General features: G+C 47.6%; 3 protein-coding genes and 1 long non-coding RNA gene across 6 annotated transcripts in view; 2 read left to right on the plus strand and 2 right to left on the minus strand.

Moving 5' to 3' along the window:
• Positions 1-23,751: 23,751 nt before the first annotated feature.
• Positions 23,752-205,425, minus strand: MTMR6 (myotubularin related protein 6). Of its 2 annotated transcripts, none has more exons than XM_063951686.1 (14): positions 205,301-205,425; positions 112,173-112,286; positions 110,710-110,872; positions 107,770-107,927; positions 96,656-96,784; positions 89,229-89,363; positions 87,697-87,829; positions 84,551-84,660; positions 74,453-74,578; positions 54,360-54,409; positions 51,633-51,833; positions 28,061-28,195; positions 27,849-27,975; positions 23,752-27,244 (listed from the first exon to the last, which is right to left on the minus strand). In XM_063951686.1, the coding sequence occupies exons 2-14, from the start codon at positions 112,200-112,202 to the stop codon at positions 26,984-26,986; spliced, it is 1,758 nt and encodes a 585-aa protein (XP_063807756.1). In that variant the 5' UTR covers positions 112,203-112,286; positions 205,301-205,425; the 3' UTR covers positions 23,752-26,983. The 2 variants fall into 2 exon arrangements, with proteins under 2 accessions (XP_063807756.1, XP_063807755.1); XM_063951685.1 differs by lacking the exon at positions 205,301-205,425 and adding an exon at positions 163,567-163,755.
• An 11,735-nt stretch (positions 205,426-217,160) lies between these two features.
• Positions 217,161-250,854, plus strand: TEX26 (testis expressed 26). The gene is made up of 8 exons (XM_063951687.1): positions 217,161-217,360; positions 219,583-219,784; positions 220,913-220,994; positions 221,509-221,671; positions 235,732-235,888; positions 240,846-241,022; positions 249,631-249,792; positions 249,887-250,854. Exons 1-8 carry the CDS (start codon positions 217,346-217,348, stop codon positions 249,952-249,954), a joined length of 1,026 nt encoding a protein of 341 aa, XP_063807757.1. The 5' UTR covers positions 217,161-217,345; the 3' UTR covers positions 249,955-250,854.
• Positions 250,855-282,730: 31,876 nt separating this feature from the next.
• On the plus strand, positions 282,731-285,426 carry LOC135050564 (putative nuclease HARBI1). Of its 2 annotated transcripts, XR_010241666.1 has the most exons (4): positions 282,731-283,798; positions 283,887-284,258; positions 284,345-284,517; positions 284,798-285,426. XR_010241666.1 is itself a non-coding variant. In XM_063957030.1 (3 exons), coding segments are annotated over exons 1-3 (1,137 nt in total). In that variant the 5' UTR covers positions 282,731-283,035; the 3' UTR covers positions 284,347-284,615. The 2 variants fall into 2 exon arrangements, 1 of the variants encoding a protein (XP_063813100.1); XM_063957030.1 differs by lacking the exon at positions 284,798-285,426 and having other exon boundaries at positions 284,345-284,615.
• Positions 285,427-286,534: 1,108 nt separating this feature from the next.
• Positions 286,535-288,358, minus strand: part of LOC135050565 (uncharacterized) — a 2,015-nt gene continuing 191 nt past the window's right edge. The window contains exons 1-2 of the long non-coding RNA XR_010241667.1: positions 287,279-288,358; positions 286,535-286,648 (exon numbers count right to left, since the gene is read on the minus strand). The exon at positions 287,279-288,358 is cut by the window's right edge and continues 191 nt beyond it. This is a non-coding gene — a long non-coding RNA (uncharacterized LOC135050565). The remainder of the gene's footprint in view (positions 286,649-287,278) is intronic.

Below are 288,358 nucleotides of genomic sequence, written 5' to 3' on the forward strand. Positions count from 1 at the left end.
CTGCCTGCCGCTATGTGTAAAAATGGGGAATCTGCCTGCCGCAATGTGTAAAAAGGGGGAATCTGCCTGCCGCAATGTGTAAAAAGGGGGAATCTGCCTGCCGCAATGTGTAAAAATGAAGAATCTGCCTGCCGCTGTGTGTAAAAATGGGGAATCTGCCTGCCGCAATGTGTAAAAAGGGGGAATCTGCTTGCGGCAATGTGTTAAAAGGGGGAATCTGCCTGCCGCTATGTGTAACAAGGACACGCTGTCTGCCGCAATGTGTAAAAAGGGGGAATCTGCCTGCCGTAATGTGTAACAAGGGCACGCTGTCTTCCGTTATGTGAAAAAAGTGTACGCTGTCTGCCGCTATGTTTAACAAGGGCACGCTGTCTGCCGTTATGTGAAAAAAGTGTACGCTGTCTGCCGCTATGTGTAACAAGGACACGCTGTCTGCCGCAATGTGTAAAAAGGGGGAATCTGCCTGCCGTAATGTGTAACAAGGGCACGCTGTCTGCCGTTATGTGAAAAAAGTGTATGCTGTCTGCCGCTATGTTTAACAAGGGCACGCTGTCTGCCGTTATGTGAAAAAAAGTGTACGCTGTCTGCCGCTATGTGTAACAAGGGCACGCTGTCTGCCGTTATGTGTAAAAAGGGGACGCTATCTGCCGTTATGTGTAAAAAGTGCACGCTGTCTGCCGTTATGTGTAAAAAGTGCACGCTGTCTGCCGTTATGTGTAAAAAGGGCACGCTGTCTGCCGTTATGTGTAAAAAGGGCACGCTGTCTGCCGTTATGTGTAAAAAGGGCACGCTGTCTGCCGTTATGTGTAAAAAAGGGGGACGCTGTCTGCCATAATGTGTAAAAAGGGGACGCTGTCTGCTGTAATGTGTAAAAAGAGGAATCTGTCCGCCGTAAGGTGTAAAAGGGTCTCTACCTGGTGTAGTGGTGCTACTGTGCGGCGTAATTTGAATAATGGAGACTACTGTGCACCGTTTTTGGAATTGGTATTATTTTGTGGCCACACCCCTTCCCCACGCCACTATGTATTTTTGCGCGCGCCTACGGCGCGCACTGCCCCTGTTTTGCATGCAGGGGTGGGGCTCCAATGCCGTTTCTTGCACACAGTGCTAAAATGTATAGTTACGGCACTGTTGCTAGGTATCCACTTACCTGAGCAGGTTCCCCTCACCAGATCCTCTTCAGGGGTGAGGGGGTGGACTTGGATGGGATGGGGGGCCCAAGCCATTTTGTCGCACATGGGCCCACCGCTCACTGGTTCCGCCACTGCACGGCACCACGGATTTTCACCAAGGTTATGGCGGAAATGATGGTTCTCCTGCGCAAGCAGGGAATTACAATTATCCCGTACTTGGACGATCTCCTCATAAAGGAGAGGTCCAAGGAGCAATTGCTGAAGAATATTGCGCTCTCACTGACGATTCTGCAACAACATGGTTGGCTCCTAAACTTGCCAAAATCACAGTTGGTTCCGACGACACGGCTGTCGTTCCTGGGTATGATTCTGTATACAAAATTACAGAGTTTTTCTTCCGGAGGAAAAAGCTCGGGAAATACAGAACATGGTAAAACAGATTCTGAAACCGGCAAAAGTGTCAGTTCTTCAATGCACTCGGTTGCTGGGGAAGATGGTGGCGGCTTACGAGGCCATTCCGTATGGCAGGTTCCATGCCAGGGTGTTTCAGTGGGACCTGTTGGACAAGTGGTCCAGGTCTCACCTGGCCATGCACCTGAAAATAATCCTATCTTCCAGGACCAGGATCTCCCTTCTGTAGTGGCTGCACAGTTTTCACCTTCTGGAGGGACGCAGGTTTAGGATTCAGGATTGGATCCTGGTGACCACAGATGCAAGTCTCCGAGGCTGGGGAGCAGTCACACAAGGGAGAAACTTTCAGGGATTATGGTCAAGCCTGGAAGCTTGTCTGGAATTAAGGGCCATTTACAACGGCATTCTGCAAGCGGAACATCTTCTTCGCGGTCTGCCAGTCTTGATTCAGTCAGACAACATAACAGCAGTGGCGTACATAAACCGCAAGGGCGGTACAAAGAGCAGAGCGGCCATGGCCGAGGCCACGAAAGTTCTTCGCTGGGCGGAAAGACATGCAAGCGCTCTGTCAGCGGTCTTCATTCCAGGAGTGGACAACTGGGAAGCAGACTTCCTCAGCAGACACGATCTCCATCCAGGAGAGTGGGGTCTTCATCAAGAGGTCTTTGCAGAAGTGACAAGTCGTTGGGGAATTCCTCAAATAGACATGATGGCGTTCCGCCTCAACAAGAAACATCAGAGATATTGTTCCAGGTCGAGGGACCCTCAAGCAATAGCGGTGGACGCCCTAGTGACACCGTGAGTGTTTCCGTCGGTCTGTGTGTTCCCTCCACTTCCACTCATTCCAAAGGTGATAAAGATAAGAAGAAGAACAAGGGTTCAGGCGATACTCATTGTTCCAGACTGGCCAAAGAGGGCCTGGTATCCAGATCTTCAGGAGTTGCTCATAGAAGATCCCTGGCCGCTTCCTCTGCGGGAGGACCTGTTACAAGGTCCGTGCGTGTACCAGGACTTACCGCGGCTGCGTTTGACGGCATGGCGGTTGAACGCCAAATCCTAGCCAGAAAGGGTATTCCCTGTGAAGTCATTCCCACTCTTCTTCAGGCTAGAAAGGAAGTAACGGCAAAGCATTACCACCGTTTTTGGAGAAAATATGTGTCTTGGTGTGAATCCAAGAAGGCTCCTACGGAAGAATTTCAGCTAGGGCGTTTGCTAAAATTTTTGCAAGCTGTTGTGGATGCGGGCCTGATGTTAGGCTCTATTAAAATACAAATTTCGGCCTTATCAATTTTCTTTCAGAAAGAATTGGCCTCCCTTCCAGTAGTTCAAACTTTCGAGAAAGGTGTGCTGCACATCCAACCTCCATTTGTGCCCCCAGTGGCACCGTGGGATCTTAATGTGGTATTGCAGTTCCTGCAATCTCCTTGGTTTGAACCTTTATGTAAGGTTGAGTTAAAATTCCTTACTTGGAAAGTAGTCATGTTGTTGGCCTTGGCATCTGCAAGGCGAGTTTCTGAGTTGGCGGCTTTGTCTTACAAAAGCCCCTATTTAATATTCCATGCTGATAGAGCGAAGTTGAGAACCCATCAGCAATTTCTGCCAAAAGTGGTTTCATCGTTTCATGTAAACCAGCCGATTGTGGTGCCAGTGGCTACTGACGCCTTGGCGGAGTCGAAGTCTCTCGATGTGGTTAGAGCTTTGAAAATCTATGTCGCCAGGATGGCGCAGATTAGGAAAACAGAGGCTCTGTTTGTCTTGTGGGCTCCCAACAAAATTGGAGCTCCTGCTTCCAAGCAGACTATTGCCCGCTGTATCTGTAATACGATTCAGCAGGCTCATTCTACGGCAGGATTGCCATTACCGAAATCGGTGAAGGCCCATTCTACCAGAAAGGTGGGCTCATCCTGGGCGGCTGCCCTGGCTGAGGAGGACCTCTTGTTTGGTCAATCGGTGCTGCAGTCATCTGCACTCTCCCGCCCATTCTAGAGCTTTGGTATAAACCCCATGGTTCTTGAAGCATCCCCAGTATCCTCTAGGACGTATGAGAAAATAGGATTTTAATACCTACCGGTAAATCCTTTTCTCTTAGTCCGTAGAGGATGATGGGCGCCCCGTCCTAGTGCGGGCTGTATCTGCAGTTTGGTTTTGGTTACACTCATGTTGAGTTAAGTACAGTCAGTCTGTGGCTGATGTTCATGCCGTTGCATGCGTTGTTGTTGAATGCCATGTTGTACGGCGTGTTTGAGGTGTGAGCTGGTATGTATCTCACCTTAGTTTTAAAATTAAATAAAAATTACATAAATCCTTTTCCTCGAAATGTCAGTCTCCCTGGGCACAGTTCCTATAACTGGAGTCTGGAGGAGGGGCATAGAGGGAGGAGCCAGTTCACACCCCTTTTAAAGTCTTAAAGTGCCCATGTCTCCTGCGGATCCCGTCTATACCCCATAGTTCTTGAAGCATCCCCAGCATCCTCTACGGACTAAGAGAAAAGGATTTACCGGTAGGCATTAAAATCCTATTTTTTAGATGATTTTTTTAAAATTATTTCACACACAAACGCAATAACGGCAGAGAAAAACACACACTAGAGAGACAAGGGGAGAGAGGACATTATTCGCATTGGGGTGATATATAGACCACCAGGCCAGGGGCAGGATTTGGACAGGAACCTATTGTTGGACATCTCTAAAATGGCTTTAAAGGGAGAAGTCATAATCATGGGAGACTTTAATTTACCTGATGTAAATTGGAAGGGGTCTTTTTGCAAGTTCAGCTACAAGTGGCAAATTTCTAAATTCCTGACAGGGAGCATCTCTCAAGCAATTGGTGAGGGAGCCCACTCGCAAAGACTCAATATTAGATTTAGTTCTTACAAATGGTGACATTATATCCGACATATATGTGGGTGAGCACCTGGGATCCAGCGATCATCAAGCAGTATGGTTTAGTATAAAGACAGAATCCAACTCCTGTCACACAAAAACAAAGGTGTTGGATTTTAGAAATACTAACTTTGCAAAAATGGGGAGGTGTTCAAGTGATTCATTGGCTGACTGGAGGAACTTGGAAGGGTTGCAGGAGAGGTGGGAAAAACGGAAAAGTGCAATACTAAGGGCAACAGACCTTTGTATCAAAAGGGTTAGGAAAAGCACCAGGAAAAGGAAGCCAGCGTGGTTCACAAAAGTAGTATCAACTAGTGTGAAAGCAAAAAAAATGGCTTTTAGGAAATACAAACAGACTCAAAATAATAATGACAAAGAGGTGCATCTTGACAGACGGAAGGATGCTAAGAAAGTGATCAGATGTGCCAAGGCAGAAGCTGAGGAGACAATGGCCCAGTCAGTAGATAAAGGGGAGCAAAACGTTTTTTAAGTATATAAATCGAAGGGAAAAAAATCATATGGAGGAATAATAAGACTTAAGACAGAGAGTGAGAATTTGGTGGAGGGAGACAAGGCAATAGCAGATCACCTAAATAATTATTTTTGCTCAGTATTTACTACAGAAGAAGGGAAGGGGCCACAGTTAAGTTGCAAGGACATTCATAAAAATAAGGTAGATGAAATTACATTTACAGAGGAGAAGGTCCTAACAGAACTTTCAGAACTACAAGTGGATAAATCAATGGGGCCAGATGGGATACACCCAAGAATATTAAAAGAGCTAAAAGATGTGCTGGTGGCACCATTAACATAATTATTTAACCAGTCACTAAATACAGGTGCCATTCCAGAGGACTGGAAAAGAGCGAATGTAGTTCCACTGTACAAAAGCGGAAGCAAGGAAGAAGCAAGTAACTACAGACCAGTAAGCCTTACATCAGTAGTAGGGAAAGTAATGGAAAAACTATTTAAAAAAAGAGCTGTGGAATATCTTAAATCAAACAATTTACAAGATCCAAAACAGCATGGATTCACAGGTGGGAGATCATGCCAAACAAATCTTATTGACTGACTCTGTGATGAAAATAATAGATCAAGGGGAAGCTGTAGATGTAGCATATCTAGACTTTAGTAAGGCATTTGACACTGTCCCACATCGCAGACTGCTAAATAAACTTGAAAGTGTGGGGGTGGATTATAAAACAGTTAAATGGATAAGAACCTGGTTGCAGGATTGGAAACAGACAGTTGTAAGTAAATGGAGTGCAATCTATGGAGGGAAATGTTACCAGTGGAGTACCCCAGGAATCTGTACTCGGACCAGTTCTCTTTAATATCTTTGTTGGTGACATTGCAAATGGTATTGAAGGGAAAGTATGCCTTTTTGCAGATGATACAAAGATATGCAGCAGGGTAGACACACCAGGAGGGGTAAAACAAATGATTGATGACCTAGCTAGGCTTGAAAAATGGTCAACAACGTGGCAACTACAGTTTAATGCTAAAAAAAGCTAAATCATGCACTTGGGTCTCAAAAACCCAAAGGCTAAATATAGTATCAAGGATACTATAATGGAAACTACTGAGGAGGAAAGGGATTTAGGAGTCACTATTTCAACTGACTTAAAGGCAGGAAAGCAATGCAACAAAGCAATGAGAAAGGCAAGTCAGATGCTTGGTTGCATAGGGAGAGGAATCAGTAGCAGGAAAAAAGAAGAAGTGATAATGCCATTGTATAGGTCATTGGTACGGCCTCATCTGGAATACTGTGTCCAATTCTGGAGACCATATCTCCAGAAGGATATAAATACATTAGAGAGTGTACAAAGAAGGGCAACTAAAATGGTGCATGGCCTACATCACAAAACTTACCCGGAAAGGCTAAACGATCTTAACATGTACAGTTTAGAGCAGAGAAGGGAAAGGGGGGGGGGGGGCGGGGGCATGATAGAAACTTTCAAATATACCAAAGGTTTTAACAAAGTTCAGGAGGGAAACATTCTTCAAAGGAAGAGAAGTATTAGAACGCGAGGACATACACTGAAACTGGAGGGAGGCAGGTTCAGGGGAAATTTAAGGAAAAAATTACTTCACAGAAAGGGTAGTGGATAAGTGGAATAGCCTCCCATCAGATGTGGTAGAGGCTAAGACTGTAGAGCAATTTAAACATGCTTGGGATAGGCAAATTAATTTCCTTACAAAGAATTAACAAAGAATTAAGGTTCAAAAAGGGTTGAGATTACCTAAAGGATAAAAAAAGGGGCAGACTAGATGGGCCAAGTGGTTCTTATCTGTCGTCAAGTGCTATGTTTCTATGAGATGTAAATATGGATCACTGGAGAGAGTAATACCCTTTTTCCACTGCCTCATGAACCCGGGTCACAGCTGGGTGTAAAAGGTTCCTTGAAATATAACCCGAGTCTAATGACCCAGGTAGCCTGCGGTGTAAATGGGTGACCCGGATCAACCCAAAAGACTATAGAGAGCCGGCACACCAGCGCTTAGAGATTTTGGGGTCTATGGGGCGCCGGGATCCCGGCGGGGAGGGGCGAGTGCAGCAAGCCCCTTGCGGGCTCGCTGCGCTCGCCAGGGGTTCTATTCCCACTCTATGTGTGTCGTGGACACCCACGAGTGGAAATAGTCCCTGTTGGTCGGTATGCCAACCATCGGGATACTGAGCCGGCGGGATGGTGGAGGAGGTCATGTGACTGTCGGTCAGCAGACCGCCGGTCACATGAATACCACCCTATGGGGCAGATGTATTAACCTGGAGAAGGCATAAGGAAGTGATAAGCATGTGATAAGTGCAAGGTGATAAACGCATAAACCAATCAGCTCCTGTTAATTTACATATTGGAGCTGATTGGCTGGTGCGTTTATCACCTTGCACTTATTACTGGTTTATCACTTCCTTATGCCTTCTCCAAGTTAATACATCTACCCCTATGTACTAAGCAATGGAGAGAGATTAAGTGGATGGAGATATTCAGCTCCTAATTGCCATGTTGCAGTCGGTTTGAAAAATTAGTTAGGAGTTGGTTGGTTGCTACTTTATTTCCGTCCACTTCATCTCTCTCCCAGGCTTAGAACATAGACACCATAGACCCCTATGTCATTTCTAAGCTCCGGCAGAGGGAAGACCCGCCAGTAACTCAGGGTCACCCCGCGATGTGAATGGGGTTTCAAGCCGCTGTGACTCGGCTTAAAAAAACCTAGGACGGACCAAGTTGTTTGATGGAAAAGGGGTATTACAGTGAGGGGAAAGGGACAAAAGACATGGGGAAGACACAAACATAAAAAGGGTGAGGAAGCAATCAGTAGTGGATTGGGGGGGAATTATTTCATGATAGGATTCTCAAATTCCCAACAATATATGAAAAGTGAAAACAAACTACAGTGCGAGGGATCACTTTTCATGTATTGCACCTGGGTGAGATGTACTGGTCACATAGGTAGTAGCAGAGTATGAGGTAATTCCTGTCACACACAGCACAGCTCTAGTCTCCATACAGTAATACAAAGGATAACACAAAGGTGTAGTAAAACTAGTTCTGGAGGCACCTCAGTAGTTTAGGAAGTAATGGTGCACTGCTAAACAAGTAGGTGTGAGAGCTAAGGAGGGCAGGATAATAAGGAGACAGCTCACAGTGACTGCCTCTGATACTGTGATAATAAGACTGTAGTGAGTGGAAACAATCCCGTAGCGCAGGGGAAGGCACAAACGTGGTGGCTTTGTTGGATGATAGCAGGTGATGAAAGCAGGGATGTAATTTCTCAGGATGGAGACAGAAGAAAGGATTTACCTGTTAATTATGTCTCCTGCAGAATCCAGACACTGGTAGTCCAGATGTAGGCCACAGGCCAGCAATGAAGCTGTATGTTCTGTACAGTATACAGTCTTCTATTACCATGGCTAGGATAGTAAGGCTGACAACTGCAGAGGCACTATGACCTTTTCTGGCAGCCCGTGTCAAAGAAGCCACTAGACCACACAGAGAATATATACGTTATGGTAAGAATTTACCGTTGATAACGGTATTTCTCCTAAATCCACAAGATCCAGAGGATAACATTGGGATATGATGACAGTACAGCGGATTTTCACCAAGCGGTCAAAGCTTTTCGGCCTCCCAGCATGCATTGGGCCCGTCCATATATCCCTGCCTCCTGGCTCAGGCAAATCAGTTGTTTTTCCAAAGCTCAAGGCAGGAGCATCATAGAGAGCCCTAATCAGGCGAGAAGAACACAAGAAGAATACAAGAAGGAAGAGGTTAGTGAGTAAAAGGATCCTCAAAGTAGGTACGTCAGGGTGGGATCCCTGTGGATCCTGTGGACGTAGGAGAAATACCTTTATCAAGGGTAAGTTCTTACCATAACGTATATTTATCCTGCAGGGTCCACAGGATAACATTGGGATGTCCCAAAGCAATTTAGAGGTGGGGACGCTCCTGATTGAACAGGAGAATCCTTCGCCCGAATTCAGCATCCTGAGAGGCAACGGTATCAATGGCATAATGTCTAATGAATGTGTTAATGTGATGGATAAAGGTGGAGCCATGGATATAACTTATCTAGACTTTAGTAAGGCTTTTGACACAGTTCCACATCGCAGACTGCTAAATAAACTTGAAAGTTTGGGATTGGATATTAGGATTATTGAATGGATAAGATCTTGGTTGAAGGATAGAAAACAGAGAGTTGTGGTAAATGGAGTGCATTCACAGGAGGGAAATGTTACCAGTGGAGTACCCCAGGGATCTGTACTTGGACCAGTGCTTTTTAATATCTTTATTGGTGACATTGCAAATGGCATTAAAGGGAAAGTATGCCTTTTTGCAGATGACACAAAGGTATGCAACAGGGTAGACACACCAGGTGGGGTAAAACAAATGATTGAGGATCTAGGTAGATTAGAGGAATGGTCAAGAGTCTGGCAATTACAGTTTAATGCCAAAAAATGCAAAATCATGCACTTGGGTCTGAAAAATCCTAAAGCTAAATACAGTATTAATGGCACTATACTGGAAACTACTGAGGAGGAAAGGGATCTAGGAGTCACTATTTCAGATGACTTAAAGGCAGGTAAGCAATGTAACAAGGCAATGAGGAAGGCTAGTCAGATGCTTGGCTGCATTGGGAGAGGAATCAGCAGCAGAAAGAAAGAAGTAATAATGCCACTGTATAGGTCATTGGTACGGCCTCATCTAGAATACTGTATTCAGTTCTGGAGGCCATATCTTCAAAAGGATATTAATACATTAGAAACTGTCCAAAGGAGGGCAACTAAAATGGTGCATGGCCTACATCACAAAACATACCCAGAAAGACTAAGAAATCTCAATATGTATAGTTTGGAGCAGAGAAGGGAAAGGGGGGACATGATAGAAACTTTCAAATATATCAAGGGTTTTAACAAAGTCCAGGAGGGAAACATTCTCCAAATGAAGAGAAGCAATAGGACACGAGGACATGCACTGAGACTGGAGGGGGGGAGGTTCAGGGGAAATTTGCGGAAAAATTATTTCACAGAAAGGGTAGTGGACAAGTGGAATAGCCTCCCATCAGAGGTGGTAGAGGCTAAGACAGTAGAGCAATTTAAACATGCATGGGATAGACATAAGGATATCCTTACAAAGAAATAAGGATCAAATAAGGTTAGAGATAAAAATAATATTAAAAAAAAAAAAGGGGCAGACTAGATGGGCCAAGTGGTTCTTATCTGCCGACAAATTCTATGTTTCCATGTTTATCATGTGATTTCACAATAGGGGTATACCGCACCAGTTGGAAAAGAAGATAATAAGTTGTAAGGACCAAAATGAGATAGTATCATACAAGAAAATAATATTTTCTATTAAGTAAGTTTTTCTTTTGGTGGTGCACCCTGAGTCAGTGATAAGCAGTATCAAAAAAAAGGGGAGAAAGAAGACTTCTTCTTTCTCCCCTTTTTTTTGATAGATCATGTGATTGCCTTACATATCTGTTCTGCTGAAGCACCACGTTGTGTTGCCCATGATGGACCTACCTTACGAGTAGAGTGAGCATAGACATTAGCCGGAACAGGGAGATCAGCTTGAGAATATGCTTCTGCAATCGTCATCCTAAACCACCTCGCCAGTGTCTGCTTATCAGCAGGCCATCCTCTCTTGTGAAATCCGTAGAGAACAAAAAGAGAGAATCTGTCTTTCTGATAGTAGTAGTACGATCTACGTAGATCCTTAAGGCACGGACAACGTCCAACAATGCATCTCCCGCAGAATGGCCCAGCCCTTGGAAAGCCAGGACAATTTCCTCGTTAAGGTGGAATTTAGACACCTTAGGAAGATACCCAGATTTAGTTCTGAGAACTGCTCTATCTGGATAAAAAAAATCAGAAATGGAGGACGACATAACTATGCCCCTAAATCTGAAACTCTTCTAGCTGAAGCCATGGCCAGTAGAAAGAGAACTTTAGCAGTCAACCATTTAAGATCCACTCTTCTAAGTGGTTCAAATGGGGCAACTTGAAGGGCCTTTAGGACTAAACTTAAGTCCCAAGACACTGTAGGAGGAACAAAAGGAGGTTGAATGCACAGCATTCCTGGAAAAAAGTGCGCACATCGTGTAGGTTGGCAATTTTCTTTTCTTTTGGAACCATACAGTCAATGCTGACACTTGCACTCTCAAGGAAGCCACCCTTAAACCTTTATCCATTCCTGCCTGAAGGAATGCTAAGACCCTGGAAACTCTAAAAGACCTAGGGTCAAATTTCCGTTCACTGCACCACTGAATATAGGCTTGCCATATTCGGTGATAAATGCGAGCTGAGGAAGGTTTCCTTGCTCTGAGCATTGTTTGAATTACCCGTTGTGAGAATCCTCTTGACTTCAGGATAGAAGGCTCAAGAGCCACACCGTCAAAGGCAGTCGATCCAGGTGTCTGTGATAACAAGGACCTTGAGTCAGTAGATCTGGACGTTGAGGGAGTAGGAATGGAGCATCCATCGACATCTTCTGCAGATGTGTACCAATGTCTTTTGAGCCAAGCCGGAGCTATTAGTATCACGGCACCTCTTCCTTGTTTTACCTTTCTAATCACCCTGGGTAATAAGGCAATTGGTGGAAACACATAGGCCAGATGAAAGTCCCATCTCACCAACAGGGCATCCAAAAAGATCGCTTTGGGATCCTTTGTTCTTGACCCATATACGAGACCTTTGCTGTTCTGACGGGACGCCATAAGATCTATCTCTGGCAACCCCCACCTGTCGACCAGGGTCTGGAAGACCTCGGGTGTAGAGCCCATTCGCTTGGCTTCGGGTTCCTCCCTGATGGTTGAGGTACGCTACTGCTGTCGCATTGTCCGAGCGGATTTGGACAGGTTTCCCCTGATTCATCGCCATGTATATGGCCCAAAATTCCAATATATTTATTGGCAGGCAACTTTCTTCCTTGGTCCACTGCCCCTGGAAACATAACCTTCCTGACACCGCTCCCCAGCCCTGAAGGCTGGCAATCCGTTGTCAGAATTTCCCAATCTGATATCCAAAAGGGTCTCCCTTTGTCCAGATGAGATGTTTGTAGCCACCAGGCAAATGACCTCCTTACTTCCAGAGTAAGGACCATAGTCTGCATTTTATTTGTCTGATGAAAACAATTCCATTTGATAAGGATCAGATGTTGCCGAGGCCTCGAATGGAACTGAGTGAATGTTGTCGAATGTTGATACAATCAATCCCATCACACACATTGCTGTGTGAATGGATGCCCTTCGACTGCATAGCAGCTCCTGAATCCTTGACTGAACTTCGGATATTTTGTTCAGAGGTAAAGTTACTCTATGAAGGCTCAAATCCAATACAGACCCCAAGTGAGACATCCGTTGTGATGGAACCAGAGACGACTTCGCCCAATTTATGAGCCAACCGTGCTTCTGCAGACAAGCTGTTGTCTATTGCAGATAACACAGAAGCAATTCCTGATACTGTGCCAGGATTAAAAGATCATCGAGGTATGGAAAAATTCTTATCCCCTGCTGGCAGAGATAAGCTGCCATTGCCACCAAAATGTTGGTAAATATTCTGGGGGCTGTGGCCAATCCAAAAGGCAGAGCCTGGAACTGAAAATGCTGTTGGAGGATAGCGAACTTGAGATACTGCTGATGGGACCGGGCTATAGGAACATGTAGGTACGCATCATGGATATCCAGGGATACCATAAAATCCCCTGGCACCATGGCCAAAATGATGGAACGTAAAGTCTCCATATGAAAACGAGGCACTCAAATGTACTCGTTCAGCACTTTGAGATTGAGTATGGGCCGGAACGACCCATTTGGCTTCTGGACTAGAAGTACGCATCCTGGATATCTAGGGATACCATAAAATCCCCTGGCACCATGGCCAAAATGATGGAACGTAAAGTCTCCATATGAAAACGGGGCACTCAAATGTACTCGTTCAGCACTTTGAGATTGAGTATGGGCCGGAACGACCCATTTGGCTTCTGGACTAGAAACAAGTTGGAGTAAAATCCCTGTCCTCGTTGTGCAGGAGGAACTGGAATGACTACTCCTGACTGAAGCAATTTCTGAACTGCCTTTTGCAAATCCCTGGCCTTCATCTCTACCAGAGACGGGCTGGTACAAAAAAAACCTTTGAGGAGGGCGCTTCTTGAAAGCAAATGCATAACCGAGAGATACCACCCAGGCGTCTGTTGTAAACTGCTACCAGATCTGTGCAAATTGAAGAAGTCAACCTCCCACCCTGCAAACCCCCAGGTGGAGGCCCGCACCATCAGGCTGATGGCTTACAGTATCTTCTGTTTTAGAAACAGGTCCTCTGGCAGCCCAATGCTTTTTAGTCTTACCAGACTTGTTGTATTGGGACTGTTTACCATAACCTTTTCCTTGAGACCGAAAGGGTCGAAAAGCTGGAACTTTAGGCTTCAATTTGTATGTAAAAGGAAACTTTACTTTCTTGGAGTCTGCTTCTGACTCCAAAATATTGGTTAATTCTTTACCAAAAAGAATATCTCCAGAAAAAGGAAAAGATTCCAAAACCTTTTTAGATTCAGAATCAGCTTTCCATGTATGTAGCCAAACTACTCTGCGGGCAGCTACTGTTGAAGCTGATGCCTGAGAGGCAATTGTACCCATATCCAAGGCTGCTTCTTCCAAAAACATTGCAGCCTGTTTGATATGTGCAACATGGGATTTTTGCTCTCTAGATGCCATTGAAAGATCCCCTTCCAGTGCATCAGCCCAGGCAGCCATGGCTGGTCTTATGACTGCCCCAGACAGGGAAAAAATGTTTTTTAGAAAACCATTCACTCTCCTATCCGTGACATTATTTAATGATGTTGAAGGCAGAGGTAATGTAGATTTTCGCACTAATCAAATAACATGCGTATCTACTTTGGGGGCCACCTCCCTCTTTAAACAGTCCCCAGCCGGAAGAGGATAATTGGAATTCCATTTCCCAGGAATTCTAAACTTCTTACTCGGCGTAGCCCAAGCCTCTTCCAGAATTTCCGGCAGCTGATCTGACCAAGGAAACTCAGTATTAACTGTTTTGGGACATTTAAACACAGGTGCACAGGCTCTGCTGATTCTACTAAGGATAGAAGGCTTTCATTGCATTAACTCAGATATGTCCATTGACCCGAGACCTTTTTCCTCATCTTCGAATGCAGAACCAGAGTGTAATGAGTCTTCACCCTCCAACGAATCCTCATCTGAAAATAGGATTTTAATTACCTACCGGTAAATCCTTTTCTCGTAGTCTGTAGAGGATGCTGGGGTCCACATTAGTACCATGGGGTATAGACGGGTCCACTAGGAGCAACTGGCATTTTAAGAGTTTGAGATTGTGGGCTGGCTCCTCCCTCTATGCCCCTCCTACCAGACTCGGTCTAGAAACTGTGTCCGAGGAGACGGACAACTTTGAGAGAAGGATTTTACACAGATAGTGGCGAGATTCACACCAGCTCACACAAACAAGGCAAACCAAGCTAACTAGCTTGAAACATCAGCAATGGCTGAACAAGATTACTTAACCAAGTAACAAAACAGTACTAAACCAAGAACTAAGCAGTACTAAACTAAGTAACCACTGCCGGATCACGAAGCGCTTGGCGGGTGCCCAGCATCCTTTACGGACTACGAGAAAAGGATTTACCGGTAGGTAATTAAAATCCTATTTTCTCTTAAGTCAAAGAGGATGCCAGGGTCCACATTAGTACCATGGGGATGTACCAAAGGTCCCAGAACGGGAGGGAGAGCGCGGAGGCTCCTACAGAACTGACTGACCAAACTTCAGGTCCTCAGCGGCCAAGGTATCGAACTTGTAGAACTTTGCAAATGTGTTCGACCCCGACCAAGTAGCCGCTCGGCAAAGCTGTAAAGCCGAGACACCCCCCGGGCAGCCGCCCAGGAAGAACCCACCTTACGAGTAGAGTGGGCCTTAAATGACGTAGGACACGGCAATCCTGCAGTAGAATATGCATGCTGGATAGTGAACCAAATCCAGTGAGAGATCGTCTGCTTAGAAGCAGGACACCCAAGTTTCTTGGGATCATACAGGACAAACAGAGTCCGATTTTCTGTGACGAGTAGTCCTCTTCAGATAGATTTTCAGAGCCCTTACAACATCCAAGGGCTTTGATGAAATTGAGGAGTCAGTAGCAACTGGCACCACAATAGGTTGGTTGATATGAAATGCCGACACAACCTTCGGAAGGAACTGCTGACGTGTCCGGAGCTCAGCTCTATCTTCATGAAAGATCAAGTAGGGGCTCTTACAAAACAAAGCCCCCAGCTCCGACACACGTCTAGCAGAAGCTAAGGCCAACAAAGTGACAGCCTTCCATGTGAGAAACTTGACCTCAATCTCCTGTAGAGGCTCGAACCAATCCGATTGGAGAAACTGCAGCACCACGTTAAGATCCCATGGTGCTGTAGGCGGCACAAAGGGAGGCTGGATGTGCAGAACCCCTTTCAAAAAGGTCTGAACTTCCGGGAGGGAAGCCAACTGTTTCTGGAAGAAAATGGATAGGGCCGAAATCTGGACCTTTACGGATCCCAACCTCAGGTCCATATCCACACCTGCTTGCAGGAATAGGAGAAACCGTCACAGTTGAAACTTCACCATAGGAAACTTCTTGGACTCACACCAAGATACATATTTTTTCCAAATACGATGGTAATGTTTAGACGTTACTCCTTTCCTAGCCTGTATCAGGGTAGGAATAACCCTGTTCGTAATGCCCTTCCGAGCTAATATCTGGTGTTCAACCTCCATGACGTCAAATGTAGCCACGGTAAGTCTTGATAGGCGAACGGGTACTGCTGCATCAGGTCCTCCCGAAGAGGAAGAGGCCTTGGCTCTTCTAGTAGTAGATCCAGAAGATACGTGTACCAAGCCCTTATTGGCCAGTAGGGAGCAATGAGGATCGCTCCTTATGAGTTTTAGAACTCTTGGAATGAGTGGAAGTGGAGGAAACACGTACACCGCCTGGAACACCCACGGAGTCACTAGGGTGACCACCGCCACGGCTTGCAGGTCCCTCGACCTGGAACAATACCCCCAAAGCTTCTTGTTGAGACGAGAGGCCATCATGTCTATTTGAGGTACACCCCAAAGATCTGTTACCTCCATGAACACCTCCGGATGGAGTCCCTATGTCTGCTGAGGAAGTCCGCTTCCCAGTTGTCTACTCCCGGAATGAAGATTGCTGACAGCGCCAACGCGTTTTTCCGCCCAGAGGATGATGTTACATCTGACATTGCAGCTCTGCTCTTCGTTCCACCCTGTCGGTTTATGTAAGCCACTGTCGTTACATTGTCCGACTGCACTTGAATGGCTCGATCTTGCAGAAGATGGGCCGCCTGGAGAAGACCGCTGTAGACGGCTCTTAGTTCCAGAATGTTTATTGGTAGGCTGGAATCCAGGCTTGACCACCTTCCTTGGAAGGTTTCCCTTTGAGTGACTGCGCCCCAGCCCCGGAGACTTGCATCCGTGGTTTGAAGAATCCAGTCCTGAATCCCGAACCTGCGGCCCTCCAGAAGGTGAGGTAGTTGTAGCCACCAGAGGAGTGAAGTCCTGGCTTTTGGTGACAGACGTATTCTCTGGTGCATGTGTAGATGAGATACCGACCATTTGTGCAGGAGATCCAGTTGGAAGGGCCGAGCATGAAACCTTCCATACTGTAGAGCCTCGTAAGAGGCCACCATCTTCCCCAGAAGGCGAATGCACTGATGAACCGAAACCCGGGCATGCTTCAGGACATCCCGGACCATTGTTTGCATCACCAACGCTTCCTCCTCCGGAAGAAACACCCTCTGCACCTCTGTGTCGAGGATCATTCCCAGAAAAGACAACATCCTGGTCAGCTCCAAATGTGATTTTGGAAGATTCAGGATCCAACCGTGTTCCCTGTGCAGATGAGCCATGAGAACAATAGACTGCAACAACCTCTCCCTGGATGATGCCCTTATCAGCAGATCGTCCAGATATGGGATTATGTTCACCCCCTGTTTGCAGAGGAGAACCATCATCTCTGTCATCACCTTGGTGTACACACTCGGTGCCGTGGAGAGGCCGAATGACAGTGCCTGGAACGGATAGTGACAGTCTAACAATGCGAATCGGAGATAAGCCTGATGCGGCGGCCAAATTGGAATGTGGAGGTAAGCATTCTTGATATCCAGGGATACAAGGAACTCCCCCTCCTCCAGACCTGTGATCACCGCTCTCTAAGACTCCATTTTGAATTTGAACTCCCTCAGATAGGGGTTCAACATTTTCAAATTCAATATTGGCCTGACCGAACCATCCGGTTTCGGAACCACGAAATGGATCGAATAGTAAATCTTGTTTTGCATCTGAGGTGGAACTGAGACAATGACCTTTGACTTCTCCAATTTTTGGATGGCTTCCTGTAGGACAGCCCTGTCTGCCAGTAAAGCTGGTAGAACTAATTTGAAGAATCGGTGAGGTGGGAGTTCTTGAAACTCCAGTCTGTACCCTTGGGACACAATCTCCTGCACCCAGGGGTCCAGGCCGGATGACACCCACATGTGGCTGAACTGTCTGAGCCTCGCCCCCACGGTCCACCGTCATGCTGAGGATTTTGATGTACCTGGTCTTGGGAACCTGCAGTAGCAGGTTTTTTTGGAATTGGCACGACCTCCTCTAAAGAAGGTGTTAGAAGGCTTGGCCTTTTCTGTTTTTGCTGTCCGAAAGGACTGTGATGGGAATGAAGAAAAAGGTTTCTTCGTAGCAGGTGTCGCTGAGAGAAGAAAAGGTGGAATTTCCCCAAATAGAACCTGACCTGTGTATGGTAGGTTCTCCACACCTCTCCTGGATTCCGCGTCGGCAGACCATTGGCGTAGCCAGGGTCCTCTGCGAGCCGAGAGAGACGTGAAAGATATCCCTGTGTTAGGGTCTCCTGCTCTGTGCTGCCACGTCGTCATGGCAACCGGGAGACAAGTGCTAGCGGAGTAACCTGAGCGTAGCTGATACTCCGGTTCGGGTCTTTTGCTGTGCAGTGGTTACAGGCTCTGTGCACGGCAGGGGATCCGGTGCTGGTTTTTGTGCTCACAGTCTGTGAGGTCTGAGTGGGGCGTGGACAGCACCTGCTATATAAACCCTCTTCTCAGGTTAGGCAGATGCTGCTGAATCTTTGTTGGTTAGTCAGTTCCTGAAAGCTAGCTAGTACTGTGTAAACTTTGTATTTGTTTGTTGCTTACTGCAAATAGGCCTTGGGATTTGGTATTACACTCTGCCAATCCAGACCTAGCAGTAAGACTGGAGTCAGTCGTTTAACCTGCTGGGGTTCTTTTGCTACTCTGTGAACCTAGCAAGTTTGCGGCTGTATTCTCAGACTTGCCTGCCAAAATCCTTTCTCACTGTGCAAGGTGTTCAGGTGTCAGTTTAGTGGCAGTAAGCTGAACCAGTGCACTGCAAGTGAGGACAAGGATTGTGGAGACTCTCCTTGTGTCTATTATTCCATCTCTGACCAAGGAGTTTACTGCCACACCCGTTGGTAACCCTTTAGGGTTTTGCTGTTGCCCTTAGCAACAGCATTTCGGGTTCTCTACGTATTAAATCACTACATCTTGCTTCTTTCCATCTGAGCATTCCTAACATTAGGGAGACACCCAGTTTCTTAGCCTTTGGGCTTCTCTGTTCACTTTGTGTTTATTTTGTTACCCTATCACCTTCTGTGTATGTAATGTCATATTCCCCAGTCTGTCTGTGAGTTCATTTGTTTTGCACCCCTTACCGTTCAGACACCAGTACATTCCTGCTGGCACTGGTGTGCATAACACCCTGTAGCCATCGAACCCAGGTCTTTCATGGATTTCACCATAAATCTTGCAGAATCCTGAGTGTTACGTAAAAACAATTCAACGTCACTTTTATCAATTGAATCCAATTCCTCAAGTAACGTGCCTGACCACTTTACTATAGCTTTAGCGATCCATGCATAGGCAATAGTAGGTCGCAATATCGTCCCTGAAGCTGTGTATATGGATTTGAGCGTAGTGTCAATTTTGCGATCAGCCGGTTCTTTTAACGCAGTAGATCTCGGGACAGGTAAAACCACCTTCTTTGACAGTCTGAAACAAATGCGTCAACTATGGGTGGGTTTTCCCATTTCTTTCTATCCTCCTACAAAAAGGGAAAAACAACCAGAACCTTTCTGGGGATCTGGAATTTTAACTCCGGGTTTTCCCAGGATTTTTCAAATATAGCGTTTCATTCTTTAGACGCAGGGAAGGTTAGCGAGGCTTTCTTATTATCCGTGAAGTAAGCCTCCTCAACCTGCTCAGGTGTTGCGTCAGTAATATTCAACACATCTCTAATGGCTTCAATCATCAACTGCACCCCTTTTGCAAGAGATGCCGCTCCCCTCAGCACATCCCCCTCACCGTCTGCTGAGTCAGAATCGTTATCTGTGTCATCTTGCATAATCTGAGCAAGAGCACGTTTTTGAGAGTGTATGCTAGGGGGCCCTGGAACAGAACCGGACCATACAGCCATAGAGTTTTGTAAACCCCGAGTTGCTATCTCAGTTTGCGCTACCCTAGTAGAAATCTGAGATCATACCCTTAAGAGAGGCTTACCACTCAGGCTCCTTAGCAGGAATCTGTGCTAAAACAGTGCAATCCTGATTACATGGAATGGGGTCATCCTGAGGACATATCCTCTGCAGCATATGACACAGAGTCCCTAGACATGGCCAGTTAGGGTCAACAAACACTCCACACACACACACACACACACACACACACACACACACACACACACACAGGGAAAACGCAGAGTTTCCCCCCAAGAACGCCAAGAGAGCCACAGAAATTGGAGCCAACCCACACACAGCACTTTTTAGATATAGGAAAACCACTATCCAGCGCTTACTGTGCACCTTAAAAGGTTACACAGTACATACACCGCCTCCCCCCCTTCTACAACTCCCTGGTACCGTACAGGATAGCTGGAGTTGATGAGGAGGAACAGCTCCCCCTGTCAGCGTCTCTGCATGCAGGAAAAATGGCGCTGAATGCTGCTTGATCTGCTCTGAGAAGCTCCGCCTCCTTCCAAGGCGCTGCTTCCCGCTCTCTGGTTCTTTATACCGGCCTGAGGAATATCTGCTGGCAGTGATCTGGGGTCCCTGACAGGCTTCTGACCAGTGTAGGCGCTGGCTCAGGGCACCCCTCACAGCGCTGCACAATGTACAGCTGAGCACCGGAGCGCAGTTAGTACTGCGCTCCCTACCCTGTTGCCGCCATCTTCACACCGGCTCCCTGCTTGCCAGGGGACAGGTGACTCACTCGCCACTGAAGTCTTCTGGCTCTGTAAAAGGGTGGCGGCATGATGCGGGGGTGAGCGATCACCTGTGGCGGCGATTGTTCATTACCCTCAGAAGCTCAGTGTCCTGTCAGCGGAGACCCTGCAGGGCGGACACTACCCCCCCCCCCCTTTAGTCCCACGAAACAGGGAGGCTGTTGCCAGCAGCCTCCCTGTGCCTAAACTCTTATTAAAATTAAAAAAAAAACAGAGAAACTCCTATGGAGCTCCCCTAGCTGTGACCGTCTCTTCCGGGCACATTTTTTAAACTGAGTCTGGTAGGAGGGGCACAGAGGGAGGAGCCAGCCCACACTCTCAAACTCTTAAAGTGCCAATGGCTCCTGGTGGACCCGTCTATACCCCATAGTACTAATGTGGACCCCAGCATCCTCTAGGACGTAAGAGAAAATAGCAGTAGCGATGATGATAATACAGGTTGAGTATCCCTTATCCAAAACGCTTGGGACCAGAGGTATTTTGGATATCGGATTTTTCCGTATTTTGGAATAATTGCATACCATAATGAGATATCATGGTGATGGGACCCAAGTCTAAGCACATAATGCATTTATGTTTCATATATACCTTATACACACAGCTTGTAGGTAATTTTAGCCAATATTTTTAATAACTTTGTGCATTAAACAAAGTGTGTCTACATTCACACAAATCATTTATGTTTCATATACACCTTATACACACAGCCTGAAGGTCTTATAATACAATATTTTTAATAACTTTGTGTATTAAACAAAGTTTGAGTACACTGAGCCACAGAAAACAAAGATTTCACTATCTCACTCTCACTCAAAAAAGTCCGTATTTCGGAATAGTCCGTATTTCGGAATATTCCGTATTTCGGAATATTTGGATATGGGATACTCAACCTGTAATAATAGTAACAATAATGATAATAATAGCAGCAACAATAATAGTATTAATAATAATATGAGCAACACTACCTCTTCTTCATAGGTATATGGGGACCAGTTTTCATAAGTGTACGGCAGTAGGTGCAGCAGATAATGTGTATAAGGAGGGTAGAGGTGCTCTGCGTATATAGATGCTGCTTACTGCTCATTTGATCAGACAAATAACAGGGATGCTCAGCTTCAATTAAACTGTCAAATGAATGACGGCTCAGTCAGACATGGCAGGCTATTATTCCACAGACACGTGCCACTTATCATTCCTCCTTAAGACTTATAACCTTCTCTGGGTGGAAAGAAATCAGAATATGAATCATCAAATGATAAGATTACTGTGACTTCTGCCCTAGATCCCCAGGCCAGGATGAGTAACACAATATGCTGACTGCAATGCAGGTTTTAGGTTCTGGGTTTCTTCTCTTGTACCACAAATTCTAAAAGGTTCTGGTAATACAGTAGCTGTTACCAAATACTTATCTTTTTAAATTAAGAAAACTTTTACTGGAAAAATGAGATGCAAAGGGGAACTTACAGGCAATGCTACCTACTGTAGGAAATATATGGAACCCCTCTTACGAAGATAAGGGATTTCTCCGCAATGCGAGCCTGTGGGTCACTACAACCCACACACTGCATGGGTGTGGATCATTGCATCGACAGGTTCTAGATCGACAATGTTTCAGTCAACCACTATAATTCGACAGGCACGGAAAGTCGACAGGGGTTCTAGGTCGACATGGTCTAGGTCAACAGTTCAAAAGGTCGACAGGAATTTTTCATGGTTTTTTGGTGTCGTTTTCTCCGTACCGTTCCAATCGAAGTCCACGTGGATCGTTAAGTATGAAAAAATTAAGACAGAAAAAAAGTGAAAAAGTCATGTCGACCTTTTGACCTAGAACATGTTGACCTAGGAACCATGTCGACCTAGTGACTGTCGACCAGTAGTGGTCAACCTAAACATTGTCGACCTAGACAGTGTCGACCTTCAGACCGGATCCCCACTGCATACCAAGGCCAGTGATGGACAACAGGTGGCCCCCAGCTCCCTTATTGCCAGGTTTGCTTGGATTAGCTTGTAATGCCTGCTCATGTGTTAGATACTGCACGTGTCACTTTTCATTAAATGTATTGTTTTACCTATTACTGAGAATAAGGGCAAAAAAGGACCTGTTGATGTTGAGTCATCCATGCAGCCCCTGAAGTGCATCCGATTACCAGTCACTGTTTTATACAGAGGCTTCTGTTGTTACAGGTCATCCACCAGCAGGCAGCTCTGTTGGTCTCATCAGTGCAGGGCATTGTGTTCTGACCAGCAATGTGACGAGCCACAGAAGAAGTGGTGACTCTCAGTGCTACATCAATACCAATGTATAAGCTTAGCTTTTTATTAAAATAAAAGCTTACCTGAGATGCTGTGAAAAGGTAAATCTGATAAAGATTGGAGACTCTCGGTGGCTTTGAGGGCTGGACATAAAGGGCAATTAAGAGAGTCTGTACAATGCTGAATCAGGGGCCGGGATGCTGATCACCGGAATCCCGGCCACTGGTAACCCATACCCAACCCTGTATAATGTTAGCCCTGTAACTTGAGGGGTGAGCAGATAGGCTGTGGCAAGAGAGACCTCTGCTGGGCATGCACGTTGCAATTATCTGACAAATATCGATAATTGTAGAGTGTATGCGGGCGACTAATCTTAAAATATCCATTGGTTGGGCATTCCAGATCGTCCGGCATGTGTCTGATGCAATATTTCTCAAGTGATAGTCTACCGCAGCAGTCCATGTTCCTTCCCAGGCACCAGCAGCAAATGCACCACAGTCCACTCTGCTGCGGACACACTCCTTCTCCACCCGAAGAAGCAGCACCACAGTCCACTCTGCTACAGACACGCTCCTTCCCCACCCCTGAGACACCATCAGCACCAAAGTCTGCTCCACTGCAGGCATGCTCTTTCCTCACCACTGAGACAGCAGCAGCAACAGAGTATACTCCACTGCAGGCATCCTCCTTCCCCACCCCTGGGGCAGTAGCAGCACCACAGTCTGCTCTGCTGCGGGCACCCTCCTTCCCCACCCCTGAGGTTGCAGCAGCTGCAGCACCGCAGTCACCATCCCGCCCCTGAAGCAACACTACAGTCTGCTCTGCTGGCAGGCGTCCTCCTTCCCCACCTCTTACACAGCCGAAGCACCGTCAACAGGTAGAACTGGAAGAGACGAGCACTACACACTGACTGGTGGCCTGCATCATCAGAGACAGTGCATGGTAAGTCACAGTGTATTTTTCCATTATATCATTTACAGTCTAATGAAATGAAACACAATAAATAGGCTAGTATAGCTTTTAATTAAAATTATCATGAATCACATATCTCTCACGCAGGGGAAGGATGTGTGAGTGCGAGGTTGAGTGTGTGTGTGTGTGTGTGTGTGTGTGTGTGTGTGTGTGTGTGTGTGTCTCTGTGTGTTTGGGGGGTAATGGGGAAACCCCAGAGATGCCAATGTACCGGGCCCTAAGATTCATCACATTTCCAAGACAGTATTTCAAGACAAGTTCGTACTCCACATTGCACAGGATATTTTTTTTTATTGAATTAAACAATGGAGTAAGTCACAAAAAGTACATTTCTTGAGATCATACACAGAGAAGAACTGACGAATAGACCCCCAAAAAGGAAAAAGAACTGAAAAGCTACATATCCACAATAGTAATGGCAAGCCTTCAGTATGCGGAACCATTCTCCCACAATGCATCATGGGAAGTGCTCCTGCCTTACATACAATCATTATACAGAAGGTAACACACAAGGCACAGTACACACCTGCGATGAGAGTGTACATTTACAAACACTAGCCACTGCCATATATTTGACAACCTTAATAAAGGCACCCTTGGCTCATCTTGGTTATTCTTCAATGGTCGGGGTAATGGGTCAAGTCCTTTATTGATGGGGTGAGGTTGCCTATTGTCAAACTACTTAGATTACAGTGGGATATTAAAGAAACCAATGCTAGTTTTAAATTTAAAACATGCATACTATTGTTTTAAGTTTGGCACGTCAGGATTATCAAAAATATCTAGTACTACAGCAATGGTTCACCGCATAATAAAATGCCAGTTTACACCAACTTGAATATAACTGTCTGTTTCATGCCCCGGGGCAGATTTAGTTGGCTTTAGCAAAATGACTCCAGCTAGAGTCAGGATTACAAACGTAATTCAATAAAAGCCCAGTATAATATGTGACCCCGGAGTGGAGACCCTGGAATGCCGGAGAACCATATAGAGGAGTGGGACCCCCACCGTTATCAGTAAGGCACTTTATCCACACTTTCTGTTGCACTTGCTCCTCTTTCCTGGCTTGGAGGCTGGGTAGGGGAATTTTTTGAATCGAACCAGCCAAAAGTTGGCGACCTTCGACATGGCACACAGCCGAAAGTTGGTGGCCGTAGACATGGCACTATCTACAGGTATTTAGTTATTTAGCCTCAATATTGAAAACCTTTTTGGGAACTATAAAGTGTAGTTATAAGGTAACAACCAATCAGCTCCTGTCATTTTTCAAACACATCCTGCAAGATGGCAATAAGGAAGTGGATTGGAGGGTACTTCATCACTCAATCACTCTCCACTTTATCCCTTTTTAAGGCATAATACATTTGTCCCCAAGGTCTAGAGAGGTGGTGCACCCTGAGGCTCAAACATACCTTCATCTCCAGAAGCCCCCACCATTTTTAGCGCATTGGGTAGGCACAGTTCCTGGGGATGATGTAACCCTATTTGGTCTCTTCTACATAGTACTGGTTATAGCAGTTCATGACTGGTAATGATTTGTTTAAACTGATCCTACATATTCCTGGTAAAGAAACAGAGAAGCCCATGACCATTAGAAAGCGGGTCCAACGCAACCGGAAGCAGAACGACGACCTGCCACTGTACACGTATCGGGAAACAGCTCATACCATTACAAAACATCATGGGATCAGATTACTTTGATTTTTGTTTTATGGTTCCGTGGTGATGTATCACTGCGTCACTGCCTGCGCTGTGTACAGTATAAGCAGCCAGCTAGACAAGAACCTCTCAGCAGCTACAGAGCTTCAATGTAGCTGCACAGAGAATGCAGATAACCAGGACAATAGATGCTGGAGGCAAATTATTATTTTAAGTCAACACAGTCAGCTGCCAGACATAAAATAAAGACAAACTATCAGCAGCAGAAAATAAAGTGATAGTAACTAAATGAACGGCAATGTGTATGATAAGTACAATGTACCAAAACAAGTGTATTTTCATTATAGGAATCAGGGATTGAAACGGTGAAAAACAGGAGCACCCGTTTCCAGTGTATTGATAGGTTGTACGGTCATAAATATTGGGTCACCTAATAATATGGATAATACCGCCGGATGTAAACAGGAACAAAATGCAAGAAAATGATGTCTTAGCATGACTGTCTAATCACTGTTACCCTGACTATTGGTATGGTACATTTATCTTGCTACGTCGCCCTTTGAAATACAACTGTCACCTATTGTTCTTCTTCCCCTTTGTTGCAAATATTGCGAAATATTCTCCTGCCAGCACAAGCTGCATTATTTAACTCTGGTGTGAAAATCAATCATTTCAGCTTTCTTTGACAGTGAATGAAAGCCTCCGATACATTTTCATTACATTACAGGCTGTACAAGTGTACTTTTATACTCATAAAAAATATATATTCAAAAAAAAAAAAAAAATTAAACATTTGAATAATGGATTTCTCTTTAGTGGGGAAAACAACGCACACATTTTAGTCAGCGCGGAGATTCGTCACTTAAACTCCAGCTAAAATTCGGAACCGCTATTTTACTGTTGAGTGAATCTGGCAGTATGTAAATTACACATAGCCAGTTCAGCATTCCGGTCTAAAGAGCCAACTGGGAATGAACTAAGTGATTTAAACATAGCAGCATCTTCGTTTAACAAGCCACACGCTCATCTACACCAGTTTCCCATACTGTTAACGAATATATAAAAAAAAACTAATAAACTAGCACTCCATTTACATATAGCGTCCTGCAACACTCGCTCATCCTATAAGTTTCAAGTTTTCTAGTGCAAATAATTCCCTTTTAAAAATAATCTCAAATGAAGTTTGGAATCCGTACCCCCTGGAATCCCCGGCTTACCTCTCAGTAAGGTTGGGGTATAGTAAGTAGCTTTACGCCTTACCATGTAGCAGTTTAGTTGGTCTTGACAAAGATACAAGAGTTTGTGATAAACATTAGCAAGATGTATGTATACTGTATGTTACTGATATGTTGCAACAAGCCACAGCCAGATCACATGTACCTCTAGGACAGTAAAGACCGTTGTAATAAAATACAGCTACCTAATGGCGATAATAAAACATCCGCTGTACATACGCATTAGGGACGTGTTACGCACACTCCAGTGTTACTCGCCAGTAGATAAACACCGACTTCATATACTCAACTAGGACCCGTTACATGGTCATTAATGCGTTATATTTATAGTAGACGCCTTCAATGGCTATATAAGTAATATCATACTAGTTCAAGCAACTCCTGAATCCCGTCTAACATATCAATCATGTATTTCACTTCCCTAGAAGTATCAGTGTAACCTGAAAGGCTTCAAATCAGCGGCTTAGACTCACTCAATGTAGCCAAATTCAGGCTGCACGTTTCCCAATCTCTCAATTCCATGTAAACGGACGTGTAATACACAGGACGAAGGCCCTGTGCTAGAAAGGGTTATACAGACACCGAAGGCACTTCCTGCAGAGTCCTTTTTTAACTAACTCTCATTTTGGCAACTCCAAACTCCAGGCTGACAATGGAAGGCTCCGCTTTGGTCACCTCCTCTGAATAGTTAGCATAGCGGTTGTCTTCTGTGGTGCTGCCCTCTATAGTTCGAATGGGGTCCTGCAGAGGCTGAATTACTTCTTCCTTCTTGTGGCAGGGAGACTCTCGGAGTTTAGGTGACTTAGTGGTAGGGGAGCAGATAGTGTGGTTGCCGGCGTAGTCTCCTTCCTTCTTAAGGTTGCTGATTTTCTGCAGGAGGGAATAAACTGGGACGGTTATCGTCACTCGACACAGAAAAACGATAGTGCAAAACCATCTGTGGGCTAAAAAGAATACTTCTGAGAATGCAGACCATTCACAGGGAGACCTGGACATTGCGGGTCTGAGACTGCAGTCTATCAAGCCAGTAGGACATAAATGGTAGCCCTGGTCCCAACTGACCGGATAGGTTGTACCCACTCAGGCATTTCTATAATGGCATCTTCAGGGGGGTTCAGTATGAAATGGCGGCGGATGGTTCCGGCTGTCATGATCCCAACAGCGGGATTCTGTCAGCCAGAATGCCGGCAGAGAGGTGAGCGCTAGAAAGCCCCTTGCGGGCTCAGTGCGTTCACCACAGGTTCTATTATCCCTCCATGGGTGTCGTGGACACCCACAGAGGGAGAACAGCCTGTGTAGCCAGTATTGCGCCGCTGGTCGGGATTCCAACGTCAGCATTGCAACCGCCGGGATCCCGACTAGTAGTATTTTAACCGCTTCCCCTTCAGGGACAGCAGTATCGCACAGGAATAATGGCAGTCATGTAGGCCCCAGTTTCAGTAAAGTATACCGTAATACTGTCAACACCTCTTACCAGCTGGAACTGTTTCAGCTCATCCTCCAGAACTCTGTTCTCAGCCATCATGTTAAGCAGCAGGTTGGCAATGGACTGTCTGGGGTGCAGGGTCAGGTCAAACTGGTGGTACATGTTCCTCCAAAACCTGCTCACAAATGACAGAAATGATGGCTACAACACAATGCCGTCAGGACAACATGAAAGTTGGCGTATGTGGAATATGGACTTACTTGAAGTTGAAGTGGAAGGTGCTGGGTTCCAGAATGGGCAGGGTCTTTAGGGAGCTAAGATCAAATAAAGGATTCAGATACTTGCTCTGCTCGCTCAGGAGATGAGCCCACAGCGAATAAGTCTTCTCTTTTAATCTGTAAAACAGGACATGACGGCTAATTACTAAAGGGTTTATTTTACTTTAAATATGATTTATTTTACTAAATGATCTTCCTTCTTAATAAAATTATTTTAGTGGGTACCTACCCTGGCAAACCCACCACACCCAATAACCAATGTAGGTATTTAGCAGGTTGCCAGCACTTATATATAGCCAGAACATCTGTCGTTGCCCTCTATGCTGCATTGGAACCTGTTAGTAGCAGGAGGCACCCATAATAACGGCTTTAATTGATTGCCTTATGGGGCCCACACACGGTGCTATTTGTGCTAGGTGCGATTTGAGCCTATACAATCTTTGCTATGCCATTTGGACTAAGGGGTATATTCAATTGATGCTGAAAACTGCAGTCTCTCGAAAAGACGGCAGTTTTCGACTTTTTAAGGTCGAATCGTGATTCGACCTATTCAATCAAACCCCAAATTTTTCGACAAGCACGTGGATTGGCAGAATAGCTGCCGATCCACGTGCTTGTGTCGAAAACGGGGCCAAAACCGACAGGTTTTGGCCCCCTTTTCGACCATCTCAATTCGACTTTAAAAAAAGTCGAAGTGAGATGGGGAGAGCAGCGCCGGAGACGGGCAGAGCCGAGGCGGGGACGGGCAGAGCCGAGGCGGGGACGGGCAGAGCCGAGGCGGGGACGGGCAGAGCCGAGGCGGGGACGGGCAGAGCCGAGGCGGGGATCGGATGAGCAGCGCTGGAGGATGTCACAGCCGCCACCCACAGCAGCGTCCACCTGGCTCCAGCAAGCGAGACCTCACTTGCTGGAGCCAGGTGGACGCTGCCATGAGCGGCGGCTGTGATGCAGGGACAGAGAGGGGGGACTGGAGAGGCAGAGAGACTGGGGGGGAGGGGGGCGGGGGAGAAACGCAGGCAGAATGGGGAGAGCAGAGCTACATAGCCGCTGCTGTAGCGCTGCTCTCCCCTGTCTGCCCGCGGCTCTCCCCCGTCTCCTCCCCACCGCATTTCAATTCGATTTTTTTTAAAAGTCGAATTGAGATGTCATTTGAATAGCCCAGGTCGGATCCATTCCGACAAATGAATGTCGGACTGGATCCGACTTCAATTGAATATACCCCTAACTGGGGGTATGCTATTTGAACTACATGCTATTTTGAATACACTACAACACAGGTTCTCAAACTCGGTCCTCAGGACCCCACACAGTGCATGTTTTGCAGGTCTCCTCACAGAATTACAAGTGACATAATTAACTACACCTGTGGACCTTTTAAAATGTGTCAGTGATTAATTAATACACCTGTGCACCTGCTGGGTTACCTGCAAAACATGCACCGTGTGGGGTCCTGAGGACCGAGTTTGAGAACCACTGCACTACAATGTACTATGGGGGTGATTCCGAGTTGTTTGCTCGTTAGCTGCTTCTAGCAGCATTGCACACGCTAAGCCTACGCCTACTGGGAGTGTATCTTAGCATAGCAGATTTGCTAACGAAGGGTTAGCTAATTTTCTCGTAACGATTACCCCGCAGTTTCTGAGTAGCTCCAGACTTACTCTGCCAGTGCGACGAGCTCAGTCCTTTTCGTTCCTGGTTTGACGTCACAAACACACCCAGCGTTCGCCCAGCCACTCCCCCGTTTCTGCAGACACTCCTGCGTTTTCAACAAGCACGCCTGCGTTTTTCCACACACTCCCATAAAACGGCCAGTTTCCGCCCAGAAACACCCACTTCCTGTCAATTACACTACGATCAGCAGAGCGATGAAAAAACTTCATTACGCGATGAGTAAAATACCAAACTTTTGTGCCAATTTACTTGGCGCAGGCGCACTGCGTACAATGCGCAGTTTGCGACTAATCGCTCCGTAGCGGAAAAAAATAACGAGCAAACAACTCGGAATGACCCCCTATGTGTGCTGTAGTAAAAAAATACCTGCCTGCATATATTATTTTGCCTGGAGATATGGACTAGACAGGAGCGCGCATCGCATCGCAAGGGACAATACACACGGTGCTATTTGAACTAGATGCGATGCTATTTGAACTAAAAAGATCAAACAGCGTGCGAGAATCGCACCGTGTGCTGGTCAGCGCAGAAGGTAATCAGCGGAGGTCCAGGCTATACTTTATTGCTGGGACCTTCCTAACTACAGTGATTTCTGTGGATTTCTAGTAAGGTATGCCCAGGAACGGAAAGAGATAAAGTAAAATTCATATGAAAAGGGGAACTTAACTCAGTTTCAGTATTTGACATGAAAACATCATAACAATCAACAAGTTAAATGTACACGTGAAAGTAATGTGCTATAATAAAAGTTACAGAAATAAAATGGCAAGTATGTTTTTTTTTTCTTCATTCTCTTTTGGGAATTTAGAATTAGTGTTAAATGCTTCTCTAAACCAGCATTACACAGCAGCTACACGTGTAAAATAGTGACCAGGCAGCAGCGGAAGGAAACGTATATATTAGGCAGTGCCTGGCAGCTCTGGCCTGTTGAGGAAGTGCAGGGTGATTTCCAGGGTAATGCATACAAAAGGTGGTAGGAAGGGTGATCCAGTGCTGACTAGGATAGTACTTGCATGGTGGTAATTAGTTTGTATATCATGTGGCATGGGCAGCAGATTTCTAATTGGCCAAGAGCAGTGACCAATCATATGCTGGCAGCACGCACAACCATCAAGACTGAAAAATACAGATCAGTCCCCCGGAGCCACCGTCTCTCAAGGGTCCCACCACTCTTTAATACCAGGTGCACCACAGGGCACAATAGTGCCCTGTTAATGGGCAGTGTGTGATTGTGTACCGGTGTGTGACAGTACGCTTGAATGTGTGTGACTGTATATATGTGTATATGTGTGGACTGTAGTGTCCTGCGGTCAGGAAAGGGAGGGAAGGAACACACTCTCCCACTATTCACACGAGACGGGACCCAGCCCAGCAGCTGCAGAAGGGAAGTACACACACCCTGCGTAACATAAAATGGGGGTGTGACACATGTCCTCTTTTCATGTACGCGCTGAAGGTCTGCGTGAAATAACCCGATTCCTGCGTACCAAATGTTGCTCTTTAGGGCCCCCCAATCTTAGGTGACCCCCAAAACAGGCTAGTGCACACACAGCTGAGAGTTACACCTAGTGCCCACACAGCTGAGAGTTACACCTAGTGTCCACACATATGGGCATTACACCCAGTGCCCGCACAGCTTAGCGTTACACCTAGTGCCCACACAGCTGGGTGTTATACCTAGTGCCCACACAGCTGGGCGTTACACAGAGCAGCCACACAGCTAGGCATTACACCCAGTGCCCACACAGCTAGCCTTTACACCTAGTGCCCACACAGCTGGGCGTTACACATAGCAGCCACACAGCTGGGCATTACACATAGAAGCCACACAGCTGGGCATTACACATAGAAGCCACACAGCTGGGCATTACACATAGAAGCCACACAGCTGGGCATTACACATAGCAGCCACACAGCTGGGTGTTACACATAGCAGCCACGCAGCTGGGCATTACACATAGCAGCCACACAGATGGGTGTTACACATAGCAGCCACACAGCTGGGCATTACACATAGCAGCCACACGGCTGGGCATTACACATAGCAGCCACACGGCTGGGCATTACACATAGCAGCCACACAGCTGGGCATTACACATAGCAGCCACACAGATGGGTGTTACACATAGCAGCCACACAGCTGGGCATTACACATAGCAGCCACACGGCTGGGCGTTACACATAGCAGCCACACAGCTGGGCATCCCACCTAGTGCTTGGTTTAGCTGCCAAAATGGCTGAGCCACGGTGTGTAGACAACAGGTACATTTTAACACTTTATGTATAGAAATTAGGTTTAGAAATTTGCACCAGGATATCCTATTGTACCCGAAAAGCGGGTGCGAGGCACTACTTATTGGGGATTTTGTTTTACCTGCCCGGTAAGAGCTGGCTTTTCAGGGAGGCGTATGCGAAAACACAGATGTCACTGAACCTGCGTGTTTTTGTGCGAGAATGGATTATTTTTGGTTTTACTAATAGGATTGCTCCCCAAAAAATAATCTGGAAACATTTTAGAAATGTGTCCGTTTCTGCACCCAATGATTTTTAGACGATAAATGGATACCCCCGTAGTCTGATCCCGTTTCACGTGCAATAAAAATATTCTTTAAATTCACTGAATATGACAAAAACAGGTGTGGCATTACTTTCCCATAAATGTCTAATAAGGCAACAAAAGAAAGCAGCACTGTTTCCCCAGGCTAGGGGACCTCAATCTGAGACCACAGCTTAATCCATCCACAAATGATTCATTTTTGGTACAATGACCTAATTACTGCCAATTACTAAAAGCCAGATTGACAGAGCATTAATCTGTATAAACACAGCAAACCAGTGGCTCTGTCATATAGAAATAATGCTATAAGGTTAAAACTAATTGCTGCCACTGAGCAATCACCAAGATGTAATTGTGCCGATTAAAAAACTACCACAGACGAAATACTTAATCTTCTGTGACAACCTAAGAAGCATATTTATCACAATCCGCATCTCATATGGATGGGATGGGATAAAATTGCCCAAATTCGCAATGCGATATTTTAATATATTGCAAGGATGTATCAAATGTCACATGTAGGAACAGAGTTTGCAAGAATGCTCGGTCCCTGCGAATCCTCTCCCCACACTTCTCAGGGTACTTTTTGCAAAAAATACCGAGAGAGTGTGACGGCTCATGCACCACTGACTATCCCCCCCTCCTCCACAACCCCAGCCCCCTTCCTGCTAAGCTCACACCTGCATACAGGACTGGTGATTGGTGAGCTCCGGTCATCTAATCCTGTGCTCCTGCAGTGACCCCATTCATCAGATCTATGCAGTAAAGTGAGCTGCTGCCAATGACTTCATAGGGAATACATACCTTTCACCGGCGCCGGGATCCCGGCTTTCATGATCCCGACAGTGGGACCACGGACACCAGTATGCCAGCAGCGGGGCGAGCACTAGAATATCCCTTGCGGGCTCGCTGCGCTTGTCACGCTGCGGGCACGGTGGCTAGCTGTGCCCGCCACAGGATTTATTCTCCCTCTATGGGTGTCGCGGACATCCACAGAGGGAGAAAAGCCTGTGGCGCCGGTATTCCGGCATCGGCATTTTACCGCCTGTCGGAATTACGGCGTCTGCATTGTGACCGCCAAGATCCCAACAGGCGTTCTCGTGATTTCCTCCCCTTCACAGTATTCACTTTTCTGACCAGATGCCCGGCTGGCCTTATGGTCTCTGGGGGCAGTGTGTGGTGCCAGTGTTTTTTGTTTTTTTACACTGATCAGCCTGTGGTCTATCGGACACACATGGATAATCACAGGCATTGGCACAGAGCGGGCAGGGCAAGGAAGGCTGAGCTAGAGTAGGTGAAAAGCCATCTGAAGATGGCGTTATCACAGGGGTCCCTCCGATATTTAGATTGTAGTAAATTTGAAGCAGATCACATTTCCCATTACAACTAAGGGAAATACAATCTGCTTACTAAAATTGCAATATTAAGGACTTGGAGGAACCTTCTCCACCAATTGCCCATTAGTACATTTAGGTGATACTAAAAAAGTGCGAAAAATAAGATTTTACTTACCGATAAATCTATTTCTCGTAGTCCGTAGTGGATGCTGGGACTCCGTAAGGACCATGGGGAATAGCGGCTCCGCAGGAGACAGGGCACAAGAATAAAAGCTTTAGGATCAGGTGGTGTGCACTGGCTCCTCCCCCTATGACCCTCCTCCAAGCCTCAGTTAGGATACTGTGCCCGGACGAGCGTACATAATAAGGTAGGATATTGAATCCCGGGTAAGACTCATACCAGCCACACCAATCACACCGTACAACTTGTGATCTGAACCCAGTTAACAGTATGATAACAACGAAGGAGCCTCTGAAAAGATGGCTCACAACAACAATAACCCGATTTAGTTAACAATAACTATGTACAAGTATTGCAGACAATCCGCACTTGGGATGGGCGCCCAGCATCCACTACGGACTACGAGAAATAGATTTATCGGTAAGTAAAATCTTATTTTCTCTGACGTCCTAGTGGATGCTGGGACTCCGTAAGGACCATGGGGATTATACCAAAGCTCCCAAACGGGCGGGAGAGTGCGGATAAAAAGCAAGAACTCACTGTTAAATAGCGCCCCACAATTTTTGTTTATGTATATTCACAAATAATGTCAATATAAAATTGTCCTGGAAGACTGCGCATCCGTAAACACTATGTGTGGTAGTGATGAATTAGAATGAAAAAAAGGAGAAAAAACGGACAGCGCTGAGTTCCAGGAAATATATAAGACGATGAGAGCCAACAATTCAAAAATAATACAAATTTAATATTGTGAATCAAGTAAAAAACGGAATATAAAATATATATAATTTTAATAAAAGCTGCATATACACCTAAAGAGAAAAATTTTTTGATTATAAATCACCTCTAAATATTCCGTGTCTGGACATAAAATGAGCATAAGTTCATATTAATCAAGAATGAAGAGAATGTCCATAATTGATAAACACCGGTGAATGCTGTGCGCTTAGCCGGCTATGGGAAATGTGCAGGCAGTCCCGAAATGTAGCTGACTGAGTATGAACACAAGACAGCTGGCAGTTAGGCGGGGGACTGTGATCCCGGAATGTGATTAGTTACAAACCACCTGGTTCAAGGTGACTGTTTTACCTCTCCTGTGGGCTGGCGATGGGCCGAGCGTCCTCGGCCTGATGTCCTGCAGTGCCCACTTGCGCTATGCAGCGTGAGGAGGTTCAGATGATATCCCGGGTATAGAGAATATGCCAGTGTTGTGTTGTAAAGCCGCGGTCGGCGGTAGTTGAAAGATTACGATGCACTCGTACCGGAGCAGAACAAATGATGTAACGATGATGACACTGAGGTAGAGGTGAGCTGGAGGCGGAGTCCTCTGCAGCACCGAATGAGAGAACTCCAGGTCCTCCTCAGCCAGGGTATCAAATTTGTAGAATTTAGCAAACGTGTTTGCCCCTGACCAAGTAGCTGCTCGGCAAAGTTGTAAAGCCGAGACCCCTCCGGCAGCCGCCCAAGATGAGCCCACTTTCCTTGTGGAATGGGCTTTCACAGATTTTGGCTGTGGCAGGCCTGCCACAGAATGTGCAAGCTGAATTGTACTACAAATCCAACGAGCAATAGTCTGCTTAGAAGCAGGAGCACCCAGCTTGTTGGGTGCATACAGGATAAACAGCGAGTCAGACTTTCTGACTCCAGCCGTCCTGGAAACATATATTTTCAGGGCCCTGACAACGTCAAGTAACTTGGAGTCCTCCAAGTCCCTAGTAGCCGCAGGCACCACAATAGGTTGGTTCATGTGAAAGGCAGAAACCACCTTAGGGAGAAATTGAGGACGAGTCCTCAATTCTGCCCTGTCAGAATGAAAAATTAAGTAAGGGCTTTTATATGATAAAGCCGCCAATTCTGACACACGCCTGGCTGAAGCCAGGGCTAACAGCATCGTCACCTTCCATGTGAGATATTTTAAGTCCACAGTGGTGAGTGGTTCAAACCAATGTGACTTAAGGAACCTCAAAACAACATTGAGATCCCAAGGTGCCACTGGAGGCACAAAAGGAGGTTGTATATGCAGTACCCCTTTTACAAATGTCTGAACTTCAGGTACTGAAGCCAGTTCTTTCTGGAAGAAAATCGACAGGGCCGAAATTTGAACCTTAATGGACCCTAATTTTAGGCCCATAGACAGTCCTGTTTGCAGGAAATGGAGGAAACGACCCAGTTGAAATTCCTCTGTAGGGGCCTTCTTGGCCTCACACCACGCAACATATTTTCGCCAAATGCGGTGATAATGTTTTGCGGTTACATCCTTCCTGGCTTTGACCAGGGTAGGGATGACTTCATCTGGAATGCCTTTTTCCTTCAGGATCCGGCGTTCAACCGCCATGCCATCAAACGCAGCCGCGGTAAGTCTTGGAACAGACAAGGCCCCTGCTGGAGCAGGTCCTTTCTTAGAGGTAGAGGCCACGGGTCTTCCGTGAGCATCTCTTGAAGTTCCGGGTACCAAGTCCTTCTTGGCCAATCCGGAACCACGAGTATCGTTCTTACTCCTCTCCTTCTTATGATTCTCAGTACTTTTGGTATGAGAGGCAGAGGAGGGAACACATACACTGACTGGTACACCCACGGTGTCACCAGAGCGTCCACCGCTATTGCCTGAGGGTCCCTTGACCTGGCGCAATATCTGTCTAGTTTTTTGTTTAGACGTGACGCCATCATGTCCACCTTTGGTTTTTCCCAACGGTTTACAATCAGGTGGAAGACTTCTGGGTGAAGTCCCCACTCTCCCGGGTGAAGGTCGTGTCTGCTGAGGAAGTCTGCTTCCCAGTTGTCCACTCCCGGAATGAACACTGCTGACAGAGCTATCACATGATTTTCCGCCCAGCGAAGAATCCTTGCAGCTTCTGCCATTGCCCTCCTGCTTCTCGTGCCGCCCTGTCTGTTTACGTGGGCGACTGACGTGATGTTGTCCGATTGGATCAATACCGCCTGACCCTGAAGCAGGGGTTTCGCTTGACTTAGGGCATTGTAAATGGCCCTTAGTTCCAGAATGTTTATATGAAGAGATGTTTCCATGCTTGACCACAAGCCCTGGAAATTTTTTCCCTGTGTGACTGCCCCCCAGCCTCTCAGGCTGGTGTCCGTGGTCACCAGGACCCAATCCTGAATGCCAAATCTGCGGCCCTCTAGTAGATGAGCACTCTGCAACCACCACAGAAGAGACACCCTTGTCCTTGTCGACAGGGTTATCCGCTGATGCATCTGAAGATGCGATCCGGACCATTTGTCCAGTAGATCCCACTGAAACGTTCTTGCATGGAATCTTCCGAATGGAATTGCTTCGTAAGAAGCCACCATTTTTCCCAGGACCCTCGTGCACTGATGCACTGACACCTGGCCTGGTTTTAGGAGGTTCCTGACTAGCTCGGATAACTCCCTGGCCTTCTCCTCCGGGAGAAACACCTTTTTCTGGACTGTGTCCAGAATCATTCCTAGGAACAGTAGACGTGTCGTTGGAATCAGCTGCGATTTTGGAATATTTAGGATCCACCCGTGCTGACGTAACACTACCTGAGATAGTGCTACTCCGACTTCTAACTGTTCACTGGACCTTGCCCTTATCAGGAGATCGTCCAAGTAAGGGATAATTAAGATGCCTTTTCTTCGAAGAAGACTCATCATTTCGGCCATTACCTTGGTAAAGACCCGAGGTGCCGTGGACAACCCAAACGGCAGCGTCTGAAACTGATAATTACAGTTTTGTACTACAAACCTGAGGTACCCTTGGTGAGACGGGTAGATTGGGACGTGGAGATAAGCATCCTTGATGTCCAGAGACACCATATAGTCCCCTTCTTCCAGGTTTGCTATCACCGCTCTGAGTGATTCCATCTTGAATTTGAACCTCTTTATGTAAGTGTTCAGGGATTTCAGATTTAAAATTGGTCTCACCGAGCCGTCCGGCTTCGGTACCACAAACAGCGTGGAATAATACCCCTTTCCCTGTTGTAGGAGGGGTACCTTGATTATCACCTGCTGGGAATACAGCTTGTGAATGGCTTCCAAAACTGCCTCCCTGTCGGAGGGAGACTTTGGTAGAGCAGACTTCAGGAACCGGCGAGGGGGAAACGCCTCGAATTCCAGTTTGTACCCCTGCGATACCACCTGTAGAATCCAGGGGTCCACTTGCGAGTGAGCCCACTGCGCGTTGAAATTCTTGAGACGGGCCCCCACCATGTCTGAGTCTGCTTGTAAAGCCCCAGCGTCATGCTGAAGACTTGGCAGAAGCAGGGGAGGGCTTCTGCTCCTGGGAAGCGGCTGCATGGTGCAGTCTTTTTCCCCTTCCTCTGCCCCGGGGCAGGAAGGAATGGCCTTTAGCTCGCTTGTACTTATGGGAACGAAAGGACTGAGTTTGAAAAGACGGTGTCTTTTTCTGTGGAGTGACCTGGGGTAAAAAGGTGGATTTTCCAGCCGTTGCCGTGGCCACCAGGTCCGATAGACCAGCCTCAAATAACTCCTCCCCTTTATACGGCAATACTTCCATATGTCGTTTGGAATCCGCATCGCCTGACCACTGTCGCGTCCATAACGCTCTTCTGGCAGAAATGGACATAGCACTTACTCTTGATGCCAGGGTGCAAATATCCCTCTGTGCATCACGCATATATAGTAATGCATCCTTCAAATGCTCTATAGTTAACAGTATATTGTCCCTATCCAGGGTATCAATATTTTCAGTCAGGGAATCCGACCACGCGACGCCAGCACTGCACCTCCAGGCTGAAGCGATTGCTGGTCGCAGTATAACACCAGTATGTGTGTATATACTTTTAAGAATATTTTCCAGCCTTCTATCTGCTGGTTCTTTGAGGGTGGCCGTATCAGGAGACGGTAACGCTACTTGTTTAGATAAACGTGTGAGCGCCTTATCTACCCTAGGGGGTGTTTCCCAACGTGTCCTAACCTCTAACGGGAAAGGATATAGTGCCAATAATTTTTTAGAAATTAGCAGTTTTTTGTCGGGGGAAACCCACGCTTTATCACACACCTCATTTAACTCATCTGACTCAGGGAAAACTATTGGTAGTTTTTTCACACCCCACATAATACCCTTCTTTGTGGTACTTGTAGTGTCAGAAATGTTCAATGCTTCCTTCATTGCCGTGATCATGTAACGTGTGGCCCTACTGGACATTACGTTTGTCTCCTCACCGTCGACACTAGACTCAGTATCTGTGTCTGGGTCTGTGTCGACCCACTGAGGTAACGGGCGTTTTAGGGCCCCTGACGGTGTCTGAGACGCCTGGACAGGCACTAATTGATTTGCCGGCTGTCTCATGTCATCAACCGTTCTTTGCAAAGTGCTGACATTATCACTTAATTCTTTAAATACGATCATCCAGTCAGGTGTCGACTCCCTAGGGGGTGACATCACTAACCCAGGCAATTGCTCCGCCTCCACATCATTTTCCTCCTCATACATGTCGACACACACGTACCGACACACAGCACACACACCGGGAATGCTCTGATAGAGGACAGGACCCCACAAGCCCTTTGGAGAGACAGAGGGAGAGTCTGCCAGCACACACCAAGCGCTATATATATATATACAGGGATAACCTTATATAAGTGTTATTCCCTTATAGCTGCTGTTTATATAGTTTTTAGCTGCCAATAGTGCCCCCCCTTCTCTTTTTTACCCTGATTCAGTAGCAAGTCTGCAGGGGAGAGTCAGGGAGCCGTCCTTCCAGCGGAGCTGTGAGGGAAAATGGCGCTTGTGTGCTGAGGAGATAGGCTCCGCCCCTTCACGACGTCCTTATCTCCCGCTTTTTCTGTAAAAAATGGCAGGGGTTAAAATACATCCATATAGCCCCAGAGCTATATGTGATGTATTCTTTAGCCAATCTAAGGTATTATCATGTTATATTGCGTCTCAGGGCGCTCCCCCCCAGCGCCCTGCACCCTCAGTGACCGGAGTGTGAAGTGTGCTGAGAGCAATGGCGCACAGCTGCGGTGCTGTGCGCTACCTTAGTCTGAAGACAGGATCGTCTTCTGCCGCCGATTTCACCGGACCTCTTCGCTCTTCTGGCTCTGTAAGGGGGCCGGCGGCGCGGCTCCGGGACCCATCCAGGCTGAACCTGTGATCGTCCCTCTGGAGCTAATGTCCAGTAGCCTAAGAAACCCGATCCACTCTGCACGCAGGTGAGTCCGTTTCTTCTCCCCTTAGTCCCACGATACAGTGAGCCTGTTGCCAGCAGGACTCACTGAAAATAAAAAACCTAAAATATACTTTTATTCTAAGCAGCTCAGGAGAGCCACCTAGCCTGCACACTTCTCGTTCGGGCACAAAAATCTAACTGAGGCTTGGAGGAGGGTCATAGGGGGAGGAGCCAGTGCACACCACCTGATCCTAAAGCTTTTATTCTTGTGCCCTGTCTCCTGCGGAGCCGCTATTCCCCATGGTCCTTACGGAGTCCCAGCATCCACTAGGACGTCAGAGAAATAGGATTTTAATTACCTACCGGTAAATCCTTTTCTTGTAGTCCGTATAGTATGCTGGGGTCCACATTAGTACCATGGGGTATTGACGGGTCCACTAGGAGCCATTGGCACTTTAAGAGTTTGAGAGTGTGGGCTGGCGCCTCCCTCTATGCCCCTCCTACCAGACTCAGTCTAGAAACTGTGCCCGAGGAGACGGACATCTTCGAGAGAAGTATTTTACACAGATAGTGGCGAGATTCACACCAGCTCACACACAAGGCAAACCAAGCTAACTAGCTTGAAACATCAGCAACGGCTGAACAATATTACTTACCAAGTAACGAAACAGTACTTACCAAGAACTAAGCAGTACTGAACTAAGCAACCACTGCAGGATCACGAAGCGCTGGGCGAGCGCACAGCATCCTCTACGGACTACGAGAAAATCCTATTTTCTCTAACGTCCTAGAGGATGCTAGGGTCCACATTAGTACCATGGGGATGTACCAAAGCTCCCAGAACGGGAGGGAGAGCGCGGAGGCTCCTGCAGAACCGATTGGCCTCTGAGGACCTGAAGTTTAGTCAAAGTATCGAACTTGTAGAACTTTGCGAACGTGTTCGACCATGACCAAGTAGCCGCTCGGCATAGTTGTAAAGCCGAGACACCCCGGGCAGCCGCCCAGGAAGAACCCACCTTACGAGTAAATTGGGCCTTAACAGATAGGACACGGCAGGACTGCCGTAGAATACGCATGCTGGATAGTGAACCTGATCCAGCGAGAGATCGTCTGCTTAGAAGCAGAACACCCAATTTTCTTGGGATCATACAGGACAAACAGAGAGTCCGATTTTCTGTGATGAACAGTCCTCTTTACATAGATTTTCAGAGCCCTTACAACATCCAAGGACTGATGAAATTGAGGAGTCAGTAGCAACTGGCACCACAATAGGTTGGTTGATATGAAATGCCGACACAACCTTTGGAAGGAACTGCGGAAGTGTCCTGAGCTCAGCTCTATCTTCATGGAAGATCAAGTATGGGCTTTTACATGACAAAGCCCTCAACTCCGACACACGCCTAGCAGAAGCCAAAGCCAACAAAGTGACAGCCCCCCTACGTGAGAAACGTGACCTCAACCTCCTGTAGAGGCTCAAACCAGTCGGACTGGAGGAACTGCAACACCACATTAAGATCCCAGGGCACAGAAGGTGGCACAAAGGGAGGCTGGATGTGCAGAACTCCCTCCAAAAAGGTCTGAACCTCAGGGAGGGCAGCCAACTGTTTCTGGAAGAAAATGGATAGGGCAGAAATCTGGACCTTTACGGAACCTAATCTCGGGACCATATCCACACCTGCTTGGAGGAAGAGGAGAAACCATCCAAGTTTAAACTCCACCGTAGGAAACCTCTTGGATTCACACCAAGACATGTATTTTTTCCAAATGCGATGGTAATGTTTAGACGTTACTCCTTTCCTAGCCTGTATTAGGGTAGGAATGACTTTGTTCGGAATGCCCTTCTGAGCTAGTATCTGGCGTTCAACCTCCATGCCGTCTATCGTAGCCGTGGTAAGTCTTGATAAGTGAACTGCTCCTGCTGCAGCAGGTCCTCCCGAAGAGGAAGAGGCCTCGGCTCTTCTAGCAGTAGATCCAGAAGATCCGCGTACCAAGCTCTTCTTGGCTAGTCCGGAGCAGAGGATTGCCTGAACTTTTGTTCTTTTTTTAGAACTCATGGAATGAGTGGAAGTGGAGGAAAAACGTACACCGACTGGAACACCCACGGAGTCACTAGGGCGTCCACCTCCACGGCTTGTGGGTCCCTCGACCTTGAACAATACCGCCGAAACTTCTTGGTGAGACGAGAGGCCATCATGTCTATTTGAGGTACACCCCAAAGACTTGTCACCTCCGTGAACACCTCCAGATGGAGGCCCCACTCTTCTGGATGGAGATCGTATCTGCTGAGGAAGTCCGCTTCCCAGTTGTCTACTCCCGGAATGAAAATTGCCGACAGCGCCAACGCGTGTTTTTCCGCCCTTAGGATGATTCTCGTCACCTCTGACATTGCAGCTCTGCTCTTCGTTCCGCCCTGTCGGTTTATGTAAGCCACTGTCGTTACATTGTCCGACTGCACTTGAATGGCCCGATTTCTCAGAAGATGGGCCGCTTGGAGAAGCCCGTTGTAGACGGCTCTTAATTCCAGAATGTTTATCGGCAGGCCGGCTTCCAGACTTGACCACCTTCCTTGGAAGGTTTCCCATTGAGTGACTGCACCCCAGCCCCGGAGACTTGCATCCGTGGTTAGAAGGATCCAGTCCTGAATCCCGAACCTGCGGCACTCCAGAAGGCGAGGTAATTGCAGCCACCAGAGGAGTGAGATCCTGGCCTTTGGCGACAGACGTATTCTCTGGTGCATGTGCAGATGAGATCCCGACCATTTGTCCAGGAGATCCAGTTGGAAGGACCGAGCATGAAATCTCCCGTACTGCAGAGCCTCGTAAGAGGCCACCATCTTCCCCAGAAGGCGAATGCACTGATGAACCGACACCTGGGCTGGCTTCAGGACATCCCGGACCATTGTTTGTATCACCAACGCTTTTTCCTCTGGAAAAAACACCCTCTGCACTTCCGTGTCGAGGATCATGATCATTCCCAGAAATGACAACCTCCTGGTTAGTTCCTAATGTGTTTTTGAAAGATTCAGGATCCAACCATGTTCTTTGAGAAGTTGGCTCGTGAGAGCTTTGGACTGTAACAGCTTCTCCTTGGACGATGCCTTTATCAGCAGATCGTCCAGATATGGGATTATGTTCACCCCCTTTCTGCGGAGGAGAACCATCATTTCCGCCATCACCTTTGTGAATACCCTCGGTGCTGTGGAGAGGCCGAATGGCAGGGCCTGGAATTGAAAATGACAGTCCAACAGTGCGAATCAGAGATAAGCTTGATCCGGCTGCCAAATCGGAATGTGAAGGTATGCATCCTTAATATCTAGGGCAGGAATTCCCCCTCTTCCAGACCTGATATCACCGCTCTTAGAGACTCAATTTTGAACTTGAACTCCCTCAGAAAGGGGTTTAGTGATTTTAAGTTCAGAATGGACCTGACCGAACCATCCGGTTTCGGTACCACGAAAAGGTTTGAATAGTAACCTTTGTTTTGCATCTGGGGAGGAACTGGTACAATAACCCGTGCCTTCAACAACTTCTGGATGGCACCCTGTAGGGTAGCCCTGTCTGCAGGCAAAGCTGGCAAGCCTGATGTGAAGAACCGGTGAGTAGGGAGATTCTGAAATTCCAGCCGGTACCCCTGGGACACAATATCTTGTACCCAGGGATCCAAGCCGGACGACACCCAGACATGACTGAAATGTCTTAGTCTCGCCCCCACCGGCCTTACCTCCGGGGCGCGCGGTCCACCATCATGCTGAGGACTTTGGCGTACCTGAAGCAGGCTTCTGTTCCTGGGAACCCGCAGCAGCAGGTTTCTTGGATTTTGGTCGACCTCCTCTAAAGAAGGTGTTGGACGGTTTGGACTTTCTTGTTTCAGTAACCCGAAAGGACTGTGATGCAGCTGAAGAAAACGGTTTCTTCGTAGCAAGTACAGCTGAGGGGAGAAGAGGTGACTTACCAGCCGTAGCCATGGAGATCCACGCATCCAACGCTTCCCCAAAGAGAGTCTGACCTGTGTAGGGAAGGGTCTCCACACTTCTCCTGGATTCTGCAACGGCAGACCACTGGCGCAGCCACAGTCCTCGACGAGCTGAGACCGACATGGAAGATATTCCTGCAGCCATTGAACCCAGGTCTTTCATGGATTCCACCATAAATCCTGCAGAATCCTGAGTGTTACGTAAAAACAATTCAACGTCACTTTTATCCATTGTATCCAAACCCTCAAGTAACGTGATGATCACGCTGTGATGTTAATGATATTCAGATAACCGTTGTGATAAGAGTTCTGTAATAATAAATAGTGATACCAGGTATGATTGTGCTAATTGCACAGAAACAAGTGTTGGAATGAGTGATTTGAAATCATAAAAGTCTTCTTCTACAATTAATGGATGGTATACTGCACCAAAGATAGATTAACTCACGTGAGTTCTGGAATGAAAACGGTCATCTGATGTCAGCGCTTAAATAAGCCGCGGCTTAGTAGGAGAATTGGAACAAAAGGCAACAATAATTGCAGTGTGGTTTGTTGTTTATCAATGAGCCAGATTCTTTAGAGGCAGGGTAGATAGTGGCTCAGACCCCGCAGGGCGGACACTACTCCCCACCTTAATCCCACGATGCAGGGAGGCTGTTGCCAGCAGCCTCCCTGTAAAATAATAAACTCTAAAATAAAATTTACAGAAGAAATTCTGTAGAGCTCCACTAGCTGTGACAGACTCCTCCGGGCACATTTTCTAAACTGAGTCTGGTAGGAGAAGGGCATAGAGGGAGGAGCCAGCCCACACTCTCAAACTCTTAAAGTGCCAATGGCTCCTAGTGGACTCACCTATACCCCATGGTACTAATGTGAACCCCAGCATCCTCTAGGACGTAAGAGAAAAGGCTGTGGAAACCCATTTTTCCACTACTTTAGGAAAAATGATATTGATAAATATGCCAGTGAAAGGTGAACAATTTTAGCTACAATATGGTCATAAATGCAGACAGAACAAAAAATAAGATCCCTTCAGAAGTTATTAATATTAATAATATAATTTGAGGTCATCACTGGCTATAAAACACATTAATTAAAATTTGTAATGCTATGTTGAAAGACAATAAAACAGAGGCCAAGTTACCATGACAAAGCTGGGTACAAAAATTTTCGGTCACTCAGCTGATTGGGTACACACTCCCGATCAGCCGAGTGCTGTTCACTCAGTGTGCACGGGCTTCTATGGGATCAGGTCAGGCTGATAAATATTAAACAGCACAAAAGGTGCGACCTCCCGATCCCGGCCGTGGCAGGAGCATCATGAGCCATTTGGCTAACGCTCCTGCAATGGTCCTGCATACTAACCTATACAATCATCAGCCCACTCACCTGATATTGGGTGATCAGTCCATGGATCACCTGGTGTGTACCCAGCTTCAGACATAATGAAATCAACCATTTGGTGGACTGAAGGGATCAGTACAAGATCCCGGCGGTCAGGAGACCGACGCCGGGATCCCGGCAGCGAGCACAGCGTGTCCGCTCGCCACACTTTGGGCCCGGACAGGTTTCTAGTCCCCTCCGGGTGGTGGCGTGGACCACCACCCAAGAGGGGTCACCAGTCGGCGGTCAGGACTCCGACCGCCGGTATTTCAGCTGGTGTCGGGATTCCGGCGTCGGTACCCTGACAGGCGGTCAATTGACTGCCTTCCGGACTGAGCATGAGAATCCAACTCAATCTTATACTGGGAGGCACGTCATGCCTCAGTGATGCTGCGAGGTGCTGACGACAGATAGCTCGCAGGGTAGACAGGCAGTTCTGGGGTTAACATTTGGTGTTGATTTGTAATAATTAGTCTTCTCCTTTATTAAGTTGGGCATCACTATTTGTGTAGCCTGTCAAAAGTCAATAAATGTATAATAAATGTATTTAAAACTAGTTTTCTTCAAGTAACAATATAAATAAACAATTCAATAATATTTATATAGATAATAAGAATTTACTCACCGGTAATTCTATTTCTCGTAGTCCGTAGTGGATGCTGGGAACTCCGTAAGGACCATGGGGAATAGCGGGCTCCGAAGGAGACTGGGCACTCTAAGAAAGAATTAGGACTACCTGGTGTGCACTGGCTCCTCCCTCTATGCCCCTCCTCCAGACCTCAGTTAAGGAAACTGTGCCCGGAAGAGCTGACACAATAAGGAAGGGATTTGGAATCCAGGGTAAGACTCATACCAGCCACACCAATCACACCGTACAACTCGTGATACTATATCCAGTTAACAGTATGAACAACAACTGAGCCTAACGAACAGATGGCTCATAACAATAACCCTTTAGTTAGGCAATAACTATATACAAGTATTGCAGACAATCCGCACTTGGGATGGGCGCCCAGCATCCACTACGGACTATGAGAAATAGAATTACCGGTGAGTAAATTCTCATTTTCTCTGACGTCCTAGTGGATGCTGGGAACTCCGTAAGGACCATGGGGATTATACCAAAGCTCCCAAACGGGCGGGAGAGTGCGGATGACTCTGCAGCACCGAATGAGCAAACTCAAGGTCCTCCTTAGCCAGGGTATCAAACTTGTAGAATTTTGCAAATGTGTTTGAACCCGACCAAGTAGCAGCTCGGCAAAGTTGTAAAGCCGAGACCCCTCGGGCAGCCGCCCAAGAAGAGCCCACTTTCCTCGTGGAATGGGCTTTTACAGATTTAGGATGCGGCAGTCCAGCCGCAGAATGTGCAAGTTGAATCGTGCTACAGATCCAGCGAGCAATAGTCTGCTTAGAAGCAGGAGCACCCAGCTTGTTGGGTGCATAAAGGATAAATAGTGAGTCAGTTTTCCTGACTCCAGCCGTCCTGGAAACATATATATTCAGGGCCCTGACTACGTCCAGTAACTTGGAATCCTCCAAGTCCCGAGTAGCCGCAGGCACCACAATAGGTTGGTTCACATGAAAAGCTGAAACCACCTTAGGAAGGAATTGGGAACGAGTCCCCAATTCCGCCCTATCCAAATGAAAAATCAGATAGGGGCTTTTACAAGACAAAGCCGCCAATTCTGATACACGCCTGGCCGACGCCAAGGCCAACAGCATGACCACTTTCCACGTGAGGTATTTTAGCTCCACGGTTTTAAGTGGCTCAAACCAATGCGACTTTAGGAAATCCAACACCACGTTGAGATCCCACGGTGCCACTGGAGGCACAAAAGGGGGCTGAATATGCAGCACTCCTTTAACAAAAGTCTGAACTTCAGGCAGTGAAGCCAGTTCTTTTTGGAAGAAAATCGACAGAGCCTAGATCTGGACCTTAATGGAACCCAATTTTAGGCCCATAGTCACTCCTGACTGTAGGAAGTGCAGAAATCGACCGAGCTGAAATTCCTCCGTTGGGGCCTTCCTGGCCTCACACCAAGCAACATATTTTCGCCATATGCGGTGATAATGTCTTACGGTCACATCTTTCCTAGCTTTAATCAGCGTAGGAATGACTTCCTCCGGAATGCCCTTTTCTTGTAGGATCCGGTGTTCAACCGCCATGCCGTCAAACGCAGCCGCGGTAAGTCTTGGAACAGACAGGGTCCCTGCTGCAGCAGGTCCTGTCTGAGCGGCAGAGGCCATGGTTAATCTGAGATCATTTCTTGAAGTTCTGGGTACCAAGCTCTTCTTGGCCAATCCGGAACCACAAGTATAGTTCTTAGTCCTCTCCTTCTTATTATTCTCAGTACCTTGGGTATGAGAGGCAGAGGAGGGAACACATAAACCGACTGGTACACCCACGGTGTCACTAGAGCGTCCACAGCTATCGCCTGAGGGTCCCTTGACCTGGCGCAATATCTTTGTAGCTTTTTGTTGAGGCGGGACGCCATCATGTCCACCTGTGGCCTTTCCCAACGGTGTACAATCATTTGGAAGACTTCTTGATGAAGTCCCCACTCTCCCGGGTGGAGGTCGTGACTGCTGAGGAAGTCTGCTTCCCAGTTGTCCACTCCCGGAATGAACACTGCTGACAGTGCTAACACATGATTTTCCGCCCATCGGAGAATCCTTGTGGCTTCTGTGACTTAGGGCATTGTAAATGGCCCTTAGCTCCAGAATAATTATGTGTAGGGAAGTCTCCTGACTTGTCCATAGTCCTTGGAAGTTTCTTCCCTGTGTGACTGCCCCCCAACCTCGAAGGCTGGCATCCGTGGTCACCAGGACCCAGTCCTGTATGCCGAATCTGCGGCCCTCTAGAAGATGAGCACTCTGCAGCCACCACAACAGCGACACCCTGGTCCTTGGAGACAGGGTTATCAGCCGATGCATCTGAAGATGCGATCCGGACCACTTGTCCAACAGATCCCACTGAAAGATCCTTGCATGGAACCTTCCGAATGGAATTGCTTCGTAAGAAGCTACCATCTTTCCCAGGACTCGCGTGCAGTGGTGCACCGACACCTGTTTTGGTTTTAGGAGGTCTCTGACTAGAGATGACAATTCCTTGGCCTTCTCCTCCGGGAGAAACACCTTTTTCTGTTCTGTGTCCAGAACCATCCCCAGGAACAGTAGACACGTTGTAGGAACCAGCTGCGACTTTGGAATATTCAGGATCCAGCCGTGCTGTTGTAGCACTTCCCGAGCTAGTGCTACTCCGATCAACAACTGTTCCCTGGACCTCGCCTTTATAAGGAGATCGTCCAAGTACGGGATAATTATAACTCCCTTTTTTCGAAGGAGTATCATCATTTCAGCCATTACCTTGGTAAATACCCTCGGTGCCGTGGACAGACCAAACGGCAACGTCTGGAATTGGTAATGACAGTCCTGTACCACAAATCTGAGGTACTCCTGGTGAGGAGGGTAAATGGGGACATGCAGGTAAGCATCCTTGATGTCCAGTGATACCATGTAATCCCCTTCGTCCAGGCTTGCAATAACCGCCCTGAGCGATTCCATTTTGAATTTGAACCTTCTTATATAAGTGTTCAAGGATTTCAAATTTAAAATGGGTCTCACCGAATCGTCCGGTTTCGGTACCACAAACATTGTGGAATAGTAACCCCGTCCCTGTTGAAGGAGGGGTACTTTGGTTATCACCTGCTGGGAGTATAGCTTGTGAATAGCCTCCAGCACCGCCTCCCTGTCTGGGGGAGTAGTTGGCAAGGCTGATTTGAGGAAACGGCGAGGGGGAGACGTCTCGAATTCCAGCTTGTACCCCTGAGATACCATTTGTAGAATCCAGGGATCCACCCGTGAGCGAACCCACTGGTCGCTGAAGTTCCGGAGACGTGCCCCCACCGCACCTGGCTCCACCTGTGGAGCCCCAGCGTCATGCGGTGGACTTAGAGGAAGCGGGAGAGGACTTTTGTTCCTGGGAACTTGCTGTTTGGTGCAGCTTTTTCCCACCACCTCTGCCTCTGGGCAGAAAGGACGCGCCTTTAACCCGCTTGCCTTTCTGGGGCCGAAAGGACTGTACCTGATAATACGGTGCTTTCTTTGGCTGTGAGGGAACATGGGGTAAAAATGTCGACTTCCCAGCCGTCGCTGTGGAAACGAGGTCCGAGAGACCATCCCCAAACAATTCCTTACCCTTGTAAGGCAAAACCTCCAGGTGCCTTTTAGAATCCGCATCACCTGTCCACTGCCGAGTCCATAATACTCTCCTGGCAGAAATGGACATTGCATTTATTCTAGATGCCAGTTGGCAAATATCCCTCTGTGCATCTCTCATGTATAAGACTACGTCTTTAATATGCTCTACAGTTAGCATGTTATCAGACAGGGAATCTGACCACGCAGCTGCAGCACTGCACATCCATGCTGAAGCAATAGCCGGTCTCAGTATAATACCCGAGTGTGTATATACAGACTTCAGGATAGCCTCCTGCTTTCTATCCGCAGGCTCCTTTAGGGCGGCCGTATCCGGAGACGGTAGTGCCACCTTCTTTGACAAGCGTGTGAGCGCTTTATCCACCCTAGGGGATGTCTCCCAACGTATCCTATCCTCTGGCGGGAAAGGGTACGCCCTTAGTAACTTTTTGGAAATTACCAGTTTCTTATCGGGAGAAACCCACGCTTCATCACACACTTCATTTAACTCTTCAGAAGGGGGAAAAACCACAGGTTGCTTTTTCTCCCCAAACATAATACCCTTTTTTGTGGTACCAGGGTTAATGTCAGAAATGTTAAACACATTTTTCATTGCCGTAATCATGTAACGGATGGCCCTATTGGAATGTACACTAGTCTCATCGTCGTCGACACTGGAGTCAGTATCCGTGTCGACATCTGTGTCTGCCATCTGAGGTAGCGGGCGTTTTTGAGCCCCTGATGGCTTTTGAGACGCCTGGGCAGGCACGGACTGAGAAGCCGGCTGTCCCACATCTGCTATGTCATCAAACCTCTTATGTAAGGAGTTGACACTGTCACGTAATTCCTTCCACATATCCATCCACTCAGGTGTCGACCCAGCAGGGGGTGCCATCACATTTATCAGCACCTGCTCCGCCTCCACATAAGCCTCCTCATCAAACATGTCGACACAGCCGTACCGACACTCCGCACACACACAGGGAATGCTCTGACTGAGGACAGGACCCCACAAAGTCCTTTGGGGAGACAGAGAGAGAGTATGCCAGCACACACCACAGCGCTATAAATCACAGGGATGTACACTATAATGAGTGATTTTACCCTATAGCAGCTATATATATATATATATATATATATAGTATTTGCGCCTAAATTTAGTGCCCCCCCCTCTCTTTTTTACCCTATTGAGCTTGGAAACTGCAGGGGAGAGCCTGGGGAGCGTCCTTCCAGCGGAGCTGTGAGAGGAAATGGCGCCAGTGTGCTGAGGGAGATAGCCCCGCCCCCTTCACGGCGGACTTCTCCCGCTTTTTTTATGGATATATGGCAGGGGATTTTACACATATATAGTCTTAATGACTATATTATGTGTATTTTTTTGCCAATGTAAGGTAATCTTATTGCAGCCCAGGGCGCCCCCCCCCCCCCCCCAGCGCCCTGCACCCATCAGTGACCGGAGTGTGAGGTGTGCATGGAGAGCAATGGCGCACAGCTGCAGTGCTGTGCGCTACCTTAATGAAGACCGGAGTCTTCAGCCGCCGATTTCCTGGACGTTCTTCTTGCTTCTGGCTCTGCAAGGGGGACGGCGGCGCGGCTCCGGGACCGGACGACCGAGGCTGGGCCTGTGTTCGATCCCTCTGGAGCTAATGGTGTCCAGTAGCTTAGAAGCCCAAGCTAGCTGCAAGCAGGTAGGTTCGCTTCTCTCCCCTAAGTCCCTCGTAGCAGTGAGTCTGTTGCCAGCAGATCTCACTGAAAATAAAAAACCTAAATATACTTTCTTTTCTAGAAGCTCAGGAGAGCCCCTAGTGTGCATCCAGCTCGAGCCGGGCACAGATTCTAACTGAGATCTGGAGGAGGAGCATAGAGGGAGGAGACAGTGCAAACCAGGTAGTCCTAATTCTTTCTTAGAGTGCCCAGTCTCCTTCGGAGCCCGCTATTCCCCATGGTCCTTACGGAGTTCCCAGCATCCACTAGGACGTCAGAGAAATAATGTTATAGTATCATTATAAGTTTCCTCACGTTTTGATGTTCATGTCAGCGTCTGTATGTACTTATTGATGCAAGTGCGGAGAACAGCGCTGCAGGTTATACTTACAGTTAGACACATGGAATAAGTCAGACCCATTAGTACATTCCTACCACTTACCTTAGCTCTTCACGCTGCTTCTCGCAGTTCCCTAAGAAGTTCCCAAACTGACAGGAGTGCACGTGCTCGTGTATCTGCAGCAGGAAGGCTTCGTTGTACTGAAACGCTCGGGGGAACTGCTCCATCAGGTTCCAGACACACTCCAAGAACTGCGTAAACACCGGGGATGTCTCTTTAGAGTCGTTGTCTAACTGCCCACATCTAAGACCAAACAAAATGGATTATCTCTCCAATATAACAGAATACGTGGCACGGGCTTATCGGAGGTAAGAAGGGTGGGGGTAGGACATAGGAGTTCTTTCAAATCAACCTCAAGGTCATATCCTTCAAGTGAAACTATTCATCAAACCAAACTAACAACAAACTACAATACAGGGGGCTTTTCATATTCTAAATTAGGATGACAAATAATGAATAGTGCAGGCAGCATAATCCTCCTGGAACATACAAAGGGGGAGATGTATCAAACCTTGGAGAGATACAGTGGAGTAGTTGCCCATTGGAAACAATAAGCTTCTGTCATTTTTCTAGTACTTCCTGTTGCTACGGGCGACTTCTCCACTTTATCTTTCTTCAAGGTTTGATATCTCCCCTTGGTTTAATTAATCTTCCCCTAAATATGGATGTAGCAGTGTATGCCGGCGGCCGGGCTCCCGGCGGCCAGCATACCGGCGCCGGAATCCCGACCGCCGGCATACCGACAGCTGAGCGAGCGCAAATGAGCCCCTTGCGGGCTCGCTGCGGGCACAGTGGTGCGCTACAAGCGCCACGCTATTTATTCTCCCTCCAGGGGGGTCGTGGACCCCCAAGAGGGAGAAAAAGTGTTGGTATGCCGGCTGTCGGGATTCCGGCGCCGGTATACTGTGCGCCGGGATCCCGACAGCCGGCAAACTGAAGACCACCCCTAAATATAGCTCATCAGATTCAGCCGGACACAGACCCCTACAGTGTTGTTATATCTGTATATAATCAGTTACATGAAAGTTAGGACTGAATATGCTCCAAAGCAAATGTAAAAGATATATATTTCTTGCAGACCACAAAAATTCGGCGCACAACACAGCAGGTCATGTCTTGACAAAGGTCCAAGGACCGAAACGCGTCGGCAGACTGCTGTGTGAGTAGCCATCTCTATACCAGTGAATTTTAATGACTTGTTCGTGTATTTTATAACTTTTAAAAAAAAAATTGATTTTTTTTATGAATTTTTTTTTGATCATGTTCTTATATATGATTGAAATTGTTTCACGTGTCTTCTTGAGGAACCAATAAATTGTTATAATTTTTCTGGAGACCACAAGCTTCTTCATAATTTTGGCTGGTGCATAAAAAGAAACTGTTTTTCGGAGGGGAACAGTAAAGATACCTTGATGGGATTCATGTTGCAGATTCATGTGTGAGTTGGGGTACGCCTATAAACCATTTTAGAGATACCTTTACGGGAGTCACCCCATTTATTATTGTGTGAGTTGGGGTACGTGCATATATGCCATTGATCGGTGGAGGGTCTTTATATGGTGATGCGTTATTAACCACCCAACATACACTGATATTGACTTTGTAAAGGAGATACTACATATTGGTTGTTTTTTTCCCCTATGCACCAATCCATATGAGGCTATCCTGGACTAGAAATATATCCTAGAGACCACATCTCAGAACAGCAGAATAAAGAAACCTTGATAGGAGTTTACACCTACACAGCCGTGTGAGTTGGGGTACGATACCCAGGCTTTTCCTCCTCTTTCTGTATTGAGACTGTGGATATTTAGATTGTGCATATAGAAGAACAAAGATACCTTGATGTGCTTCAAACACCCCTTTACAGCGTGAGTGGGGGTACGCAAAACAAGAAGGCACATCCTCTAATGGGAAAGTGATTAATTACCTTCCCATTTATGCGCTTTATGAAATTAATGATCCTATCTTTTATTTCTAATGCTCCAAAGCAAGTTGCTGGACGATAGAGCAAATGCTCTGGCAGCAGCAGACGGAACCTGGTGTCTACGTGAATCAGTCCCTCTGTGTCTGTCTGCTCATAGCAGGCAGTGTAAGCAAGGAGTTCCTCACACCAGCACTGAAATATTCTTTGAATGTTCCAGTTCATTCTGTTTGGGTGGGATTCACCAGTAACCTTTATTGGGGCTTCCATGCGTTGCTAATGTGTTACCACATGCAATAGTTAGTACAATTAAAACTACTTGCAAATTCAATGTCTGCCTGGGCCCAGTTGCAGGAAAACAGATGTATACTGGGCCTGACTGCTGGGAAAGTCCAGCTACTGGAAGTCCAGCTACTGGGCCTGACTGCTGGGAAAGTCCAGCTACTGGAAGTCCTATGATACACAGGGCCTAGCTATAGGAGACTCCTAATGTACTGTACAGAGGAGAGGCTCTGCCCTTCCTGCTATCTATGGATGGGTATAGTACATGTTAAGGCAGGTGAGTATTGCAGCATGTAAACTACTGTAGGAGTATTCAACATGCAGCTCCACTCCAGCTGTTGTGGGATCTCACATCCCAGCATTCCCTGCCACAATTTTAGCATGCTCACATAGTGGCATGCTGGGAGGTGTAGTTCCACAACAGCTGGAGGCCACGTAGTGAATATCCCTTATGTAAATGTCTATGTTGTCTGGTCCTAACAAATTATGAAACTGGTCTGTGGAAGCCTGGGCCTGGCTGTTGGTAATACTGTAATAGTCATCACATCTACAGCAACTGTTACCTGTCCGAGAATTTATGGCCAAATGATATCCAGTCTTTCTCAATTAGAACCTGTAAGGGGGGGATAGAAAAATGAATAATTTTTGGGATGCAGTCCGTAGCCTTGTAAAACAACAGAAGACAATAGATGGGATGCGGTTAGAATCCCAGCAGTCGGGATGCAGGCAGTCCTGTGACCGACACAGGAATCCTGATACCAGTCGGAATCCCGGCGCCGGAACACCGTCCACTGACATCCTGAAGGTAAGTATCGGGGTCACTGATAGGGCCCGGTGGGTGGGGAGGGGTTGGATGTGTGTTAGGGTCAGGCACTAGAGGCCCCCGCCATCCTCACCGACCCCCCCACCCCTTCCCCAGGTCTTAGCCCTAGCCGCCACCCCCCAAGTCTTCCGCTTGGTGCAGATTTTCTGTTTATGGCCTTGTGAGCGAATTGAGCACTTGTGTACATAAACACTTCAGCGACACCGCTATAACACGCCCACGTCTGTTTAGCCACCTCCCAATTATTTTCCAAGACAGTTCTGATACTGTGAGTCTGGATCCCAACGGCCACTTTGATTGTACACACTGTGCAACGTATGCACCATGGGAGTTTCTAGGGATTTTTCTGCATACGTAGTACCCAAAAGAGTCGCTGAACTCTGACATTGCATGTAACTCTGAATCAGGCCCAATCTGTACAGATTTTCACATTGGGAGAGATGTACTAAGCCTTGGACAGTGATAAAGTGGAGAGAGATAAAGTATCAGCCAATTAGCTGTCATTAGTACTTTCTCTCCACTTTATCTCTTGCCAAGGCTTCATTCATCTGCCCCATGAACACTTCTGTTTATAAGAGTGATTGTAGACACCTGGAATGTACAGTAAAAATAAGATTTTAAACCTACCGGTAAATCTTTTTCTCCTAGTCCATAGAGGATGCTGGGGACTCCGTAAGGACCATGGGGTATAGACGGGCTCCGCAGGAGACATGGGCACTCTAAGACTTTAGATGGGTGTGAACTGGCTCCTCCCTCTATGCCCCTGCTCCAGACCTCAGTTAAAGAACTGTGCCCAGAGGAGATGGACAGTACGAGGAAATGATTTTTGTTAATCTAAGGGCGAGATACATACCAGCCCACACCATACACACCGTACAACATGGTATATACTAAACCAATTAACAGCATGAACAAAACAGCATCAGCCAGAAACTGATCTCAACTGTAACATAACCCTTATGTAAGCAACAACTATATACAAGCCTTGCAGAATTTGTCCGCACTGGGACGGGCGCCCAGCATCCTCTACGGACTAGGAGAAAAAGATTTACCGGTAGGTTTAAAATCTTATTTTCTCTTATGTCCTAGAGCAGGGGTGTCAAAGACAAGGCCCGCGGGCCAAATCCGGCCCGCCAGACCTCGTCTGATGGCCCGCGGTGCCGCCGCCATGAAACCCCCTTCTCCCGAGTGCCCAGCTCGGGGGGGGCGGGGTTTCGCGGAATGACGCGATTGCGTCGTGACGTCACGGCGCAAACGCGTCATTCAACGAAACCCCGTCGGAGGAGGGAGAAGGGAGCCGCGCAGACGAGGAGGGAGAGGCGGCTGAAGAGCGGCGAGAACCGCTTCAAATGTAAGTCAGCCCCTCTCCCTTCCTCTCTTTCTCTCTCTCTCCCTCCTTCCACCACCTGCCGCAATGTGTAAAATGGGGACCTGTACCTGCCGCTGTGTGTAAAATGGGGACCTGTGCCTGCCACAATGTGTAAAATGGGGACCTGTGCCTGCCACAATGTGTAAAATGGGGACCTGTACCTGCCGCTATGTGTAAAATGGGGACCTGTGCCTGCCACAATGTGTAAAATGGGGACCTGTGCCTGCCACAATGTGTAAAATGGGGACCTGTACCTGCCGCTATGTGTAAAATGGGGACCTGTGCCTGCCACAATGTGTAAAATGGGGACCTGTGCCTGCCACAATGTGTAAAATGGGGACCTGTGCCTGCCACAATGTGTAAAATGGGGACCTGTACCTGCCGCTATGTGTAAAATGGGGACCTGTGCCTGCCACAATGTGTAAAATGGGGACCTGTGCCTGCCACAATGTGTAAAATGGGGACCTGTACCTGCCGCTATGTGTAAAATGGGGACCTGTGCCTGCCACAATGTGTAAAATGGGGACCTGTGCCTGCCACAATGTGTAAAATGGGGACCTGTGCCTGCCACAATGTGTAAAATGGGGACCTGTGCCTGCCACAATGTGTAAAATGGGGACCTGTGCACTATAAAAGGGGGCACATGGCTGGGCACTATAAAAGGGGGCACATGGCTGGGCACTTTAAAAGGGGGCAGATGGCTGGGCACATATAAGGCAGGTGGAGCGGTAAATTTTGGATAGACCTACAGATACAACCGGCCCTTTGATGGGGACCAAACTGCTGATGCGGCCCCCGATGAATTTGAGTTTGACACCCCTGTCCTAGAGGATGCTGGGGACTCCATAAGGACCATGGGGATTATACCAAAGCTCCAGACCGGGCGGGAGAGTGCGGATGACTCTGCAGCACCGATTGAGCAAACATGAGGTCCTCATCAGCCAGGGTATCAAACTTGTAGAACTTTGCAAAAGTGTTTGAACCCGACTAAGTAGCTGCTCGGCAAAGCTGTAATGCCGAGATGCCTCGGGCAGCCGCCCAAGAAGAGCCCACCTTCCTAGTGGAATGGGCCTTTATCGAATTTGGTAACGGCAATCCCGCCGTAGAATGAGCCTGCTGAATCGTGCTACAGATCCAGCGAGCAATAGTCTGCTTCGAAGCAGGAGCGCCAATCTTGTTGGCTGCATACAGGACAAACAGTGCCTCTGTTTTCCGAGCCGTCCTGGCTACATACATTTTTAAGGCCCTGACTACATCAAGGGACTTGGAATCCTCCAAGTCACCCGTAGCCACAGGGACCACAATAGGTTGGTTCATATGAAACGACGAAACCACTTTAGGCAGAAATTGAGGACGAGTCCTCAACTCTGCTCGATCCACATGGAAAATCAGATAGGGGCTCTTGTGAGACAAAGCCGCCAATTCTGACACCCGCCTCGCAGATGCCAAGGCCAACATGACCACCTTCCAAGTGAGAAATTTTAATTCAACTGTTTGAAGAGGTTCAAACCAGTGTGATTTAAGGTTGGACGTGCAGCACTCCCTTTACAAAAGTCTGGACTTCTGGGAGAGAAGCCAATTCCTTCTGAAAGAATATAGATACGGCCGAAATCTGCACCTTAATGGAGCCTAACTTTAGGCCCATATCCACTCCTGTCTGTAGAAAATGGAGAAAACGACCCAGCTGAAAATCCTCCGTAGGTGCATTCTTGGCTTCACACCAAGATACATATTTCCTCCAGATACGGTGATAGTGCTTCGCCGTTACCTCCTTCCTAGCTTTGATTAGAGTAGGGATGACTTCCCCCAGAATACCTTTCCTAGCTAGGATTTGGTGTTCAACCGCCATGCCGTCAAACATAACCGCGGTAAGTCTTGGAACACACAGGGCCCCTGTTGCAACAGGTCCTCCCTGGGAGGAAGAGGCCACGGATCTTCTGTGATCATTTCCTGAAGATCTGAATACCAGGCCCTTCGAGGCCAATCTGGAACAATGGCCCTCATTCCGAGTTGTTCGCTCGGTATTTTTCATCGCATCGCAATGAAAATCCGCTTAGTACGCATGCGCAATGTTCGCACTGCGACTGCGCCAAGTAACTTTGCTATGTAGAAAGTAATTTTACTCACGGCTTTTTCATCGCTCCGGCGAACGTAATGTGATTGACAGGAAATGGGTGTTACTGGGCGGAAACACGGCGTTTCAGGGGCGTGTGGCTGAAAACGCTACCGTTTCCGGAAAAAACGCAGGAGTGGCCGGAGAAACGGTGGGAGTGCCTGGGCGAACGCTGGGTGTGTTTGTGACGTCAACCAGGAACGACAAGCACTGAACTGATCGCACAGGCAGAGTAAGTCTGGAGCTACTCTGAAACTGCTAAGTAGTTAGTAATCGCAATATTGCGAATACATCGGTCGCAATTTTAAGAAGCTAAGATTCACTCCCAGTAGGCGGCGGCTTAGCGTGTGTAACTCTGCTAAATTCGCCTTGCGACCGATCAACTCGGAATGAGGGCCAATGAGTATTGTCTGCACTCTTGTTCGTCTTATGATTCTCAATATTTTTGAGATGAGTGGAAGTGGAGGGAACACATAGACCGACTGAAACACCCACGGTGTCACTAGGGCGTCCACCGCCACTGCCTGAGGGTACCTCGACCTGGAACAATACGTCCGAAGCTTTTTGTTGAGGCGTGACGCCATCATGTCTATTTGAGGAAGTCCCCAACGACTTGTTACCTCTGCAAAGACTTCTTGATGAAGGCCCCACTCTCCTGGATGGAGATCGTGTCTGCTGAGGAAGTCTGCTTCCCAGTTGTCTACTCCCGGAATGAAGACTGCTGACAGAGCGCTTACATGATTTTACCGCCCAGCGAAGAATCCTGGTGGCTTCTGCCATTGCTGCTTTGCTCCTTGTCCCGCCCTGGCGGTTTACATGCGCCACGGCTGTGACGTCTGACTGGATCAGAACGGGTAGGTTGCGAAGAAGATTCTCCGCCTGTTGAAGGCCGTTGTATATGGCCCTTAATTCCAGCACATTGATGTGTAGACAAGCCTCCTGGCTTTACCATATTCCCTGAAATTTTTTTCCTTGTGTGACTGCTCCCCATCCTCGGAGGCTCGCGTCCGTGGACACAAGAACCCAATCTTGAATGCCTAACCTGCGATCCTCTAGAACACAGGTTCTCAAACTCGGTCCTCAGGACCCCACACGGTGCATGTTTTGCAGGTCTCCTCACAGAATCGCAAGTGACATAATTAGCTCCACCTGTGGACCTTTTGAAATGTGTCAGTGAGTAATTAATACACCTGTGCACCTGCTGGGTTACCTGCAAAACATGCACTGTGTGGGGTCCTGAGGACCGAGTTTGAGAACCCCTGCTCTAGAAGGTGAGCACTCTGAAGCCACCACAGGAGAGATACCCTGGCCCTGGGGGACAGGCTTATCCTCCGATGCATTTGTAGATGGGACCCTGACCACTTGTCCAGAAGGTCCCACTGAAAAGTTCTCGCATGGAACCTGCCGAATGGAATGGCCTCGTAGGCCGCCACCATCTTTCCCAATACTCGAGTGCATTGATGAACGGACACTCTTTTTGGTTTCAGCAGGTCCCTGACCATGTTCTGGAGTTCCTGGGCTTTTTCCAATGGGAGAAAAACACTCTTTTTTTCCGTGCCCAGAACCATGCCCAAAAATGACAGCCGAGTTGTCGGAACCAACTGCGACTTTGGTAGATTTAGAATCCAGCCGTGTTGTTGTAGTACTCTCAGGGAGAGAACCAAGCTTTCTAGTAACTGATCTCTTGATCTTGCCTTTATCAGGAGATCATCCAAGTATGGGATAATTGTGACCCCTTGCTTGAGCAGGAGCACCATCATTTCCGCCATTACCTTGGTGACAATTCTCAGGGCCGTGGAAAGCCCAAACGGCAACGTCTGAAACTGGTAATGACAATCCTGTACAGCGAATCTCAGGTACGCCTGATGAGGCGGATACATAGGAACATGAAGGTACGCATCCTTTATGTCTAGTGACACCATAAATTCCCCCCCTTCCAGGCTGGAGATCACTGCCCGGAGAGATTCCATCTTGAATTTGAACCTTTTCAAATATAGGTTTAGGGATTTTAGATTCAGAATTGGTCTGACCGAGCCATCCGGCTTCGGGACCAGAAATAGGGTTGAATAAAACCCTTTCCCCTGTTGCCCTAGGGGAACCTTGATAATCACCTGCTGTTGACACAGCTTTTGCATGGCAGCTGAAACTATTTCCCTCTCTGGGGGAGAAGCTGGCAAGGCCGATTTGAAAAATCGGTGTGGAGGCACCTCTTCGAACTCCAGTTTGTAGCCTTGGGATACAAATTCGACCACCCAAGAGTCCAAATCCGACTGAACCCAGACCTGGCTGAAGAGACGAAGACGTGCCCCCCCCGGTGCGGACTCCCGCAGCGGAGCCCCAGCGTCATGCGGTGGATTTTGTAGAGGCCGGGGAGGATTTTTGTTCCTGGGAACTAGCTGTAGCTGGTGTTCTTTTCCCTCTACCTCTGGCGAGGAATGAAGAGCTACGACCCTTTCTGAACTTATGCGACAGAAAGGACTGCATCTGGTATTGAGGTGTTTTCTTTTGCTGTGGGGGAACCTAAGGCAAAAAAGAAGACTTACCCGCGGTAGCTGTGGAAACCAGGTCCGCGAGGCCCTCCCCAAATAAAACTTCACCTTTGTAAGGCAAAGCCTCCATAAGTCTCTTTGAATCAGCATCACCTGTCCATTGACGGGTCCACAGGGACCTTCTAGCAGAAACTGCCATGGCATTGGCTCTTGAACCCAACAACCCAATATCTCTCGCAGCCTCTCTCATATATAACGCTGCGTCCTTAATACTATCTTTATCTAGGGTGTCAATGTCAGATGACAAGTTATCTGCCCACGCTGCAATTGCACTACCCACCCATGCCGACGCTACTGCCGGTCTGAGTAGGGCACCCGTAGTCGCATAAATTGATTTTAAGGTAGTTTCCGGTCTGCGATCCGCAGGATCCTTGAGGGCTGTCGTGTCCGGGGACGGTAGTGCAACCTTTTTGGACAAGCGTGTCAAGGCCTTGTCCACCGTGGGCGAGGATTCCCACCGTAACCTGTCCTTTGAGGGGAAAGAATACGCCATAATAATTCTCTTGGGAACCTGCAGTCTCTTGTCTGGAGTTTCCCAAGCCTTTTCAAATAAAGCGTTCAGCTCATGAGATGGGGGAAACGTTACCTCAGGTTTCTTTTCCTTCAACATGCAGACCCTCGTGTCAGGGACAGAGGGGTCCTCTGTGATATGCAAAACATCTTTTATTGCAATAATAAGAATTTACTCACCAGTAATTCTATTTCTCGTAGTCCGTAGTGGATGCTGGGAACTCCGTAAGGACCATGGGGAATAGACGGGCTCCGCAGGAGACTGGGCACTCTTAAAAGATTAGGTACTATATCTGGTGTGCACTGGCTCCTCCCTCTATGCCCCTCCTCCAGACCTCAGTTAGGGAAACTGTGCCCGGAGCTGACATTACTAGGAAAGGATTTGGAATCCAGGGTAAGACTCATACCAGCCACACCGTACAACTCGTGATAACTATACCCAGTTAACAGTATGAATAACAACTGAGCCTCACTGAACAGATGGCTCATAACAATAACCCTTTAGTTAAGCAATAACTATATACAAGTATTGCAGACAATCCGCACTTGGGATGGGCGCCCAGCATCCACTACGGACTACGAGAAATAGAATTACCGGTGAGTAATTTCTTATTTTCTCTGACGTCCTAGTGGATGCTGGGAACTCCGTAAGGACCATGGGGATTATACCAAAGCTCCCAAATGGGCGGTAGAGTGCGGATGACTCTGCAGCACCGAATGAGCAAACTCAAGGTCCTCCTCAGCCAGGGTATCAAACTTGTAGAATTTTGCAAACGTGTTTGATCCCGACCAGGTAGCAGCTCGGCAAAGTTGTAAAGCCGAGACCCCTCGGGCAGCCGCCCAAGAAGAGCCCACCTTCCTCGTGGAATGGGCCTTCACAGATTTAGGATGCGGCAGTCCAGCCGCAGAATGTGCAAGTTGAATCGTGGAGCAGATCCAGCGAGCAATAGTCTGCTTAGAAGCAGGAGCACCCAGCTTGTTGGGTGCATGCAGGATAAACAGCGAGTCAGTCTTTCTGACTCTAGCCGTCCTGGAAACATAGATTTTCAGGGCCTGGACTACATCCAGAAACTTGGAGGCCTCCAAGTCCCCAGTAGCCGCAGGCACCACAATAGGTTGGTTCAAATGAAATGCTGATACCACCTTAGGGAGGAATTGGGGACGCGTCCTCAATTCTGCTCTGTCCATATGGAAGATCAGATAGGGGCTTTTACAGGACAAAGCCGCCAATTCTGACACCCGCCTAGCCGAAGCCAAGGCCAAAAGCATGACCACTTTCCACGTGAGATATTTTAATTCCACGGTCTGAAGTGGCTCAAACCAATATGATTTTAGGAAATCCAACACAACGTTGAGATCCCAAGGTGCCACCGGGGGCACAAAAGGGGGCTGAATGTGCAGCACTCCCTTAACAAACGTCTGAACTTCAGGCAGTGAAGCCAGTTCTTTTTGAAAGAAAATAGACAGGGCCGAAATCTGGACTTTAATGGAACCCAATTTTAGGCCCATAGTCACTCCTGACTGTAGGAAGTGCAGAAAACGACCCAGCTGAAATTCTTCTGTGGGGGCCTTCATAGCCTCACACCAAGCAACATATTTTCGCCATATGCGGTGATAATGCTTTGCTGTCACATCTTTCCTAGCTTTTATCAGCGTAGGAATGACTTCAACCGGAATGCCCTTTTCCATCAGGATCCGGCGTTCAACCGCCATGCCGTCAAACGCAGCCGCGGTAAGTCTTGGAACAGACAGGGCCCCTGCTGTAGCAGGTCCTGTCTGAGAGGCAGAGGCCAAGGGTCCTCTGAGATCATTTCTTGCAGTTCCGGGTACCAAGTCCGTCTTGGCCAATCCGGAACGATGAGTATAGTTCTTACTCCTCTGTTTCTTATTATCCTCAGCACCCTTGGTATGAGAGGAAGAGGAGGGAACACATACACCGACTGGTACACCCACGGTGTCACTAGAGCGTCCACAGCTATCGCCTGAGGGTCTCTTGACCTGGCGCAATATCTTTTTAGCTTTTTGTTTAGGCGGGACGCCATCATGTCCACCTGTGGCCTTTCCCAACGGTTTACAATCAGTTGGAAGACTTCTGGATGAAGTCCCCACTCTCCCGGGTGGAGGTCGTACCTGCTGAGGAAGTCTGCTTCCCAGTTGTCGACTCCCGGAATGAACACTGCTGACAGTGCTATCACGTGATTTTCCGCCCATCGGAGAATCCTTGTGGCTTCTGCCATCGCCATCCTGCTTCTGGTGCCGCCCTGTCGGTTTACATGGGCGACCGCCGTGATGTTGTCTGACTGAATCATCACCGACTGGTTTTGAAGCAGGGGTCTTGCCTGACTTAGGGCATTGTAAATGGCCCTTAGTTCCAGAATATTTATGTGTAGGGAAGCCTCCTGACTCGACCATTGTCCCTGGAAGTTTCTTCCCTGAGTGACTGCCCCCCAACCTCGGAGGCTTGCATCCGTGGTCACCAGGACCCAGTCCTGTATGCCGAATCTGCGGCCCTCTAGAAGATGAGCACTCTGCAGCCACCACAGCAGAGACACCCTGGCCCTCGGGGACAGGGTGATCAGCCGATGCATCTGAAGATGCGATTCGGACCACTTGTCTAACAGATCCCACTGAAAGATCCTTGCATGGAACCTGCCGAATGGAATTGCCTCGTAAGAAGCTACCATCTTTCCCAGGACTCGCGTGTTTCTCTCCTCCGGGAGAAACACCTTCTTCTGTTCTGTGTCCAGAATCATACCCAGGAACAGCAGACGCGTCGTAGGAACCAGCTGCGACTTTGGAATATTCAGAATCTAGCCGTGCTGTTGTAGCACTTCCTGAGATAGTGCTACTCCGACCAACAACTGCTCCCTGGACCTCGCCTTTATAAGGAGATCGTCCAAGTATGGGATAATTATAACTCCCTTCTTTCGAAGGAGTATCATCATTTCGGCCATTACTTTGGTAAATATCTTCGGTGCCGTGGACAGACCAAATGGCAACGTCTGGAATTGGTAATGGCAGTCTTGTACCACAAAACGGAGGTACACCTGGTGAGGTGGGTAAATGGGGACATGCAGGTAAGCATCCTTGATGTCCAGTGATACCATGTAATCCCCTTCTTCCAGGCTTGCAATAACCGCCCTGAGCGATTCCATTTTGAACTTGAACCTCCTTATATAAGTGTTCAAGGATTTCAAATTTAGAATGGGTCTCACCGAACCGTCTGGTTTCGGTACCACAAACATTGTGGAATAGTAACCCCGTCCCTGTTGAAGGAGGGGAACTTTTATTATCACCTGCTGGAGGTACAGCTTGTGAATTGCCGCCAGCACTACCTCCCTGTCCGGAGGAGTGGCTGGCAAGGCTGATTTGAGGTAACGGCGAGGGGAGACGTCTCGAATTCCAGTTTGTATCCCTGAGATACCACTTGTAGAACCCAGGGATCCACCTGTGAGCGAACCCACCGGTCGCTGAAGTTCCGGAGACGGGCCCCCACCGCACCTGGCTCCACCAGTGGAGCCCCAGCGTCATGCGGTGGATTTAGTGGAAGCAGGGGAGGATTTTTGTTCTTGGGAACTGGCTGTATGGTGCAGCTTTTTCCCTCTACCCCTGCCTCTGGGCAGAAAGGACGCGCCTCTAACCCGCTTGCCTTTCTGGGGCAGAAAGGACTGTACCTGATAATACGGTGCTTTCTTAGGCTGTGAGGGAACCTGAGGTAAAAATGTCGACTTCCCAGCTGTCGCTGTGGAAACGAGGTCCGAGAGACCATCCCCAAACAATTCCTCACCCTTGTAAGGCAAAACCTCCATGTGCCTTTTAGAATCCGCATCACCTGTCCACTGCCGAGTCCATAATACTCTCCTGGCAGAGATGGACATTGCATTTATTCTAGATGCCAGCCGGCAAATATCCCTCTGTGCATCTCTCATAGATAAGACTACGTCTTTAATATGCTCTATGGTTAGCAATATAGTGTCCCTGTCAAGGGAATCAATGTTATCAGACAGGGAATCAGACCACGCTGCTGCAGCACTGCACATCCATGCTGAAGCAATAGCAGGTCTCAGTATAGTACCTGAGTGTGTATATACAGACTTCAGGATAGCCTCCTGCTTTCTATCCGCAGGCTCCTTTAAGGCGGCCGTATCCTGAGACGGCAGTGCCACCCTTTTTGACAAGCGTGTGAGCGCTTTATCCACCCTCGGGGATGTCTCCCAGCGTAACCTGTCCTCTGGCGGGAAAGGGTACGCCATCAGTAACTTTTTAGAAATCACTAGTTTCTTATCGGGGGAAGCCCACGCTTCTTCACACACTTCATTCAACTCATCTGATGGGGGAAAAAACACTGGTTGCTTTTTCTCCCCAAACATAATACCCTTTTTAGTGGTACCTGGGTTAATGTCAGAAATGTGCAACACATTTTTTATTGCCGTAATCATGCAACGGATGCCCCTTGTGGAATGTGTATATGTCTCATCCTCGTCGACACTGGAGTCAGACTCCGTGTCGACATCTGTGTCTGCCATCTGAGGTAGCGGGCGTTTTTGAGCCCCTGATGGCCTTTGAGACGCCTGGGCAGGCACTGGCTGAGAAGCCGGCTGTCCCACGGCTGTTACGTCATCCAGGCTTTTATGTAAGGAGTTGACACTGTCGGTTAATACCTTCCACATATCCATCCACTCTGGTGTCGACCCCGCAGGGGGTGACATCACATTTATCGGCACCTGCTCCGCCTCCACATAAGCCTCCTCATCAAACATGTCGACACAGCCGTACCGACACACCGCACACACACACACAGGGAATGCTCTGACTGAGGACAGGACCCCACAAAGTCCTTTGGGAAGACAGAGAGAGAGAGTATGCCAGCACACACCACAGCGCTATATAAACAGGGATTTACACTACACAAAGTGATTTTCCCTATAGCAGCTATAATACACAGTATTGCGCCTAAATTTAGTGCCCCCCCTCTCTTTTTTACCCTATTGAGCCTGGAAACTGCGCCTAAATTTAGTGCCCCCCCTCTCTTTTTTACCCTATTGAGCCTGGAAACTGCAGGGGAGAGCCTGCGGAGCGTCCTTCCAGCGGAGCTGTGAAGAGGAAATGGCGCCAGTGTGCTGAGGGAGATAGCCCCGTCCCTTTTTCGGCGGGCTTCTCCCGCTCTTTATATTAATATTATGGCAGGGGATTTTTACACATATATAGTTTATTAGACTATATTATGTGTTTTTTGCCATTTTTAAGGTAATCTTACTCCGGTCACTGATGGGCCCAGGGCGCCCCCCCCCCAGCGCCCTGCACCTATCAGTGACCGGAGTATGTGGTGTGCATGGGGAGCAATGGCGCACAGCTGCAGTGCTGTGCGCTACCTTAATGAAGACCGGAGTCTTCAGCCGCCGATTTTCTCCTCGGTATCTTCCGTCTTCTGGCTCTGCAAGGGGGACGGCGGCGCGGCTCCGGGACTGGACGACCGAGGCTGGGCCTGTGTTCGATCCCTCTGGAGCTAATGGTGTCCAGTAGCCTAGAAGCCCAAGCTAGCTGCAAGCAGGTAGGTTCGCTTCTCTCCGTTCAGTCCCTCGTAGCAGTGAGTCTGTTGCCAGCAGATCTCAGTGAAAATAAAAAAACCTAATAAATACTTTCTTTTCTAGCTCAGGAGAGCCCCTAGTGTGCAACCAGCTCGAGCCGGGCACAGATTCTAACTGAGGTCCGGAGGAGGGGCATAGAGGGAGGAGCCAGTGCACACCAGATATAGTACCTAATCTTTCTTTTAAGAGTGCCCAGTCTCCTGCGGAGCCCGTCTATTCCCCATGGTCCTTACGGAGTTCCCAGCATCCACTAGGACGTCAGAGAAAATCATATATTGAATACTCTTGTCCACCCTTGGGTGCAACCTTGCATCATCATAGTCGACACTGGAGTCGGAATCCGTGTGGGTATCCGTGTCTTTATGGGACCCAGAAGGGTCTTGTGACACAGTCAAAGCCATGGATTGATTCCCTGCTTTGTCCTTGGACTCTGCTTTGTCCAATCTCTTATGTAATAAGGTCACATTAGCATTTAAAACATTCCACATATCCAACCAATCAGGTGTCGGCTGCGCCGACGGAGACACCACCACCATCTGCTCTGCATCCTCCCTAGACGAGCCTTCCGCTTCAAACATGTCGACACACACGTACCGACACCCCCACACACACTGGGATATATGAATATGGGGACAGTCCCCCAATAAGACCCTTTGGAGAGACAGAGAGAGAGTATGCCAGCACACACCCAGCGCCACTAGATACTGAAGACAAAGTCCCAGCCTGAATAGCGCTTTTTATATATAATTTGCACCAAATAATTTTGGCCCCCCTTGTTTTTTGTCCCCTGTTACTTGTTCTGCAGGTTAGAGTCCGGGAGCAGCTTCTCTGCAGCATGCTGTGGAGAAAATGGCGCTGGTTAGTGCTGGAGGATCAAGCCCCGCCCCCTCGATGGCGGGCTTCGTCCCGCTCATTTGTTTATACTGGCGGGGGTTTTAGAACATATTGCCTCCGCAGTATCTAATAATGGTGCCAGTTTAATGTGAGGTAATTACTGCTGCCCAGGGCACCCCCCCTGCGCCCTGCACCCTGTGCCTTGTGTGTGTGTGGGAGCAATGGCGCGCAGCGCGACCGCTGCGCGGTACCTCTCTGAAGATCTGAAGTCTTCTGCCGCCTTTGAAGTCTTCTTACTTCATATACTTACCCGGCTTCTATCTTCCGGCTCTGTGAGGAGGACGGCGGCGCGGCTCTTGGACGAACAGCAAGGACGACACCTGTGTTCCGACCCTCTGGAGCTAATGGTGTCCAGTAGCCTAAGAAGCAGAGCCCATCAATCCAGGAAAGTGGGTCTGCTTCTCTCCCCTCAATCCCACGGAGCAGGGAGCCTGTTGCCAGCAGTGCTCCCTGAAAATAAAAAACCTAACAAAAGTCTTTTCAGAGAAAACTCAGTAGAGCTCCCCTGCAGTGCATCCAGTCTTCTATGGGCACAGGATCTAACGGAGGTCTGGAGGAGGGGCATAGAGGGAGGAGCCAGTTCACACCCATCTAAAGTCTTAAGAGTGCCCATGTCTCCTGCGGAGCCCGTCTATACCCCATGGTCCTTACGGAGTCCCCAGCATCCTCTAGGACGTAAGAGAAAACGAGTTTTATGGTAAGAACTTACCCTTGTTAAAACTCTTTCTGCGAGGTACACTGGGCTCCACAAGTCTGGACAATGGGGTGTAGAGTAGGATCTTGATACGAGGCACCAACAGGCTCAAAGCTTTGACTGTTCCCAGAATGCACAGCGCCGCCTCCTATATCACCCCGCCTCCCAGCACAGGAGCTCAGTTTAGTTAACCAGCCCAATGCAGTAGCAGGAAAAGAGACGACAACGGTTAGTAGCCACATACACCACACTCTCACGACAAGAGAAGTGTCAGTGGCTAATGCCATATCAACCCAAAGAAGCTAAGTGCGTCAGGGTGGGCGCCTTGTGGAGCCCAGTGTACCACGCAGAAAGAGTTTTAACAAGGTTAAGTTCTTACCATAAAACTCGTTTTCTGCTGCGGGGTACACTGGGCTCCACAAGTCTGGACAATGGGGATGTCCTAAAGCAGTTCCTTATGGGAGGGGACGCACTGTAGCGGGCACAAGAACCCTGCGTCCAAAGGAAGCATCCTGGGAAGCGGCAGTATCGAAGGCATAGACCCTTATGAACGTGTTCCCGGAGGACCACGTAGCCGCCTTGCACAACTGATTAAGGGTCGCACCACGTTGGGCCGCCCAAGAAGGTCCAACAGACCGAGTAGAATGGGCCGTAATGTGAACAGGAGCTGACAGACCAGCCTTCACATAAGCATTCGCAATCACCATTCTAATCCACCTGGCCAGGGTCTGCTTGTGAGCAGGCCAGCCACGTTTGTGAAATCCTAACAAAACAAAGAGAGAATCAGACTTTTGAATAGAAGCAGTTCTCTTCACATAGATACGGAGAGCCCATACCACATCCAAAGACCACTCTTTGGGAGACAAATCAGGAGACACAAAAGCTGGAACCACAATCTCCTGATTAAGGTGGAACGTCGAAACCACCTTAGGTAAATATCCGGGACGAGTCCTAAGAACGGCACGGTCACGGTGAAAAATCAGATATGGGGAACTACAAGACAAGGCACCCAAATCCGACACTCTTCTAGCAGAGGCAATAGCCAGCAAGACCACCACCTTAAGGGAAAGCCACTTAAGGTCAGCTGAACCAAGAGGTTCAAATGGAGGCTCCTGCAACGCCTCCAAAACCACTGACAAGTCCCAAGGAGCCACAGGCGGGACATAGGGAGGTTGGATACGCAACACACCCTGAGTGAAAGTATGAACATCGGGTAAAGTCGCAATTTTTCTCTGAAACCACACAAACAAGGCAGAAATATGAACCTTGAGGGAGGCTAGACGCTGTACTAAACTTGGATGCGTCATAATGGTTAGATGCGCACCAAACAAAGTAGGAATGCCAGACCCAATGGTAAATCCGAGCAGAGGCCGGTTTCCGGGCCCGCATAGTTTTAATGACCTCTTCAGAAAAACCCTTAGCTCTTAAGACGGAAGCTTCAAGAGCCACGCTGTCAAAGACAGCCGGGCTAGGTCCTGGTAGACACAGGGGCCCTGAACGAGGAGGTCTGGGCGTTGTGGAAGTAGAAGTGGACGCTCTGACGATAGGCCTTACAGGTCTGAGAACCAGTGTCGTCTGGGCCACGCCGGAGCTATGAGAAGCAGATTTCCTTTTTCTTACTTGAACTTCCGAATTACCCTGGGCAGGAGTGACACCGGAGGGAACAAGTACGGCAGCCGAAACCTCCACAGCACTGCCAGCGCATCCACAAATGCTGCTTGAGGATCCCTTGTCCTTGCTCCGAAGACCAGACCTTGTGATTGTGTCGAGACGCCATCAGATCCACATCTGGAAGACCCCACATTTCCACGAGGAGTTGAAACACTTCTGGATGGAGGCCCCACTCGCCGGCATGCACGTCCTGACGACTGAGAAAGTCCGCTTCCCAATTCAGGACTCCCGGAATGAATATTGCCGATATTGCCGGTAGATGGCGTTCTGCCCAACGTAGAATCCGTGAGGCTTCCTTCATTGCCAAACGGCTTCGAGTGCCGCCTTAATGATTTATGTAAGTCACTGTGGTGGCGTTGTCCGACTGTACTTGAACAGGACGGTTCTGAATCAAATGCTGGGCTAGGTTCAATGCATTGAAGACCGCCCGCAATTCCAGAATGTTGATCGAGAGGAGAGATTCATCCTTGGTCCACCGACCCTGCAAGGAGTGCTGCTCCAGCACCGCGCCCCAACCTCTTAGACTGGCATCTGTCGTCAACAGGACCCAGTTGGATATCCAGAAGGGACGGCCTCTGCACAATTGTCGGTCCTGGAGCCACCAGAGCAGTGACAGACGGACCTCTGGAGTCAATGAGATCATTTGAGACCTGATCCGGTGAGGCAGGCCGTCCACTTGGCTAGAATCAGCTTCTGGAGGGGGCGAGAATGGAATTGAGCATACTCCACCATGTCGAATGCTGATACCATGAGGCCCAGCACCTGCATCGCCGAATGTATCGACACTTGCGGACGAGAAATGAAGCAACGAATCCTGTCCTGAAGTTTCAGGACTTTCTCCTGAGACAAGAACAACCTCTGGTTGTGAGTGTCCAACAGCGCTCCCAGATGCACCATGCTCTGAGCAGGGACCAGGGAGGATTTCTTCCAGTTGATGAGCCACCCGTGGGCTTGTAGAAACCGGACCGTCATATCCAGATGACGCAGGAGAAGATCTGGGGAATTTGCCAGGATTAACAAGTCGTCCAGATACGACAGTATCCTGACCCCTTGACGGCGGAGTACCACCGTCAGCACCGCCATAACTTTGGTGAAGAGCCGTTGTTAAACCAAAAGGTAACGCCCGATACTGGTAATGGAGGTTGCCAATAGCGAACCTCAGGTATTGTTGATGTGACACTGCTATATGAATATGCAGGTAAGCATCCTGTATGTCCAGGGAGACCATGTAGTCCCCAGGTTCCAAGGCCAGAACTATAGAGCGAAGGGTTTCCATACGGAACTTGGAAACCTTCACAAACTTGTTCAGTGACTTGAGGTTGAGAATGGGCCGGGAGGACCCATTCGGTTTCGGGACTAGAAACAGCGGAGAATAGTACCCCCTGCCCCTCTGAGCAAGAGGCACATGTACTACGACTCCTGTATCCAGGAGGGTCTGTACCACCGAATGCAGAGTGTTTGCCTTTGTCTGGTCCGACGGGACGTCTGTCTGGCAAATTCGATGAGGGGGTCGGTTTTTGAAGGCTATGCGTAACCTTGAGTGACGACTTCCCGTACCCAGGCATCTGAAGTGGTCTTCAACCATTCCTGGGTATACCCTAGAAGCCGGACCCCCACCCTGGGGGAGGCCCGTCCCGTAATGCGGCAGGCTTATCGGTCTTGGCTGCTGGCTGACGGGCAGCCCAGGCTCTTTTGGGCTTCGGCTTACCAGGTTTGGAAGTGCGGGCCTGCTTATGGTACGCCTGACCTTTTGCTTTACCTGAAGGACGAAAGGGGCGAAAGGACGTGCCTTTGGCCTTCGACACAGAAGGAGCTGTATTAGGCAGACAGGCAGTTTTGGCAGTAGCCAAGTCAGCCACTATCTTATTAAAGTCCTCCCCAAACAGAATATCCCCCTTGAAAGGCAGTAACTCCAGGGTTTTTCTAGAGTCCAGATCCACAGACCAGGATATCAGCCACAATATCCTGCGAGCCAGGACTGACGTAGTAGAGGCCTTGGCTGCTAGGATACCGGCATCAGAAGCCGCCTCTTTAATATAGGGAGAAGCTGTGACAATATATGACAAGCATTGTCTAGCATGGTCAGAGGAGATTTCAGCTTCTAACTCCAAGGCCCATGCTTCAATAGCCTCTGCTGCCCATGTAGCTGCAATAGTGGGCCTTTGTGCAGCACCCGTGAGGGTGTAAATCGCTTTTAGACAACCCTCGACACGTTTATCCGTAGGCTCTTTTAGAGACGTGACGGTAGTGACAGGTAGAGCTGAGGAAACCACCATCCTAGCCACATGTGAGTCTACTGGAGGAGGAGTTTCCCAATTCTTAGACAGCTCTGGCGCAAGGGGATAGCGAGCCAGCATCTTCTTTTGAGGCACAAACTTCGTACCCGGGCTTTGCCAGGGTTCCTGACGTATATCCATTAGGTGGTCAGAGTGAGGTAAAACTTGTTTAATCACGTTCTGACGCTTGAACCTATCTGGTTTCTTAGGAAGAACGGATGGCTCGGGATCATCCGTAATCTGCAGAATTAATTTAATAGCCTCCAAAAGATCAGGAACATCCACATGTGAACTACCCTCCCCATCAGCCGTATCTGAGTCAGAACCTGTGGGGTCAGTGTATGTGCTGTCTTCATCAAACGAGGTGTCAGTGACAGCAGTGGATTGTGAGGAGACGAGCGCTCGCTTAGAGGACCTCTTGGACTTAGGCGAGCGTTGGTCAGACTTTTTAATAGTCAGGGACTGGTTCAACTTCTTTAATTGAGCAGATAAATCGTCCGCCCACGGCGGGTTAGCTGCAGGGACCACATACGGTTGTACCGGCATTGGGGATCCCATAGGGGGTGTTAGTTTATGAACTAGCGTATGCAGAAGCGTGGAAAAGGCGGCCCACGGAGGGTCAGTATGTGCCTCCGTTGCCACAGTCCCACTCGGGGGCAAGGAGCCCCCAGAATCAGAGCCCACAGCTACTATATTCTCCCCATATGTGCCTGTGGCTTCAGCAACACCAGCAGTGTGTTCCGCCCCAGAACCGTTACCCTCAGAAGCAGACATGATATAACTTGCAGTATGAGGTAACAGTACAATTATTAGCAGCACTATATCCCTAAACCCAAACCCCTGCGCAGTGTAGTCAGCACCAGCAGAGATAAAGGAGAGATATGGTGACTAAATCACAGAGAAAAATACGTAATACAATATACCTTTGTGAAAATCCTATATTAAATAACACCTGACGCACCAAGCCCCCTCAGGTTATAGAATATAGCGATAGCAAGTTGAGTGAAAGACACGAGATGGACACCACTCAGCTATCAATGCACACACAGATAGTCACAGTTTGTACAATGCAGAGGTTATTACAGACAATAATACTGCACTGGACTAGCTTATACAGCTATATAACAGTAGATATAACAGTACACAGTAAGAAACTGGATGTATATCACAGGGTAATTGTACTATAAACCCCTGACTAAATGCACTCTTTCTTAACTAACACTGACTAAAAAGGCAGGTAGAATACTTAAGTGTCATGTAAAGTCACAGCGCTGACAACCAGGCGGCTTTACATAGGAGGATTTGCCCAAGCAGTCCCAGGAACAGTGAGCTGAGGAGTAATGGCGCCGCAGACACTGACAGGGAGTGAGGAAAAGACAGAGATGCAGCTCCAGGGCGGGAACACTAGCTGGAAATGGTGCCCTGGGGCTGGGGGAGGGGCTTCAGGTCTAAGCCTTATCCCCCTTGCTGGCAAAACCACCGGGTACTGTGGGCGATATTAAAATCGGTTTTAAGAGAAAATCTGACCTGCGCCCATGCCCTGGTGATCTAGTGGGATCGCCTGTATCCACAGTGTCCACCGCCAGCGCGCGCGGCCCGCCTCCCACTGACCGCGCCGGATCGCGAGCGGGACCCAGTTACCACCTCCCGAAGCGCGGCCACGCGATCCTGGAGAGCCCCAGCTGTGTGTGTCTAACATGAAGAAAACCGGAGCCTCCGCTGTAGGTACCCGGCAACCAGGGCTCGGGAGTGTACAGCGCCGCTGGGGAGAGCTGGAGCTGCAGCAGTGAATGTCACAAGACATTTACCACCCCTGCTGCCCTTGAAGTCTTCACTTTTTACCTCATAAAAAGCTTCTCTCAGGGCTGCTTGGAGCAGCCCCTCTGTTAAGTGCTTGCTTACTGCAGCACCAACTGACAAAACTGTGCTCCTGTGCTGGGAGGCGGGGTGATATAGGAGGCAGCGCTGTGCATTCTGGTAACAGTCAAAGCTTTGAGCCTGTTGGTGCCTCGGATCAAGATCCTACTCTACACCCCATTGTCCAGACCTGTGGAGCCCAGTGTACCCCGCAGCAGAAATTGCTGATATAAACTATTGAAGCCATGTGTACCCCAACAGTTTTATATCCCCCTCCCCCTTGTGCGACAATACTGGGGCAGCTGAACTCACCATGAATCCTTTAATGGTTCTGTAAAAGGGGTCAAGCAGTAAGGATCCCAGCGCACAGACTTGTGACGTCCGATCCCAGCCATCAGAACAATGCACTAAAACACTAGTGTTCTCCTCGTGGATGGCCTAAATAAACAAAGACGTCATTCATTCTGCAGGGACAATGTGTACCATATTCTAATTGTCCCTCCTAGCACAACTAGGGTCCTAGTACCCTCCATCTAGTAGATGCAAGTACTGGTTTTATGTTCTTCTTTATTATACTCCGAGGGTCATGTTCTATATGATAGGATGCATCAGTACTGCTCTACAGGTACAGCTAGAGAACAATGGTGGTCATTCCGAGTTGTTCGCTCGCTGCCGATTTTCGCAGTGCAGCGATTAAGTGAAAAAACTGCAAAAATGCGCATGCGCATCGTATGCAGCGCGCATGCGCTAAGTACTTTCACACAAAACTTTGTAGATTTTGTAGACACAAGCTCGAACGACGTTTTTTCATCGCTCGAGTGATCGTAGTGTGATCGACAGGAAGTGGGTGTTTCTGGGCGGAAACTGGCCGTTTTCAGGGAGTGTGCTAAAAAACGCAGGCGTGCCAGGTAAAAACGCAGGAGTGGCTGGGGAAACGGGGGAGTGGCTGGCCGAACGCAGGGCGTGTTTGTGACGTCAAACCATGAACTAAATGGACTGAGGTGATCGCAGTCTAGGAGTATGTTTGGAGCTATTCAGAAACTGTAGCAAATTATTTATTAGCAGTTCTGCTAATCTTTCGTTTGCTATTCTGCTAAGCTAAGATACACTCCCAGAGGGCGGCGGCCTAGCGTGTGCAATGCTGCTAAAAGCAGCTAGCGCGTGAACAACACGGAATGAGGGCCCATGACAGCTGTGACACGTGCAAGGCGCTAAAACACAAAACTAAATGTATAATTATAATCTAATGACAATGTGGGATTAATCCCTTTGTAGTTAGAATAAAGAAGATATAGACTTTCCAACTCAAAACTCCCACTTTTGCCTCTAATTAAAAATAAAGGACCAATTTAAGTCTGAGACAAGAACTGCACTTCATTTCTATGGCTTTCCAATAGCTTTACTAGTCATAACAAATCTACAGTAGACAAGAATCAAGAACTATATTTTTAGGTGATAATTTAATTCTAAAAGAACGTTATATTTGTTACTTAGCAACGTGCTAACCAAAACGCATAGAACAATACCAGTGCAAATATCAAAGAACATTTACAACTTATCCCAGTATTGCATATTGAGGTATGTTCACCTTTAAGAAAAATCTTTACTTTTCTCAGATTAGGTTTCTGCAGACAACTGAAGCACCAAGTGACTTACAGAAGGGGGCAGGGAGTGTTCTTGGTTTCTTTGCCTACTTTTGATTCCAGGCAGGGATGAAGTACTGACACCAGGGAACAGCCATCAGATCGCCCCCTGTACCCGACTCCCATATTAAGCAGCTACCCAAGTCCCTGGATACTGCACCTGACACATACAGTATGAGCAAGCTGCATCTCTGCGGGTGATGAGTATAGGACAGGCGCACAGGAATTATTATTTACACACATTCTCTATTCTGGCACATCACAATCTATCATGACAATTGCAATATTGCATAATTTACAAATAATTATGCAGAGAAATAATATCAGTAAATATGCAACTTATTCTCCTGTGAGCTCTCAAAGCAATAGGTACAGTAAATAGAGAGCAGATTTCTCTACAACGTAAAAGTAAAATGTGCTACTGTGTAATAGACGGATTTTACCAGTTACTCATCATTTTAGTTAGTACTGGAATAGACTCCATCCAGTGCGTGATCTCAACTTAAGGAGAATTCCCCAGCTAGGCATGTGTTTCCCCCAGGTATTACAGAAGGTACTTCTCCCATCCCAGTGTTGTTTGTATCCCTCAGCTTCCAGTCCTCCAATCGTTCAGTACTCAGCTACCTTTACACCACTGAGAATGCAGAATTATTGCACCTGTTTCAGTGCTGAAGTTCCTACCTAATAATGGGGGTAATTCCAAGTTGATCGCAGCAGGATTTTTGATAGCAACTGGGCAAAACCATGTGCACTGCAGGGGAGGCAGATATAACATGTGTAGAGAGAGTTAGATTTGGGTGGGTTATATTGTTTCTGTGCAGGGTAAATACTGGCTGCTTTATTTTTACACTGCAAATTAGATTGCAGATTGAACACACCACACCCAAATCTAACTCTCTCTGCACATGTTATATCTGCCTCCCCTGCAGTGCACATGGTTTTGCCCAGTTGCTATCAAAAATCCTGCTGCGATCAACTTGGAATTACCCCCAATGTGCTGCCCAGTCCTAAATAATAAAGTCTGAATAGTGAGTTACACAGTAATTTCATCCCCCTGCTCTATGGTGTCTGCCAGTCAGGGCAAAGATTTGATCTACTCCTCCTCCCTGATAGCCCAAGTCAAGTCACATGGGGCTGGCGGGGACTAGGTGTGGCGCGTGGAGGCTGGCGGGGACTAGGTGTGGCGCGTGGGGGCTGGCGGGGACTAGGCGTGGCACGTGGGGGCTGGCGGGGACTAGGAGTGGCGTGTGGGGGCTGGCGGGGATTAGGCGTGGCACGTGTGGGCTGGACCGGACTAGGCGTGGGGGCTGGACCGGACTAGGCGTGGCGCGTGGGGGCAGGACCGGACTAGGCGTGGCGCGTGGGGGCAGGACCGGACTAGGCGTGGCGCGTGGGGGCTGGCCTGGACTAGGCGTGGTGCGTGGGGGCTGGCCCGGACTAGGCGTGGCGCGTGGGGGCTGGCTCGGACTAGGCGTGGGGGCTGGCCCGGACTAGGCGCTGCGCGCCGGGGGGGGGGGGGGGGGGGGGGGGGGGGGTCCTGGCCCGGACTAGGCGTGTCATGGGGGGGGGGTCATGGCCCAGACTAGGCGTGACACAGGTGGCTGGCCCAGACAAGGCGTGTCACAGGGGGGAGGGGCTGGCCCGGACTAGGCGCATCACCGGGGGTCAGGGAACTGGCCCGGACCAAGCGTGTCATGGGGGGGCTGGTCTGGACTAAGCGTGTCATGGGGGGGCTGGTCTGGACTAGGCGTGTCATGGGGGGGCTATTAATGTAAAAGGTGTGTGATGGGTAATTAAGGTAACGGGCAGGTTAGTGAATACTATTAATGTAATGTGAGCAGGATATTAATGAGATGTTGTGTCTGGTGTTGGCTACTTATGTAATGTTTGGGATATTCATGTACTAAGGGCCTTATTCAGGTTTGTTAGCAAACCAAAAAAGTAAGCAGTTGGGCAAAACCATGCTGCGCTGCAGTTGGGGCAGATGTACCATGTGCAGAGAGAGTTAGATCTAAATAATATTATCATTTATATACAAAGCAGTGAATTAAATTGTGGAGAAGGGTTGTAATTGCATTTAAATCTCGCACCCTCTGCCCAACCGAAAGCCAAATTCGCTCAAAAGTGCTTACTACTCTATGGAGCAGCAAAGACTTTGTGCGAGATTGGGCTGCTGTAAAGCGCGGCTATTACCACGCTGATTCGGACGGGCAGATGTATTCGCCTGCGCTTGAATTCCCCCCATTGTGTAATTAGCAACAAATGCACAAACAACCTAATCCAGTTTTGTATTGAGGAGTCTATATTAAAAGTGACAGTAAATATGCCTGTATTAATATTCCTCAGAACTATTGCAGGTTATATAAAATAAAAAAAATAAAGAAAATAATTCCTCAATACTGCTGGCAGGTTCAGCAAATCAGTGAGAGAGGCTGACCTCAAACACCCCGCTGAATACTGTATAATGACAAACAGCTGTCCTTAAAAGACTGACCATGTAACTTGCATGGACATGTACACCAGTCTATGGAATGTAGCTGTGCAGAAAATAAGAATTTACTTACCGATAATTCTATTTCTCGGAGTCCGTAGTGGATGTTGGGGTTCCTGAAAGGACCATGGGGAATAGCGGCTCCGCAGGAGACAGGGCACAAAAAGTAAAGCTTTAGGATCAGGTGGTGTGCACTGGCTCCTCCCCCTATGACCCTCCTCCAAGCCTCAGTTAGGATACTGTGCCCGGACGAGCGTACACAATAAGGAAGGATTTTGAATCCCGGGTAAGACTCATACCAGCCACACCAATCACACTGTACAACCTGTGATCTGAACCCAGTTAACAGTATGATAACAGCGGAGCCTCTGAAAAGATGGCTCACAACAATAATAACACGATTTTTGTAACTATGTACAAGTATTGCAGATAATCCGCACTTGGGATGGGCGCCCAGCATCCACTACGGACTCCGAGAAATAGAATTATCGGTAAGTAAATTCTTATTTTCTCTATCGTCCTAGTGGATGCTGGGGTTCCTGAAAGGACCATGGGGATTATACCAAAGCTCCCAAACGGGCGGGAGAGTGCGGATGACTCTGCAGCACCGAATGAGAGAACTCCAGGTCCTCCTTAGCCAGGGTATCAAATTTGTAGGATTTTACAAACGTGTTTGCCCCTGACTAAGTAGCCGCTCGGCAAAGTTGTAAAGCCGAGACCCCTCGGGCAGCCGCCCAAGATGAGCCCACCTTCCTTGTGGAATGGGCATTTACATATTTTGGCTGTGGCAGGCCTGCCACAGAATGTGCAAGCTGAATTGTATTACACATCCAACTAGAAATAGTCTGCTTAGAAGCAAGAGCACCCAGTTTGTTGGGTGCATACAGGATAACAGCAAGTCAGTTTTCCTGACTCCAGCCGTCCTGGAACCTATATTTTCAGGGCCCTGACAACATCTAGCAACTTGGAGTCCTCCAAGTCCCTAGTAGGCGCAAGGCACCACAATAAGCTGGTTCAGGTGAAACACTGACACCACCTTAGGGAGAGAACTGGGGACGAGTCCGCAGCTCTGCCCTGTCCGAATGGACAAACAGATATGGGCTTTTTTTGAGAAAAAAAACCACCAATTTGACACTCGCCTGGCCCAGGCCAGGGCCAAGAGCATGGTCACTTTTCATGTGAGATGCTTCAAATCCACAGATTTGACTGGTTTTAAACCAATGTGATTTGAGGAATCCCAGAACTACGTTGAGATCCCACAGTGCCACTGGAGGCACAAAAGGGGGTTGTATATGCAATACTCCCTTGACAAACTTCTGGACTTCAGGAACTGAAGCCAATTCTTTCTGGAAGAAAATCGACAGGGCCGAAATTTGAACCTTAATGGACCCCAATTTGAGGCCCATAGACACTCCTGTTTGCAGGAAATGCAGGAATCGACCGAGTTGAAATTTCTTCGTGGGGCCTTCCTGGCCTCACACCACGCAACATATTTTCGCCACATGTGGTGATAATGTTGTGCGGTCACCTCCTTCCTGGCTTTGACCAGGGTAGGAATGACCTCTTCCGGAATGCCTTTTTCCCTTAGGATCCGGCGTTCCACCGCCATGCCGTCAAACGCAGCTGCGTTAAGTCTTGGAACAGACATGGTACTTGCTGAAGCAAGTCCCTTCTTAGCGGCAGAGGCCATAAGTCCTCTGTGAGCATCTCTTGAAGTTCCGGGTACCAAGTCCTTCTTGGCCAATCCGGAGCCATGAGTATAGTTCTTACTCCTCTACGTCTTATAATTCTCAGTACCTTAGGTATGAGAAGCAGAGGAGGGAACACATACACCGACTGGTACACCCACGGTGTTACCAGAACGTCCACAGCTATTGCCTGAGGGTCTCTTGACCTGGCGCAATACCTGTCCCGTTTTTTGTTCAGACGGGACGCCATCATGTCCACCTTTGGTATTTCCCAACGGTTCACAATCATGTGGAAAAACTTCCCGATGAAGTTTCCACTCTCCCGGGTGGAGGTCGTGCCTGCTGGGGAAGTCTGCTTCCCAGTTTCCATTCCCGGAATGAAACACTGCTGACAGTGCTATCACATGATTTTCCGCCCAGCGAAAAGTCCTTGCAGTTTTTGCCATTGCCCTCCTGCTTCTTGTGCCGCCCTGTCTGTTTACGTGGGCGACTGCCGTGATGTTTTTCCCACTGGATCAATACCGGCTGACCTTGAAGCAGAGGTCTTGCTAAGCTTAGAGCATTATAAAATTACCCTTAGCTCCAGTATATTTATGTGGAGAAAAGTCTCCAGACTTGATCACACTCCCTGGAAATTTTTTCCTTGTGTGACTGCTCCCCAGCCTCTCGGGCTGGCCTCCGTGGTCACCAGCATCCAATCCTGAATGCCGAATCTGCGGCCCTCTAGAAGATGAGCACTCTGTAACCACCACAGGAGAGACACCCTTGTCCTTGGATATAGGGTTATCCGCTGATGCATCTGAAGATGCGATCCGGACCATTTGTCCAGCAGATCCCACTGAAAAGTTCTTGCGTGAAATCTGCCGAATGGAATTGCTTTGTAGGAAGCCACCATTTTTACCAGGACCCTTGTGCAATGATGCACTGACACTTTTCCTGGTTTTAGGAGGTTCCTGACTAGCTCGGATAACTCCCTGGCTTTCTCTTCCGGGAGAAACACCTTTTTCTGGACTGTGTCCAGAATCATCCCTAGGCACAGCAGACGTGTCGTCGGGATCAGCTGCGATTTTGGAATATTTAGAATCCACCCGTGCTGTTGTAGCAGTATCCGAGATAGTGCTACTCCGACCTCCAACTGTTCCCTGGACTTTGCCCTTATCAGGAGATCGTCCAAGTAAGGGATAATTAAGACGCCTTTTCTTCGAAGAAGAATCATCATTTCGGCCATTACCTTGGTAAAGACCCGGGGTGCCGTGGACAATCCAACGGCAGCGTCTGAAACTGATAGTGACAGTTCTGTACCACGAACCTGAAGTACCCTTAGTGAGAAGGGCAAATTTGGGACATGGCAAATATCCCTCTGTGCATCTCGTATATATAGAAATGCATCCTTTAAATGCTCTATAGTCAATAAAATACTGTCCCTGTCAAGGGTATCAATATTTTTAGTCAGGGAATCCGACCAAGCCACCCCAGCTCTGCACATCCAGGCTGAGGCGATCGCTGGTCGCAGTATAACACCAGTATGTGTGTATATACTTTTTATGATATTTTCCAGCCTCCTGTCAGCTGGCTCCTTGAGGACGGCCCTATCTATAGACGGTACCGCCACTTGTTTTGATAAGCGTGTGAGCGCCTTATCCACCCTAAGGGGTGTTTCCCACCGCGCCCTAACTTCTGGCGGGAAAGGGTATACCGCCAATAATTTTCTAACGGGGGGAACCCACGCATCATCACACTTCATTTAATTTATCTGATTCAGGAAAAACTACAGGTAGTTTTTTCACATCCCACATAATACCCTCTTTTGTGGTACTTGTAGTATCAGAAATATGTAACACCTCCTTCATTGCCCTTAACAAGTAACGTGTGGCCCTAAAGGGAAATACGTTTGTTTCTTCACCGTCGACACTGAAATCAGTGTCCGTGTCTGTGTCTGTCGACCGACTGAGGTAAAAGGACGTTTTAACGCCCCTGACGGTGTTTGAGACGCCTGGACAGGTACTAATTTGTTTGCCAGCCGTCTCATGTCGCCAACCGACCTTGCAGCGTGTTGACATTATCACGTAATTCCATAAATAAGCCATCCATTCCGGTGTCGACTCCCTAGAGAGTGACATCACCATTACAGGCAATTTGCTCCGCCTCCTCACCAACATCGTCCTCATACATGTCGACACACACGTACCGACATATAGCACACACACACAGGGAATGCTGATAGAGGACAGGACCCCACTAGCCCCTTGGGGAGACAGAGGGAGAGTTTGCCAGCACACACCAAAGCGCTATATTTTACAGGGATAGCCTTATAATAAGTGCTCCCTTATAGCTGCTTTTATAAAATCACAATTTCGCCAAATTTTGCCCCCCCTCTCTTGATTTAACCCTGTTTCTGTAGTGCAGTGCAGGGGAGAGCCTGGGAGCCTTCCTGACCAGCGGAACTGTGTGAGGAAATGGCGCTGTGTGCTGAGGAGATAGGCCCCGCCCCCTTTTCGGCGGGCTCGTCTCCCGCTTAAAAATGGATTCTGGCAGGGGTTAAATATCTCCATATAGCCCCGGAGGCTATATGTGAGGTATTTTTTGCCAAAAAAAGGATTTTCATTGCTGCCCAGGGCGCCCCCCCCCAGCGCCCTGCACCCTCAGTGACTGCCGTGTGAAGTGTGCTGAGAGCAATGGCGCACAGCTGCAGTGCTGTGCGCTACCTTAAGAAGACTGAGGAGTCTTCTGCCGCCGATTCTGGACCTTCTTCTCTTTTCAGCATCTGCAAGGGGGCCGGCGGCGAGGCTCCGGTGACCATCCATGCTGTACCTGTGATCGTCCCTCTGGAGCTAATGTCCAGTAGCCAAAGAAGCCAATCCATCCTGCACGCAGGTGAGTTCACTTCTTCTCCCCTAAGTCCCTCGATGCAGTGATCCTGTTGCCAGCAGGACTCACTGTAAAATAAAAAACCTTAGCTAAACTTTTCTAAGCAGCTCTTTAGGAGAGCCACCTAGATTGCACCCTTCTCGGCCGGGCACAAAAACCTAACTGAGGCTTGGAGGAGGGTCATAGGGGGAGGAGCCAGTGCACACCACCTGATCCTAAAGCTTTACTTTTTGTGCCCTGTCTCCTGCGGAGCCGCTATTCCCCATGGTCCTTTCAGGAACCCCAGCATCCACTAGGACGATAGAGAAAAGAGCATTAAAATGTAAATTTCTGCCCAGTTCTGTGAAAGAGAAGAGCTCCCACATACTGTAACAAGGTACAAGCAGCACTGTGGCTCCTGCATAAGGAACATTTGCAATATTGCTCTCTGGGAACAGATAAAACTGCATTCCAAGCAGCATAGGGCCTGGTTCTGAGTTGGGAATAAAGTAAGGAAGCACAGGTAACTTTGCACCTAGGTAAAACCCTGCTGCACTGCAGGTGAAGCAGATATAATGTGTAGAGAGATTTAGATGTGAGAGGGGCGTGTACAAACTGCTGTGTATAAATAAAGCAGTCCAGCATTTGTGGGCTACATGCAGAAGCAGACAGTATTTAACCTGCATGCGAAAAGTGCAGACCTTGCATTGCAACATTGTTTGTCCAGGTGCAGTTACTTGCTCTTTCTTGCTCTATTCCCAACTGAGAATCAGGCTCATTATATTCGTTATACTGTATTACACAGAACCTGTTATTTAAAGGTGAGAAAACTCACTTAGTTTTATGTCCTGTTATTCAAGTACATTTCAGTTATCAAGCATCCAATATAGTAACTCCAAAGATAGGGGTATTTGGTCAGTAACATAATTATATAAATCAGTTTTTGAAAACTAGTACTTGTGGCTGCTTACACAAGCTGGATTCCACAGATTCCCCCCGAGGCTATCCTATTAGCCACGTAAGCCTGTACTTATTGGGGATTCTGCTTTGCGTGCAGAATCCCGATAAGCAGCCCCAGGAGACCAGTTATTGGATGCGAACACATGGGTCCGCGATGTTATTGCCCAATAACGGGTGAGTTACTGCACGGTAAAAATGGGCTGTGATTGGATAGTCCGATAGCGTTATCATGCTAAAAAGCCCGTAATTATCATGCGGTAACTCACCTTAGATATACAATCTGTGCCCCTCATGTCACCTGGCAGGTCATTTTTGCGTGTCACTGTTTTACTCTCGCTCACCTAGAAGTCACAGGAATGGTAACGGTGCTGGCGGAAGCCTGGACCCGAACATAATTTGTGCACTCACTACCTGGTCTCCCTGCTTTTAGATTTAAAAAAAAAAAACATAAATATTTTTTTTTGGGGGGGATTGAGGCTGCATCACAAGGTGATGCTCCTTCCCGCACTGTAGACACGTGTAGAGTAGCAGTGAGGAGGGTATCCTGTCACATGGTCGACAGTAACCACTATAGACGTTCTTACGGACAATACAAGCATGTACAGATACATTTTTAAGCATGTTTACATTTCAGTGCGGCTCCTTCAATTCACGTGGCACACTGTGAAAGGCCGTGCACCTCTAACCTGGAGCTGCCAGCATTTCTAGACTGGATGGGTGAGGGCTCAGACAATCAGATATATAATAAGCACTGCACATCAGTGTGTATAGAAGTTAGTACCTTAGCTAAGCAGACTGAAGCATCCAACACTGCTTTGATGTGGCGAAGCCATCCACAGTTTTCTAATCCACTGAAAAAGTCATTTACTGATAAGTTTTTAGATCCACAAACTGAAACAGAAAATAAAAATACTGCTTACATTATAATATAGCTAATAATACAGACCGCTTATGATACATCCAATAATAAGAAGATAGCTTATGATACAGCTAATAAAATATTGTGTGAACCTCATAACAGGTAATGGATGGTTTACAATTATCTACATTTATATTGCAGCTGCTCTCACAACCAATCAGAACACCGGCTCAGGGCTGACACTATGGGGGTGGCCTAAGGGGGCATGCATCCTGGGTGCAGGATTTGAGCGGGCGCAGAGCCCCTTGTCATGATGACTGATGTGTGCCACTCTCCCGTCCCACAGTCACTCTCCCTCAGCCCAGGAGGCCCCCCGCCACCGGGTGCAGATGCCCCTAATCAAGGTGGTATCTCCCTACTCCGGTCACACTCCAGTCAAGCCCCGCTGCCTGCCCTTAAGTGCCAGAACCTCATCCTAGCCCAGGCTTCAGCGATGCGCATAACGTCACCCTGAGTCCCAGGCTGTCTGCCAGACACCAGCCGCCGATCACAGAGCCCATCAACCCCAACTGCGAGTCCGGCCATGATGTCATTGGGTCCAGTGCGGCAGCGTGCAAGGACAGTTTAGTGCGGGTGAGCGCTGGTACCAGAAAGGGAAGGAAGGGGGATGAACAGTATGTGCTGACTGTTAGACAAGGGCCACTGACTGCCCTGCACTACCCACACTGCGTGTGTGTCACTGTACTGTGTGGCTATGTCTCCCCTTTGCCAGCTGCTGTTATGCTCTGTGCTGCTATCACTGTCACCCAGGGGCTGCCAAATTATGTAACATTCCCCTGTCGCACACCCACAGTGATGCCAGTCGTTTTGTGGGTGAAGCCAACACTCATAAAAGATCAGTAATTTCAATGGCAAAACAACATACTATGGGTCACAGAAAGTCACAAAAACGTCTAAAAATCAAAAGTGTAATTGTTGCCCATAGCAAACAGATTCCAGCGACTATATACAGTATATTATTCTAGAATATTAGATTCTAGAGCATGGTTAGGCAACAAGCAGCACTCCAGCTGCTATACATCCCATCCGTGGCATGGCATGCTGGGATGTGTAGTTTATCAGCAGCTGGGGCACCATATGTTGCCTGCCCCTGTTCTGGAAAATAGCTTGGAATTAAATCTGTCAGAAAGAGACACGGCTGTCAGAATTCTGCCAGTGTCTGGAAAATAGCATGGCCAAAGTATATATAACGTGGTCTGGAGTCTCTACAGCATCTATGGGGCTGACACAAAGATGACTGCACGTCGTCTGTAATTTCTTCAGCATTGCATGCACAGGACTAAGGGGGACATTTACTAAGCAGTGATAAGAGCAGCGAAGTGACCTAGTGGAGAAGTTGCCCATGGCAACCAATCAGCACTGAAGTAACATCTATAATTTGCATACTATAAAATTATACAGAGTTGCTGATTGGTTGATGGGGCAACTTCTCCACTGGCTCACTTCACCGCTCTTATCACTGCTTAGTAAATGTCCCCCTTAATGTGTATATGCGAGTGGACCAGGATATAGGCAAAAGGTCTTTAGACACTCTTTGAGAACCCACCTGTTTACTCACCTATACTGCCCTCCGTGGCTCTCTCTCACTACCATCCTACTCCCCGCTCACCCCTCATGTCAGTTCTGTCCGCTCTCTCTTATGAGCAGGGTCCTCATGCCCTTTGTTTCACGCTCCCATTTATTCTGTACACGATATATGTCCTAGTTTATGTAGAATTTATTTTACCCACTAACCCAGGGAGGTGGAGCACTGTGGCACCTTACAAATAAATAATACTAGTAATGTCATCTGCAGATGACAGAGCTTGTAATGTAATGTATATCCACAGCTACATGCTGCCCTCTGGTGGATAAAACACAACATGTAGGGAATTTATAAACGCTTTCCCCACTGTGTGTGTGCCTTAGCTGACACTACACAATTCTGAGGAACAGTGTATGATACAGAGTCGTAAGCATCTCAGCTCCAGTGGGTGTCACTTGATGGCAATTGGATACTCGCGCATAATATAAGTGTTCGGTGGGGGCAGGATATCTAGAAAGGCACATATGCAAACAGATCTCTTGCAAGGATGGGGCTGGAGCAAATACGTGCTAATGGTGATGACAGCTACTTCCATAAGTGGATGTACAGGGGGTAGTGCGGCCCCAACTCTTAATACAGGCAAGGATCCACGTGCATTTCCAAGCTTGCAATGCGTGTGCATCTGCAGGCGACTTCTGTGGCAACTATTAATCATCACCAAAGTGTAAATGTGCAATATAAAATAACCAGAAACTTGCTTTCAAAGTCTAAAAGGAAATAAGTAATATTTGCCCTGTTACTAATGCCCCTTTCACACTGCCAATGCCGGATCCCATCCGGGAATTGGAAATGGGTCCTTCCCAGGTGGGATACGGCATTGGACCCTAACAGCTGTCTTCCTGACCCGGCAATATGCCGGGCCTGTTGTCATAGCTGCAGGAGGGGGAGCCGGCGCTGGGAGATGAGCTCATCTCCGCGCCGCCTCTCCCTACTGTAGTGAACGGGTCCCGTGTCGAACCCATTCACGCTGCCAATGACCCGGTATTTAACCCGGGAATAACACTGCTTTATTCTCGGGTTGAATTACTGGGTCAGGCGACCTAGGAATTCGACCATGGCCCTTTCACACCACACACCGACCCGTGTGGATTCGGCAATATGCCGGGTCGATACCAGGTTATTTGTGCAGCGTGAAAGGGGTATAAGTAACCTGCACTGGCCTATTAATTAAGGTACAAAGTATTTGTTTTTCATTTAATTACTGTAAAGAATCTGAGCTTATGTCTTTATTTCCTCTTGAATTAACATCTTGCACAATTTATAAAACAGAGGGATTCCCAGCCATTTTCTGTAACAGATGCGGATAATGGGCCCACACATGTACTACTTTGATCACCGTACCTAAAGAATAAGAGTGAATAAGTGAGTGCGGACATAACTGATCAGCAAACGGCGCTAATTACATCTCAGGCGCACCACGTACCTTCCAGGAGTTTCTGCAGACTCGACCTCATTACATGAATATTCTCAATGCCAACAAACTGAAACTTAATGTTAGAGTAATTGTCGGCATTCTCGTAGCCCTTGCCGGCCGCTCTGTTTGCCATGGCGTTCAGCTGGAACATAAAGAGAAATAAAATAAGAGAGTTTTCACAAAACAAAGCTATGTAATTCTGTCATGGAATACTTTCCCTCATGTGGTGTAGACTAAAATATAAAAAATAAAAAAAAATCTAAGAGCCAAGATATTTTGATTTATTAGTATATTTAAACATATACATTTTAATTTTATGCTTTATTTTTTTAAATTTAATATGAGCTACAGTGGTTTGAAGGGTAATTTTAGAACCAGTGACAATGATGAGAGGCCGCTCATGACTGGCTGTCTATGACAAGGGAGGACACGTGGCCATCTAGAGAGGATATGCCGATTACTCTTTGTCCAGTCATTGTTTTTTTTGTTTTGTTTTTTGAAGTGCCAATGGATTACATCTATTAAGATAGGAGAAGAGTGAAGATAAGGAACATCAGGATACCTACACTATGGGGGTAATTCAGAGTTGATCGCAGCAGCAAATTTGTTAGCAGTTGGGCAAAACCATGTGCACTGCAGGTGGGGCAGATGTAATATGTGCAGAGAGAGTTAGATTTAGATAGGTTATATTGTTTCTGTGCAGGGTAAATACTGGCTGCTTTATTTTGACACTGCAATTTAGATTTCAGTTTGAACACACCCCACCCAAATCTAACTCTCTCTGCACATGTTACATCTGCCCTCCCTGCAGTGCACATGGTTTCGCCCAAATGCTAACAAATTTGAAGCTGCGATCAATCTGAATTACCCTCAACATTTTGGGGTAACTGAAGCTAAGAAAAACAGGATTCACAAAGTTCCCTTTACATTATATAGCATATAGGCTGTTTTTTTAAGTCCCTGACTACCACTGTGTTGCTCGTTTTGTGTTACATTTAATATGTTCTAGTTTTCTTTGTTCTGCCACATTGCTTATACTTGTTATTTATTTGCTAACCTTCCAATAGGACAGAATCCTTTGAGGGGAATGCAATTGTTTATGAGCGCCTAATCTCCCGTCTAAATTGACGGGAGATCAGGGGAGGGGCTATTCAATTGTTTATTATTGCCCCCTGCAGCACTGTGTTTTTGCTGCGCAAAATGGCTAAACCCGCCCACAATGCTTGGCGCAATGCGAAAAGTGCTGCTTGGCACCCAAACAGGTCCCTCTTCGCACATTTCTGATCGCCAGCATGGGGGAGAGGAAATGCCGGCGCCGGAACAACAATTGAATTACTCTATCGGGCATCTGGCACTGACAGCCACTGTCGCAAACAAATGAATTCTGCCCTTTGTGTGGATTTATACTCCTGTACACTGGTCATGTCACCCAATTATATTGTGTATTGTATTCTTGTGGGAGCAAACTTCAAACAATGTATACATACACACAATTTTAAAGAAAAATAATCCCTGTAACAGCGGGGAAGACATGTACCTACCTTAGGCCTAGTATCCATGACATACATGGAGTGACACACGGGATTGGCTTTGCTGACAAACTGCAGCATGTGCTCATCCTCCAGACATCTTGCGCTAAACCCAGACAATGGCTGGCTGCACCGGCAAATGGCCGCCTGGACAGAGACAGGAAAAGATCTACCATATTACAGATTTAACATTAGAGAGACCACATGAATGCGATGGAGCAGTGTTTGGTCCCAAGGTAAAAAGTTGGACTGTTGAACAATATGGGCAAACATTTGCAAAAATTTGGGAGATGGAGACCAATGGTAGTATCTGGAGGGGACTTCCAGTCACATTTTCAGTCCCGATGTTTGATCAGTATAATTAGTTGATTAATTATTATTATTTTTAAACAGTACATAAAAAGTATATAATTTGCTGCATATTGGGGGGGTGCTAAAGCACATATCACCCCCATCTTCTGTAAAATAAATAAAAAAAGTGGCCCCTCCTTTAATGCAATAGGTTGTTTTTTTTAAATGATAGGCCTTATTGGGCAACCATACTCTCCCTACACATAGGAGGCGTTTAAATCAAGAGAAAATGTGGAAAAAAATGTTTTTTTACTATTTTGGAAAGGTGGATTATTGGCAAAATAACAACCACAAATATGGATACAATAAATCACATGTGCTTTTGATACCTTCTCTTTAAATTTCAGTAAAAATACATCTTTTGGCCATTTTGGATAAAAAAAAATTTACATGTAAAGCTGGGTACACACCTACAGATTTATCTGTCCAATCTGTATGGTGGGAACAAAAATCTGGTAATCTAAGGGAGCAAATGGCAATCCTCCATTTGCTCCTAAACGCTGGCAAACAGGCAACGGGCGTTCAGACAAATTGGTTAAATCCATTTGATTTAACAAATTTATCTGAACAATTGTTTTTGTCTGTTTTCCAGCATTTGGAAGCAAATAAATGATTGTCATTTGCTCCCGTAGATTACCAGAGTTTTGTTCCCAGCAGACAATTTGGACAGATAATCATTAGGCGTGTACCCAGCTTTAGAGTGAGTAAAAAGACTAACGGTTTTTAAAAAACCCAAGGTTTAATTACTGTGAATACTGCTTAAAAAAATAGGATTTTAATACCTACCGGTAAATCCTTTTCTCCTAGTCCGTAGAGGACGCTGGGGACTCCAAAAGGACCATGGGGTATAGACGGGATCCGCAGGAGCTTGGGCACACTAAAAAGACTTTGACTGGGTGTGAACTGGCTCCTCCATCTATGCCCCTCCCCCAGACCTCAGTTATAGGAACTGTGCCCAGGAGAGACTGACATTTCGAGGAAAGGATTTTAGTTAACTAAGGGCGATAAACATACCAGCCCACACCACAAACATACCGTACAACCGGAGTAGCATGAAACCAGATAACAGTATGAACTAACAACAGCAACCAGCTGAATATAACTGATACACAACCCACGTGTAACCATAAGTAACCAGTATCAATACAACTGCAAGGAACAGTCTGCACTGGGATGGGCGCCCAGCATCCTCTACGGACTAGGAGAAAAGGATTTACCGGTAGGTATTAAAATCCTATTTTCTCTTACGTCCTAGAGGATGCTGGGGACTCCAAAAGGACCATGGGGTCTATACCAAAGCTCCAGACCGGGCGGGAGAGTGCGGACGACTCTGCAGCACCGATTGAGCAAACATGAGGTCCTCATCAGCCAGGGTATCAAACCTGTAGAACTTAGCAAAAGTGTTTGAACCCAACCACGTAGCTGCTCAGCAAAGTTGAAGTGCCGAGACCCCTCGGGCAGCCGCCCAAGATGAGCCCACCTTCCTGGTAGAATGGGCCTTTACTGACTTCAGTACCGGTAGCCCAGCCGAAGAATGAGCTTGCTGAATCGTATTACAAATCCAGCGTGCAATAGTTTGCTTAGAAGCAGGATTTCCAATCTTGTTGGAAGCATACAGGACAAACAGAGCCTCTGTCTTCCTAGTAAGAGCCGTTCTAGCGACATAAATTTTCAAAGCTCTTACAAAGTCAAGAGATTTTAGGACCGCTACAGCATCTGTAGCCACAGGTACCACAATAGGCTGGTTTATGTGAAACGAAGAAACCACCTTCGGCAGAAATTGTTGGCGAGTCCTCAATTCCGCTCTATCCGAATGAAAGATCAAATATGGGCTCTTGTGAGACAAGGCTGCCAACTTGGACACTCGTCTGGCAGACGCCAGAGCCAAAAGCATGACCAAAGGCTCAAACCAGTGTCTCACAAGAAACTGCAACACCACTTCAAGATCCCACGGCGCCACGGGTGGCACAAATGGAGGATGGATATGCAGCACTCCCTTCACGAAAGTCTGAACCTCAGGAAGGACGGCCAATTCCTTTTGAAAGAAAATAGATAAAGCCAAAATCTGCACTTTGATGGAACCCAATTTCAGGCCCGCATCCACGCCTGCCTGCAAAAAATGGAGGAACCGACCTAAGTGAAACTCCTCCGCAGGAGCTGCTTTGGTTTCACACCACGACACATATTTTCTCCAAATACTGTGATAATGTTTCGCCGTGACCTCCTTCCTAGCCTTAAGGAGAGTGGAGATGACTTCCCCGGGAATACCCTTCCGAGCTAAAATCTGGCGTTCAACTTCCACGCCGTCAAACGCAGCCGCGGTAAGTCCGGAAACAGGCAGGGCCCCTGCAGTAACAGGTCATCTCTTAGAGGAAGCGGCCAGGGATCTTCCACTAGTAATTCTTGAAGATCCGGATACCAGGCCCTCCGCGGCTAATCTGGAACGACGAGTATTGCCTGGACCCTTGTTTGTCTTATGAACCTCAGCACCTTTGGAATGAGAGGAAGCGGAGGGAACACATACACCGACTGAAACACCCACGGAGTTACCAGGGCGTCCACTGCACAGGCTTGGGGGTCCCTTGACCTGGAACAATACCTCGGAAGCTTCTTGTTGAGGCGAGACGCCATCATGTCTATCTGAGGAATTCCCCAACGCCTTGCCACTTCTGCAAATACCTCTTGATGAAGAGCCCACTTTCCTGGATGGAGATCGTGTCTGCTGAGGAAGTCTGCTTCCCAGTTGTCCACGCCCGGGAGGAAAACAGCTGACAGAGCGCTCACATGCTGATCCGCCAGCGGAGAATTCTTGTGGCTTCCGCCATTGCCGCCCTGCTCCTTGTTCCGCCTTGGCGGTTTACGTACGCCACCGCTGTGATGTTGTCCGACTGGATCAGGACAGGGAGACCCTGAAGAAGGTTCTTCGCTTGCAGGAGGCCGTTGTAAATGTCTCTTAACTCGAGAACATTTATGTGGAGAGAAGATTCCTGGCTTGACCATTTTCCCTGGAAACTTCTTCCCTGCACGACTGCGCCCCAGCCTCGGAGACTTGCATCTGTGGTCAGCAGGACCCAGTCCTGGATTCCAAAGCGGCGTCCCTCTAGGAGGTGAAAGCTTTGCAGCCACCACAGGAGAGAGATCCTGGCCCTGGAAGATACACTTATTTTCCGGTGCATGTGTAGGCGAGACCCGGACCATCTGTCCAGCAGGTCCCACTGAAACACCCTGGCATGAAACCTGCCAAACGGAATGGCCTCGTAAGCCGCCACCATCTTCCCTAGCACTCGAGTGCATTGATGAATCGACACTCTTGTCGGTCTCAAAAGCTCCTTGACCATGGTCTGTATTTCTAGAGCTTTGTCCTCCGGAAGAAACACTCTCTGAAGCTTCGTGTCTAGGATCATGCCCAGGAAGGGCAGTCGAGTCGTCGGAAGTAACTGAGACTTTGGCAAATTTAAAATCCAACCGTGATATTGCAGAACTGTCACGGAGAGTTCCACATTCTTTAACAATTGTTCCTTTGACCTCGCCTTTATCAGGAGATCGTCCAAGTACGGGATAATTGTTACCCCTCGCTTGCGAAGGAGTACCATCATTTCTGCCATAACCTTGGTGAAAACCCTCGGGGCCGTGGAAAGCCCAAACGGCAACGTCTGAAATTGGTTATGACAATCCTGCACCGCAAGTCTCAGGAAGGCCTGATGCGGAGGATAAATCGGGACGTGTAAGTAGGCATCCTTTATGTCGACTGATGCCAGAAAATCCCCCCCCCCTTCTAGGCTGGAGATCACAGCTCGAAGAGATTCCATCTTGAACTTGAAAGTTTTCAAGTATGGATTGAGGGATTTTAGGTTCAAAATCGGTCTGACCGAACCGTCCGGCTTCGGTACGACAAAGAGGCTCAAATAGAACCCTTCCGCCCGTTGGGACGGGGGAACGGGAACAATGACCCTTTGTTGACACAACTTTTGTATCGCAGCATTTACCACTTCTCTTTCTGGAAGAGAAACTGGCAAGGCTGATATGAAAAAGCGGCTGGGGGGCATCTCCTGAAACTCCAGCTTGTACCCTTGGGACACTATGTCTACGACCCAAGGATCAAGGGCTGATTGAACCCAGACCTGACTGAAGACCCCACCGGCACAGACTCCCGCAGGGGAGCCCCAGCGTCATGCGGTGGATTTGGTAGAGGCGGGGGAGGACTTTTGGTCCTGGGTGCCTGATCCTGCCGGCTACTTCTTTTCCTTTCCTCTACCCTTTGAAGCGAGGAAGAACGAGCCTTTACCTCATTTGTATTTATTAGGTCGAAAGGACTGCATCTGTTGATGGGGTGCCTTTTTCTGTTGTGTGGGAACATAAGGAAGAAAAGATGACTTACCCGCAGTAGCGGTAGACACCAGGTCAGCCAGGCCGTCACCAAACAAGACACTACCTTTGAAGGGGAGAGCTTCCATATTTTTCTTGGAGTCGGCATCAGCATTCCATTAATGGATCCACAGCGCCCTCCTAGCCGAGACCGCCATGGCATTGGCTCTTGATCCCAAGAGGCCAACATCTCTCGCCACATCCTTTAGGTAATCAGCAGCGTCCTTGATATAACCAAGAGACAAAAGAATATTATCTTTATCAAGGGTATCCATATCAGAAGCTAAATTATCAGCCCATTTAGCAATAGCACTACTCACCCATACCGACGCCACAGCAGTTCTGAGCAATGCACCAATATTAACGAAAATGGCCTTCAAATACGTCTCCAGCTTGCGATCCGCTGGATCCCTGAGAGCAGCCGTGTCAGGGGACGGAAGTGCCACCTTCTTGGACAAACTGGAGAGAGCCTTGTCGACATTCGGAGACGACTCCCATTTTTCCCTGTCATCAGAGGGGAAAGGATACGCCATAATAACTCTCTTAGGAATCTGCCACCTCTTGTCCGGCGACTCCCAAGCTTTTTCACAAAGAGTATTCATTTCATGAGAGGGGGGAAACTTCCCCTCAGGTTTTTTCCCTTTAAATAGGCAAATCCTTGTCTCCTGAACAGCAGGTTCGTCAGAGATACGCAAAACATCTTTAATAGCCACAATCATGTACTGAATACTCTTAACTACCCTTGGGTGTAAAGTAGCCTCATTAAAATCGACATCGGAATCAGAGTCCGTGTCGGCATCTGTATCTACCATCTGGGTAAATGAACGTTTTTGTGACCCTGAGGGGGTCTGCACTTGAGCCAAAGCATCCTCCATGGATTTTCTCCATGTCTGTGTCTGAGAATCAGATTTATCCAGCCTCTTAGACAACAAAGCAACATTAGCATTAAGTGTACTCAACATAGCAACCCAATCAGTAGTCGACTGTGTCGACAGAGCCATTTCCAGCTCCTTTTCTGCGCCCCCAGTAACTTCCTCCGGGGAGGAATACTCAGCCTCAGACATGCCGACACGAAGTACCGACACCCAACACACACACTGGCCAATAAAGGGGACAGCCTACAGGGAAGCCCAGAGAGAGAAACACAGAGGAAGTATACCAGCTCACACCCCAGCGCCCATATATTACACCACAACAATGTATGTGTCCAGCACTGTACTAATAATAATAAAAGCACCAAAACATTTGTGCCCCCCCCCCCTGTTTTGCTCCCTTTACGTGTGAGGAGCTTGGAGCTCCGGGCCAGTGTACTCTGCAGCGTCTGTGGAGAGAAGTAAATGGCGCTGGTGAGCTGTGCGACTAAGCCCCGCCCCTTTCCGTCGCGCTTCAGTTCCACCTGAATTTGAATTCTTTATATTGGCGGGGGTCCAATATACGGTGCCCAGGCACCGAATATGTCATTTACCAGTTCAAAAACACCTCAGTAACTGCTGCCCAGGGCGCCCCCCCTCCCCCAGCACCCTGCAAGTGCCGTTAGTTGTATGTGTGGGAGCATAAAGCGCAGCGCTACCGCTGGGCTGTACCTCGTTACTGAAGTCTTCTGCCGTCACTGAAGTCTTCGGTTCTTCTAATACTCACCCGGCTTCTGTCTTCTGTGAGGGGGGTGAAGGCGCGGCTCCGGGAACAAGCAGCTAGGCGATCCAAGTGATCGAACCCTCTGGAGCTAATGGTGTACAGTAGCCTAAGAAGCAGAGCCCTTAACTAAGAAGAAGTAGGTCTGACTTCTTTCCCCTCAGTCCCACGATGCAGGGAGCCTGTAGCCAGCAGGTCTCCCTGAAAATAAAAAACCTAACAAAAGTCTTTCTAGAGAAACTCAGTAGAGCTCCCCTAGTGTGTGTCCAGTCACTCCTGGGCACAAAGTCTAACTGAGGTCTGGGGGAGGGGCATAGAGGGAGGAGCCAGTTCACACCCAAAGTCTTTTTAGTGTGCGCAATCTCCTGCGGATCCCGTCTATACCCCATGGTCCTTTTGGAGTCCCCAGCATCCTCTAGGACGTAAGAGAAAAAATCATTAATATTGATGATGGAATTGGACGAGAGCAAATAAGAACAAATGACCTCAGCACAAGGGTGAGAAAACCCTAAGTGGCGAAGAGGATGAACTGTGCGACCTCTGAAGAAATGTAACTGAACATTTGAGTTTGCAACTTTTTTTTTTTTTTTTTAATGTAATGACTTTTGTTTTCTAGTTTTAGTAATTTGCCGAGAAAGTTTCGGAATATTTACTTTGATTTGATAGTACTCAGTACTTGCAGCAAATATCCATCTTTAATCTACTTCAAATTCAGAATATGAGTCAGTGAAACATGGGCCCAGACAGGCGATGTGTTCAGGAAACACCAAGCTGCGATAATTATAACTGGATGGTTTGCACAAAAAGAAATGAAGGTGCTTTATTGTAATGTGTAACAAAAGCAGGACAAAGCTGTGGGTTTGTTACAGATGTTCTTATATTTGACAAGCGCTGTGAGTACGTCACATACAAGAGTATATTTAGCTACATGGGATTATATATAGGCACAAAACACTGTAAGAGAGAATCAGGATCTCATTATTGGGTAAAGCTACGGCACATACTCTGATCTTGCAGCTGTACACTCCGGACTCATACTGTGCTGCCGGAACACAATGAACCTGTATAACAGAAGACGACTGACTAGGTACCTGTGTCTCCTTGTGATAATAGGACAGCACCGGGAACCTTCCTTTACTTCTGAACTTTGAGCTTCCAACAATGATTGGCTTGCTGACTGTAAATGGTACATACAGCTCTCTGGGATAAGTCTCACATACCTGGAATACAGAATATAGGGTGTCAGGGACCTCATTTTATCCCACATCTGCCGCCAGCTGTGATAACAATAAAACAAAGGGGTCACAGATCCCCAAACACCTATTTGACAAATGCACACAAGGCTTAGTGATATCCACATCCGCGTAGTCTGGGACAATCGCTCCCTACAGTACTTCATCAGTATATAACAGTGTATTATCAACATCCTCAATTGCGTAGGCTCAGCAACCCCAGGCACCCACGCAGTATTGTTATGTGCCTACGGTTTCAGCAATTAATAACAATGTGTAGCATATTCTAGCCGTCTCACAACCTCTTCCAAAGACTGGGTTCTGGGAGCAAATATGATTGAACTACACCAGAGGTTCCCAAACTGTGTGCCGTGGCTCCCTGGGGTGCCTCGGGACACTTGCAGGGGTGCCCTGGGTTGGTGGTCCAGGACCAATTCAAATTATTTATGGTGAATAACAGGCAAAACCAGGACTGGTGGCTGCCAATCATAAAATATGTGAACAAACAGCAGCAAATTTTGTCCCTCACCACACAATTGTACCTAAGTATGACATATAAACCCAATTTACTTAAATTTCATATTTCTTTGTAAATTTCTCAATAAAAACTTTTGGCCTAGGGGTGCCGTAAAAAAAAAAAAAAAACTGATACTCTAGGACGCCGTGATACAGAAAAGTTTGGGAACCGCTGAACTAAACAAAGAAATGCTTTATTTATAAAATGGTACAATCCTTATTTATAAAATAATGTTAGTAAGGAATGGTTACACAGTACGTACATGCAAGCAATCAAAAAATAAAAACAGGACAAAAATAAATGACAGAAACCTGTCCCAGGGAGAAACGGAAGAAATGCAGGGCAAATGCAGGTTTAAACTTCAATGAGTTATTAATCTCCCAGTCTCAACACAACCATAGGTGGGCATACCTTTTACCAGCAGAGTATCACACCTGGGGTGAGGATGCATAAGTCTATGAGGATTGGCTGGAGATATAACGGAGTCCGGGGACCCTCCCTAAATTGCTCATGTAACTATAACTCGCATTCACATAAATTGGGCATAACTTCCCCTGCGATATGATGATCTAGAAAATGGGGTTCCCATATTACTCTCTGCTATTTTAGCTACCAAATGGCACTAAGGGCCGGATGTAATGAAGTCCAAGTTGGCCGGAGTTGCGGGTTCCTAACCAAACTTAGATGGGGTTTTTTTTTAAAGCGACAATCATTTTCAAGGCATGGTTTTGCCTTGTACATTATTGCCGCTTTAAAAAAAAAAAAAAAGAGTTCGGGCCGGAACCCGCACCTCTGACCAACTCAGACCTCATTACATCTGGCCCTAAATATGATACATTGTGAGGTGGATTAGCCTATATACTTCATGTCTTGGAAACGATGCCTCTTAGAGACAGGATTCACAACCAACCTGCGAATAGACCAGATATGCCTCTAAGGATAACTGAACGTTCTTCTCGATTACGGAAATATTAATTTCACCTCAAGCCATATCCAATGTGATGGGGCCCTTAATTTAATGTAGTGTAGTCACCTTTTGTGGGCGTCTCAATACACATGTGACCTGATCACCCCCATATGGGTGCTTCGTTTATGAGTAGAAGCAGAGACAAAGGACTGGCTTGTCAGGTAATTGGCCTCTTCCTCTGAATTTAATTACTCTTTCATTTGGCTTATTCGCCAGTTTTCATAGGACTCTTCCCATTTAGTAAAACAGCAGTTCTACCATCGCTAAATGTGCCCACACTAAGATTCTAATGGCCAATTAAGACTAACAGTTACTGCATTCATAGAGCATAAAAGCAGTCTGACTATGGGGTCAATTCATAAAGAAAACAAAAAAAAAACTATTCACTGAACTAAAACTTATCACTATACATTGCATCAATTCGATGCAATGCGATGTATAGCTGTTAAAGTAGCAATTCATGTATACTCACCCTTCCAGCGATGCGCTGCGGTATACGGGGGTCCAGCAACGCTGTCTCCTCCAGCAGTGCTCCTCTGCCATGTCAAGGGTAGTCCAGGGGGTCCCTCTGCGCAAGCGCCGCCTGTTGACCTCCCGGCATGCCGCAGTGGCTGCTGGGAGGTCAGGGGTAGGCGCCAGTGCCGGATGCGGACAGAGCAGGGGAGCATTGAGCTTCCCTGCAGTTACCACACGACAGTTCAGATTTCGCCTCCTGAGATGGAGAACCTGAACTCAATGGAGTAGCTGAAAGCTGAGCTACCATACAAAAGTATGGTGATGCAATTCAGGCACGGAGCTGGGGTGCAGCTAGAGAAGTCAGGTAACCTGCTCTGTGAATAGCAGGAAGCAGAGAAAACAGGGCTTTTCTCTGCTTTATGAATAGACCCCTTTGTATGTAGTCATCATCCAACTGTACTCCTGGTGACCAATCAGATCCAGATATTCCACCTAAGCACCAGTTTAAGCTATGTCGCATTAAAACAGCACATTACACTCTGTGGGAAATTAAATACAGGAAAGGGTTTGCTGTGTCATAGAAATACAAATGGTGACCAGTGATTTTATCTGTTTTATTGTTTATAACTAAAGGGTAGATGTACCAAGCCTTGGAGAAAGAAAATGGGGAGATACATAAAACCTTGGAGAGAGATAAAGAAAACAGAGATAAAGTACCAAACAATCAGCCTCCAATTACCATTATACAGACTGTGGGGCTCAATTATCAGCAAGTGATAACACTCAATGCTTATGATAAATGGCGGCAGTACAGCCAATCAGCTCCTACTGTCACATGTTTGAAAAATGAGAGTTGTGAGCGGATTGGCTGGAGCACCTTTTATCTTGCAAAATTAGTTTTATCACACGTTGATCAACGGGCCTCACGGTTTGTATAATGGAAGAGGCTGATAATAAGATTTTAAACCTACCGGTAAATCTTTTTCTCCTAGTCCGTAGAGGATGCTGGGGACTCCGTAAGGACCATGGGGTATAGACGGGCTCCGCAGGAGATATGGGCACTATAAAGAACTTTAGAATGGGTGTGCACTGGCTCCTCCCTCTATGCCCCTCTTCCAGACCTCAGTTAGAGAAACTGTGCCCAGAGGAGATGGACAATATGAGGAAAGGATTTTGTTAATCTAAGGGCAAAATTCATACCAGCCCACACCATCCACACCGTATAACCTGGAATATACGCAACCAGTTAACAGTATGAATAAAAAAACAGTATCAGCTAAAAACTGATCACAACTGTAACATAACCCTTATGTAAGCAACAACTATATACAAGCCTTGCAGATTTTGTCCGCACTGGGACGGGCGCCCAGCATCCTCTACGGACTAGGAGAAAAAGATTTACCGGTAGGTTTAAAATCTTATTTTCTCTTACGTCCTAGAGGATGCTGGGGACTCCGTAAGGACCATGGGGTTTATACCAAAGCTCCAGACCGGGCGGGAGAGTGCGGACGACTCTGCAGTACCGACTGAGCAAACGCAAGGTCCTCATCAGCCAAGGTATCAAACTTATAGAACTTTGCAAAAGTGTTTGAACCTGACCATGTAGCTGCTCGGCAAAGTTGTAAAGCCGAGACGCCTCGGGCAGCCGCCCAAGAAGAGGCCACCTTCCAAGTGGAATGGGCCTTTACTGAATTTGGTAACGGCAATCCCGCCGTAGAATGAGCCTGCTGAATCGTGTTACAGATCCAGCGAGCAATAGTCTGCTTCGAAGCAGGAGCGCCAACCTTGTTGGCTGCATACAGGACAAACAGTGCTTCTGTTTTCCTAACTCGAGCCGTTCTGGCTACATTGATTTTTAAGGCCCTGACTACATCCAGGGACTTGGAATCCTCCAAGTCACCCGTAGCCACAGGCACCACAATAGGTTGGTTCATATGAAATGAAGAAACCACCTTAGGCAAAAATTGAGGCCCAGTTCTCAACTCTGCTCTATCCACATGGAAGGTAAAATAGGGGTTCTTGTGAGACAAGGCCGCCAATTCGGACACCCGCCTTGCAGATGCCAAGGCCAACAACATGACCACCTTCCAAGTGAGAAATTTCAATTCAACCGTTTGAAGAGGCTCAAACCAGTCAGACTTCAGGAACCGTAACACCGCGTTAAGGTCCCAGGGTGCCACTGGGGGCACAAAAGGAGGCTGGATGTGCAGCACTCCCTTTACAAAAGTCTGGACTTCTGGGAGAGAAGCCAATTCCTTCTGAAAGAAAATAGATAGGGCCGAAATCTGTACCTTAATGGAGCCTAATTTTAGGCCCATATCTACTCCTGTCTGTAGAAAGTGGAGAAAACGACCCAGATGGAAATCTTCCGTAGGAGCATTCTTGGCTTCACACCAAGAAACATATTTCCTCCAGATACGGTGATAATGTTTTGCCGTCACCTCCTTCCTAGCCTTTATCAGAGTAGGGATGACCTCCTCCGAAATACCTTTCCCAGCTAGGATTCGGTGTTCAACCGCCATGCCGTCAAACGTAACCGCGGTAAGTCTTGGAACAGGTCCTCCCTGAGAGGAAGAGGCCAAGGATCTTCTGTGAGCATCTCCTGAAGATCTGAATACCAGGCCCTTCGAGGCCAATCTGGAACGAGGATTGTTCTCACTCTTTTTTGTCTTATGATTCTCAATATTTTTGAGATGAGAGGAAGAGGGGGGGAACACATAGACCGACTGAAACACCCAAGGTGTCACCAGGGCGTCCACCGCTACTGCCTGAGGGTCCCTTGACCTGGCACAATACCTCCGAAGCTTCTTGTTGAGGTGTAAGGCCATCATGTCTATGTGAGGAATTCCCCAAAGACTTGTTATCTCTGTAAAAACGTCTTGATGAAGTCCCCACTCTCCTGGATGGAGATCGTGTCTGCTGAGGAAGTCTGCTTCCCAGTTGTCCACTCCCGGAATGAAGACCGCTGACAGAGCGCTTACGTGATTTTCCGCCCAGCGAAGAATCCTGGTGGCTTCCGCCATTGCCACTCTGCTCCTTGTCCCACCTTGGCGGTTTACATGAGCCACGGCTGTGACGTTGTCTGATTGAATCAGAACCGGTAGGTCGCGAAGAAGATTCTCCGCTTGTCGTAGGCCGTTGTATATGGCCCTTAATTCCAGTACGTTGATGTGTAGGCAAGCCTCCTGGCTTGACCATAGGCCCTGAAAACTTCTTCCCTGTGTGACTGCTCCCCATCCTCGGAGGCTCGCGTCCGTGGTCACCAGAACCCAGTCTTGAATGCCGAACCTGCGACCCTCTAGAAGGTGAGCACTTTGCAGCCACCACAGGAGAGACACCCTGGCCCGAGGGGACAGGCTTATCTTCTGATGTATTAGTAGATGGGATCCTGACCACTTGTCCAGGAGGTCTCACTGAAACGTCCTTGCATGAAACCTGCCGAAGGGGATGGCCTCGTAGGCTGCCACCATTTTCCCCAGAACTCGAGTGCATTGATGAACCGACACCCTTTTTGGTTTTAGCAAGTCTCTGACCATGTTTTGGATGTCCTCGGCTTTTTCCATCGGGAGAAAAACCCTCTTCTGTTCCGTGTCCAGAATCATGCCTAGGAATGATAGTCGAGTCGTTGGAATCAATTGTGACTTTGGCAGATTGAGAATCCAACCGTGTTGTTGTAGCACTCTCAGGGAGAGCGACACGCTCTTCTGTAATTGATCTCTCGATCTTGCTTTTATCAGGAGATCGTCCAAGTATGGGATAATTGTGACTCCCTGCCTGCGCAGGAGCACCATCATCTCCGCCATCACCTTGGTGAAAATCCTCGGGGCCGTGGAAAGCCCAAACGGCAACGTCTGAAACTGGTAATGACAGGCCCGTACAGCGAATCTCAGGTACGCCCAATGAGGAGGATATATGGGGACATGAAGGTATGCATCCTTTATGTCGATTGACACCATGAAATCCCCCCCTTCCAGACTGGAGATCACAGCCCGGAGCGATTCCATCTTGAATTTGAACTTTTTCAAGTACAGGTTTAGGGATTTTAGATTTAAAATGGGTCTGACCGAACCATCCAGCTTCGGGACCACGAACAGGGTCGAATAGTACCTTGACAACCACTTGCTGTTGATACAGCTTTTGAATTGCAGCTAACACTACTTCCCTCTCTGGGGGAGAAGCTGGCAAGGCCGACTCGAAAAATCGGCGAGGGGGCACCTCCTCGAATTCCAGTTTGTAGCCTTGGGATACAATATCCATCGCCCAAGGATCCACGTCTGACAGAACTCAGACCTGGCTGAAGAGTCGAAGACGTGCCCCCACTGGTGTGGACTCCCTCAGTGGAGCCCCAGCGTCATGCGGTGGATTTAGCAGAAGCCGGGGAGGACTTCTGTTCCTGGGATCTAGCCGGAGCAGGTGCTCTCTTTCCTCTACCCTTACCTCTGGCGAGGAAAGATGAGCCCCGACCTCTTCTGGACTTATGCGACCGAAAGGACTGCATCTGATATTGTGGAGTTTTCTTTTGCTGCGGGGGAACAAAAGGCAAAAAGGTAGATTTACCCGCGGCAGCTGTGGCAACCAGGTCCGCGAGTCCTTCACCAAATAAAACTTCACCTTTGTATGGCAAAACCTCCATACGCTTCTTTGAGTCGGCATCACCCATCCATTGGCGGGTCCACAGGGCTCGCCTAGCCGAAATCGCCATGGCGTTGGCTCTCGCACCCAGCAGCCCAACGTCTCTTTGAACGTCCCTCATATATAAGACTGCGTCTTTAATGTGGCCTAAAGTCAATAAAATGGTATCCCTATCTAGGGTATCAAGGTCAGCTGACAAGGTATTTGTCCAGGCTGCAACTGCACTACACACCCATGCCGATGCTATTGCCGGTCTGAGCAAAGCACCTGTATGCGCATAAATCAACTTTAAAGTAGTTTCCTGTCTGCGATCAGCAGGATCCTTGAGGGCTGCCATGTCTGGAGACGGTAGCGCCACCTTCTTGGACAGGCGTGTTAAAGCCTTGTCCACCCTGGGTGAGGATTCCCAACGTACCCTGTCCTGTGCAGGGAAAGGATACGCCATAAGATTCTCTTGGGAATCTGCAGTTTTTTATCTGGAGTTTCCCAAGCTTTTTCAAATAACTCGTTATGGGGGAAATAATCCCGTTATGTTGGGATGGGGGAAAGGTTACCTCAGGTTTATTTTCCTTATACATGCGCACCCTCGTGTCAGGGACCGAGGGGTCATCTGTGATATGCAAAACATCTTTTATTGCAACAATCATATAATGAATACTTTTTGCCACCCTAGGGTGTGACCTCACTTCATCGTAGTCGACACTGGAGACAGAGTCCGTGTCGGTATCAGTGTCTGCTATTTGGGATAGGGGACGTTTTTGAGACCCAGAAGGGCCCGGTGACCCAACCGAAGCTGTGGATTGACTCCCTGCTTTTTTCCTGGACTCTGCTTTGTCCAATCTCTTATGTAATAAGGTCACATTTGCATTTAAAACATTCCACATGTCCATCGAATCATGAGTCGGCGTTGCCGACGGAGACACCACAATCATCTGCTCCACCTCCTCCTTAGATGAGCCTTCCGCTTCAGACATGCCGACACACACGTACCAACACCCTCACACACTCAGGGATATATCTATATGGAGACAGTTCCCCAATAAGGCCCTTTGGAGAGACAGAGAGAGAGTATGCCAGCACACACCCAGCGCCAACTGACACTGGAAAATAAACTCCCAGATAATAGCGCTTTTATATTAATCACTGTGTTAATACACTCACTGCGCCTTACAAGTGCCCCCCTGTGGCCGGAGAGACCCCCAGCCCACGTGGACAATGGCCGCTGCGGCACTGAAGGGGTTAACCCTCGTGCCCGGCGCCATATTAAGGGACAATGGGCGCTTGGCGTCACTGTTAAACGTACTTACGGTGCTGGGCGCGGACTGTTTAAAAGTTTGTTTAATGATGTGTCTTAACATGTCATATGTAGTGCTCTGTGCACAATTGCAGGAATGCATGTTTAACAGTATTTATTTTATATTCAAGATATGGTCACCTGTATTTTAAAGGGGAAAATGCACTTACTCTTATCAATGTCTGAATAATCATCTCCTGTCAGTAGGAAGTGGCATGCTAATGGCCCTGTCCTAGCAGAGAGGTGTGAATGACAAAACCTTTTGATGTGTAAGTTCCTTAGAGAGAGATGCTAATCACGGGGTCTATGGGCTTGGAACCTGTTTCATGTACCCGATTTAATTGATATACGAACCCTGAATGGCAGATGCAGGAAGGAAGACTGTTTGTTTGTATTGTAGCCTTTTCTGTTGTAATCTCAAACACTGGGTTTGCCTGGAGATGTGAATGAGACAGAAACATTTGTATTTTGAAGCTATGTGATAAATTTATCAATAGTGAATGTTAATCTGATACCAAATGTTGTCTGGGTGACAGGAAGGAGGATATTGTTTTTTGCACTTACTGACATCCTTGTAAAATGTAATTTATTTATATTTTGTGCGATAACCTGATTGGTTGGAGAAGACAGGGAGGGCTTACCCCCCTGTGGTACTGTGTGGAAAATTGACATAAAAAGAAGGCCTGCGTGCCTCCAGATTGTAGTTGTACCATCATTATTCTGCTGGAACATCTTGCTGTATGCTGTTGCCCCTAGCAATAGGGAAGAGTCTTTTTTAAGGCTATCATTGAGCAAATAAACATCTCATCTGCCTCAAGAAGATTGCTTCATCTTGTGACCTACAGGGTTATGCCAAACATAGCCCCGTTCTCCGGCTGTCCAGGGAAGCACCTAACGTCTCCAAGTTCCGCCTTCCGCCAGCTACCGGTAGCGGCCTAGTCAGGTGACTAGTGGGGATTCGTCAATACCACGCAGGTGTGGTAAGGCAGCGTGTCGGCACATACAGAGCAGAACCGTGGTTCCAAACGCCACGGCAGGTTAGGAGTTTGGTGGTGGCAGCATAAACCCGCCCACAGTGCAGTGGGTGGAGTCAGTAACAGGCGGTTACTGACGGTAAGCGGGAATCCCCTATGTGGTCAGGCCTCGTGTGACCTGACCCTCCATTCTGTGCGCAGGAGACGGGACGCGAAAGCGGCGAGTGCTTTCGTACGGGACTGTCCTGTCACACACCCCCTCCTCTTTTCAGCCCTGTGTCACCGTGTTCAGCAGGGGAGAGACCGGGGAGCTAGCTTCTCTGCAGATCTCTGTGGAGAAAATGGCGCTGGTTAGTGCTGAGGGACCAAGCTCCGCCCCCAAACTGGCTGGGGATTCAAAGAATTACTGCCTCCGCAGTGTCCAACCTTATAATGCCAGATAGAGAGCCCCCCCCCCCCCTGCGCCCTGCACCCATCAGTGCCCGCTAGTGTGTATAGTGTGTGGGAGCAATGGCGCGCAGCGTTACTGCTGCGCGCTTACCTCAGTGAAGATCTGAAGTCTTCTGCCGCCTTGAAGTTTTCTTTTCTTCTTATACTCACCCGGCTTCTATCTTCCGGCTCTGCAAGGAGGACAGCGGCGCGGCTCTGGGACGAACAGCGAGGGGAGACCTGCGTTCCGACTCCCTCTGGAGCTAATGGTGTCCAGTAGCCTAAGAAGCAGGGCCTATCACTTAAGTAGGTCTGCTTCTCTCTCCTCAGTCCCACGATGCAGGGAGCCTGTTGCCAGCAGTGCTCCCTGAAAATAAAAAACCTAACAAAATTCTTTATCAGAGAAACTCAGGAGAGCTCCCCTGTAATGCACCCAGTCTCCTCTGGGCACAGGATCTAACTGAGGTCTGGAGGAGGGGCATAGAGGGAGGAGCCAGTGCACACCCATTCTAAAGTTCTTTATAGTGCCCATGTCTCCTGCGGAGCCTGTCTATACCCCATGGTCCTTACGGAGTCCCCAGCATCCTCTAGGACGTAAGAGAAAGGTTGGTACTTTATCTCTCTAGGGTTTGATACACCTCCCCCAAAGTAGACTAGCTGTCCAAGGTAACTAATCAGCTTCTGTCATTTCAAAGACTGTACTAAACAAAGGTCAGAAGCTGATTGGTTTCTTTGGGCAACTTCTCCTCTCTACAAAATTTGATACATCGCTCCATAAATAACAAACAGAACAATAATAAAGATATTGCAAGTCACCATGAACCCCGTTTCCAGAAAGCAATGACAGGCTGCATTCATACTGCGAGTGTAATATTTACATAGACTATAAAATGAGAACTTACATGTACATGTAAGAGCATGCTGCCTACAAATAAATGTATTAAGGGGAAGACAACTTAATCAGACACGTTTCTTAAAACGCATGTTCTTCTCCATATCATGAGTCACTGTTGTTTGTGTAAAGTACATTAATGTAGAAGTACAAAGGAAAATTACTTAAAGAGGCAATGTAAGATTGCAAGGGAATATTAGGGCCACTAAACTTACAAATATGAATTAATCCAGTAATATGTGATGTAAACCCACAAAGGGATCGGTATGGGATCCCGGTGTATGGGATGCCGGCTGTCACTATACCGTCAGCGGCATACCGTCCGCCAGAATGCTGACAGCGGGGTGAGCGCATTGCCACGCCATGGGCACGTTTGCTGAAGCCAGAGCACGGTGGGGTAGGTGATTTACCCTCTATGGGTGTCGTGGACACCCACAGAGGGAGAATCACCTACCCCGCCGTGCTCTGGCGTCGGCATTGTACCCCTGTCAGGATTTTGGCGTCGGTATTGTAAACGCATACCCCTACAAAGGAGTATACAAATGTTTCCATGTGCTAACTGGAGTTAATATACCGTAATTGACACTAGATGCAACCTTCTTATCCTCTGCTGGAAGAGGCTGCAATGGCCGTATTAACTGGAAGATTGGTGTGCACAGGAAAAAAAAGCCTCCACCAGAATCAAAATCTTATTTTAATATATTTTGATCACATATGAGTCATATCATTTGTATTTGTGCATTTTACTAGTAGTTTTTGTCTATAATTATTTGTAGATACAGTAGGAGGTGCCACAGATATGAATGGAATACCTTGTAATCTCTGTTCACATCAGAAAGCTGCCAGTGAGAATTAGGGACCCCCATTCGCTGATACTCCTCCTTCATGTCGATGCAATGCCAGCCAAGGACTCGCTCTGCCTCCTTTTGTTTCGGGTTGTAGGAAAACGCGTAGAGATCATCATATCTCACTTACAGGGAGAAATACAAATGTGATCAGTCAGACATTAGTTTAGTCTTCTCACAGCTAGGCAGACATATATGTTCATTCTAAGCGCTGATCGGCCATGTTTGTCCATCATATTTTCCCTAGTTAGTATAGTCACTGGAGGTCTTTAATGAAGGGCATAAGCAGGTATGGACCCAATGTGCACCAAGATTAGCACCCATGATTTCCACTGTGATACATTTGTAGACAGATGGAAGGAGCCAATCAAAGTAAACATATTCCCACTGCAGTACAGAGGATGTGCAGTCATGTGACCGGCGCTCGGGATCCCGGTGGTCACCATGCTGACGCCGGGATCCCGAGCTATCAAAAGCCCTACCGTCGGCATGCCGACAAACAGGGACTATTCCCGCTCGTGGGTGTCCACAACACGGACTTTGTTGAGCTCACCCAGGTCCCCCCCCCCCCCCGCCGCCGGCATTCTGTGGCCGGGATGGGTATGCTGACCTCCAATCTCCCCTCCGCCGGTCACCCAGCCCCAACCCGAGATACTCATGTGCCATCCTTTTGACGCACAGCTTGGTGCCAGCGGAGATCGTCCTATATTTTTAAAGGTGACAAAACCATTACCATGAACAATGTGCTAGGTAGCGGAGCACTTTTATGACAAATGTGAACCTTTCATAAAATCCCTTTCAATATTAGTATGGTGCTCAAATCAACTACCCGCTGTTTGCTATGCCAACCATGGGCCTAATTCAGAGATGTACATTTAAGTAGATGGCTTTGGCTCTGCAGAAGTCGCACTGAGCAGATCTGAGGCTGCGATGTCGCTCACAGTGCCCCAAACACCACTTCATGATTGGCATGCTGCTAGCATTTGGGGGTGGCGGGCAGAGATGAAATGGAGGCATGACAACCTGTTTTCTGGGCCTGCTAATACCAGTGGCTGAGTCCTTGGATACAGCCTCACAGGCTACAGCAGAGAGAATTTCCCACCCATTCTGAGTAACACGAGAGTGATTCCGATGACCACGCAGCAGATTCAATGCTGTGTCCTCAGATGCAGCAGCGGATCAGAGGAGCCGGCAGGGAGGAGCCTATCTACACAAGCCTGCAGCATTAGCATTTTATCTGCCACTATCTGGGACACAGGCCCTTTGATATGTGTTGTGACTCTCACTTTGATATATGCCTTCAATACCACCTGACACCATTTACTGAACATCTGTTAGTTACCATGGACAAGTGTAGTAATCTGACAATGCCTATGACTCCCTGCTTCCTTTCTGTCTCCCGGATACATTATTAGTTTTGTTCATTTGGTTCTTGCCATTTACTCATATGGGTTATGACAGACTGACTCATTCAACACAGGGAGACACCTCCACCCCCTTTCTTTCCATTATACCAGGGCTCCCCTATTATAAGAGGACAGCCCCAAATTGGTCAGGCTGGTGTCTCTGCAGCAGTGTACCTAAAAATACAAACACACCATTTCCAAAATAAAGGTTACATCAGTTACTGTGGCCTCATAATCCTTTTACACTATTGTATTAAAGATAAAATTACATATTGTTTTTCTTCTCTCTCAGATCTTAATATTTCAAATGGGATACCCCTCTCCCAAATAAATAAGTACAGAAAAACTACATGAAAAATCACACTCTCTATGAAAGACCAAAGCAAGATTATCAAACCTTGGAGTCTCTGTCACGGTCAGCCAATCACAACTGGTCATTGTGGGAAAACACTTGTGATTGGTCGGTTATAAAAGTATAGTCCTGGGGGCATCCCAGCTTTGATAAATTTGCTTTGCTGGTTCATATTTTCAAAGTGGGGGGGTGGAGGTCATTGCTTTATGGGAATTTTTCAGTGCCCACACCCTGCTCTGACCTCGCATGCAAGAAATCTTTATCCTAAATTCAGTGCATTACCTTATATTCTACATCTTGTTGTGTCTTGTATTTGAATTGATAATATTTTTCAGAGTATTGAGGATAAGTCTTTTAAAGTAGAGGCATGGGATTAATCATACATAATTAGGGGTCTATTCATGAAGCAGTGAAAAGAGTGGAAAAGTGAGCCAGTGGAGAAGTTGCCCATGGCAACCAATCAGCTGCTACATATAATTTTATAGAATGCACTTGATAAATGTTACTCAATGATGACTGGTTGCCATGGGCAACTTCTACACTTTTTTCACTGCTTCACGAATAGACCCCTTAGAGCTTGTCCTATAAGGATTTACCAAAATATTTTTTTTTAATGAAACGTCTGTCCATTCTCCTCCTGAATAAATGTTTTAGCGGTGCCCCTCACAGTGCCTTTGGATATGACTCCTGGAGATCAGCTCTACATGTATAACCTCCCCACTAAGCAGCAGAAATTAGCTTTTTCAATGTCACTTTTTTTACATATCTGTATTAGAGAGCAAATACCTGTATCTAAATGTACTGTATGCTAAACGCCTTGGAGAGAGATAAAGTGGACGGAGATAAAGTATCAGCCAGTCAAGCTCCTAACTGACATGTTCCAGGTTGTGTTTGAGAAATGACAATTAGGAGCTGATTGGTTGGTACTTTATCTCCGTCCACTTTATCGCTTTCCAAGGCTTCGTACATAGACCGCTTATGTGGAGATGTACTATGTCTTGGAGAGAGATAAAGTTAAGAGATAAATTACCAGCCAATCAGCTTTTAACTGCCATATTACAGGCTGTGTTTGTTAAGAGATGATTGGCTAGCAGTTCCCTCTCTCAAAGGCTTAGTACATATGCCCCTAACTCATTAAAGACTCCTTACCTGGCTTTGAAAGTTGGAGCAGAGAGTTGTAGATGTCGTGACAGTCTCTCTCTCTCGGAACCACAAAATGGACCACACGAAAGTTCTTGCACTGTATCACCAGGGGGCAGCCAGAGGTAGTGAGGGCGAGCTTCTCCACCGCAGCAATGTGATGGTGTAAAATCTATAGTCAACCATAATACACATTTTAAAGTCAGGGGCGACCACCTCGGCCTGGTGGATACGTCTAAACCTACACTTCTCATTTCCTTTTATATCGGGGCTATTGTGTATATCTTATAGAGTACACAAGTGATGCCAATATGTCTAACTTCCAGTAACTAATATCTTTATCATGTACTATCTAATATCAGAGGTCATTCGGAAAATGGCGCATTTTAAGGAATAATACATCCCCATACTGTAAATTATTACAGGTACTCCATGACACCTCTGTATTACTTTATATGGTCCAGAACTCTTATAGTATCCTTATATGCTACAGCGCATATCGTCTCTTACTCCATTGTGACTACTATAGGGAGATTCCTAAAGCTTCTTATTAAATCCACCCCCTAATCTCCTCATATGGTATGGCATATGTCACCCACTTACTCCCTTGGATTTAGACTAGCCCTATAAATGATATTATATTATATAGGGCATATATCATCCTGTGACTGCACTTTACTTATAATATCTGTATACTTTATAGTGAGGTGTATATAATACCATGTTTTATTATGCGCAATCTTCTATTGCTTGTAATGGACATACAGTATAATAGCTTATTTTGGTTACAGAATGTAAGAAATTAGTTTTGGTTTTGTTCTTTATTCGCTTTATACTGTATGTCTAAATCTGGGCCAATTATTGGCAGATCTGTGGCATATAGGAAAATATACCCCCTCCCACTCCCTGCCCAATTACCACCTAGGGCTAAATGTAACAGACTGGGAGAAGCAGGAAGTACGGGACTTTATGCGAGTACGGGTGGGTTTTTAAAGGGGCAATCATTTACACGGCATAACTATGTCCAATTATTTTAGATATGGATATGTGACGGACCATTGTCCTACTTAAATAAAATATACAGGAAAAACAAGTGTTCAACATACAAGGAAATAAAGAAACAAAAAAAATCCACATTTATTTATTTTAATATTATGGATAGTGATATACGGTATCCACATACAATCAAGGTGGTTGTTGTTCTTCAAATATATGGTCTGGTAACCACTTGTACAGTCTCCTCTAAGGAAAGGTCTGAATAAGACACAGACTGGGGCAGATGTATTAATGCTGGAGAAGTGATAAAAGAGTGATAAGTGCAAGGTGATAATGCACCAGCCAATCAGCTCTTAACTGTCAATTTACATATTGGAGCTGATTGGCTGGTGTGTTACCATCTTGCGCTTATCACTGCTTTGTCACTTCTGCAGGCTAAATACATCTGCCCCAGTGTTATATACAGAGGTACATACCCAGATCTCTCTCTGCGAGTCTATGAACATTAAGTGGGTGGCTGTAAGATACAGAGTGCCTGACGTGTATCTGTTGTTAGGACTGAAACGATCCAATAACTTCACCTGCTCCACCTTCAAGAACAAACAAGAAAAATTAGTTAATTTACAAGGCACATGCTTTCCTTGTATTCTGACATATAAAACACGGATATTTACACCTCTCATATCAGATACAAACACAAATACATGACCCTGCCGACCTCTGCAGAAAACATTCACGAGTCCAACAATATATAGGGCCCTGGATCCAGAGAAACATACTGGAAATACCCTGATACTATCCCTTAGGCTACTACTTACCTCATGGCAGTAGACTGATATGCAATTGTATTGCACATGTAAATGGATGTGAAAATAAAAATAATTGTAAGACATTAAATGGTACATATTTGGATCAGTGTTTTTGCAGTGTCTTGTGTAAGATAAGGACGTATTTTGGATATGTTTTTTAGATGTATGTAACATGATTTGGAGACAGATTGAATGTGTGGAACAAAGGACAGTTCAGAGTCAAGGATAACATCTAGGCAACGAGCTAGTGGGGTAGGTTGGATAGTCTCAGTCAACAGTGATAGAGATATCAGGTTGGTAACTACTCTTGGCTGGCGGGAAAATAATTAAATCTGTTTTGGAAATGTTGAGTTTGAGGTGGCGAGATAACATCCAAGTTGAAATGGCAGACAGGCATCCAGTGTATGCTATAAGCCGCCCGATATTAATTTGCCTAATGAGGAATTGTTACTGAAGCAAATCGAAAAAGCGGGAGGATTAGGAGACGTAATAGTTTTGGGAGATTTTAACTGTCCAGAAATAAATTGGACAAATGATTCATGTGATACTGCTAAAGGTAATAGGTTTTTAAATACACTAAAAATGATAACTACTTACTTCAACTAATCAGGGAATCAACTAGGTACAATGCAATCTTAGACCTGTTACTAACAAACAATGGGGAATGGATATCAGATATTATAGTAGGGGAGCCCATGGGAAACAGTGACCACAATATGGTCGCATTCAATATAGGTTTCCACATACAGCCCTATATAGGCTCAACAAAGACTCTTAACTTTAGAAAAGCCAACTTTGACAGGATGAGGGAAGCTTTAAGGGACATTGACTGGGAAATGTTGTTTCAAGGCAAGAATACTACAGAGAAAAGGACATTTATGGTAGACTTATCATTGTGAAATCTCTTTCTGCAAAGTACATTGGGTTCCACAGGGAAACATCGGGTGTAGAGTGGATCTTGATCCAGAGAGGCACTAACAGGCTAAAACTTTAGGATGTCCCAGGATGCATTGTGGGGCCTCTTCTATAACCCCGCCTCCAGGCACTGAGAGCTCAGATTTGAGTTGGTGCCTGTAGAAGCAGTCACTAACAGGTGGGCTGCACTGGGCAGCCCTGAAAAAGATTTTTCTGACAGAAAATTTCTTAAAAACTGGGCTTGTAGCACTGTATGTCAATGTACTTCACAGAAAGAGATTTAACAATGGTAAGTCTACCATAACTCTTCTTTTCTGCAACAGGGTACATTGGTATTCCACAGGGAAACATCAGGTGATGTCCTAAAACAGTTCCTCAAGGGAGGAGACGCGTCTTAGCGGGTATGAGTACATGGCATCCAAAGGAAGCATCCTGGGAGGCTGAAGTATCAAAGGCATAGAACCTAATGAACGTGTTTACCGAGGACCACGTAGCCGCCTTGCACAATTGTTCAGCGGATCCGCCATGGTAGGCCGCTCGAGACGGTCCAACAAACCGAGTAGAATGGCCAATAATAGCAGTAGGAACTGGAAGTCCAGCCTGTGCTTAAGCTTGTGCATTCATCATTCTAATCCATCTGGCCAGGGATTGCATATTCGCATGCCAGCCACGTTTGTGAAAACCAAACCATACAAAGAGGGAATCTGACCTCCAGACAGAGGCAGTCCTCTCAACGTATATACGGAAAGCCCATTTAAGGTCCACTGACTCAAGAGGTTTGAATGGAGACTCTTGCAGGGCATTCAGGACAACAGAGAAATCCCATGGAGCCACAGGAGGGACAAAGGGAGGCTGAATCCGTAAAAAACCCTGAGTGACAGTATGAACGTCAGGAATAGACACAATTTTTCTCTGAAACCACACTGACAAGGCAGATATATGAACCTTGAGGGAGGCCAGACGAAAGCCGAAGTCCAGGCCTTGTTGCAGAAAAGCCAGAAGTCTGGAAGTTCCGAATTTGTATGCATCATAATTCTTAGCAGCACACCAGGTGAAGTAAGAATTCCAGAGAGTGTAATATATCTGTGCAAATGCCGGTTTTAGGGCATTTAGCATAGTTTGGATAACTGCCTCAGAGAATCCTTTGGCCCTCAGGAGTGATGCTTCAAGGGCCACGCCGTGAAAGCGAATCTGGACAGATCCGGGTAGACACAAGGAGCCCTGAACAAGGAGGTCTGGGAGTTGAGGAAGTAGAAGAGGACGCTCTATCGATATACCCTGCAGGTCTGAGAACCAATGCCGTCTGGGCCACGCTGGAGCGACTAGAAGTAGTATTCCTCCTCCTTGTTCGAACATCCGTAGTACCCTGGGCAGGAGTGACACTGGAGGGAACACATAGGGCCGCCAAAAGTTCTATGTGTCCACGAACGCTGCTTGAGGATCCCTGGTTCTTGATCTGAAGACCAGAAATTTGCGATTGTGTCGAGACACCATCAGGTCTACATCTGGTAGGCCCCATTTGTCCACTAGGAGTTCAAAGACTTCCTGATGAAGACTCCACTCTCCGGCATGCACGCCCTGACGACTGAGAAAAACCGCTTCCCAGTTGAGGACTTCTAGAATGAACAGTCAATATTGCTGGCAGATGGCGTTCCGCCCAACAAAGGATTTTTGACACTTCCATCATTGCCATGCAGCTTCGAGTGCCTCCTTGATGGTTTATGCATGCCACCATGGTGCCGTTGTCTGACCGTACTTGAACAGGCCTGTTCTTTAACAGAGGCAGGGCGAGACACAAAGCACTGAACACTGCCCGCAATTCCAGAATGTTTATCGAGAGGAGTGATCCCTCCGGGTCCACCGACCCTGGGAAGAGTGTTGCTCCAACACAGCGGCCCAGACCCTCATACTGGCATCCGTAGTCAGTAGTTGGGGATCCAGAAGGGATGGCCTCTGTTGAACTGCTGGTCCTGTAGCCACCAGGTCAGTGATAGACGAACCTCCGGAGTCAAGGAGAGCATGTGAGACCTGATCCGATGAGGTAGGCCTTCCCACTTGGAAAAGATTAACCTCTGCAGAAGGCGGGAATGAAATTGAGCATACTCTACCATGTCGAAAGCGGTACCATCAGGCCTAGTACTTGCATCGCCGATGTATCAACACTCTTGGGCGAGAGAGGAAGTATATTATCCTGACTGTATGTGTCCAGCAGTGCCCCCAGGTGCACTATGCTCCGAGCAGGGACCAGCGAGGACTTCTTCCAGTTGATCAGCCATCTGTGGGCTTGTAGGAAATTTTACTGTCAGTTGCAGATGACTGAGGAGGACATTGTGGGAGTTTGCCAGGATCAGCAAATCGTCCAGATCCGGCAGGATCCTTACTCCCTGGCAACGGAGATGAGCCGTCATCACGGGCAGAACCTTGGTGAAGATCCGAGGGGCCGTGGCCAGTCCAAACGGCAGAGCCTGGAAATTATAGTGAAGGTTGCTAATAGCAAACCGCAGATATTGCTGATGCGATATGGCAATAGGTATGTGCAGGTAAGCATCTTTTATATCCAGGGATACCATATAATCTCCGGGTTCCATGGCCATTACAATTGAGCGCAATGTTTCCATACGGAACTTGGATACTCTCACAAACTTGTTCAGTGATTTGAGGTTGAGCATAGGCTGGAAAGACCCATTGGGTTTCGGTACTAGAAACAGGGTTGAGTAGTATCCTCTGCCTCTCTAGGATAGAGGTAATGGCCCCACTACCCCTGTATCCAGGAGGGACCTCACAACCATTTATAGAGCTTGCGCCTGTAACGGTTACGAAGGGATAACCGTTGTGTAGAACTGGCGAGGGGGATACCACTTGAAAGAGACTGCATACCCGTGAGAGACAATTTATCGTACCCATGTATCTGAAGTGGTCATTAACCAGATCTGGGTGAATCGCAGAAGTCGGCCTCCCACCCTGGGATCTCCCAGGGGGAGGCTTTTCCCGTCATACAGCAGGCTTGTCGTGTTTAGAAGCAGACTGACGGGGTGCCCAGGATTGTTTAGCCTTGGGCTTTGTGGTTTTGGAAGCACGAGATTGTCTCGGGTATGCCTAACTTTTTGCATTCCCTTGAGGCCGAAAGGAGCGAAAAATGGTACCTTTTGCCCTCTGTGCAGAAGGAATAGGGAGAAAGGCAGTCTTAGCAGCCGCCAAGTCAGCCACAATTTTATTGAGGTCTTCCCCAAACAGGATGTCTCCCTTAAAAGGGAGTACCTCCAAGGTCTTTTTGGAGTCCAGTTCCACCTTCCATGATCTCAACCACAGAATACGGCGAGCCAGGATGGACATAGTCGATGCCTTGGCCATCAGCACACCTGCCTCAGAGGACGCCTCCTAAATGTAATAGGCGGCGGTGGTCATGTGAGACAGGTACTGTCTGGCAATGTCAGATATATCCTGAGGCAGCTCTTTCTCTAATGCCTGAATCCATGCTTCAATTCCTTTTTGCAGCCCAAGAGGCTGCTATAGTGGGTCTATGTACAGCACCTGTAAGGGAGAAAATAGACTTCAGACATCCTTCCACACACTTATCTATCGGTTCCTTCAGTGAGGTGACAGTGGTTACAGGCAGAGTAGACGACACCACCAGACGGGTGAATTTTCCCACTTGTTACACAACTCTGTAGGGAGAGTATAGCGAGCTAACAGCCTTTTAGACAGGGAGAATTTCATTACTGGAAAAGACCATTTTTCTTGTTGTATGCCCACTAGATGGTCAGAAAAAAATAAGAATTTACTCACCGGTAATTCTATTTCTCGTAGTCCGTAGTGGATGCTGGGGACTCCGTAAGGACCATGGGGAATAGACGGGCTCCGCAGGAGACTGGGCACTCTAAAGAAAGATTTAGGACTACCTGGTGTGCACCGGCTCTTCCCCCTATGACCCTCCTCCAAGCCTCAGTTGGGACACTGTGCCCGGAAGAGCTGACACAATAAGGAAGGATTTTGAATCCCGGGTAAGACTCATACCAGCCACAACAGTCACACCATATAACTCGTGATAGGAACCCCGGTTAACAGTATGATAACAATGGAGCCTCTGACCAGATGGCTCGCCATAACAACCCGATTTGTGTAACAATAACTATTTACAAGTATTGCAGACAATCCGCACTTGGGATGGGCGCCCAGCATCCACTACGGACTACGAGAAATAGAATTACCGGTGAGTAAATTCTTATTTTCTCTAACGTCCTAGTGGATGCTGGGGACTCCGTAAGGACCATGGGGATTATACCAAAGCTCCCAAACGGGCGGGAGAGTGCGGATGACTCTGCAGCACCGAATGAGAGAACTCCAGGTCCTCCTCAGCCAGGGTATCAAATTTATAAAATTTTGCAAACGTGTTTGCCCCTGACCAAGTAGTAACTCGGCAAAGTTGTAAAGCCGAGACCCCTCGGGCAGCCGCCCAAGATGAGCCCACCTTCCTTGTGGAATGGGCTTTTACAGATTTAGGCTGCGGTAGTCCCACCGCAGAATGCGCCAGCTGAATAGTGCTACAAATCCAGCGCGCGATAGTCTGCTTAGAAGCAGGTGCACCCAGCTTGTTGGGTGCATATAGAATAAACAGCGAGTCAGTTTTCCTGACTCCAGCCGTCCTGGAAACATAAATTTTCCGGGCCCTGACTACGTCCAGAAACTTGGAATCCTCCAAGTCCCTAGTAGCCGCAGGCACCACAATAGGTTGGTTCAAGTGAAAAGCTGATACCACCTTCGGGAGAAACGGAGGACGAGTCCTCAACTCTGCCCTATCCATATGGAAAATCAGATAGGGGCTTTTACAGGACAAAGCCGCCAATTCTGACACACGTCTGGCCGAAGCCAGAGCCAACAACATAACCACTTTCCACGTGAGATATTTTAAATCCACAGTCTTAAGTGGCTCAAACCAATGTGATTTCAGGAGCTCCAAAACCACATTGAGATCCCAAGGTGCCACTGGGGGCACAAAAGGAGGCTGAATATGCAAAACTCCCTTGACAAAAGTCTGAACTTCAGGCAGTGAAGCCAGTTCTTTCTGGAAGAAAATCGACAGGGCCGAGATCTGGACCTTAATGGACCCCAATTTGAGGCCCAACGTCACACCTGCTTGCAGGAAATGCAGGAATCGACCCAGGGGAAATTCCTCCGTTGGGGCCTTCTTGGCCTCACACCAAGCAACATATTTTCGCCAAATGCGGTGATAATGTTTTGCGGTGACATCCTTCCTGGCTTTGATCAGGGTAGGGATGACTTCCTCCGGAATGCCTTTTTCCTTTAGGATCCGGCGTTCAACCGCCATGCCGTCAAACGCAGCCGTGGTAAGTCTTGGAACAGACAGGGTCCCTGCTGCAGCAGGTCTTGTCTGAGCGGCAGAGGCCAAGGGTCCTCTGCAAGCATCTCTTGAAGCTCCGGGTACCAAGCTCTTCTTGGCCAATCCGGAGCCACGAGAATAGTTCTCACTCCTCGCTTTCTTATTATTCTCAGTACTTTGGGTATGAGAGGTAGAGGAGGAAACACATAAACCAACTGGTACACCCACGGTGTCACTAGAGCGTCCACAGCGATCGCCTGAGAGTCCCTTGACCTGGCGCAATATCTTTTTAGCTTTTTGTTGAGGCGGGACGCCATCATGTCCACCTGTGGTTTTTCCCAACGGTTTACCAGCATCTGGAAGACTTCTGGATGAAGTCCCCATTCTCCCGGGTGGAGGTCGTGCTAACATATGATTCTCTGCCCATCTGAGAATCCTTGTGACTTCTGCCATTGCCCTCCTGCTTCTTGTGCCGCCCTGTCTGTTTACATGGGCGACCGCCGTGATGTTGTCTGATTGGATCAGTACTGGCCGGTTCTGAAGCAGGGGTCTTGCTTGGCTTAGGGCATTGTAAATGGCCCTTAGCTCCAGAAATTTTATGTGAAGCGAAATCTCCTGATTTGACCACAGTCCTTGGAAATTTCTTCCCTGTGTGACTGCACCCCAGTCCCGAAGGCTGGCATCTGTGGTCACCAGGACCCAGTCCTGTATTCCGAATCTGCGGCCCTCTAGTAGATGAGCCCTCTGCAGCCACCCTAGCAGCAACACCCTGGTCCTTGCCGACCGGGTTATCCCTGCTGCATCTGGAGATGGGACCCGGACCATTTCTCCCGCAGGTCCCACTGGAAAGTCCTTGCGTGGAACCTTCCGAATGGATTTGCTTTGTACGAAGCTACCATTTTTCCCAGGACTCGTGTGCATTGATGTACCGACACCTGTCCTGATTTTAGGAGGTTTCTGACTAGAGATGACAACTCCTCGGCTTTTTCCACTTGGAAGAAACACCTTTTTTCTGGTCTTCCAGAATCATTCCCAGGAACAGAAGATGTGTCGCCGGGACCAGCTGTGACTTTGGAATATAGAGAATCCAGCCGTGCTGTTGCAGCACTTCCCGAGAAAGTGCTACCCCCACTACCAACTGTTCCTTGGACCTCGCCTTTATCAGGAGATCGTCCAATTACGGGATAATTAAAACTCCCTTCTTGCGAAGGAGTATCATCATTTCGTCCATTACCTTGGTAAAGACCCTCGGTGCCGCAGATAACCCAACGGCAGTGTCTGGAACTGATAGTGACAGTTCTGTACCACACATCTGAGGTACTCCTGGTGAGGAGGGTAAAAGGGGACATGCAGGTACGCATCCTTGATGTCCAGGGAGACCCTGAAATCCCCCTCGTCCAGGCTCGCAATAACCGCCCTGAGCAATTCCATCTTGAACTTGAATCTTTTGATATAAGAGTTCAAGGATTTTAATTTTAATATGGGTCTCACCGAACCGTTCTGTTTCGGTACCACAAACATTGTGGAATAGTAACCCCTTCCTTGCTGAAGGAGGGGCACCTTGACAATCACTTGTTGTGATTATAGTGTTGAATAGCCACCAACACCGCCTCCCTGGCAGAGGGAGGTGCCGGTAAGGCAGATTTTAGGAAACGGCGGGGGGAAGAACGTCTCGAACTCCAGCCTGTACCCCTGAGATACTACTTGAAGGACCCAGGGATCCATGTGAGAGAGCCCACTGGTGCTGAAATTTCTGGGACGGGCCCCCACCGTACCCGGGTCCGCCGGAGCAGCCCCAGCATCATGCTGTGGACTTACCGGACGCAGGAAGGACTTCTGCTCTTGGGAACTAGCTGTGTGCTGCAGCTTTTCCCTCTACCTTTGCCTCTCGGCAGAAAGGATGAGCCTCTAGCCCTCTTGCATTTCTGGGTCCGAAAGGACTGTACCTGATAATACGGTGCTTTCTTTTGCTGTGGGGTAGCCTGTGGCAAAAAAGTCTATTTCCCAGCAGTAGCTGAGGAAACGAGGTCTGAAAGACCATCCCCAAACAGTTCTACCCCCTTATAGGGCAAACTTCCATGTGCCGATTCAAGTCGGCATCGCCTGACCATTGCCGAGTCCATAACTCTGGCAGCAATGGACATAGCGCTTATTTTTGATGCCAGCCGGCAAATAACCCTCTGTGCATCACGCATGTATAAGACCACGTCTTTTATATGCTCTAATGTCAGCAAAATATTGTCCCTATCCATAGTATCAATATATTCCGACAGGGAATCTGACCACGCAGCGGGAGCACTGCACATCCATGCCGAAGCAATGGCTGGTCGCAATATAATGCCCGAGTGTGTGAATATATCTTTTAGGGTAATCTCCTGCTTTCTATCAGCAGGTTCCTTCAGGGCGGCCGTATCCGGAGACGGTAGTGCCACCATTTTTGATAAGCGTGTAAGCGCTGTATCTACCCTAGGGGGTGTTTCCCAACGTGACCTATCCTCTGGCGGGAAAGGGTACGCTGCCAATTACCGTTTAGAAATTATAAATTTCTTATCGGGGGAAGACCACGCTTCCTCACACACCTCATTTAATTTCTCAGATGCAGGAAAAACTACTGGTAGTTTTCTCTCACCAAACATAATACCCTTTTATGTGGTACCTGGGGTATTATCATAAATGTGTAATACATTTTTCATTGCCTCAATCATGTAACGGGTGGACCTATTTGGAGGGTACACTAGTCTCATCGTCGTCGACACTGGAGTCGGTATCCGTGTCGACATCTGTGTCTGCCATCTGAGGTAGCGGGCGTTTTAGAGCCCCCGATGACATTTGAGACGCTGGAACAGGCACAAGCTGAGTAGCCGGCTGCTCTATGTCGTCAACCTTTTGTGTAAGGAGTTGACACTTTCACGTAATTCCTTCCATAAGTCCAACGACACAGGTGTCGACCCCGCAGGGGGTGACATCACATTCACAGGCATTTACTCCGCCTCCACATAATTTTCCTCCTCATACCTGTCGACACCACAGTACCGACACACAGCAGACACACAGGGAATGCTCTTACAGAGGACAGGACCCCACAAAGCCCTTTGGGGAGACAGAGGGAGAGTATGCCAGCACACACCAGAGCGCTATATATCACAGGGATATCACCTATACAATGTGTTTTCCCCTTATAGCTGCATAATATAGTTATACTGCGCCTAATTTGTGCCCCCCCTCTCTTTTTAACCCTTTTCTGTAGTGCAGGACTGCAGGGGAGAGCCAGGGAGCTTCCTTCCAGCAGAGCTGTGAGGGAAAATGGCGCCAGTGTGCTGAGGGAGATGGCTCCGCCCCTTTTTTGGCGGGCTTTCTCCCGCTATTGTAAAAGTTCTGGCAGGGGTTAATAAACACCTATATAGCCCCAGGGGCTATATATGGTGTCAGTTCGCCAGCCAAGGTGTTAATATTGCTGCTCAGGGCGCCCCCCCCCCAGCGCCCTGCACCCATCAGTGACCGCAGTGTGTGGTGTGCATGAGGAGCAATGGCGCACAGCTGCAGTGCTGTGCGCTACCTTGGAGAAGACAGAAGTCTTCAGCCGCCGATTATCCGGACCACCTTCTTGCTTCTGGCTCTGTAAGGGGGACGGCGGCGCGGCTCCGGGAACGGACGACGAGGTCGGGTCCTGTGTTCGATCCCTCTGGAGCTAATGGTGTCCAGTAGCCTAAGAAGCCCAAGCTACCACCACTTAGGTAGGTTCGCTTCTTCTCCCCTTAGTCCCTCGGTGCAGTGAGCCTGTTGCCAGCAGGTCTCACTGAAAATAAAAAACCTAACATATACTTTCTTCCTAGGAGCTCAGGAGAGTCCCTAGTGTGCATCCAGCTCGGCCGGGCACAGAAATCTAACTGAGGCTTGGAGGAGGGTCATAGGGGGAGGAGCCAGTGCACACCAGGTAGTCCTAAATCTTTCTTTAGAGTGCCCAGTCTCCTGCGGAGCCCGTCTATTCCCCATGGTCCTTACGGAGTCCCCAGCATCCACTAGGATGTTAGAGAAATAACGTTTAAGTTACATTCTGACGTTCAAAACGATCAGATTTCTTAGACACCGTAGTGGAATCCTCGTCATCATTAGTGATTTGTAGGATCTGCTTAATAGCAACCACTAAGTTAGGGACATCAACCTGAGTAGTGGATTCCTCGTCAGAAGCAGCTGTGTCAGTGTCTGATGGGACAGTTTACTCCCCATCCTCATCAGAAGAATCTTCTGAGAGATTAGTGGATTGTGAGGAGGAAGTAGCTCGCTTAGATGACTCCGCGATGCGAGAGTGACTTGGGGCAGTTTTATGTCTAACCAAGGAGTGACTCCATTGCTGCAACTGGGTAGACAAATTACCCGCCCAAGGCGGATTTAATTTACCGGATGTGGATTATCAAATCGACAGTGTCTAGGTCGACAGTCACTAGGTCGACAGGGTTTCTAGGTCGACATGTGCTAGGTCGACAGGTCAAAAGGTTGACATGAGTTGTTTTTATTTTTTGTGTCGTTTTCTGCGTACAGTGACTGGGAAGCCGAATTAGTGCATCGTGCCCCCTCGCATGGCTCGCGAGCTTCGGGCAAGGTGCCTCGCTCTGCTACCACTTCACTTGGCACAGATTACCATTCCAATCGTAGTCCACGTGGATCGTTAAGAATGAAAAAGTTCAAAAAAATATATATTTTTTAAACTCATGTCGACCTTTTGACCTGTCGACCTAGCACATGTTGACCTAGAAACCCTGTCAACCTTTAAACCCTGTCTACCTAGTGACTGTCGACCTATAGTGGTCGACCTAGACAGTGTCGATCTTCAGACCGGATCCCGGATTTACCATAGGGACAATATGTGACTGTAATGCACAGGAGGTCCGCGTAAGGTGTGTCACAATAGTATTGAGCATAGTTGAGAATGCCGCCCAAGGTGGCTCCTGATTGGTTACAGGAGCCATGGACTGACTGGGAGATGTATGGCACATAGTACGCAGACCGTCATACAAAATTTCCCCCTCAGGCAAAACCTTGGCGTATGCGCTGCAGGAGCGTCCTCGGATTTCCCGCCCTTTGTGTTAGACATTATTAGTGAATGCAACTGCAGAGCGTATTAGTACGATACAGCCAGACGGAGTACAATACCTGCGAAAAAATTCCCTAGTATGTGACCGCGTACACAGTACACAAAAACCAGCGAATAAGTCCGTTATTATGCGGCTGAGCCCGCAGTACACAACACCAGCGAACAAATCCGGTATTAGGTGACTGAGTACACAGTAGAGTACACTTTAATCTGTAAATACTGTGAAGCACTATATATGGACCCTGACGCACCTAGTCCCTTAAGGTACAGAATACAGTGATCTATATAGCTGGGATATACAAAGTGAAATCCACACAGCAGATACAGGCACACACAGTCACAGTGACAATGCAGATAATTATTTTAGTAATACAATAAAACTGCACTGGACTAGTATATGTATATTATATATAACAATGCATGGTCTGAGACCGGATGTATGTATCAGACTACTTGTACAATATATTCTGGCACAGGTACACTTGTTCTTAACCAACGCTGTCTTATTATCGACATGTAGAATACTTAAGTGCTTGTAAAACCACAGCGCTGATTTACAGGTGGGTTTACAAAGGAGACCTTGCCCTGCAGTCCCGGAGACCAGTCGCCCATCGTCTCAGTCAGGGGGTGTGTGAGGCAGCTCCAGGGCAGGAACACCAGCAGTAGATGCGCCCTGGGTCGGGGGAGAGGCTACAAGTCAAGCGCCAGTTCCCCTATGCTTGACTTCACCACCTGGTACTATGGAGTCTTATTAAAATGGATATTAGTATATCCGACCTGTACTCCTATGCCCTGGTGGATATAGTGGGGTCCCTGCTCGGTTACAGTGTCCACGCCAGCGTCGCACTCCGTCTCCCTAGACTGCGACAGGAACGCGATTTAGTGGCGGGTCCCACCTGGGGGACCCTCGTACCTCCTCCGCGTAGCAGCCACATGAAGCAGGAGAGCGTCTGCGACCGAGTGCCTAGAGCCGGAGCATCTCTGCTGCAAGGCCGCGGGAGTATGCGACGCCACTTGGGAGGTGATGGAGCTGCAGCGCTGAAGTGTCACCATGACATACAGTGCTACAAGCCCAGTTTTTAAGAAATTTTCTGTCAGAAAAAGCTTTTTCAGGGCTGCCCAGTGCAGCCCACCTGTTAGTGACTGCTTCTACAGGCACCAACTCAAAACTGAGCTCACAGTGCCTGGAGGTGGGGTTATAGAGGAGGCCCCACAATGCATCCTGGGACAGCCTAAAGCTTTAGCCTGTTGGTGCCTCTCTGGCTCAAGATCCACCCTACACCCGATGTTTCCCTGTGAAACCAATGTACCCTGCTGCAGAAATGGGATTTACTAAAAACATTGCTCGCTAGTTATACTCGCAAGTTCATTCCCATAGGCAGTAAACGAAGGAGTATTAATTCCAAACCAATGTGGCTTAACAAAAAGATTAAGGAACTAATGGCCAGAAAGCGGAGAGCATTCAAAAAGTATAAATCGGGAAGGCAGAGTCATTCCAGTACTATAAGGACTGTAACAAAATATGCAAAAAAGGAATCAGAGTGTCTAAAATAGAAACAGAAAAGCTAATAGCAATGGAAAGTAATTCAAACACCAAAAAGTTTTTTAAATACATCAACTGCAAAAGATTAAAGAAAGAGAGTGTAGGCCCTTTAAAAGGCAATATGGGCGTCCTAATCAAAGATGACAGGGACATAGCCGAAAAATTAAACAGGTTTTTCTCATCTGTATTCACAAGAGAGGACCAGATGGCGGGATTGGTACATAACCTCAGCAATAATAATGTCCCACTACTTAATGCTTATTTAAGTTAGGAAATAGTCTGTGACTGATTAAAAAAAATTAAGATTAATAAATCACCTGGTCCCGGCGGAATTCACCCAAGGGTTCTCATGGAACTACACTCCGAATTAGCAAGACCCCTATATTTTATTTTCAATGACTCACTTACATCAGTCATGGTTTCCAAAGACTGGCGTATATCAGAAGTAGTGCCAATATTTAAAAAGGGAAGTAAATCTGAACCGGGTAATTATAGACCAGTAAGTTTTACATCTATAGTGGGGAAGTTACTGGAAGGTATTTTAAGGGATAGAATACAGGAGTTCCTTGAAACCAATAAAGTTATTGATAGGAATCAACACGGATTTGTAAAGGATAGATCATGTCAAACCAACTTAATAGGCTTCTGTGAAACAGTTAGTGCAAACCTAGATCAGGGTAAAGAGGTGGATGTAAACTTTTTAGACTTTGCTAAAGCTTTCGATACAGTACCTCACATGAGACTTATCTACAAATTAAGAGAAATCGGGCTAGGGAACAAAATATGCACTTGGGTTAGCAATTGGTTGGACAAAAGGAAGCAGCATGTGGTGGTAAATGGAACGTTTTCAAATTGGACTGAGGTACTAAGTGGTGTGCCTCAAGGGTCTGTACTTGGTCCACTATTGTTCAACATCTTCATAAATGATCTAGAAGTAGGTCTAGATAGTACAGTGTAAATTTTTGCAGATGACACCAAACTGTGTAAGATTATTAATTCGGAGGGGGATGCTGAGTCTCTTCAGAAAGACTTATTTAAACTGGAAGCATGGGCAGCAAAATGTAGAATGAGGTTCAATATAGACAACTGTAAGGTAATGCACTTTGGTAGCAAGAACAGAAACACTACCTACATACTAAATGGAGAAAAACTAGGGGATTCTGTACTGGAAAAAGATTTAGGTGTTCACATAGATAACAAACTTGGCAGTATTACCTAAAGTAGGTATGAAGCAAAAAAGGCAAACAAGGTATTATCATGCAGAAAGTGGGGAATTGATGCAAGGGATGAGAGAGTGTTATACTCCCATTATTTAAATCACTAGTGAGGCCACATCTCGAATACTGTGCACAACTATGGACACCATACTACAAAATGGATATCCTGGAACTAGAAAAGGTTCACAGACGGGCGACCAGATTGATTAAGGGGATGGAGACGCTAAAATACGAGGAAAGGCTTGCTAGGCTAGGCATGTTTACACTGGAAAAGAGAAGATTAAGAGGGGACGTGAGTAACATTTACAAATATATTAGGGGACAATACACAGAGCTAGCAGGGGATTTGTTTTTGGTAAGCTCATCACAAAGGACACGTGGTCACCCGCTTAGGTTAGAGGAGATGAGATTTCGCACATTGATGCGGAAAGGTTTCTTCACATTAAGGACAATACGTATTTGGAATTCTCTACCTGGGAGAGTAGTAATGGCGGGCTTGGTCACTACTTTTAAGAATGGGCTAGAGAAATTCCTAATGGATATATACGGTTATGATGGGTAATTCATGCTCTACAGCAATAAAAATTTAAAAAAACAGGAGGAAGTGACAAAACGGCTAAACATTCACCGCAGTCTAAAAAAATATTACAGTGTAGGAAATCACTAACAGGTTGAACTTGATGGACAAATTGTCTTTTTTCAACCTCAGCAACTATGTTACTATGTTAGACCTCTGAAGCTGCAGCTTTCTGGTGTCCCTCTGTCCCTAACCCCCCCCCCCCCCCCCCTCCCCCAGTGCCTAATCCTAACTCCTCCATCTGCAACATACCAGGGGCGCCTAATCCTAACCAGTGGAATCCTCAGAATATATATTTATTTCAGTTGTCGACATAGTGAACCTGTCGACATAGTGCCTTTCAACCGTCTGAACGATGTTTACTTTATGATGTCAAAATTGTGGTGTCAAGCTTATGAACGTTGATGTGGTTACTGATGACCATTCGACCAGATACCAGCACAGCTCCATGAAGTGGGGAGATGAGTTCCAAAGAAGGTGACTATTTGCCACCCACTTGCCAAACGCTATGAAACGGTTGGGTGCACTCACGTTAATGATTAATTTTCAGTAACACTTTACAATCAGTATTTAGATTGTGTCATCTTTATGGACAAAGAAAACATGCATAAATTAAATACCAAACAGAAACCGAGCAACTCCAGAGAAACTAATGCTGCATTCACACCGCAAATGCCGGGTCCTACCCGGTAAGACAAACGTGTACTTACCGGGTGGGATCCGGCATTTGCTCTCCGTTGCAGGCTTCCCGACCCGGCAATATACCGGGTCGGTTGCCATGACAACGGAGGCCGCAGCAGCAGCAGGGGCAGGGGGTGGAGGCGGCGTCGGGAGATGAGCTCATCTCCAGCGCCGCCTCTCCCTATCTTGTGAATGGGAACCGTGTCGCATCGACACGGCTCCCATTCACACCGCACCTGACCCGGTAATCAACCCGGGTAAAACCCTTCTTTTTTACCGGGTTGATTTACCGGGTCAGGCGACCCGCTAAATCGCCCAGTGTGCTTTCACATCGCACACTGACCCGGTTCGACACGGCAATATGCCGTGTCGGTACCGGGTTATTTGTGCGATGTGAAAGGGGTATGAATGGTGCATTCACCCTTGCTGCTCCAAAGTGGTTTAGTGGCTGCATCATCGGAACAAGAGCTGGAAGATGCTACCAGGTTATTTCCCCGAAATCAGACCTAAGTGATTTGGGAAGGACAGACAATGCTTCAATGATAACACACTAACTGAACAGAGTTTATTCACAGCTTGCAGCAGAATAAGCCTGATTAGTACTCGCATTCATCACTGGTATCCGGTCAGCTGTTCGACAGCAGCAATGCCAACATTCATAATGTCAACTCCACAATGTCGACAGGGTTCAAATTGACATCTGAAATGCGGCTATATGAATTGTCGACATCCTGATGAAGCGGACGGTTAGGTGTCACTGGGAAGGTTAGGCTGCGGGGGGAGGTTAGGATTAGTGGGGAAACGGGGTTTAATAATCACCTGGAAGACGACGCTGGAGCAGCTGCAGCCCCCCAGGAGAAGGTACTAGACCACCAGAGATGGTTTGTCGACAATTCATCATATTGACATATCATCTGTGTAAACATGGCGACTGTTGATATGGTCCCTGACGACATAGTAACTAAGGTTGAAAAAATTAAATTTCTCATACGTCCTAGAGGATGCTGGGGACTCCAAAAGGACCATGATGTATAGACGGATACGCAGGAGCTTGGGCACACTATAAAGACTTAAACTGGGTGTGAGCTGGCACCTCCCTCTATGCCCCTCCTCCAGACCTCAGTTAGACTTTGTGCCCAGGAGTAATGGGACACACACTAGGGGAGCTCTCCTGAGTTTCTCTGAAAGACTTTATGTTAGGTTTTTTATTTTCAGGGAGACCTGCTGGCTACAGGCTCCCTGCAGCGTGGGAGTGAGGGGAGAGAAGCAGGACCTACTTCTGTGAGTTTCAAGGCTCTGCTTCTCGGCTACTGCACACCATTAGCGGCAGAGGGTTCGATCACTTGGTGCGCATAGCTGCTTGTTCCCGGAGCCACGCCGTCACCCCCTCACAGAAGCCAGAAGAAAGAAGTCGGGTGAGTATGAGAAGAACAGAAGACTTCAGGGACGGCAGAAGACTTCAGTAACTGAGGTAACACGTCGTGTTAAACTCCATGCTCCCACACACCAACGCACTCTCAGGGTGCAGGGCGCTGGGGGGGTGCGCCTGGGCAGCAGGTTACTGGGGCTTTCCTGGGGTCTGACTGAAATGTGGTTCGGTGCCTGGGCACTGTTGTTTCCTACCCCTGTCAGCATATAGCAACCCTCCCTCCACAGCTTCCCCGGGTGTGGGGCGCTGGGGGAGTTGGCGCTCTGGTCATTTTATTACTGGGGCCACTTTATAGGGATTTTGTATTATGTTATTAGAATATTATATATTCGAGGCTGATGCTGCCAGGACTCCGGGTCCTGGTTCCCCGGCAGCTCGTTGTGGCGCATGACGCGCCGTTCCTGGCCGCCGCTGGCTTCCCCGCTAAGTGTCCGGCGGGGCCGAGGCGCTATGCCCCGGACACCACCAGCGTGTTCACGCGCTCTACGTGCCGTTCCTCGACGCCGGCTGCAGCGGGCAGGGCGCCGAGACGGACGGGAGCGCCCTAGGCTGCAGAGGTCAGAGTAAGCTGGCGGGGCCGGGGCTCCGTGTCTCGGACCCCGCCAGCGTGTTGGAGCGTGCGGTGCGCCATCTCTACACACCGGCCCCATGGGTGCAGGGCGCTGGGGGGGAGCGTCCTGAGCAGCAGTTCTTCACTCTTCCCGGGCGGAGGGGACATATCCGGACTCCGGGTGTCTTCACCCCGCCAGGGCACCGCAGCGTGAGCGCTGCGCTCCATCGCTCCCACACACCAACGGTTTTCATGGGTGCAGGGCGCCCTGGGCTGCGTGGTATATAATATCTATGGGGATATATGCAGGGGATTTAACCCTGTATATAAGTCCCTAGCTAAATTTCAGATTTATGTTGGCCGGGTTTAAGCGCGCCGGGAGGGGCGGAGCTTAGCCTTTACCCAGAAGTCGGCGCCATTTCTCCTCAGGTCCCCGCCAAAATTTGCTGAAGGTGGGGGACACAGTATTCTTAATGCTAGATGGAGGTAATATAACATTATGTTGATTAATGGGCGCATACTCCTGGTTGGGTTAACATAAAGTCACGGTTTCCCTTTTTACACTATTGGTTAGTCGACACGTGTCGACAGGTGTGAGGATTTTGTCAAAAGCTCTTGTGGGGTTAACTGTTGGTGTCGCCGACGCGTGCCGATACTTGATACAAAAAAAAACAACTACATTTTAGCAGGTTGCTTTGGTGTGCTTAAAAACAAGTAAACACGCTAGGGGAGACACGGCGGTCGGTCGTTGCCCTGTTGACGTCGACGGTAATGCCTGGGTAAAAAGAATTAACAGGCTGTTATTGCCTTGTATTTGTATTGAGATTAATTATATATATATATATATATATATATATATATATATATATATATATATATATATATATAAGCAGGGGGAGTGTTATTACAATTGTAGATGTATGCTTCCCTCAGACCCCTTGGGGCTCCCAGATTATTATTTTTGCCCGCTTACTATTCCGTGCGGTTGACATTTACTTAGTTTCTGTCGGCTGTAAAATTTCTGGTAGAGCCACTTCGGGGGCATGTCAGTACATGGTCATACACATTCACAACACATTACTGTCACTAGGTCCTGACGGGTCTGGGCAATACATTTGCGTATACGTTATGTCTATATGTAAATAGGTATAGATATAACTTTATATTTGCATGATTACGATATAGGTGTTGTATTGTGTATTACAGGAGGTATATCCATGAATGCTGAAATAATGATATTCTTCTCATGTGCTGACCGCTCTCTTGATTAAGATCTAGATTGGCCGGGACGAGTTGGTTACGATCCTCTCAAGGGAGTCCGAATATTAGTCTCTTCACAACGCGGAGAGAACATTATGACAATCAACTCCTGGTCGACGCAGAGGCCGGTCGCAAAAGGATCATACACAGGCAGCCAAGTAAAATTCTATTTTCTATACTTTGACCTTATTTGCAATGTATGCACTTGAGGGAGTGTGGTAGTCGGGTAGGCATCCGATAGAATTACCCTACCCAGAGTGAGTAGGCTTGCCTATGTTTATTTTTCCTTATAACATTACAGCAGGCTGCCACGTGACAGCAGGTGGTGTGACCGGAAAAAGGCGGAGGTCTCCAGGAGATGCTGGTGGGAGGTATACAGCTGTTTCGTGTGGCCTCTCTTCAGTCAAGTTTGGCGGTATCCGCTGGTAAGTTTAAATTCGTGAGTTAACCTCCTTCACATCGGTTGATGACGCATTGTTTAGGGGGATGCAGTCGTTTAACCGGTTCGATGCCATTCCTTTTCTGTGTAGACAGTGGAAGGTGAACAGGTAAGTGTTCTGCAGCCTGGTTAGGTTTGCGGAAGTGTATGTAGTTTTCTGTTTCTACTACATACACCACTTGTCACTGAGTCTATCTGGCTGGTCCCCACTCCGGTGACCAATTGTCTACTAATTTTCAATTAGTCCAGGAATAGACTAGGACCTGCGAGTTATTTATAGAAGACAAAGGGGAACATTCTAAGTTACGGTTGTTGCCCCTTACTGTTTTTTCTAATAGATCTTGCCTTTCCCCTATGGTAGGGGAGGTAGTACGCGACACCATACAGAGGTGCGTCACATTCAGGACATTGTCTGGTTGTCCCTGTATAAAGGGGCATATTGTTGTTTATCTGACTGTTCTTCGGTTCAGGGATTGGCTTTTGTTCCCAACGACGCAGAGGTCGGAAGTGGGTTTCAGAGTAGATACTGCCCGGTTACGGTTCAGTGTTTTTTCTGTCTGAGGATCCAGAGTTGGATCGGCTTTGAGGTGACACCTCCTCCATAGGTTTCGTTAATAAGACAGATGGGTGCGGCCTAAGAGGTTTTTTTTCGGTGAGCAGGTCTAATACCAGACTGGTTTTCTAGGGACCAGTTGGAAATGTGGTCCGGGTCTCACCTGCGCATGCACCGGAATATAATCAAAACGGCCAGAACATCGCTCCTGTGGTGTCTGCTCGGCTCTTTCCTTATAGAGGAATGAAGGTTAGGGATCCAGGTTTAGATCCTGGTGTCCGGGTATACATATCTCCGTAGCTGGGGAGCAGTCCTTTGCAAGGGACGTATTTCCAGAGGATGAGGTCAAGTTGGATAACTTGTCTGCTGTAAGTTTTCTTGAAGCTATTTTAGACGAACGTTTTCTTTGTGTTCTGCCCGTGTTAATTCTGCCAGACGACTTGTCAGCAAGGTCGGAAGTAAGCCACTAGGGCGGAACAAGGAGCAAAGCGGCAATGGCAGAAGATGCACACTTTGCAGTCGAGTGGTAAGTCTGGTAAACGCTATATTAGCAGTCTTCGTTCCGGAGGTAAACGACGGAGAAATAGATTTCCTTTGCTGACACGATGTCCAGCCGGGAAAAATTCTGTCATCATCGAGAAGCTTTCCCAGACGTGACAAGTCTTTGAGGAGTGTCGCAATTGGACAGGTTGGCGTCTCGCCTCAACGAGAGGCCTCGAGGAGATTGTTCCAGGTCAAGGGACACTCAAGATATAGCGGTGGACATCCTCGTGACATCGTGGGTGTTTTTAGTCGGTCTATGTGGCCTCTCCGCTTTCACTTTTCTGACAGTGGTAAGCGTAAAATGATCGAAGGTTCTGGTGATCCTCTTAAATCCGGTCTAGCCAGCGAGGGTTGGCTATCCAGTTTTTCATGGTTTACTCATAGAAAATTACTGCCCTCTTCCTTTACGTGAGGTAATGTTATAACAAGATCAGGGCGTGTATCAGGACTTACTGAGGCTGCGTCTGACGGCGGGGCGGTTGAATGCCATGTCGTAAGCCAAACGGGAGTTCCCAGTGAAGTCGTTTCTTCAATTCTTCAGGCTAGGAAAGAACTAACGGCACAGCGTTACCACCGTTGTTGGAGTAAATTATGTGTTTCGGTGGGTATCCAGGAAGGCTCCTATGGAGGACTTTCAGCTAGGTCGTGCTTATCCATGCTTTACAAGCCGATGTGGAGGCAAGCCTAATAAGTTTCTTTACGAAATTTCTCTCTTGGAAAGTGGTCAGGCTATTGAATTGACATCCGCAAGGCGGGTGTCGGAAGTGGTGGTTTTTGTATCACAAGAGCCTTGTTTGAACTTTCAGGAGAATAGAGAGGAATTGAGTACTAGGTTCATAGTTCTACCAAGAGTGGTTTCTGGGTTTCGCAGAAATCAGCCTATTTTGATGCCAGTGGTTAATTTAGGCATTAGCTGGTTCAAATTCCCTTGATCTAGTCAGGGATTTGAGTATGTAGGTCATCATTTTGGCTCAGTTTGGAGACACAGAGGCTCTGTTTGTCTGGTATGTTCCCAGCTTGGTTTGGGAGACTGCGTTATGCAGTCTGTTACATGCTGAATCTGTGATGCGGTTTGGCTTGTTCGTTCTACGGCTGATTTGCCATCACCGAAGTCGGTGGTGGTTCCTTCTTTTGAGAAGATGGGTTTTTCTGGGGCGGATGCCCGAGGAGTCTCGGCGGTTCAACTTTGCAGAGCGGATTCTTGGTCGGGATCAAACGCTTTTGCTATGCTGTACAAGTTTGATACCCTGATTTTTGCGGACCTTATGTTTGCTCATTCGGTGCTGCAGAGTCGTCCGCACTCTCCCGCCCGTTTTGGAGCTTTGGTATAAACCCCATGGTCTTTTTGGAATCCCCAGCATCCTCTAGGACGTATGAGAAAATAGGATTTTAGTACCTACCGGTAAATCCTTTTCTCTTAGTCCGTAGAGGATGCTGGGCGCCCGTCCCAGTGCGTATGGTGTCTGCAGTTATTGCTTTTGGTTACACCCTGGTGGTGTGTTTTATCCGTCTGGCGGTTGCTACCGTTGTTCATAACATGGCTTTGGGGGTCTTATTTTTGCTTCTGTAGACACACTGGTTGTGTTACAGATTCTCAGCATGTGGCTGTGTTTTGTTCATGCCGTTGGCTGGTATTCTACTGAATGCCACGTTCTACAGTGTTTTTGCGGTGTGAGCTGGTATGACACTCACTGTGTTTATAACAATAAATTCTTTCCTCGAAATTGTCCATCTCTCCTGGGCACAGTTTTCTAACTGAGGTCTGGAGGAGGGGCATAGAGGGAGGAGCCAGTTCACACCCAGTTTTAAGTCTTTATAGTGTGCCCAAGCTCCTGCGGATCCGTCTATACTCCATGGTCCTTTTGGAGTCCCCAGCATCCTCTATGGACTAAGAGAAAAGGATTTACCGGTAGGTACTAAAATCCTATTTTTTCCATCAAGTTCAACCTATTTGTGGTCTTCTATGCAGGATTATTTTGGTCTAAAATTTGTCTGAAGCCGATGTCAGCCGTAGCGTTTTATTCCCTTTTCATAGTAACTATAGTGCGCGACTACACACCATAACCCTGGATATACTTATCCATTAGGAATTTATCTAACCAATTCTTAAAGGTGTTGACTGATTCCACCATTACAGCTCCCTCAGGCAGGAAATGCCAAACACGTATTGTCCTTACTGTGAAAAAACCTTTACGCCGCATTGTGCGGAATCTCCTCTCCTCTAACCTAAGCGAGTGACCACGTGCCCTCTTTGCTGATCTTACCAAAAACAGGTCCCGCGCAAGCTCTGTGTATTGTCCCCTTATATATTTGTTGTTGCTTAGCATGACAACAGTTTAGAAGGGGGTTGTAGCACGGGTTGCAACTGTGTCAGGCTCCCGGCTGCGACCAGTGCTACAAGTGGAAAAGGGGTATAATTAATACCCCTTTTACACCGCCTGAAAAATCCTGGGATTTTGTACGGGAGCGCGCAAAATCCTGGGACTGCAGGTGGTGTAAAAGGGTCCTTCTCCTAAACCCCGGGTCCATTTTCCCGGGAATACTACCCAGCTTGCAAACAGGGTTGTACACGGGTAAAACCCGGGGTAGGAAGCGGTGAAAATGGGTAAGCCGGGTCATATAGTGATTAGTTAATATAAAGCGATTAAAGTGCATGTACATAATTGCATTTATTGCTAAATACAAGCAGCCATGTTGTTTTCCCTTCCACTGTAAAATGCTACATTGATGGGAGAAATGTAATGAAGGGTGATTTGCCATGCGTGCTGACACTCAGTGATTTTTGGCTCAGGATTTAAAGCTTGCTATTACCAAACACTGGGCCGGATTCAGAGTTGCAAGTCTGATGGTTTAAGTGCAACTCAGATTGCAGGTAGACTGCCATGTACAAGACCTATTCTGAACGGGTCCTGTGTTGTCGCTCGTAGTGCCACTAAGCCGCCGTTTGGGGGGTGGAGTGTGAACGGGGACCATTCTACAAAACTAGGGCATGTCTGCCCCATTTTGTAGGTGTGCCAAGGCCAGGGTCTGTGTCTTCTGATGCAGCTTTCCTTGGGCCTGGCAGAGGAGGTCCGGCAGTCACTCTGAGTAAGCTTAGGATACAGCACTAGGATCTGCCGGCCGTGGGCTACTTTTGTCTTCAGGCACCTCCTGCAGCATTACCATATTTTCACATCACTGCTGTGCCCAAATACGCAGCAGCAATGCAATTATGGGGTCATTCCGACCCGATCGCACGCTGCATTTGTTCGCAGTGGTGCGATCGGGTCAGAACTGCGCATGAGCCGGTGCATACCAGATTGCCGAAGGCCATCGTTGCCTAGCGATCGCCTCTGCCTGATTGACAGGCAGAGGCGGTCGCTGGGCGGGAGGGGGCTGGACGGCAGCGCTAATCCGCCGTTTAGGGGGTGCTGTCCAGCCAACGCAGGCGTGGCCGGACCGTTGGGGGGTGGCGGGCCGCGGCGGCTGTATGACATCACACACAGCTACTGCGACCCGGGCAGCGAAGAGGTTCTCCCGGCCAGCCGCAGAAGCTGCGCTGGCCGGGAGGTACTCCTGAAATGCAAAAGCATTACCGCTGTGCAATGCTTTTACACTTCTCCGGGAGGGGGGGCGGACTAGCCCTGTGCTGGGTGTGTCCCCACATGTCTGAGTGCCTGATCGTAGATGTGCTAAATTTAGCACAGCTACGATCAACTCGGAATGACCCCCTTAGTGTCAATCTCTCAATCACGCCACATATCTACTGGGGAAAATAAGAATTTACTCACCGGTAATTCTATTTCTCGTAGTCCGTAGTGGATGCTGGGACTCCGTAAGGACCATGGGGAATAGCGGCTCCGCAGGAGACTGGGCACAACTATAAAGAAAGCTTTAGGTCTAACTGGTGTGCACTGGCTCCTCCCACTATGACCCTCCTCCAGACCTCAGTTAGGATACTGTGCCCGGAAGAGCTGACACAATAAGGAAGGATTTTGAATCCCGGGTAAGACTCATACCAGCCACACCAATCACACCGTATAACTCGTGATACAATACCCAGTTAAAAGTATGACAACAACTGAGCCTCTCAACAGATGGCTCAACAATAACTATATACAAGTATTGCAGACAATCCGCACTTGGGATGGGCGCCCAGCATCCACTACGGACTACGAGAAATAGAATTACCGGTGAGTAAATTCTGATTTTCTCTGACGTCCTAAGTGGATGCTGGGACTCCGTAAGGACCATGGGGATTATACCAAAGCTCCCAAACGGGCGGGAGAGTGCGGATGACTCTGCAGCACCGAATGGGCAAACTCTAGGTCCTCCTCAGCCAGGGTGTCAAACTTGTAGAATTTTAGCAAATGTGTTTGACCCCGACCAAGTAGCTGCTCGGCAAAGTTGTAAAGCCGAGACCCCTCGGGCAGCCGCCCAAGAAGAGCCCACCTTCCTTGTGGAATGGTCTTTCACTGATTTAGGATGCGGCAGTCCAGCCGCAGAATGTGCAAGCTGAATCGTACTACAGATCCAGCGAGCAATAGTCTGCTTTGAAGCAGGTGCACCCAACTTGTTGGGCGCATACAGGATAAATAGCGAGTCAGTCTTTCTGACTCCAGCTGTCCTGGAAACATAGATTATCAGGGCCCTGACTACGTCCAACAACTTGGAAGCCTCCAAGTCTTTAGTAGCCGCAGGCACCACGATAGGTTGGTTCAGATGAAAAGCTGATACCACCTTAGGGAGAAACTGGGGACGAGTCCTCAATTCTGCCCTATCCATATGGAAAATCAGATAAGGGATTTTACATGACAAAGCCGCCAAGTCTGATACACGCCTGGCCGAAGTCAAGGCCAACAACATGACCACTTTCCACGTGAGATATTTCAATTCCACGGTTTTTAGTTGCTCAAACCAATGTGACCTTAGGAAATCCAACACCACGTTGAGATCCCAAGGTGCCACTGGAGGCACAAAAGGGGGCTGAATATGCAGCACTCCCTTAACAAAAGTCTGAACTTCAGGTAGTGAAGCCAGTTCTCTCTGGAAGAAAATCGATAGAGCCGAAATCTGGACCTTAATGGAACCCAATTTTAGGCCCATAGTCACCCCTGACTGTAGGAAGTGCAGAAAACGGCCCAGCTGAAATTCCTCCGTTGGGGCCTTCCTGGCCTCACACCACGCAACATTTTCGCCAAATGCGGTGATAATGGTTTGCGGTAACTTCTTTCCTAGCTTTAATCAGCGTAGGAATGACTTCCTCCGGAATGCCCTTTTCCTTCAGGATCCAGTGTTCAACCGCCATGCCGTCAAACGCAGCCGCGGTAAGTCTTGGAACAGACAGGGCCCCTGCTGCAGCAGGTCCTGTCTGAGCGGCAGAGGCCATGGGTCCTCTGAGATAATTTCTTGAAGTTCCGGGTACCAAGCTCTTCTTGGCCAATCCGGAACAATTAGTATAGTTCTTACTCCTCTTCTCCTTATTATCCTCAGTACCTTTGGTATGAGAGGAAGAGGAGGGAACACATAAACCGACCGGTACACCCACGGTGTCACTAGAGCGTCCACAGCTATCGCCTGAGGGTCTCTCGACCTGGCGCAATATCTTTCTAGCTTTTTGTTTAGGCGGGACGCCATCATGTCCACCCGTGGCTTTTCCCAATGGTTTACAATCATTTGAAAGACTTCCGGATGAAGTCCCCACTCTCCCGGGTGGAGGTCGTGTCTGCTGAGGAAGTCTGCTTCCCAGTTGTCCACTCCCGGAATGAACACTGCTGACAGTGCTAACACGTGATTTTCCGCCCATCGGAGAATCCTTGTGGCTTCTGCCATCGCCGTCCTGCTTCTTGTGCCGCCCTGACGGTTTACATGGGCGACTGCCGTGATGTTGTCTGACTGGATCAGTACCGGCTGGTTTTGAAGCAGGGGTTTTGCCTGACTTAGGGCATTGTAAATGGCCCTCAGTTCCAGAATATTTATGTGTAGGGAAGTCTCCTGACATGACCATAGTCCTTGGAAGTTTCTTCTCTGTGTGACTGCCCCCCAGCCCCGAAGGCTGGCGTCCGTGGTCACCAGGATCCAGTCCTGTATGCCGAATCTGCGGCCCTCTTGAAGATGAGCACTTTGCAGCCACCACAGCAGAGACACCATGGTCCTTGGAGACAGGGTTATCAGCCGATGCATCTGAAGATGCGATCCGGACCACTTGTCCAACAGGTCCCACTGAAAGGTTCTTGCATGGAACCTGCCGAATGGAATTGCTTCGTAGGAAGCTACCATCTTTCCCAGGATCCGCGTGCAGTGATGCACCGACACCTGTTTTGGTTTTAGGAGGCCTCTGACTAGAGATGACAGCTCCATGGCCTTCTCCTCCGGGAGAAACACTTTTTTCTGTTCTGTGTCCAGAACCATCCCCAGGAACGGTAGACGTGTCGTAGGGACCAGCTGTGACTTTGGAATATTCAGAATCCAGCCGTGCTGTTGTAGCACCTCCCGAGATAGTGCTACCCCGACCAACAACTGCTCCCTGGACCTCGCCTTTATCAGGAGATTGTCCAAGTACAGGATAATTAAAACTCCCTTTTTTCGAAGGAGTATCATCATTTCGGCCATTACCTTGGTAAATACCCACGGAGCCGTGGATAGACCAAACGGCAACGTCTGGAATTGGTAATGACAATCCTGTACCACAAATCTGAGGTACTCCTGGTGAGGATGGCAAATGGGGACATGCAGGTAAGCATCCTTGATGTCCAGTGATACCATGTAATCCCTCTCGTCCAGGCTTGCAATAACTGCCCTGAGCGATTCCATCTTGAACATGAATTTTTTTATATATGTGTTCAAGGATTTCAAATTTAAAATGGGTCTCACCGAACCGTCCGGTTTCGGTACCACAAACATTGTGGAATAGTAACCCCGTCCTTGTTGAAGTAGGGGCACTTTGACTATCACCTGCTGGGAATACAGCTTGTGAATTGCCTCTAACGCTGCCTCCCTGCCTGAGGGAGTTGTTGGTAAGGCAGATTTGAGGAAACGGCGGGGGGGAGACGTCTCGAATTCCAGCTTGTACCCCTGAGATACTACTTGAAGGATCCAGGGATCCACCCGTGAGCGAGCCCACTGATTGCTGAAGTATTTGAGACGGGCCCCCACCGTACCTGGCTCCGCCTGTGGAGCCCCAGCGTCATGCGGTGGACTTAGAGGAAGCGGGGGAGGACTTTTGCTCCTGGGAACTGGCTGTATGCTGCAGCTTTTTCCCTCTACCTCTGCCTCTGGGCAGAAAGGACGCGCCTTTAACCCGCTTGCCCTTATTGGGCCGAAAGGACTGTACCTGATAATACGGTGCTTTCTTTGGCTGTGAGGGAACATGGGGTAAAAATGTAGACTTCCCAGCTGTTGCTGTGGAAACGAGGTCCGAGAGACCATCCCCGAACAACTCCTCACCCTTATAAGGCAAAACTTCCATGTGCCTTTTAGAATCTGCATCACCTGTCCACTGCCGAGTCCATAACCCTCTTCTGGCAGAAATGGACATTGCACTTATTTTAGATGCCAGCCGGCAAATATCCCTCTGTGCATCTCTCATGTATAAGACTGCGTCTTTAATATGCTCTACGGTTAGCAATATAGTGTCCCTGTCTAGGGTATCAATATTTTCCGACAGGGAATCTGACCACGCAGCTGCAGCACTGCACATCCATGCTGAAGCAATAGCTGGTCTCAGTATAATACCTGTGTGTGTATATACAGACTTCAGGATAGCCTCCTGCTTTCTATCAGCAGGTTCCTTCAGGGCGGCCGTATCCGGAGACGCTAGTGCCACCTTCTTTGACAAGCGTGTGAGCGCTTTATCCACCCTAGGGGATGTTTCCCAACGTGACCTATCCTCTGGCGGGAAAGGGTACGCCATTAGTAACCTCTTAGAAATTACCAGTTTCTTATCGGGGGAAGCCCACGCTTCTTCACACACTTCATTTAATTCCTCAGATGGAGGAAAAACTACTGGTAGTTTTTTCTCTCCAAACATAATACCCTTTTTTGTGGTACCTGGGGTAACATCAGAAATATGCAACACATTTTTCATTGCCTCAATCATATAACGTGTGGCCCTATTGGAAGTTACATTAGTCTCATCGTCGTCGACACTGGAGTCAGTATCCGTGTCGACATCTGTGTCTGCCATCTGAGGTAGCGGGCGTTTTAGAGCCCCTGATGGCTTTTGAGACGCCTGGGCAGGCACAGGCTGAGAAGCCGGCTGTCCCATATTTGGTATGTCGTCAAACCTTTTATGCAAGGAGTCGACACTGTCGCGTAATTCCTTCCACAGAACCATCCACTCAGGTGTCGACCCCGCAGGGGGTGACATCACATTTATCGGCATCTGCTCCGCCTCCACATAAACCTCCTCATCAAACATGTCGACACAGCCGTACCGACACACCGCACACACACAGGGAATGCTCTGACAGAGGACAGGACCCCACAAAGCCCTTTGGGGGGACAGAGAGAGAGTATGCCAGCACACACCAGAGCGCTATAATAATACAGGGATTAACTGAATTATTTCCCCTTATAGCTGCTATATAAGTTATACTGCGCCTAAATTTAGTGACCCCCCTCTCTTTTTTACCCTTTGTAGCTTAATACTGCAGGGGAGAGCCAGGGAGCGATCCTTCCAGCGGAGCTGTGAGGGAAAAATGGCGCCAGTGTGCTGAGGGGGTTAGTCCCGCCCCTTTTCCGGCGGACTTCTCCCGCTTTTTTCAGGAATTCTGGCAGGGGTAATTTATCACATATATAGCCTCTGGGACTATATATTGTGATGATTTGCCAGCCAAGGTGTTTATATTGCTGCTCAGGGCGCCCCCCCCCAGCGCCCTGCACCCATCAGTGACCGGAGTGTGAGGTGTGCATGAGGAGCAATGGCGCACAGCTGCAGTGCTGTGCGCTACCTTGTTGAAGACCGAAATCTTCTGCCGCCGATTTTCAGGACCATCTTCATGCTTCTGGCTCTGTAAGGGGGACGGCGGCGCGGCTCCGGGACCGAACGATCGAGGTCGGGTCCTGTGTTCGATCCCTCTGGAGCTAATGGTGTCCAGTAGCCTAAGAAGCCCAAACTATCTCCAGTCAGGTAGGTTCGCTTCTTCTCCCCTTAGTCCCTCGCTGCAGTGAGTCTGTTGCCAGCAGATCTCACTGTAAAATAAAAAACCTAAAATATACTTTCTTTCTAGGAGTTCAGGAGAGCCCCTAGTGTGCATCCAGCTCAGCCGGGCACAAGATTCTAACTGAGGTCTGGAGGAGGGTCATAGTGGGAGGAGCCAGTGCACACCAGTTAGACCTAAAGCTTTCTTTATAGTTGTGCCCAGTCTCCTGCGGAGCCGCTATTCCCCATGGTCCTTACGGAGTCCCAGCATCCACTTAGGACGTCAGAGAAATATAAAGTCTTTATTAGACACTAGGTGATTCATCGCGCCAATACGGCCGCTCTTCACGCCGTCATAAGGGGCTACCCTTGCACGCTCTTGTGGCATGCAATATTTGTATTATACAGAGTATTACCTCCAATCATAATTGTGTGAGTCGTTAAATATTGCACGGACAAAGGGCGTGCGATGGCTAAGGGGTTACAGCGCATGCAGGGCTAAATAGTGATCGGCTGGGAGAACGGACTGACTCGCTGAATCAAAGTAAAAGGTAAAAGTGCTGTGCAGTGTCAGTGACACTGCACACCCACTGCACTGCACAGTCACCTTTTACATTGATTCAGCGTCCAGACATTACCCTCCGCAATATAACCCACTCTATCCGTTACAATAGCCATCTTGGGGCTTCCAGGCCGGCAGCCCAGGTGCTGTGTTGCGGAGTCAGGGCCTCTGGGCGCGGCTGTGGCGGGGAGGCACTTCTGTGACATCACGCGCAGAGGCGGCTCTGGGGCTCAGAGAGTATGTGGCGCAGGGAGGACTATGAAAGCCTTCCGCTGCGCCGCTTTCATACACATCTATGCCGGTGGCCGCTGCAGCTTTTGTTCCACCTGCGCTGCGGCTAGGGAGTGGGGATTGTTGATGCCGAAGGGGGCAGGCGGACTGGCAGCAGGACATAGGACGCTGCAGTAAAAGGATTTATATTTTTCCCTATCTACAGCGCAGAGACTTGCTGCAGATGCAGTGGCATATCCTCCACTGTACCTTTTTGGCAGGTACAGTACTTATTTTTTTATGGTCTGTACCAATTTTTGGCTCTCCAAACTTCCATTGAAAGTATAGGAAAAGAGGTGTGGCCACGCCCCCTTTTCGAATTTGTACCAATTTTTATGTGTAACTTGTTGGAGGGTATGTTACTGCAGATGCAGTGGGCCTCTTTTGGGGTGTGGACCTGGAGCTGCAGCTCCATCAGCCCCATTGTTAATCCTGCTCTGGGAACACACAGCAGCCAAAGGGCAGAGCCTCCCATTGAACGTAACCTGTGTGGGAGGGCGTTTCTCGCCCAATCAGCTGTGGACTGGGTGTGATAGACCTGCCACTAACCCAATGAGAGCTCCTAGCCACGCCCAGCGTTAGCCACACAGTCACAGAGTGACAGATCTGGGCTATTATACAGGAGAGAACATAACCTTTTGTACTTGAAACTTTGTTGGACTTTTATTTATTATTTATGAAAAATTTAAAAAAAAGGAGGGGGGGGGGGGTTAGTGGAAGCAAGGACCTAAACCAAATTTGTTTACTGGGTTAGTGGCTTAATTCTGGTTTGTTTGTTTTTTCGGTTACCTTACATACCGTATATACTCGAGTATAAGCCGACTTTTTCAGCACTTTTTTTTGTGCTGAAAAAGCCACCTCGGCTTATACTCGAGTCAGTGGCAGTGCAGTGTGACAGGCAGAGCAGTGTGAAGGAGGGACACGGAGCGCACAGCGCGCGCCTCTCCTCATCTCCGGCGGCAGCGGCGGGTCTATTAAAGGAAGTACCCGTTCGTGACCTCTGATCACGAACCGGCACTTCCTTTAATAGACCTGCCACGGCCGCCGGAGATGCAGGAGGGACACAGGAGAGGCGCGCGCTGTGCGCTCCGTGTCCCTCCTTCAGAAGACAGCGCCGGATCGACGGAGGGGTAAGTAACAGGCACTGGGGGAGGGGGCATATCTGGCAGCATGAGGGGCATATCTGGCAGCATGAGGGGCATATCTGGCAGCATGAGGGGCATATCTGGCAGCATGAGGGGCATATCTGGCACTGTGGGGCATATCTGGCAGCATGAGGGGCATATCTGGCAGCATGAGGGGCATATCTGGCAGCATGAGGGGCATATCTGGCAGCATGAGGGGCATATCTGGCAGCATGAGGGGCATATCTGGCACTGTGGGGCATATCTGGCAGCATGAGGGGCATATCTGGCAGCATGAGGGGCATATCTGGCAGCATGAGGGCATATATGGCAGCATGAGGGCATATATGGCACATCTGGCACTGTGGGGCATATGTGGCAGCATGAGGGGCATATCTGGCAGCGTGAGGGCATATCTGGCAGCATGAGGGCATATCTGGCAGCATGAGGGCATATCTGGCACATCTGGCACTGTGGGGCATATTTGGCAGCATGAGGGCATATCTGGCACATCTGGCACTGTGGGGCATATTTGGCAGCATGAGGGCATATCTGGCACATCAGGCACTGTGGGGCATATCTGGCAGCATGAGGGCATATCTGGCACTGTGGGGGCATATCTGGCACTGTGGGGCATATCTGGCACTGAGGGCTGTGTACGGCTAGAGCTGCATTTCCCACCCTAGGCTTATACTCGAGTCAATAAGTTTTCCCAGGTTTTTGTGGTAGAATTAGGTGCCTCGGCTTATAATCGGGTCGACTTATACTCGAGTATATACGGTACATTTATATTTTCATATACTGTACATGCCTAATTGAACTTCACATTTACTGACCACAAACCACAGGATGTGATGCTTGCATTACTACTACAGATAAACTGAAAACATCCTGAACAAAAACAAACCCTGTACAGTTAGCCACATTTGAAGACTAGGTGATTGGGGCTCAGTGAGCCATTAATAATCATTGACGCAATTATTCATGGGGAAAAAAAATGATCTTCCTGATCAAATTCCTGATTTTGAATGACAATAAGTTTAAGTGTAATCAGCCAATCATAACCAGTCACTTGTTATGCCCCATTAGCTATGCCCCCAGTAATTGTTATGCCCCATTAGCTATGCCCCCAGTAATTGTTATGCCCCATTAGATGCGCCCCCTCTAGCAGCACCACTTACACACACACACGTTTAAAAAAAAAAAAAAAAACACAATAATCACCAGCCCCGCTCCTGCTTCCGGACCGCTGCACTCCGCCTGGCCGCCCACTTCTCTGAACTATGGGAGAGACGTCATGACGTCTCTCCCATAGCGCACAGCCGCACACTGTCAGAGCTGGAAGCCGGAGCTGCTTTCGGCTGCCGCTGAGGGGAAAGAGCTGGCGTGTGCTGGTAACAATCTCAGCAGGCGCCCAGCATCTCCCTCGGTTAGGCGGGCCGGGCCGGATCAAGTGGCTTTGCGGACCTTATACGGCCCGCCGGCCGGGCGTTCCCCACCCCTGCTGTAGATGTATATGAGCTATGAACAGTAAGAAACTAATTAAACATGTAATTCAGAATAAAGCTGGGTACACACTACAGCGATGTTGGCATAATATGCCGTTTCTTAACAACATACAGGTTGAGTATCCCTTATCCAAAATGCTTGGGACCAGAGGTATTTTGGATATCGGATTTTTCCGTATTTTGGAATAATTGCATAACATAATGATATATCATGGTGATGGGACCTAAATCTAAGCACAGAATGCATTTATGATTCATTGGGGTCAATTCTATTCGGCAACTAAAGAATAGCGCCGGGAATTAGCTCCCGACGCTATTCAATTCAGCTAAAGTTAAGTCGGCGATGTCCCGTTCTCGCCGACTTAACAGGTAGTTTTGTCGGGAGAACGGGCATTCTCCGACTTAACTACCCGGCGCGAGGCTGATTCCCGACAGAATCAGCCTCGCGCCGGCCGCGAGGCAGCACTTTTGTCGGGTTTCTCTTCTCATCCCCCGGGGATGAGAGAAGAATTCCCGACAATTGCGGGCAACTAGTAGCAGAATTGAATAGCGTCGGGAGCTAACTCCCGGCGCTATTCTTTAGTTGCCGAATAGAATTGACCCCATATACCCCTTATACACACAGCCTGAAGGTCATTTTAGCCAATATTTTTTATAACTTTGTACATTAAACAAAGTGTGTGTACATTCACACAATTCATTTATGTTTCATATACACCTTATACACACAGCCTGAAGGCCATTTAATACAAGATTTTTAATAACTTTGTGTATAAAAAAGTTTGTGTACATTGAGTCATCAAAAAACAAAGATTTCACTGTCTCACTCTCACTCAAAAAAGTCCGTATTTCGGAATATTCCGTATTTCGGAATATTTGGATATGGGATACTCAACCTGTATTACCTACATCGCTCAGTGTGTACGGGAGATTGCGCGCTCCCACGGACGGTAGAGATGGATGCTTGGTTCTATGTGCGGCATATAAAACCAAGCGTTGTTGCTAGCATCCTGTATTATGCTAATGAAGGAGGGAACATGCTTGTTCCGACCTTCATTAGCATCGCCCCGGTGTGTACACACAATCTAGGGCTAATGGGGATTCGTTCAGACGTCGCTCTAGAGTGTACCCGCCTTTACAGTGAGGGATTCTAGGAACCACAATTGTTTACAAATCAGTATCAATGTTGAAGTACAGAAAAAAGCCTTTCTGTGACCGAACGCTTCACTGCACCCTCCTCCTATTTGCAATTCTCTCATTCATCTATCCCAGATCAAATCCTCTGGGCAGTCCGGTTTCCTCCCACAACCCTAAAACATACAGGCACGTTACTCCCTCTCACCATCCTAGATCTACATCTGACCTACGCCTCATAATTAGTAACCAGGTCTCTTCCTGCTCACAAAATGTCTTGGGTACTGCTACCCGCTTCTGGAATTCTCTACCACAGCCATCAAACCTTTACAAGCCATTTATTTATTAGCGCTTGCCATACTCCCACCTATACTATCGGCACTCATGCTGCCCAGTCACAACTCTCATCCACACGAACACCTCATTTTAGCTGTGCCCTCTTCCAATTAGAATGGAAGCTCTCCTATGACCAGGGCCCTTTGTTTCACGTATGATGAGGAGAGGATCCGACTGCAACTGAATATAGCCCTAAGTACCAAAGTGGCTTGGGAGAATCTGAGTTGCTCCATGAAGCAGAGGTAAATATTACATTTTTGTTTCTTTCAACACTTCCCCTTACCCAATTGTATATTAATCGCTCCTTATGTCTGAAAAACAAGGGTTCCTTGCTGTGAAAAGTGTCTTTTTAAATACTGCTCCTGCTGTTTTCAAGTATTTGAATAAATGGGTGTTTTTTCACATTTGCGACCAATCGGACGCAGTCATCAACTATCAATTTACTCTTACACCAGGGTCACAGCTGATGCAAATCAGGCCCATTCTAGAGGCTGCGTTTGAGACTTTTCGGCTTCCAAGTCTGTCTTAACTTGAGACTACACGGCCAGCACACACCCTCACTGTACTTTCGTTGTAACTGCACACCCACCGCGGAAGCAGTCACGTGCCCATTCAAGCTTTGGTCTCAGACCCCCTAGACGCAGAAAGTCAATTCAGACTTGAGGGGGGGGAAAATACACACATTGCTAAAAGACACGAGTCAAGACAGAAAGTCTCAGCTTACACTTGCAACTGACTGATGAAGGGCAGGATGTAATAAGCATCACATCTGCAATACGGTACATCCCGCCACTTACATCAGACATACTAACCGCATATGTACTTACATACGTGATTAGTATCTCCTGATAAGAGCTGCCCTTTGTGATGTCAGGACTTCCGGGTTTAAGACCCATGAGTTCCCCTGTGTGCAGAGGGACGTGTCGGCCGCGGGGGTGCTGGGAGGGGCCGATTGGATCCCTCTCAAGGGAAATCATGAAGAGAAGCCGGTGGAGCTTTGTACATATGGAAATACCGTTACAGCCCCGAAAACTGCATTTTCAGGGATTTTACAGCATTTTAGGCATTAATATATCCTGTCCTAAGGTTGGGTACACAATGGGGTCAATTCAATTCGGCAACTTATGAATAGCGCCGGGAATTAGCTCCCGACGCTATTCAATTCAGCTGCTAGTTACCCGCAATTGTCGGGAATTCTTCTCTCATCCCCGGGGATGAGAGAAGAAACCCGACAAAAGTGCTTCCTCGCGGCCGGCGCGAGGCTGATTCTGTCGGGAATCAGCCTTGCGCCGGGGAGTTAAGTCGGAGAATGCCCGTTCTCCCGACAATTCAACCTGTTTAGTCGGCGAGAACGGGACATCGCCGACTTAACTGGAGCTGAATTGAATAGCGTCGGGAGCTAATTCCCGGCGCTATTCATAAGTTGCCGAATTGAATTGACCCCAATTAGATGGTATCGGCATGATTTGCCATATAGGAACGACAAATCGCACTGATCGTCTAATGTGTACCTATGATTGCATACTCCCATGGGCCACATGCGACATCTGGTAGGCCATTTTGCACGGGCAACCAGGTGACATTGCGTGTGACCTGGTGCAATGTAATGAAGGATGGAACGGGATGTCATTCCGTCGTTCACTACATCGCTTAGTGTGTACTGGCAAAATGGCTTGGTGCGGGGCACAGGGAAATCACCCCATCAGCCCGACTGTCTGTCGTTCCAGTGTGTACCCAGCCTGGGGTCTATAGTACTATATGGGAGATGTACCAAGCCTTCTGAAGAGTAGAAAAGTGGACAATATATGCATTTTTGGTGCATTTTTCTCTTTAGTAATGTACACAAGATTTACTCTGCACCAGTCCCATATATCAGATAAAGCAGGATTGCTAGGGGTAGTACAACATCAGTTATTTTGAAAACATATTCTGCTAGTGTGTGTGCTATGAGGAGGCGTGGGGGAGTGGAGGACAGCTTCTATTATTTAATACAATTTACTTGATAAGAGTTAGCTAGAATCATGTTGCTATGGACAACTTTCCCACTCATTAGGTGGTTTGATACCTCTCCCCCATAGAATCTACATGCTGTAAGGCAGGGGTGGCCAGACTTTTGGAGTCGGCGATCTACTTTGAAAGCTAAAAAGCTTTTGTGATCTACCTAGGAGGAATAATAGCGCGCACCTACGGCGCGAGCGCAAAAAAGGGGCATGGCATAATTAAAAAGTGGGCATGGTATAACAAAACAAAAAAAGGGACGTAGCCTTGCTGCACAGAGTGTAATGACTGCCTCACACGAAATAACACATTGGCCCCCACAGGTAAAAACCTCAAACACATATGCCCCCACAGTGCCAGATACACACATGCCCCCACAGTGCCATGTGCCCACAGTGCCAGATATGCCCCCACAGTACAAGATACAGATATGCCCCCACAGTGCCATGTGCCCACAGTGCTAGATATGCCCCCACAGTGCAAGATTATAGATATGCCCCCACAGTTCCATGTGCCCACAGTGCCAGATATGCCCCGACAGTACCAGATATGACCCCACAGTGCCAGATACAGAGATGCCCCCACAGTGCCATGTGCCCACAGTGCTAGAAATGCCCCAACAGTGCCAGATTATAGATATGACCCACCACTGCCATGTGCCCACAGTGCCAGATATGCCCCCACAGTGCCAGATTACAGATATGCCCCCACAGTGCAATGTGCCCACAGTGCCAGATATGACCCCACAGTGCCAGATACAGATATGCCCCCACAGTACCAGATATGAACCCACAGTGCCAGATACAGATATGCCCCCACAGTGCCATGTGCCAACAGTGCTAAATATGCCCCCCCAGTGCCAGATTAGATATGCCCCCACAGTGCCAGATTATAGATATGCCCCCACAGTGCCATGTGCCCACAGTGCCAGATATGCCCCCACAGTGCCATGTGCCCGCAGAGCCAGATATGCCCCCACAGTGCCACATATGACCCACACTGCCAGATATGCCCCCACTGAGCCACGTGCCCACAATGCCAAATATGCCCCCATAGTAGAGCTCACCGTTACTGTGTGGTGAGCGCAGCGCAGCGCAGCGCGCGCTTCTCCTGCCTGCCGCCCTGCTTTTCAGTCTGATCTCCGGCGGTGACGGCAGCCAGCGTGTATGTCTCAAATCAGGCGCCGGTCCGCGAGCTCTCATTGGCTAACAAACCGGCACCTGATTTGAGCCATACGCTCCGCCGTCACTGCCAGAGACCAGACAGAGGGGCAGGGCGGCAGGCAGGAGAGGCGCGGCTTCGGGTGGCTGGGCGGAGGATCGCGATCGACTGTTGGCCACCCCTGCTGTAAGGTATAGATATGCACATAGAGACAGTGTGTAGTACATTTAGAGGCATGTATTTGTGAACGTGTGACTGTGTTAGCATACACTTTGATACAGGAGAACACTCCTTACCACTTCCTTTCTAAGGTTCAGAGCAGCTTATTCAGCAGGATTTTCTCGTATTTTTAGATACACCAGAAAACAGATTTTTTTTTTTTGTATGCAAGTAAGTTTATATTTATGTATACAATACCAATACCACGGAAACACTATGTATAGACTTATGTGTACAGTACCACTGGAAGCACTTTATGTATATACTTATGTGTATCATTCCACTGTAAACACTATGGAATTAAATAGTAAATCAGATAATTGCATCTATACAGAAGGTTCTAGTAAAGCTCTGCTATCACCTAAGGCAGCATTTTCTAAACTCGATCCTCACGTCAGTCCAGGTTTTAAGGATGCCCATGAATAAGCATAAGTGACTTAATTAGTACCTCAGGCAGTTTGATTACACCGTATGTGCACAACCATGGATATCCTTAAAACCAGGACAATCAGGGCCGGTGCTAGGTTTCTAGACACCCTAGGCAAAGCTACAAAATACCGCCCCTGCTCCCCCCCCAAAACACCCCCCTCTCCCCCGCCCAGTCACTTACATACATAATTGACTACTTAAAATATTATTAATATTATTATATTATTTTTTAGATTTATGAACAACATAAAAATATAATAACACTATAATATGTATTACAATGCAGGACCACAATGTACTGTAATGCTAAGAGCATTTTAGTAACCACCAGACAACACAAAGAGCATATAAGTTAATGCCAGACAATAAGGAGTCAATTTAAGTGAACACGAGACATTACGGAGAACATTTCTTTGACCGCCATAAAACACTGACTGCCTTTTAGTGGCTGCCCCACAAAACTAAGAGCATTTTTGTGACCACTGCACAATAAGGAGATCATTTTTGGGACCACCAGGCAATATGAAGAGAATTTTAGTGACCATCAGATAATAAGACCATTACTGTGACAGCCATACAATATTAACAGCATTTAAGCGTCTGTACCACAATACTAAGAGCATTATTTTGACCACCAGGCAATACGGCGAGCATTTTTATGACAGCCAGACAATATGGAGAGCATTTTCATGACCGTCAGACAGTACGGAGAGCATTTTTATGACCGCTAGACAGTACGGAGAGCATTTTTTATGACCGTCAGACAGTATGGAGAGCATTTTTGTGATCATTGTAAATCTTACCTCATCATTAACTAACCTTCCTAAAAATTCATTAACTTCTTCAGCAACAACCTCATTCAACATAATTAGCCAATAATAATCATTAACTCCCTCATACCCACCATACCCCTACATTATTAATTACATTTATTTTCCATAACGCTCAATCTGCTCTATGTTATCTAACGTACCAATTCCTAACCTTAATAAAAATATGAATCCAACCATACAGCATTAACCCATTACACTATAATAAAACCCACATAGCTTACCCCTTATACTTATTAATAGCCACACCATCTCTCCCCTGCGTTTCTCTACCACATCATCTCCCCACTGCGTCTCTCTACCACATCATCTCTCCCCTGCGTCTCTCTACCACACCATCTCCCCACTGCGTCTCTCTACCACATCATCTCCCCACTGCGTCTCTCTACCACATCATCTCTCCCCTGCGTCTCTCTACCACACCATCTCCCCACTGCGTCTCTCTACCACATCATCACTCCCCTGTGTCTCTCTACCACATCATCTCTCCCCTGCGTCTCTCTACCACACCATCTCCCCACTGCGTCTCTCTACCACACCATCTCTCCCCTGTGTCTCTCTACCACACCATCTATCTCCGGCGTCTCTCTACCACACCATCGCTCCCCTGCGTCTCTCTACCACACCATCGCTCCCCTGCGTCTCTCTACCACACCATCTCTCCCCTGCGTCTCTCTACTACACCATCTCTCCCCTGCGTCTCTCTACTACACCATCTCTCCCCTGCGTCTCTCTACCACACCATCTCCCCACTGCGTCTCTCTACCACACCATCTCTCCCCTGTGTCTCTCTACCACACATCACATGACGGAGTGTGGCTGGTATATCTATGACGGGTGCTGTTGCGGAGGAGGGGGGGCGGCGGGATGATAAAAGCATTATCTCTCTCATTCTGTGTGCAGTGCCGCCCTACAGTGGTCGCCACCCATAGGCTGCTGCCTAAAGCTGCCTAGTGGTGGCGCCGGCCCTGAGGACAATAGGGAGAGGCTGATGGCTTGAAGGCCAATCAAGGAAACCAGAGTACCCGGAGAAAACCCAGGTCTGGATTATTAGTTCTACACTAAAAAGGTCTACAGTCAGTAGGCCGACCACTAATGGTAGACATGCATTAGGTCGACAGGGCCAAAAGGCTGACATGGAAATGGTCGAGACAAAAAAATAAGTAGACACAAATGTCTTCTTTTTTTTTTGGGGGGGGGGGTTATGTCACTTTTCTGCCACAAACAAGCCCCATTAGTGTACCACGTCCTCTTGCATTGCTCGCTTCGCTCGACATGATTCGGGAATGGTTACTATTCCCAATCGCAGTCCACATGGATGCTAAAGTATTAAAAAGTACAAAAGAAAAATAACAAACTTGTGTTGACCATTGTAAAGTCGACCTTTTGAACTGTCAACCTTTTACATGTCTACCATTAGTGGCCGACCTATCGACTGTAAACCTGTTAGTGTAGATCTATAGACTGGATACCAGGAAACCCACGCAAGTAGGGGTAGAATAAAGAAACTCCACACAGGGCCATAATGGGAATTGAACTCATGACCTCAGTGCTGTGAGGCAGTAATGCTAACCACTACACCATCCGTCTTTATGACAAAACTGTCTGATGCTCGTGGATACAGATGCATTAAATAGTCACCGGGCTATAGTTAGGGTGTGGTTTAAAGGGTCGACCGTAAAAAGCTTGACAGTGTCTAGGTTGACCCCAAATGGTCGAAACGCACAAGGTCAACTCAATAAAAAGGCCAATACATGTTTTTTGGGTGTCAAATTATATGTTTCAGCCCATGAAACTCCAATTAGTGTACCGCTTAGCTCACCATACTTCAGGCAAGGTTGCCATTCTCAATCGTAGTCCCCGTAGATGGTAAGTATGAAAAAGTTGGGGGAAAAAACTTGCATTGACCAATTGTTCTGTCAACCATTGTCATGTCGACAAATTTAACCTGTTGACCTTTTGGCCATGTCAACCTATCATCTGAATACCATAGTTAGGGGATGGGGCACAATAGTAATTATTTTCCATATGTAGAAATGCCGCTACTGTATAATTTAGGTGGTCACCTGTAAGCAGGGCTGCCAATGGCACTGTATACTAAGTTGCAGACTACAGCTGTGCAGGCTCTCAATGACTGGCCGGCGCGCAGGCTGCAGGGAAAGAGGGATGCACATGGAGGATGACTGCAGGGATCTGCTTTCATTCATCAGCAGCGCTGCTACCAAGGGGCCGTCTACTACTGCTGGATCCTCCTCTCAGCACTGCCTTACTGGGTTACTAAACTCTGCAGCTGGCCACTGCATTCACTGGGAATACAGTTACATTACCGTCAGTCGGATTCCCGGCGGTCAGGATACCGACGCCTCGGCATGCTGACCGCCGAGATCCCATACCCAACAGGTTCACTGTCCCCTCATCACCTAGGTGCCGGCTTCTGGGCTGTAACTGCAGGATTCACTTTTCACAGAGTCGCGCCTTGGGCTTGGCTTATTGATTAGGGGGCAGGCCCTCAGTAGCTGAATGGGAGCTGGCCAAACTTGTTAAGCTGGGTACACACTGGCCGATATATCCATCGGCCAGGGTGCACGAGGTCTGTGAACTCCGTCCTTCACAAACCTATCGCGACAGCCCTGCTGCACAGCAGACGGACAACATATCGTTATATATATTGGCACATCGGTACACAAGATGCAGGAGCCGGCGCTGACTGACAGCTGAACTGACGTCAGTCGCCGACGGATCGGGCAGTGTGTATGCACAGCACACTGCCCGATCCGGCTTTAGATATATCTGCAGATCAATTGATCTCCAGATATATCTTCAGGCATTACATTGCTACTAGTACTTGCAGCGGCAGCAGGCTGCCCCGCATCACACCACAAAGTTCTCACCAACACCTCAGGTAAGAGGTGGGGAGGATGGCCGGTTGGGGAGGGGTCCTACCTATTTTGTCAGTCCTGGGCCCTACAATTTCTGACGACAGCCCTGTTTGTAAGCTTTGAAGTGTATGTTTTTATGGGTATCCGTTCACATGGTCGACCATGTTATGGTCGACAGTCATTAGGTCGACCACTATTGGTCGACATTGACATGGTCGACATGGACACATGGTCGACACATGAAAAGGTCGACATGAGTTTTTTAACTTTTTTTTCTTTTGGGGAACTTTTCCATACTTTACGATCCATGTGGACTACGATTGGAACGGTAATCTGTGCCGAGCGAAGCGGTAGCGGAGCGAAGGCACCATGCCCGAAGCATGGCGAGCGAAGCGAGCCATGCGAGGGGACGCGGTGCACTAATTGGGGTTCCCAGTCACTTTACGAAAAAAACGACACCAAAAAAAGTTAAAAAACTCATGTCGACCTTTTCGTGTGTCGACCATGTGTCCATGTCGACCATGTCAATGTCGACCAATAGTGGTCGACCTAATGACTGTCGACCATAACATGGTCGACCATTCATACCGGAACCATTTTTATGAACCAATGGAAATATCAGTAGTATTGTCATTTAAATTTACATCAGTCTCAGCCACATTGGAGCTTACAATCTAAGGGCCCGATGTAGAGATGTATGCTAATGCATTTGACATCATATGTAACGGCTGTGCGAAAATATGCTAATGATGAAGCCACCTGGAAATGGATTGTGAAACCCTCAGGTAGCTTTGCAAATCCATACAAATATGCAGTAGCAGTTGCAGGCCCTTCCATAATTGACAATCTGTGTAACACAATGTTCGCACTGAATGGCCACAAGAACTGAGATGCTAGCCCCATGTTTTCTGCGTATGGATTGTAGTCATAGGTCCAGATTTATCAAGCACTGGAGTGTGTTAAATAGCACGCTGATAAAGCACCAACCAATCAGCTCCTAACTGCCATGTCACAGGCTATTTATGAAAAATCACAGGAGCTGATTGGTTGGTACTTTATCAACGTACATTTTATCACTCTCCAAGGCTTGATAAATCTGGGCCATAGAAAAAATAAGAATTTACTTACCGATAATTCTATTTCTCGTAGTCCGTAGTGGATGCTGGGGACTCCGTAAGGACCATGGGGAATAGCGGCTCCGCAGGAGACTGGGCACATCTAAAGAAAGCTTTAGGACTATCTGGTGTGCACTGGCTCCTCCCCCTATGACCCTACTCCAAGCCTCAGTTAGGATACTGTGCCCGGACGAGCGTACACAATAAGGAAGGATCTTGAATCCCGGGTAAGACTCATACCAGCCACACCAATCACACCGTACAACTTGTGATCTGAACCCAGTTAACAGCATGATAACAGAGGAGCCTCTAGAAAAGATGGCTCACTACAGCATTAACCCGATTTTTTGGTAACAATAACTATGTACCAGTATTGCAGACAATCCGCACTTGGGATGGGCGCCCAGCATCCACTACGGACTACGAGAAATAGAATTATCGGTAAGTAAATTCTTATTTTCTCTAACGTCCTAAGTGGATGCTGGGGACTCCGTAAGGACCATGGGGATTATACCAAAGCTCCCAAACGGGCGGGAGAGTGCGGATGACTCTGCAGCACCAAATGAGAGAACTCCAGGTCCTCCTCAGCCAGGGTATCAATTTTGTAGAATTTTACAAACGTATTTGCTCCTGACCAAGTAGCTGCTCGGCAAAGTTGTAAAGCCGAGACCCCTCGGGAAGCCGCCCAAGATGAGCCCACCTTCCTTGTGGAGTGGGCATTTACAGATTTTTGGCTGTGGCAGGCCTGCCACAGAAAGTGCAAGCTGAATTGTACTACAAATCCAACGAGCAATAGTCTGCTTAGAAGCAGGAGCACCCAGCTTGTTGGGTGCATACAGGATAAACAGCGAGTCAGTTTTCCTGACTCCAGCCGTCCTGGAAACATATTTTCAGGGCCCTGACAACGTCTAGCAACTTGGAGTCCTCCAAGTCCCTAGTAGCCGCAGGCACCACAATAGGTTGGTTCAGGTGAAACGCTGAAACCACCTTAGGGAGAAACTGAGGACGAGTCCTCAATTCCACCCTGTCCGAATGGAAAATCAGATAAGGGCTTTTACAGGATAAAGCCGCCAATTCTGACACGCGCCTGGCCCAGGCTAGGGCCAACAGCATGACCACTTTCCATGTGAGATATTTTAACTCCACAGATTTAAGTGGTTCAAACCAATGTGACTTTTGGAACCCAAAAACTACATTGAGATCCCAAAGTGCCACTGGAGGCACAAAAGGAGGCTGTATATGCAGTACCCCTTTTACAAACGTCTGAACTTCAGGGACTGAAGCTAGTTCTTTTTGGAAGAAAATTGACAAGGCCGAAATTTGAACCTTAATGGACCCCAATTTCAGGCCCATAGACACTCCTGTTTGCAGGAAATGTAGGAATCGACCCAGTTGAATTTCCTCCGTCGGGCCTTACTGGCCTCGCACCACGCAACATATTTTCGCCAAATGCGGTAATAATGTTTTGCGGTTACATCCTTCCTGGCTTTGATCAGGATAGGGATGACTTCATCCGGAATGCCTTTTTTCCTTCAGGATCCGGCGTTCAACCGCCATGCCGTCAAACGCAGCCGCGGTAAGTCTTGGAACAGACAGGGTCCTTGCTGGAGCAGGTCCCTTCTTAGAGGTAGAGGCCACGGATCCTCCGTGAGCATCTCTTGAAGTTCCGGTTACCAAGTCCTTCTTGGCCAATCCGGAGCCACGAATATAGTGCTTACTCCTTTCCATCTTATCAATCTCAGTACCTTGGGTATGAGAGGCAGAGGAGGGAACACATACACTGACTGGTACACCCACGGTGTTACCAGAGCGTCTACAGCTATTGCCTGAGGGTCCCTTGACCTGGCGCAATACCTGTCGAGTTTTTCCCAACGGTTTATAATCATGTGGAAGACTTCTGGGTGAAGTCCCCACTCTCCCGGGTGGAGGTCGTGCTGAGGAAGTCTGCTTCCCAGTTGTCCACTCCCGGAATGAATACTGCTGACAGTGCTATCACCTGATTTTCCGCCCAGCGAAGAATCTTTGCAGCTTCTGCCATTGCCCTTCCTGCTTCTTGTGCCACCCTGTCTGTTTACGTGGGTGACTGCCGTGATGTTGTCCGACTGGATCAACACCGGCTGACCTTGAAGCAGAGGTCTTGCTAAGCTTAGAGCATTGTAAATGGCCCTTAGCTTCAGGATATTTATGTGAAGTGATGTCTCCAGACTTGACCATAAGCCCTTGATATTCCTTCCCTGTGTGACTGCTCCCCAGCCTCGCAGGCTGGCATCCGTGGTCACCAGGACCCAGTCCTGAATGCCGAATCTGCGGCCCTCTAGAAGATGAGCACTCTGCAACCACCACAGGAGGGACACCCTTGTCCTTGGTGACAGGGTTATCCGCTGATGCATCTGAAGATGCGACCCGGACCATTTGTCCAGCAGGTCCCACTGGAAAGTTCTTGCGTGGAATCTGCCGAATGGGATTGCTTCGTAGGAAGCCACCATTTTACCCAGAACCCTTGTGCATTGATGCACTGAGACTTGGCTCGGTTTTAGGAGGTTCCTGACTAGCTCGGATAACTCCCTGGCTTTCTCCTCCGGGAGAAACACCTTTTTCTGGACTGTGTCCAGGATCATCCCTAGGAACAGAAGACAAGTCGTCGGAACCAGCTGCGATTTTGGAATATTGAGAATCCAATCGTGCTGCCGCAACACTACCTGAGATAGTGCTACACCGACCTCCAACTGTTCCCTGGATCTTACCCTTATCAGGGAATCGTCCAAGTAAGGGATAACTAAAATTCCCTTCCTTCGAAGGAATATCATCATTTCGGCCATTACCTTGGTAAAGACCCGGGGTGCCGTGGACCATCCATACGGCAGCGTCTGAACTGATAGTGACAGTTCTGTACCATAAACCTGAGGTACCCTTGATGAGAAGGGTAAATTTTGACATGAAGGTAAGCATCCTTGATGTCCCAAGACATCATGTAGTCCCCTTCTTCCAGGTTCGCAATCACTGCTCTGAGTGACTCAATCTTGAATTTGAACCTCTGTATGTAAGTGTTCAAAGATTTTAGATTTAGAATCGGTCTCACCGAGCCATCCGGCTTCGGTACCACAACAGTGTGGAATAATACCCCGTTCCCTGTTGCAGGAGGGGTACCTTGATTATCACCTGCTGGGAATACAGCTTGTGAATGGCTTCCAAAACTGTCTCCCTGTCAGAAGGAGACATCGGTAAAGCCGACTTTAGGAAACGGCGAGGGGGAGACGTCTCGAATTCTAATTTGTACCCCTGAGATATCACCTGAAGGATCCAGGGGTCTACTTGCGAGTGAGCCCACTGCGCGCTGAAATTCATTGAGACGGGCCCCCAACCGTGCCTGATTCTGCTTGTAAAGCCCCAGTGTCATACTGAGGGCTTGGCAGAGGCGGGAGAGGGTTTCTGTTCCTGGGAACTGGCTGATTTCTGCAGCCTTTTTCCTCTCCCTCTGTCACGGGGCAGAAATGAGGAACCTTTTGCCCGCTTGTCCACGAAAAGACTGCGCCTGATAATACGGCGTCTTCTCATGTTGAGAGGCGACCTGGGGTACAAACGTGGATTTCCCAGCTGTTGCCGTGGCCACCAGGTCTGAAAGACCGACCTCAAATAACTCCTCCCTTTAATAAGGCAATACTTCCAAATGCCGTTTGGAATACGCATCACCTGACCACTGACGTGTCCATAACCTTCTACTGGTAGAAATGGACAACGCACTTAGACTTGATGCCAGTCGGCAAATATTCCGCTGTGCATCACGCATATATAGAAATGCATTTTTTAAATGCTCTATAGGCAAAAATATACTGTCCCTATCTAGGGTATCAATATTTTTAGTCAGGGAATCCGACCACGCCAACCCAGCACTGCACATCCAGGCTGAGGCGATTGCTGGTCGCAGTATAACACCAGTATGTGTGTAAATACATTTTAGGATACCCTCCTGCTTTCTATCAGCAGGATCCTTAAGGGCGGCCATCTCAGGAGAGGGTAGAGCCCTTGTCCTTACAAGCGTGTGAGCGCTTTATCCACCCTAGGGGGTGTTTCCCAACGCACCCTAACCTCTGGCGGGAAAGGATATAATGCCAATAACATTTTAGAAATTATCAGTTGTTATCGGGGGAAAACCACGCATCATCACACACCTCATTTAATTTCTCAGATTCAGGAAAACTACAGGTAGTTTTTCCTCACCGAACATAATACCCCTTTTTGGTGGTACTCGTATTATCAGAAATGTGTAAAACATTTTTCATTGCCTCAATCATGTAACGTGTGGCCCTACTGGAAGTCACATTTGTCTCTTCACCGTCGACACTGGAGTCAGTATCCGTGTCGGCGTCTATATCTGCCATCTGAGGTAACGGGCGCTTTAGAGCCCCTGACGGCCTATGAGACGTCTGGACAGGCACAAGCTGAGTAGCCGGCTGTCTCATGTCAACCACTGTCTTTTATACAGAGCTGACACTGTCACGTAATTCCTTCCAACAGTTCATCCACTCAGGTGTCGACCCCCTAGGGGGTGACATCACTATTACAGGTAATCTGCTCCGTCTCCACATCATTTTTCTCCTCATACATGTCGACACAAACGTACCGACATATAGCACACACACAGGGAATGCTCTGATAGAGGACAGGACCCCACTAGCCCTTTGGGGAGACAGAGGGAGAGTTTGCCAGCACACACCAGAGCGCTATATATATATACAGGGATAACCTTATATAAGTGTTTTTCCCCTTATAGCTGCTGTATCTTTAATACTGCGCGTAATTAGTGCCCCCCCCTCTCTTTTTTAACCCTTTCTGTAGTGTAGTGACTGCAGGGGAGAGACGGGGAGCTTTCCTCCAACGGAGCTGTGAGGGAAAATGGCGCCAGTGTGCTGAGGAGATAGGCTCCGCCCCCTTATCGGCAGCCTTATCTCCCGTTTTTCTATGTATTCTGGCAGGGGTTAAATGCATCCATATAGCCCAGGAGCTATATGTGATGCATTTTTTGCCATCCAAGGTGTTTTTTATTGCGTCTCAGGGCGCCCCCCCCCCCAGCGCCCTGCACCCTCAGTGACCGGAGTGTGAAGTGTGCTGAGAGCAATGGCGCACAGCTGCAGTGCTGTGCGCTACCTTGTTGAAGACAGGACGTCTTCTGCCGCCGATTTTCCGGACCTCTTCTGCCTTCTGGCTCTGTATGGGGGCCGGCGGCGCGGCTCTGGGACCCATCCAGGCTGGGCCTGTGATCGTCCCTCTGGAGCTAATGTCCAGTAGCCTAAGAAGCCCAATCCACTCTGCACGCAGGTGAGTTCGCTTCTTCTACCCTTAGTCCCTCGATGCAGTGAGCCTGTTGCCAGCAGGTCTCACTGAAAATAAAAAACCTAAACTAAAACTTTCACTAAGAAGCTCAGGAGAGCCCCTAGTGTGCACCCTTCTCGTTCGGGCACAAAGATCTAACTGAGGCTTGGAGGAGGGTCATAGGGGGAGGAGCCAGTGCACACCAGATAGTCCTAAAGCTTTCTTTAGATGTGCCCAGTCTCCTGCGGAGCCGCTATTCCCCATGGTCCTTACGGAGTCCCCAGCATCCACTTAGGACGTTAGAGAAATGGTCGTTGCACGTACCCACCTTTTAGCCACCCCTCCCCCTCCCCCCATATAGTCCCTGACTGACAATTACTTTGCAAAGAAATACTCACTGCGATTGGCATCACTAAGGTACCCTGGTGTGGGCGCAGTGCCATCAGGACACATGTACAGGCTACTGATAACCGCTCAACCCCGTAAATATTGGCATTGCGTACATCAGGCCCTAACTTCCCTACCACACACTAAAGTACATTATTAGTCAGCAGACAATAAATCTAGCATTATATATTTTTCCCTAATACCCTGAAAACATAAAAACTCCACACAGATAGTACCCTGGACAGGAGTCAAACACACGCCCCCAGAGCGGTGAGTCAGCAAGTCTTACCACTGTGCTGCTCCAAAACAGCATATAGAGAAATGACAAATACATGAAAACATGGAAATAGGTCATCACATCCTGTGACATTAAACAGGGCGGTATTCAACTTGTTGTGATGTGTGGTTGCGATGAGTAGCTGCGCACATCACTGCTAATTACCGACACCCAACATCGCAGATGTCCCTGTGCAACTCTTAGGGTGTGTACACACGGCAAGATATTTTCTTACGATTTTGACTATATAGTCAAAATCGTAAGAACAGTTAGTGCAGATCGCAAGGTGAAAGTCACCTTGCGATCCCGATTCGATGCACGGTCAGCATCGCAAGCCTAGATAGACTGTGCAGGCAAGTCAATTTTAACTATCTCATAAAAGAGATAGTCAAAATGGACACTTAGCACAGTCAGTATCGCAAGCACAGTCATTATGTGCTGCGATACCGTCCTAGCCCCTGTCGCACAGTGAGAATCGGGCTTAGCCCGAATCTCACCGTGTGTATGCATCATAAGGGCTCAATTTAATTAGGCGCCACCATGTCATGTCCGCAAGTGCGGCTACTTATTGATCTTCATTCACTGTCCCATAGACGTTTATACAAAAATTATTAGTCTAGGGCGAAACATACGCCGTTCCAACAGCAACTCACCCCAACTGAATTGACCCGGATGATGTATGACACAAAAGCTACCATGCTGTTGCCAGAGAAACAGCTGGAAAGCCAGCAGTCACCGCTGCTAAGTAAATACCCTGCTTATATTGTAAATGTATTTATTTTTTTAAATTTCAGCTGTATTATCCATGGCCCTAACTGTGTGGAGTTTGTATATTCTCCCCGTGCTTGTGTGGGTTTCCTCCGGGTACTCCGGTTTCCTCCCACAATCCAAAAATATACTGGTACGTTAGTTGGATCCCAACAAGAATTAACCCTAGCGTGAATTATTTATTATTTATTTATTAACGGTTTCTTATACAGCGCAGCATATTCCATTGCGCTTTACAGTTAGAACAGTAATAGAACAAAACTGGGTAAAAACAGACAGACAGAGGCAGGAAGTGAATGTGTGTGTGCGTGTACATGTGGTAGGGAATATAGGGGGTCATTCTGAGTTGATCGTTTGCAGCGCAGCGATCAGGCTAAAAATCTGCATTTCTGCGCATGTGTATGCACCGCAATGCGCATGCGCATCGTACGGGTACAATGAGCATCGTGGGTTTGCACAGAGTCTAACGAAGATTCCAGTCGCACGGCCGAACGCAGGAAGATTGACATGAAGTGAGCGGTTCTGGGTGTCAACCGACCGTTTTCAGAGAGTGCTTAAAAACACAGGCGTGCCTGGGCGAACGCTGGGCGGGTGTGTGACGTCAAAAGCCACCCCTCCGTCGTTAGAATCAACGCACACGAAGAGTAACTACAGGGCTGGTCTTGTTTTGCACAAAAAGATTTTGCAGGCGCTCTGCTGCACAAGCGTTAGCACTTCTGCAAAGCGAAAATACACTTCCCAGTGGGCAGCGACAATGCGTTTGCACGGCTGCTAAAAGTAGCCAGCGAGCGATCAACTCGGAATGACCCCCATAGATTGTAAGCTCCACTGGGGCAGGGACTGATGTGAATGGCCAAATATTCTCTGTAAATAGAGTATGTGTGCGCTCTATAAATAGCTGGTAATAATAATAAATAATATTATCTACGTTTTGGCAAGCTGAGGCTCTTCAGCTACCATACATTGCTGGCAGGGTATGATGGGACTTTTAGTTTCACAACAGCTGAATAACATCGGGTTGCCTATTGCCGAATAAATAAAAAGATGAATAAAAAAAAAGGCTTGTGAAAGTGATGACCACATATGTAGATGATGTGACAATACAAGGATGCCCTGAGACTTGTAGTTCCACAACAGCTGAAGAGCCACGGGTTACCTGCCTCATAATACAGCATCACAATGTTAATAGCCTGCTATGAAGAGAATGTCAGAGAGCAGACCTGTAATGCAGCCAGAGTGCATGCACAGGGCAGGGCTGGTAACATGACACTTGGTAACAGGGCATTGCCAGAAGAAGGTGCTTACACTGACAACACTGCTGTGCAATACATACAATGACACCCTGTATGCTGCAAGAGCCCTGGGTAAGAATTCAGATCAGTCACCATGCAGGCTGGGTGGTATACACTGCCACTATGCAGAAAGAGCTCATACATGACTTAGCTCTACCACTGCTGAGATGCTGCTACAGCGTAGCTCTGTACTGGCCACATTACCTTGGTGGTCCTGATGTGCTCCATGTCTGCTACCCTCTGTGGGAAGTGTCATGCACGGTGTGCAGCAGCTTCCCAGCTCAGTCCCTGCAGCTCAGCCTCGGTCCCTGCTGCTGCTGCTGCTGCTACTCTCTCTGCTTCCTGCGGCTGCTGCAGCCGGGAGACACTTCCTGGTGAGATCACAGGGAATGATGACACACGGTGCTGCTGGATGAGAGCGCTCCCTGTGCACAGTGACACCATGTGGCCACACAGGGAACTGCTGCAGAAACGGAACACACCTATCGTATTATTCTGCTGCCTGGAAAGTTGTCCAACCATTTGCATTCTGCGGGGTAAATTTACTAAAATTGCCGAGTTTTTTTTAGAACTGGTGATGTTGCCCATAGCGACCAAGCAGATTCTATCATCTTCTAGAAGCAGCTAAATGTTAAGTATAATCTGATTGGTTGCTATGAGCAACATCACCAGTTCTAAATAAACTCCCACCTTAGTAAATTTACCCCTGATTTTGCAAAACTGTAGCTGTATATAAGGCATTGGCGTTTCTATAATGGGTGCAATGTATGCAGTGTACACGGGCACCTGGGTCCCGGGGGGGACCCACACCACACACAGACTGCACCCATTTTTAAATACTTGCCTTTCCGGAGCCCAGCGGCGGGCGCTGCAGCCATGGCAAAAATCGCAGCCAAAATGGCCATGGCGCATGCACAGTAGTGAAATTAGTCTCAGGAACATGGCGGGCGCAATGTTTCCGGAGACCTGTGCATGCGCAGTAGGCTCCAGCACAATGCTGTTGGAACGCCAATGACATAAGGCACTGCTGGATGAAAGGGCCGGATTCAGAGATGTATGCAATGCATACTTGCCTACTCACCCGGAATGGCTGGGAGACTCGTGAAAATCGGGTGGCCCACCTGGCCCCATGGAAGAACAGACAGGTCTTCCGATTTTGCAGGTATCCCCCGGTCCTGCTGCCTACTTTACTCACTCCGGGCAGTCGATGATGCGATTCTTGCTGAATCGCGTCATTGTAGCCGCACACCCTGCAGTATAAAGGGGCCCATACACCTGCGATAAATTGTGACAAACCTCCGTTCTGGAGATGATTACCACAATCAGTCGCTGGTGTATGGGCTCTCCTAATGGCGATTCCGATAAAAAAAATTATCAGAATCACCACATCATGATTTTTAAATATGTTTAAAAATCATGATTTATCGAGGCTTTATCTGTAGTGTATTGGCTAGGATCGGATGGTAGGCCGACCATTTCGCCCATACTGTGGGGAACTGTGAGCTAATTGTGGCTCACTGTGTCATTGCCCCGCCCCCTTGGCCTGGCTATATTAGCCAGCGTGAGACAGGGGGCAGGCAGTCAGATAGCGGAGAAGCTGAGAAGAACTCATGAAGACTTCAGAGTCCTGGGAGGGTGGCAGCCAATGCAAAAGAGCTCACATGGCCACCGCCCCCAGCGTGAAGATCACAGATGAAGACTCTGGAAGAAGCCCTGGGGAGGTGACGGCCATGGAAAAGAGTTGTAAAGGTAACTCCCCCAGCTGAAGGCACAGATAAATAAATTAAACAGTCCTTGCGCATTTTTTTTCTTCATTCTTTAACTATTAGCAGGTATTAGCACTGCCCATTATTTAAATTTTCTACATATGACTTGTAAAATAACAATCGATTGAGGTGATGTATGAACACTATCAAGATTTCAAGATGCAATCGAGATCTGCAGATATCTATAATAGATTATTTAATTATATTTTTTATTATATCACATATAATAAAACATTTAATACTGGCCAGCACCATTCACATATATAAAATATACATAGATTCCGTATTCTAAAAATTATTATGTGTATAAAACAAAATAGCAAACACAAGGCAATTAGACTGCAGGACTGATCTACAACATAAGCTTCCGAGATATCGGAAGCTGAGGAAGCTGCCGAGATATCGAAGGCGGGGAAACGCATCTGTACGTCTCTCAAACACACGGGATACAGCTTCTGATTTACATCTGCTGCCCAGTGTGTTTCAGAACTCAAAGCTAAAAGAGAGGGCACGGATTGCTACAAAGTGGATATATGGACTCCAGATAAGGCTGCCGGGAGGAGCTCCAGCCGGGAGGAATACCACCAATTCCATGTAACTAACAGAGGTTAACTCTAATGTCCATATTGGCATCTATGGTAAATTAACCTGCTATGAGCATTTGGATGCTGTTTACTAACACTGCATGGATATGCATGAACTTGTTCCATTAACCCAGTGAGTGTTGTCGGCGGAGATTTTAAAGTTGCCACAGAGTTAAAAACTGTTAAAAGTCTAACCATGAACTCAATTGCTAACAGCTTTTAGGTGTTTGTTATTAAACATTGTAGGTGGTACACAGTATCACAGAATTTTATGCAAAGGAGACTTTGTTGCAGATTAGTCCTGCAGTGCATTCCAGGTGCTACATAGTATCACAGAAGCTTATGTTGTAGATCAGTCCTGCAGTCTAATTGCCTTGTGTTTGCTATTTTGTTTTATACACATAATAATTTTTAGAATACGGAATATATGTATATTTTATGGGATCCGGTCTGAAGATCGACAGTGTCTAGGTCGACAATGTTTATGTCGACCACTATAGGTCGACAGTCACTAGGTCGACATGGATGGAAGGTCGACAGGGTTTCTAGGTCGACATGTGCTAGGTCGACAGGTCTAAAGGTCGACATGTGTTTTTCACATTTTTTTTTCTTTTTTTGATTTTTTTCATACTTAACGATCCACGTGGACTACGTTTGGAACGGTAAAGTGTGCGGAGCGAAGCGGCAGCGGAGCGAAGGCACCATGCCCGAAGCATGGCGAGCGAAGCGAGCCATGCGCGGGGACGCGGTGCACTAATTTGGGATCCCGGTCACTCTACGAAGAAAACGACACAAAAAAAAAATCCTCATGTCGACCTTTAGACCTGTCGACCTAGCACATGTTGACCTAGAAACCCTGTCGACCTTCCATCCATGTCAACCTAGTGACTGTCGACCTATAGTGGTCGACCTAAACATTGTCGACCTAGACACTGTCGATTTGATGAACCACACCCATATTTTATATATGTGAATGGTGCTGGCCAGTATCAAATGTTTTATTATATGTGATACTGTATAATAAAAAATATAATTAAATAATCTATTACAGATATTTAGCGCTCTCCCATTGTTTTTCATTTTTTGCTCTTAATATATAGGGGGTTTCTTCCAATTATCCCAGGGAAAGCAGCTGTTCATCTGTATAATAGTGGCGCCAGGAGTTTTTTTGTGTATATTTCGAGATCTGCAGATCACTGAGACAAATCAGTAATGTATGGGTGATTTGCCATTGCCGATGTATGGGCACCTTTATGCCAGTGATCTCGACATTGCAGAGTGGGGGGCGTGGCTACATTGATGTGATCATTGTCACCACGCCCGCATTCCTCCTCTGGTCCCTTAGATGTGTCTTACCTCCGCCCCGCCCCCTGCTGGATCGCAGCTGCGATTGCATTAGCGTGCATCTTCGATCAGGCCCATTGAGTGGCTGGCTGACAAAAAAAAACCTCCTGCTGCAATAGCCAATGTAGTATAGCAGGCATGAGGAAATGTAGATCTTAACATTCTGGTGATGAAAGCAAGCCCAAAATATAAAGAAAAACATAATCTTTCCGAAATACTAAGCAGGTGCAGCACCAGCATATGTACCCAGTCTATATTGTCCGTATTGTAAAATAATTTCCACGGACACTTTTCTGCTGAGCTGATGCTGAAAATCGGGTGTCACTCTAGCCCCCCGTGTGGCTCTCCTGCTCAACCCTCCTCTCTATCCGCTCACCCCCGCCAGCACCCCTGGCTCCATCCGCAAACACAGAAGTGGGCAGTGACTCAATTCGCTCTAAATCCTATCATCATAGCCCCACCCCCCGCTTTACAATGCCGGCAATGTGGGCATTGTAAAATGGGGGTGAGGCTACAAAGATGCCATGCCGCCTCCCATGTGACCCATCTGCTCCCTCCTGCAGTGAGCAGCCATTAAGAAAGCAAGTATGCCCTGACCCCCCCACCCCCCCCACCCCCCTCAGCCTATCTTTAACTTTCTCCCCCCCAGTAGCATAACACTGACCCCCTCCCTCAGCCTAACCCTAACCCTCTCGTGGTTCCTAACCCTAATTATCAGCTTCCTCATCAGAAAATGAAGATGCACGCTCTATAGTACTAAGCATTGCTGATCAGAATAACTATAATAAACTCTACAATGTAACATAAAGCAGTACTATAAAGTGTGTAACTGCATTTTCTTTTTTTATTTGTGTAGAAATACAGGTGTCAGCATGATAGCACCTTTTATTATGTTTTGGAATTAGGGTGTGCATTCTATATTGTGTACATATGTACACTTGAAGGCAGAGACTCTATCAGCTTGTAATAGCACCCCTCCCACCTACCCAAGGGTAGTTTTAATTAGCAAGTATCTCTGGCATTTACAGACTGTATATTGGGAAAGGCGCTATGATGGTCCTGAATAAGTATCAGTTTTGGGATGAGTTTGGGGCACGGGGTCCTCTGGGTTGGTTAGGTCTGGCTGTTTTGGGGCATAACATTGTAATACTTAATCTAGCACTTTTTTAGCACCTAATTATTTTTCTACCTACGTAAAACCCTTTATCATTCCAATTACTTCTCACCAATGTAAAACTCATAACATATAGTTTCTGCTTCTTATTTATAGAACACTTATTAACACTACAACCTCTCACTTGTGTGATGCCTTGTGGCTTTTGGCCTGTGCTGACTTGGGGGGTCCAGTGCCCTGGACTTGTACCTTAGTGTTAGGGACTCACCAGATGAGGTCACCTGAAGGCGGTTGGTGGGGTCATATATTTTTGGCCAAAAATATTGCTAAGTACTTCAATCTTGCTCTATGTTAGATTGCAGAGTTTATTATAATTAAACTGATTAGCAGTGCTTAGTACTATAGAGTGTGCATCTGATTTTTCTTTTTTTTTTCATTATGAAACTTGATAGATGGAAGATGTTGACCTGGTGCCTGTCTACAGTTTGAACAATGTTGACATGGTAACTCTCGACAATTCGACTGGTTACTGTCTTTGAGTTTGTTACATTGTAATACCCATTGTGGCAGTGATGGACAACAGGCAGCCTTGGGGCCTAAAGATGACCATTGATGGTGACACTGGTGATTTACATGGTTTAGCCATTAGTCTAATTACTGAAACATAGTGAGAGGCGGTGGACTAATCAGGGGAGGGAGCAGAGCTCAGCTGTGAACTCCATGTACCGAGGTTAAAAATAAAAACATTGCTGCTCTCTCTGCCGTTGATGGTGGAGAACCATCGTATTTAGACCTGCAATGGCAAAACCATTGACCATCTTTAGCTAACCATTGACAGCTGCATGAAGCCCTCTAAATCCTCATTGGCATCAACCAGTTTCTTCATGCTTTGTTATATTTGTTATAGCTTTTGAAGATTTGAAGTGCTCTCTGTATTTCTGGTGGTCACTAAAATGTCCTCTGTATTATCTGGCGATCACAAAGATAGCAGAAGTAATGCGCGATTATTACGCAACTGTGCATTCGTCATTGGCTGAGATTTCACTCTTCGCATGTGTCAAATTAGCAGACCAAATTTGCATGAATCTGCATCCATAGGCAAACGCGAGCAATAACAGAGTAGCAGGATATTCGCAGTAACTGGATGGTGAATACTAAGTCGCATGATACAACTCATTTTCATAGGACATGGGCGTGTCATTCGTTCTACAAGTTGGCATGGAGAGGGGGGCCCAAAACTTCTCTTGCCTCTGGGCGACTGGGATGACGATGCATTACTGCTTCCACCTAATGTACCTGGTTCATTTACTGCATATTGTATATAATCCAGCTAGTTCTGTTTCTGTTAATGCAGTGGTTCTCAACCTCAGCCCTCAAGTACCCCCAAAAGTTCGTGTTTTCCAGGTCTCCTTACAGGATTGCAAGTGAAATAATTTGCTCCACCTGTGGGTCTTTTATAATGTGTCAGTGAGTAATGACTACACCTGCTAGGTGACCAGGAAAACATGAACTGTTGAGGGTACTTGAGGACCAAGGTTGAGAACCACTGTGTTAATGTACCTGTTTGCCCCCTACTGGTCAACTGTGGAATTTGAAAGGGATTCAGCCTATTCGCTATGAAAAGGACCCCCCTCAGCTAACGTACCCGATACATTTACTGCCTTGGAAAAAGAAAATGTGCCCTACTGGTCAGATATGGTATTAGCTGTGTACACACTCCACCAGTATATAGGACTACTAGTGGAGTGAGTCGTAATCTGGTATGGAACTGGTCTACCTTCACCAATGTAAGCCTATTAGATGACTGACCTGATGCCACGCCACGAGCTAGGCGGGATCCGGTCTTTCGGTCGACAAGACTTAGGTCGACACCGTCTAGGTCGACCACTATTGGTCGACAGTAAGTAGGTTGACATGGTGTCTAGGTCAACAGGGACTCTAGGTCAACATGTACTAAGTCGACATGGAAAAAGGTTGACATGCGTTTTTCACATTTTTTTTATTCTTCCCGGTCCATGTGGACTACGATTGGGAATAGTAACCTGTGCCAAGTGCAGTGGTAGCAGAGCGAGGCAACTTGCCTGAAGCATGGCGAGCCATGCGAGGGGACACGGTACACTAATTGGGGTTCCCGGTCACTCTACGAAGAAATTGACACAAAAAAACAATTTAAAAACTCATGTCGACCTTTTTTATGTCGACCTAGTATGTGTCGACCTAGAGTCCCTGTCGACCTATAAACCATGTCAACCTACTTACTGTCGACCAATAGTGGTCGACCTGGACACTGTCGACCTAAGTCTAGTCTATCTAACATACCACACCCGAGCTAGGCTATCCTCTGTAGTGGAAGAGTCTCAGGGGCCATTGCAATGGTGTCCAGCAGTGGGTCTATGCCCGCCTATCGGATCCCTCCATTCCTGTCAGCCTATGGGGCTCTGTTATCGGCTTCCAACTTTTCATAACAGTTGCAAATGATTTCTGCTGTCATCCTCCAGATGGCTGCTTTGCTGTGTAATGGTGGTTGAAGCATCCTCTCATGGTCAGCTAGTGGACCTGTAGTCTTTTTATGTATCTAAACCAGCTGACCAGTGACGTCTGCTTGACGTCTAACTCAAACATCCCATACTGGGTGCACAGAGTATTATGTCTCCTGCTTGTACTCCATTACGTCTGTGCTTGTCTGATTTATTTCAAGTGTATCAACCCAGTTAGTATCTATGTTCTGCACCTTTGTCTGTGACCTGACTTTGACTTGTTTCCTCGTTTAACACTTCTGCTTGTGACCCCAACCTCAGCCTGTACTCTCATTCTGCACCTTTGGTAGTTACACAGACCTCAGCTAGCCTGACTAATTATCCTGTCTGCAGCTTCTATACTGTACCTGCACTTCCACACAATCACCCCTGGGGGCAGCAAGACATTGATTTCTGACAGCAAAGCCCATCTCGCTTTGCAGCTGTTGTTGGTTGAAACCAGACAGGAGACTCCACACCTCAACACATTAGACTCCACACCTCGACTCTTGTATCTGATAGATGACACCTGAGCCAATGGCCGATGGTCTGCTTAGAAGCCACCCATCCTTGCTTATGAGAGTCATACAAGATGAAAAGGTTATCCATCCTGCACAAATCTATTGTACAATGCAGATAGGTCCCTAGAGCTTGAACCATGTCCAACAAATGAAGTCCACCCCCTTCCTCTGAGGACTTCCCCTGTTCTAATGCAGGAACACAATCTGTTGATTAATGTGGAATCTGGAGACAACCTGTGCTAAAAAGGTTTGGTTTCTGTCCTTGTGAACCACTACCCTGTCTTCGTGAAATACCAAATATGTAGAACGAAGGACTAAGCCCCAAGCTCAGAAACCCTTCAAGGGAGGACATTTCAAAAAAGATAGTCTTCCAAGTGACATATGTGAGGTCCACCGAATCTAGGGGCTCAAAAGGTTCATAAAGGTTTGTAATGACCTAAGAACAAAGTTAAGATACAAAAGAGGCCATAGCTGGAATAAAAGGAGGCTGCACATGCAACACAACCTGCAAGAAGATCTGAACCTCCAATTTCAAGGTAAGCAGATGTTGGAAAACAACATGAAACGGAGACACCTGAACCCTCAGGAATCCCATACCCTCCTTAAGAAAAATAGGAAGCCTAGGTCATCGAATGACTGAGATGAGAAACTGCTTGCTCTCACACTAGGAGACATAGGGGGTCATTCCGACCTGATCGAACGCTGCCGTTTTTCGCAGCGTAGCGATCAGGTCACTACTGCGCATGCGTATGCACCACAATGCGTAGGCGCACCATACAGGTACAAAGCAGATCGTTGCTGAGTGATGGATATAATGAAGAATCCATTCGCACAGCCGATCGCAAGGAGATTGACAGGAAAAAGGCATTTATGGGTGTCAACTGACCGCTTTCTGGGAGTGTTTGGAAAAACGCAGGCGTGTCCAAGCGTTTGCAGGGTGGGTGTCCGACGTCAATTCCGGGACCAGACAGGATGAAGTGACCGCATCGGCTGAGTAAGCTCTGAGCTACTTAGAAACTGCACAAAACTTTTTTGTAGTGCTCGGTTGCACAAGTGATCACACGCTTGCAAAGCTAAAATACACTCCCGCTAGAGGCGGCGACTATCTGATTGCAGCACTGCAAAAAATAGCTAGCAAGCGATCAACTTAGAATGACCCCCATAGGGCCTGATTCAGACTTGATCGTAGCAGCAAATTTGTTAGCAGTTGGGCAAAACCATGTGCACTGCAGGTGGGGGGGTGGGGGGGGGGGGGCAGATATAACATATGCAGAGAGAGTTAGATTTGGGTGCAGTGTGTTCAATCTGAAATATAAATTGCAGTGTAAAAATAAAGCAGCCAGTATTTACCCTGCACAGAAACAAAATAACCCACCTAAATCTATCTCTTTCTGCAAATGTTATATCTGCCCCACCTGCAGGGGCGCTTTAAGAGAGGAGGAGGCCTGGGTGCAGCCTTCTCTGTTCGGGCCCCCTCCTCTCTGCCGGCAGCGCTGAGAGTCTGAGCACTAGAGTGCTCAGACTCTACTGCGCATGCGCAGATCTCCGGGAAACTGGCGCCGTGGCCATTTTCCCAGCTATTTTTGTACTGCGCTTGCACAGAACTCCATGAAAATGTCCGCTGCGCCATTTTCACAGTTTTAACACCGCCACGGATGTCGGCGCGGGACTACAGAGGGGTGAGTATTTAGAAAATCGGTGCAGCGTGTGCGGTGTGTGCCCCCTCTGGACTCAGGGGCCGTGTGCACCGCACACACTGCACCCATTATAGATTCGCCAGTGCCCACCTGCAGTGCCCATGGTTTTGGCCAACTGCTACCAAATTTGCTGCTGTGATCAGATCTGAATTACCCCCATAGTTATTTACAATAATTCCTGGTGGAAACTGTCTTTGATCATGATTTGATAGCGCTGATTTGAAAATGGGAATGATATGATCCCTGTAAGCATTGTATATGACCTTTTCATGTTTATAGCACACCAACTGATCAGGAATTTTTGTTTGACTTCCTGTATACACACATACATGTGATTGATTATACCTATTCCAATGTGTTTTATTTGACACAGTGACCCAGCACCCCTATAAAGCACTGCACACTACAAATATTTACAGTGACTGTGAGGAAAACAGTCATGATACCTTTCTTCTAATTGGCATAGGATTCTATTTTTCAATCATGGTTTTGATAATAAAAAATTCTTTAACAAATGGAGAGTTATGTTGGATTTCCAGTCACAGGCTGGAACAAGCTGAGAGTGCCTGTAAGCTGCCCTGGATGCCCTCCATCGAGCCTGGGGCCCCTGATGTGCAGCAAATGACCCTGTACCCAGACATCTACAGAGCCCAGAGGTAAGGGCATAGGCGTGCGCAGCACATTTAATTAGGGGGTGCACCGTCAGAGGGGTGTGTCTAGCACTGCCTTTTGGGCGTGTCTAGCACCATCTATTGACGTCAACGCAATATAAAATATCCACCCTTGTGCCAATCCTAATAAAGCAGATATATTGTCAGATGTTGTGGTGTGCACCAAATAAACACCCCTGATGGCACTCACTGCAATTAAACTGCTCCTCCTCAGCCTGGTCTGGCTGCTCCTCTCTTTCCCCCGCAAGCTGCAGCAGCTTACTTACAATTCAGTCACTCACTGACACTGACAGTCGCAGACTAGTACTGCTGCTGCTGGAAAAATGAGTGACGTGTCAATGCTGCTGCCGGCCGCCTGCCAGTATTGAATTTGTCTTCCTAAGAGGAACACTGGCTGCATGCTGATCCTCATCAGTGTCTGGCGTTGGCATAGTATCGAAGGAGAGAGGTGGGCATGTGGCGGGTTTGACGGGTGGGTGGTGGCATCCTTGATTAACCCAGGCGTCCGGTCAGTAATGCAGTCCTGACAGGGTGCAGCACAGAGTGGACAGTAATCGGCCTGCTCGGCAATCGCTGCCAGACATTAGGGGGTGCCTGTGCGCACCAGGCACCCCCCCTGCGCACACCTATGGGTAAGGGGATCCCCCACCCTTCCACACACACACACACACACACACACACACACACACACACACACGTAGGCGACCCTCTGAGCCTGCTCCTGCATCCACAATATAACAACATCCACCTGTCCCTAGGCTGGCCCGGGATTTGTGGAGACCTGCTGGTTAATAGGCAGCTGTGTTCCTTTGTGTGGAGCAGAGAGGACAAACAGACATTTGCACACAAGGCTTTGAATGGCCATTTGTAGCACCTCTGGAGCATACAGTTTGTCATTTAGCATCATACCTCTGTGATATGCTTGTGTAAAAATATGGTGATCTCACACATGTCCATCCATCGCTCTCTATACATCTTACTACGGACTGAGCTATTGTTCTAATTTAACCGACCTTACTACGCTATAACTAGTTCTGATTACATTTATTTTCCCACCATGCCTAAACAAAAGAAGGATAACCTTGGGACCCCTAAAGTAAATTTCTTCAAGGCGAATCTCTCGCCGCCCTCGACTAAATCCTCGCCGACAGGATCGGACCCATCTAAACAACTTTCAGCTTTATCTAAACCATTTGATCCATTACAATCTGCATCGGCTCAAAATGTGGCCCAGGGGGACGATGCCCCTTTAACTGTAGGTCTTATGAAACAACTATTATCGTCCTTTAAAACGGACATTTCCACAGAATTTAAAAATGCCTTGCAAACTTGCCAACAAAGCATCGATGACATCGGTCAGAGGACTGACCATTTAGAAAATAAATTTGAGGAAATGATACAGTCACATAATGACCTTATCACCTCCCATGATGCAATGCAAGCCGAAGTGGACTTCCTGAAAGCTAAGGTCGGAGATCTTAAGGATCGTTCCAGACGTAACAATGTCAAATAAGGGGAGTACCGAAATCTATAGCTATCTCAGACCTAGAGGACCATGTTCTGAGTATTTTTAAAAGCTTAGCCCTGGATATTTCTGCTGAAGATCTACTACTGGATCGTATCCATCGTCTGCCTAAACCTCGAACCACCCCGGCAAATGCCTCTAGAGACACTGTTATCCGTTTCCATTATTTTCACATCAAAGAGAGGATACTTCGTCTCTCCAGATCCAAAGATCAGGCGTTATCGGTCCTGGGAAACCTTCAAATTTATGGTGACTTATCGGCTTCCACAATAGCCCGACGTCGAACCTATCTTCCCGTTACCAAGGCACTCCAGAAGGCAGACATACCATACAGATGGGGATTTCCGACCAAACTCATCATCCATCGCAGCGACGTGCAGTCAGGGGAGGCAGTGCCTCCTCTGTCATTAATGATTAAAATAATACAAAGAAGATACTTATGATACATATTCTGTGTCATAAGTATCTGCTTTACCCTATATATTATTTTAATTATTTTTACCTTTTTAAAAAAAAGTTTTAATAGTGTCAATTGTAAAAGAGCGGAAGTCAGGGGCGGGGCCAAACATCGGGCAGTAAAAGCCCATTCAAAAAACCACACAAAGCGGCACTAGTACAAGTGCCTCTTTGACGGGCATGCTGACAGTCCATATGAAAGCACGCCCCTGTCATTGAGGAAGATGTGATTGGGCAGTGGCGGCTTGCAAGGGAAGGGGAGATACCAAGGCAGGTGTCCACCCTGTCATCTTGTATTTTTTTTTCAGATTTACGTTACTATATGTCACGTGGCCGTTCCTGCCAGCCCGCCCTCCCTCCGGCCTCCAGCCCATTCCGCCCCGTCATTTTCAGACTTATTGAAATGTACAGTATTTTGTGCTGTTACTGCTGCCGCTGCGCTGCCAGTTACACAGCAGCAGCAGCATTCACGGAGGGTGAAGAGCTCCGCTTCCTTGAGCGCTGCTCGGAGGTGCGAGCTTCCCGGCTCCTGCTGTGAACTGGTGGCAAACTGGACTCTTTCTCCCCCCGCGCGACGTGCGGTTGATGGGGTGCGGGGATGCAGACCTGCTGAGCCCGGACAGGTGAGCGGGGAAAGGGATGAGGCTGGCTGTGCCTATGCCGCTGAGAGTCATCCTCTGTAACAGCGGGGGGAGACGGGGGGGCTGCCTGTGTAGTTTGAAGCATCCCCTTTGACTCGTGTGGGTGGGAGGCTGTCAGTGCTGCTGGGACACCCCCTGTCACCCACTACCTCCATCACCCACTATCTCCGTCACCCTAATCATGTCACCCGCTATCTCCCTGTCACTCAATGTCTCCCTGTCACCCTAATCATGTCACCCTCTATCTCCCTGTCACCCTGACCATGTCACCCACTACCTCCATCACCCACTGTCTCCATGTCACCCTAATCATGTCACCCGCTATCTCCCTGTCACCCAATGTCTCCCTGTCACCCTGACCATGTCACCCACTACCTCCATCACCCACTGTCTCCATGTCACCCTAATCATGTCACCCTCTATCTCCCTGTCACCCTGACCATGTCACCCACTACCTCCATCACCTACTATCTCCCTGTCACCCTCTATCTCCCTGTCACCCTGACCTTGTCACCCACTACCTCCATCACCCACTGTCTCCATGTCACCCTAATCATGTCACCCACTATCTCCCTGTCACCCAATGTCTCTATCACCCTGACCATTTCACCCACTACCTCCATCACCCACTATCTCCATATCACCCTAATCGTGTCACCCACTATTTCCCTGTCACCCAATGTATCCCTGTCACCTGACCATGTCACCCACTACCTCCATCACCCACTATCTCCCTGCCACCCTAATTATGTCACCCGCTATCTCCCTGTCACCCTGACCGTGTCACCCACTACCTCCATCATCCACTATCTCCCTGTCACCCTCTATCTCCGTCACCCTGACCATGTCACGCACTACCTCCATCACCCACTATCTCCCTGTCACCCTTTATCTCCCTGTCACCCTGACCATGTCACCCACTACCTCCATCACCCACTATCTCCCTGTCACCCTCCATCTCTCTGTCACCCTGACCATGTCACCCACTACCTCCATCACCCACTAACTCCCTGTCACCCTATGTCACCCACTATCTCCCTGTCACCTTGACCATGTCACCCACTACCTCCATCACCCACTATCTCCCTGTCACCCTAATTATGTCACCCACTATATCCCTGTCACCCAATGTCTTCCTGTCACCCTCATCATGTCACCCTCTATCTCCCTGTCACCCTAACCATGTCACCCACTATATCCCTCTCACCCAATGTCTCCCTGTCATCCTCTCCCTGTCACCCATTATCTTCCTGTCACCCTTTCCCTGTTACACACTTTCTCCGTCACCCTCTTTCTGCACCCAATGTCTCCCTGACACCTTCTATCTCCCTTTCACCCAATGTCTCCCTGTCATCCTCTCCCTGTCATTCAATGACTCTCTGTCACCCACTATCTCCCTGTCACTCTCACCATGTCACCCACTATCTCTCTGTCACCCCTGCGTCGCCAGTCACCCGCTATCTCCCTGTCACCCCTGCGTCGCCAGTCACCCACTATCTCCGGGGAGAGAAGGGCGCACCAGCCAGAATATTGCCTAGGGCATCAAAATAGTTGGGGCTAGCTCTGCCCAGTCCCTTACCTTGCGCCCACCTCCACCTCACTTTCACTGTCTGTCTCTGGCCCACCCTGCCAGACTCCGTGGCCAGAAACTAAAATCATGAGCTGCAACTGTCACCTAGTGCAGTACGGCCAGAGGGGGGAGGAGAGGCCACGATCCCTGCTCCCCCCCTCTTTTCTCACTCTACAGTACCTCCGACCCTGGATTCCTGGCTGCAATTTTCACCGGCGATCCCAGGAGTAAACATTAAAGGAGGAGCCACGCTGCAGTTCTAGGCCCTGGACCAGGCAAGTAAATAGCAATATAAGTGTCACTAACTGCCTGTCCCCATCACCCTTTCCTTCTATATGTCACACTCTCACCCACTACTACTGCTGTTATGCTTTCCCTGGCATCACCCACTGCTGTCACCCTCTACCTGGCATCACCCTCTCCCTGTCACCCACTGCCGTCATCCTTGTCCAGGACTTCCATTAATTTAATAGTGCCGCACCCATGGTGTTATTAAGTTAATGGAAGCCCTGTACAACAAAATTGCATTCATGTCCTTCTTCCACTCCCTCCCCAGTCCCAAAGACTAGTTTTTTTTTTTATTTGATAAAAATTTACAATATATTAGCCACCTGCTCATCACAAGCTTGATGAGCAGGCAGGCTGCAGGCATTGGTGGCGGTGGCGGCATCGGACTGATATGAGAATTAGTGGAGGGGGGCCGGGTCAGTTGATGGTGGGTGATTTTGTAAGCCATTGGTGGGGGTGGTGGCCATTAGTGGTGGGGGTAGCGGCCATCAGGGACGGTGGCAGTAGTAGACATCGGCTCAGGGGCAGTAGCAGGCATTAGCTCGGCGGCGGTAGGGATCATCGGCGGGACTCGGCGGACATTATGGCTGTAGTGCCTCACCAGCCACTGACCTCACCGCACACCACTGATCCATCGTAACGGGTCGACGATGGCTGTCTCCTCCCCAGAGGAAGGCATTAAACTTTTGGTTACATGGAACCTAGACACCATATCCACATCTGGCCCCAAACACTCCCCAGTGTCTCGGGACTGGTCGAAAGCCACATAAACGGGTGTATCCTTTACACTTTACTGTTATTATATCTTCTTGTCTATGCCAAAGTTTTGAATTATATGTTTTACCTGTACTGCTGGGGTATATTTTGGTGGGGATTCGGGTCTTCATGTAAGTTTTGATTCCCACTGAATTGATGTTCTTGCGTTATATCAAAGATGGAGGCCCGAGCCTACAGCAAAATGGTTTGAGTTTACCACGCACGGTTTCTGTTTACAATTTTCTAAGACGCTTTTGTTGGGTATACACACCATCCTCCATCTACCCATTATCTTCCTTTTATATGTATAGAAAGTTGACCAATTCGTATTTTCATATGATTGTCTTACATGTGTATCCAATGCTCATATATTTATGTGATTTAGTTCTTATAGAGAGCGATGGGGGCATACTCTACCTCCATGCCCACCAATGTGTCACTTACAGAGGTGGCCTCCGGTTATAGTACCATACGGTACTTACTGTTTTCCATTTTTGATCCCCTTCTGTTTTTTCCCCCCTTTTCCCAACCCACCCCCGAACTTTTGCTTCTTCCACAAAAGTACATACCCTCCGTATCATCACTAGGGCTATATGGGCCTGGCTACATTTGAATTACCATACCGTTGCCTCTGCCTATCTTGCTGTATGTTTTGAGTGTTACCTATCTCTATGTTCCTATAGATAATGGTTAATGTAATTTCTGTTAATGTAAAAGGTCTCAATTCGCCGAATAAAAGGAAACTTGCATTGCGGCAATTTGCAAAACTGAAAGCACGTCGTAGCAATTCAGGAGACTCATTTCATGTCCTCCTCCCCTCCCCAATTTTCTGACTATCAATTCCCCCTCTGTTATACATCAAATGGCCCGAAAAAGAAAGCGGGAGTTGCTTTCATATTTTCCTCTACATGCCAATTTAAATTGGATAAACGGACGCTGATACGGAAGGTCATTATTTAATTTTCAATGGTACATTGGATGATAAGCAAGTCACTCTTGCGGTGATCTATGTGCCTAATTCTAAACAGATTCCATTTCTCAGAAAATTTTGCACTACCCTTCAAGCCACCTGCTCAGGAGCGTTATTAATTTTGGGTGACTTCAATTTAGTTTTAGATTCCCATATGGACAGAGCCTCCCCACTTCGTCCCATACGCAGGCCCACCACTGGTGATCAATCATCTCAATTTAGGCGTTTATTGGACGAGTACGACCTTTACGATGTTTGGAGGGCCAAAAACCCTTCAAGTAGGGATTATACCTTCTTTTCTCCAGTACACAGCTCCCATTCACGGATAGATCTGGCCCTGTCAGATAAATGGACCTTGCAATTAATCCAGAAGTCCTGTATAATTCCCATCACTTGGTCAGACCACTCTGCTCTGTCCCTCCGCTGGAGTCTAACTGCCCCCAACACCTCCTCTAGACAATGGTGCCTTGGCAAATATCTTTTAAATTACCCCACTGTTAGGGAAACTATATTGCATTCTTTACACCTATATTTGGACACGAACACTCCTGAAGAAACGACTGTTTTTAATTATTGGTGTTCATTAAAAGCAGTTATTAGGGGCTCCTTCATAGAGGCTGCCGCTAGACGGCGAGCTAACCATAATAAAATGCTAAAAGCAATAGAATCCCGCCTCGTTGATTTAGAATTCCAACTTAAATTGTCCCCCTTGGATAAGACAATATATAAGGATCTACTTAGAGCCCGGGAGGAGTGGAATGCTTTGTCACTACAGAAATTCACAAAACCATGTTTAGATTAAAACAAAAATTATATGTCCAGGGGGACAAGGCCAGTAGGATGTTAGCTAGGAAGCTTAGGGGTTAAACAGCACATGAACGTACTAAAGGGGTTGTGGACCTGAAAGGTACAACGATCTCAGATCCCTCAGACATTGTAAATGCTTTTGCTACTTACTATTCATCTTCATACAATCTAGGTGATGACCCTATGACCCCTCAACCAACATCAGAAGGAATTGAGTCCTTTTTGGAGAAATTATCACTACCCTCCATAGACGCGACCACCCTCCATGATTTGGAGAGACCGTGGTCCGTAGATGAGCTAACTAGGGTTATTCGAGAACTCCCCTCAGATAAAGCACCGGGGCCAGATGGATATTCCAACAATTTCTTTAAATGCTTTCACAAAATGCTGGTTGAACCTTTACAATTGGTGTTTGAGGAGGCCTCACAAAGAGGGACCTTCCTGGCTGAAATGCTGGAAGCAAAAAATAAGATTTTACTTACCGATAAATCTATTTCTCGTAGTCCGTAGTGGATGCTGGGGACTCCGTCAGGACCATGGGGAATAGCGGCTCCGCAGGAGACAGGGCACAAAAAGTAAGCTTTTAGGATCACATGGTGTGTACTGGCTCCTCCCCCTATGACCCTCCTCCAAGCCTCAGTTAGGTACTGTGCCCGGACGAGCGTACACAATAAGGAAGGATCTTGAATCCCGGGTAAGACTCATACCAGCCACACCAATCACACCGTACAACCTGTGATTTTAACCCAGTTAACAGTATGATAACAACGAAGGAGCCTCTGAAAAAATGGCCCACAACAATAACAACCCGATTTTTGTAACAATAATTATGTACAAGTAATGCAGACAATCCGCACTTGGGATGGGCGCCCAGCATCCACTACGGACTACGAGAAATAGATTTATCGGTAAGTAAAATCTTATTTTCTCTAACGTCCTAGTGGATGCTGGGGACTCCGTCAGGACCATGGGGATTATACCAAAGCTCCCAAACGGGCGGGAGAGTGCGGATGACTCTGCAGCACCGAATGAGAGAAACTCCAGGTCCTCCTCAGCCAGGGTATCAAATTTGTAGAATTTTACAAACGTGTTCCCCCCTGACCACGTAGCTGCTCGGCAAAGTTGTAAAGCCGAGACCCCTCGGGCAGCCGCCCAAGATGAGCCCACCTTCCTTGTGGAATGGGCATTTACAGATTTTGGCTGTGGCAGGCCTGCCACAGAATGTGCAAGCTGAATTGTACTACAAATCCAACGAGCAATAGTCTGCTTAGAAGCAGGAGCACCCAGCTTTTTGGGTGCATACAATATAAACAGCAAGTCAGACTTTCTGACTCCAGCCGTCCTGGAATTATATATATATATATATATATATATATTTTCAGGGCCCTGACAACGTCTAGCAACTTGGAGTCCTCCAAGTCCCTAGTAGCCGCAGGCACCACAATAGGTTGTTTCAGGTGAAACGCTGACACCACCTTAGGAAGAAACTGGGGACAAGTCCGCAGTTCTGCCCTGTCCGAATGGAAAATTAAATATGGGCTTTTGTAAGACAAAGCCGCCAATTCTGACAATCGCCTGGCCGAGGCCAGGGCCAACAGCATGGTCACTTTCCATGTGAGATATTTCAAATCCACAGATTTGAGCGGTTCAAACCAATATGATTTGAGGAATCCCAACACTACGTTGAGATCCCACGGTGCCACTGGAGGCACAAAAGGGGCTGTATATGCAATACTCCCTTGACAAACGTCTGGACTTCAGGAACCGAAGCCAATTCTTTCTGGAAGAAAATCTACAGGGCCGAAACTTGAACCTTAATGGACCCCAATTTGAGGCTCATAGACACTCCTGTTTGCAGGAAGTGCAGAAATCGACCTAGTTGAAATTTCTTCGTGGGGCCTTCCTGGCCTCACCCACGCAACATATTTTCACCACATGTGGTGATAACGTTGTGCGGTCACCTCCTTCCTGGCTTTGACCAGGGTAGGTATGACCTCTTCCGAAATGCCTTTTCCCTTAGGATCCGGCGTTCAACCGCCATGCCGTCAAACGCAGCCGCGGTAAGTCTTGGAACAGACATGGTACTTGCTGAAGCAAGTCCCTTCTTAGCTCCCGAGGCCATTAGTCCTCTGTGAGCATCTCTTGAAGTTCCGGGTACCAAGTCCCTCTTGGCCAATCCGGAGCCACGAGTATAGTTCTTACTCCTCTACGTCTTATAATTCTCAATACCTTGGTTATGAGAAGCAGAGGAGGGAACACATACACCGACTGTTACACCCACGGTGTTACCAGGACGTCCACAGCTATCGCCTGAAGGTCTCGTGACCTGGCGCAATACCTGTCCCGTTTTTTGTTCGGGCGGGACGCCATCATGTCCACCTTTGGTCTTTCCCAACGGTTCACAATCATGCGGAAAACTTCCCGATGAAGTTCCCACTCTCCCGGGTGGAGGTCGTGCCTGCTGAGGAAGTCTGCTTCCCAGTCGTCCACTCCCGGAATGAACACTGCTGACAGTGCTATCACATGATTTTCCGCCTAGCGAAAAATCCTTGCAGTTTTGCCACTGCCCTCCTGCTTCTTGTGCCGCCCTTTCTGTTTACGTGGGCGACTGCCGTGATGTTATCCCACTGGATCAATACCGGCTGACCTTGAAGCAGAGGTCTTGCTAAGCTTAGAGCATTATAAATTTGCTCTTAGCTCCAGTATATTTATGTGGAGAGAATTCTCCAGACTTGATCACACTCCCTGGAAATTTTTTCCCTGTGTGACTGCTCCCCAGCCTCTCAGGCTGGCCTCCGTGGTCACCAGCATCCAATCCTGAATGCCGAATCTGCGGCCCTCTAGAAGATGAGCACTCTGTAATCACCACAGGAGAGACACCCTTGTCCTTGGATATATGGTTATCCGCTGATGCATCTGAAGATGCGATCCGGACCATTTGTCCAGCAGATCCCACTGAAGAGTTCTTGCGTGAAATCTGCCGAAAGGAATCGCTTCGTAATAAGCCACCATTTTTACCAGGACTCTTGTGCAATGATGCACTGACACTTTTCCTGGTTTTAGGAGGATCCCGATTAGCTCGGATAACTCCCTGGCTTTCTCCTCTGGGAGAAACACCTTTTTCTGGACTGTGTCCAGAATCATCCCTAGGACCAGCAGACGTGTCGTCGGAACAACTGCGGTTTTGGAATATTTAGAATCCACCCGTGCTGTCGTAGAACTACTTGAGATAGTGCTACTCCGACCTCCAACTGTTCTCTGGACCTTGTTCTTATCAGGGGGTCGTCCATTTTCTTTGAAGACGAATCCTCATTTCGGTCATTACCTTGGTAAGGACCCGGGGTGCCTTGGACAATCCAACGGCATCGTCTGAAACTGATAGTGACAGTTCTGTACCACGAACCTGAGGTACCCTTGGTGAGAAAGGCAAATTTTGGGACATGGAGGTAAGCATCCCTGATGTCCCGGGACACCATATAGTCCCCTTCTTCCCGGTTCGCTATCACTGCTCTGAGTGACTGCATCTGGATTTGAACCTTTGTAAGTGTTCAAATATTTCAGATTTAGAATAGGTCTCACCTAGCCTTCTGGCTTCAGTACCACCATATAGTGTGGAATAATACCCCTTTCCTTGTTGTAGGAGGGGTAATTTTATTATCACCTGCTGGGAATACAGCTTGTGAATTGTTTTCAATACTGCCTCCCTGTCGGAGGGAGACATTGGTACAGCAGACTACAGGAACCTGCGAGGGGGAAACGTCTCGACATTCCAATCTGTACCCCTTGGATACTACTTGTAGGATCCAGGGGTCCTGTACGGTCCCAGCGTCATGCTGAGAACTTGGTAGAAGCGGTGGAGGGCTTCTGTTCCTGGGAATGGGCTGCCTGCTGCAGTCTTCTTCCCTTTCCTCTATCCCTGGGCAGATATGACTCTTATAGGGACGAAAGGACTGAGGCTGAAAAGACGGTGTCTTTTTCTGCAGAGATGTGACTTAGGGTAAAAAACGGTGGATTTTCCAGCAGTTGCCGTGGCCACCAGGTCCCATGGACCGACCCCAAATAATTCCTCCCCTTTATACGTCAATACATCTTTGTGCCGTTTGGAATCTGCATCACCTGACCACTGTCGTGTCCATAAACATCTTCTTGCAGATATGGACATCGCATTTACTCTTGATGCCAGAGTGCAAATATCCCTCTGCGCATCTCGCATATATAGAAATGCATCCTTTAAATGCTCTATAGTCAATAAAATACTGTCCCTGTCAAGGGTATCAATATTTTTAGTCAGGGAATCCGACCAAGCCACCTCAGCTCTGCACATCCAGGCTGAGGCGATCGCTGGTCGCAGTATAACACCAGCATGTGTGTGTATACTTTTTAGGATATTTTCCAGCCTCCTATCAGCTGGCTCCTTAAGTACGGCCCTATCTGTAGATGGTACCGCCACTTGTTCTGATAAGCATGTGATCGCCTTATCCACCCTAAGGGGTGTTTCCCAACGCGCCCTAACTTCTGGCGGGAAAAGGTATACCGCCAATAATTTTCTATCGGGGGAAACCCACGCATCATCACACACTTCATTTAATTTATCTGATTCAGGAAAAACTACAGGTAGTTTTTTCACATCCCACATAATACCCTTTTTTGTGGTACTTGTAGTATCAGAAATATGTAACACCTCCTTCATTGCCCTTAACGTGTGGCCCTAAAGGAAAATACGTTTGTTTCTTCACCGTCGACACTGAAATCAGTGTCCGTGTCTGGGTCTGTGTCGACCGACTGAGGTAAATGGGCGTTTTACAGCCCCTGACGGTGTTTGAGACGCCTGGACAGGTACTAATTTGTTCGCCGGCCGTCTCATGTCGTCAACCGGCTTGCAGCGTGTTGACATTATCACGTAATTCCATAAATAAGCCATCCATTCCGGTGTCAACTCCCTAGAGAGTGACATCACCATTACAGGCAATTTGCTCCGCCTCCTCACCAACATTTTCCTCATACATGTCGACACACACGTACCGACATACAGCACACACATAGGGAATGCTCTGATAGAGGACAGGACCCACTAGCCCTTTGGGGAGACAGAGGGAGAGTTTGCCAGCACACACCAAAACGCTATAATTATACAGGGACAACCTTTATATAAGTATTCCTCCCTTATAGCATTTTAATATATATTCATATCGCCAAATCAGTGCCCCCCCTCTCTGTTTTAACCCTGTTTCTGTAGTGCAGTGCAGGGGAGAGCCTGGGAGCCTTCCCACCAGCATTTCTGTGAGGGAAAATGGCGCTGTGTGCTGAGGAGAATAGGCCCCGCCCCCTTTTCGGCGGGCTTCTTCTCCGGAGTCTGTGATATCTGGCAGGGGTTAAATACATCCATATAGCCTCAAGGGCTATATGTGATGTCTTTTTCGCCATACAGGTATTATACATTGCTGCCCAGGGCGCCCCCCCCCCCCGCGCCCTGCACCCTCCGTGACCGCTGTGTGAAGTGTGCTGACAACAATGGCGCACAGCTGCAGTGCTGTGCGCTACCTGATGAAGACTGAAAGTCTTCTGCCGCCTGGTTCCGGACCTCTTCAATCTTCAGCATCTGCAAGGGGGGTCGGCGGCGCGGCTCCGGGACGAACCCCAGGGCGAGACCTGTGTTCCGACTCCCTCTGGAGCTAATGGTGTCCAGTAGCCTAAGAAGCCAATCCATCCTGCACGCAGGTGAGTTCACTTCTCTCCCCTAAGTCCCTCGATGCAGTGAGCCTGTTGCCAGCAGGACTCACTGAAAATAAAGAACCTAAAAACTTTTTCTAAGCAACTCTTTAAGAGAGCCACCTAGATTGCACCCTGCTCGGACGGGCACAAAAACCTAACTGAGGCTTGGAGGAGGGTCATAGGGGGAGGAGCCAGTACACACCATGTGATCCTAAAAGCTTACTTTTTGTGCCCTGTCTCCTGCGGAGCCGCTATTCCCCATGGTCCTGACGGAGTCCCCAGCATCCACTAGGACGTTAGAGAAATAATCACATTTCCCAAACCAGGGAAGAACCAGTCGATCTTGGCCAATTATCGCCCTATTGCCCTGTTAAATTCAGATGTAAAAATTTATGCCAAACTCATAGCTAATAGATTGGCGCCTCTCCTTCCGACTCTAATACACCCAGACCAGGTAGGATTTGTTAGTGGACGACAGGCCCCGGACAATACTAGGTGGGTAATTGATGTACTGGATGCCTTCTCTGCTTCTCCCGAACCATTAATATTGCTTTCATTGGATGCAGAGAAGGCATTTGACAAATTACACTGGGGATATCTACGTGCGGTATTACGTAAATTTGGTATTGACGGCAGAGCCCTCTCCTCAATTACGGCTTTATATTCCAACCCGTCAACTAAAGTTCTTGTTAGTGGTTTACTTTCTGTCCCCTTCAGTATTACGAATGGCACTAGACAGGGCTGCCCATTGTCCCTGTTGGTGTTCGCTTAAGCAATCGAGCCTTTAGCCGAGACCATTAGATGTACCCCTACAATAATCGGACCGGTTCTGTTTGGTGTTCCGTGTAAAATTAGTTTATTTGCGGATGACGTCTTGTTAACTCTCACTAACCCACGTATGTCACTGCCACAACTACATAACATTCTTCAGGAATACTCATGCATATCTTTCCAAAACAGAAGCCCTCCCTATTCACTTTACTCCCCTCCTATTGAACCGTCTAAAATCAACTTACTCTTACGCATGGCAAACCACTAGTATTAAATACCTGGGCATATACATACCTACCACAATGAGGGACATAGTCTCCTGCAATTACCCCCCCCCCCCACCCGCTTTTAATTTAATTTACAAAATTAACACAAGATTGGATGATGCATCATGTATCATGGATGGGCCGCATTGCCGCTCTCAAAATGGTCTTGCTCCCCAAGTTGCTGTACTTATTTAGGACAATCCCTGTTTTAATCCCAGATATCCTCCAGGCTAAATTCAATAAGCTATTTGTAATTTATGTATGGAAGGGGGAAAAAACTAGACTTGCACGAGCAACGATGGCCCTTCCTAAATCTTTAGGAGGATTAGCTTTTCCAGACCTCCATGCATACCAACTTGCCTCCCTATCATCGTTGGGAGCCTGGGAACCAGAAGTTGACCCAAAACCCTGGGTAGCGTTAGAACGAGGCCTACTCTCCCAATTCCCGCTTCAAGACGTGCTAAGACTGCCCTTAAAGGAGGGGAAACGTATATCCCTCCCTTCCATCACTGTCTACTCAATTTGCAAAGCATGGCACATGTTCATTTCTAGAACTTCTATGTTCTCTCTGCCCTCCCTAGATCTATCTTTGAAAAGTCTAACTTTTTTAATACCCAATCTGTCCTTCACCACGTGGGCGCTGAGGAACATCTATACGCTACATGATATCACTGAATCTAGTGTACTATTATCATTCTCCCAAATTCATGCTCAGTATTCTATACATTGGAAAGAATTTTATAAATATCTCCTACTGAGGCATTGGTTGCATGGTTCCTCCCTTTCCCAGCCAACCCTTCGACCACTTCCTAAACCGGTCTTGGCTCTTCTTAGTAAGTCAAATAAAAAGGGCGCTATATCCAGATGGTATTCTGCCATCATAACCCCTGAACATGGCCCTAAAATTTCTTCATTAAAGAAATGGGAAATGGACTTAGGTTATACAGTAACAGACGATGAATGGCAATACGTATTTCGGACATGTTTTGGAATGTCTAAATGTATTTCCCATGTCGAGCAACACTTTAAACTCATTCACAGATTATATATGACACCTGCCCTGCTCCATAAGATATGGCCAGATACATCGAGGGCGTGTTGACACAACTGTCAGGGAGTAGGGTCGATTTACCATATCTTTTGGACGTGCCCTATGATTATTGATTTATGGAAACAAATATTTCATCTTATCTCTGTTATTTTGCAAGGCGATATTCACCCACACCCAAAGATAGCACTATTGCAAATATTACCGGAGAATGGTGGTCATTCCGAGTTCGCTCGCTAGCAGTTTTTAGCAGCTGTGTAAATGCTATGCCGCCTCCCACTGGGAGGCGGCATAGCTTAGCAGAAGTGCAAACAAAAGTATCGCAGAGCGGCGGCAAAAAAAATTTGTGCAGTTTTAGAGTAACTCAATACCTACTCAGCGCTTGCGATGACCGCAGACTGTTCAGTTCCTGTTTTGACGTCACAAACGCACCCTGCGTTTGCCCAGCCACGCCTGCGTTTTTCCTGGCATGCCTGCGTTTTTTCGAACACTTTCTGAAAACGGTCAGTTGACACCCAGAAACGCCCACTTCATGTCAATCACTCTGCGGCCAGCAGTGCGACTGAAATGCTTCGCTAGACCTTGTGTGAAACTACATCGTTCGTTGTAATAGTACGTTGCGCGTGCGCATTGCGCCGCATAAGCATGCGCAGAAGTGCCGTTTTTTTGCCTCATCGCTGCACAGCGAACGAAGCAGCTAGCGATCAACTCGGAATGACCACCAATGTCCCCACTTCAGATACTTATGTTATTTGCCATATTCTGTCCACCACTAAACGATGTCAGGCACGCAATTGGCGTACCACCTCGATTCCCCATTGGACCGAAATAGTGAAAATAATTCAGTCCAATTTCGAGTTCGAAATAGCAGAAACTCTTTTGGGCTCATCTCCCCCGTCTCCCACTATTAAAAAGTGGGCTCCATGGTCTAAATATAAAATATCTCACTGCATAATGTAACACCCCCCGTGATCGACCGGAGTCAGTCTTTTCTTCCTTTTACCCTTTCTCTCCTCTTCCTATTGAGTTTATTGACTGTGTATGCGAATTAAGGCAACGTGGTAATTGTTCGATTGGGTCTGACTTATAGGTCGGTTAGAAACTATAAACACCGGTATTGAGGACACTATGTGTTGTACTGTCGATCTAATAAAAATGTCTATGTACTCTCGAAATGTGTCTTATCTGTACCCCTCCCTATTCTTCCCTCCCTCCCCTATTTTAATTTTGTATTTCCCCCCAACAATGTTGTTATTTGTTCAAAATCAATAAAAATAAATTTTTAATCATAAAAATAAAAATGGAGCGTTATGGTAGACTTACCATTGTTAACTCTCTTTCTGCGAGGAACATTGGGTTCCACAGGGAAACATTTGGGGGGGGGGGGGGTAGAGTGGATCTTGATCGAGAGGCACCAACAGGCTAAAGCTTTAGGCTGTCCCAGGATGCATTGGGGCATCCTCTATATCCCCGCCTCCAGGCACTGTGAGCTCAGTTTCGTTAACCAGTCCAATGCAGGAGCAGTAGATGTTAGTCACATAGAACCACATTCTCACGACAGGAGAAGGGACCAGCGGCTAATGCCATATAAACCCATAGAAGCTAGGTGCGTCAGGGCGGGCGCCCTGTGGAACCCAATGTACGTCGCAGAAAGAGTTAACCAAGGTAAGTCTACCATAACTCTCCTTTTCTGCAGCAGGTTACATTGATTTCCACAGGGAAACATTGGGGATGTCCTAAATCAGTTCCTCAAGGGAGGGGATGCGCCTTAGCTGGTATGAGAACCCGGCATCCAAAGGAAGCATCCTGGGAGGCGGAAGTATCAAAGGTATAGAACCTAATAAACGTGTTCACAGAGGACCAGGTAGCCGCCTTGCACAATTGTTCTGCGAATGCGCCACGGTGAGCCGCCCAAGAAGAAAGTGAGTAGAATGGGCATTAATAGCAGCAGGAGCTGGGAGACCAGCCTGCGCATAAGCTTGTGCAATCACCAATCTAATCCATCTGGCCAAGGTTTGCTTATTCGCAGGCCAGCCACATTTGTGAAAACCAAACAAGACAAAAAGGGAGTCTGACCTCCTGATTGAGGCAGTCCTCTCCACATATATATACGGAGAGACCGTACTACAACCAAAGACCGCTCTTTGGAGGACAAATCAAAAGAGAAACCACAATCTCTTGGTTAAAGTGAAAAGATGACACCACCTTAGGTAAATAACCTGCCCCGTTCACAATGAAATATTAGAAAGGGTGGACGACAGGACAATAAGCCTAAGTCCGACACTCTTCTAGCAGAGGCAATAGCCAGTAAAAACAAGACATTGTCCGTGAGCCATAAGGTCCACCGTCTCAAGAGTTTCAAATGGAGACTCTTGCAGGGCATTCAGGACAACCGACAGATCCCATGGAGCCACAGGAGGGACACTGGAAGGCTGAATCCGTAAGACACCCTAAATGAATGTATGAACGTCAGGTATAGGCGAAATTTTTCTCTGACACCATACCGACAAGGCAGATATGTGAACCTTGAGGGAGGCCAGACGAAGGCCTAAGTCCAGGCCTCTTTGCAGAAAAGCCAGAATTCTGGAAGCTGTATGCATCATAATTTTCATCAGCACACCAGGTGAAGTAAGAATTCCAGACCATGTAATAAATCCGAGCTGAAACTGGTTTACGGGCTTTTAACATAGTTTGGATGACCTCCTCAGAGAATCCTTTGACTCTCAGGAGTGATGCTTCAAGAGCCACGCCATCAAAGCCAGCCTGGCCAGGTCCGGAAAAAGATAAGGGCCCTGTACGAGGAGGTCTGGGTGCTGAGAAAGTAGAAGAGGACGCTTTGTCGATAGACCCTACAGGTCTGAGAAGCAATGCTGTCTGGGCCACGCTGGAGCGACTAGAAGTAGAGATCCTCCTTCTTGTTTGAACTTCCGCAGGAACTTGGGTAGGAGTGACACTGGAGGGAACACGTAAGGCAACCAAAAGTTCCATGGATTTGCCAGTGCGTCCACGAATGCTGCTTGAGGATCCCTGGTCCTTGATCCGAAGACCGGAACCTTAGGCTTGTGTCGAGACGCTATCAGGTCTACGTCTGGTAGGCCCCACTTGTCTACTAGGAGTTGAAAGACTTCCTGATGAAGACTCCATGTCCTGGCGACTGAGGAAGTCTGCTTCCCAGTTCAGGCCACACAGAATGAACACTGCCGATATTGTTGGCAGATGGCGTTCCACCCAACGAAGGATTTTTGACACTTCCATCATTGTCATGCGGCTTCGAGTTCCGCCTTCATGGTTTATGTATGCAATCGTGGTGGCGTTGTCTGACCGTACTTAAACAGGACTGTTCTGTACCAGAGGCAGGGCAAGAGACAGTGCATTGAACACTGCCCGCAACTCCAGAATGTTTATTCGGAGGAGTGACTCCTCCTTGGTCCAGCGACCCTGAAAAGACTGTTGCTCCAACACCGCACCCCATCCCCTCAGACAGGCGTCCGTTGTCAGTGACCCAGTCAGGGATTCAGAAGGGATGGCCCCTGCTCAATCAGCGACAGACGAACCTCCTGAGTCAAAGTGATTATGTGAGATCTGATCCGATGAGGTAGGCCGTCCCACTTGGAAAGGATTAACCTCTGCAGAGGGCGAGAATGAAATTGAGCGTTCTCTACCATGTCGAATGCTGACACCATCAGGCCAAGTACTTTCACTCCTGTATTCAGGTGGGAACCCACTACCTTTTGCAGAGCTTGCGCCTTTAACTGATCCGAAGAGATAACCGTGGTGCAAAACCGGCGAGGGGGACGTCTCTTGAAGGAAACTGCGTACCCGTGAGAGACAACTTCCCGCACCCATGCGTCTGAAGTGGTCTTTAACCAGACCTGGGTGAAATGCAGAAGTCGGCCTCACACCCTGGAGTCCCCCAGGGGGAGGCCCACCCCGTCATGCGGCAGGCTTGTCTTGTTTAGGAGCAGGCTGACGGGCCGCCCAGGACTGCTTTGCCTTGGGCTTAGTGGTTTTGAGAGCACGAGATTGTCTCGGGTATGCCTGACCTTTTGCTTTCCCTTGAGGATGAAAGGAACGAAAAGCAGTACCTTTAGCCTTCTGTGGAGAAGGATTAGTATTTGGGAGAAAGGCAGTCTTAGCAGACGCCAATTCAGACACAATTTTATTTAAGTTTTCCCCAAACAAAATGTCCCCCTTAAAGGGGAGTATCTCCAAGGTCTTTTTGGAGTCTAGGTCCACCTTCCATGACCTCAACCGCTGAATACGGTGAGCCAGAACAGACGTAGTCGACGCCTTGGCTGCCAACACACCCGCCTCAGAGGACACCTCTTGAATGTAATAGGCAGCGGTGGTAATGTGAGACAGGTACTGTCTGGAATTGTCAGATATATCCTCGGGCACCTCTTCCTCTAATGCCTGAACCCATGCTTCAATTCCTTTTGCAGCCCAAGAGGCCGCAATAGTGGGTCTATGTACACCACCTGTAAGGAAGTAAATAAAATTCAGGCATCCCTCCACACGCTTGACGGTTCCTTCAGTGAATTGACAGTGGTGACAGGCAGAGTGGATGACACCACTAGGCGGGTGACATGAGATTCCACAAGTGGTGAATTTTCCTACTTGTTACATAACTCTGCAGGAAGGGGATAGCGAGCCAAGGCCCGTTTAGACAGAGGGAATTTCTTCCCTGGATTAGACCAGGGTTCCTACCTGATGTCCACCAAATGGTCAGAATGGGGTAATAGATTTTTAACCACCTTCTGCCGTTTGAACATATTAGTTTTCTTAGCCACAGTAGTGGAATCCTCATCATCAGTGATTTGAAGGATTTGCTTAATAGCAACCACAAGGGCAGGGACATCAAATTGCAATGGAGAATCTATTTCGGATTCAGTGTCTAACAGGACAGTATGCTCCCCCTCCTCTTCAGATGAAACATCTGAGAGATTAGTGGATTGCGAGGAGGAAGCAGCTCGCTTCGATGACCCAGAGACACGAGAGTGACCTGGAGTAGATTTTTGCCTGACCAAGGAATGAGTTAATTGCTGCAACTGGTTAGACAAATTTTCCACCCAAGGCGGATTAACCATAGGGACAATTTGTGGCTGTAATTGCACAGGTGGTCCCATAGGGTGCATAAGGCGTTCCACCAGAGCACCCAGTAGGTTTGTGAACGCAGCCCAGGGAGGCTCCTGATTGGTTACAGGAGCTGCAGACTGACTGGGAGATGTATGACACATAGTACACAGACCATCATACACAGCTTCCCCCTCTGGTAAATCTTTGGCGCATGCTCTGCATGATGCAGGAGCGTCCACAGACTTACGGCCCTTCTTGTCAGACATTGTACACAAATGCAACAAGAGTGCGATTTAGTATGATAAAGCCAGACAGAGTACAATACCTACGATTAAAACTGTTAGTATGTGACTGTAGACACAGTACACAACACCAGCGATTAAATCCGGTATTATGTGACTGAGTACACAGTAGAATACACGTAATGGGTAAATACTGTGACGCACTACATATATGACCCTGACGCACCATGGGGGTAATTCAGAGCTAAATTTAGCACATCTACGATCAGTTACTCTGACATGCAGGGAGATGCCTAACACAGGGCTAGTCCGCCCCGCATGTCAGGACCTACCCCCCACCCCACAGTGGTGATGCTTTTGTACCTGGTGAGTAGCTTCCTGCCAGTGCAACTCCTGCGCTCTGGCAGGAAGCTACTGGCCGCGTCCCAGGTTGCAGCGGCTGCGTGTGACATCATAAAGCCGCTGCAGCCCACCCCTCCAATGGTCCAGACATGCCTCCGTTGTCCGGACCGTGCCCTGCCAATGGCGTTCTAATGCCATTGGCATGCCTCCTCCTGTCCCGTGACCGCCTCTGCCTGTCAATCAGGGAGAGGTGATCGCAACCCAGAGATGCTCATAGCAGCTCACTGGGCTCCCGGGGTGCGCGTGCGCACTCAACAAAAAGATTCAGACTGCGATTGCTGCCGCTGCAGCCATCCAGTCTGAATTAGCCCCCTAGTCCCTTAGGGTACAGAATATAGTGATAGGTATATCTGGAAAACACTGAAAAGTGAAACCACACAGCAGATACAGGCACACACAGTCAATAAAACTGCACTGGACTAGTATATGTACAAGTATATATATATAACACAGCACGGTCCTAGACCGGAGGTATATATCAGAATACTCGTACAATATATCCTGTAATAGGTACACTTTTTCTTAACTAACGCTGTCTGTATAAAGACATGTAGAATACTCAAGTGTTTGTAAAGACACAGTGCTGTATACAGGCGGCTTTACAAGGGAGACCGTGCCCTGCAGTCTCAGAGACCATCCGCAACTATGCTTAGAAAATGGCGCTCAGCGTCTCAGTCAGAGTGTGGGAGAGTGTGAGGCAGCTCTAGGGCGGGAAAATCTGCAGTAGATGTCGCCCTGGGTGGGGGGAGAGGTTAAAAGTCAAGCGCCAGCTCCCCTATGCTGGACTTCCACCCCAGGTACTAGTGAGCCTTATTAAATGGGGCGTTAGTACACCCGACCTGTGCTCTATTGCCCTGGTGGTCAAGTGGGGTACCTGCTCGGTGACAGTGTCCACGCCAGCGCCGCAACCCATCTCCCTAGGTCTCGGACAGTGGCCCTCATTCCGAGTTGATCGCTCGCTAGCTGCTTTTAGCAGCAGTACACACGCTAGGCCGCCGCCCTCTGGGAGTGTATCTTAGCTTAGCAGAATTGCTAACGAAAGGTTAGCAGTTCTGCTATTAAATATTTCCCTGCAGTTTCTGAGTAGCTCCAGACCTACTCCTAGATTGCGATCACTGCAGACTGTTTGGTTCCTGGTTTGACGTCACATACACGCCCTGCGTTCGGCCAGCCACTCCCCCGTTTCCCCAGACACGCCTGCGTTTTTTCCTGACACGCTTGCATTTTTTAGCACACTCCCGGAAAACGGCAAGTTACCACCCAGAAACACCCACTTCCTGTCAATCACTCACCGATCAGCAGAGCGACTGAAAAGCATCGCTCTGCCCTGTGCAAAATTACATAGTTTTGTGTGAAAATACTTAGCGCGTGCGCCCTGCGGCCCATACGCCAGCGCAGAATCGCCCATTTTTAGCCTGATTGCTATTCTGCTAAAAACGGCAGCGAGCGATCAACTCGGAATGACCACCAGTACGCAATTTAATGGCAGGTCCCGCCTGGGGGACCCTCTTACCTTCTCCCCCCGTAGCAGCCACATGAAGCTGGAGAGCGCCTAAAGCCGGAGCGACTCCGCCACAAGTACCCAGGAACAGGCCGCAGGAGTATGCGACGCCGCTTGGGAGGTGATGGAGCCGCAGTGCTGAATGTCACACAGACATACAGCGCTGACAGTTTTAAAGAAATTTTCCGTCAGAAAAAGCTTTTTCAGGGCTGCCCAGTGCAGCCCACCTGTTAAGTGACCTGCTGATACAGGCACCATCTCGAAACTGAGCTCTCAGTGCCTGGAAGCTGGGTTATAGAGGAGGCCCCAATGCATCCTGGGACAGCCTAAAGCTTTAGCCTGTTGGTGTCTCTGGATCAAGATCCACTCTACCCTCCGACTGTTTCCCTCCGTCAGGACCATGGGGATTAGCGGCTCCGCAGGAGACAGGGCACAAAAATAAAGCTTTAGGATCAGGTGGTGTGCACTGGCTCCTCCCCCTATGACCCTCCTCCAAGCCTCAGTTAGGATACTGTGCCCGGACGAGCGTACACAATAAGGAAGGATTTTGAATCCCGGGTAAGACTCATACCAGCCACACCAATCACACCGTACAACTTGTGATCTGAACCCAGTTAACAGTATGACAAACGTAGGAGCCTCTGAACAGATGGCTCACAACAATAACAACCCGATTTTTTTGTAACAATAACTATGTACAAGTATTGCAGACAATCCGCACTTGGGATGGGCGCCCAGCATCCACTACGGACTACGAGAAATAGATTTATCGGTAAGTAAAATCTTATTTTCTCTGACGTCCTAGTGGATGCTGGGGACTCCGTCAGGACCATGGGGATTATACCAAAGCTCCCAAACGGGCGGGAGAGTGCGGATGACTCTGCAGCACCGAATGAGAGAACTCCAGGTCCTCTTTAGCCAGGGTATCAAATTTGTAGAATTTTACAAACGTGTTCTCCCCCGACCACGTAGCTGCTCGGCAGAGTTATAATGCCGAGACCCCTCGGGCAGCCGCCCAGGATGAGCCCACCTTCCTTGTGGAATGGGCCTTGACAGATTTAGGCTGTGGCAGGCCTGCCACAGAATGTGCAAGTTGAATTGTGCTACAAATCCAACGAGCAATCGTCTGCTTAGAAGCAGGAGCACCCAACTTGTTGGGTGCATACAGTATAAACAGCGAGTCAGATTTTCTGACTCCAGCCGTCCTTGAAATATATATTTTCAATGCCCTGACAACGTCCAGCAACTTGGAATCCTCCAAATCGCTAGTAGCCGCAGGCACCACAATAGGCTGGTTCAGGTGAAACGCTGACACCACCTTAGGCAGAAACTGAGGACGCGTCCGCAGTTCTGCCCTGTCCGAATGGAAAATCAGATATGGGCTTTTATACGATAAAGCCGCCAATTCTGACACTCTCCTGGCTGAAGCCAGGGCCAGTAGCATGGTTACTTTCCATGTAAGATATTTCAAATCCACCGATTTGAGTGGCTCAAACCAATGGGATTTGAGAAAATCCAAAACTACATTAAGGTCCCACGGAGCCACTGGGGGCACAACCGGGGGCTGTATATGTAGTACTCCTTTTACAAAAGTCTGGACTTCAGGAACTGAAGCCAATTCTTTCTGGAAGAAAATCGACAGGGCCGAAATTTGAACCTTAATGGACCCCAATTTGAGGCCCATAGACAATCCTGTTTGCAGGAAATGTAGGAATCGACCCAATTGAAATTCCTCCGTGGGGGCCTTCCTGGCCTCACACCACGCAACATATTTTCTCCAAATGCGGTGATAATGTTGTGCAGTCACCTCCTTCCTGGCTTTTACCAGTGTAGGAATGACCTCTTCCGGAATGCCTTTTTCCCTTAGAATTCGGCGTTCAACCGCCATGCCGTCAAACGCAGCCGCGGTAAGTCTTGGAATAGACACGGTCCCTGCTGAAGCAGGTCTCGTCTTAGAGGTAGAGGCCACGGATCTTCCGTGAGCATCTCCTGAAGTTCCGGGTACCAAGTTCTTCTTGGCCAATCCGGAGCCACGAGTATCGTTCTTACTCCCCTTTGCCGTATAATTCTCAGTACTTTTGGTATGAGAGGCAGAGGAGGAAACACATACACTGACTGGAACACCCACGGTGTTACCAGAGCGTCCACAGCTATTGCCTGAGGGTCTCTTGACCTGGCGCAATACCTGTCCAGTTTTTTGTTGAGGCGAGACGCCATCATATCCACCTTTGGTTTTTCCCAACGGTTCACAATCATGTGGAAGACTTCTGGATGAAGTCCCCACTCTCCCGGGTGTAGATCGTGTCTGCTGAGGAAGTCTGCTTCCCAGTTGTCCACTCCCGGAATGAACACTGCTGACAGTGCTATCACATGATCTTCCGCCCAGCGAAGAATCCTTGCAGCTTCTGCCATTGCTCTCCTGCTTCTTGTGCCGCCCTGTCTGTTTACGTGGGCGACTGCCGTGATGTTGTCCGACTGGATCAACACCGGCTGACCCTGAAGCAGGGGTTTTGCCAGGCTTAGAGCATTGTAAATCGCTCTTAGCTCCAGTATATTTATGTGAAGAGACATCTCCAGGCTTGACCATACTCCCTGGAAGTTTCTTCCCTGTGTGACCGCTCCCCAGCCTCTCAGACTGGCATCCGTGGTCACCAGGACCCAGTCCTGTATGCCGAATCTGCGGCCCTCTAACAGATGAGCACTCTGCAACCACCACAGAAGAGACACCCTTGTCCGTGGCGATAAGGTTATCCGCTGATGCATCTGCAGATGCGATCCGGACCATTTGTCCAGCAGATCCCACTGAAAAGTTCGTGCGTGGAATCTGCCGAATGGAATCGCTTCGTAAGAAGCCACCATCTTTCCCAGGACTCTTGTGCATTGATGCACAGACACTTTCCCTGGTTTTAGGAGGTTCCTGACAAGTTCGGATAACTCCCTGGCTTTCTCCTCCGGAAGAAACACCTTTTTCTGAACCGTGTCCAGAATCATTCCCAGGAACAGCAGACGTGTCGTCGGGGTCAATTGAGATTTTGGAAAATTCAGAATCCACCCGTGCTGTTGCAGCACTACTTGGGTTAGTGCTACTACGTCCCCCAGCTGTTCCCTGGACCTTGCCCTTATCAGGAGATCGTCCAAGTAAGGGATAATTAATACGCCTTTTCTTCGCAGAAGAAACATCATTTCGGCCATTACCTTGGTAAAGACCCGAGGTGCCGTGGACAATCCAAACGGCAGCGTCTGAAACTGATAATGACAGTTTTGCACCACGAACCTGAGGTACCCTTGATGTGAAGGGCAAATTTGGACATGCAGGTAAGCATCCTTGATGTCCAGGGACACCATAAAGTCCCCTTCTTCCAGATTCGCTATCACTGCTCTGAGTGACTCCATCTTGAACTTGAATTTTTGTATGAACAGGTTCAAAGATTTCAGATTTAGAATAGGTCTTACCGAGCCGTCCGGCTTCGGTACCACAAATAGTGTGGAATAATACCCTTTTCCCTGTTGTAGGAGGGGTACCTTGACTATCACCTGCTGAGAATACAGCTTGTGAATGGCTTCCAATACCGTCGCCCTGTCTGAGGGAGACGTTGGCAGAGCAGACTTTAGGAACCGGCGAGGGGGAGACTTCTCGAATTCCAACCTGTAACCCTGAGATACTATCTGCAGGATCCAGGGGTCCACCTGTGAGTGAGCCCACTGTGCGCTGAAATTCTTGAGTCGACCCCCCACCGCCCCTGAGTCCGCTTGTAAAGCCCCAACGTCATGCTGAGGGCTTTGCAGAAGCCGGGGGGGGCTTCTGCTCCTGGGAAGAAGCTGCTTGGTGCACTCTCTTACCCTTTCCTTTGCCTCGGGGCAAATATGACTGTCCTTTCGCCCGCTTGTTCCTATAGGAACGAAAGGACTGCGGCTGAAAAGACGGTGTCTTTTTCTGTTGGGAGGGGACCTGAGGTAAAAAGGTGGATTTCCCGGCTGTTGCCGTGGCCACCAAATCCGATAGACCGACCCCAAATAATTCCTCCCCCTTATACGGCAATACTTCCATATGCCGTTTGGAATCCGCATCACCTGACCATTGTCGCGTCCATAAACTTCTTCTGGCAGATATGGACATCGCACTTACTCTCGATGCCAGAGTGCAAATATCCCTCTGAGCATCTCGCATATAAAGAAAAGCATCCTTTAACTGCTCTAAAGTCAATAAAATACTGTCCCTATCTAGGGTATCAATATTTTCAGTCAGGGAATCCGACCAAACCACCCCAGCACTGCACATCCATGCAGAGGCGATGGCTGGTCGCAGTATAACACCAGTATGAGTGTATATACTTTTCAGGGTAGTTTCCAGCCTCCTATCCGCTGGATCCTTGAGGGCGGCCGTTTCAGGAGACGGTAACGCCACTTGTTTTGATAAGCGTGTGAGCGCCTTATCCACCCTAGGGGGTGTTTCCCAGCGCGCCCTAACCTCTGGCGGGAAAGGATATAATGCCAATAACTTCTTTGAAATTAGCAGTTTTCTATCGGGGTTAACCCACGCTTCATCACACACTTCATTCAATTCGTCTGATTCAGGAAAAACTACAGGTAGTTTTTTCAGACCCCACATAATACCCCTTTTTGTGGTACATGCAGTATCAGAGATATGCAAAGCCTCCTTCATTGCCGTGATCATATAACGTGTGGCCCTACTGGAAAATACGTTTGTTTCTTCACCGTCGACACTAGATTCGGTGTCCGTGTCTGGGTCTGTGTCGACCGACTGAGGTAAAGGGCGTTTTACAGCCCCTGACGGTGTCTGAGACGCCTGTACAGGTACTAACTGGTTTGCCGGCCGTCTCATGTCGTCAACTGATTTTTGTAATGTGCTGACATTATCACGTAATTCCATAAACAAAGCCATCCATTCCGGTGTCGACTCCCTAGGGGGTGACATCACCATTACCGGCAATTGCTCCGCCTCCACACCAACATCGTCCTCATACATGTCGACACACACGTACCGACACACAGCAGACACACAGGGAATGCTCTTATCGAAGACAGGACCCCACTAGCCCTTTGGGGAGACAGAGGGAGAGTTTGCCAGCACACACCCAAGCGCTATAAATATATAGGAACAACCCTATAGAAGTGTTGTCTCCCTTATAGCAGCTTAATATATCAAAAAACGCCAAAAAAGTGCCCCCCCCTCTCTGTTTTACCCTGTTTCTGTAGTGCAGTGCAGGGGAGAGTCCTGGGAGCCTTCCTCGCAGCGGAGCTGAGCAGTAAAATGGCGCTGTGTGCTGAGGAGATAGGCCCCGCCCCCTATTTCGGCGGGCTCTTCTCCGGTGTTTGTGAGACCTGGCAGGGGTTAAATACATCCATATAGCCCCAGGGGCTATATGTGATGTATTTTTTAGCCAGAACAAGGTATTCTCATTGCTGCCCAGGGCGCCCCCCGCAGCGCCCTGCACCCTCCGTGACCGCTGGTGTGAAGTGTGTGACAACAATGGCGCACAGCTGCAGTGCTGTGCGCTACCTCATGAAGACTGAAAAGTCTTCTGCCGCCGGTTTCTGGACCTCTTCACTTTTCGGCATCTGCAAGGGGGTCGGCGGCGCGGCTCCGGGACCGGACTCCATGGCTGGGCCTGTGTTCGATCCCTCTGGAGCAAATGGTGTCCAGTAGCCTAAGAAGCCAATCCATCCTGCACGCAGGTGAGTTCACTTCTTCTCCCCTAAGTCCCTCGTTGCAGTGAGCCTGTTGCCAGCAGGACTCACTGTAAAATAAAAAACCTAAAAACTTTTTCTAAGCAGCTCTTTAGGAGAGCCACCTAGATTGCACCCTGCTCGGACGGGCACAAAAACCTAACTGAGGCTTGGAGGAGGGTCATAGGGGGAGGAGCCAGTGCACACCACCTGATCCTAAAGCTTTATTTTTGTGCCCTGTCTCCTGCGGAGCCGCTAATCCCCATGGTCCTGACGGAGTCCCCAGCATCCACTAGGACGTCAGAGAAATAACCATGAATACTATCACCATTATTAACATAAATAGTATACTATAAACAGGTGGGGTCAGCAATGGGACCTGAGTGGCCGTCAGCTCCTGTACCCTCATAGGTTTCTATGGGGGCTGCTTTTTGGCAAATCTACCAATCTTAAAAAAATAAAGTCACTGTTGCCTAGGACTACATTCCACAATAGTTGCCAGCAGAGGGATAACCAGGATACCTCCCTTTTACTCTCCATCTGCCAGGCTCATGAAGAAGTGAAGTTATTGCATTAGCGACCACTTCACTTCTAACACAAAGCAGGGACATGCTCCGATATGTCTCTGCAGGTGCTTAATACATTTGGGCGAACTTCAATTTCATATTGCCGAGATAATAAATAATTTTTGGGTATAAATATGCCTCCTTGGTGAGAGAGTGTAGTCTGGTGGATGGGGGCACCTCAAGGTGAATATTAGAATGAAGCATGAGAAGAAGTTACAGGGGTGAAGGTAAAGCAGCGTTGGTAGGAGCAGGGAGTGATTGAGTGTGGACAGATATGTGAATACATACAGTGCAACCGGAAAGTATTAACAGCGCTTCACTTTTTCCACATTTTGTTATGTTACAGCCTTATTCCAAAATGGAATAAATTAATTTTTTCCCTCAAAACTCCACAAAGAATACCCCATAATGACAACATGAAAAAACTTTTTTGTGTGATTTTTGCAAATTAATAAAAAATAAAAAACTAAGAAATCACATGTACATAAGATTTCACAGCCTTTGCCATGAAGCTCAAAATTGAGCTCAGGTGCATCCTGTTTCCACTGATCATCCTTGAGATGTTCCTACAGCTTAATTGGAGTCCACCTGTGGTAAATTCAGTTGATTGGACATGATTTGGAAAGGCACACACCTGTCTATATAAGGTCCCACACTTGACAGTGCATGTCTGAGCACAAACCAAGCATGAAGTCAAAAAAATTGTCTGTAGACCTCCGAGATTGTCTCGAGGCACAAATCTGGAGAAGGGTACAGAAAAACATCTGCTGCTTTGAAGGTCCCAATGAGCACAGTGGCCTCCATCATCCATAAATAGAAGAAGTTCGGAACCACCAGGAGTCTTCCTAGAGCTGGCCGGGCGTCTAAACTGAGCGATTGGGGGAGAAGGGCCCTAGTCAGGGAGGTGACCAAGAACCCGATGGTCACTCTGTCAGAGCTGCAACATTCCTCTGTGGAAAGAGAACCTTCCAGAAGGACAACCATCTCTGCCGCAATCCACCAATCAGGCCTGTATGGTAAAGTGGTCAGACGGAAGCCACTCCTTAGTAAAAAGCACATGGCATCCCTCCTGGAGTTTGCCAAAATGCACCTGAAGGACTCTCAGACCATGCGAAACAAAATTTGCTGGTCTGAGAAGACAAAGATTGAACTCTTTGGCGTGAATGCCAGGTGTCATGTTTGGAGGAAACCAGGCACCACTCATCACCAGGCCAATACCATCCCTACAGTGAAGCATGATAGTGGCAGAATCATGCTCTGGGGATGGTTTTCAGCGACAGGAAATGGGAAACTAGTCAGGATAGAGGGAAAGGTGAATGCAGCAATGTACAGAGACATCCTGGATGAAAACCTGCTCCAGAGCGCTCTTGACCTCAGACTGGGGCGACGGTTCATCTATCAGCAGGACAATGACCCTAAGCACACAGCCAAGATATCAAAGGAGTGGCTTCAACTCTGTGAATGTCTTTGAGTGGACCAGCCAGAACTCAGACTTGAATCCGACTGAACATCTCTGGAGAGATCTGAAAATGGCTATGCACCAACGCTTCCCATCCAACCTAATGGAGCTTGAGAGGTGCTGCAAAGAGGAATGGGCGAAACTGCCCAAAGATAGGTGTGCCAAGCTTGTGGCATCATATTCAAAAATACTTGAGGCTGTAATTGCTGCCAAAGGTGCATCAACAAAGTATTACGCAAAGGCTGTGAATACTTATGTACATGTGATTTCTTAGTTTTTTATTTTTAATTAATTTGCAAAAATCTTAAAAAATTTTTTTTTCACATTGTCATTATGGGGTATTCTTTGTGGAATTTTGAGGGAAAAAATTAATTTATTCCATTTTGGAATAAGGCTGTAACCTAACAAAATGTGGAAAAAGTGAACCGCTGTGAATACTTTCTGGATGCATTGTATGTTGGGAAGGGAGGAGTGGTAAGGCTTTGTAAGGGAAGGTGAGCGCTTTATGCTGAGGGTAATTGGAGCCAATGAAGCAGTTGGCAGGTGCCATACAGTGGGAGAGGAAACTGGGATAAGCAGCTGCGTTAAGAATAGATAGAAGTGGGATGAGGAGGGAAAGAGGGATGCAGAAAGTAACAGTAGTCTTAGCGGAAATTAGACCATTAATGAGAGCTTTGGGGCATTATTCAGAGCTGCACACAATACCGATGTCACGTAGTTCAGCGGTTATTTGCAACTGGGCATGTGCAAAACATTCTGAAAGCCCTGAGTGTACCCACAAAGATGCTATTGCGATCGAGACAGACGGTATCAGAAATAGTGCGGCAGTGTGGTGGGCATTCCTGGCTGGTGACAGAGGTGGCTAGAGGTGAATGAACAAAAAAGTCTGTCTCATAGGTGTTTTTTTTGGGAATGTCAGTGAAAGTGGCTGCATTCCCAAACATACAGCCGCAGAGGCCATAGTCAGATGGAGAACTGCCATAGGACTGATGCACCAATGGTGGGATGTACAAATCACTAGCTGTATTACAGGACAGAGATGCTGTAAATGGGCATCTAAGCCCATGCACACTTAGACACAGGCTACTACAGCAGGGGAAGGCAGATACTAGCATTTCCAAATTATCAGAGCTAGGGATGGCCATCAACCATCAATGATTTTGAAATCATTGATGGTCTATAATCAATGTTGAATACTTTTACCATTGATGGTGGAGAACCAGATGGATTACCTCCATCGATAGTTCAGATCTACCGAGTAAATGCAAGAGCAAGGATAACATACAGTTGAGCCAGAGGCTCTGGCAGTCAGGAGTTGGGATCAAAAGTCTGTGAGATCCAAAAAGACCAGTAGGATGGATGGGTATCAGATCACTGGCCCTAATGAGCGGTGACAGCTCTTGGTGATCACACTGTAATAGTATATATGGTGGGTGATATTGTTGGTGGGGCACACAGGTGAGACAGTGGATAATGAACGGAGGGGGCATGAAAGCAGTTTTTTGGGAACATAGCTCTGCCTAGAAGACCATCAGCTCCATCAAACTGATCACCTTCTCTCAGATAACCCTTTCACACCTCCGCAAAAACTCAGGTTGTCCCTGGTCGTGGCTCTATGTGAAAGGGTTAACCCAAGTACAGTGACCCGGAAATCCAATCCGGTTTACAAGACAGTGCGAACAGGTAACCCGGGTTGTCCGACACGGGCCCCATTCAGGACTAGCCCCGGTCATCTCCCGAGTCCAGCCTTCGGTGTAAATGGGTTTGAAGCTGCTGTGACACAGCTTGAAACCCATGTTCAGTGACCTGGGACTTTGGTCTGAAATGGGTATAACATGACCACATCTTTCATTGATTGGTACCCCTGCCCACCAACATTTCCCTCAGAATGCCATCTGCCCCACATGACCCCAGAGTCCCCATGACATTGTACCACTGTAAGAGGCACAGGGTTGGGGCCGTGCAAAAATAACTCACTTACCAAGCTTACACACCTCACGCCTTCTGTCCTCCACCTTCAGTCCGTCGAGGCAACTCCAACGATGCTGGAACACGCCCCCGACACGGGCACGGACTTCCTGGGGTGCCCTGAAAAGGATAGGGGTGTCAAAGTCAGAAAAATATCTCTATGCACACTACCATATGTGCACCTCACACAGGTCCGTGCTGCGCATGCGTGCGCTCTCCCGTACGTGCGCATACTCACAGTCGCGGGCACCCGCAGGCGCACGGTATGCGTATTTACGGTAGAGTTTATGTGATCGTAGCGTGCGACTCAATCGTTACATATTTTCACTATATAATGTATTTTGTAGATCATGGTCCCTTTGATAGATTCTGAAAGTTTAGTTAACATAGCATGTTCCTGAACAGAGAGATCCCTCTTTGTATTGTACGAAGGGTCTAACAGGGGTCATACAGTGGTGTTTGGTACCCATCGGAAGAGTATTTAAATAGCAATATTCCGGTGTTGGTTTGGAGCGGATTAATCGCTCGTGCGAATAGTTATGGACATAAGAAGTTTATGTCCATTTACTATTATTTGTTCTTATTTAGTCATGCGGCGGGAAACTCAGTGTCCCACCCACCTGAACAGTTGGAAGCAGTCACAGCCCACCTGTATGAATCAACCTATGACCTTTTGTTATAATGCGAAGCCGAATTCCTGTGTCCAATGAACAATGAGATTGTAGGGACCATTGAATTGCATTGTGTGTGGGGCATAAATAGGCAGGCCGATCACATCCAGCTCTCACTCTTCAACGGTTATCATTGCTGAAAATCGGGAGCTGGATGTCCAGAGGCGCATGCGATCGTTTCCTTTGTGCGTAAGTGTTTCTCCGCAACTATATTGATCTTCTTGTTATTGTGGGCCAATTTCTCTCTCTCTCTCTTCCTCTTTCTCTCTTATTTTCTCTTAAATAGTAATTGTATTGTATTTCCTGTGTAGTTATCTGGTTAGGTAGTCTATGTTATATTGTAGTGTATGATTTGTATTTGTATTAATTCTTTTGCAAAGTATATCATTCAAAATATATACATATTAGGCGTTGGACCCTAAGCCCAGGTATCTGTGTATTTCTTATAGTGTTAAGTATTCTCAGAGCGTCGGTGACGCTCGAACAGCTTTAAAGGTAATAAGGTTATTCTGTGTTGCATTTACACTCTATCATTACACTAAGGTTTTACTGCATAATACACCGTTTATGGTTTAGATTTAAAGGTTTAACATTGTGAGCGTCAGTGCCGCTCGTGATCTCCTCGTGGTCTCGAACGTCCGCTACGCTGATAGCGTAGCATTACGGTAGTCGCTCACCCATAAGTGTGCCCGATACCAACAGCGTATTCTCGTGAGCGTCTGTATCGCTCGAGCAGCCCGCTCCCGATACAGCGTCCGCTACGCTATAGCGAATCATTACGTTAGTCGGCAGCCAATAGCGTGCCTGCCTGTAATCTCTTGGCTGTGAGCGAACGTGACGCTTGAGCGTCTCGACTACGGCTAAGCGATTGTTACGCAAAGTGCGCACCCTTACGGTACTCCATACATAAATAGCGTACAGTGTTCTTAGACCTCATAAAGGGTTTTATATACGATAAATATTTAGCTTTATCAATTGGCGGCTCGCCCGTCCTTCACATATCTGCACTAGGTAATTTCAGCAGACATTATCCAGCAGCAAAGAGCGGGTGATCATATTCCTCGTAGTGCTGTTTGGATAAGCGTCTGCTTCTCTTAGTAAAGGGTGCTGAAGGAATCCGGGAACCGGAGGTAAGAACAAAATGATAGTGTCTTTTTAAAACTGTTTATTTCTGTCTTGCGTACACACGCACGCATATCTGCATTTCTTTTCATTCGTGTATTTTCGTATATCACTCCCCTGTTTGCCAGTTTTATAGTTGATAAACGTGCTAAGAGAGATTTGCCGCTATTTCATAGTTTAAGAGTAAAGGTAATATAGTTAAAGTATAGACAAACACACAGCTGTGCCTGAGAGACAAGGCGAAGTCAGTGTGGTGCGTGGTAGATGATAAAGGATCATCTACATTGATAAACGTATAAATTGTGTTACGGTGGATCTTTGCTTTGCGTACACGTGTCTCTAACAAAGGACTGAGACTTGCGTACGCAATCCAAGGGCCGACGCACGCAGCGTATATTACGCAACGGAGCGTACGGGTACGCCCACGTAACTCAAATCACAAGTGTTAATTTTTTTTCAACGCGATAAATAGCGCAACGCGGTAAGTAACGCAACAGGCGATAAATAGCGCAAATCTATTTTTATATCCGAAATTTAGATTAACAGATCCTTCTCCAAATTTACAACACATCTGGTTTAAAGAAAATTTCTGCGCAGAAATAGAAATAGAAACAAAAGTGTACATGTGGTGAGTGAGTGTTTGCAATTATACAATTTTGAGGTTGAACCACAAGAAAAGTATCGAGTTCTCGTGAAGGTACATACATGTAAGTGACGTGCATGGTGGCTAGGGAGGCATCTCTGGTTAAACATAAAAAAATTTGAGCATTAGAGTGTAGCAGACCAGGAGGTCATACTGTAACAGACCAGGAGGTCGCATAACAGACCAGGAGGTCCAGGTACAGCAGACAAGGAAGTCCGCTATAGAGACAAGTAGCACAACACCAAGAAGGGTTGGTGCGGAACCCATATAGGCCATTAAGCTCTGGCTGAAGGAATTCGCAGCCGAAATTTTCGATTCCACTGGTCGCTCCACACATAAGATTAGTTGCTTATGTGCTGAACGATTGTACCGCACGTAATTGTGTGCATTAGTAAACCTGACCGGTACTATTTGTGTACGAAGGTCATAAACGCTATTTGTACATTTTAACGTGATTTGTGTAATTTTTTTTATTTTAAGGGAAGTTCGCTGGTCACTCAGGAACTATCCAACAACCGATACTTGCTGGGGAACGCGCCCCAGTAAATAAAGGTTCACAGGGGCCCTAGGTTGGGTACAACAGCTCTGGATACAGTGATTGTGTTACTGGCCAACGTGGGCGAGAAGTGAGTGGAGTACTCGGTAAACTTCACCGCCAGCCTGCCCCGGACATCTTGGTTTTTGTAAGGGTTCGCTGAAGAAAAGCAACACCTGCAAGTTATGGGGGCCAGTTGTTCAGGTAGGGGGCGATCAACCTCGGTTCGGGTTGATTTAGTAAACCGACCAATAGGGTCGGCCAGGTATGTAATGTGTGAAAAATACGGTTCACACACAGAGGTTTTATGTGATGAATGGGAAAGAATGACTGTACATGACGGGGAGAAATTCCCAAGAATAGGTAGCTTTAGCCCAGAAGTGTTACTAAATCTAAGGAGAAGGATAGGTCTTATTGAACCAGCAAAGAGACGGATCAAACATTATGACTGTTTAAAGTTATGGCAACAGGAAAGTGAAATGCAAAAAGAGCTAACTGACATACCTGACTCTCATCTTGGGAGGAGAGATGTGGCAATGGAGAGGATTATGGTTGCGGAGAAAGGCACAATGTTGAACAATAAAAACGCACTTAGCAACTGTAGTATAGATGATAAGAATAAGTGTAATAAACATAACGATGATAATTGTAATGCTGTTAAATGTACAACTATTAACCCGTGCAAGTTGCACCCCATGTCAAACTTCCCTCAGGAATACGAGCAAGAAAGTGAACTCAACACGATGTCGGCACCACTTCCAGCAGCCATCACACAAGACATCCAGGTGGACGCGACCAAATCGGTAAAGGCAATAATCAAACCCCCTAACGGAGGGTCAGGTGAGGTCGTGTCCACAGGTACGTACAATGTTTTATATCACGCACAAACAAATGTACCCCATATTGTAAGACCAAAACAAGGTGATGTAATTGAGTTTAGTCCTGTCAGGGTGATCACAGTCCCCAATGGGAAGACTGACGATCAGGGAACCATTCCCGTCCAGGACAGTGCAATGCGCTGTCCCTGGTCCCGGACCGAATTGAGATCAATTATGTCCGAATTTCCTGATCCAAGGAAAAATCTAGTCGCATGTCAAAGGTTCATTAAAGAACTAGGAAACTCAACAGAACCCACCAACAAAGATTGGCGGACAGTGCTGAGGGCATGTTTGCCCTCCAGTGTTGACCCTGCGAAATTTATTACTGATTGTCAATTAGACACAGAAGTACCTCAAACGGAGGAACACAATCAGGAATGTATTAAGCAGATAAACCAACAGTTGGAAGTATATTTCCCTGCCGTTGTCAAGTGGAATGAAATCTTCTCCATAAGACAAAACGAAAGGGAAAGTATTTCCAATTATTTCAATCGAGCACTGCAAGTAATGGCTAGGAACACTGGGATCACAGACATCAAAACATGCGCACAGCATAGAGAAATAGCGGTTAAGGTATTAATGAATGGTTTAAAGGAGGTATTGAGAACAAGGGTACAGACCACCAACCCAAACTGGAGAAATATCTCAGTGGCCGCATTAAGAGAGGCCGCTATTGATATTGATCAAAATATCACCAGATACAGAGAGTCACAAAGTGATAAATTAATGGCCGCAAGTATACAGGCCCTAACCACAAGACCACTCCAGCATAAGCCCCAAACCCCTGCGAGAAATTCAAATGTGGAAGTCTGTTACAATTGCCAGAAGGAAGGTCATTTTGCAAGAGATTGTAGATCAGGAAGTAGACAAAAGTCACATCAGCCCCCTAGACAACGACATAATCATAATATCCAAGAAACCAGGGAAGCACAGGGAAAACGGTTGATGGCGATGAGCATCCGAGCGTTTGAGGAGGCATCAAATCAACCAAGACCTCAGGTCATTGACACGTGGAGGAAACCCAGGGTTTGTTATCATTGTAGAAGAGAAGGGTATTATGCCAGCGACTGTAATAACCCACATAAAGTCAGACCCCCTAGACCAAGAAATGAGCAAAATTAAAACACACACAATTATAAACAGGGATCATATAGGAAGAATTTTGAGCCACACCCATAATGTGCAATCAAGAAAGGTGATCATTAGGACTGATGGTAAGCCTGAGGTTATAGTTAATAAATTGGGAGGTCATTCCCTGAAGACACAGGAATGACCGGGTGAAACGTTGTAAATGTATCTGTGAAATGTTTCTTTTTCTCTCTCCCCATCTCTGACGATTATTGGTAGGATTCAAACATTACATATATACTCGGTCTTTGCAGAAGTCTACCAAACCCCAGCATGACCTATCCGCATCAATGTATTCTGGCCAGATACAGACAATGGAATGTGGAAGTGCTGGGGGGGAGGGACTGCGCAAGGAAACCATTGGACATGTAGATATGACGGCCTGATGATCTGACAATGTTTTAGAAAATGTTTATTGATGTGTTATGTTATATATACATATATGAATTGTTCTCTCTCTCTCTTTTGTTTTTTTTCCTCTTCTCACTCATGTTTTAAAGATGGTATGTCACACCTCAGTTAGACAAATGGCAATGCAAGATTTTTTTTTCTCCTTACAGAAAGATCGCTGGTTTGGAGGGAATATTGCATCACCGGAATGTTCGTTTGGAAGACTGAGAGACAGCACCTTTGAGATGACAGCAGAACAAGAAGAACAACAAGACTAGAGAACTTAATTATCGTGACAAGTTTCTCTCCCCCTCAAACTGTTTTTTTCTGTACCCCCATTACAAATTTCTTCTTTTCTCCTCCTGTAAGATGGACTTGCCCAAAGAGACTGTGATATGGATTTTCCTGTTGACCATGATGTTGACCAGAGCAGTCTGTTCCGGCGAGAGTACCATGGAGGTCGAGAAAGGATCCAGAAAGGTTCCGATGACTGAGACGGAGGTGTAAATTTCCAATAGCAATACAACCACCAAGCAAAAGGCGAGTACCAGAAACGATCTAGCCATGTTAGTTGTAAACATTTTTCTCTTAAGGATTGTTAGCTGAAAAGAGAACTGTATCTGTAGGCTCTGTGACAATGTAGTTGAGGATGGGTGCATCAAGAAATGCCAATCCAGTTTTAATATCCACATGGACCGGCATCCATTGAGTGACTATCACTCCTTAGTGGGTAGTGTGTTAAATCAAACAGATTGTTGGGTATGCTCTCAAGTACCTCAAGGTCATAGCAAATCAGGGCTAGTACCATTTCCTTTAACGGTAGGGGAGGTACTTGAGCTAAAGGGTGGGAGACCGGTGGACAGGAGGTTTAATATCTCCAGTCCTCCTAGTTTGAAGCTCCACCAATATCATGTGGATAGATCCCTCATATGTTTTAACATTTCCAATCCCCGAAAGCCGGGAAATTGGGAAGTGTCATGGAGTAATCAAACCATGACCTTTTCGCATAGAGCAGATAGAATGCCTACAGATACAGAGCTTATACGCCACATAGCCAGTAGAGGAAAATCTTTCCGGTATAGGTATACCCTAGGAAGTAGGATTACGAGAGTTGGAGATGTATCACTAGGATACAGTGCACAGATCGTACAAACTGATAGGTGTACTAAACAGATGGGAGAATTAGGGTTAGGAGAGTTCACATGGAAAATGTGTAACATGGTAATGACATATTCCGTCCCATATGTTCTCCCCGATGATGCATATTTCATATGCGGGAGAAAGGCGTATGAGCGGCTTGCCCCAAACTCTGAAGGATTGTGTTATATTGGAAATGTACTACCTGAGGTAATGAGTTTAAGGAGTGAGGAAACTGTAGTTCCAATGGACTTGATTTATGATCCAAATGTAGAAACAATAATGTGATGAAAATGCGATTTCTACGGTCCGTTTCTTTCACCTGTTTTTCCGTTTCCTCCAAGGTAAAAAGACCCACTTGGACGAGGAATTTGATGAGCCGATATACAGACAACAGAGAGATTAAAGAAGAAGTTTTGACAACCTGATACACAGATTTTTGATGAACTATGCCATGGATCCCCAGTTTCCCTAGAAATTTTAAAATTACGCTAGCCCAACACTTTTGTAAATCTATGGACATTGACAGCTTTTGCTCGCACCTTATGGGCAAAAGCACAAAGAAGACTGCATTCAACAGACACCAAACAAGACCTCAATCGACGAATGTACATTTACCTGACATAGAATACCACCGCATTTACCGTAATTATGTCTTTTCTTCATTTCTACAACCCTCAGGTAATGACACACATAGTCGATAGGGAATACAGGCACAGATATCAGCAATCACATATCTCCCCCATTCATGTATCATCAACTAAAATGTGCTCCCCCATTTTGTTACAACCAAAGCCGAAAAGAGCTCGGTAAAGTTTGACAGCCCATCCACAGACCCGTACCACGGGATAAGAAGGAATTCAAATGTATACTTCGCAATACCTCGAAGCTTGATCTAAAACACGTACGGCACGATGATACATGACCCCCAAGCACGGATTCATACACACATGCTTCTGCTATCTCACTAGGTCATACCCTTTTCCTACCTTCTCCTCTCCTCCCCTACCCAACCATGTAAATGTATTAACCCCTGACATATATTTTTCTCTTTTGAAATGTTTTAGAAGGTGGCAGTTATTATTGACTGCCAAAGGGTGGACTGTCAAAGTCAGAAAAATATCTCTATGCACACTACCATATTTGCACCTCACACAGGTCCGTGCTGCGCATGCGTGCGCTCTCCCGTACGTGCGCATACTCACAGTCGCGGGCACCCGCAGGCGCACGGTATGCGTATTTACGGTAGAGTTTATGTGATCGTAGCGTGCGACTCAATCGTTACATATTTTCACTATATAATGTATTTTGTAGATCATGGTCCCTTTGATAGATTCTGAAAGTTTAGTTAACATAGCATGTTCCTGAACAGAGAGATCCCTCTTTGTATTGTACGAAGGGTCTAACAGGGGTCATACAGTGGTGTTTGGTACCCATCGGAAGAGTATTTAAATAGCAATATTCCGGTGTTGGTTTGGAGCGGATTAATCGCTCGTGCGAATAGTTATGGACATAAGAAGTTTATGTCCATTTACTATTATTTGTTCTTATTTAGTCATGCGGCGGGAAACTCAGTGTCCCACCCACCTGAACAGTTGGAAGCAGTCACAGCCCACCTGTATGAATCAACCTATGACCTTTTGTTATAATGCGAAGCCGAATTCCTGTGTCCAATGAACAATGAGATTGTAGGGACCATTGAATTGCATTGTGTGTGGGGCATAAATAGGCAGGCCGATCACATCCAGCTCTCACTCTTCAACGGTTATCATTGCTGAAAATCGGGAGCTGGATGTCCAGAGGCGCATGCGATCGTTTCCTTTGTGCGTAAGTGTTTCTCCGCAACTATATTGATCTTCTTGTTATTGTGGGCCAATTTCTCTCTCTCTCTCTTCCTCTTTCTCTCTTATTTTCTCTTAAATAGTAATTGTATTGTATTTCCTGTGTAGTTATCTGGTTAGGTAGTCTATGTTATATTGTAGTGTATGATTTGTATTTGTATTAATTCTTTTGCAAAGTATATCATTCAAAATATATACATATTAGGCGTTGGACCCTAAGCCCAGGTATCTGTGTATTTCTTATAGTGTTAAGTATTCTCAGAGCGTCGGTGACGCTCGAACAGCTTTAAAGGTAATAAGGTTATTCTGTGTTGCATTTACACTCTATCATTACACTAAGGTTTTACTGCATAATACACCGTTTATGGTTTAGATTTAAAGGTTTAACATTGTGAGCGTCAGTGCCGCTCGTGATCTCCTCGTGGTCTCGAACGTCCGCTACGCTGATAGCGTAGCATTACGGTAGTCGCTCACCCATAAGTGTGCCCGATACCAACAGCGTATTCTCGTGAGCGTCTGTATCGCTCGAGCAGCCCGCTCCCGATACAGCGTCCGCTACGCTATAGCGAATCATTACGTTAGTCGGCAGCCAATAGCGTGCCTGCCTGTAATCTCTTGGCCGTGAGCGAACGTGACGCTTGAGCGTCTCGACTACGGCTAAGCGATTGTTACGCAAAGTGCGTACCCTTACGGTACTCCATACATAAATAGCGTACAGTGTTCTTAGACCTCATAAAGGGTTTTATATACGATAAATATTTAGCTTTATCAGGGGACACACTACACAGGGGTGGCCTCCGCTGGGCTCAGTGAAGGGTCATCATTGGCACTTGTTGCCTCAGACTGGGTGCTCCCGTTGTGGTGCGAAGCACCAGGCGCGACCCTGAACGAAAACGCCCAAAGGGGGATGGGGAAAAGGGGCAACGTACACACATGAAAACGTACGAAACACAATAATGCTCACCAGCTATACCCGCGGGTCACTGCCAGAGGACTGGCCCTTCCTCTTCTTCGCTCCTGTAATAGAACACACAGCGCAGCCCACGGGACGTGGCGCGGCTTACGCGATACAACGGAGAGACACTTATGCAGAGGTTATGACACAATACGGTTACTTGTTTCAACCTTGTGATACTCACCAGCGCGTAACTTCCGACAGCCTACCTTCAATGGTGGCCTGACTGTACATCCTTAACTAGGGGTCCTGCGGCCTAGCGCCGGATCAAGAGATACCACGGCCTAGCGCCGACTTACACAACATGCAGCCTAGCACCAACTTACCACACATGCGGCCTAGCGCCGACTTACACAACCTGCGGTCTAGCGCCGACTTACAACACCTGCGGCCTAGCGCCGACTTATCTAACCCTACACAGTAGCGCGGGCCTGTTGCCCTACCTGCCCCGGCCTACTGTTGCCGTTAGGGGGCCTATCCTAACCTTTGTGGCCAGACATATCCTATTGGGCCCGTATTGCAGCCCGGGCCTAATGCCCGCCTATTGCATGGTTCTATTGGGCCTAATGCCCTTGGGTCCCGGGCCTAGTGCCCGACTATGGCGCCTCAGGCCTAATGCCTATTATGCCCCATGAGCCTAGTGCCCGAATCCCTGGTGGTCTAGGGAGGGGGTGGGGCGCACCACCTTGACATACCCGTCCTAAGGGCTGTGGCTGGACCAAGCCTGGTCTGGCTCCGCCCACCGCGTGGTCTTCGCCGGAGGCGGAACGGCTCACAACACTTTCGGGCTTCCTGGAGTCTTCACCTGGGCAGCGGTGGCGTCGCACACTGCTGTCCCAGGGCTTCCAACGTCTTCACCGACGGGTGTCGGCTCTTTGTACTTCACCAGGCGGGCTACAGTGTGTAACAGCTCTTTCACCACAGCCGTCGCCCCCCAGGACTTCTGCCACTTCTGTCTTCTATTTTCAGTCTTCGGGAGCTCTTCTCTGCTCCCTCCTGGCTGATGAACTCAGGCCTCGCGCCCGGCGCTGGTTAATAAAAGCCAGTGCCGGGAGGCAGGGCTATGACGCGGCGAGCCGGGATTGGCTCGCCGCCGCCACTCTTGATTGGCCGCCAGCTCGTGAGCCGTGATTGGCTCACCGCTGGCGCCAAATTCGAAATGTGGCGCTGTGATTGGCGTGACCCGAATCCTGGAGGATGCAGGTCCGCCGCCATCACCCACGTGGAGCGGCGGTGGCGATTCACCACCTTCCCCCACGACCGCTGAACTCTTCAGCCAGAGGGGCAGGCGGGAGGACCAAGCCCCTGCTGCATCCGGCGCTTTGGGACGGCACCAGGATCCCTCCGGATTCCGGCCTATCCCAGGCAAGGATGCACATGGCACCTAGTAGCAAGGCCAGGGACCATACCAGTACCCTGGCCATTGCCAGGGCCAGATTAACAATGGGGCGGATGGAGCTACAGCTCCAGGCCTCCACAAAAAATAGGCCCATCGTCATGGCAGCATGATGATCACTAGCCACCTGCTGGCCACATAGTTGGACATTAATCATAACTTTTAATACTGCATTTCTATTTTTCTAAAAACATTATGCTATTTTTTATATTTTGACATATTTAAGGAGACTTTGGAGCTGATAATGTAGGGGACGTCAGGGGCAAACACAGGATACTCATACATCATACTCATACATCCCTGTAAATACATACAGTACATATGATACACACACATATACAGTATTGGTGGTATACTGTACATACCACCAGCGGCTGGGAGCAGTGGGAGGCGGGAGCAGACTGGCGGTCAATGAGGAGGGAGAGAGCTGCTGCGGCTGACCATGCGCAGCCAGCAGCTCTCCCCGGACTTTGTCTATGCAGAGAGCTACTGTACATAGCTCTCTGCTGCTGCTGCAGTGGTAGCTCCGTGGTCGCGGCTTTTGCTGAGACGGAGACACTGCTGTCTCCGTCTCACAAATGAACATTTGGCTCATCAGGGGGGGTTTCCAGGTACACAGAAACCCCCCCCCCCCTGCTTGCGCTACTGGACGTACACGCCCACATGGATCTCACTGCACCCACACAGCACTGATCACACCTCCCCAGTTTCTTACAATAGGCACTTGAATAATTTCAGCTCCAGGCCCATGTGGCTCTTAATCCGGCCCTGGCCCTTGCTACACCGCTGTGCGAGATTCCAGCGTCGGCATTGTGATCACCGGGATCCCATGCAGCGGTATGTTAATGCTTCCCATGTCCCCTTAGTGCCCCAGTTGTCCCAAGAATCTCCCTCACATGCCCCATCACCAGCCTGCTTCCACAAATGCCCCCACGTGCCCCAACTGTCCCCAGCATCTACATGACATGCCCCACTGCCAGCAGTGTACTCCCCTCCCATTTGCCCCCCTGTGACCGAACTGTCACTAGTGCCAGTATCTCCCTGACATGTCCCACTCTGTCTGTGCCTCAACTTTCCCCAGCAAAAACACTGACGGCAGCGATGCCACCTAGGTGACAACGGGGGCGTGGCGTTCCCTGCTTTCGTACCCTGCACACGTGTACCCGGCTGCAACCCGCCCCCATGGTAACTGATCCCGTGCACAGGTCTGAGCGTTGCCCGGCAACTGCAGCGTCCGGGCCAGAGAGAGAGATAACATTCTCGTAATGCAGAAGAGTCCGGCCGGCCGGAGCAGAGAGAGAGACCCGGCTGCCGGCACCGAGAGCAGACCCAGGGGAGCGGCTCCCTGTCCGTCCATCCACCATGATCACCACCCAGGTTAGAGCTGGCGGCAGGCAGGGGGCGCAGACTCTGTATACTGGGACTGGCAGTGGCTGGGACATCGGTACAACTTCAAGTCCCCACAGATAGAGTGACACAGACAGCGCTGTATGCTGTGTACTGTCCTGCTCTACTTATGGGATACGGTCTTTATGCCGACAGCCATTAGATCGACCACTATTGGTCGTCATGGACGACATGGGAAAAAGGTTGACATGCGTTTTTCACGTTTTGTTTTTTTTTTACTTTTTCATACTTTACGATCCATGTGGACTACGAATGGGAATAGTAACCTGTGCCGAGCGCAGCCATAGCGGAGTGAGGCGCCTTGTCCGAAGCATGGCGAGCCATGCGAGGGTACACGGTGCACTAATTGGGGTTCCCCGTCACTTTACGAAGAAAACAACACCAAAAAAGCAACAACAAAAAACACCTCATGTCGACCTTTTTCCATGTCGACCTTGTTCATGTCAACCTAATGACAATGTCGACCTAGTGACCATGTCGACCTAATGCATGTTCACCAATAGTGGTCGACCTCATGACTGTCGACCTAAGTGTGGTCGACCTCATGACCCATACCCCTACTTATTATATAGCTGTATAATAGCCGGTGCCTGCGTAGCACGCCTGTGGCTGCAATCACCCGAGCTGGGGTAACACTGGGGTGGTGCAATTATTTTACACAACTCATTCAGTTGGTGTGCAGAGTGCCCCTTGAAGCATCAGGGTATTACCATTGGAAAGTAAAAGTAAGAAGCTATTGTCACACTGCTACTGTAACACCACAGGTTGGCACGGGTGTAGTATGGTATGCCGGCAGCCTGCATACCGGCGCCGGAATCCATGCCGACAGCTGGGCGAAAGCAAATGAGCCCGCCACGCTGTGCTCGCCACGCTGCCGATACAGTGCTATCTATTCTCCCTCCAAGGGGGTCGTGGACCCCCAAGAGGGAGAAAAGGTGTCGGTATGCCGGGTGTAGGGATTCCGGCGCCGGTATAGTGTGCGCCGGGATCCCGACAGCCTGCAAACCGAAGACCATCCGTTGACACATACATGGCACGAGAAGATAGTGTGTGCCAACACTACTAAGACCTCTATTTCCAAGAGTGATGCAGACCTTGGCATTGCTAAAGCTAAATATAAATGTTATATAAGGTTGAAGCTAGAATATTGAGGCAAATGTCATTGTATAATAAATAGGGTTTGTATAGATTACCATGGTTATTATACTGGTCTTCTGCTAGTTTTAAAAATAAATAGGTGTAAAGCAACTAAGTCACTCCGTGCTGCTCCCAGTTTGGCCAATGCATGGTTATGTGTGTGCAGTGTATAGACTGTGACTATAGATAGATATGGAAACTGATCCGTTGCTCTCTGGAGAAGAGACGTCTGTGCCTCGAAATGTTGGAATCTTTTATATACACTTCAATATAACTTTTTCAATACTCCAAGTGCCGCTGTTTATTCTACTTGTCATCTTTTTATGATGTCTGGTTATTTAAAGGGTTAAATAGAGGTGATCAAGAATGTAATTAAGAATAAGACAAAGGGGCTAATTCAGACCTGATCACTGCTGTGCGTTTTTCGCACAGCGGGCAATCAGGTCTGAACTGCGCATGCACCGCAATGCGCAGGCGCGACGGTCCACAGTGACGGGATGGTGCGAAAAATGCAGTCGCACCAGCGATCGCAAGGAGATTGACAGGAAGAGGGCGTTTGTGGGTGGCAACTGACCGTTTCAAGGTAGTGTCCGAAAAAACGCAGGAGGGACCCGGCATTTTGTGGAAGGATTCGTGACATCAGCTCCGGCCCCGATCATCGCAGCAGCTGAGTAAGTCCTGGGCTGTGCAGAGACTGCACAAACTTCTGTTTGTGCAGTTCTCCTGCACATGCGAATGCACCCCTGCACAGCAATTTGCCCCTCCCCCTGTAGGCGGCGACTACCTGATCGCAGGGATGCAAAAAACGCACCCTAGCGATCAGGTCTGTATTATCCCCAAAGTTATAAAAGGGATTTTCTATTTCACTGTTAAGGCTGGAAAGGCACAGGGTATATGAAACACATTTATTTCTGAAGTTATTTATATAGCGCACACATTCTGCAGCACTTTACAGGGAATATTTGGTTGCTCACATCATAAAGATCAAAGTTAGCTGCTGCATTACATTTATGTGGTCGTTCTCTTTTTTTTTTCTTCTCTCCATAACATTCTAGCTCAATGGTGACATCCTGAAACCACAGTTCATGGAACAGCTGAACTATCTGACAGATAAAAGCAAATCACTGGTGGACAAAGAGAAATGTGAACATTTGGCCGCATGTCTTCTAATATCTTCCAAAGTAGGTGGCAGTGAAAAGCCTTCCAGACCCTTAGACAGGACACTGAGGAGACCCAAGACAGCACTGGCTTCTCTAGGTAGGTGAGCTGTTAGTGTGGATCTAGCAGTAATTTTACCAACCAGCCCTGTTTGGAAATAACAGCTAAAAGGTACACAGCCGCATGGGCCGGAGCGGAATGCAAGATGGGTGTAATAATAATTGTTCAAGTATTCTGTGCACCCAACTACATAACTTTATTCATCCGTATGCAGCATTGTTCACATCGCCGCCTGCTCCTAACCATACGTTTTGTTTGATAATTGTCAACTTCCCCAGGGACACGTTACCAACATATACTTGATGCAGTTGATACGCCTGGTTTCCTGGAAACAAGCATGGGTTGGGTTCGGAATGCTGGCAGTCGGGATGCCGGCGGTCAGAATACCTACCGCGGCATCCTGACAGTGTGAATCCTACAGGGGGAAGGTAAGTATACTTACCGCCCCCCAATGGCACCCTAACCCTCCCGTTCCGCAGCCTAAATCGATCCCCCCCACCCACCCGCCATCTGCAGCCTAACCCTCCCCGGTAGTGCCTAAACCTAACGCCCCCTTACCGCAGCCTAAACTTAACCCTTCACCCCCCGCAGCCTAACTCTCCCTGGGGGTGCCTAAGACTAACCCTCCCCCCACAGCCTAAACCTAACCCCTCCCCCCCTTACGACTTACCTCTCTGGCAGTGTGTCGTTTGGGATCCCTGGTGTCGGGATGCCAGAGCCGGCATTCCGAGCTGCGTCAGGATAACGGCGTGAGTATTTCAACTACAGGGATTCTGACCTGATCCCATATAGTCTTACATCCAGCACACCCTTACTCATCTTAGCCTACTTGCAAATACCTCATTACCACCCAGTCATGCCCATTCACCCACAATTAGAGGTGCAGCTGAGAGCAGTACAACTCTGAGTCGCCCTAAGGTGTATACGCTTGGCCTAAGAGCATGTGCTCTGCTAATACATCACAAGATCCGTCTGCCTTGTGGCTATTGTACAGTAAATAAGATCCAGAGGTTCAAGTCTTTTTTTCCATGGAGTTGGAATTATTTGATCATTAATGATAAACATCATGATAGTCAGAAAACCTTTAAGGGATAGCTTTTTTTAATTACCACAGATTGTACTTCTTTTTGGCTGTAATTAATAACTTATATTTTTGCTGTTATCTAGGAGGAAGCATATGGGATCCATATGAAACCACTATGAATCGGGACTACCCAAATAAAGTTGATTCCCCAACAGTAGCTGTACGGTAAGTCACATATAATATTACTTGATATTTGAATGTTGGTTATGTTGGGGCACCTACTTTGTGTATTAATTCATTCAGATAGAAGTATTTATTACATTCCCGCCTACTTTTCCTCAGTATGCTGCAGCACTGTTTCAGTCATTTAATCAACTACAGTTTTAGTCATTTAACCAAGATGTTATCAGTAAGGTCATCCGATAAGGGTCGGCCTGTGTCACATCCATCCACACATTGTACTCAGAAGCTTCTCATGTCTATTATGAAGCCACAGAAAGATAGAGAACACAGCACACGATTGCCAGGACTCTGTGAGAGAAAACTGCTGTCAACAATCCAATACAGACTTTATTAGGTTAATATTTCAGTGCAGTGACACACACTTTCACCAGGACATTGATCTATTACAGTTTTGCATTGGTCACAGTACTGCGAGATCATTTATCTTTGTCTGTCATGACGTGCCAGCTACAGGCAGAGTCTCATTTGTGTCCATGCTGTTTTGTTTCTCTCTTAGTCCGAAGACCTCTAAAAGCTACAGGAATCCATACTATCTCTGTGACCCTGTGGGAATAAGCATGTACAATAATGAGTTTAGCTGGAAGCAGTATTCCAAACCAGAACCTATTAGAGCTGCAACTGCTTCAGGGGCCAGGAATAACAGACCTCATCCTGATAAGGTACTGTATATAGGCCCTCATTCCGAGTTGTTCGCTCGTTAGCTACTTTTAGCAGCATTGCACACGCTAGGCCGCCGCCCTCTGGGAGTGTATCTTAGCATAGCAGAATTGCGAACGAAAGATTAGCAGAATTGCAAATAAATAATTCTTAGCAGTTTCTGAGTAGCTTGAGACTTACTCCTACACTGCGATCAGCTCAGCCCGTTTCGTTCCTGGTTTGACGTCACAAACATGCCCTGCGTTCGGCCAGCCACTCCCCCGTTTCTCCAGACACTCTTGCGTTTTATCCCAGCACGCCTGCGTTTTTCCGCACACTCCCAGAAAACGGTCAGTTTCCGCCCAGAAACACCCACTTCCTGTCAATCACACTACGATCACTTCAACGATGAAAATTCTTAGTTCGGACGTTAGTAAATCTACTAAGTTTTGTGCTAAAATACTTAGCGCATGCGCACTGCGTACCATGCGCATGTGCATTTTTTCCTTAATCGCTCCATTGCGAAAATCGGCAACGAGCGAACAACTAGGAATGGCCCCCATAATGCATAGACTAACTTTCTCTGTCTTGTTGCTTTATGGATCGTGACAAGTTTTCTGTAACATTTACAATATGAGTGAACAGTTGCAGTCCTTTCATGTACTCTGTTAAGCACAATAGGCCTAATTTAGAGTTGATTGCAGCAGCAAATTTGTCAGCAGTTGGGCAAAACCATGTGCACTGCAGGTGGGGCGGATATAACATGTGCAGAGAGAGAGTTAGATTTGGGTGGGGTGTGTTCAAACTGAAATCTACTGTAAATTGCAGTGTAAAAATAAAGCAGCCAGTATTTACCCTGCACAGAAACAATATTACCTACCCAAATCTAACTCTATCTGCAAATGTTATATCTGCCACACCTGCAGTGCACATAGGGGGTCATTCCGACCCGTTCGCATGCAGTTATTCATCGCTGTGGTGCAAACGGGTTGGAAATGCGCATGCGCGGCGCCCGCAATGTGCACGCACGTCGTTGCCCACCGACAGCCGTCGCCGGGCAACGACCAGTAGAAAGTGATCGCTAAAGCGATCTCAAGAAGATTGACAGTGGGGAGGCGTTCCGGGGCAGATACTCACCGTTTTCCGGGCGTGGAGATCCGAACGCAGGCGTTTCTAGGCGTTTGGAGGGCAGTTGTCTGACGTCAATTCCGGAACCTTCATCGCTGGATCCATCGCACAGGGTAAGTAACTGCAGGGCTGGTCTTGTTCTGCACAAAACTTTTTAAGAATAGCAGGGCTGCACAAGCGATCGCAGCCCTGCTATGCTAAAATACAGTCCCCCATAGGCGGCGTCTAGTTGATCGCACAAGCAGCAAAAAGTTGCTACGTGCGATTTACTCGGAATGACCCCCATGGGTTTTCCCAACTGCTAACAAATTTGCTGCTGCGATCAGCTCTAAATTACCCCCAATGTTATTTCTCTATCGTCCTAGTGGATGCTGGGGTTCCTGAAAGGACCATGGGGAATAGCGGCTCCGCAGGAGACAGGGCACAAAAAGTAAAGCTTTTTCCGATCAGGTGGTGTGCACTGGCTCCTCCCCCTATGACCCTCCTCCAGACTCCAGTTAGATTTTTGTGCCCGGCCGAGAAGGGTGCAATCTAGGTGGCTCTCCTAAAGAGCTGCTTAGAGAAAGTTTAGCTAGGTTTTTTATTTTACAGTGATTCCTGCTGGCAACAGGATCACTGCAGCGAGGGACTGAGGGGAGAAGGAGTCAACTCACCTGCGTGCAGGATGGATTGGTTTCTTGGCTACTGGACATCAAGCTCCAGAGGGACGATCACAGGTACAGCCTGGATGGTCACCGGAGCCACGCCGCCGGCCCCCTTGCAGATGCTGAAATCAGAAGAGGTCCAGAATCGGCGGCTGAAGACTCCTGCAGTCTTCTAAAGGTAGCGCACAGCACTGCAGCTGTGCGCCATTTTCCTCTCAGCACACTTCACACGGCAGTCACTGAGGGTGCAGGGCGCTGGGAGGGGGGCGCCCTGGGAGGCAAATGAGTACCTATAAAGGCTAAAAATACCTCACATATAGCCCTAGAGGCTATATGGAGATATTTAACCCCTGCCTAATTTTTCTAAATAGCGGGAGACGAGCCCGCCGGAAAAGGGGCGGGGCCTATCTCCTCAGCACACGGCGCCATTTCCTCTCACAGCTCCGCTGGTCAGGACGGCTCCCAAGTCTCTCCCCTGCACTGCACTACAGAAACAGGGTAAAACAGAGAGGGGGGGGCACATTTATGGCGATATTTTGATATAACAAAGCAGCTATAAGGGAGCACTTATTATAAGGCTATCCCTGATATATATATAGCGCTTTTGGTGTGTGCTGGCAAACTCTCCCTCTGTCTCCCCAAAGGGCTAGTGGGTCCTGTCTTCGTTAGGAGCATTCCCTGTGTGTCTGCTGTGTGTCGGTACGTGTGTGTCGACATGTATGAGGACGATATTGGTGTGGAGGCGGAGCAATTGCCAAATATGAGGATGTCACCCCCTAGGGAGTCGACACCAGAATGGATGCCTTTATTTATGGAACTACGGGATAGTGTCAACACGCTAAAGCAGTCGTTTGACGACATGAGACGGCCGGACAATCAATTAGTGCCTGTCCAGGCGACTCAAACACCGTCAGGGGCTGTGAAACGCCCTTTGCCTCAGTCGGTCGACACAGACCCAGACACAGGCGATGACTCCAGTGGTGACGGTGACGAATCAACCGTATTTTCCAGTAGGGCCACACGTTATATGATTTTGGCAATGAAGGAGGCGTTACATTTAGCTGATACTACAGGTACCACTAAACAGGGTATTATGTGGGGTATGAAAAAACTACCTATAGTTTTTCCTGAATCAGAAGAACTAAATGACGTGTGTAATGAAGCGTGGGTTGCCCCTGATAAAAAGCTGATAATTTCAAAGAAATTATTGGCATTATACCCTTTCCCGCCAGAGGTTAGGGAGCGCTGGGAAACACCTCCTAGGGTGGACAAGGCGCTAACACGCTTATCTAAACAAGTGGCGTTACCCTCTCCTGAGACGGCCGCACTTAAAGATCCATCAGATAGGAGGATGGAAAATATCCAAAAAAGTATATACACACATGCAGGTGTTATACTACGACCAGCTGTAGCGACTGCCTGGATGGGCAGTGCGGGGGTAGTTTGGTCAGAATCCCTGATTGAAAATATTGATACCCTGGACAGGGACAATATTTTACTGTCGTTAGAACAAATAAAGGATGCATTTCTTTATATGCGTGATGCACAGAGGGATATATGCACACTGGCATCACGGGTAAGTGCTATGTCCATTTCGGCCAGAAGAGCTTTATGGACGCGACAGTGGACAGGCGATGCGGATTCAAAACGGCATATGGAAGTTTTGCCGTATAAAGGGGAGGAGTTATTTGGAGTCGGTCTATCAGATTTGGTGGCCACGGCTACAGCCGGGAAATCCACCTTTCTACCTCAAGTCACTCCCCAACAGAAAAAGGCACCGACTTTTCAACCGCAGCCCTTTCGTTCCTTTAAAAATAAGAGAGCAAAGGGCTATTCATATCTGCCACGAGGCAAAGGTCGAGGGAAGAGACAGCAACACGCAGCTCCTTCCCAGGATCAGAAGCCCTCCCCGGCTTCTACAAAAGCCTCAGCATGACGCTGGGGCTTCTCAAGCGGACTCGGGGACCGTGGGGGGTCGTCTCAAAAATTACAGCGCGCAGTGGGCTCACTCGCAAGTAGATCCCTGGATCCTGCAGATAATATCTCAGGGATACAGGTTGGAATTAGAGACAGATCCACCTCGCCGTTTCCTGAAGTCTGCTTTACCAACGTCCCCCTCCGAAAGGGAGACGGTGTTGGAAGCCATTCACAAGCTGTACTCTCAGCAGGTGATAGTCAAGGTACCTCTTCTGCAACAAGGGAAGGGGTATTATTCCACTCTTTTTGTGGTACCGAAGCCGGATGGCTCGGTAAGGCCTATTCTAAATCTGAAGTCCTTGAACCTGTACATAAAGAAGTTCAAGTTCAAAATGGAGTCACTCAGAGCAGTGATAGCGAACCTGGAAGAGGGGGACTTTATGGTATCCTTGGACATCAAGGATGCGTATCTCCACGTTCCAATTTACCCCTCACACCAGGGGTACCTCAGGTTCGTTGTACAAAACTGTCACTATCAGTTTCAGACGCTGCCGTTCGGATTGTCCACGGCACCTCGGATCTTTACAAAGGTAATGGCCGAGATGATGATTCTTCTTCGAAGAAAAGGCGTATTAATTATCCCATACTTGGACGATCTCCTAATAAGGGCGAGGTCCAGAGAACAGCTAGAGATGGGATTAGCACTGTCTCAGGAAGTGCTAAAACAGCACGGGTGGATTCTGAATATTCCAAAATCCCAGTTTCTCTATCGTCCTAGTGGATGCTGGGGTTCCTGAAAGGACCATGGGGAATAGCGGCTCCGCAGGAGACAGGGCACAAAAAGTAAAGCTTTAGGATCAGGTGGTGTGCACTGGCTCCTCCCCCTATGACCCTCCTCCAAGCCAGTTAGATTTTTGTGCCCGGCCGAGAAGGGTGCAATCTAGGTGGCTCTCATAAAGAGCTGCTTAGAGAAAGTTTAGCTTAGGTTTTTTATTTTACAGTGAGTCCTGCTGGCAACAGGATCACTGCAACGAGGGACTTAGGGGAGAAGAAGTGAACTCACCTGCGTGCAGGATGGATTGGCTTCTTGGCTACTGGACATCAGCTCCAGAGGGACGATCACAGGTACAGCCTGGATGGTCACCGGAGCCTTGCCGCCGGCCCCCTTGCAGATGCTGAAGTAAGAAGAGGTCCAGAATCGGCGGCAGAAGACTCCTCAGTCTTCTTAAGGTAGCGCACAGCACTGCAGCTGTGCGCCATTTTCCTCTCAGCACACTTCACACGGCAGTCACTGAGGGTGCAGGGCGCTGGGAGGGGGGCGCCCTGGGAGGCAAATGAATACCTATTTTGGCTAAAAATACCTCACATATAGCCTCCGGAGGCTATATGGAGATATTTAACCCCTGCCAGAATCCGTTAAGAGCGGGAGACGAGGCCGCCGAAAAAGGGGCGGGGCCTATCTCCTCAGCACACAGCGCCATTTTCCCTCACAGAAAGGCTGGAGGGAAGGCTCCCAGGCTCTCCCCTGCACTGCACTACAGAAACAGGGTTAAAACAGAGAGGGGGGGCACTAATTTGGCGATATACTTATATATATAAAAAGATGCTATAAGGGAAAACACTTATATAAGGTTGTCCCTATATAATTATAGCGTTTTTGGTGTGTGCTGGCAAACTCTCCCTCTGTCTCTCCAAAGGGCTAGTGGGTCCTGTCCTCTATCAGAGCATTCCCTGTGTGTGTGCTGTGTGTCGGTACGTGTGTGTCGACAGGTAGGAGGACGATGTTGGTGAGGAGGCGGAGCAATTGCCTGTAATGGTGATGTCACTCTCTAGGGAGTCGACACCGGAATGGATGGCTTATTTAGGAAATTACGTGATAATGTCAACACGCTGCAAGGTCGGTTGACGACATGAGACGGCCGACAAACAATTAGTAAGGTCCAGACGTCTCAAAAACACCGTCAGGGGTTTTAAAACGCCCGTTTACTTTAGTCGGTCGACACAGACACAGACAGGGACACTGAATCCAGTGTCGACGGTGAATAAACAAACGTATTCCTTATTAGGGCCACACGTTAAAGGCAATGAAGGAGGTGTTACGTATTTCTGATACTACAAGTACCACAAAAGAGGGTATTATGTGGGATGTGAAAAAACTACCATAGTTTTTCCTGAATCAGATAAATTAAATAAAGTGTGTGATGATGCGTGGGTTCCCCCCGATAGAAAATTATGGGCGGTATACCCTTTCCCGCCAGAAGTTAGGGCGCGTTGGGAAACACCTCTTAAGGTGGATAAGGCGCTCACACGCTTATCAAAACAAGTGGCGGTACCGTCTATAGATAGGGCCGTCCTCAAGGACCAGCTGACAAGGCTGGAAAATATAATAAAAAGTATATACACACATACTGGTGTTATACTGCGGCCAGCGATCGCCTCAGCCTGGATGTGCAGAGCTAGGGTGGCTTGGTCGGATTCCCTGACTAAAAATATTGATACCCTTGACAGGGACAGTATTTTATTGACTATAGAGCATTTAAAGGATGCATTTCTATATATGCGAGATGCACAGAGGGATATTTGCACTCTGGCATCATGAATAAACGCGATGTCCATAACTGCCAGAAGATGTTATGGACACGACAGTGGTCAGGTGATGCAGATTCCAAACGGCACAGTATGGCCGTATAAAGGAAGAGGAGTTATTTGGGGTCGGTCCATCGGACCTGGTGGTCACGGCAACTGCTGGAAAATCCACCGTTTTTTACCCTAAGTCACATCTCTGCAGAAAAAGACACCGTCTTTTCAGCCTCAGTCCTCTCGTCCCTATAAGATCATATCTGCCCAGGGATAGAGGAAAGGGAAGAAGACTGCAGCAGGCAGCCCATTCCCAGGAACAGAAGCGTTCCACCGCGTCTGACAAGTTCTCAGCATGGCGCTGAGACCGTACAGGAACCCTGGATCCTACAAGTAGTATCCCGGGGGTACAGATGGGAATGTCGAGACGTTTCCCCTTCACAGGCTCCTGAAGTCTGCTTTACCAAGGTCTCCCTCCGACAAGGAGGTAGTATGGAAAAAAATTCACAAGCTGTATTCCCAGCAGGTGATAATTAAATTACCCCTCCTACTGCAGAAAAGGGGTATTATTCCACACTATATTGTGGTACTGAAGCCAGAAGGCTAGGTGAGACTTATTCTAAAAATATTTTTTTGAACACTTACAAAGGTTCAAATTAAGATGAAGTCACTCAGAGCAGTGATAACGAACCAGGAAGAAGGGGACTATATAGTGTCCCGGGACATCAGGGATGCTTACCTCTATGTCTCAAATTTGCCCTTCTCACTAAGGGTACCTCAGGTTCGTGGTGCAGAACTGTCACTATCAGTTTCAGACGCTGCCGTTTGGATTGTCCACGGCACCCCGGGGTCTTTACCAAGGTAATGGCCGAATTGATGATTCTTCTTCGAAGAAAAGGCGTCTTAATTATCCCTTACTTGGACGATCTCCTGATAGGGGCATAGTCCAGGGAACAGTTGGAGGTCGGAGTAGCACTATCTCGGATACTGCTACAATCAGCACGGGTGGATTCTAAATATTCCAAAATCGCAGCTGATCCCGACGACACGTCTGCTGTGCCTAGGGATGATTCTGGACACAGTCCAGAAAAAGGTGTTTCTCCCGGAAGAGAAAGCCAGGGAGTTATCCAAGCAAGTCAGGAACCTCCTAAAAATAGTGCATCATTGCACAAGGGTCCTGGTAAAAATGGTGGCTTCCTACGAAGCAATTCCATTCGGCAGATTTCACGTAAGAACTTTTCAGTGGGATCTGCTGGACAAATGGTCCGGATCGCATCTTCAGATGCATCAGCGGATAACCCAATATCCAAGGACAAGGGTGTCTCTCCTGTGGTGGTTATAGAGTGCTCATCTTCTAGAGGGCCGCAGATTCGGCATTCAGGATTGGATGCTGGTGACCACGGAGCCCAGCCCGAGAGGCTGGGGAGCAGTCACACAAGGGAAAAATTTCCAGGGAGTGTGATCAAGTATGGAGACTTTTCTCCACATAAATATACTGGAGCTAAGGGTAAATTTATAATGCTCTAAGCTTAGCAAGACCTCTGCTTCAAGGTCAGCCGGTATTGATCCAGTGGGAAAAACATCACGGCAGTCGCCCACGTAAACAGACAGGGCGACACAAGAAGCAGGAGGGCAATCGCAGAAACTGCAAGGACTTTTCGCTGGGCGGAAAATCATGTGATAACACTGTCAGCAGTGTTTCATCCCGGGAATGGAAACTGGGAAGCAGACTTCCTCAGCACGACCTCCACCCGGGAGAGTGGAAACTTCATTGAGAAGTTTTTTCCACATGATTGTAAACCGTTGGGAAATACCAAAGGTGGACATGATGGCGTCCCGTCTGAACAAAAAACGGGACAGGTATTGCGCCAGGTCAAGAGACCCTCAGGCAATAGATGTGGACGTTCTGGTAACACCGTGGGTGTACCAGTCGGTGTATGTGTTCCCTCCTCTGCTTCTCATACCTAAGGTGCTGAGAATTATAAGACGTAGAGGAGTAAGAACTATACTCATGGCTCCGGATTGGCCAAGAAGGACTTGGTACCCGGAACTTCAAGAGATGCTTACAGAGGTCTTATGGCCTCTGCCGCTAAGAAGGGACTTGCTTCAGCAAGTACCATGTCTGTTCCAAGACTTACCGCAGCTGCGTTTGTCGGCATGGCGATGGAAAGCCGGATCCTAAGGGAAAAAGGCATTCCGGAAGAGGTCATTCCTACCCTGGTCAAAGCCAGAAAGGAGGTGACCGCACAACATTATCACCACGTGTGGCGAAAATATGTTGCGTGGTGTGAGGCCAGGAAGGCCCCACAAAGAAATTTCAACTCGGTCGTTTCCTGCATTTCCTGCAAACAGGAGTGTCTATGGGCCTCAAATTGGGGTCCATTAAGGTTCAAATTCGGCCCTGTAAATTTTCTTCCAGAAAGAATTGGCTTCAGTTCCTGAAGTCAAGAAGTTTGTCAAGGGAGTATTGCATATACAAACCCCTTTTTGTGCCTCCAGTGGCACTGTGGGATCTCAACGTAGTTCTGGGATTCCTCAAATCACATTGGTTTAAAACCAGTCAAATATGTGGATTTGAAGCATCTCACATAAAAAGTGACCATGCTCTTGGCCCTGGCCTGGACCAGGCGAGTGTCAAATTGGTGGTTTTTTCTCAAAAAAGCCCATATCTGTTTGTCCATTCGGACAGGGCAGAGCTGCGGACTCGTCCCCAGTTCTCTCCCTAAGGTGGTGTCAGTGTTTCACCTGAACCAGCTTATTGTGGTGCCTTGCACCTACTAGGGACTTGGAGGACTCCAAGTTGCTAGAAGTTGTCAGGGTCCTGAAAATATGTTCCAGGACAGCTGGAGTCAGAAAATCTGACTCGCTGTTTATACTGTATGCACCCAACAAGTTGGGTGCGCCTGCTTCTAAGCAGTCGATGGCTCGTTGGATTTGTAACACAATTCAACTTGCACATTCTGAGGCAGGCCTGCCACAGTCTAAATCTGTTAAGGCCCATTCCACAAGGAAGGTGGGCTCATCTTGGGCGGCTGCCCGAGAGGTCTCGGCATTACAACTCTGCCGAGCAGCTACGTGGTCAGGGGAGAACACGTTTGTAAAATTCTACAAATTTGATACCCTGGCAAAAGAGGACCTGGAGTTCTCTCATTCGGTGCTGCAGAGTCATCCGCACTCTCCCGCCCGTTTGGGAGCTTTGGTATAATCCCCATGGTCCTTTCAGGAACCCCAGCATCCACTAGGACGATAGAGAAAATAAGAATTTACTTACCGATAATTCTATTTCTCGGAGTCCGTAGTGGATGCTGGGCGCCCATCCCAAGTGCGGATTATCTGCAATACTTGTACATAGTTACAAAAATCGGGTTATTATTGTTGTGAGCCATCTTTTCAGAGGCTCCGCTGTTATCATACTGTTAACAGGGTTTAGATCACAAGTTGTACGGTGTGATTGGTGTGGCTGGTATGAGTCTTACCCGGGATTCAAAATTCCTCCCTTATTGTGTACGCTCGTCCGGGCACAGTACCTAACTGGCTTGGAGGAGGGTCATAGGGGGAGGAGCCAGTGCACACCACCTGATCCTAAAGCTTTACTTTTTGTGCCCTGTCTCCTGCGGAGCCGCTATTCCCCATGGTCCTTTCAGGAACCCCAGCATCCACTACGGACTCCGAGAAATAGAATTATCGGTAAGTAAATTCTTATTTAATGCCGACAACTCGTCTGCTGTTCCTAGGGATGATTCTGGACACGGTTCAGAAAAAGGTTTTTCTCCCGGAGGAAAAAGCCAAGGAGTTATCCGAGCTTGTCAGGAACCTCCTAAAACCAGGAAAGGTGTCTGTACATCAATGCACAAGAGTCCTGGGAAAAATGGTGGCTTCTTACAAAGCAATTCCATTCGGCAGATTCCACGCAAGAATTTTCCAAAGGGATCTGTTGAACAAATGGTCAGGGTCGCATCTTCAGATGCACCTGCGGATAACCCTGTCTCCAAGGACAAGGGTGTCTCTTCTGTGGTGGTTGCAGAGTGCTCATCTATTGGAGGGCCGCAGATTCGGCATACAGGATTGGATCCTGGTGACCACGGACGCCAGCCTGAGAGGCTGGGGAGCAGTCACACAAGGAAGAAACTTCCAGGGAGTATGGACGAGCCTGGAAACGTCTCTTCACATAAACATTCTGGAACTAAGAGCAATATACAATGCTCTAAGCCAGGCAGAACCTCTGCTTCAGGGAAAACCGGTGTTGATCCAGTCGGACAACATCACGGCAGTCGCCCATGTGAACAGACAGGGCGGCACAAGAAGCAGGAGTGCAATGGCAGAAGCTGCAAGGATTCTTCGCTGGGCAGAGAATCATGTGATAGCACTGTCAGCAGTGTTCATCCCGGGAGTGGACAACTGGGAAGCAGACTTCCTCAGCAGACACGATCTTCACCCGGGAGAGTGGGGACTTCATCCAGAAGTCTTCCACATGCTGGTAACCCGTTGGGAAAGACCAATGGTGGACATGATGGCGTCTCGCCTCAACAAAAAACTGGACAGGTATTGCGCCAGGTCAAGAGATCCGCAGGCAATAGCTGTGGACGCGCTGGTAACGCCTTGGGTGTACCAGTCGGGGTATGTGTTTCCTCCTCTGCCTCTCATACCAAAAGTATTGAGAATTATACGGCAAAGAGGCGTAAGAACGATACTAGTGGTTCCGGATTGGCCAAGAAGGACTTGGTACCCGGAACTTCAAGAGATGATCACGGAAGATCCGTGGCCTCTACCTCTAAGGAGGGACTTGCTTCAGCAGGGTCCCTGTCTGTTTCAAGACTTACCGCGGCTGCGTTTGACGGCATGGCGGTTGAACGCCGGATCCTAAAGGAAAAAGGCATGCCGGAAGAAGTCATTCCTACTTTGATTAAAGCAAGGAAGGAAGTAACCGTGCAACATTATCACCGAATTTGGCGAAAATATGTTGCGTGGTGCGAAGATCGGAGTGCTCCGACGGAGGAATTTCAACTGGGTCGATTCCTACATTTCCTGCAATCAGGATTGTCAATGGGTCTCAAATTGGGATCTATTAAGGTTCAAATTTCGGCCCTGTCGATTTTCTTTAAAAAAGAATTGGCTTCAGTCCCTGAAGTCCAGACCTTTGTTAAGGGAGTGCTGCATATACAGCCTCCTGTGGTGCCTCCAGTGGCACCGTGGGATCTCAATGTGGTTTTGGATTTCCTAAAATCTCATTGGTTTGAACCACTAAAAAAGGTGGATTTGAAATATCTCACATGGAAAGTGACCATGCTTCTAGCCCTGGCTTCTGCCAGGAGAGTGTCAGAATTGGCAGCTTTATCTTACAAAAGCCCATATCTGATTTTCCATTCGGACAGGGCAGAACTGCGGACTCGTCCGCATTTTCTCCCTAAGGTGGTGTCAGCATTTCATCTGAACCAGCCTATTGTAGTGCCTGCGGCTACAAGTGACTTGGAGGACTCCAAGTTACTGGACGTTGTCAGAGCATTAAAAATATATATTGCAAGGACAGCTGGAGTCAGAAAATCTGACTCGTTGTTTATATTGTATGCACCCAACAAGATGGGTGCTCCGGCGTCTAAGCAGACGATTGCTCGTTGGATCTGTAGCACAATCCAACTTGCACATTCTGTGGCAGGCCTGCCACAGCCTAAATCTGTAAAGGCCCACTCCACAAGGAAGGTGGGCTCATCTTGGGCGGCTGCCCGAGGGGTCTCGGCATTACAACTTTGCCGAGCAGCTACGTGGTCAGGGGAGAACACGTTTGTAAAATTTTACAAATTTGATACTCTGGCTAAGGAGGACCTGGAGTTCTCTCATTCGGTGCTGCAGAGTCATCCGCACTCTCCCGCCCGTTTGGGAGCTTTGGTATAATCCCCATGGTCCTTTCAGGAACCCCAGCATCCACTAGGACGATAGAGAAAATAAGATTTTACTTACCGATAAATCTATTTCTCGGAGTCCGTAGTGGATGCTGGGCGCCCATCCCAAGTGCGGATTATCTGCATAAATTGTACATAGTTATTGTTAACTAATTCGGGTTATTGTTGAAGGAAGCCATCTTTCAGAGGCTCCGCTGTTATCATACTGTTAACTGGGTTTAGATCACAAGTTGTACGGTGTGATTGGTGTGGCTGGTATGAGTCTTACCCGGGATTCAAAATCCTCCCTTATTGTGTACGCTCGTCCGGGCACAGTACCTAACTGGAGTCTGGAGGAGGGTCATAGGGGGAGGAGCCAGTGCACACCACCTGATCGGAAAAAGCTTTACTTTTTGTGCCCTGTCTCCTGCGGAGCCGCTATTCCCCATGGTCCTTTCAGGAACCCCAGCATCCACTACGGACTCCGAGAAATAGATTTATCGGTAAGTAAAATCTTATTTTTGTGTTGTTGATGCAACTGACACTAAAAAAAAAAGTTTTTTTTATATGTTTTAAGTTTGGAGGAGAACACGGAGATGTTTTGACCATGGGACATGTACAGTCATAAGAACAGTATATTTGCTATCAGTGTATAAAAGCGTGCAGTATGAACTCAATAAATTGCCTACTGGAATTCTGTTCAATTTCCGTAGCACTGATGACGCACTCCTGGAGTATAACAAATGAAGTTAGGAATACAGGGAGAAGAAAGAATACTCTCCTATGGGGGCGCTCTTAGAAATATGTATAGAAAGTGATTAAACTTGTAAAATACTGTTGGAAGCCACATATAAAGAATGAACAGATTGATGGGCTTATATATTAAACAATAATTGCGGGATAAAAAAAAATCAGTTTTCTCCATATCTGCCACAGTCCCTACATATCCGACAGCAGCTGCAGCCCTCATAGGTTCCTTTGTGGGCATTAGCCGTGGTAGCCTATGGGCTACATTTCACAAAAATTGGTGGGGAGGGTTCCTCCAGAACCCTCCCTGGTGTGGCAGCTGTGCATATGGCAGCACATGCATAGTAGCGCTCAGAAGTCCCTGCGTGTGAGTTTTCATACATTCGGTGGTATGTAATCTCTTAATGCCGTGAATAATGGCGCTAAGAAATTATAATTATCAGGTCTAAAACTCCATAAATGACCCTAAGACATATACATGTGTCCTGATTAATCACAAAGGAAGTAACACTCTGAAATTCACAAGTATATAAGCTGTATATGAAACATAAATACACTCTGTGCTTAGACTTGGGTCCCATCGCAATGATATCTCATTATAGTATGCAATTATTCCAAAATTTCCAGAAAAATCCGATATCCAAAATACTTCTGGTCCCAAACATTTTGGATAAGGGATACTCAACCTGTATCATGATACTCCTTGTTCCTATATTAGGTGCATACATGTGCAACGCAAATTAATTTGCTATTGGTGTAACTATACATAGTGTTTGCTACAGGGCGTACGTCCTGCAATATGTATAGTAATATCTACTGTATATTCACAGCTGTATCCAAGATAAAATGGTAAGTTAGGTTAGATACATGCAATATGTCTGGGTGCTAATAAACAGCTCCGGTCCATGTGAGGTCAGCTACTGCCATCCTGACAGCAAAACAAAACACATTACAACCAGTGAGTGATTTCAAGATAGTGTAGTTCTCCAGTGGCTGTACCAGTAATTACACTCCAGTGCATTTCTGCTATGTTTAGTATGTGCCCATGCATCTATTTTGTAACTTTCCTCTCCCAGTAGGTCCATACTTCAGATTTAATGCTTGAGCAGTTGATACTGTGACTGTCAGCTGCAGAGAGATTTGCTACAGTATTTTAGTCACTGCTAATGCTTAGTAAGTCATTGTTACCTTCAGACGTTTGCAGTGTGGAAGTTACCCCATGAGGAGAAAGGGATCGCCCTGGACAGCCGCTCTCCCTGGATTAGGACACCAACAAGTGACGAGGTGCAGAAGGTCATGAGGTCCCAGTATCTCTCCACATATAAAGAGGACTACTTAGGAATACCGCAAGGTAGGTTCATGCAAGTCATTGGTTAAGAAAAGCACCAATCGGATGTTGTGTTCTTGCATGCATCATTCTCAGCTTGCCTACATAATCGCTTTGTCTGGATCTCATATCTCCTTTGGGTATTTATAGTGCTTTATATCTGATGGAACTTAGAGGTGCGGAGTTACAGCACCTATTTTTTTAAGTAGAATTTTCAATACATATAACTAGTTCCTGAAACATTAATAAATCTGTGAATTAATAATTTATTGTATTCATTAAAAGTAGTGCAACTCTTTCTTTATGCAGACATGGCTAAAACTCTTAGGTGCGGACTATTTACTATGATAAATTAGTCTCCTCACAGCTGCTGTGCCAACTGTAAATACATGCAAAAAGGAAACAAAATACTTTTCAGTGCTGGTGGGTGAATCTAATAATATAATATAACTAAATGTGTTATTATGATTATTAGGGCAAAAAAGGAACAGACTCTTAAAAAAAGCTTCCTCTATTAAACAGGATGAGGGTTATGTAAAAGATTCTGATGTGAAGGAACCGGCGTGATTTTGCTAAATAATAGCAGCAATAAGTTATAAGGCAAAATCAGTGGCAAACTTGCCAAAATCATCTCTGATCCTATTACGTAACCGCCTGTGCCCATCTAAATATAGCATTGGAAAAATTTATTAAACCACTTAAAATAAACACAAACATAAAAAAGTATTTTTCTGCTGGTAATATGTATAGGTCATGTGTCTGAAGCTAATAAAAAAATACATTTTGATATCTAACTAATGAGATGATGGATATAATTATAAACACAGAGTCACTTCTGTAATTTCAATCCAAATTGTTCAGAATGGTCCACATCTCATTGGTGGCAATATGTTTGCAAAATGTCAATCAGTTTTATGCAGGGACTTCAGATTGCTGTGAGTTAATAACAGTCAATACTATGCATTTAGCAATATACTTGCATATGTAGAACATCACCGTCCCTGACTTTTAGATCTGTGATCCAGTTCACCCTATGCCTTAGCAATGCCCCTGCTGTAACTGGGACTTCCCACAAGTGAGCTCCGTTAAGCAGCCTTTTAGTAGGGGAGAATCTTAGAGTTAAAGGGCCTAATTCAGAGTTGATCGCAGCAGCAAATTTATTAGCAGTTGGCCAAAACCATGTGCTCTGCAAGGGGGGGGGGGGGAGGGGGGGGCAGATATAACATGTGCAGAGAGTGTTAGATTTGGGTGTGGTGTGTTCAAACTAAAATCTAAATTGCAGTGTAAAAAAATAAAGCAGCCAGTATTTACCCTGCACAGAAACAAAAGAACCCACCCAAATCTAACTCTGTCTGCAAATGTTATATCTGCCCCCTCATCCTGCAGTGCACATGGTTTTGCCCAACTGCTAACAAATTTTCTGCTGCGATCAACTCTGAATTACCACCAAAATCCAAAGCTGTGTTGAAATAGTTGGAACGACCAGATGTTCTCAAACTCTGTATACAGAACCCCAAAAGTTCATGGTTTCCAGGTCACACTAGACTAGTTAATATAGTTTTTAGCTGGGCACGGATGTATGACCAACTTTCACAATTTAAAGATACACAGGTGACCTGGAAAACATGAAGGATGGAGTTTGGGAACCTGTGGTGTAGACAGTTCAGCACAGTGGCGTAACTTCATCCCCGTTGCCCGGAGGGGAGATAAATGTTGTGCACCCCACCCCCCCTTTACAAAAAGTAATTTGTATTTTAACTGACTCTTACATACCTGCCACTACATCACTGACCCATCTATACCCTAAAGAAAACTACTGACCCATTGGATTCAGTATGTTATGACGGCTGTCGAGATTCCGGAGGTCAGGAGACTGACGCCGGGATCCCTACAGCCGGCAGTGAGCGCTGCATGTCCCCTCGCGCTCGCCATGCATCGGGCCCGGTGGCAGGGTTATATTCCCCCTCAGGTGGTGGCATGGACCACCACCCGAGTGGGGATACCACCCGGCGGCCGGTATTTCACCGGGTGTCGGGCTTCCGGCATACTGACAGCCTGCATAATGAATGCCTCCCGACCTATTTATACCCTACACTACCTTACAGACCCCTCTATGCCCCACATTACATAGCTGATCCCATTGTAGGTAAAAACACACATACATTAGCAGGGGTAGGACAAAACAACACACATTAGCACTGATAGAAAAACAGTAAAGCAGATAGGCTCCTGCAGGAAAATAATAAAACACACTGGCACTGATAGAAAAATAATAAACTAGGCTCCTACAGGAAAATAAAGCACATAGGCCACCACAAAGAAAATAATAAAACCCAATGGCGAGATAAAAAAAAGAAAACACACATTGGCACCAATAGGAACAGCCAAACTTTAAATCTCAATGATCACACCGTGTCTAAACCTCAGGCTGTGGAGTCCCTCACATGGCTGCTTGGCGTGTCACTCCCTTTTATTATAACTAGCAGCCCCTGTGTCATCATCCCCTCCCTTGGCCCCTGTGTGAGCCATGTGCCATTCCTTCCCCTGTGAGAGCCATGTACCCCTTTCCCCTGGTCCCTGTGTGAGCCATGCCCCCATTCCGCAGTGTGATTTCACCCCTTCCACTTGTGTGAGCCATGGGAAGAGAGACGCACAGACAAGGAGAGAGAGAGAAAGAGAGAGATGGAGGGAGAGAGGCAGACAGGGAGAGTCAGAGATGGTGGGAGAGAGACAGACAGGGAGAGAGAGAGACTGGGAGAAGAGAATGAAGACATGGAGAAGGAGAGAGAAAGGGAGAGGTATAGAAACAGACAAAGAGGGGGAAGGAAACACAGGTGGTTTGGTTTGATTGTGCAGTGGAGTGGCATCCCGATCCTTCTTACCCCAATGCCAGTGAGTCCTTTGATGTTCCCCTGCTCTCCACCGCTCGGGAGGGTTGTGTTGTTAGACTGCCCATGTTGGCGCCGTAGTTCCTAGATCCTTCCCGAGCTTCTCGTGTGTGTTGGGATACACACCAGCATGGTCCTGTAGTCCTCTGTCCCAGACTTCCAGGTCTCGCATGAGGGGTCTTTTAGTGTAATGGTACAAAATTAAAATCCTAAACGACAGGGGCACGTGCTTTGCCCCCCCCCCCCCCCCCCCTCCCACTGCCCCCACTTGAATCCGCCACTGTCCCCATCCACAGCCGAGTCGCACCAAGGATACAGGGAGTATACAGTACGTGAGGAGACAGACATCAGGGGGTATATAGCATATGAAGGGAAAGACATAAGCGGGTATAGAGTATATGAGGGTATGAGGTCAAGATCCCGCCGGACGAGAGCCTGGCGGTCGTAATACCGACACCGGGATCCCGACCGGCACAATCCCGACATATTCTCCCTCTGTGGGTGTCCACGACACCCATAGAGGGAGAATAAATTAGTGTGCCGAGAGTAGCGAGGCACCGGGCCTGCAGCATGGCGAGCACAGCGAGCCCACAAGGGGCTGCGTTGCGCTCGCCCCCTGTCGGGATTCTGCCGGCCGGGATCCCGGTGTTGGTATTACGACCGGCGGGATCTCGTACTGATCCCTATATGAGGGGACAGATATTAGGGACTATACAGTATAGGAGGTGTGAGACATTATGGGGTATACATTATATAAAGGGGGCAGACAGATCAGAGGGCATAGAATATATGAGGAGAATAGATATTAGGGGGGTATACAGCATATGAGTGGACAGATATTACAGTGTATACAGTATATGAGGGGACAGACAGATCAGGGGGTATACAGCATATGAGGGGACAGATATTAGGGGTAAGTAATGTCTATGAGGGGGGCAGCAGACACCCCCTCAATACCTGCTCCCTCATCAGCCATCGCTTGTGGTATGCGCCGGGGTCCCTGCATGTTTGTCTCTCTTCTCCACTGCTGCTGCTGCCGCCTGCACCACGCTGAGAATGTTATTGTCCAATCAGAGCACAGGTCAGATGACTGCCCACTAAGCTCCTCCCCAGTCTCCATTGTAAAATTGTATGGGGGACATGTCCTGCTGTGTCAGTCAGTCCCCGTAACGGAGGAGAGTGAGATAGTGATAGTAATGATTGCCTCTGCTCGTGGCTTCTCTGTTGGTGCAGTGTCGGGATAAAATAGCAGAGCCAGGTGCCCCCCTCAGCACTGGAGCCCGGCGGCAACGGACTCCGCTGCCTCCGGGAGTTCCGCCCCTGGTTCAGCACCTGATTGCACTACTGCCACACGCATTCTAACAGGTGCAGTATCTCCATCTGACCATGGCCTCCTGTGCTGACAGCTGTATGTGTGGGAACACAACTGTGACATTGACGCGCTTGTGACACTGACATTATTACCACTGCCCTGGAACACCCATCACTTTTCCACAGCATTTCTGATACCGTCTGGATTAATCACAACAGCACTTTTTGTGCGTACTGTGCACCCAGGGGTTTTGAGAAATGTATGCACATGCGCAGTTGCAAACAGTCGCTCAACTACGTAACTATTGGCATTGCCTGTGGCTCTGACTTAGGCCCAATGCCTCTTCAGAAGTAAAGATAAGTAAATGAACACATTATGGTCCTGCGAGTCGGGTGTAAAGCAGCAACCATGACACTCCCATGAGATAGATCAGTTCCATGTGCCCATATGCAGGGTTGTCTTAACAGCAGTGTGGGCCCCTGGGCAAAGCATTGCCCTACCCATCCTCCAGCGGTGGTGGGGAGTGGCCGTGATACCAGGGGGCAGAGGGGTGCATATGTATGGAAGAAATGGCCGCAGTGCGCCTCTGAAAGTCTATTCCTTTGTATCTTTTTCTATTGATTTCCTTGTGTGTGATTTTTTTTATTTTGTTTTGATAAGTAGTCAGGTGAGATGATGATGTGGGATGTCGGTACCAACTTCTATATTAATATAAGTATAGCTATCAGAGATTTAAAGATTGCTGACTGTTACCCTGTCTGTGTGATATTATTACATGCAGGTTATCAGGTTAGATATGCCATCGATGCTGCTCCCAACTGGAGGAGAGAAATTCCGCAGCCTTTGGCCACAGAGTCACGGTTTCATTATCAAGTTCAGCCACATGCTCCTGAGCTGGACGATTTCACCCACAAATATGGATGTTACTCGCATCGACGTCTTCCAGCCAAGGGAGTAGGTAAGAGATTGGTGACTTGGTCGAATGTTGAACAAGTTGAATTTGTTAAAAAATCAGCAAGTTGTGAGGCTTTGACCCATGCAGCGCGGGCGCCATCATTTCCACGTTTTTCTGGACATAGGGCGAAAATTAGCAAAACTACAACTCCTTTCACTAGCATGCGGGGGGCCGCCCAGAACAGGACAAGGCTGCCCCACATGCCGGGCCCTCCACCACCCCCCTCCATGCTAAAATATGAGCGCTTTGCTAAACAGTGAAGCGCTCGCATCTTTAGGGTGGTCCCCTGCCTATGCAGCCTACCTGCAAAAGCAGATGCCAGGTCGCCACGTTTTAGGTCGCATCTGCTGCATGTGACGTCACGCAGCCGCCGCGGCCCACCTTGCAAATGGTCCGGACACGCCGCCGTTGTCCTGACCACTCCGCATCGACACCCACAAAACACTGCTACGACGCCCCATCACTGCACCCCGCCGGCACTTGTGATTGCATGCGGCCGCAATTTAAGTCCTCTCGTATGCGTGCAGTGGCAAGCTCACATGTGCAGAACTGCGGAAATTGCAGAATACCGATGTCCGCACTTCAGCGTATGAAGCTGAATTAGGCCCTTAGAACGAAATGTACTAAGCACAAAATGCAGGCAAATCAAAGGTTTTATTTCATTTCCCACATGTGCAAAGCTAAGCTCTTTACACATTATTTCCTGAGAGGGATCCAATAGGATTCCACCCAGTGTACCCTGCAGCTTGAGCTGGCCGATGGCTGCCCATACGCAGAAGTTGTCTGAAAATAAAGGACAGCTTTTACCAGAAGAGTTGTCCTTTTTCAATTTAATTGCAATTGTACATGCATACAGTGTTACTAAACGCCCTTATACAAGCGATCATTGGTGGGATATATCGCACTCACAATGTGATGTTTGATACATCCCGCACATGGGGGGTAATTCCAAGTTGATCGCAGCAGGAATTTTGTTAGCAGTTGGGCAAAACCATGTGCACTGCAGGGGAGGCAGATATAACATGTGCAGAGAGAGTTAGATTTGGGTGGGTTATTTTGTTTCTGTGCAGGGTAAATACTGGCTGCTTTATTTCTCTAACGTCCTAGAGGATGCTGGGACTCCGTAAGGACCATGGGGATAGACGGGCTCCGCAGGAGACATGGGCACTTTAAGAAAGACTTTAGGCTCTGGGTGTGCACTGGCTCCTCCCTCTATGCCTTTCCTCCAGACCTCAGTTTGATACTGTGCCCAGAGGAGATGGGTGCACTGCAGGGAGCTCTCCTGAGTTTCCTGTAAGAAAGTATTTTAGTTAGGTTTTTTATTTTCAGGGAGCCTGCTGGCAACAGACTCCCTGCATCGAGGGACTGAGGAGAGAGAAACAGCCCTACTTCTCTGAGTTTCAAGGTCCTGTTTCTTAGGCTACTGGACACCATTAGCTCCAGAGGGATTGGTACACAGGTTTCATCCTCGCCGTCCGTCCCAGAGCCGCGCCGCCGTCCTCCTCGCAGAGCCAGAAGATAGAAGCCGGGTGAGTATGAGAAGAAAGAAGACTTCAGAGGCGGCAGAAGACGTCTGATCTTTATAGAGGTAACGCACAACGGTAAAGCTGTGCGCCATTGCTCCCATTCACCTCACACACCCACCGGTCACTGTAAAGGTGCAGGGCGCAGGGGGGGGCGCCCTGGGCAGCAATATAAACCTCTCCTATGGCAAAAGCACATATATACATGTACAGCTGGGCACTATAAAGAGCCCCCGCCATGTTTTGAAAGATTTTGAGCGGGACAGAAGCAGGGCAGGGCTTCTTCCTCAGCACTCACCAGCGCCATTTTCTCCATAGCACAGCGCTGAAATGAAAGCTCCCCGGACTCTCCCCTGCTTGGTGACAGTGGGTTTTTCAAGGGGGGGGGCAAATATATAGGCGTGTATAAAGTTATAACAGCGCTACTGGGTAAACCTATCTTCAGAAAAGAGCTTCCCTGTGTGTGTGGGGTGTGTCGGTACGCGTGTGTTGACATGTATGAGGTTGAAGGCTCACCTAAGGAGGAGGGGGAGTGTATGAATGCAAGGTCTCCGTCTGCAGCGCCGACACCTGACTGGATGGATATGTGGAATGTTTTAAGTGCTAATGTGAATTTATTGCACAAGAGATTAGACAAAGCTGAGGCTAGGGAACAGTCACGAAGTCAAACCATGCCTGTCCCAATGTCGCCGAGTCCTTCGGGGTCTCAGAAGCGCACACTATCCTAAATAGTTGACACAGATACCGACACGGATTCAGACTCCAGTGTCGACTACGATGATGCAAAATTACAGCCAAAAGTGGCTAAGGGTATTCGATATATGATTATTGCAATAAAAGAGGTTTTGCATATCACTGGGGAACCCCCTGTCCCTGACACAAGGGTACACATGTATAAAGAGAAAAAGCCTGAGGTCACCTTTCCATCCTCGCATGAGCTGAACGAATTATGTGAAAAGGATTCGGAAACCCCAGACAAGAGACTGCAGGTTCCCAAAAGGATTCTTATGGCGTATCCTTTCCCGCAAAAGGATAGGATACGATGGGAATCCTCTCCTAAGGTGGACAAGGCATTGACACGCTTATCAAAAAAGATAGCGCTGCCATCCCAAGATACGGCTACCCTCAAGGATGCTGCTGATCGTAAGCAGAAGGTTACCATGAAGTCCATTTACACACATTCTGGTACAATACTTAGACCGGCAATGGCGTCAGCCTGGGTTTGTAGTGCTTTGGCTGCATGAACTGATTCCTTATCAGCGGAGATTGAGACCCTAGATAAGGATACCATTTTAATGACCCTAGGGCATATAAAAAAAAGCGGTATTATATATGAAGGATGCTCAAAGAGATGTTTGTTGACTAAGTTCCAGAATAAACACTATGTCTGTTTCCGCTAGGCGAGTCTTATGGACCCAACAGTGGACGGGTGATGCAGACTCGAAGAGGCATATGGAGTTTTTGCCTTACAAAGGTGAGGAGTTATTTGGAGAAGGCCTCTCGGACCTCGTCTCCACAGCTACGGCAGGTAAATCAAATTTCTTGCATTATGTTCCCTCACAGCCTAAGAAAGCGCCTCATTATCAAATGCAGTCCTTTCGTTCGAATAAAAGCAAAAAAGTTTGTGGATCGTCCTTTCTTGCCAGAGGTAAGGGCAGAGGAAAAAGCTGCACACAGCTAGTTCCCAGGAACAGAAGTCCTCCCCGGCCTCTGCAAAATCCACCGCATGACGCTGGGGCTCCCCTGAGGGAGTCCGCTCCAGTGGGGGCACATCTTCGACTTTTCAGCCACATCTGGGTTCTCTCACAGGTGGATCCCTGGGCAATAGAAATTGTTTCTCAGGGATACAAGCTGGAATTCGAAGAGGTCCCCCCTCGCCGGTTTTTCAAATCGGCTCTGCCAGCTTCTCCCTCAGAGAGGGAGTTAGTGTTAAATGCAAATTAAAAATTGTATCTTCAACAGGTGGTGGTCAAGGTTCCCCTACTGCAACAAGGGAGGGGATATTACTCAACCCTGTTTGTGGTCCCGAAACCGGACGGTTCGGTCAGACCCCTTTTGAATTTAAAATCCCTGAACCTATACTTGAAAAAGTTCAAGTTCAAGATGGAATCGCTCAGAGCGGTTATCGCCAGCCTGGAAGGGGGGGATTTTATGGTTTCCCTAGACATAAAGGATGCGTACCTTCATGTTCCAATATTTCCACCTCATCAGGCGTTCCTGAGATTTGCTGTACAGGATTGTCATTAACAATTTCAGACGTTGCCGTTTGGGCTTTCCACGGCCCTGAGGATTTTCACCAAGGTAATGGCGGAAATGATGGTGCTCCTGCGCAAGCGAGGGGTCACAATTATCCCATACTTGGACGATCTTCTCATAAAAGCGAGATCTCGGGAGAAGTTACTGGACAGCATGTCACTTTCATTGAAGGTGTTACAGCAACACGGCTGGATTCTCAATATCCCGAAGTCGCACCTGGTTCCTACGACGCGTCTGACCTTCTTGGGCTTGATTCTGAACACAGACCAGAAAAGGGTTTTTCTTCCGACGGAAAAAGCTCAGGAACTCATGACTCTGGTCAGGAACCTATTGAAGCCAAAACAGGTGTCAGTGCATCACTGCACTCGAGTCCTGGGGAAGATGGTGGCATCATACGAAGCCATTCCCTTCGGCAGGTTCCATGCGAGAACATTCCAATGGGACCTGCTGGACAAGTGGTCCGGGTCACATCTCCATATGCATCGGCAGATCACCCTGTCCCCCAGAGCCAGGGTATCTCTCCTGTGGTGGCTGCAGAGTGCTCACCTCCTAGAGGGCCGCAGGTTTGGCATTCAGGACTGGATCCTGGTGACCACGGACACAAGCCTCAGAGGTTGCGGAGCAGTCACACAGGGAAGAAATTTCCAAGGTCTTTGGTCAAGTCTAGAGACTTGTCTCCACATCAACGTCCTGGAGTTGAGGGCCATATACAACGCCCTACGTCAAGCGGAGGCATTACTTTGCGACAAACCAGTTCTGATTCAGTAAGACAATGTCACCGCAGTGGCTCATGTAAACTGCAAAGGCGGCACAAGGAGCAGAGTGGCAATGGCGGAAGCCACCAGGATTCTTCGCTGGGCGGAGAATCATGTCAGCGCACTATCAGCAGTGTTCATTCCGGGAGTGGACAATTGGGAAGCAGACTTCCTCAGCAGACACAATCTGCATCCGGGAGAGTGGGGGCTTCATCAGGAAGTCTTCGCAGATCGCAAATCGGTGGGGACTGCCCCAAATAGACATGATGGCGTCCCGTCTCAACAAAAAGCTAAAAAGGTATTGCGCCAGGTCAAGAGATCCTCAGGCGGTAGCTGTGGACGCCCTGGTGACACCGTGGGTGTACCGGTCGGTCTATATAATTTCCTCCTCTTCCTCTCATACCCAAGGTGTTGAGAATAATAAGACAAAGAGGAGTGAGAACAATCCTCATTGTTCCAGATTGGCCACGAAGGACCTGTTATCCAGAGCTGCAGGAGTTGCTCACAGAAGATCCGTGGCCTCTTCCTCTAAGACAGGACCTGCTGCAATAGGGGCCCTTGTCTGTTCCAGGACTTACCGCGGCTGCGTTTGACGGCATGGCGGTTGAACGCCGGATCCTAGTGAAAAAAGGTATTCCGGATGAGGTCATTCCTACACTAATAATGGCTAGGAAGGACGTGACATCAAAACATTATCACCGAATATGGCAAAAATATGTTTCTTGGTGTGAGGCCAGGAATGCTCCTACGGAAGAATTCCATCTGGGCCGTCTCCTTCACTTCCTGCAAACTGGAGTGAATTTGGGCCAAAAATTAGGCTCCATTAAGGTTCAGATTTCGGACCTATCCATTTTCTTTCAGAAGGAATTGGCTCTCTTCCTGAAGTACAGACGTTTGTGAAGGGAGTACTGCATATTCAGCCTCCTTTTGTACCTCCGGTGGCACCTTGGGACCTTAACGTGGTGGTAAGTTTCCTTAAGTCACATTGGTTTGAACCACTCAAAACGGTGGAGTTAAAATATCTCACTTGGAAGGTGGTCATGTTGTTAGCCTTAGCTTCGGCTAGGCGAGTTTCGGAATTAGCGGCTTTATCACATAAAAGCCCCTATCTGGTTTTTCATGTGGATAGGGCGGAATTGCAGACTCGTCCTCAATTCCTACCTAAAGTGGTCTCATCCTTTCATATGAACCAGCCTATTGTCGTGCCTGTGGCTACGCGTAACTTGGAGGATTCCGAGTCCCTTGATGTGGTCAGGGCTTTGAAAATTTACGTGGCCAGAACGGCTAGAGTCAGGAAGACAGAAGCACTGCTTGTTCTGTATGCAGCCAACAAGGTTGGTGCTCCCGCTTCAAAGCAGACTATTGCTCGCTGGATCTGTAACACGAATCAGCAGGCACATTCTACGGCAGGATTGCCGTTGCCAAAATCGGTTAAGGCCCATTCCACTAGGAAGGTGGGCTCTTCTCGGGCGGCTGCCCGAGGGGTCTCGGCACTACAGTTGTGCCGAGCAGCTACTTGGTCGGGGTCAAACACCTTTGCAAAGTTCTATAAGTTTGATACCCTGGCTGAGGAGGACCTCCTGTTTGCTCAATCGGTGCTGCAGAGTCATCCGCACTCTCCCGCCCGTTTGGGAGCTTTGGTATAATCCCCATGGTCCTTACGGAGTCCCAGCATCCTCTAGGACGTTAGAGAAAATAACATTTTAAACCTACCCGTAAATCTATTTCTCGTAGTCCGTAGAGGATGCTGGGCGCCCGTCCCAAGGGCGGACTACTTCTGCAAGGCTTGTATATAGTTGTTGCTTACATAAGGGTTATGTTATAGTTTCATCGGTGGTGGACCGATTGGTTTTTCATACTGTTAACTAGATAGTATATCACAAGTTATACGGTGTGATTGGTGTGGCTGGTATGGATCTTGCCCTTGGATTAACTAAAATCCTTTCATCGTACTGTCTGTCTCCTCTGGGCACAGTTTCTCTAACTGAGGTCTGGAGGAGGCGCATAGAGGGAGGAGCCAGTGCACACCCAGAGCCTAAAGTCTTTCTTAAAGTGCCCATGTCTCCTGCGGAGCCCGTCTATCCCCATGGTCCTTACGGAGTCCCAGCATCCTCTACGGACTATGAGAAAAAAAATTACAGGTAGGTTTAAACTCTTATTTTTTACACTGTAAATTAGATTGCAGATTGAACACACCACACCCAAATCTAACTCTCTCTGCACATGTTAAATCTGCCTCCCCTGCAGTGCACATGGTTTTGCCCAACTGCTAACAAAATTCCTGCTGCGATCAACTTGGAATTACCCCCATGGTGTAGGCTGTGATGGTGGAATACTTTGCTTTATGGTTGTATGTTGGCTCAGTATAGTATTTGCTATATGCAGGCACAGGAAGGTGTGGGACAAGATATTTCAGTGACATTCAAGACGCATTCCTGTTTGACACCACTGAGTTTATATATACTGTAAAATAACCTGATTTTTACATTTCTTCTGAGATGGAAAAAATGGGTGTCAACTTTTACTTACAGTTAATTTCCATTTCCACCAATTAGGTGACTCTATACGACACCAACTTCTGTGCAAATAAATAAAGCACCCAAAAGTATAAATGTAGAGCTGTATGTTATGTCCTACTCCATGTTTCCTCACGGTTTATTTAAGACCTGAATGAGGTCTAGTGAGTAGTATTTTAGGAGAACGATTAAAGTTTTCCATAAGTCCGGTCACGGTTCAAAAGTGATAGTGGCAGATGTTTTTTTTGCCTTCATGTTTGTTATTTTTTTCTAATACAATTTATTGGTAGTATGGTGAACATTATAGGTAAAGGGGGGTATCCACGGAGCGATATTCTAAGCAATCTGACTAGCTTGCTTAGAATATCAGCATGATCGCTCCGTGTGTAGCCCCCTCAGCGATAGCGATGCACGGCCCCACACATCGCTATCGCTGCTGCTAGATTGGCTTGCATGCAGGCTAATCTAGCAGGTCGCTCACTTCACCCGCTGGGTGAAGTGAGCGCCCCCCCGTCTCCCCCCGCACGCTCAGCACAGATCGCGCTGTGCTGAGCGGCAGGAGAGATGTGTGCTGAGCGGTTCGCTCAGCACACATCTCTCCTGCATCGGCCCGTGGATACTGGGCTTAAGAGTTATACTGACACAAAGACAAATTTGTATCCAATCAAGATAATCAACAAAATACAACAAACATAAATGTGTGCATAAAAACTACCAACACAACTTTATTTAAAGTGAACACAGGAGTGGGGATGGAAGACAGAAGCACCCAGGTATCATTTATATTTTGACTGGAGTCCCGCAACTGTCCGAGTGGAGTATTTGCACAGGGGCACGTTTCAAAAAGGAAAATAGGCGTATTCATGTTATGCTTGTCAGCCAAATAGGTGCATACTGTATACTGCTATCTGGGAGCACTAAGCCACTCTGTCATTTCTGCTTTTGTAAATGACGCTTTATGTTTTTTATCAGGAAATTTACTGGTAATAGCCATAAGTGCATTTCATATCAAAATAACCACAATTGAGAGCTGCGAGGAAGCTACAAGTTACTAAACTGCCTAAATGCCACCTGCAAACCTCTCTTGTACCACTTGTATGCTCAGTGGTGCAGAGGAAGGGGGCAGGGTACTAATTACACGGACCCAGGTATGATGAAGAGGCCCAGTGGGCCCCCCTTTCCTTACCTGGCAACCGCAGCTGCAGCTCTTCTCCTCAGCCCAGCACGTGCTGCTGTGTGCTGGGTTGCAGTGTTGCCAGAGAAACGCTTAAAATACAATTTTATTCTGTGGTTTTCTAAGAATACATGGCCACGCCTGCTTTGATTAGGCCACACCCCTTGAAAAGTACATGGGCCCAGCCAGGCTCTCTACTGCTCTGCTTATGTTTAGCACAGATGTGAAGTTGTGCACAATTCACCCCATATACTAAATAAACAAAGGTCTACTTACTTATGTTCTCATTGCACATAGCATAATGGCATCTCATACCACATAACTGCACACAAGAGGGTTTGTTTAGCACATATACTGATACTGGTGTTTTTTCTTCTGACCTTTCAGTTCCATCGATGACAAAGCCTCATATCCGTAACCAACAAAATATAAAACAACTTACCACGTATCAAAGGCATTTTGGAAGAGACTTTATTGACCTGTCTGCGCTCGCTACTTCATTGCATCCTGAAGATGTCGTGAGTTTTCTGCAATGTATCCCTAGTAAAGGTAATACAGCACATGTTGTCATCAGCATAAAGTCGGATCTATTAGATTATTGTCATATTGTATTAATCCAAATAAACCTTTTTCTGTCTGACAGAAAGAACAACACAGGAGAAGTTTCCTAACACTTTCCAAGGGATTGACAATCATTTCAAAGAGAATTAAGTGGACAGCTCTAGGAAGATGTGTGTTGGTACCCCAAATCTCTGCTTCTGAAAATGATGGTGCTCAAACAGAATTCCCAAAGACAAATCAGTTATGCAGGGTTGCACTGAACAGCAGATTCTCAATACAGACTTTCATGGTAGAGTTATCACCAAATGAATCATTAAGGGGGTCATTCCGAGTTGTTCGCTCGCTAGCAGTTTTTAACAGCCGTGCAAACGCTATGCTGCCTCCCACTGGGAGTGTATTTTAGCTTAGCAGAAGTGCGAACGAAAGGATCGCAGAGCGGTGGCAAACTTTTTTTGTGCAGTTTTTGAGTAGCTCAATACCTACTCAGCGCTTGCGATCACTTCAGACTGTTCAGTTCCTGTTTTGACGTCACAAGCACGCCCTGCGTTCGCCCAGCCACGCCTGCGTTTTTCCTGGCACGCCTGCGTTTTTTCCAACACTCCCTGAAAATGGTCAGTTGACACCCAGAAATGCCCACTTTATGTCAATCACTCTGCGGCTAGCAGTGCAACTGAAAAGCTTCGCTAGACCTTGTGTGAAACTGCATCGGTTGTTGTAATATTACTTTGCGCGTGCGCATTGCGCCGCATGCGCAGAAGTGCCGATTTTTTTGCCTCATCGCTGCGCAGCGAACGAAAGCAGCTAGCGATCAACTCAGAATGACCCCCTAAGTCTTGTTTTTAGATAGCCTAGTCCACAGGGAATATTAGCAACACCAATGTTATATTAATTAGCTAGTAACTGTAATTAGTGCCGGCTACCTCAATGTGTTTGTTACTGCCCTTTAATAATGCATTGCCGTTTTAGTATCATTTGAAAAATTTCCAAACTAGTCAATCACTTCATTGAACTATATCACTTTTACACATTAATAAAGTAACTTGCAGTCCATTTATTGCTATGACGTGTGATGCGTGTGCTGGCTGGAGAAACAGAAAACAAAAAGGTTTTAGAATTTTTGCCATAAGCTTACGTAACACTCAGAAAGTCACAATTACAAAACTCGAAATGACTCAATGGAACAAAAGTCAAAATAATCTTGTGCGTAATGTAAGACATGTATAAGATTATTACATTGGTGACATAGCTGGTAATGACGCACAGGCCGAATGTGTAATTGTTGCACCTGTTTGTTCTGTCTGTCCAAGTGGCTATCCGGACTATAGATCTACACTAAAAAATGTCTATAGTCAATAAGTCTACCACAAACGGTAGACATGCATTAGGTTGACAGGGTCAAAAGGTCAACATGAAAAAGGTAGACCGTTCAAAAGGTCAACAGGACAATGGTCGACACATATGGTAGACGCAAGTTTTTTATTTTTCATACTTTACCATCCACGTGGACTACGACTGAGAATAGTAACTTGTGCCAAGCACAGCGGTAGTGGAGCGAGGCACCTTTGCTCGCCATGCGAGGGGACATGGTACACTAATGGGGCTTGTTTGTTGCAGAAAAGTGACAAAACACCCAAAAACATAATAACTGTGTCTACCTTTTTTGTGTCGACCATTTTCATGTTGACCCTTTGACCCCGTCAACCTTTTAATCCTGTCGACTTTTCCTTCTGTCTACCTATTCTATGTCGACCTTTTGATCCTGTCGACATTTTGCCCCTGTCGACCTAATGCACGTCTACCATTAGTGGTAAACCTATTGACTGTAGACCTTTTCAGTGCAGATTTAATAATCCACGCCCATCCAAGTGTGTAATCCACTGGTTCCCAAACTATGGGGTCTATTTAGTCCCGAATGCAGCCACGCTTTCCTACGTAGCGACTGCATTCGGGCCGTTTGCGCTTGCGCACTTGCCGTACTGCACGTGCGCGACCCTTCACACTGCGTCCGCATCCTTGAAGGATGCGGCTGCTTTATGATAGACATTTCAGGCCATTTAGGTGGGAGGCAGGGGAGGCAACCAAGCATTGCCTGGGCGGGCCGCACAACATGGGGGCGGGTCCGGACCATTTTTCTGGGCCGCTCCAGCAAAAAAAATAGACGCTGACCGCCTGACAGTGCAACAATGCTGCGCTGCCAGGGGTCAACCCCAGTACCAATGCGTCCGCAATTAGATTGCAGACGCATCAGGAGGCGGCCCCACACATGCTGGGCGACCTTGCCCTGTGCTGGGCGGCCCTTAGCATGTGAACAAACAGAAAATAATCCTGTCCCTCACCACATAACTGAACCTAAGGATGACATATAAACACAATGTACTGTACCTAATTTCATATTTTTATTCAACATTTCTCAAAAAGAAAATGTTGTACTAGGGGTGCCGTGAAAAAATAACTGATACTCAAATGGGCCCTACACACTGGCCGCCGAGGTGCCCGACGCCCAATATGGGGGGGTAGGGGGGGGGGGGGGGAGATGGGGGAGAAAAGAAAACATATTATTCATCATGATCGCCCTATTTCTCTAACGTCCTAAGTGGATGCTGGGGACTCCGTCAGGACCATGGGGTTTAGCGGCTCCGCAGGAGACAGGGCACAATAATAAAAGCTCTAGGATCAGGTGGTGTGCACTGGCTCCTCCCCCTATGACCCTCCTCCAAGCCTCAGTTAGATTTTTGTGCCCGGCCGAGAAGGGTGCAATCTAGGTGGCTCTCCTGAGCTGCTTAGAATAAAAGTTTAAGTTAGGTTTTTTATTTTCAGTGAGTCCTGCTGGCAACAGGCTCACTGCTACGAGGGACTTAGGGGAGAGAAGTAAACTCACCTGCGTGCAGGATGGATTTGCTTCTTAGGCTACTGGACACCATTAGCTCCAGAGGGAGTCGGAACACAGGTCTCACCCTGGGGTTCGTCCCGGAGCCGTGCCGCCGACCCCCCTTGCAGATGCCGAAGTTGAAGAGGTCCAGAGGTCCAGAAACAGGCGGCAGAAGACTTTCAGTCTTCATAAGGTAGCGCACAGCACTGCAGCTGTGCGCCATTGTTGTCAGCACACTTCATACCAGCGGTCACTGAGGGTGCAGGGCGCTGGGGGGGGCGCCCTGGGCAGCAATGTATTATACCTTTTTTATGGCTAAAATACATCACATATAGCCCTTGAGGCTATATGGATGTATTTAACCCCTGCCAGAACTCACAAACTCCGGGAGAAGAGCCCGCCGTTTTAGGGGGCGGGGCCTATTCTCCTCAGCACACGGCGCCATTTTCCTGCTCAGCTCTGCTGTGAGGAAGGCTCCCAGGCTCTCCCCTGCACTGCACTACAGAAACAGGGTTAAAACAGAGAGGGGGGGCACTTATTTGGCGATATGATTACATATGTGAAAATGCTATAAGGGAAAACACTTGTATAAGGGGTTGTCCCTGTATAATTATAGCGTTTTTGGTGTGTGCTGGCAAACTCTCCCTCTGTCTCCCCAAAGGGCTAGTGGGGTCCTGTCCTCTATCAGAGCATTCCCTGTGTGTGTGCTGTGTGTCGGTACGTGTGTGTCGACATGTAGGAGGACGATGTTGGTGAGGAGGCGGAGCAAATTGCCTGTATTGGTGATGTCACTCTCTAGGGAGTCGACACCGGAATGGATGGCTTATTTAGGAATTACGTGATAAGGTCGGTTGACGACATGAGACGGCCGGCAAACAAATTAGTACCTGTCCAGGCGTCTCAGACACCGTCAGGGGCTTGTAAAAACGCCCATTTACCTCAGTTGGTCGACACAGACACGGACACTGACTTCAGTGTCGACGGTGAAGAAACAAACGTATTTTCCTTTAGGGCCACACGTTACATGTTAAGGGCAATGAAGGAGGTGTTACATATTTCTGATACTACAAGTACCACAAATAAGGGTATTATGTAGGGTGGGAATAATCTACTTGTAGTTTTTCCTGAATCAGATAAATTAAAGTGTGTGATGATACGTGGGTTTCCTCCGATAGAAAATTATTGGAGGTATACCTTTTCCCGCCAGAAGTGAGGGCGAGTTGGGAAACACACCTTAGGGTGGATAAGGCGCTCACACGCTTATAAAAACAAGTGGCGTTACCGTCTCCAGATACGGCCGCCCTCAAGGAGCCAGCTGATAGGAAGCTGAAAAATATCCTAAAAAGTATATACACACATACTGGTGTTATACTACGACCAGCAATCGCCTCAGCCTGGATGTGCAGCGCTGTGGGGGCTTGGTCGGATTTCCTGACTGAAAATATTGATACCCTTGACAGGAACAATATTTTATTGACTATAGAGCATTTTAAGGATGCATTTCTATATATGCGAGATGCGCAGAGGGATATTTGCATTCTGGCATCAAGAGTAGATGTGATGTCCATATCTGCCAGACGATGTTTATAGACACGACAGTGGTCAGGTGATGCAGATTCCAGACGGCACATGGAAGTATTGCCGTATAAAGGGGCGGTCCATCGGACCTGGTGGCCATGGCAACAGCTGGAAAATCCACTTTTGTTTCCCCAAGTCACATCTCAGCAGAAAAGGACACAGTCTTTTCAGTCTCAGTCCTTTCGTACCCATAAAGGCAGGCGGGCAAAAGGCCAGTCATATCTGCCCAGGGTTAGAGGAAAGGGAAGAAGACTGCAGCAGGCAGCCCATTCCCAGGAACAGAAGTCCTCCACAGCTTCTGCCAAGTCCGCAGCATGACGCTGGGGCCATACAAGCGGACTCAGGTGCGGTGGGGGGTCATCTCAAGAGTTTCAGCACGCAGTGGGCTCACTCGCAAGTGGACTCCTGGATCCTACACGTAGTATCCCAGGTGTACATTGGAAATTCGAGACGTCTTCCCCTCACAAGTTCCTGAAGTCTGCTTTACCAACGTCTCCCTCCGACAGGGAGGCAGTATTGGGAAAAAATTCACAGGCTGTATTCCCAGCAGGTGATAATCAAAGTACCCCTCCTACAACAAGGGAAGGGGTATTATTCCACACTATATTGTGGTACTGAAGCCAAACGGCTCGGTGAGATCTAAAAGATTTGAACAATTACATACAAGGGTTCAAATCAAGATGGAGTCACTCAGAGCAGTGATAGCGAACCAGGACGATATGGTGTCACTGGATATCAGGAACGCTTACCTACATGTCCAAATTTTGCCCTTCTCACTAAGGGTATCTCAGGTTCGTGGTACAGAACTGTCACTATCAGTTCAGAAGCTGCCGTTTGGATTGTCCACGGCACCCCGGGTCTTTACCATGGTAATGGCCGAAATGATGATTCTTCCTAAAAGAAATATGGACGCTTTCCTGATAAGGGCAAGGTCCAGAGAACAGTTGGCGGTCGGAGTAGCACTATCTCAAGTAGTTCTACGACAGCACGAGTGGATTCTAAATATTCCAAAATCGCAGCTTTTTCCGACGACACGTCTAATGTTCCTAGGAATGATTCTGGACACAGTCCAGAAAAGGATGTTTTCTCCCGGAGAAGAAGGCCAGGGAGTTATCCGAGCTAGTCAGGAACCTCCTAAAACCAGGAAAAGTATCAGTGCATCATTGCACAAGGGTCCTGTGAAAAATGGTGGTTTCTTACAAAGCGATCCCATTCAGTGGAATCTGCTGGGAGAATGGTCCGGATCGCATCTTCAGATGCATCAGCGGATAACCCTGTCTCCAAGGACAAGGGTGTTTTCTTCTGCGGTGGCTGCAGAGTGCTCATCTATGAAAGGGCCGCAGATTCGACATTCAGGACTGGGTCCTGGTGACCACGGATGCCAGCCTGAGTGGCTGGGGAGCAGTCACACAAAGAAAAAAAAAAAAAAAATTTTCCAGGGAGTGTGATCAAGTCTGGAGACTTCTCTCCACATAAATATACTGTAGCTAAGGGCAATTTACAAGGCTATAAGCTTAGCAAGACCTCTGCTTCAAGGTCAGCCGGTATTGATCCAGTGGGACAACATCACGGCAGTCGCCCACGTAAACAGACAGGGCGGCACATGAAGCAGGAGGGAAATGGCAGAAACTGCAAGGATTCTTCGCTGGGCGAAAAATCATGTGATAACACTCTCAGCAGTGTTAATTCCGGGAGTGGAAAACTGGGAAGCAGACTTCCTCAGCAGGCATAACCTCCACCCGGGAGAGTGGGGACTTCAGCGGGAAGTCTTCCACATGATTGTAAACCGTTGGGAAAAACCAAAGGTGGACATGATGGCGTCCCGCCTGAACAAAAAACTAGACAAATATTGCGCCAGGTCAAGGGACCCTCAGGCAATAGCGGTGGACGCTCTGGTAACACTGTGGGTGTACCAGTCAGGGTATGTGTTCCCTCCTATGCATCTCATACCAAAAGTACTGAGAATCATAAGAAGGAGATGAGTAAGAACGATACTCGTGGTTCCGGATGGGTCAAGAAGGACTTGGTACCCGGAACTTCAAGAGATGCTCACGGAAGAACCGTGGCCTCTACCTTTAAGAAAGGACCTGCTCCAGCAGGGGCCTTGTCTGTTCCAAGACTTACCGCGGCTGCGTTTGACGGCATGGCAGTTGAACGCCGGATCCTGAAAGGGCATTCCAGATGAAGTCATCCCTACCCTGGTCGAAGCCAGGAAGGATGTAACCGCAAAACATTTTCACCGCATTTGGCGAAAATATGTTGCGGGGTGTGAGGCCAAGAAGGTCCCTACAGAGGAATTCCAACTGGGTCGTTTCCTACATTTCCTGAAAACAGGACTGTCTATGGGCCTAAAATTAGGGTCCATTAAGGTTCAAATTTCGACCCTGTCGAATTTCTTCCAGAAAGAACTGGCTTCAGTGCCTGAAGTTCAGACGTTTGTAAAAGGGGTACTGCATATACAGCCTCCTTTTGTGCCTCCAGTGGCACCTTGGGGATCTCAATGTTGTTTTGAGTTTCCTAAAGTCACATTGGTTTGATCCACTCACCACTGTGGAATTAAAATATTTCACATGGAAGGTGAAGATTCTATTAGCCCTGGCTTCAGCCAGGCGTGTGTCAGAATGGGCGGCTTTATCATATAAAAGCCCTTACTTAATTTTTCATTCTGACAGGGCAGAATTGAGGACTCGTCCTCAATTTCTCCTTAAGGTGTTTTCTGTTTTTCACATGAACCAACCTATTGTGGTACCTGCGGCTACTAGGGACTTGGAGGACTCCAAGTTACTTGACGTTGTCAGGGCCCTGAAAATATATGTTTCCAGGACGACTGGAGTCAGAAAATCTGACTCGCTGTTTAGCCTGTATGCACCCAACAAGATGGGTGTTCCTGCTTCTAAGCAGACGATTGCTCGCTGGATTTGTAGTACAATTCAGCTTGCACATTCTGTGGCAGGCTTGCCACAGCCAAAATCAGTAAAAGCCCATTCCACAAGGAAGTGGGCTCATCTTGGGCGGCTGCCCGAGGGGTGGTCTTCTGTTTGCCAGCGGTCGGGCTCCCGGCGCTCAGTATACCGGCGCCGGAAGCCCGACCGCCGGCTTACCGACACTTATTTTCCCTCGTGGGGGTCCACGACCCCCATAGAGGGAGAATAAAATAGTGTGGCGCGCGTAGCGCGCCACCGTGCCCGTAGCGTGGCGAGCGCAGCGAGCCCGCAAGGGGCTCATTTGCACTCGCCAAGCTGTCGGTAAGCCGGCGGTCGGGCTCCCGGCGCCGGGATGCTGGTCACCGGGAGCCCGACCGCCGGCAACCCGTAGTGAACCCCTGCCCGAGGGGTCTCGGCTTTACAACTTTGCCGAGCTGCTACTTGGTCAGGGGCACACCCTGACTGAGGAGGACCTGGAGTTCTCTCATTCGGTGCTGCAGAGTCATCCGCACTCTCCCGCCCGTTTGGGAGCTTTGGTATAATCCCCATGGTCCTGACGGAGTCCCCAGCATCCACTTAGGACGTTAGAGAAAATAAGAATTTACTTACCGATAATTCTATTTCTCGTAGTCCGTAGTGGATGCTGGGCGCCCATCCCAAGTGCGGATTGTCTGCAATACTTGTACATAGTTATTGTTACAAAAATCGGGTTATTCTTGTTGTGAGCCGTCTTTTCAGAGGCTCCTTCGTTGTTATCATACTGTTAACTGGGTTCAGATCACAGGTTGTACGGTGTGATTGGTGTGGCTGGTATGAGTCTTACCCGGGATTCAATATCCTTCCTTATTATGCACGCTCGTCCGGGCACAGTATCCTAACTGAGGCTTGGAGGAGGGTCATAGGGGGAGGAGCCAGTGCACACCACCTGATCCTAGAGCTTTTATTATTGTGCCCTGTCTCCTGCGGAGCCGCTAAACCCCATGGTCCTGACGGAGTCCCCAGCATCCACTACGGACTACGAGAAATAGAATTATCGGTAAGTAAATTCTTATTTTTATGTGGTTGCCTAGAGCTTTAGGGGTCTATTTTCTAAGCCTTGGATGGAAAAAAAGTGGATGGAGATAAAGTGCCAGCCAATCGGCTCCTAACTGACATTTTTCAAACACAACCTGTAACATGGAAGATAGGAGCTGATTGGCTGGGACTTTATCTTCATCCACTTTATCTTCGTCCAAGGCTTAGTAAATAGACCCCTTAGACCCATCCACCCAATTGTTAATCTGGGCCTGCTCACAAGCTCTAAAATTCTAAGCTTTTTGGGAGCTTGGTGAATGGAGGATTTAATTTGCAAACTGAAAGACGGGGACTGCATCTCTGGGCTTAATAAGTGGGATCCCTTCATATAATACAAAAGTGAAGACTGTGTTCTCCAAATGTTTTACTGTCAGCACATTATAGTGAGCTCACCTACTGTACACTTACACCATCGTATTATTGAGGCTTTGAAAATGAATGGCAACAAGTGTTATAATAGCATTAAAAATGTCTACCAGCCGCCAATGTGAGTTTCAGTTATCCTCCTAAGTTTCTGTAGGCTGTGCATGTGTCCTAACAACATATATTTATTATTTATTAGTAATACCAGACAAGGGTTGCCATGGTACCTGTCATCTGACCCTTTTCTTGCACCTTGTCTGATACTTGATCCTTCACACAGGGATATTTGTACTGTTCACTGTATATGCTAAACGGCTTTGGAAGAGTATCAACCTTTACTATTAGGTAATCTTGAGAAAAAGCAATTAAGCTACAGTAAAAGTATACAATAGCTGGTGCTCAGTACATCTCGTATTACATTCATGTCATCTTAGACTTACGGAATAAATTGCATTTCAGGTTCTGGAGTCAGTTATCAAGCAGCTGAAAAAATCTAAATAAAATTTTTATTATGGGTATTGTTGTTGCTATAAAAGGCTCTACATTACTCTGCAACGCTCAATAGTGTTGAAAACAGAATATACAGAAAAAAATACAAGTTAGACCAATTAAGTGCAAAACTGAATGGTAGGGAGAAGACAAGGCAACTAAAGACTAATAACAATACTGTATATAGAGAATTTACAGGAGGGAGTAATTATATATATATATATATATATATATATACTGGAACAAAATAAGCTGGCACTCTAGGAGACTTCACAAATACGCAGACACAGTTTAGTAGTCAACGTTTCAGGGCTTCTGCCCTTTTATCAAGACCAACTGTAACATACAATAAATAAAACATTTATACTTTACCCACACCTCGCGCACTTGCTTCCACGGCGCCCGCAGAAACCCGATGACGTCATTGGCGGGCACCCGCGCCGGCGACCCGGCATCAGAGGGGGGCGTGGAGTAACATCTAGTGGCGTCCCATCACCATGGAAACCCGGACAAGCTACGGAAATGTACACATGTAAACGTGATTCAGCCGCAGCCAACAATAGATTCAGCACAATACATAGCAGGAGACATGTTAATATGCTACAATGTCAGTACATTATTCAGCACTACATGATAAAGAAACCAAACTGTCACCTCAGCCTATCTATAAGAATAATAAAGACTGTACCTGTCACATACTCATATACATCCTATGACTACTATCTACTAATAATGTTATTCAGTGGATATTATAGAAAGGCAATCACAAGCTGGTATAAAGAGCTGATATAAAGGAGAACTAAAGAAAGCTAGTATAAGATAATATTTCATTGAGTCCAAAGGGCTTGACGGACTGTAATGTGTGGATCCACCAGGCTTCCTTTTGGAGTAGAATGCGCCCTCGATTTCCTCCCCTTGGGGATTCAGATACCCCATCAATGATTTTGTAGCGTATTGATGAAATACTATGTTGCAGTTCCTTAAAATGACGGGCTACTGGTTGGTCTGAGCCCCGTCCTTCCAAAGCTGCCCGAATACTAGATCGGTGCAGTGCTATTCTTTTTTGAATTGACGAATGGTTTTGCCGATATACAGCAACCCACGTGGGCATTTGATATAATATATCACGTATCGGCTTGTGCATGTATATGGTCGTTTAATACTAAACTCTTTTCCTGAACGCGGATGATGAAAGACAGCACTCGGTTCCAGACTGCTGCACGTAGTACACCCAAGACACTTGAAATTGCCCGGCTTTCTCGTCAAGAAATGAATAGACGGTGTAGCTTTAAAATTTGAAACGTCATTGTGTACCACCCAGTCTTTAATATTTTGTCCTCTACGATAAGAGGGCAAGATCTTCGTTTCTTTAAAGGACTGGAGTTGTTTATCATGAGTGATAATAGGCCAAACTTGTTTAGCCTTCTGCATAGTACCCATACTAGAGGTAGAGAAATCTTGTGGCCAAACAATGAAATCAGGGTTTCTTGTTTTTTGAGATGTAAGAAGAAGACTTGATCGATCCTGCATTAGGGCCCTGTTTTTAGCTTTCTTTAAATATTTCAGCTTGTAGCCTCTCTTGATAAATTTCCGTGTCATAATGTCCATCTGTTTGATGGTCTCTGTGTGATCACTGCAAATACGCCTGATCCTAATATATTGGGAATATGGCAATCCCCATTTTAGGGCCGGCGGATGGTGACTGTTGGCATGTAAAGTAGTATTTCTGTCCGTTTCTTTAACAAATAAGGAAGTATGAAGGTGATGGAGATGATCCTGTTTCACGGCTACATCTAAATAATGAATTTCTTCATAACTGGTGGAATATGTAAATTTAATCGAAACATCCATCAAATTAATATCATGCATAGCCTGTTGGAAACTTTCTTGGGATCCTGACCATAACACAAAGATGTCGTCTATGTAACGGAAGTACGACTTGATATTACCAGCTACATTGGGATTAGACAGAAATAATTAATTTTCTACTTCTCGCATGAAAATATTCGCAAAGCTCGGAACCACGCATGACCCCATCGCGCATCCCGAGCATTGCCGATAAAATCTACCATCAAAAATAAAATAATTGCGAGTTAAAGTTAATTCAAGTAGCTGAATGAAAAAATTTATGTCTGGTCCCTTGTATTTTTGACTACCTGTGATACAACGTCTGATGGCCTCAATACCTCTCTGATGGGGAATATTGGTATATAAGCTAATCACGTCTATGGTACACATCAGGTAGTTCTCTGGTAGTGGCGACAACTTCTCCAATTGTAACAAAAATGCCGTAGTGTCTTTCAGGCATACTTTTTGATCTTGTACAATCGGCTGTAAAAAGAAGTCCAAATACTTGGAAATATTATAGAAAAGGGAATCTCTAGCCGCAATTATTGGTCTTCCCGGCGGATTCACGGGGTTCTTATGAAGTTTGGGAATAGTGTACAAGACCGGTACAACCGGCCAATCCTGAGTTAATGTTTCCTTCATCTTATAATCGATGATGTTATCCTCCACGGCCTTGTTCAAAATATCGTCAATTTCTGCTTTGAATATAGGCGTTGGGTCCGAGAGCAGCTGTTGGTAGGTAGATTCATCAGCAAGTTGATTGTACACCTCAGTTTTATAGGACACCAGGTCCTGGACCACTATACCTCCTCCCTTATCCGCCGAGCGGATTATAATATCTTTGTAACCAGCCAGATTTTTCAAAGCTGTACGTTCTTCCATAGACAGATTATTCATTTTGGAACCATTATTCATCTGAGGTTCTTCATACACATTGTTCATATGGTTAATGAAACATTTGATGTTACTGTTTGAGGAAGCTGGGTCAAAAGTAGTAGATCTATGCAGAGGAATGTCTTGTGTCGGTAAAAGGGAACCCTCTCCAAAATGTTCCTTCAGTCTTATCCTACGACCGAATTTGTAAAGATCCACTTTATTTTTAAAAGTGTCAGGTTTCTTTGTTGGAACAAAGGATAACCCTTTATTCAACACCGACAGTTCATCAATTGTTAAAGAGCGCGTTGACAAATTGAAAACTAAGTTTTCTTGCTCTTGGCTCTTTTGGACTTTCCTTGCCCATTGTCCACCACGGCGGGTGTAGGGCCTTTTTTGAGATCTCTCGCCACTCTTGTAGTGACCCCCGCTGGGGGTTTCCTCCCGTTTTTTGACGATGTACCCCCTGCACATTCTGTGTCACTAGATGAAAGTGCCTGTTGGTATCAGGGCCACGATTATATGCCCATGCATACACTTTGTTTTCCAAATAATCTCTGTCCACAGTATTCCGCTTAGTTTTCTTGAATTGGATAAGCTCAAGGCGGTAATTCTCTATATCCGTGGTTAATTTATTCAGTAACTCCTGTGAGGTTTCAACATCGATTATTGCAGAATGACTTGCTTCAAATTTAGTAATCTTTTCTCTGGCTAGAAGTAGTTCTCTACGGGATTCCTCTATAACCAGGAGGATCAGATCGTATGAACACTTATTTAAAACTGCAGCCCAACGTTGGCAAAAATCTGGGTTGTGACGTCCAATTGTAGGTATGTTTTGAACGCGGAATCCGCAAGGTATTTTCTTATCCCTATAATAATCGGATAATGTAACACCGTGAAAATAAAAGTAAATTTCCCTTTTCTTTAATCTGTTCAAAGCAACAAAAATCTGTTCTGCCGTCTCTCCTCCACAGGCATCCTCCAATTTGTCTGTAAATAAAATAGCCTCAGCTTCTGAAGCAGTGAGGCTTAATCCTTCTCCTACCGGTAATGAAATATTGCTGTAGCCCGGTATTGAATCAGCTGAAGACATGCTATTCCAGCCAGTGAACTGTTAAAAACTGCAAGCAATCTTGAGACAAAATAGTGTACAACACACTGGGTGCCCGGACAATCCTTGCTGGAAACCTCCAGAAAAGCAATATGTAAAAGTCAATGTCAGGTCCACCAGTTATGAAGAAATTCATTATTTAGATGTAGCCGTGAAACAGGATCATCTCCATCACCTTCATACCTCCTTATTTGTTAAAGAAACGGACAGAAATACTACTTTACATGCCAACAGTCACCATCCGCCGGCCCTAAAATGGGGATTGCCATATTCCCAATATTGTTAGGTTCCTGGTGCTCAGAACAAGGGAGATGTTATAAAGAGAGTCCAGAGCACCAGGACGTAATGCTGGGAAAGGGAAACGGAATGAGAATAGCCCCTGGCACCCTACCTCCGTTGTTTTACCCGTGCTGTCAATTCACTCTTGCGAGACTATGGTTTATTGGGCCCATGGCAGCCGCGTTTGAAGGGCGGATTAAGTCTGCCCAACTTCGATGCCCCCTCAGGTCTTAAGGAGAGACAAAGAGTGAACTGAGACAGGGTAATAACAAGGGGCCCTCTAACTGAAACAACCAAAGTCAGGGGCTACTGACTAGCCTAAAACTAAATGTATGTGCGGCTTGCCGCCCAAGGAAAAGAACAACAAAGGAAATGCGGTCCACACGCCGACACAATACTTTTGTGTATCGGCGGTGACAGCATAAGCAGAACCCTCTGCAAAACACCAGTGACAGATTTAACCAAGGAATACAGCGGCCAAGGCCGACAGACGCGGCAGAGCCGCTACTCACGGAACCGGTACCAATACTGGCAAACGGACAGGAACCCCCAATGCTGCCGACACAGACTCTCAGAACTGGAGGACAGGCAGAATCCCAAACGACAGACCGGTGGACACCAAGGAGCCAGAAACTCGACCAGGCATAGGCAAAGCCACAGGACTTCTGGACAGGAATGCTTCACGGCAGGACACGGGATCAGACACAGGAATCGACACAGAGACTGACACAGGAATCGACACAGGAAGCAGCTAGACAGACACTGCTAGACAGGAGCTCAGGAACTGGCAGGAACAAGCTCAGAACTCAAGCACTCTGGAAGACTGGAAACCTAGAAATATCACCAGCGTCTGTGAATTGCACTCAGCCAGCATATAACAGAGAGGCCTAATTAATAATTTCATGCAGCTGCCCTGTTGCATGACTCCAAACTGACAAGATGCAATTAGCAGCCAGGTGAGGCTGAACACATGGGAACAAGCTGCAATTACACAGACCCACCACCGGCAGCAAACAAGAGTATTCTTAAACAGAGCAACGGGAAATCCTGGCCTGCAAGACAACTTATAAACATAAAATAGGAATGAACCTGTGGTTCATAACATTATCCTCTCCTTAAAGGTGAGATCCGAGCACCCCATGACACCCACGGGGAACATAAACAGAAGTATAATATAAAATACATAACCAAAATGGAAATGAGCCACAGCCGTGGCTCATAACATTACCCCCCCCCCTTGAGGAGGGGTTAAAGGACCCCAAAGTTCAGACTATCCAACACAAGGAATACAAAAAAAAACCTGACACACTGGTCTAACAGACAAGAAAACAGAAATAAGCTGTAACAACAGCTTGTAACAGTGCCCTCCCCTTGACGGTGGCCACTGGACACAAGACAAGGAGAGAGAAAAAAATCTTTTTTTTTTTTGTTTTTTATATCAAGGCAAGAGTCAAAAATTATTTATTTTTCTTCTTCTTCTTCTTCTTTTTACAAAGCTCTTTAGGTCTGACCAATGTAATTCCCCAAACATTGTCTGAACTGATGGTACCACCCAGCAAGGCTGCGTTCAAATCAGAGATAGGTCTCTTACCCTTGGGAGCTGAACTTTCAGGCAAAGTACTACTATTAGAAAAAGACAGAAAAGCACATCCTGCAGTCAAAACAACAGGCTGAGACTCTTGTACCGAGTCTACAGTATACGGTGAACTCTCAGCAGATAAGATGAGTGACCTAGAGGAACCTGAACCAATTTCTTTGGAACCATATATTTTAATAACTGCATCACTGAATGCTGGGGGATCCTGAAGAATGGGATCTTCAGCTTTCATTAGGCTGGTCGCCCACTCAAAAGGCTCTCCTCTAAAAGAATAAATCAGATAGAGCACAAGGTTCTCTGAAGTGATGCCCAGAAATGGTCTAGACAACATAATGATGTAATAGTGTTTGTAAAGCGCCAGAAATTGGACTAAGTCCCCATCAAAGATTATAGATGTTGAGATATCAACAGAGTCAGGATCTGCTTCATTCCCATCTGACTGACTAGAGTGCTTTGCTAGGACCTGGTCACTATTGACCTTACTCGAGGCTGAGACTTTCTGAACCCCACCTGGGGCAATGACTTTCTGAACCCCACCCGTGGCAGTGGCCTCCGGGAACCCCGGTGGGGCAGTGGCCTCCGGGAACCCCGCTGGGGCAGTGGCCTCCGGGAACCCCGCTGGGGCAGTGGCCTCCGGGAACCCCGCTGGGGTCAGCACCTCAGATTCTTTTACTGGGACCGAGCCATCAGCCTCCCCCACTGGGACCGAGCCATCGGCCTCCCTCACTGGGACCGAGCCATCGGCTTCCCTCACTGGGACCGAGCCATCGGCTTCCCTCACTGGGACTGAGCCATTGGCCTCCCTCTCTGAGTCGATAATTATCGAAACTTCTCCCGGGACTATGACTTCCGGTACTTTTGCTGAAGCTATAACCTTCAGAACCTCCACAAATGCTATGCCTCTTAAGTTCTTTCCTGGGGAAGCGACCTCTAGACCCTTCTTTGAGGCTGCGTCTCTCGAGACCCCACTTGGGCATATTACTTCAAAGATCCCTTCTGGGGTTTTGCTTCTCGAGTTCCCTTCTAGAACTATGGTTTTAGATACCCTTTCTGGGGTTGCGCTTTTCAAGTCCCTACCTGGGGTAACAGCTTCTGAGACCCCTTCTGGTATGGAAACCTGAGCTATAATATTTGATGTCCCTCTATAAGCTAGAGCATCGGGTACCGCTCCAGCACTCTGTGCATCGGGTACTGCCCCAGCACTCTGGGCATCAGGTACCGCTCCAGCACTCTGGGCATCGGGTACCGCTCCAGCACTCTGGGCATCAAGTACCGCTCCAGCACTCTGGGCATTGGGTACCGCTCCAGCACTCTGGGCAACGGGCACCGCTCCAGGACCCTGGGCAACGGGCACCACTCCAGGACCATGGGCAACGGGCACCACTCCAGGACCCTGGGCAACGGGCACCACTCCAGGACCCTGGGCAACGGGCACCACTCCAGGACCCTGGGCAACGGGCACCACTCCAGGACCCTGGGCAACGGGCACCACTCCAGGACCCTGGGCATCGGGCACCACTCCCGGGGTGTGCAACTCTGCTTCAACAGGAACCTCAAGAGAGGAGAGAAACATTCTCTTTTGGTTCCTGAATCTATAATGGGACTCCCTTGCCCAAGGACCCCAATTATAGGACAGAGAGCTTTTTAGTGTGGGTTGTGTGACAAGTACCTCTGCCACAGTAGAGACAGGAGTAGGTCTTGTATCCTGACTCAACTTGGCCAGAGGGCAAGACTTGTCACCACACTTTGGCTTGCGCAACTCACAGGTCTGCAGATAGTGGCCTAAACCCCCACAATATAGGCATAAGTTTAAGTTTCTGCGACGCAGACGCTCCACTTCTGAGAGCCTGGGCCGCAGAAAACTTTTAAACCTTTTCTCTTCAATTAAACCAGAGGATTCTCTTGTCACCATATGTGAACAAAAGTCTCTTTAGAGATAGATGTACTCTCAACGACTTCTGGCAAGATGAGCAAGATTTTAGTCAGAAGGTTTTGCAGTTGCTTTAAGGATTGCTGCAAAACTTCTAGTCGCTCAGGTTTCAAAGCACTGAAAGCAGAGTTCAAGGCTGAGAGAGATGCGTGCAGGGCTTGCATAGTAGACATAGGAGGATTTAAAACTAGACAAGGCAAGACTAGACAAGGCAAGACTAGACAAGGCAAGACTAGACAAGGCAAGACTAGAATTTTTAAACTAGACAAAACAAGACTGGATTTTTTTTTTCAATACCGGATTGGATTCTGCACTCTGAGTTCTAGACAGGACTGGATTTCTAAACACCGGACTGGATTCTGCACACTGAGTTCTAGACAGGACTGGATTTCTAAACACCGGACTGGATTCTGCACACTGAGTTCTAGACAGGACTGGATTTCTAAACACCGGACTGGATTCTGCACACTGAGTTCTAGACAGGACTGGATTTCTAAACACCGGACTGGATTCTAGACTAGACACTGGACTGGGCCAAAAAAGAAAAAAGTTTTATTTCTTTTTTGTGGTATGGCTGGTGATAATGTTAGGTTCCTGGTGCTCAGAACAAGGGAGATGTTATAAAGAGAGTCCAGAGCACCAGGACGTAATGCTGGGAAAGGGAAACGGAATGGGACTAGCCCCTGGCACCCTACCTCCGTTGTTTTACCCGTGCTGTCAATTCACTCTTGTGAGACTATGGTTTCTTGGGCCCATGGCAGCCGCGTTTGAAGGGCGGATTAAGTCTGCCCAACTTCAATGCCCCCTCAGGTCTTAAGGAGAGACAAAGAGTGAACTGAGACAGGGTAATAACAAGGGGCCCTCTAACTGAAACAACCAAAGCCAGGGGCTACTGACTAGCCTAAAACTAAATGTATGTGCGGCTTGCCGCCCAAGGAAAAGAACAACAAAGGAAATGCTGTCCACACGCCGACACGATACTTTTGTGTATCGGCGGTGACAGCATAAGCAGAACCCTCTGCAAAACACCAGTGACAGATATAACCAAGGAATACAGTGGCCAAGGCAGACGGACGCGGCAGAGCCGCTACTCACGGAACCGGTACCAATACTGGCCAACAGACAGGAACCCCCAATGCTGCCGACACAGACTCTCAGAACTGGAGGACAGGCAGAATCCCAAATGACAGACCGGTGGACACCAAGGAGCCAGAAACTCGACCAGGCATAGGCAAAGCCACAGGACTTCTGGACAGGAATGCTTCACGGCAGGACACGGGATCAGACACAGGAATCGACACAGAGACTGACACAGGAATCGACACAGGAAGCAGCTAGACAGACACTGCTAGACAGGAGCTCAGGAACTGGCAGGAATAAGCTCAGAACTCAAGCACTCTGGAAGACTGGAAACCTAGAAATATCACCAGCGTCTGTGAATTGCACTCAGCCAGCATATAACAGAGAGGCCTAATTAATTATTTCATGCAGCTGCCCTGTTGCATGACTCCAAACTGACAAGATGCAATTAGCAGCCAGGTGAGGCTGAACACATGGGAACAAGCTGCAATTACACAGACCCACCACCGGCAGCAAACAAGAGTATTCTTAAACAGAGCAACAGGAAATCCTGGCCTGCAAGACAACTTATAAACATAAAATAGGAATGAACCACTACCTGTGGTTCATAACAGTATCCTCTCCTTAAGGGTGAGATCCGAGCACCCCATGACACCCACGGGGAACATAAACAGAAGTATAACATAAAATACATAACCAAAATGCAAAATGGAAATGAGCCACAGCCGTGGCTCATAACAAATATATTAGGATCAGGCGTATTTGCAGTGATCACGCAGAGACCATCAAACAGATGGACATTATGACACGGAAATTTATCAAGAGAGGGTACAAGCTGAAATATTTAAAGAAAGCTAAAAACAGGGCCCTAATGCAGGATCGATCAAGTCTTCTTCTTAAATCTCAAAAAACAGGAAACCCTGATTTCATTGTTTGGCCACAAGATTTCTCTACCTCTAGTATGGGTACTATGCAGAAGGCTAAACAAGTTTGGCCTATTATCACTCATGATAAACAACTCCAGTCCTTTAAAGAAACGAAGATCTTGCCCTCTTATCGTAGAGGACGATATATTAAAGACTGGGTGGTACACAATGACGTTTCAAATTTTAAAGCTACACCGTCTATTCATTTCTTGACGAGAAAGCCAGGCAATTTCAAGTGTCTTGGGTGTACTACGTGCAGCAGTCTGGAACCGGGTGCTGTCTTTCATCATCCGCGTTCAGGAAAAGAGTTTAGGATTAAACGACCATATACATGCACAAGCCGATACGTGATATATTATATCAAATGCCCATGTGGGTTGCTGTATATCGGCAAAACCATTCGTCAATTCAAAGAAAGAATAGCACTGCACCGATCTAGTATTCGGGCAGCTTTGGAAGGACGGGGCTCAGACCAACCAGTAGCCCGTCATTTTAAGGAACTGCAACATAGTATTTCATCAATACGGTATAAAATCATTGATGGGGTATCTGAATCCCCAAGGGGAGGAAATCGAGGGCGCATTCTACTCCAAAAGGAAGCCTGGTGGATCCACACATTACAGTCCGTCAAGCCCTTTGGACTCAATTAAATATTATCTTATACTAGCTTTCTTTAGTTCTCCTTTATATCAGCTCTTTATACCAGCTTGTGATTGCCTTTCTATAATATCCACTGAATAACATTATTAGTAGATAGTAGTCATAGGATGTATATGAGTATGTGACAGGTACAGTCTTTATTATTCTTATAGATAGGCTGAGGTGACAGTTTGGTTTCTTTATCATGTAGTGCTGAATAATGTACTGACATTGTAGCATATTAACATGTCTCCTGCTATGTATTGTGCTGAATCTATTGTTGGCTGCGGCTGAATCACGTTTACATGGGTACATTTCCGTAGCTTGCCCGGGTTTCCATGGTGATGGGACGCCACTAGATGTTACTCCACGCCCCCCTCTGATGCCGGGTCGCCGGCGCGGGTGCGCACCAATGACGTCATCGGGTCTCTGCGGGCGCCGTGGAAGGAAGTGCACGAGGTGTGGGTAAAGTATAAATGTTTTATTTATTGTATGTTACAGTTGGTCTTGATAAAAGGGCAGAAGCCCTGAAACGTTGACTACTAAACTGTGTCTGCGTATTTGTGAAGTCTCCTAGAGTGCCAGCTTATTTTGTTCCAGTACATGAGTTTATATGAGCAGGGCACCGGAGCATCTAGCAGATTAACCTATGGAGTGCTGGACCTTTCATTGACTTTTATTTATATATATATATATATATATATATATATATAATAATTACTCAATCCTGCAAATTCTACAGGGCAGATTCAATAAGCGATGAGTGCTACCATAACGCAGGATAACATTACTTACACCCCAGAGTGTTGTGACAAGCAAGGTTTATCCTTCCAGAATTACTGGCATAGGGGCTAATTCAGATGTGATTGGAGTTGCTATCACTGCCCCTTCCTTGGAAATGCAGCAGAAGGTGTCTATTACAGGCAGAAGCCTCCTGCTGCAGTAGTGATCCAAGCTGCGTCCTAGGCCGCTGCATGGGATCACTGCAACACCATTGGACGGCTTGTGGCCAGGAAGTCTCCTTCCAATGATGACGGACACCCCTGGCCTCTTTCCTCCCCCTAAACCAGGGGTGGGGAACCTGCAGCTCTCCAGCTGTTGTTAAATTACACATCCCAGCATGCCCTGCAACAGTGTTAGCATGGCCAAATAGAAAAACTGTAGCTGGGCATGCTGGTATGTGTAGTTCAACAACATCAGGAGGGCCAAAGGTTCCCTACCCTTGCCCTAAACAGTGGCGATACACCTCTGTTTTCACACAGGGAGGCCGCTGCCACCCATCCCTGCCCCCAAACGGTATCAGACTGTCAATCACTGACAGTCTGATGCTGTAGTGCGCCCTGAGGGGGTCATTCCGAGTTGATCGCACGTAGAAACTTTTTACTGCCCATGTGATCAACTCGACGCCGCCTATGGGGGAGGGCTTTTTTGCATAGCAAGGCTGCGAACGCTTGTGCAGCCCTGCTATGCAAAAAAAGTTTCTGCTGCGGGGTACACTGGGCTCCACAAGGAATAGACATAGGGGTGTAGAGTAGGATATTGATCCGAGGCACAGGCTGAAAAGCTTTGACTGTTCCCCGAATGCATAGCGCCGCCTCCTCTATAACCCCGCCTCCCTGCACAGGAGCTCAGTTTTGTAGTTGGTGCCGCAAATAGCAGACACATAACAGAGGGGCTGCTCCAAGCAGCCCAAGAAGAGCTTTTTTTGAAGAAAATGTGAAGACTACAAGGGCAGCAGCAGTGTGTAAATGTCAGAGACTAGTTGCCGGGTAACTACAGCAGGAGGCACCGGTTTTCTTCATGGTCAGGCACACACGACGGGGGCTCTCCGGGATCGCGAAGCCGCACTTCGGGAGGTGGTGAGTGGGTCCTGCTTGCGGGACCCGTACTTTATCGCGATCCGGCGCGGTCTGTGAGAGGCGGGCCGCGCGCGCTGGCGGTGGACACTGTGGCAGTACAGGCGATCCCACTAGATCACCAGAGCATGGGCACAGGTCAGGTTCTCTCTCTAAACCATTTTAATTGTAGTCCACAGTACCCGTGGTTTTGCCAGCAGGGGGATAAAGCTTAGACGTGAAGCCCCTCCCCCAGCACCAGGGCGCCATTTCCCGCAAATGTTCCCGCCCTGGAGCTGCATATCTGTCTCTCCCTCACTCCCTGTCAGTGTCTGGGCGCCATTTCCCTCAGCTTCACTGTTCTTGGGACTGGGCAAATCCTCCTGTGTAAAGCCGCCTGGTTGTCAGTGCTGTGACTTTACATGACACTTAAGTATTCTACTTGCCTTTTAGACAGTGTTAGTTAAGATAGAGTGCATTTAGTCAGGGTTTTCTTGTACAATTACCCTGTGATATACATCCAGTTCTTACTGTGCAGTATTATATCTATTGACTACATAGCTATATATATATATAAGCTAGTCCAGTGCAGTATTATTGTTAGTAATAACCTCTGTATTGTACAAACTGTGACTATCTGTGTGTGCATAAGCTAGCTGAGTGGTGTCCATTTCGTGTCTCTCACTCAACTTGTTATCCCTATATTCTATAACCTGAGGGGGTTTGGTGCGTCAGGTTTTATATTTATATAGGATTTTCACAAAGATATACTTTAATACGTATTTTTCTCTGTGATTTTAGTCACCATATCTCTCCTTTATCTCTGCTACACTGCGCAGGGGTTTGGGTAAGAGGTATTGCGCTGCTGCCAATTGTACTGTGTTACCTGATACGGCAAGTTATATCATGTCTGCTTCTGAGGGTAACGGTTCTGGGGCTGAACACACTGCTGGTGTTGCTGAAGCCACAGATCCCTATGAGGAGACTATAGCAGCTGTGGGCTCTGGTTCTGGAGTCTCCTTGCCCCCCAGTGGGACTGTGGCAACGGAGGTACTTAATGACCCACCGTGGGCTGCTTTTTCCACGCTTCTACATATGCTAGTTAATAAACTAACACCCCCTATGGGACCCCCTATGCCAGTACAACCGTATGTGGTCCCTGCAGCTAACCCGCCGTGGGTGGACGACTTATATGCTCAATTGAAGAAGTTGAACCAGTCCCTGACTACTAAAAAGTCTGACCCTCGCTCGCCTAAGAGCAAGGGGTCCTCTAAGCGAGCTCTTATCTCCTCGCAATCCACTGCTGTCACTGACACCTCGTCTGATGAAGACGCCACTTACACTGACCCCACAGATTCTGACACAGATACTGCTGATGGGGAGGGTAGTTCACATGTGGATGTTCCTGATCTTTTGGAGGCTATTAAGTTGATTTTACAGATTACGGATGATCCCGAGCCATCCGTCCCTCCTAAGAAACCAGACAGGTTCAAGCATCAGAAGGTGGTTAAACAAGTTTTACCTCACTCTGACCACCTAGTGGATATACGTCAGGAACCCTGGGAAAACCCGGGTAAGAAGTTTGTGCCTCAAAAGAAGATGCTGGCTCGCTATTCCCTCGCGCCAGAGCTGTCTAAGAATTGGGAAATGCCTCCTCCAGTAGACTCACATGTGGCTAGGATGGTGGTTTCCTCAGCTCTACCTGTCACTACCGTCACGTCTCTAAAAGAGCCTACGGCTAAACGTGTGGAGGGTTTTTCTGAAAGTGATTTACACCCTCACGGGTGCTGCACAAAGGCCCACTATTGCAGCAACATGGGCTGCAGAGGCTATTGAAGCATGGGCCTTGGAGTTAGAAGCTGAAATCTCTTCTGACCATGCTAGACAATGCTTGTCATATATTGTCACAGCTTCTCGCTATATTAAAGAGGCGGCTTCTGATGTCGGTATCCTAGCAGCCAAGGCCTCTACTACGTCAGTCCTGGCTCGCCGGATATTGTGGCTGAGATCCTGGTCTGTGGCTCTGGACTCTAGAAAAACCCTGGAGGTACTCCCTTTCAAGGGAGATATTCTGTTTGGGGAGGACTTAAATAAGATAGTGGCTGACTTGGCTACTGCCAAAACTGCCTGTCTGCCAAGTACCACTCCTTCTGTGTCGAAGGCTAAAGGTACTTCCTTTCGCCCCTTTCGTCCTTCAGGTAAAGCAAAAGGTCAGGCGTACAACAAGCAGACCCGCACTTCCAAACCTGGTAAGCCAAAGCCCAAAAGAGCCTGGGCGGCCCGTCAGCCAGCTTCCAAAACCGATAAGCCTGCCGCATGACGGGGTGGGCCTCCCTCTGGGGTATCCCAGGGTGGGGGGCCGGCTTCTAGGGTATACCCAGGAATGGTTGAATACCACTTCAGATGCCTGGGCACGGGAAGTCGTCACTCGAGGTTACGCCATAGCCTTCAAAAACCGACCCCCTCATCGATTTTTCCGGACAGACGTCCCGTTGGACCAAAGGCAAACACTCTACATTCGGTGGTACAGACCCTCCTGGATACAGGAGTCGTAGTACAGGTGCCTCTTGCGCAGAGAGGCCGGATGTACTATTCTCCGCTGTTTCTAGTCCCGAAATCGAATGGGTCCTCCCGGCCCATTCTCAACCTCAAGGCATTGAACAGGTTTGGGAAGGTTTCCAAGTTCCGTATGGAAACCCTTCGCTCTATAGTTCTGGCTTTGGAACCTGGGGACTACATGGTCTCCCTGGACATACAGGATGCTTACCTGCATATTCCTATAGCAGCGTCACATCAGCAATACCTGAGGTTTGCGATTGGCAACCTCCATTACCAGTTTCGGGCGTTACCTTTTGGTTTAACAACGGCTCCGCGAGTCTTCACCAGGGTCATGGCGGTGATGACGGTGGTACTCCGCCGTCAAGGGGTCAGGATACTGCCGTATCTGGACGACTTGTTAATCCTGGCAAATTCCCCAGAACTTCTCCTACGTCATCTGGATATGACGGTCCGGTTTCTACAAGCCCACGGGTGGCTCATCAACTGGAAGAAATCCTCCCTGGTCCCTGCTCAGAGCACGGTGCACCTGGGAGCGCTATTGGACACTCACAACCAGAGGTTGTTCTCGTCTCAGCAGAAAGTCCTGAAGCTTCAGGACAGGATTCGTTGCTTCCTTTCTCGTCCGCAAGTGTCGATACATTCGGCAATGCAGATGCTGGGCCTCATGGTCTCAGCATTCGACATGGTGGAGTATGCTCAATTCCATTCTCGCCCCCTACACAGGCTAATTCTAGCCAAGTGGGACGGCCTGCCTCACCGGATAAGGTCTCACATGATCTCATTGACTCCTGAGGTCCGTCTGTCGCTGCACTGGTGGCTCCAGGACCAACAATTGTGCAAGGGCCGTCCCTTCTGGATATCCGACTGGGTCCTGTTGACGACAAATGCCAGTCTCAGAGGTTGGGGAGCAGTGCTGGAGAAACACTCCCTTCAGGGTCGGTGGACCAAGAAGGAGTCCCTCCTCTCAATCAACATTCTGGAGTTGCGGGCGGTCTTCAATGCATTGAACCTGGCCCAGCATTTAATTCAGAACCGTCCTGTTCAAGTACAGTCGGACAACGCCACTACAGTGGCTTACATAAATCATCAAGACGGCACTCGAAGCCGCTTGGCAATGAAGGAAGTTTCACGGATTCTACATTGGGCAGAACGCCATCTACCGGCCATATCGGCAATATTCATTCCGGGAGTCCTGAATTGGGAAGCGGACTTTCTCAGTCATCAGGACATACATGCCAGCGAGTGGGGCCTCCATCCAGAAGTGTTTCAACTCCTCGTGGAAAAGTGGGGCCTTCCAGACGTAGATCTGATGGCGTCTCGACACAATCACAAGGTTACGGTCTTCGGAGCAAGGACAAGGGATCCTCAAGCAGCATCCGTGGATGCGCTGGTGGTACCGTGGAGGTTTCGGCTGCCGTACGTGTTCCCTCCGGTGTCACTCCTGCCCAGGGTAATTCGGAAGTTCAAGCAAGAAAAAGGAATTCTGCTTCTCATAGCTCCAGCGTGGCCCAGACGGCACTGGTTCTCAGACCTGCAAGGCCTATCGTCAGAGCGTCCAATTCTACTTCCACAACGCCCAGACCTCCTCGTTCAGGGCCCCTGTGTCTACTAGGACCTAGCCCGGCTGTCTTTGACGGCGTGGCTCTTGAAGCTTCCGTCTTAAGGGCTAAAGGGTTTTCTGAGGTGGTCATTCAAACTATGTTGCAGACCCGGAAACCGGCTTCGGCTCGGATTTACTATAGGGTCTTGCATTCTTACTTTGTTTGGTGCGCATCTAACGATTATGACGCTTCTAAGTTTAGTATTGCCAAGTTGTTGGCTTTTCTTCAGCAGGGCCTGGACTTAGGCCTGCGTCTGGCCTCCCTCAAGGTTCAAATATCTGCCTTGTCGGTGTGGTTTCAGAGAAAAATTGCGACCTTACCTGATGTGCATACCTTTACTCAGGGCGTGTTGCGTATCCAACCTCCCTATATCCCGCCGGTGGCTCCTTAGGACTTGTCGGTGGTTTTGGAGGCGTTACAAGAGTCTCCGTTTGAACCTCTTGGTTCAGCTGACCTTAAGTGGCTTGACCTTAAGTGGCTTTCCCTTAAGGTGGTGTTTCTACTGGCTATTGCTTCAGCTAGAAGAGTGTCGGATTTGGGTGCCTTGTCCTGTAGTTCCCCATATCTGATATTTTACCGTGACCGGGCGGTTCTTAGGACTCATCCCAGATATTTACCTAAGGTGGATTCTTCGTTCCACCTTAACCAGGAGATTGTGGTTCCGACACTTGTTTCTCCTGATCCGTCTCCTAAAGAGCGGTCTTTGGATGTGGTACGGGCTCTCCGTATCTATGTGAAGAGAACCGCTTCTATTAGGAAATCTGATTCTCTCTTTGTGCTGTTTGGATTTCACAAATGGGGCTGGCCTGCTCACAAGCAAACTTTGGCCAGATGGATTAGAATGGTGATTGCACATGTTTACGTGAGGGCTGGTCTGTCAGCTCCTGCTCACATTACCGCTCATTCTACTCGGTCTGTTGGACCTTCTTGGGGTGTGGTGCGACCCTTGAACAATTGTGCAAGGTGGCTACGTGGTCCTCTGTGAACACGTTCATAAGGTTCTATGCCTTCGATACTGCCGCTTCCCAGGATGCTTCCTTTGGACGCCGGGTTCTTGTGCCCGCTGCAGTGCGTCCCCTCCCATAAGGAACTGCTTTAGGACATCCCCTATGTCTATTCCTTGTGGAGCCCAGTGTACCCCGCAGCAGAAAACGAGTTTTATGGTAAGAACTTACCTTTGTTAAAACTCTTTCTGCGAGGTACACTGGGCTCCACAAGGCGCCCACCCTGACGCACTTGGCTTCTTTGGGTTGGTATGGCATTAGTCGCTGACACTTCTCCTGTCGTGAGAGTGTGGTGTATGTGGCTACTAACCGTTGTCGTCTCTTTTCCTGCTACTGCATTGGGCTGGTTAACTAAAAACTGAGCTCCTGTGCAGGGAGGCGGGGTTATAGAGGAGGCGGCGCTATGCATTCTGGGAACAGTCAAAGCTTTTCAGCCTGTTGGTGCCTCGGATCAAGATCCTACTCTACACCCTATGTCTATTCCTTGTGGAGCCCAGTGTACCTCGCAGAAAGAGTTTTAACAAAGGTAAGTTCTTACCATAAAACTAGTTTTTGTGTGGTACTAGACCAGGGTAACAGTTACTTACCCTGTGCGATCGATCCAGCGATGCAGGTCCCGGAATTGACGTCAGACACCTGCCCTTCAAACGCCTGGACACGCCTGCGTTGGACTCACCACTCCCAGAAAACGGTGAGTTGCCACCCCGGAACGCCTTCCTGCTGTCAATCTTCTTGCAATCGCTCCAACGATCGGTTGCTTCGTTCTTCTTGTCGTTGCCCGGCAATGGGCATCGCTGGGCAACGACGCGCGTGCGCTTTGTGGCCGCCGCACAGGCGCAGAATCGAACCGTTCGCACCACTGCGACAAACAGCAGCGTGCGAACGGGTCGGAATGACCCCCATTGGTATTTTCTGCATCAGGACGCAGGTCCTTTGGTATCTGAACTAGCGTCATTGTGCACAATACAAGATTCCGACAGGACCTTGCGCTTAACTGCATATGCGCCATAAATGTCAGAATTCACAGTTCAGGATATATATATAAATATATTTCTTTTATGTCCTAGAGGATGCTGGGGTTCCATTTAGTACCATGAGGTGTAGACGGGTCCCTTGGGAGCCATGGGCACTTTAAGAGTTTAATAGTGTGGGCTGGCTCCTCCCTCTATGCCCCTCCTACCAGACTCAGTTTAGAAAATGTGCCCCGAGGAGCCGGTCACAGCTAGGGGAGCTCTTAGGAGTTTTTCTGGTTTTACTATTTTCTGAGTTTAGTTAGGTACAGGCAGGCTGCTGGCAACAGCCTACCTGCTTCGTGGGACTTAGGGAGGGGAGTAGGAACCAACTCTAGAAGTTAATGATTCTCTATCTCCGCTGACAGGACACTGAGCTCCTGAGGGTGCTGATCGCAAGCCCACGAGGCGACCGCTCACTCCCGCACCAGGGCTACCACCCCCTAACAGAGCCAGAAGAAAGAAGAGTGGTGAGTACAGCGCAGGCGGCCCGATAAGCAGGTCGCTGGCGGGAATGGCGGCACAAGAGTGGGAGCGCAGCTCTTACAGGCTGTGCTCCGGAAGGCTCAGCGGCACACTGTGTACGGCGCTGTGAGGGGTATCCTGGGTCAGCGCAATCACCCTACACTGGTCAACACTGCTAACGGGCTAATCCCGCTGTTAGCGTAAAAATACCTCAGGCCAGTATAATACAATAAGTGCGGGAAGACGCGCCATTACAGGGGGCGGGACTTCTCTGAGCGGATCCAGCACTCACCAGCGCCATTTTCTCCCTGCAGTTCATCAATAGAGATGCTGGCAGGGAGAACTGCCCTCCACATAAGCAACACTGTGTTATAGATACGGGGGGAGTGCATACCCACCAATATGACCCATTCCATTAGGTACCAAATGCTCTGTTCTTGGATTTCCTTGCCAGTGGTGGCTCCACAGGTGGGGCTGCAGCATAGTCCAAAATTCAGACGGGAGCCACACCAACTGCCACCCCAAACTGCCAAGCATTGCCTGCTGGGACTTATTAGCAGTTGGTGTGGCTCCCCTATTTGAATTTTGGACTGTGCTACAGCCTCACCTCTGTAACTGCCACTGGCAAGGAAATCCAGGAACAGAGCATTTTGTACCTAATGGAATGGGTCATGTTGGAGGATATGGGAGTGTAATTCGATACTAGCTACCCTGTTAAGGTTCAGCTAGTCAGAGGGTTTTTATATCATAATGAAAGCCTATAAGGGCGCGGTGTGGCTGGCTCTTTGTACTCTGACTATCTAAAGGGATTCTGGGGGGGAAATTGTACTGACATTTTCCTGTGTGTGTAACCCACTGTACCATATTTGGGGGATTTTGTCCTGTAATGCAGAATGTATATCTTCTCCTGGGGAGTCTATACCATGCTCAAAACTGTACAAATTCTCAGGCTTCGGTTGCAGATCCCCCTGTAGTGGCCTCCATAAGGTGTACGTTCACATATATTTCTTTAAATATGTCCCATGCTGGGAAAAAGCCACAGTTTTGAGATGTCTAGATGTCTGGGGAATCAAATCCCACAGCTGTACCCCTCACCCCAACTACGTACCCTGAAAAGCGTACAATTGCCCATATAATGCAACTGACATATGAGGGGTGCAACATATGTTTGGCGCTATTAGGGATGAGGAATATTTATTGGACAAAGGGGTAGAGATGAGCGCCTGAAATTTTTCGGGTTTTGTGTTTTGGTTTTGGGTTCGGTTCCGCGGCCGTGTTTTGGGTTCGAACGCGTTTTGGCAAAACCTCACCGAATTATTTTTGTCGGATTCGGGTGTGTTTTGGATTCGGGTGTTTTTTTCCAAAAACACTAAAAAACAGCTTAAATCATAGAATTTGGGGGTCATTTTGATCCCAAAGTATTATTAACCTCAAAAACCATAATTTCCACTCATTTTCAGTCTATTCTGAATACCTCACACCTCACAATATTATTTTTAGTCCTAAAATTTGCACCGAGGTCGCTGTGTGAGTAAGATAAGCGACCCTAGTGGCCGACACAAACACCGGGCCCATCTAGGAGTGGCACTGCAGTGTCACGCAGGATGTCCCTTCCAAAAAACCCTCCCCAAACAGCACATGACGCAAAGAAAAAAAGAGGCGCAATGAGGTAGCTGTGTGAGTAAGATTAGCGACCCTAGTGGCCGACACAAACACCGGGCCCATCTAGGAGTGGCACTGCAGTGTCACGCAGGATGGCCCTTCCAAAAAACCCTCCCCAAACAGCACATGACGCAAAGAAAAAAAGAGGCGCAATGAGGTAGCTGACTGTGTGAGTAAGATTAGCGACCCTAGTGGCCGACACAAACACCGGGCCCATCTAGGAGTGGCACTGCAGTGTCACGCAGGATGTCCCTTCCAAAAAACCTGAACCACTAGCCATGAACATAGGCCAGGGCCTCAGCCGTTCCTTGCCACTCCGTGTGGTAAATGGCATATTGGCAAGTTTACGCTTCTCCGACGACAATTTTATTTTAGGTTTTGGAGTCCTTTTTTTTCTGATATTTGGTGTTTTGGATTTGACATGCTCTGTACTATGACATTGGGCATCGGCCTTGGCAGACGACGTTGCTGGCATTTCATCGTCTCGGCCATGACTAGTGGCAGCAGCTTCAGCACGAGGTGGAAGTGGATCTTGATCTTTCCCTAATTTTGGAACCTCAACTTTTTTGTTCTCCATATTTTATAGGCAGAACTAAAAGGCACCTCAGGTAAACAATGGAGATGGATGGATTGGATACTAGTATACAATTATGGACGGACTGCCACGGTTAGGTGGTATAAAAAAACCACGGTTAGGTGGTATATATTGTAATACAATTATGGATGGACGGACTGCCTGCCGAGTGCCGACACAGAGGTAGCCACAGCCGTGAACTACCGCACTGTACACTGGTTGATAAAGAGATAGTAGTATACTCGTAACAACTAGTATGACTGACTATGACGGTATAAAGAATGAAAAAAAAACCACGGTTAGGTGGTATATATTGTAATACAATTATGGATGGACGGACTGCCTGCCGAGTTCCGACACAGAGGTAGCCACAGCCGTGAACTACCGCACTGTACACTGGTTGATAAAGAGATAGTAGTATACTCGTAACAACTAGTATGACTGACTATGACGGTATAAAGAATGAAAAAAAAACCACGGTTAGGTGGTATATATTATAATACAATTATGGATGGACGGACTGCCTGCCGAGTGCCGACACAGAGGTAGCCACAGCCGTGAACTACCGCACTGTACACTGGTTGATAAAGAGATAGTAGTATACTCGTAACAACTAGTATGACTGACTATGACGGTATAAAGAATGAAAAAAAAACCACGGTTAGGTGGTATATATTATAATACAATTATGGATGGACGGACTGCCTGCCGACTGCCGACACAGAGGTAGCCACAGCCGTGAACTACCGCACTGTACACTGGTTGATAAAGAGATAGTAGTATACTCGTAACAACTAGTATGACACTATGACGGTATAAAGAATGAAAAAAAAACCACGGTTAGGTGGTATATATTATAATACAATTATGGATGGACGGACTGCCTGCCGACTGCCGACACAGAGGTAGCCACAGCCGTGAACTACCGCACTGTACACTGGTTGATAAAGAGATAGTAGTATACTCGTAACAACTAGTATGACTATGACGACGGTATAAAGAAAGAAAAAAAAATACCACGGTTAGGTGGTATATAATTATACAATTATGGATGGACGGACTGCCTGCCGAGTGCCGACTGCCGACACAGAGGTAGCCACAGCCGTGAACTACCGCACTGTACTGTGTCTGCTGCTAATATAGACTGGTTGATAAAGAGATAGTATACAACAATATACTACTATACTGGTGGTCAGGCACTGGTCACCACTAGTCACACTGGCAGTGGCACTCCTGCAGCAAAAGTGTGCACTGTTTAATTTTAAATTAATATAATATTATGTACTCCTGGCTCCTGCTATAACAACCTGCAGTGCTCCCCAGTCTCCCCCACAATTATTATAAGCTTTTATACATTGATGTGCAGCACACTGGGCTGAGCTGAGTGCACACAGACTGAGTCACACTGTGTGACTGCTGTGTATCGTTTTTTTCAGGCAGAGAACGGATATAGCAGAGAACGGATATATTAAATAAAAGTTAACTTAACAACAACTGCACTGGTCACTGTGGTAAACTCTGTCTGCACAATCTCTCTCTCTCTCTCTCTCTTCTAATCTATTCTAATGGAGAGGACGCCAGCCACGTCCTCTCCCTATCAATCTCAATGCACGTGTGAAAATGGCGGCGACGCGCGGCTCCTTATATAGAATCCGAGTCTCGCGAGAATCCGACAGCGTCATGATGACGTTCGGGCGCGCTCGGGTTAACCGAGCAAGGCGGGAAGATCCGAGTCGCTCGGACCCGTGAAAAAAAACATGAAGTTCTGGCGGGTTCGGATTCAGAGAAACCGAACCCGCTCATCTCTACAAAGGGGTTGGAGTCCCCGAAACGTCGATGGAATGTTTTTGACCATTTGAATACACTTGACTTTTCTAAAAGACCTTGAGTGCCGCAGCCTTTTTTGAACGATATTGAAATTCACACTGAAGGCACCAGGGCAGCGTTTGGATCATAGAACAGAGTGCCGGGCTGACATTGCTATATATATATATATATATATATATATATATATATATATATATAATTAATGCCTTCCAACTATTTAGAGCGTTAAACTCCTTATTTGGGAAAACCTGAGTACACCCAGAAATATAATCCAGATCCCTAAGAAGTGTCTAAACTGCCAAAGAAGTTTGTGTAACCTGTCCCTGGTACAACCTCCATAAAGGATTAGACTGATCACAGATTGAGACTACTCTCTAATACTGTGCACTGCTACAGGTGTGGCTCAGAGACCCTCGCTTGCGTAGATCTCTGGGGCTATAGTTACGTGGTCAGGCTCCTTACTTGATGATTTAGAGTCTATGGGGTATATGCAATTGCGGTCGAATTTCAGAAAAAGTCGAATTCCGGAACGTTTTCGCCTCAAAAAATCAATTCGCCTATGCAGTACAGTACTTTTTCGCAAAAAAACGGACATTCAGAATTCGACTTTTGTCAATTCGACTTTTTTCGCATTCGACTTTTCTGCAATGGTACAGATGCTGCAATTCGCCCCAAGCATATTCAATTCAAGTTTGGAAATTCGCCTGCAGTACTTTTCGACCGCAAATTCGCCTATTTCAGTCCGCCTCAGTTGACTGGCGGGTTCTCAAAAAATTTTTTTAGAACATCATTTTTTGGGATATTTGAGGATTGCTAGTAGCATATCTATTTATATTTGAAAGGATTATCTACTTGGTTTGTCTTTTTTTGCTTCACAAGTATTATTTAATTGATTTTTTAAAGGAATATTTTTTTCTTCAATCTCCTGAGGGAATTTTACCCATGATTCCACAGTTTTACCCAGGATACACTTCTGCAAAGCCCCTCCTATCTCCTCACTCCTGGGTTTGAGACTACAGGGAGAAGGAGCCATTTTACAGTCAGCTCTGTGGAATCGTTTTTTTAGGAAAATCCCTGCGTTTTAAAACACATTCCTATTTTTGTACTGACTACAATGATGGAGCCTTTTTCTGACCAGATTGTGTTGTTCATGCTGGCTGCAAGTATGATGGAGGAAGAAAGTGCTGATGAACATCAGGATCCAGGTCAGCAAATGTCTGCATTGGGTGAGCCAGTATTGCGGGTTTCATTTCCACGTCCACGCCAGTATCGCACTAGGCGTGAACTGGAGGATCTCAGCGAGTTCGAGGTGATACAAAATTATCGCTTATCGACTCGCGACATATATTCGCTGTACGCTCTGTTGGAGGCCGACTTGGAACCTCGGGCACGGTCAAATCGTGCAATCAGCGGTTTTCAGAAACTGCTGGGGACGTTACATTTTTTGGCGTCAGGCACATTCCAGCCTACACTGTCTCAAACATGCGGTTTTTCTCAGTCGACACTGTCGCGCTGTATAACCCAAGTCATTAGGGCTTTCCGCAAATTGACGATCCAGTACATCACATTTCCAGAGACGGACAGCGAATGTCGTGAGATCAAATTAGGCTTTTTCAACAAATACAAATTTCCCAATGTGCTGGGCGCGATTGACTGTACCCACGTGCAGATCAGACCGCCACGGAATTCAGAGGAATGTTTTCGGAACCGAAAACAGTTCCATTCCCTGAACGTGCAGGCGGTCTGTGATGTAAACATGAGATTTTTGAACATTTTTGTGGGATTTCCTGGATCATCTCACGACTCCTTCATCCTAAGCCAGTCATCGCTGTTTGACAAGTTCGAAACAGGAAACATGCCTGGTGGCTGGCTGTTAGGTATGTATTTTCATTTTTTTATTATTTTATTATTATTTTTTTTATTTTTTTTTACAAGTACCTAACATTTTTTTTATATTTTCTATAGGCGATGCGGGTTATCCAAACAAACCGTGGCTGTTGACCCCATTGTCTAATCCTGTTGGTAGAGCAGAAAAACGTTACCAAGAGACACACATTGCATCGAGGGGAGTAATTGAGCGTGCCTTCGGTGTACTTAAAAGCCGGTTTCGATGTTTAGACACTTCCGGCGGTGCTCTTTTGTACTCACCGTCGAAGGTTTGCGGCATGGTAAATGCATGTTGTATTTTACACAACATATGTGTCGCAAACCGTTTGCCGGTGACTCTTCGTCGTAGTGCTTTCCTACGCGGGAACCGGTCTTCTGCTCTACCGGTGGGTATGGGCGAAGGAGAGGATTCCCGGCGGACAGTGATACAAAATTTTTTTGCAGTTACCTGTGAGTATACTGACAACATTTGTATTATCGTGTAAACTGACATTGGATTTTTTTTAAAAAAAAACCTCTTCATTTATCTATTACAGAGTTTTACATCCTGTTGATGTGTATCCCCAGGCCGTGTTTATACAGTTTGTTCCCCCCTGTTTTATCCTGTTTGGTTACCGCAAATATTTGACCCTTTTATCCAACTCTACCATGGGCGACCTACTGGTGATGTGGACCTGACCCTCCGCCATGTAGCAGACAACCCCCTCAGGTGAGATGGATTGCCCAGAACTCCCTTTGTCCAAAATCACCCCGGCATGTCCAAAGTGCAGCACTCCGGCATTTGCAAGACTGCACATCCAAACATTCCCTCCTGATACACCAATGCTGGTCAGGGAATGTTTGGATGTGTAGTGACGCAAGTGCCGGAGGGTTGCATTTGGACCCACTGTTCCCCGCTTGTGTTGTGTGGACTGTATGTACCTCTTCTTTCCAGTCCCAGGGTGACACTATTACCCACATCTGGAAGCTCATACTGTTCTCTTCCACAGGTCCTGCGGTGTATCTTCCCAAGTGGCGTGGATGTGAGGAGACACGCCATTTCACCCGATGTTCCATGGGTGACCTAATGGTGATGTGGACCTGACCCTCCGCCATGTAGCAGACAACCACCTCAGGTGAGATGCATTGACCAACAAGACTCCCTTGTCCAAAATCACCCCGAAATGTCCAAAGTGCAGCACTCCGGCATTTGCAAGACTGCACATCCAAACATTCCCTCCTGATACACCAATGCTGGTCAGGGAATGTTTGGATGTGTAGTGATGCAAGTGCAGGAGGGTTGCATTTGGGCCGCTGCAACCCGCTTGTGTTGTGTGGACTGTTGTATGTACCTCTTTTTCCAGCCCCAGGGTGACACTATCACCCATATCTGGAAGCTCAAACTGTTCTCTTCCACAGGTCCTGCGATGTATCTTCCCAAGTGGCGTGGATGTGAAGAGACACGCCATTTCACCCGATGTTCCATGGGCGACCTACTGGTGATGTGGACCTGAACCTCCGCCATGTAGCAGACAACCCCCTCAGGTGAGATGGATTGCCCAGAACTCCCTTTGTCCAAAATCACCCCGGCATGTCCAAAGTGCAGCCCTCCGGCACTTGCGTCACTACACATCCAAACATTCCCTGAAACACCAATGCTGGTCAGGGAATGTTTGGATGTGTAGTGACGCAAGTGCCGGAGGGTTGCATTTGGACCCACTGTTCCCCGCTTGTGTTGTGTGGACTGTATGTACCTCTTCTTTCCAGTCCCAGGGTGACACTATTACCCACATCTGGAAGCTCATACTGTTCTCTTCCACAGGTCCTGCGGTGTATCTTCCCAAGTGGCGTGGATGTGAGGAGACACGCCATTTCACCCGATGTTCCATGGGCGACCTAATGGTGATGTGGACCTGACCCTCCGCCATGTAGCAGACAACCACCTCAGGTGAGATGCATTGACCAACAAGACTCCCTTGTCCAAAATCACCCCGAAATGTCCAAAGTGCAGCACTCCGGCATTTGCAAGACTGCACATCCAAACATTCCCTCCTGATACACCAATGCTGGTCAGGGAATGTTTGGATGTGTAGTGATGCAAGTGCAGGAGGGTTGCATTTGGGCCGCTGCAACCTGCTTGTGTTGTGTGGACTGTTGTATGTACCTCTTTTTCCAGCCCCAGGGTGACACTATCACCCATATCTGGAAGCTCAAACTGTTCTCTTCCACAGGTCCTGCGATGTATCTTCCCAAGTGGCGTGGATGTGAAGAGACACGCCATTTCACCCGATGTTCCATGGGCGACCTACTGGTGATGTGGACCTGAACCTCCGCCATGTAGCAGACAACCCACTCAGGTGAGATGGATTGCCCAGAACTCCCTTTGTCCAAAATCACCCCGGCATGTCCAAAGTGCAGCACTCCGGCACTTGCGTCACTACACATCCAAACATTCCCTGAAACACCAATGCTGGTCAGGGAATGTTTGGATGTGTAGTGACGCAAGTGCCGGAGGGTTGCATTTGGACCCACTGTTTCCCGCTTGTGTTGTGTGGACTGTATGTACCTCTTCTTTCCAGTCCCAGGGTGACACTATTACCCACATCTGGTAGCTCATACTGTTCTCTTCCACAGGTCTTCCGGTGTATCCTTCCTAAGTGGCGTGGATTTGAAGAGACAGTTCCCCGGGCAATCTACTTACGTACAATTCTACTGCATTACAAATTTTAATAAAAACCACAGGAAACTTCTATTTTTAAAAGTTTATTGAAGAAAAAATTTTTTTAATAAAGTTTGAAAGTTAATTAAAACAAAAAAGTAGTTTGTTCTTCTTTACATTCTTTTCTTGTGTATATAGATATCTGTGGGGAAAAGAAAAAAAGTATATTAAAGTAAAGACACACTAAATTCATGTTCATTTCTTTTCAATGAAAATTTGGGGAACAACACAGCCCAGCATGACCCATTGCTGGACGGTGTTGTTCTACAAAGGCATGCGGTTCAAAGTGAAAGAGTGGCGTCAGTGGTCAGCACTTTGACACGCTAACATTTGTGGAACAACACAGCCCAGCATGACCCATTGCTGGACGGTGTTGTTCTACAAAGGCATGCGGTTCAAAGTGAAAGAGTGGCGTCAGTGGTCAGCACTTTGACACGCTAACATTTGTGGAACAACACAGCCCAGCATGACCCATTGCTGGACGGTGTTGTTCTACAAAGGCATGCGGTTCAAAGTGAAAGAGTGGCGTCAGTGGTCAGCACTTTGACACGCTAACATTTGTGGAACAACACAGCCCAGCATGACCCATTGCTGGACGGTGTTGTTCTACAAAGGCATGCGGTTCAAAGTGAAAGAGTGGCGTCAGTGGTCAGCACTTTGAAACGCTAACATTTGTGGAACAACACAGCCCAGCATGACCCATTGCTGGACGGTGTTGTTCTACAAAGGCATGCGGTTCAAAGTTTCTTGAATTAAACATGGTTCTACTCACCTTGGTACGCACAACACAAACTTATGCCGTCCACTTCATTTCTCCTCACCAATCCTATGAATAAGTCAAAAACACAGACTAGTGAATAGTAAATTCACACAATTAAAGCCTACTGTACATCATTACAAAAAAAGGATTTTTGGAAGAAAAAGGGGGTATCAGAATAGCTCTTTGGCCCATCATACATGTAGCCGCAAGGAGCTTTCATCCGTTACCACACGCGCCCGCATACATGCCCGCGCATGTATGCCTACACAAAGCTCCTTGGTAGTACCCGGTCACGGGTGGGGAAGGCCAACAAAGAAAAAACAATAGTAAGAAAAACAACAAACTAATGGGAGGGGAAGACAGGGATACATGAAAAACATTTAAAATAAAATAAAATAATACGACCGGGTTTATGGTGGAAGTCTGTCCGGATCCTCTTCTTCCCCCTGATAGGGCGTGGATGTCCTGGGAGGCTGGGGAGTATGTGGACTGGCCCTCGGTGCCCATGCTGCTGAAGATTGTGCGGCCGGTGGTGGAGGCATCTGGGGGGTGGGGTACATCCCTGTATATCCCTGGTACATCTGTGACTGTCTGTACTGGGATGGGACTTGAGGAAGGGTACGATGCGTCCTTGTGGCTTGCGACGGCGGATATGGTGGATCACCAGCGTGTTGATGAGCTGGTACTGGGAGCTTTTCATAGATCATCTGCAGTGTGGTTGCGATGACCTGTTGGCTGGAAGAGGAGTGTCGATGACTCTCCGACATGTTCTTATTGCTTTCTGCCAGACATGAGGTGTTTTCCACAAGCTTGACCATGGAATCGGACAGAATGTTAAGTACGTTCATATTCTCCCTATGATCTTGAATTATGATCTGTAGTATTGTGGCCGTGCTGTCGGAAAGAGTCTTCTGCAGTTCATGCAGACTGTTGGACATTTTCTCCATTGTCCTCTCAATGTTGTCCAGTCTGCTTCCCACAACATTTGTGTATGTATCCTGGCGTGTCCCAATCTCTGATGCCAGGGTGTGAACCCTCTGAACAGTTGAGGGATTCTGCCCTTCCTGGATGTCTGCCACCACTTGGATTTGG

The sequence above is a fragment of the Pseudophryne corroboree genome, chromosome 2 (genome assembly GCF_028390025.1).
Source record: "Pseudophryne corroboree isolate aPseCor3 chromosome 2, aPseCor3.hap2, whole genome shotgun sequence".
Classification (NCBI taxonomy): domain Eukaryota; kingdom Metazoa; phylum Chordata; class Amphibia; order Anura; family Myobatrachidae; genus Pseudophryne; species Pseudophryne corroboree.

Bases quoted from the DNA above. Each gene is read 5' to 3' on its own strand.
- MTMR6 (XM_063951685.1), bottom strand. From the start codon at position 163,590: ATGGAGCACATCAGGACCACCAAG. The intron at 74,579-84,550 runs GTACTAACTTCT...TTGTTTATTTAG, and splicing joins CTTCAGTCTGCTTAGCTAAG to GCCATCCACGAGGAGAACAC. The intron at 54,410-74,452 runs GTGAGTTCAGCT...CCCCCCTTACAG, and splicing joins GAACCATTAAAGGATTCATG to GTTCTAATTGAGAAAGACTG.
- TEX26 (XM_063951687.1), top strand. The intron at 221,672-235,731 runs GTACTGTATATA...TGTTACCTTCAG, and splicing joins ACAGACCTCATCCTGATAAG to ACGTTTGCAGTGTGGAAGTT. The intron at 235,889-240,845 runs GTAGGTTCATGC...TATTACATGCAG, and splicing joins CTACTTAGGAATACCGCAAG to GTTATCAGGTTAGATATGCC.
- LOC135050564 (XM_063957030.1), top strand. From the start codon at position 283,036: ATGATGGAGCCTTTTTCTGACCAGATTGTGTTGTTCATGCTGGCTGCA. The intron at 283,799-283,886 runs GTATGTATTTTC...TATTTTCTATAG, and splicing joins GCCTGGTGGCTGGCTGTTAG to GCGATGCGGGTTATCCAAAC.